At 33.3% G+C, this 209,153-nt stretch overlaps 1 protein-coding gene across 2 annotated transcripts; it reads right to left on the bottom strand.

The window, feature by feature from the left end:
* Positions 1-4,874: 4,874 nt before the first annotated feature.
* Positions 4,875-128,585, bottom strand: LOC129799782 (aryl hydrocarbon receptor protein 1). 2 transcript variants are annotated; one of them, XM_055843997.1, is made up of 12 exons: positions 127,995-128,585; positions 124,940-125,349; positions 48,836-49,026; positions 31,079-31,203; positions 17,318-17,407; positions 14,213-14,422; positions 13,275-13,569; positions 13,128-13,206; positions 12,735-13,050; positions 12,270-12,668; positions 11,494-12,195; positions 4,875-5,341 (listed from the first exon to the last, which is right to left on the bottom strand). In XM_055843997.1, the coding sequence occupies exons 2-12, from the start codon at positions 124,993-124,995 to the stop codon at positions 5,150-5,152; spliced, it is 2,655 nt and encodes an 884-aa protein (XP_055699972.1). In that variant the 5' UTR covers positions 124,996-125,349; positions 127,995-128,585; the 3' UTR covers positions 4,875-5,149. The 2 variants fall into 2 exon arrangements, with proteins under 2 accessions (XP_055699972.1, XP_055699973.1); XM_055843998.1 differs by lacking the exon at positions 127,995-128,585 and having other exon boundaries at positions 11,420-12,195; positions 124,940-125,291.
* Between the last annotated feature and the right edge of the window lie 80,568 nt (positions 128,586-209,153).

Raw genomic sequence — 209,153 nt, 5'->3', positions numbered from 1 at the left:
GGGGAGAAACTCCAGTGTCGTGTGAGGTGAATCTTGCCATAAAGAATGGCAAGCATAAACGAAAATAATATAATTAGCAATTTATTCCTTATCTCTTCGTGCATGACCATATCTTGGTGGTTGCAGGTGGTTGGGATTTGAGGTGCACCAAGAATTTTAATGTATTCAACTTGTTAAACGAAGGTAATTTGAACGTAATTTTTCTTTTTTTTTTCTTTACTCTTATCTCAATTCTTTGTCAGTGTTTCTCTAATTTGCCTACGAAAACATTTTTATATTCTTAGAAAAAAAATTTCACAAGAACCCTGAACATTGAGAAGAAATTTGGCGGAGTTTCATCAGACAATTCTTTTAAAGGTGTGAAGAGTTAATTTCTGTGAGAAATATATCCATATACGGGATGTTGACATGTGTACAAAATTATCTTCAATTTGCACAGAAGCCCTAATTAAATTATCCATTTATTTAATCGCTCAATCATAACTGCCGAGCATGTTATAAATATGCTCCACATATAATAATGTTCTGCTCATTTTCCATGTCTTTTGCAACAGATGAGGAACTTTTTCAGCATCTCCGATTGACTGAATTTTCGTGAAGTTTAATTGAATGCATCCGAAAATAAAGTATTTAATTAGCACCAATATATCTTGTTTTGATATTTGAAGATTGTCAGAGTGGTCGGAGTCATAGAAATGAAAAGTTTCATCAGATATTTTGAGAGTTTCTCAGGAGTTCCTGGATATTAACTAGTTTTGCGAGGAATTACAGTAATGTGCTAATAATAGTTTGGCACGTTGCTTTCATTATTTTCGGTATGTAGTGAAAAATTAGTAAAACTCTCAGAGATTATTCTATTTATGGAATTTATCGTTTATTTACATATTATAATGTCTGTATAAATATTCAAGTTATACATAATTTACAGTATTTTCTCATTGATTTAATAATAAATTTGATGATTTTCTTTTTCAACTGAATAATTTTTTTTCCTAATGCCTGATTTTAAAACATAAGCAGATTCTTTTCTTGGAAAATGTTGCACAAATAAATGAGAAAACTTACGTATTTTTTCAAATAAAAATGTATTTTGACTTTCAGACTGAAAATAAATGGAATTTAAAAAAAAATGTTTCAATTATCACTCATTTTGTGTGTGGGATTAATTAGCGATTAATTTATATGATGTACGGTTAGACCTCTTTTTTTCAATATTCATTTAATGCCTCTTATTTTCTTACATTTTGATTTTTTTTTTAAATTTCATTACGTCTAATTTTCAATAAAAGGAATAATTCTTACATTATATTCAAAATTTATTTTTTTATTACTCATTAACTGCTATCGGACTAGAAAATATTTAATGACAATATCATTTTCTTCTTCGTGTTCTCCTCCTAAGAACTATCAAGAAAATTCATCAATAGAATTTTTATTTATAGAAAATTATTTTAATATGTTTTTTTCTAGTTTTTTTCTTTTATTTTGATTTCTTCTTCAAATTTCTTTATTACTCCACCTATAGCGTTTTTTTCTTCTGCCAAAAATTTATACTTTTCAAACGATTCGAAGATTGTCGGAGCATTATATTTTACAGATTTTTTTTCTCATTTTACGAAAATTTATCTATATTGAATGAATATTTTAAAGAAGCTGAATGTAAAAGCTGCAGAAGAATTTTCTCATTAGGATTTACTTCCCAATATCAATTCTCATTTCAAATATCTTGACTATAAAATGAAGTTATTGTTTTTCTTTTGAGATCTATCACAGAAATAATAATAAATGAATTACATGAGATTTATTTTTCTCACTTTCGGTTTTTCGGCCACAATAAAATCCTGTACATATTTTGTCTATTATTTTTTTCAATGGAAATTACATTAGACTGAGCTTTATTAGTTTTCTTTTGCACACAATTTTCAAATAGTTTCACACAAAGTTTGATATTTACATGTTTTGGATTGTTTAAGAGAGCATTTTTGTAAAATAAAACATTTGTAATATTAGTTTTAGAAACGAGGATTTGTGTAAGAATTCGTTTATGCTGAAGATTGAATTTAAATTTTGATATAACAGTCATTTGGCTGATCAATAACAACATTCGTTTTTAACACTTTAAAGACAAAAGGGTCATCTGTGACCCAAAAAAAAATTTTTCTTAGACTATCTAAAGTTATGGATTCCTTTAACGAGATAAAGAATTATTTTTTCGGGTCCCCGATGAACCAGTTGTCCTTAAGGAGTTAAACCCTTTACACAAAATTGTGAGAAAAATCGTTAAAATGGAGTATTTTAATATAGGGTGAAGTGAGGTACCTTTTAATTGGGGTAGATTTAAAATCGGGCGTTTTCTCATATTTTTAAATGGATTTGGATTTTATGGCCTAGACACACTTACGACTTAAGCCGAGAGACGGCTTAACGTAATTATAAAATAATGATTTGATTAAATTTCCACTTGTTCCAATTAACTAAGCCGTTTCTCTGCTTAAACTGAGAGATGGATTAGTCAGAAACAAATGGAAATGTAATCTTTCTTTTGATTATAATTACGTTAAGCCGTCTCTCGGCTTAAGTCGTTTGTGCGTCTAGCCCAGGGCATTACTGTTATAAAATAGCTCAACAAACTCATTGTGAGACAAATTACATTATAAGCCTCAAATCTTTCTTTTTAAGAAAAAGGTCCATTTTCAAGGATACCCCAATAAAAAGGTGCCCCATTCATTCATTCATTTTCAACCGCTTATCCCTATTGGGGTCGCGGGCCCATGACATCCAAATTAGCAGCCCACGCTTGTCGATCCTCCGCCACTTCAGGAAGATGTTCGAGTTCGATCCCAAGGCGTTCCAAGGCAAGATTCTGAATTTGATTCAGCCACCTCGTCCTAGGTCTGCCTCGAGGTCGACGTCTTCTCACAATGGCTTTGTATAGCTTTTCTGGGGAATATTTTTCAAGGTGCCCCATTTCCCCCTGAATATGTAGCCACACGTAAGTTTATGGTGCCTTTAAATTCAAGACTTTGACGAAAATTGCTCGCAATGCCATGTATTAGTTACCATTCAACATTTTGATCATTTTGATGAAATTTAATTTCCAAATTCACTCTTTCAGGACAATATAAGGATTATAATATTAAATTTCAAAAAAAAAAGAAATTTGCGTAATAGTTAAAGTAATAATTAAAGGAATTTTCTTAAATTATTCTTTACGGTTTAGGAAACTGAATTTATAAATTTCAAAGAATTTAGTTTACAATTTATGCTTTGAAACTACTTTGACCCTTGAAATTCAAAGTACCTTTCAGTAGTAAAATAGGTTTATGACGTTTTTGAAATTTTCGCATAACAAGTTTTCTGAAAATTTTGAAGCTATAAAAACTTTTAGAATATCCAGACGGGTTGTAAAAAATACTCTGGCTATTTTACTTTCAATTATTTTGTATAAGAATTCTTTTGAGTTTTATTATTCTTTGTATTGTCCTGAAATTTTCAACAGACTATGCATGCATTTTGAATTTGATTTGTTTTTAACTAATGATGGTCAATTAATAAAGATCATTGAAAATGGAAACTAAAAATTTGGTAAAATGTCTTAAATTAATTTTAAACACATTCGTAATAAATTTACAAATTTGTGTAGCATATTTACTATAATTATCATGAATAGTTAGAACTTGTTTGTGATGAATTTTTTTTGCTTAATAGCAATAATTCCCTCAATTCTGTGACAATTTTTAAGCTTTAATTGATTTCAAAAATTAATATAACAAATTTATCTATGTTGATAAATAAAATTCAAAAACATTTCATTAGTCATCAATTTTAAAGTTGGTCGTAAGGCCATTTAAAAATTTTAAATACCGGAAAACTTTATGTGAATTCTTTGTAATATATCCTTTATTTGAAATTACAGGGGATCTACTCGATTTTTATATTCTGATATGTTTAGAAAGACAATTTATTAAAATTTTAAATAATCTAAGCAAATAAATATAGCTTTTAACAAATAATTTTTCAAAAATTTACTATTTTTGGTAATTTGTCCATTTTTTGAAAGACAACAGAAAACTTATTTTTTTTAGGGTATATTTGCTAAACAGAGTTACAACCCATGAGAATTATTCTCCTATTACTATCAAACCCGGGACATTTATATATTAGAGCGATTACTTTACCAATTGACCCATTGAAAGTTCAGCACAAGATAATTATTTACAACAAATAGAATATTTTATGCTATCTTCTTAAAAATTGTTTAGAATGAGTTGATCCTCTGAAATTTCAAAAGAGAATTAGAGAAAAGTACCCATGCTTTGCACGATACCAAGCTTCGTAATGATTAAATTTTTCCTATGTTTCTCAATAAATGTAATGTAATTCATTGCACCCATATTAAAAAAACTAGAGGAAAGTGCCCAGTTTTTAAAATATATTGCGAAATCACATTTATTCAGAAACATAGGCAAAATGTAGTCATTACGACACTTGGGACCGTACCAAACATTGGCACTTTCCCCTATTATACGCTATTAGGCTTCACCTTGGAAGAGGAAAAGTTTCATTTTGATACTAAATATTAAGTTCAAATCTTTAAACTTTTTCAATCTCAGAACTGAGGGAATAATTTTATATTTTTTTCTGCTCTCTAAATATTTTTTACTTTGATATGAAAGTTCCACAAAAGAAAATTCAATGAGATACTCTTTTTTCTCATTTCACTACATACATATCTCATCACCTTAAATTTTTAATTATAACTCCTAAAGTATGTACAGTAAGATACTCCTTTTTTAATTTTTCTGCTCAAAAAGTCTCTGGCAAGGTTTTCTCTTCACCGCAATTTCACACCATATCTTGTCTCTATGCTACAGTGAGTTTTCTTTTTCTTTTTTTTCTATAAATAATTTCTCCATATGATTTTCTATGTACAATATACATTATAGTTACACATTTAAATATCATAATAAATATCTATTAGGTTTTCCGGAAAATGGTTTTAATTTACATATACATATGCAACACTTGCTGTTTGTTCGATATCCAATTTCTTTATAACACATTGCACACAAAATAGAATAACAGCGGCTCTCACTATGACTCAATTTCCGTCGGTGGTTGGCTTCACTGGTGCCGGAGTCCGCGGGATTCACTGGTTCAGCAGCGTGTTGGTCACCTCAGAGAAGGACAGCAGAGGACTCCCGTCCGCGTGATCGGGGAACGAGTTGGATGCGTAGGCGTGAGCGGTGATGTTGGAGATATGGTGCCTCGTTGGCGATGCTCCATGTATCCGTTGTTGCGCGATAGATAGTGTGACTGGGTGGTGTCGCCCAATGATGACCTGAAACACCACAGGGACATAGGTCAACTTATGTAAGAATTTTGAGGGAGGTGATTGACCGTTTTCCTGTGAGAGATACTATTAACATCAAACGACATGATATGACAACAGAATTTGTTGTACAGACTGACAATATTTAATTTAGAATCATATTTTAAGAGTTTTAAAGATACTATACAATTTTTAAAAAGTGCTTTAGCACGATCATGTCGCTTCTCCATTCTTATAGCTTTTAAGCAGCAGGAGTGTGTCTAGTGAGTGATGATTTTTATGCAAAAGTGTAAAAGGCAAGCTTAAAATTGGGCATCCGCTGAAGTTAGGTTTTAAAGGGGTTAGAAGGAAGTTTTAACCCTTTAACGACGAGATACTTTTTATAGACTGAAAATCAACAATAAAAATTAAACTGGGAAACATAATCAATGATAAGTCTTACATCTAAGCTTGGAAAGTCCTACAGAGTCTAATTCGGTGTATTTTGTTCTTCTATGAACGATAGGGACAAAAATGCCCAAAAATTTAAGTAATTTTTCTGACAATACTATTGAATAATATTTTTCGTTTTAATGAAAAATATTACGTATGAGTATTGTAGTTTTTATTAGCAAAAGGGTTTTGCTTAAAAAAATTGGAAGTATAAAAAATAAATAAAATCAATTATGAATTTGAAAATTTAAAAAATCGCTATATTTGAGCTTAAATATAAACTACATAGTAAATAGCTAGAGACTTGCAAAAAATATTCTAGATTCCTTCAACCTTCTACTTTACAATTATGTACAGACATAAGAAAAAAATAACTCTAGGTAATCAGGAAAAACTAATTTCTTTATGGGATACCGGTGTTCCAATCGTCCTTAAAGGGTTAAACCTTCGTATGACGGATGTTTCATCATTTGATGTGTTCCAAGGTCCCTAGTGGTCTATATACATTATAGGCCTATACACTATAGGGGAAAGTATTCTTCCTTCGAACGTTCACGCCTTCGAATGATGTGAATTTTCTTTTATTTTTCCTAAGAGACTTGCATATTTCTATTAAATTGTTAGGTTAGCTTATCATCAATTACTGACAATTACGTAGGGGGAAGTGGGGCACCTTTGAAAGTGGGGCACCTTTGAAATTGGGATTTTTCACCTATGTTTAAGTGGGACTGAGCCATATCATAACGTAATCTAGCTTCTCAATCTGTTTGTGCAATTAAATTATATCACATTAAGGCTCAATTTTAATTAAAAATATGTGAAAAATCTCAATTTCAAAAGTGCCCCATTTTTAAAGGTGCCCCACTTCTCCCTAATAATTATGTGAAATTCTTTTAGGAAAAATACAAGTCACGTTATTCGAATGCACAAACGTTCGAAGAGAGAGTACTTTCCCCAAGTAAATTTATGTCCATATTGAAGAGTTTTTCCTACACTACTGAGAGAAATCCGAAAAAGTTAAAATAACATTCCGGAAATGTTAATTTTACCCTGCAGTATTGATCCAAAATCGGTGTAAATATTACCCTTTTTAGGTGTATTAGGGGTTAAAGGAACCCTTTTTCATGTTAATTTTACCCTTAATAAGGTGTAAAATTAACATTAATAGATGTTGATATATTTTTACACCTAAATGTGTTAAAGTTCTGAGGAAAAAATTTTAATCGCACCCTCTTTTTTTTCTTAGTGTACACAGTCGTAGGGAAATTGCTTAAATTTGGCCATAAGTAGAGACCATAACAATCTGATTCATGGCAAAATTTTTTGAATAAGTTTAGTTATTTTATTCAAATTGACCGAAAATGGCTATTCCATATAAGACATTTTCGACCCCATATTGTCTTAAATATAGAACTTTCTAACTACAACATTACATTCCAAGAGAATGCTTTCTGAATTGATTTAAATTCATTAATTTAACGTAGAAAAATTAAAAAATCTCAGCTACTAGGGGGAAGTGGGGCACCTTTGAAATTGGCATTTTTCACCTATATTTTTAAATAAAATTGAGCCTTATCGTGAGATAATTTATCTACACAAACAGATTGAGAAGCTAAATTACATAACGATATGGCTCAGTTCCATTTAAACATAGGAGAAAAATCCCAATTTCAAAGGTGCCCCACTTCCCCCTAGTGGTACGAAACTTTCCTCATCCGAATTGATAAAGTATCTCGCTGGATGGTTTTTGGAATTAAAATCTGTGCATCCATGAGACAGAGATTTTAGGAATTTCTATCATTAGATTTACCAAGTCAGACGCATCAACTATAACTTTACATTTTTCAAGAGTTTATTTTTGAAGTTAGCGGTCACAAATAATCAAAAGCCAATGCATCCATTTCATTTATATTTTGCATAAATTAACCGAAGGTGTTATCCTTTGGTCATGTCTTATTTTACAAGGCAAAATGTGGTGTTAATTTTATAGGAAATTGCATTAATAGAGTTAATTCTTTATTTTTTTTGAAAAATCCTTCGAGTAATTCCGAGCTATCTCACTTGCTAAAGCATATTTTTTATAATTTTTTTTAAATGTGTCTCTGAAAATGAAATCTTAACAGCTGAAATTTAAAGACTTTTGAATTAAAATCTATTTTTTTTTATATTTTTAGTTATGCTTAAGAGCTTGAACGAACTAAATCTACAATAATTCTGAGAACATTCAGTAGTTAAATTAATTCCTTGTAAATTCATTTGAGTTGACATCATAGAATATATAAATATCATATAATATTAATAATAATATTGCGCTCTTGGAGCAGCGCCACCAAGAGCGTACCTTTAGATAAAGACTTACCGTAGATGAGGGTGACTTCGTCTTCTACGAGTTCGTAAACTTTAATTCTAATGTTTGAGAACGATCCTCATCGATCAGACATGGTAGATCGGATCGTTAAAGACCACCCTTAAGTGCTATAACTAAATAAAAGCTTACGAATAGGTGGGGGGGGGGGGTAAAGTCACCCACGGAGGACAAAGTGACCCGCATCTATGGTACGTCCTTAAAAGGAACATGTACAGATACTAAAAGTCAAACCAGTCCAAATTAAGTTATGAATCCCTGACAGCCAAGAAGTTCATTTCTCGCGGTTATGTCTAAAACTATGGTCTTACATTTCTTGATCGCGGATAGTCTTTTAAGGAGAGAGGGTCAAGAATTATGAGTCAGAGAAATTTTTTTTCTGACTTCTTAGAGCGAAACAGAACTTTAGAACGCCGTAGGAAAAATTTTATTTTTAGATCACACCGGTGACCCAATCGTCTTTAAAGGATTAAATACAAAAAAAAGCTTCTTTTGACTTCAAAACCGAGACCCCATAAAACACTCTAAATTTCATAAAATCAATTTTAAACATCTTTTCACCAAGATAAATATATTTGTTCCCAAGTATTATATAGTTTTCTTGATTTCTTTTTTTGTTTAGTTATAATAACTAAAAACTTATTAATTTCAGGGGCCTTTCGGATTTTTTTTGTAGTTTTAAAGTTACTTTTACCTTGAAGGAATTTAATGTACACAAATAATGTTTTAATTTGTGTACAGTGAAATAAAATGAAGAACTGGAACTTAGGGGAGGCAGTCTTATGGTTTATCTAAGTTATTGAATTCTAGTGCTCAAACTGGTATCTTCGTAGTAATTGGTAAGTCTGATTGACTTAAGTTTTGAAAGAAAAGCTACAATGCAAGGGGGAGGGAATTTCACGTAAATTTTCTGAATAACAGACAATATTGGCCTAAAAAATTAATATGAAGGAATTTTACGTTTTAACGTAATTATATATAAAACCTAAATTAAGCAGAAAATGAAGCTGGAAATTAATAGGTTAAAATTAAGGTTGATATATTAAACTTTGAAAAAAAAAATTAAATAATTATTTGGTTAACAGTGCCCCTAGAAAGAATCTCAGAATCTTTTAATGTTCAAGAATTATGCATCTGTTTATGTGATCTATTACTTATCAAAAGGTGATTAATTTCTGACAGTTGTTTGCTATGACTATTAACAACAATTTAAAATTTTATTTCGATATATTCCTTTAGATTTGAATTAATTCAATTTCAATTTTTCAATTTATTTAAAAAAAACCACTACAAACAGGGTATAACCCTCTTACAAATGCGTGGCAAGCAAATATGCAAAAGATAAAATTTTAAAAAGAAAAAGAAAGAAAGAGTAAGAGAAAAGATAGGAAAGCAAAGAAATAAGAAAGAAAAAAATGTCACTGGTCAAGCCCAGTCTGGAAGTGTCTCCGGATTCCTCGTGGTGCCGTACGGGCCTCACGGGAAAGAGAGTTAATAATGAAGCTCCCCTGATGAATAACGTTTTATAAAATATGTCCTGCTCCACCCTAGGCACAATGAACCCCCGAACCCTTGCCGAACCCTCCCCCCCTCATCAAAATGGAAGCCAGGTATTCCGGGGATCTCGTCGATATCAGAAAGATATTAAGAAAACAAAATGTTGGTCATTTGCGTCAAATCAAATTAGTTAAGAGGAAGTTTTTTCCAGTATTCGATGTTTCGTTCAGACACTGAGTGAGAGAAAACCGAAAAAGTCAAAATAACATTCCGGAAATGTTTATTTTCCCTGCAGTATTGCTCCGAAATCGGTGTAAATATTACCCTTTTTAGGTGTATTAGGGGTTAAAGTTACCCTTTTTCATGTAAATTTTACCCTTAAAAAAGTGTAAAATTAACATTAAAAAATGTTGATATATTTTTACACCTAAAAAGTGTTAAAATTCATAACTTATGAAAAGTTAGGAAAAAAAGTTAGTCGCACCCTCTTTTTTTTTCTCTGTGGAAGTGTGCAAGAACCGTTTGAAACCGAACAAACGTCAAAGGAAAATTGTACCAATGGTCAAAACGCTACCTGGGCAAACTTCCTTTGACATTTATTCGGTTTCAAACGGTTTTTGCTCACCACTGGTTTTATTTAGCGATTAGTAAGTTTTAAATATTGAACGAGATCGGGATCGGAACAGCAGAAGCATCATCCCTTCTAATATTTACTACTTTTCAAAAGAATCAGAAAAAGGTTGGTATATAATTAATTTTAAAGATCAAATATGTCACACAAAAATGATTTACAATTTATTTTAGGTCTGAAGAATGAGAATATAAAAATCTTTTTGCTTTTCAATCTAACCCTTGAATCCCAGAGCTTATAGAAGACCTATAATTTATTTACAAAAACCTCAAATGTTAACTTAAGATAATTTGAAGATATTATAAATCTAGTAAAATTTCTATTATACTTTTGCAAATGTTTTATTTGTTATCTATGATAATATTGAGTTCTTACCTGTATTTTGAATAAAGCTCTAATATGACCTTAGCATATCAGCTAGATCTTTTTAATAAACATAGGGGTCACCGCCGGGTAATCAACGCTTAGACGGCGGTGGCCACAGAAAAATATTTGCAATTTTAATTATGAAAGTACTATGTATTGCAGAGATTTTTCTCCAGAAGAGCATTGATGACAATAAATCTATCTATCTAAGAAGGTAGTATGTAGTGTAGGTTATTATTAATCAACAATTTATAAGCTTTTAAAAGGTTTAAATGAATTAAATTTTTTCTATAAACTTTCTGTTTTTCTACAACTTCTCAATATAATTTATGAGTCTGCAATGGTTAGTACAGGATACAAGTAATAAGTGGCTTAGAATTTCAAAATCATAGGCATATGCCAATTGCAATATCCATTTCTATAACATTTGTATGATGACTTGCTAAGGAAGTCTTTTCTTGGGCTATTTAGTGGCATAATAAGTAATGTATATAAGACTGGTTAATTATCCACATATGTGCTGGAATTAAAACTTTACAATTCACCCATAATAAAATCACCACCACAGAATTATGTGTAAATTGGTGTTTGCTGCACAGAAGCAGCGTGTCATTAATTGATTTTCGAGGTAAATTGCAATGTCACGCTTCATGGCGGATGCCCATATTGATGGCGCAAGCAGGACGAAAAAAAAGCAGAGATTAGGTTCTACTGAGATGAATGAGTGTTAGGGGATTTGGATTAGGAGGTGGAATGGGGAGAGACCAACTAAAACAACAAAAAATTCGACACTCACTGAGTGCTTGCGTGCTGAGGAGCATGGTGATAAGTGAAATACTGGTATTGCGAGTATGATGCAGGACTCCATACCTCGCAACTGCTCCCAACGACCGTCTGTGCCTGGGCACCCACTCCTGCACCACCCTGGGGGGTTGCCGGAGCACCAGCATGGCCCTGAGGAGACTGATGCAGCACGCTGTGGTCATTGCCAATGATATGGGGTGCACCGTGATGACCTAGTCCTGCAGCCTGGCTCACCTGGGCGTACATGGTGCTGGCAGGATGCTCGAGGCCAGTGGATTCATGGTGGGGCTGGTGGATACTGGGATAGGCGATATCTTTACTTGACCCATTCCATTTGAGGTGGGAGTTGTGATGACCATGATGATGGTGGGAATCTTCAATAGCCGGAGACATGGCCATTTGGTTGGAAATCTTCAAGTGATGCGCCTCGCTGTACATCCCGTTTGATGTGGGTGTTGTATTAGGGGAACGATTGGTAGCTTGAGGAGCTCCAGTAGCGCCCCACATTAGAACTGTTTGACGCTCATAGTGCTCCGGAGGGGAACTCTCGACTTTGGGTGTGATGATGCCATTGTTGCTGGAAGGAGCTGTTGTAGATAGAGTTGTAGATGCGGAAACTGGGGTGGTTTGATTCGTTACAGGGGTTGCAGAATTTAGTGGTAGACCCGCTGAGGAAGCGTTGACAGGGGACGGACCGCCTGATGAGCAAGACACCACATCCATAATTGGCGGTGATGATTTTGGCGTCTTTAGGTTGGATTGAATTATCTAGAGTGGAACACAAATAGACGTTAGATTGATTTGAAGACATATTGTCATTCTGCAATTCTATAGAAGTTAACCTGAGGCGTTGTTGGACTCCCGTAGCTCGATGCATACACATGACTTCGACTTGTGACATCTGCTCCAGGATAATATTTCCCACTCTCTTGCCATTTCTCCTCCTTGGCCGAGAGTCCGTAGCCTTCATAGGGCAGGAAGCCATTGGTGACATAAGGTGAGGGTGCAGGTGAGTGATGGTACTCCGGATAGTATCCACTGACTCCTTGAAGACGGTACTGATGGAAGAGGTTCTCGGGCACAGAATAGAAGTTAGTCGAGTGCACCGACGGTGTCATGTAGAGATTTTCAGGTGTGGGCGGGTAAGGTGACGTGGAGTACATAGGATTGAGATTTGGATATGTGGCCACAGCAATAGTTGGTTCAGGGATGTACTCCACAACAGGAACTGGAGGAGTGATCTAGGGGAAACATGTATGTTTTAGTCAAATGGATCTTCCAATGAGTAATCCTCCATTATCACTTACTTGTCCAAGTTGTGATTGCTGTTGCAATTTGCGTTTGGATCGGCATGTGGAGAGGAAATCACGGAGTTGCGTCTTGTAGCGTCGATTGGTGCGCTGTGGAGTTACGGGCGGTGGCAGGGAGTTGGGTGAACCAGTTGGTGGGACAACAATTTGATCAGCCTCAGTGAAATAGCTGGACGACAGACCGGTATCCAGGTAGCTCACTTTGAAGTCCATAGTGCGTTTTCCCAGCAGATCTCGACCCTCTTCCTCCATCAGCTGTCGATGGGTGCATATCACAAAATCCGGCTTGGAGTTCTTGTACACCAGGCGGGAACTACAAGTTAATTTGGCATTGAATTTTATATCTCATCATGTGTATTTATCACTTTGGTATATCCCAGGGATTCTTACCTCGTTTGAAGCCATTGCCATTCGCCATCCTTCTTCTGAAAGCGATATGCAATCATCCCTGATGCACCAGTTTTTAGCACTGGAAAAATAATTTATAAGTATACATTAGGTTCTGGAATCATGGGATTTGTGAATGCATAAACTTACATTCCTGATGGGCACTCGCCACATATGAGAGATCATCGAAATGTACTAAATCGTAACCTCCCATATTGGCAAGTTCAGCATCCGAGTACCCAAGGGCCATCTTTCCCCGTTGATCCATCGACACAAGAGACAGATCAAGTTTGTGCTTTGACTTGAACATATTCTCTTTCTGAGGGATTTCCAGAAGACTCGGAGGACCAAAGGGTGTGCAGTAGGCAAAGAGTGCCAGAGGAGGTTCTTCTGTTTTCCGATTCTGCCCATGGAGCACTTTAACGCGCCCCCTTATATCCAACCTCTGCAAAATACATTAATAAGTGCATTTTATTTGAGCGCATTTATAGTATATAAAATTATTAAAGAGAAAGTATATTTCATTCAAATCTTATTTGCTTATCTAAATAAAATGTTGTGTAAGACCGACAAAATTTGCAACTGTGGAAACTCACTAAAAGAGTGATATAAAATCGATAATACATTTTTCAATATATCCAAGGTGTTTCATTGAGTGGGTGTGCAATTGTACGCCTCAGACATCAATAAGTTCAATTAATCATCATGATTATGAAAATGATGTTAGTATTATCGATTGAAATATTATATATGTTGGTGAAATTTAAAAATGTTGATTACTTTTTTTTTCTTCTCTCCAATTCAATGAATTCTCACTAACAAGATTCAATATAACAACACATTCACTTTTTCCTGTTTTACGAAGAAATTTTAGCTAGCGCTTTTTTTGCCAGGAATTTGATTTTATAATTCTTCTTTAGAAATTTCCATTTGGTTTTTCAATCAATCAACCGTTGATTACACTTCAAATTCATTAAAGAAAATAAACATCTCTATTATTGGAGTTTATTTCTTTCATCATGCTGGAGATTTTTCCTGAGAAAATTACCTGTTGAATTACATGTGTTTCAGGTGAAGTTCAAACTTACCAGAAATCCTGATGTGTTATCCAGAAGACATCGAAATCGCACCGTGAAGCTTCTCTCGAGCAGATTGCACTTGTCCGGAGTCAGAGCTTCTGCCAAACTCATCCCAGCCATGTCCGGTGGCAAGAAGGAGTTCCACAGCAGCTGCCTCTGTAACTCCTCCCGATCTTCCGAATGCACCAGCTCATACACTGATTGATGAACAATGTCGGACTTTGGGTGAGATGTTGAGGTTGGAAGACAAATAAAAGAAAAAATGTGAGTAGGAGATGAAAACAGTCAAGCTGGGAAATTTATCTGTTGACCATGTGAGCTCCCTCAAAAGAGATAAATAAAATTCGCTGGCATGACAATTTTTAATTAATTAAAGATTTATCGCATCTACCATCCCAACTACACCGGGAAGATGCTCAATACTGGGATCCAGCAAGATGCGTTATAGACACCTCGAGGGGGGCACATTTAGATTTTTCGACAGCCAACGCACCCCGCAGTTCTCAAAATCCATAAATCGTGGACAATCAGAATTTGCCACACAACACACTTTTGCCTCTTCATCATCTTTTCCCTCTCCCCCCTATGTCCCTATCCCTATAAATCCAGATTTTTGCTCCTGGAGCAGTTGGAAAAAGAATAATCTTTTGAGTTGAGACGATCTGACTGAAGTAGTGATGAAGATGTTAAGGATTACCTCTTCGCATCGTGCCATTGGGGGTGTGAAAGTATTGAAAGTGTCAATGCAACAAGGTTCAAAAATTAATTGAAATATATACACTCAGAAATTTTTGTTTGTCATTACTTATATAATTTTTTTTTGAATGTTTATAAAGCACAATGTCTTCATATTTCATTAATTATTCAAAGCATCTTGAAGAAATTTTATAATAATTCTTTTAAAATTAAAATAAAATTTATTTTAGAACTACAGCTGAATGAGCAGTACTTTCGATGAAATCAAATTTGGTTATTTAATAGTTTAGAACAATAAATAAGAAAATAATACATCCTAATGCTTGATAAATTTTACATGGTTTACCGTAATTTGCAGATAAAATACAAAATTAACCCTGTAAAACTGCTAAAATCAATCTGGAAGATTAAAAAATCAAAAATTTTGTCTTCAAATCATTTAAGAAGGTTTTAAATATTGATTCCACAACATTTCTAAAATTAATCCAACAAAAATCAAAATTTCAAATTTTCTGTTCCTAAAATCGACTGAAAAGTTTACCTGAATCTATCCTATAAAACTGCTAAAATCCATCTTAAACTTCCACAAATTAAGAGTAGTATTTTAATATTGACCCTATACCAGGAGATAAAATTAAGAATATGCTTTTAAAAACTGTCTTCAGGAAATTATACCTTCAGATTTTTTTTTAAAATCAACCTCTTTTCTTTCTAAAATCTATCAACTTTGTTTTCTAAATCTAATCCCAAATAGGATATAATTTGAAAATTATATATTTTGAAAATTATAACCGTGGAAAATATATTATGCAAGTTTTGACAAAGGGAATATAAAAGATTTTTTAAAGATCTAAGTTTATTATCGACAAAAAATAGCATTTTTCAATAGTTTTTAATAATATTTTCCAGTTTTTTTTTTATTTTTACTGCTCATATATTTTTGTTTCACTTACATCGTATTTTAATGGTAAATTATGTAAATTTAACTGAATTTTTAAGGTTTGGATTGAGCTTTTAAAAACGGACAGGAAGATAAAAAAAATGTGTTAGGAATTGTAAAATCGGATTCAGATTAAAACCTTAATTCAATTAAATGTACTTTTTTGCCAAAGAATGATTGATTGCGACTGCCGCCGACTTACCACGACCGAAGCCATCAGGGTAATGGTTAAAAAACTGAATCATGATTTATATTATGCCACATTTGTGCCGTGTAAAGACCATTTTATCCGTTTTAAATAAATTCTTTACACGTTTGCTTAAAGGTTAAGAAAAAAACCAAATTTATAAGAATGATGGCCTTTTAATTGATCTTTCGCAACTATGGATTGAGTAAATGTTTGATCAACATTGGTTGATAACCGAAATAATCATTAGGTTAGCCCTCACGTGTTGACCTATCAAACCAATTGGCTAAATGCATGTAGGTCTTTATCTTTTGGAAAATCTCTGTAAATTTCTCTGGAAAAAAATCTGGAAAAGCCAGATGATCATGGGTGCAATGGGAGGTGACTTTGTGGTATTCCCTCCCGCACGTCATAAACGCCCCAGTGAGAGAAAGATCGTGGCGATAATCAACTGAAGAGTTGAGATACAGAATCACCACACAGTGTTTCACCAGGGAGAGACTCAAAACAAACAATTTCGCTGTGAATGCGAAAAGCTGGAAGGAGCCATGGGCAATTTATCACAGCGTCTGCACAAATTGAGATATAAATTCACCGTTTCGATCGGCACAAATTGGTCAAAATGCACCACAGATTTATTCATTTTCTTGTTACAACAACTGCTTGCTCTACCTCTCATTCATCCCTCCTTGTCTGCCCCGTTCAACAATTATAAATTGCACGAATATGAGGAAATGTCTGTGTATTTATGGTTTAAGGTGAACAAGAGAGGTGTACCCCTCTGTTGAAGTAAGAAAAAAAAATGCGTGTTGTTGGTTAGTCGTTTTGGTGGACTCTAAATACCTTTTGCAATCTGGGAAATGAAGTTGTTACATTGGCCAGAAGTACGCCTATTTGTTGCTCACATTAGTTTGTGGCATCAGCGAAGGAAAAAAAGACAATTCCCCGGTTAATTTGCTATTGAAATCTCTCCCTATCTCGCTGCAAGAACTGTTCCTTGGTCAAGATCTTGCGCAGATGGCAATATTTCATATTTTTAATCATCTCTAGATCATCTTCCTCGCTTTCTCAAATTCAATAATCTCATCTAACAATCATACGTTTTAATTAAAATAGGCCCCAGTGTGATAATATCTCAATATCACATAGGTTCCTCCCTCTCCACGCTATATATTGTTAAAATTACCTGACCAACTAAATGGATAGTTTAGTGTCTTGATTCTATGTCTCTTATGCTCACTGACTTTCCATCGTCACGATAACAAAGTGTTAATACTAGGATTTAACTCACCTGATGAAAGCCCAAATAGCTCTCAATGCTGTGCGTTGCGAAGAAGACTTCGCCCTCACATGTGAGAATCATTAGGAAACCATTAAGGGCCTACAAAAGAGTACAGAAAAAAATATATACATATATGTAAGGAGAAATAACAACATACACGTGAAAAAGAAAATACCACCAGTAATTCTCATTAATATTAATAAAAATGAGGAAATGCTTAAACTTTTATTCTTTCATGTAATTTTCTCTCTCTCAGTAAATATTTGATAATCCCTCTTTTCTTTAGTCTTCCAGACATTTCTCACACTTCCAGACCAATAAATCATGTATCATTTTGCATTAGTTTGTATTAAAAAAAATGTTTTTCATATAAAACAACATTAGACATATAAAACAATACAAAACAACTTAGTTCTAAACTAAAATGTCCTTTGTTCTGTCAAAGTTATGGACTCTGCCTATAAAATTTGTAAAAATCTTTCTATTTATTATTATTTTCATTCCCAGTGTCCTTGGAACTAACAAAATATAAAAAGCAAGGGGGTTTTAAACATGTATAAATTTAAAAATAAAGTATATTTTTCATCAATTTTATTATCTCCATTCCATATTTTATTTTTACAAAATGTTTATTGTCGGGAAATGTTCTGCAATTTATTTCAATATTTTTCTTTTTATATTAATTTGAATATTTGCATTTGGTTAAACAATAATGGTCAATACATATTAAATAGTATACCTATTTTCTTATTATCCTTATTATTCATGGTATAACATTCAGTAAATTTGAATTTTATTTACTCTGCAATTAATGTGAAATTAACTTTATTAGGTAATTTAAAATGAGTTGCCGGTTTATTTGCCAAAGGGGTTTAAAGCGTTGTAGGGTACTCGAATATAAAGAATATTTATTAAAGTGACCTTCAGCATTAGAGCCATAAGCAATGTAAGGGAAAGTGGGGCACCTTTGAATTGGGGCAGCTTTAAAACTGAACTTTTTCTCCTGTTTTTAAATAAAATTGAGCCTTATCATTAAGTAATTTATCTTGGCAATTTTTTTGTTGAGCTAAATTATATCATAATAAAGTCCAAGTTGCATTTTAAAAATAGGAGAAAAGGCCAATTTCAAAGCTACCCCAATCCAAATGTGCCCCACTTCCCCCTATCAAGAGCGTAACATCGATAATTTCTGTCGCGGTATTTTATTTATTCCATTTGATTCCTGATTCAATGTGGTATCCCATGAATCTCGATTATTCCATTTGTGATTCTGTTTAATATTGTATTCTAATTTTGAGAATTTTGAATGATACCACATAAAAGACGCAAAGAAACACTTGACCGTCGTTAACTGATTGGTCGCAGGTGATATGAGAGAGCTAAAATTAAGCTAAAATGATGGAAACTGAATTCTGTGATTCCATTTCATTTGAAATATTCTGTAAGGTAAAGTACCCTCGAGTCGACCGGTTCCTCGACTCGACTGGTGGTTAATATTTGAATGTTTTAATGATGAATTTCTATAAAATTGTCACAGATTCGTATTTATTTATTGAATAATTGACCTATTAATGTTAGAGCATACGCCAAATATTAGGGCAAATATAAATAAATTGAATAAATAACTCTACCCGGACGAATTGAGGAACTGGTCGACTTGAGGGCACTTTACCTTAATTGATGCAATTCGAAATTCCATCAGAATTTTTTCGATTATATTTGGATTCTATTAGAAAAATACGTTGGTATTCTTAACTCGGATAACTCCTTGCAATATACATATAAATGCATGAATAGCAATATCCTTGAAAGAATACGATAAAACATTTTTGCTTTTGGATGAAATCTTCAAAAGAGCAGATTATTTTTAATTACTTATTCTGTTAATTCTCAATAAAATGGGGTGGGAAAGCGTCCGAGACTTTGGGATCTGCTCGAACTCCCGAGAAGGAGCTCTGACTTTATATCTTCTCCTCCAAAAAAAAATCATGGTTCTGGAGGGGATGGACGGGGAGGAGGGTAATTTAGGTAAGTTAGTTCGCTAGAGAATATTGACTTGTGAAGGGTAAGGGTCGCCGAAGATCCGAAGTCAATATCTCATACCGTTTGGATTTTGGAAACCAGGATGGTGAGAATTTGAAAAAAATATTTGGATTGTTGCAACTGCTCTCTCGTGGAGTTTGAGCAAAAGGGGTGGCAAAGCGTCCCGCGCCTTGAGGAATGCTCGACCTTTTAACTAAATCAAGACCTTTTAATTAATTTTGCCAAAATCAGCTGACGCTTTATTTCCATTAAGGGCTCTACACATTGTCAGTATTTCTGTAGCTCATCTAGAAATTTAGCATTTTGTAGTAATGTATTTACACAAGTAGATGCTTCCCTTCAAAATTGTAAATTTTGATATACAGTGGAGGCCAAAATAATAGAATAACCTCCGCAAAGACCATTATTTTTCATTTAGCATTTTTTTTATTCCAATTCGTTAAAATAATTTTGATAAAGAAATGTTCAAATAATTACTTTACGTTAAATAAGTATTGTTTTGGCCGCTAGAGGTCTCTATTAGGTGAGATTCTTAACAATCTCACCTACTATAATCCTAACAAAATTTCATGTCGTCCGATCGACCTCAAATTTGGCCAAAATGTGTTTCGCCACTTCCTGATTCCGAATATATATGTGGCTAAGTTACGTTCCCGGCCGGCCGGCCGGCCGCTCTTTGGAGCTTAATAGCTCCTAAACTAAAAAAGATATCGACTTGCGGTTTTCGGCAAAGGTTATATATCGGGTGAAAATTGCAACTTGGTGCATAGACCCCCCACCCCCACCCCTCCTTCCGCCATTTTGAAGACCCCCCTTTTTTTGTTTTCTCAATAGCTCCGCCCCTATGGCATTCAGCGGACTCAAATTTTAGTATGTTATAGGCCTTAGAGCTTTCCATCAATACCAAACTTAAGGTCCCCCGACCCCCCTGACCCGAGCTATAAGGGTCTAAAAAAAATTTCTTAAAATGGCCATAACTCCGGTTCTAATTGTCAGAATTTAAAAAGTGAGGGCTTTTTGGAAAGCTCTTGTGAAATGCCACTTCCCCTTTTAACATTGCAAGTTCATAAAACCACCGCTAGGGGCGCTTTTTTTAAAAAGAAAATTTTTAAATCTTAAAAGTTAAATAACTCAAAAACTCCATTGTGCATCGGGCTGAAAATTTAGTATGTTGTAGCCGTTGATTATACCTATCAAACAAAAAAAACCTCAAGTCGATCTAAAACCCCTGACCCGAGCCATAAGGGGTCAAAGTTCGAACATTGACCGGCCTTTATCTCCGGTTCTAATTAACATAGCGACCTAAATTTTACCTTTTTGGTTTCGTCTCGATGAGCACTTTCAGATGGAAGTTCAAAAAGTCACCATAGGTGGCGCTGTGATAGCGTCAAAATTCATCGAAATTCAAAGTCACTTTTCTCAAAAACGGCTTTGTGCAAGTTAATAAAATTTTAGTATGTTGTAGTCCAGTCTAGGACGTTTCCAAAATGGTGCGTAAGCGCGCTGTGGTTAAAACAGAACCGGAGATATAAGGGGTCAAAGTTCACAAAATTCAAAAAATCATATCTCCGGTTCTATGTGACCGATTTTGATGAGTGAGGGCTTAAACGAAAGATCTCACCAAATGCTACAACTTTCTAGAATATTTGAACTTCGTGGGACCAACACCAGGGGCGCCACAGTCGAAAAACCAATTTCAATATCACATAACCTCAATTATCTCGACTGTCGCTGAACCGATTTTGATGATTACTTCAACATAATTGTAGAGCACATTTGTCTCTACATTTCGTCCATACATCATTTTCCGCTCAGACTACGCTATCACTCCGATTTTGCCGTTTAAGTGTGAAAAAAATGATTTTTCCCATAATAACGCTTTGAAATCACTCAGATGCCAATTTGACTGCCTCTACTCCACCAAGACACTTAAAATAGGGTTTTAAATGGAAAGTCCCACAAAATACAACAATTCTTTGATATAGTTGAAGTTCAACAAATGACTACTTGGGGAACTCTGGATGAAAAAACGAGTTAAGAAACAAAAAACCTCGATTATCTTGACTTCTGAGTAATCGATGAGATCATGTTCTATGGAAAAATTATAGAGAACATTCTGGTCTACATTTCACCCATATAACACTTTTCTGTCAGTTCATCCAAATCCTTGATATTTTGGTTTAAATACAAAATTTGTATAATTTCACGAATTTGATTCAAGATAACTGAATGGCGTCTCCCAACTTCAGCTCTAAATCGAATTTGCATGCACTCCGAGTTAGCTCACGTTAAGAATCTCACCTACATAAGCCGGTTAGGATTATCTGTCCCTTTTTCACAGAATACATCAATAGTGAAATTTGGTTTGAACAATACGATAGAAGTACTTTCATTTAAATTAAAAAAATGTGGTCTATAAATCGAATAAGTTTAAATTAAGCCATATTTAGAAACCATAAATGACAGTTTTCCAAGTTTTTTGGTCGAACTGAATTTCACTATTGACGTATTATGTGTAAAATAGAGACCTCTAGTGGCCAAAACAACCCATTATTCTACGATTAGAATAATTTTAAGATTTCTTCTTCAGAATTATATAAACAAATTGGGGAAAAATACAAAAGTAAAAAAAAATATATATATAAGCTTTACAAATTGATTCTATTATTTTGGCCGCGACTGTACCTTTGAAGCCATTTTCGAAATAAACTTTAGATAATATGGATCAGAAGACGATATATCTTATACCACTTTGTCTCTGATAGGTAACAGATTGATAATATCTCTTTGAATATGGCAAATAAAAATTGAGAATAAATGTTCTGCACAATTATAGTTATTTAAAAGACCAAATAATTTAGTCAGAAAAAATATCTCAACAAAATTATCTACCCCTTTGAATGTTTTCTTCCAAAAGTTCTTGAGAAAAAAGTCGCGAGAAAATTTCATGATTTCATATGCAAATGCGAAGAAATGGTGATTTATTGAGCACTCTTTATGCTTCCAAGAATGTTTTCTGAAAATATTGCGACAAATCCATCATTGAATTAACAAGGGTTGTTGCCGTTCTTGCCTCTTAAACTCCTCACTTTTTTTCTTTCTCTCTTCATGAATAATGAGACCCCATTAACTTTTTATTCAATCGAGAAAGAGAGATGGGAAAAAATTCACCATAATAAACATCACTTCCTGGCCCTAAGCAATTGGAAATTCGTCTAATAGTGGGTTGTTATGAGACTTTCCTCCTTCATCTTTAGACAGCCGCTTTTGGATTCCGTCTCGTTCTAAATTCCAAATGGAAGAAGCACTTGAGAGTGCTCCGGAAAAAAGATTCCACGTTCTAGACAGTTCATTGAGGAGAATCGAGTTAAAGGAAAGTAATTATATCAAAATTTGTACATTGATAAACACACAGAGAAGTCAGAGTCAAAAAGATGAAAGAAGTCTGAAAAAGTGATGCTCCTCGAGAGAATTGATGAGTGTTGGATGGAAGACAAAAAGACACCGTCGCGACCCTTTACATATTTTTTCCCCAGTTCATCCAAACATACTCCTGTGAAATGATCTCACTGAATTCTCAGACATGATTCTGATCTTCGCGGGATGCGGGACATTAATGCGATTTTAATAACGAGAAGACGCAGATATCTCTAAAATCTCACCGTGCCATCAGATGAAGGGGAAAATACTGTATAATTTTACTACGTTTAATTTCAATTTATTAAAAACCCATTGAAGCAGTTAGTCTCCTGGTTTAACCACAAAAATTACTCTACTCTTGTACTTGAAGGTCTATCTTCTTTGTTCTTTTCTCAATGTATCTCTCTTGTCTTTAATCGAGGGTGAAGATGAGAGAATTTAGCGAAATTTACATTTTGCATTCATGGGAATTGATAATTTGAGAAAATTCATGCTTTTATCTGTGCATCATTAGATGAGTTGTAATTTATTGCGTCGTTGTAAGGCATTTATTGAAATTTTTGTAGAAATATATTTAAGTAGAACTTCTCCATGCTAAGCTCAACGACACGTTGCAATAAAGAGCTCTGTGATCTATGATCTTTGATAATATTTGTGATTTACTTATCGTAAGAAAAATTTTATATGGAGAAAGACTTTTTAATTCCGCGATGATTGTATATATCAAAATTTTAAATAAACATAAAAAATTAGAGATAAAATCTTAGAATTCTTATATTTTTTTTATTGCTCGCACTCCTCAGAAAAAGTGAAATATATAAGCGTTTTTACGTCACAGATTTTATCCGTCTGGGCATCTAATGTAAAATTTATAGACCAAACAGTTAGAGATATTGACTTGAGATGTGCGAGAGTTCCCCTTATTAATCGATACTGGAACCTTTAAAGTTTGTGGAACTAAACTTTGCGAAATATTCGAATTGATAGACCAACTTTTAGAACAGAAAGTCTAAAATTCGAGCATGCAGCAAATTTAAGTGGCTTTGTTAGCCACCTTTTTACTAAGGATTAAGGATTTTATTTAAGGTTCATCTGTTCAAGTAAGCAATATTGTGAAATTACTGAGTGTAAAATCCTTTGGGGGAAGTGAGGTAGCTATAAAATAAAGTTTTTTTTTTTATCCTATTTCAAAATGAAACTGGACCTTACCGTGTTATAATGTAGTTTTACAAACTAATTGAGAAACTAAACTGTATTATGATAAGGTTGATTTCAATTTAAAAAACCTTTAAAAGGTTTCCAGAAAATACAAATGAGTGATAATTTTTGTTCTTGTAAAAATTTTTTTTTTATAGTTATTGTAGTTTCTAGTGCCAAGAGGTTTTAGGTTAAAAAATATTGGAAAAACAAAAAAAAAGATCATTAAAATTCATTAATTAATTTGATAATTTGGAAATTCTCATTTTTGAGCTTATATTTACCATATAGCAAATGCTTGGTTGTATATTAGAGGCTATTAGCCTAATTTACAAATAAAGCTAACGATTTATGAAATACCTGGAGATTTGTGAAAAATTCATTCATTCTTTTATTCATTCATTTATTTTCAACCGCTTATCTCTATTGGGCTCGCGGGCCCATGACACCAAGCTTAACAGCCCACGCCTGTCGATCCTCCGCCACATCAGGAAAGATGTTCGGCTTCGATCCCAAGGCGCTCCTACGCAAGATCCTAAATTTTATTCAACCACCTTGTCCTAGGTCTGCCCCGAGGTCGAGGTCTCCTCACAATGGCTTGCATAGCTTCATTTATGAAAAATATGCTAGATTTCTACTACCTTCTACTTTGCGATTACTTAAAATTTTTTTGAAAAATTGATTTTAGATAGGGTAAGTGTGCCAAATTTCGGCCAGTTTGCAATTTCGGCCACCTTTTTTGTTCCTCGAATTTAAATGAACTTTTAGATTTTACGTACTCTAGAGATTATGCAATGCAAAAGAATAACAAAAAATGTAGTTTCGACAAACGAGATGACGTGAAAAAGATATTGGAAGAATTGACGAAGGGCAAGGAACTATGAGAATGGAGGTGGCCGAAATAGGGCACCAAAGAAAGCTATGTCTATATTTTTATTCATTTTAAAATGTATTAAGAATGATTTTAGAGTAAATAAAGACGATAAACTGTCTACAAGGTTCTAAGTAACACTCCTTAAGTAGAAGGAATGAAAAAATGAATTTCTATTAAAGATATTACATTTCAAACTTGAGACTTTGACGCTTGCATGCAACTATGCCGAAATTTGGCTCACTTACCCTATCCAGACATAATAATTTTCTTCATGCAACACCGGTGTTTCTATCGTCTTAGGGGTGGGGCAGTTTCAGACATGCATGTCTTCCGAAAAATTAATTTTTTTGATTATAATTCTATATTTGGAAAATATGTTGTGGTTTTTCAAATAGCCAGTACCCAAGAAAAATAATCTGGAATTAGTTTGAAAAATGAGTCTTTCAATAAAATTTTTGGTGTTGGAAATTGATCCACATTTCCCTATGTTGAAAAGTATCCTTATTTTGTTGACATGAACGAAAAAAATAAAAGTCAAAGTTCTATATTTTGCTATCGAATAAATAACACGATATGATGTTGTGTTTGGACGTTTCTTAGAATAATTTTTTAAAATAAAAATAATTTATTATGACCAGCGCACAATAACTTTTGTTTGTAAACATGTTTTCAAAATTTCCCATGAGAATAAGCGAGATGACTACATCTAGATCTCACTCACTCTCAATGAAATGTCAAAAACATGTTTACTAAACAAAAGTTATTGTGTGTTGTGCATTATGCTCAATGCACAATAGCTCTTGTTTGTAAATATGTTGTCAAAATTGGCTGTGAGAGTGAGCAAGATGTCTAGATCTAGATCTCACTCACTCTCATTGAAATCTCAAAAACATGTTTACTAAATAAAAGTTATTGTGCGTTGAGCATTAATCGTATCGGGATATTTTTCGTTACAATAATAAATAATAATAATAAAAGGTATTTAGTCTTCACAAAAAATATATTGCTGTTAATAACATTGTCATTGTGTTTTATAATACTTGAATACAACAATACATGTGTTTATTTCCGATATTGCAATTTAATAGCCTCAATTAATCAACAATAATGAGCAATATGACTACTAATATTTCTAGTTCGTTTTGATAAGTCAAAAGTTTACTTAATAGACAGCAGATAACGCTGAATGTTCGTCACAATTAATAAATTCGATTTTCTTTTCTAAAATTGGCTAAAATCAATGCAAATTGCAGCATTTTCCCTAGTGTCGGTGTAAAAAGTCGCACAGCTTTTGACTTTTGTGGTATGTTAGGATAATTAATAATTCCCGGGGTTGACATGCGAGAGAGGTACAAGAAAGGCCTTTCGGGAGTTGGCGTGTGAAAGGAAGATGATGACAAATAACCAAATAATACTAAACTTTTCCACCTTTTTCGCTTCATTTTTCATTAGACGCACGACAGTGTCAGTCGCCTCGTGATTTCAGCTACAGGTTGCCTCACTTCCTCCCCGTCACATTACATATTGATCTCTAATTGTCTCACACTTCTTTCTCATGCTAACATTTTTTTTGCCTCAACTCATGCCACAATCAATCAGTATGTGAGGCGATTGATTTCACTTTTAACCCCATCTCGCGAGGGGCGCGTGCAATTTGCCATTGGGGAGGCACTTGAGGTGGAGAGTGAGCCAGGGTGTGGGAAAAACCTACATCCTCTACCCAAAAAATCTACACATAGGTCGCCCAAATGCGACATCTGTAGCGTGCCGCTCGCAAAGTCTCGTGATGTTGACTTGGAGCGTCCGGAGGAAGGTCTGCCTAGGCAAGGCAGTGAGCCTTCGCCCTTTCGCAGAACGCAACTTGGTGTACGATTTAGAACGATTAGTATCGCAATGGAGGCCGCCAAATGCAATTTAAGAGAGACTTTTTGCGCACATCGAGACGTGGGAGCGTGTGAATTTCTCTGAAAATTTTGCGTTTCACCAGGATATAAATCTAAAATTGCACACTTCTGACGCGGAGACTCACACTCTTTTGCAAATTTCCACCCACCGGTTGCATTTAGATTGGCGTTTGTGACGGTAATTAAATTTTTCGAATATGTACTTGAGCACTTGAGGTGATGCCAATCAATCGTTTTTTACGTGTACACTCTCATTCGATATGTTTGTTTATTTGCATAAATATCTGTTAAAATAACAGAAAATTATAAATTGAATTAAATTTTGAGCATCAAATTTTACCCTGAGGATGATTGTCGAAAAGGCTTGGGAGTATGCAATTCCACTCTATGCTTGTTTCATAGATTTGGAAAAAGCATATGACCGAGTACCGAGAGAACAACTTTGGGATGTACTGCACGAGTACGGACTGGATGAAGAATTGGTAGGAGCCATTCAGTCATTGTACAGAGACTGTAGTAGCTGTGTTCGTGTAAACGGATCCAAATCGGAAGGTTTTCAAGTGAGTGTTGGACTGCGTCAAGGGTGTGTTCTATCACCATTGTTGTTCATAATATACATGGACAAGATTATGGAACGCAGTCGGGGGCGGAATGCGATTCGTATTGGGGATTTCAGGGTGAGCCATCTCCTCTATGCAGATGATTTGGTTCTTTTTGGATCTTCCGAAGAAGAGCTTCAGCGCACACTTGACCGATTTGTAAATGTTTGTGCCGAAACAGGTATGAAGGTGAACGACAAAAAGTCGGAGGTAATGGTGATTTCCCGACAATCTGTGAAATGCACTCTACATGTTAGTGGAGACTCATTGACACAGGTGGAGAAGTTCAAGTATCTCGGGGTGTTATTCACGAGTGATGGTAGGATGGAGGCAGAACTCTCGTCGCGAATCGGTCAGGCTTCTGCAGTAATGAGGGAGCTTGGCAGAAGCGTGTTGAGGAAGGTCGAGCTTAGTCGATCGGCTAAATTATCGGTTTTCAAAGCTGTGTTCATTCCTATTCTCACCTATGGTCATGAGATTTGGGTAATGACCGAAAGGGTAAGATCGCGAGTACAAGCTGCCGAGATGAGGTACCTTCGAGCGGTAAAGGGAATCACTCGTAGAGATCGAGTGAGGAATGTGGCCGTTCGTGAGGAACTAAGAGTCGAGGAGCTGCTTCTTCGGGTTGAGAGATCACAACTTCGATGGTATGGACATGTTCAACGCATGAATGAAGAAAGATTCCCCAGAAAAGCTATGCAAGCCATTGTGAGGAGACCTCGACCTCGAGGCAGACCTAGGACAAGGTGGCTGAATCAAATTCAGAAGCTTGCCTTGGAACGCCTCGGGATCGAACCCGAACATCTTCCTGAAGTGGCGGGGGACCGACAGGCGTGGGCTGCTAGATTGGATGTCATGGGCCCGCGACCCCAATAGGGATAAGCGGTTGAAAATGAATGAATGAATCAAATTCTAGCCGAATTTCAATTCAGCTAACAACATATATGCATTTTCAGCAGAATTTTGCCAACCTTAAAATATGCTGAAAACATTGTTTTATTCAGCTAACTGTACTCGCTGGGAGATCGACCCACATTTTTATGTTAAAGTGGTGTCTGTCTCTTTATATGCATAGCTTGGGTACTTTTTTTGACAGTTCGATCTTTGAATATGCACAACTTTTTTTTGAAATTCCTAACGGTTTTTTTTCTTTTAAAAAATTATTATTCTTTTATTTTTTTATATTTTCCCGTATTATTTTAACTATAATATGAGACAGAAAAAATAAAATTTATAAAATTAAAAACGAGAAAAATTAGTTACCAAGAAAATTTCCTTTATTTACTTTTTCAAAATGTAAACAAATTGATTTTGAATGCAACCGATACAAAAGCTGTGCATCGACACGTTATGCATATAGAGAGACACCACTGTATTACTAAAGCGTTACATAAGCTTCAAAATCGGAAGCTCAGGGCAAAATGGAGAAGACCGAAAATTTTAAAACTCAATATATTTTAAGATCAAAAAAACAAGGCTTCAAATCTTTACCATATTGTACAAAGTGTTTGCTTTCTTTTTAAATGTTTAAATTTTTGAGGAATTAGTCAGAAATATGGAAAATTTCCTTCATAAAACTTATCATCACAAGCTACACTAAAATCGTGCTTTCTCAATTGATATCGTTCGAGTTAAGTTAAATTTTATAAAATATTTTATTATCAGTTTTTGCAGTTATTTATCAAAATGACACTAGTTCTTTGTAGCTGATCAATGATAAGACCTGATAGTCCACAGCTTGGTAGGGGAAAGTGCCCATGCTTTGCACGGCCCCAAGCTTTACAATAACTAAATTTTTCCTATGTTTCTGAATAAATACGATTCCGCAATATATTTTAAAAACAAGACTTTCTCCTAGTTTTTAAAATACAGAATAGATGAGTAATATTTATTGAAAAACATACGAAAAATTTAGTCATTGTAAAGCTTGGGACCGTGTAAAGTATGGGCACTTTCCCCTATTTAGTTCAGTTTTGAAAATACGAAAGGGCTACTTTTTATTTCTAACTAACACCATGCAACTTTGGTCTGTAAAAAAATAGTGCGTAAAAACACAATTTTGATCAGCTATGTATTTAGATATTTATGGCTCCGGCACACCTTTTAGATCAGGAAATTTTCATTAAGTCAAAATTCACATCTTTTTCTTTCTTAACTCTTTAGGGACGATTAGGTCACCCGAGACCTAAAACTGTAATTTTTCCTACGGCTTTCTAAAGCTGCATTTTTCTCTAAAAATTTAGAAAAAATGATTTTTTCCGACTCTCGTTTTTGACCTTCTCGTCCTTAAAGGGTTAAAAGTTTAGCATATGTCTATTATCGCACTCTCCTTCTTCTTCTCTTGAACATCACACCAAATTAAATTTAGTTGAGTCCAATTTTGAGTTCGAAAGAGTAGGATAGACTTAAGCGACTTAACCAAATCTTTTGAGGAAGACAGGGACCCGAAATTTGATTTCAAGAAATTATACCGAGCTAAAAGGTGTGGCGAAGGCATTAGTTTAGAACTTTAAAGGTGGTGAAATCATAACGTAAGGCTTGGTAAATTGTAAAAAACGTAAAATACAGTATATTAGATTTTCTCTATACAATTATTTGAGATGATAATTGTGTAAATTAAATTCATATTATTTTATTTGTTTTTTGTTATTAAAATTTGATCCTTATTCAAGAAATTTAATTTCTTAATGGGCAACAAAAAGTTTAACTATTAACAATATCAAACAGTAAATTGCAAATAATTCCATTGATTTATGTTTACTAAGGGAATAGCACCACGGATCGGAATGTTAAGAGACATGCTCCATATTTAGTTGGAAATATAAGTCCCAAAACACTTTTTGGTATTTTTGTTTTTGCTAGTTAGTCTGTTAATTATTCATTTAACTATATATGTGCATTTGATTTTAAAATCTTTACAATAATGTAATAAAAATAGGGGTAATTGCAAACTTGCACTCTGTACCTCGGATCGTCGCGAATTTAATCAGGTGGCCACAGAAAATTGGTTTTATAAATTAAATCTGAGCTAATGCACTACATTCTTGTGAGAGTTAAATGGTAGAAAGTAGGTAATAATTTTTAAAAACTCATTTGAATTGGTGCAATAATACGGTATTAACCTGACGATCCGTGGAACACTGCCGATCGCTGGTACTCTTCCCTTACGCCCATTAATAAATCAGTTATAATATTTTTGTTTATTTGATTATATTTTAATGTAAATTATTACTGAGTGAATTTTGTATTTTGGGGTGTCAAAAAACTCTGTATTGCATTTAAATAAATTTTTATACTTCATAATTCTACTAATAACTTTTATGTTAATCAATTGCCAAGTTTAAAATATAAAAAAGTTATGTGTGAAATCTTCTCATACGCCCTTAGAATAGCACAACTACAAAAAGCTGTCTTGATTAAAGAAGTTACTGGTTTGTTGGGTAATACATAAACTCTGGCAGTAGAAAATTACAGTCAATAAATAACCGTGAAGGATGAAATTAATCAGTGATCCGATTAAAATCAATTTCTTCATCTTCAATAGCATCCATTATCACTGCTCTAATTGCAATTAATTGGTAATTACTGGAGTGTTTTATTTTTCACAGTGTTGTCTTTTTTTCTCATTCACTCATCAATTTCATTCCTGATGCCTCCTCATTCTTCAACACTAAATTGCCTTGAAAGAATATGCGTGAGACGTTAAAGAGTTTAAAAAAGGTGGTGCTCTTACCTGAAGGAACATATCGCCGTCCAGGAGATTGTGCTCGAGAACACCCAATTCTCGACTCCGGTAGCTATCGTGGGAGTGTATGTGGGATAGCATCCCATTTTCCTCCTTGTCTTTAAGCATTACCACTGCAAAGAAATGGAAAATAAAGTTAAAATTAATTGAATTTCTGAGAAATTGGTATTTCGGGATATATTTGAAGATAGAGATTGATATCTTTGAGAAAGAAGGGCATGTGACAAATTGATATGAATTCCTATTTCGTTAGTCCTTTAACCCTTTTGACAAGAACGGGTTCCAGAAAACATCATTTGGCCAAAGACGGATTACTGACTTAATCCTTCTATTGGAAATCTACCTCTACATTCACCCACGGATCAATTACTGTAATTAATCTCTCGATTCAAGAATATTTCACCAAAAGGCCGAATTTTTCTTACAGAGCGGAAGATGAAAATTTGATTGAGTGAATGATCCTTGCAACATATTAGGATCCCCTATTGAGTATGTCGGAAGAATGACTTTCAATTCTTGCGTGAATTAACCTCTGACACACAACTCAATTATTTGCTCATCTGACCATGTCTTCCCAAATATTCATTGCACAATCAGTACTCGAGATCGACTGAAAAAAAAGGTGAACCCTCTATGAAGGAAAGGCAATTGGTGAGGGCAGAGCTATTAGGGTGGCACAAGAGTGATTTGACGATTAAAGGATGATTTGGATGGTAAACATTGGGTGAGTGCCAACAAAAAGAGCATTAGTCAAGCCCATTTGGTACACAATAATCCATTTGGATGAATCCTCCACGTGCATTCAATTGGTGAAAAAGAGTCATTGCAATTTATTTACGCAGCGACACGTGCAAGAAGTGTTTTCTGTTTGGCCACATTTCAAACCATTTGCAGAAAAATGTAGAGGCAAGGATGTTGAAGATAATTGTTCAACTTGCGTTATTTCATTGATGTCTCTTCTTGCCATTACATTAATAAAGACTTATGAATTAATAAATGTATAACTCGAGTCATTTGGTACCAAAGCACTGATCAGCAATCCACAGTGATACTGTCATAAAGACAGTGAATAAGCAATAATCGTAAAATACAAATTCTTCAAGTCAAAGGGCTAAGATGAGCCCATGAACAAAAAAAAAACAGAAGTTTGAACTACAAAGCAGCATATTCCAGCATATCGATCGCATTCAAATGACCAATTTCATCCATCCAAGCAATGTTTGCAATGTGATGAATTGATAAGAATTCTTCCTCTTCATTTTAATAACATAAATAACTCATGCAGATAAAAAAAAGAAACATTGGCAAAACATTTTTCCCTGAGGCGTGAATCAACCATCTCTAATTATTTTGGTATCTTCATTAGTAAAAAGGTACGAAGAGCGAGCACCACTATTTTCATCACTTCTTGTACCTTTGCTTCTCACCACCAAAATACAATTCATATTTTATGGCCAATTTATGGTGTATGTCGAATAAAAAAAATGCAAATACCAAATGTTTATTAGCTTCTCTCAATAAATATCGTCTTTCGTCATTACAATATGACGCCGTTCATTATCTCGCACAAAGTTAAATTGAAATGTTTTTCGGCATTTTAGTTGCAGTTTTCGGGGACGTCTTGCCAAAGGAAGTTGTAAAACAAACGCGTGAATTTCTTCATGCAAATTACTTCTTTAGCAGTAGTAAACTATCAATCAGTCCTTATAACTTTATGGTTAATGTGATTCTCTGCTTGCACGTCGATTTTGCTTTTGAGACTTTGAAAGCTACATTTTGTGGACAACCAATCACGATAAGAAATTTAGTTTTATCGGGTAAAATTAATTTATGAACAAACAGTTCATGATAATAATAATTTTGGTACAACATTCTATATACGAAACTAAACTTTTTGCAAAGGAATTTTGGAAGCTAGAAAAATTCCTAGTTATCTAATGGGGATTCGAACCCGGGACATTGCATCGTAGAGCAGGTGGGAGAAAGCGCGCTACCTTCGAACGACTCAAGCTTCGGACAATTCAATTTCTTCTCTATGTTCCTTATGGATTTCACCCATAGCTTTTTTCTGAAAATTTGAGGCATTAGACTAGCTATTAAAATATAACATAATATTATAATGGGCTAAATTCATTTATAACACATTGAAAAAGAAATTGAATTCTTCGAAGTAGAAATCGTTCAAAAGTAGCGCCTTTTCCCCTACTCTACAATTTGGTCTGATAGTGCCAAAGTTAAGCTTCATTATTATTTTAGCCTTTATAAGCCTATAAGGTTTTGTAGCCAGTTTGTCTAGTAGGAATTATGAAAGTCTTTGACTTGGGTAAATATATTTGGGTTCGCTATTATCTAATAAACAAAAATCTTAAAGCGCTTAAAGCCTATGAACTATTTTTTTTCACTGGATTTTATTACACAAATCGGAAAGATACTATACCACCTTCTTGCTCCAGATATTGGTTATCAATACTAATGGCGATGTTTCTAGGTCACCTTTAATTTTGTAGGTTTGCCTTTAATGGCCTATATATATTGTAGATAAGTGCATGAAGTTATGTACTTAAAAATCTTTAATTCTGATGAAAATTTATTTCAATATATGTAGAGGATAGAGGCCTAGACGGTCAGTTTTACAAAAAAGTTGTAAAGCTACATTGTGCATCAAAAATTTGAAAAAGTCCAAGAGCCGCATTAAGTTCTCAAAATAATAATGAGTTTCTGCTTCTTTCATTTTATAAGTTAAAATATTGCGGATATAAAATGTTTGTTGCATAAATCACAACCACGAAGGCATAATATTCAACAAAAGGACATAGTCTCGGGCGTAAATCCAGAACTACTGATTTAACTGTGTGCGTAATCAATTTTTTCTCCACTGAACTCTTCAGGCTATTGAAGTCTAAGTCATGAATTAAGGCATACACCGGCATCAGACCTGTGGTTTAGCCCAGTTCCCGTAAGTCTGAAATTTCAAAATAGCAACAAATTTTATTGATTTTTCAGAATTAACCGGATCATTTGTCCATAATGTTCAATCCTAAGTCATATTTTCCCAACAAATCTTGACTATGATAAGGAATTAGAGAAGTTGCCATATAGCTAAGCCAAGTCTGAAGCCTGTAATAGGATAGGGCATTTTGCAAAATTTCTACTGCTTATTGAAAACGGTTACATCACGTAGTACTATATTTTAGAACCATGCTTTTTTAGGACTGTTCGAAAATACTTCGTGCAATTTTTTATTATTTTTGAATATGTTTTAGAGGTTACCTTTGCGAACATTTCGTCCATTTACGAACATACCGTTGAATCATTCTCAATAACAGATTTTCAAAGTCAATGGTCAAAAAGGATCTATATGGAGAGTATTTGTCAACCAAAGAGGGTCGTGTTTGAGCTTGTTGGAAAGGTCTTCGAATTCCTGACAATCCTGAACTTATTCCAATTGGTTATGAATCAATAATGAACCAGTTCATATTCCATAACTAATTGTGATCCGAAATTTAATTATATTATTTCTAAGCTATGTTGGGACTTTGAGTAATTTATGAATTGATGAAAATTGGATATAAACCGGTAAACTTATGAAGAAATTTCCCACCGGGAAAAACTCTGTGAAATCCTTGAACATTACTCATTTCCACATGAATTGAACCAGTAAAGAACTTTAATAATAAATGATGCGAAAGTACTTTTGAGGTATAGCATTTAAGGCCGGCTTTAGACCTAAGGCTTAGCCATATGGCTCAACTGCTCTAATTTCTTACAAATCACGATTTTTTGACAAGATTTATCTTAGGATTGGATTATTAAACATGAAAGAGCTATTAGAATTAGATTCCCAAAAAGCGATAAAATTGCTCGCTATTTAAGATTTTAAGATCTTCGGGAACTGGACTAAACCTCTAGTCTGAAGACCGCCTAAGTCATGAGCATTTTGCAAAGCCTGGGACACTTTGCCACCCCTTGTATTTTACTATTCAATCTCTTTTTCTCTGAAATAACTTTTAATGTCGCAATACAGAAGTTTTTCTTCTGGACAATTTCCAGTGAAGAATATTATCTTGAGTCACTATCTGAAGTAGTGCAAATTTTCTTGAAGTTGAGTTGAAAGGGAGGAGAATGTGGATTGAGGGGAGTTGCTCGGGAAGATTTCTTTCACACCCAAGGGAATTCGCATTAGACAATTTCTCACATAAATTTGCCTTCAAGTACAATGTTACCACTGACTTTGCATTAAGAGGAGCATGGATAAAAATTTTTTATTTTAGCAATAAAGTTGAATAAAATGATAAAATAATCTTATTAAGTAGATACTAAAGAGGATGGCAAATGGCGGTTCTTAAGTTTCCTCTCTTCTTTAGAGCTTTTATATACGTATTTTGCCATTCGAAGATGGGGAGGTGGTGTGGAAAAAGTTAATTATATTTGTCGCATAGCTTAAAGGTAACATTTTAGTTGTTGTTTCAAATCCACCTTCCAATGTGAGTCATTCCCTTGAGAGAGACACTTTCCGCTTCATACTCTCTTTATTACAATCGCAACATAATAACAACAACAAGTAAATAGTTTAATGGGAACGTTAACTCTGCCTACATTAAATTTATTATGGGTAGGAAAAGAAGTGAATTAAAGCGCAATATTTTCTGGCGAAAATTATCACAGAATTGTTGTTGGTTATTAAAAAGGGGGGTTACTTTTAGCTATTACAAACATTACAACTTTACCTGTATTTTAAAGTTATTGTTTTTTGTGGCGAGAATATTTATTAACAATGCCACAGACTATTAATGGGCACACTAATGTTTCGAATGATTCTTTCAAAATTTTCTGTAGCTTTCAATTAGCACTTGAGAATTTTTTTATTTAGAAAATTTGGTTTGGTAATTGCTGAAATCTTTATGAAGCTGTAGTATTGGCTTTATTTCTAGAAAAATGGTAATATTCAGAACGATCGTTTTAAATTAAAATGACTGAGTGATATCAGGAAGAATAGTAAATATAAAATACTACTACCATGCCCAATTGAATGTTAATTTTTAAAACAAATTTCCACTTTAAATATTGATCCTTTTCTTAACTCTTTAAGGACAAATGGGTTTATATCAATCACTGGTGCGGTCTATATTCCCATTTTGAAAATAAGGTCCTCATGTTAAACATTTAGCCTGAATTGTTTTAAAATCGAAAAGGCCAGACGCCGAAACGATAATTAATTTTTATTGGAGTGAGATCAATTAATTTACGATATTGCTAATATCCAAAAGACCATTTTTGATACCGGGATGAACTTATCTTCCATCCCGTTTATTGTTTGTATAGAAAAAATATTGGTGCATATGAGAAGAGTAATACAACCAAGCAAGAAACACCATCCGAGGGGCAAAATAATCCCTTAAGGACGGCAACATATGTCGTCCATATAATCGAAATTAACAGTGTGTATGAGGTCAGAGTGGAAATTTATTTATTACACACTGGCGACTTTTGCGGCAAATTCGGGGGTGGATGTTGTGTTGAGTTCTTTGGTGAGGGGTGCAGCATAATGGGAAATTGATACAGTCGCCTCGTTTCACCCACTGGGTTCGGCTCACCCGGTTCTAACAAAAGACCAACACTCCACCAGTTCATGAGGGATTACACTGTCATTCGAGGGCGTGCGTCCATTGTTGTGCCGGCTTTTGTTCACCTCATCATTTTTTTTTCATCCCCCTGCGCCAGGTATAATCTCCCAATTCACCAGGGGCCGAAAATCTTCTTGGCAATCACCCTAATGGTCCAACAACTGACTAATAGTGTGGGAAATTCTACTGAGAATGACCAGAAAGTGTCTTGAAAAATTTAAGCTTAAAGTACCAGAAACTTCATCACATTCCGATTGAATTTAATCACGATGAGTCCATTATCTTCTTACATTGAGGATCATTAAGTTTAATATGAAATCCTCTTTAGAATGTCCATCCGGTTGACAATCGTCTTTTCATAGCACGTGGACAATTTCCTTTTTCACTCTAGTCTAAACCCACAAATTGATTTTCCCCTTTTTTCCATGGTTAATTCCTTATAATGCCAGCTTCTGTGGTCCGACGTAAAATTTTAAAATTTTAAATTAATCTAAAAACTTAGATTGGGCCTAAACTTAATAGGGACTAATTGGTCGTGTTTACCGGTTTAATATCAATTTTAAACACAACATTTATAAATTAAATTAAAAATATTTTTAAAACTAAAAAAATAAGAAATAACAAAGATTATTATCAGTTCTTAGGTACCAGTTCAAAATCAGTTTAGATTGTTAGGAATTTGAGTACTTTTCAACACACCCGAATTTTGCCTTGATTAAAATTGTGCTCTTTTAACCTTTGATCTTAAGGGATCATTATTAGGAGCTGAACAAGGATATTTTTATATAAGTATAATCAAAACGTCAGACAGTATCTAAAGCATATCTAGACTAGAAGTGGAAAAACCCGTATGCGTAGTATTTGAGATTTTTCAAAAATTAAAGGGTTCTTATGATTTTTGGGTTGCGAATAATAATGGGAACGGGGGTCTCCGAGATGCTAAGAAGCTATCTATAACCGTTTAATCTCTAGTTGTGCTAACGACCGGGTCTACTTACGGATAAACATAATTACGTCAAAAAATTTCAATCTTCGGATTTCAATGATTAGTCTAAAATGCGATCCTCCTATAAATTGCAAGCATTCCGTGAATGCCTATAAAGAATCTCACCAATAATAAGCATATTTGGGCTTACCTTTAGTCCGATTTTTGGGGTGGTGAAATACAAATGAGACTCACCATTTGTCCGGGGGCAATCACTCTAAAGTCACACGGAGTGCAAGTGAATGAGGCGAATTAACTGGTATTTTGCATTAGTTGGGTTGACACATTTGAGATAAATTCGAGTATATTGCACATTTGTGTTGGCAATTAAGTGGAAATGAAGATAAAAGCTAACAAGTTAAAATCTTGAAAATTGTTGACTATTGTAGGAGACCAATTATAGGAATTATGGAGCAAAACGAAAGTAATAAAACAGGCAGACGACTTTCTTACGCAACAATATGTCTTAACTTTAATGACTTCCTCGCGGAACCGTGGGACAATGGTCCACCAGACGATTAGCCCCTTGATTGTCCAGAAATATGGTGGAATTCTAAAGAATTTGCTACAAGTGAAAATTTTTCACAGCAACATATATATACAGAGAAATTTGCCGAGTCTATAGTTTGGGGGTGGAAAATATGGGAAAAGTCTCTTTTGAGAAAATGGATGCACGGCACAATTGCCAAGTGAAAATTTATTGTGCTGTACAAATGGCACATAGATATGGCTAATATTTTATTTGGACTTTTTCCAACTGCTCCCGCAGACATTTTTGCCATCCACGTGAGGATATGAATCATCTAGCGCGTCCCACGGTTGTACTTCCAATTTTATGTGCACTGTGCTATATTTATGTTAGAAAATTCGCCCGGAGAGTTTGGTTGGTGTTGGTGGGCAAAAGCAACTTCAGGAGAGTATGCCATATTGTGCGCCCCTCTTGAGCTCATATATTTCACCTCGAAATAGGTAATATCCTTCTCAGTGAACATGAGACTACAACCACCTGGCCGGATCAATGGTAACAACACGGGCTCCGAGAAATTATAGCCAAATGTAATGAATTGAAGATTTTATTGCACCTTCAGCCCTCTTTTCTGACATCCCCCTCACATTAAATGGAGATTTTTCGAATTTTCTCCGTCCAATCTTACCTACCAATTAAAGAATATGAACTTCGAGCTATACATTTTACCATTCTGCCATTGACTCTTGCTTCTGTGCTCTATCCTTAGTACGTGGGAAAGGGTGCTTACCCAGATATTCTCAAACTCCACCAGAAAAAATTTTCCGTAGAATACCCATTAACATATAAGTTTTAAGTAGTATGATATGGTTTGTGATACAGGTGTAACCTTTTAACCTTTTAAGGACGATAGAGACACCTTGACACTTGACGTGATTTTTTCTGAGCTCCAATTTTTGAACCCATCATCCTTAAAGAGTAGAGGACGTTTGGACCATCACCGATGACCCACAATCATCTTTTTCTTACGGCCATCTAAAGTTATGTTTTGCTCTAAAAAGTCGAAAAAATTATTTTTATGGCCCCCAATTCTTGGCCCTCTCATCCTTATAGAGGTAAAACTAAAGGCTTAGGGGAAGTGTGTCAAATTTCGGCCAGCTTCTAATTTCGGCCACTTTGAGTCTAATTTCGGCCATGGAAATAAATTAATTAGATTTATGTATGTAATTTTCGAATAGTCAATGAATTCATTTTTGCTTTTAAATATTTATTAATTTTAGGATGTATTAACGCAAAGACCGTTAAATTTTAGGTATAATTTGAATTTAAATAGCGTTGTAAAAACTCAGTGTGGAAATAAGAGTCTTACAAAAAATGTGACAGATCGATTGTGTTTCTAGCAGTCTTACGATTTGTGGTGAAGTGCAGAAGGTTTTCCTTAGGTGTTTTTCATGAAAATTAATTAGTTTTCATTAAAGATTGTTTCTGTTTATGTTAATAGTGTATCAGTCTTTAAATTTCTGGTGAAATTTCCCAGCTGGATCCTGTATTTCGCGTAAAAAAGTATATACTTTGTGAGCGTCTTTCCGGTGAGGTAGTGTTGCCTATTCCGGCAACATCTTTTGCTTTCCTATTTATTTTATGTTTTTTTTATTTCTGAGTTCTACAATGTCCAGAGAAAAAAACCATCGCTTCTATGAAAAAGATGATGTGGAAAAGGCCTTGGAAGAGTTCAGGAAAGGCAAATTGCTACAGGAATCTGCGCGTAAATTTGAGATGCTACTCTTCAGGTCTTCAGGACAAATCACACGGAAGATCTCTGGGCTTGTAGGTCATATAAACGTATTAAACTAAATATTAAACTCGTTGCGTTTGACGTTTTGAAATTTTCTATCCGTTGCGTCACAAAAGGTGGTCAGAAAAAAGGTGGCCGGTATTTCACTCAAAGTGGCCGGAATACTACCCAATGCAATGTCCATATTATTATTAATTTTTCAATATTTTTGGAAGTGATTTAAAGAAAACAAAGATGATAAACTAGTTTCAAGGTTCCACACAACTCTCCCGAAAAGGAAGTAACAAAAAATATCAATATGAGTTAAAAATATTGCATTTCAAACTTAGGCCTTCGGTGCTTATATGCAACTATGCCGAAATTTGGCACACTAACCTTATATAGCAATAGATTCTTACAAAACTAATAAAATTACTTTTCATTTATGATTTTGAGACTTCCGCGAACTGATCTAAATCTCTAATTTGAAAACCGCTTTAGCCCCATATATGTAGCTTATCTTTTCTAAGGGGGATTTTAGGGATTATTTTATTACCGTTTATTTCAAAAATTAATATATGATATTTTTTAGAGGTTTCTTAGAAGGAAAGTTCACTTATAACTCTCGTAATTCAAACTTATTAAGTCTTGTATTTTTTAGAGTCAATCATCAAATCTTTAGTTTAGAGTTAGAGGGTTGTTTTCACGATCAAATTGATTAGGAGTAGATCAATTTTAAAATTTGTTGGGAATTTAAAATTTCGAAATTTTAAACAAAATTTTTTTTTGTATTTGATGTAATGAATCAGAAAGAAATTTTAAAATGTAAAAGTTGATTTTTTGTTAAATATGAAGGAAAGTTGAGCTTTCTAATAATTTGTTATATGACATTTAATTATTTTTCCAAAATTTTTATGATCTGAAAGTCCGTATTGATTACACAAAACTGAAGAGAAAAGAATTAAACACAGTTTGAGAATCTTTTTTATTTATTGAAGCACGTGGAAAGAAATTCAACCGTAAATTGGGGGTTTTCTGCGCTATTTTTTTACCTTCAGGGTTTTTTTCTGGTGAATATCCCCTGATTAGGAGTCGGAAGAGGTATGAAACACTCGATGGACATAACAATTTTACCCAGAAGTGAAAAACATCGCGGGATTTAATTTCATTCACCCCTTTTTCATCGTTTTTATTTCTTGCTTCCCTTACTCCCACCTATCGATGGGCTTTCTGTCTCATTTCGCGACTTGAGAAATTATATGTATTTATTCCTTTTAACACATCACCCTCCTAAGGATGGGTGGGTGTTGATTGTGGCGTTGATTTATTTTCATCCAGCTGTCAAGGTGTTTTCGATGCTGATGAGGAAATTTAGGATTTCAAAGTTGAAACTTCCGACAGTGAGATATTTTACAAGACAGTAACATTTAAAAAAAAGGTATTTTTTTTTAGGGGAACACAGTTGGGATTTAGGTCATTATTCTATCGATTTATTAGACAGTTTAATGTGGAGTTTATTTTCTCATTTTGCATATAAAATTTTCCTTTCAGACATTTACCTTTCTAGTGCGAGAAAGGGTGAGCTAAGAGAACCCCCTACAAATTTGCTAAATGGAAAATCAAAATGATTCACTCCACATACTTCAGAACGTTCATTAGACCACCACCATCATCAAGCCTTCGTCGGGAAAATTGCAGTAAATTATGGGTAAAACTCGGCCAATGCGCTTTTCATTCATTTTACCCCTCATGATGATTTTCTTCTAAAAAAAAGAGTTTTCCTCCGCTCCTCTCTCATCTCATCTCTCAGCTCAAACCTTGCGCACTCGATAAATTTTCCATCTCAGTCAGACTCCTGCACAGGCTGTGATCCCTAATATCGCCTAACCGCCCTTTTGGCCAACAAAAAAAAGGGAAGAAGAGGAGAAGACGAGAAAATGGGTGTTTTTCTTTTTCCTCAGCTCAGTGGATGTTTTATTTTATTTTTGGGTGAATCCATTGCACGCGATGGCGGCATTACATAGTAAAAGTGCGCCTGCGTCTCATCTATCTCACCCCTAATGCCACCCCATAGTGTACAGAAAACTTCCAAAAATGTCTTATGTGATACATCTCTTATATACAACTTATCAGAGTTGCAAATGACAAAGGTTAGGGCTTTTATAGATAAGATTAAGTGATATGGAATTGTTACATTGATTCTATATAATTGCAGAAGAATAATGTCCTGCGGAGATAAACCTTTTAGTAAAGTATACGATGCTTTTAGACAAGGCCGTAGTCTAATGTCCTGGACACACTTACGACTAAAGTCCAGAGACGACTAAGCTAGTTCATAGCCAAGTCAGTTCCTGACACATTACAAACGAGGATTAGCGGTCACTGGTATCAACAAAACATAGCTTTCATGGGTTTTTATGCAGATATTTCTACTGAAATGCACTAGTAATCCTTTGAAAATTAAACCACTTGTAAATTTACTTTACGATTCACGTATAACAACAAGAATTATTCACTAGAATCGCCTAAATTGGCTTAAGTCGCGAGTTAGCTTCCATCTCACAAATAATTGTAATTAACAATAATTATTGCACGTGTACTGAGACATGAATTTACATAGTATCATTTTCAGAGGAGTATTAGTGCATTTCAGTAGAAATATCTGCATAAAAACCCATGAAAGTTATGTTTTGTTGATACCAGTGAACGCTAATCCTCATTTGTAATGTGTCAGGAACTGACTTGGCTATAAACTAGCTTAGTCGTCTCTGGACTTTAGTCGTAAGTGTGTCTAGGACATAAGTTAAAGTGTACTAAACTTTCATCAACACTAAAAACGGAAGTTTCGAGATATTCGACGTTGAATTTTTGAAAATACATTTTTTGATTTTAGTGATTTTGATCTAGTGACGGTCTAATGAATGTTCGAAATTTTAAGTTTTAGAATTTCTGGAAACCTTTCCAAATCACTCAAGATCATCACATTCTGATACATAGAACAGGATTTAGGGTCATCTTAAAAAATATTTTTTGGACCATGTACCTCGAATCACGGAGGATGAAGGTGGTCACGACGTTTTTTTACCTTAAGCTCTCAGGCCTTATTTACGATATACTAAAATTTGTGATCAGTCTGTGCCATAGGAACTGAGTTGTTGAGAAAATAAAATTTACTGGTGTTTAAAAATGGCTCAGTTTTCACGAAAACTTAAGAAAAAGAAGAATCAGGGCCAGATTTTATCGAAGACAATACATTTCCTTTCTTGACTCTGTGTAAATCTCTTCAGATCTCAGTTTAAGAAATTAGGTTTAAGTTTATTCGAGCAAGATTCTTGGACTTAGAATGGTAGCATTATAGCAATTATTGTAATTAATTCTTAAGACTTTTACATTTCCGAAGTACACTGCTAATTGTAGGAAATTCAGAACGTTCAGAAGGCAGTAAAGATAAATCTCTAGTCTGAAACCCATGTAATATATGTAGGTCCAAAAAACTAGGAGAGTTAGCTGCATTGCTAATTACGTTATTTTTTTTAAGATTGCAGGGTCCTATCGGTCTTATCAGAATATGAATTTTCAGGAAAAAATTGAAAATATAAATTAGATTTAAAAATTTCTAGAAGATGAAAAATTATAAATATTTTTGCATCAGAGTTTTGCAGAAAGTTTGTAGAATTTTAATGTCATCTTAAGGGTACAATGAGTTAATTTAAAACAGATCCTATTTGGAATTTTTAGAGTTCCTTTATTCACTATTTTAAGTAGGGTAAAGTGGTACAAGTTGAACAATCAATGGTACAATTTGGACAGGGTTTTTTTATTGATAAATTTAGTACTTCATTTTTATTTGTATATTTTTAATGCTTTAGTTTTATAATTTGGTTCCTTGTGCTTGAAAATAAATTTTGTACTGTATTTATCAAGAAAAAAGCCATATCCAACTTGTACCGGCGAATTGTCTAACTTGTAACACTATGTCCAACTTGTATCACTTTACCCTAGCTAAAAGAAAAAAAAAGACAATGAAGAATTACTTTTGATTTAAGGGGCTTTAATTTTTTTGTCGTTTTTCCACTTTGTCCATCTAAAACAGTGAGAAATCTTCAGATTCCAATTTAGGTCTAATTCTAATTGTAGGGGATGTGGGGCTACTTTGAGCTGTGGGATTTCTTATTTGATTTTTTCGCATATTTCTAGAGAAAATTGGGTTTCAACATTTTGTAATTTGGATAGACAAAACAATAATTGTGGATTTAAATAAAATAATTGTAAGGAACAGCTTCACTTAGGAATAAGCGAAAGAATCATATATTACTATATCCCCACAGTTCAAAGTAGCCTCAACTCTCCCTACCGTATTCATAACTTATCATATCTAGTGCCTAATCAACTTTACTTTATAAACCTGGAATTGGCATTATTATTTGCAATTTCCCCTGAAAGTTTCCAGAGTTTTCGTTTTTTTAATCATATCAATTATCCTTTGATTAATCTAATTATCCTCATCATCCCCAAAAGTCAAATAAAATGTTACTGTCTGAAAATTTTCTGTTCAATGAATATTTAAAGGTGTGGTTTGACGAACAAAAATTCATTTTACCTTCATCATCGAAGTAAAATCTCAGAGTGAATTCCCTAGGAAATTTTGGCCCCCAGTGGGTGGGCATGAATTGACGAAGGAAAATTTACTACGATGGATTTATGTGGCACATGGGGTGGAAAGTTTTTCGGGAAATTGTTGATAAATGTTCTTTGTCGAGGGAAATTTCTCTTAAAGACAGCGAAAGTTTCTCACGAAGTTTGGAGAGGAAGGTCCTGAAGGAATATAATTTTCCAACTCACTGTCACCCATCATTTTCACGAGGCCCCCACAGAAATATTCGCACGGAAGTTTGGCCTCAAAATAAAAATTTCACTTTAGAAGAAAATTCCTTTTCAATATTTGAGGTAATTCTTTGCAGACAAAGAATTCCTAAATTCTTTTCTTTTTTTTTCTTTTTTTTTGTATTTTTCTCACTGTTGTGTATTTCTTTTGGCGTGTGGCAGAAGATAAAGGGGTGCAATATGACGCTTCAGTGGTAATTCAAAAATATTCCCGTGAACATTCGCGTGCACGTAACATGAGATAAGCATTTTTCAGCATTTTGCAGTATTTTTTCTTCTGATGCCTTTTTTTCGGCAGTTGAAGAAACTTTCTGGGAAAACTTTTTGTGCCAGCCACCTCCAAGAGCCATTAGATGCAGGAAAAAATTCACAAACTCCCCCTGCCCCCTCCCAACATTTAAGAAGATCCACATTAAGCGGCTTGTGGTTGGTGTTCACTGGTAATTGAAACAAATTCTCTGGTTGTTTCATCCCCCCAACACGCCAAAATTACGAGAGACCACAGACTTTTTTTTTGACGCGATTAAAGATTAGATAAAAACAGCTGCAGACTGACGGGAATTTTGACCTAAAGTCGGTTGGAAAAAAAATCCATGAGGGGGAGAGATAGTATTTCCGTGGGGGTGAACTTTAATGGGATTCCCTCGAAACATTCTTTTCTGTTTTTCAAAGCACGGTAAAAGAAATAAAATCAGATTTTATGACAATCATCAGAGACATTGTTTTAATTATCTCCCGGAAAAATATTAACAACAACCTAAAAATATTTCTTATATAATGTCGCATGAATGTTATCACATAAAACACGCGGGAGCCCATCACAGAAGAAGAATGGATGGGAAGGAAATTTAGGTGGAGCCTTAAGTAAATTTTATTTTATTCTAACTACATCGTAAACATTTTTACATTGGCGAAATTAAAAAGGAAAATGTCGGTGTGACTAAAATATGTTATTATATATTGCTTGAGTAAGATACACGTGTTACCAGGTGTGCGTAAAATTTAATTCTTATTTAGGGGAAAACGGGGCAGTTTACATATTAAACTTTTTTCATGTTAATTCATGATGATGAGCTTTCCAATAGCTCTAAATTTTTGCCATCACTGAGAAAAAAGAGGGTGCGATTAACTTTTTTTCCTCATAACTTTAACACTTTTTTGGTGTAAAAATATATCAACATTTTTTAATGTTAATTTTTTTTAACATTATAAAATTTAATAAAAAAACACTGTAGGGGAGACTGGGGCAAAAAGTCACAAATCGAAAATTTCAAAATTCACTATCTTCCAAGATAAATAAGATAACGGCTTAAAATTTTTACCACAAATAGCTTTCATAAACCTTCTTCGATGTTGTATATTTCTTCGAATTCGTACAAGGAGTTTAAAAATTAAAAAAAGATCAAAATTTTTAGCCCTATTTTTAAAATATTTTCCATGAAGAATATATCAATTATTACCTACTTATTATTCAAAATTTATGCACTGATGATTATTTCCTAAATGACTAGGATTCTTTGAATGCGAAGCCGCTATCTATTTTAGAATTTTACAAAGATTCTTCTCTCAAGAAGTCTTTTTATTAAAAACGACCACTTGGCGTAAAAAGTAACAAAAGGTATGGAGCAAAAAGTAAGAAAAATCGAAACAATTTATGATGTCTCACGGCAAAAAAAAAAACGTTAATGCCATGTGTCGTCGCTTATTATTTGCATTGGTCAAACGATTTGCAGTCTTTTGTGTGTTTTTTTTCTAAAATAGCTCGAAAATCGTTTTTATCGTTTAGTTAGAAAAAATGGTGTTTTACAAAAATGTAGAGGAATGAATTTCCTACGAAAATATGTGATCTAGGTGTTTTTTTTTAATTTACGAAATCTCGTAACAAAGTGAATCAAAATATGATAATATCCCATGCTTGATACTATTTGCCCCAGCATTTTTGAGAATGGTCACAAAATACCTTTTAGAAAACGGCTCGATAAACGTATTTCCTTACAAAATAGAGGAAAATGACTTTCACAAAGTTGTAGAGCGGTAAATTTCCTAGAAAACTGTGCTAATTAGAAATTTCTGGGGCGTTGGAGTACTCTGTAAAAAAATAAAATATCCGTTTTGTGCTTTTTGCCCCAGTCTCCCCTATCTAAGTAATCTACAATAAAGTAAATTTTCAAAAAATAATTTTTTCTTTTTGTTTAAATATTATGTTATTTTTGGCTTTTGAAAAATTTTTCTTGGGAACAGTTTTATAATGGACAAGGACATGTTTTATATACATTTAAGACAGAGCTTGAGATAATTATTAAAAAATAGGTTGTTGTTTAAAGTGTTTTTGTACACTTTAATATTTAATATTTTAATATTTAAATACTTAAGCTCTAACCTTTGGTGGTAATTTCTATCCTTATCTTACGACTTAGAATCTTTAACAGAAATACTATCGGATTGACAATAATCGATTTTAATGTGTATTATTAGTCTATAGAGGTCCAATGATTAGAGATTAGATCTACAGACTTCGAGTCATATCCCAAACTTTTTTTTATTTTTCTGATAAAATCAATATTTGGGATAATTTCGAAAACGAATCCAAATATTTCTTTTTTAATATACAGATACGTTTTAGAAAGTGTTTTAGAGCTTGTAAAAGTCTATATTTCGAGGACTCATCCAAAGGCTATTCCTATTAATTCGTTTTCCATGCTTTTCAGACTCAAAGCTAAGAACCCGATAATTAAGTTAAAGTTAACTACCTTTCAGTCGAGACACTATCAGGGAATAAGATCTCTGCTGAGAGCAGACCGAATGCATATTTTGCAACTATATAATTTTCATTGGGATTGCATTAATTGAAATATTTAAAAATTCCCTAACAGAAAGATTTCTACCAGCTATGAATTTTTGCAAAGTTTAGGGAAGTTTTCGAACTATTTTATGAACCGGGTCCAGACCAGTGTACACACGATACACATAACAACAGTAGGGGACGAAAATAATTGTTTCGATTTTTTTCTATTGGATAGTTTAAATATGAAATAAAAAGAATAAGTTGAGTTATTTGAAATTACCCCAGCCTCCCCTAACAATATGATATTTTTAGCATCATAAATTAGTTGTTTAACTTAGAATAATAATTTCCACTACCAGAAATCAACCAAATACAAATTATTTCGACAAATTTATAAATCGTGCTTACTTAAAGTTTTCTCTTCAAAGGTCAACGAGACTTTAGTGTTGAGTGAATATTTTATATCAGAACTACCTACCGACCAAGAGGCAACATTTTCATTCATATTATAAGCAGAATATTTACATCCTCACAAACAACGGCACGTAAAGTGTGCGGTCAGAGAGAAATTACCAGTAAAAGTGATATATGTCCACAAATTCAGGATATTTCCTCGCGAGGACCTTTTGAGCTCAGTCAGGGCAGGAATATGGACACTCGGCTGCCCCATGCTTGGATTTTATCGCTAAAAAGCCTCACTGTTGTGAAGTTGGTTGGAAAACTACGAAACTCACCCCCTGCCACAGACATTGAGCACATTTTCATACGATTTGCGGTGTCAGAGACGAAAGAAAAAAGCCACAGAGGCGACAGAAATGTGTGGGGGTGCGAGAGTTGTTGGTGAAAAAAAAATGTACAAATGTGAAATGTAGAATTGTAATGAAAATGGAAGGCCAGAATAAAATAATAAAAATTATATATGTGGGCATTATGTTAATAAATTCTAGCCCAAAATTTATTATATATGATAAAAATCATAATCCACCGCATTTTTATGTTAATTAGTTAAGCAGAGTTTTGACATTTGCCCATAGGAATATTCATTGAGACTTTCTTGTACAACGTGCTCGAGGGTTTTCATAATTAAAATATTTGTGCCTAATGCTTCATTTAGCAAAGTTACCTATTTGCCCTCCTTGTTACGCAAATGAGAGATTGGCGGATGGGGTGGACAGGCCAAAAGAAAAATTGTTTGAATTAAGTGAAATTATATCAGTGCTCACTCACCTTGAAAGTAACTTTTCGTCCTTAAATAACTAACGGATAGCCTAAGAATACTCAGTCGATCTAATTTACTAAGGATATTTTGTTCGAATGGCAGCAGCGAGGCGAGGAGGTCCAATTCTGCGTTGAGACGCTCCCGATGGCGTTTCGAGGGGTTGCTCTTCGTTACACCATCTTTAGGGGGTGGTTTTAGACTGGAAAGACATAAGAATAAAGTTTTCTTTTAGTGAATGAAGTTTAAAAGTAAAAATAAAATATTATTGCTATTTTTTCGAAAAAGTTCTTAAAATATTTAATTTTATTTGTTATAAACGTCTATGAAGTCAGAAAAGCTAGAGATAGAGATAGATAGAAATACAGAAATGAATTTTCTCATTCGATTTTTCTTTATTTTCTTTTAATAATTTTATTTTTTTAAATTTTTGTCTTTGAAGTTCATAAATGATTTTTTTTAATTTGAATTTATTGAGATGAAACAGACTAAGAACAAATTTTAGTATATCATGTACAAAAGCAAGGAAAAATAACAATACAAGTAATGAAAAATTTGCCTGTATCACACTATTCATCAAAAAAGTGAATCGTGATTTAAGCTTTTTTTTATTTTTTTAATATTTCACTCCAGTAGAAAATTAAAAGGAACAAAACTTTATTATTTAGTTTGGTAGATTTGGGTTGAACATAAAAATTGCCTAAAGTGTAAATAAAACTGTTTTTTTTTTTAAAATCATAAATGGTTAGTTAATTAGATTTTTGTTTAGTAAAAATATTCGAATTTATTATTAAAATATTTTATTTTTTCATTAGATATTTCAATTTGACCAACAAATAAATTTAAAATTAATCGTCAAATTTAATTTTAAATCATCAAAGTAAATAATGAAATTTTCTTCACTGAAAGAAAATTAAGAAGTTTTACTTTGGCTGAATAGTGAGAATTTACTGATAAAAAAGGAATAATTAGATAAGTTTTGATTTTATACTGAACAATACGCCGTTTAAAGAGAGGAAAAAGAATTAAGACGAAAGTCTCAGAAACTAAAAACTTTTTCGAAAGTTTTGAAAAATGCATAGGACAACCATTAGAGTAACTGTACCACATTTCAGTATAGTTGCATTAAAGCGGCAAAGTCTTAAATTTGAAATGTAATAATCTTAATACAAATTGATTTTTTTTCTTACTTCTTTTTATGAAGTGTTGTTTGGAACCTTGTAGATAGTTTATCGTTTTTATTTTCTTTAAAATCATTCTTAATACATTTTAAAATGAATAAACATATAGGCATAGCTTTGAGTAATATATTGACCACCTTGTTTCTCATAGTTTCTTGCCCTTCTATAATTCTTCTAAAGTCTGATTCACTTTATCTCGTTCGTCTAAGCGACATTTTTGCATATTTTTTGCACTGTAAAATCTGTAGAGTATGCAAAAACTAAAAATTTATGGAAATTTGAGGAATAAAAGAGGTGTCCGAAATTGCAAGCTGGCCGAAATTTGGTGCAGTTACTCTAAAATTTATAACGTGAACTCTAAAGGACAACTGTCGGTAAATTTATGTAAAGAAATCAATAATAAAATTTTAATATATTAACGTGGCAGTAACGTAAAACGTAAGTAGGGGGAAGTGGGGCATCTTTGAAATTGGAATTTTTCACCTATGTTTAAATGGAACTGAGCCATATCATAATGTAATTTACCTTCTCAATTTATTTGTGCAACTAAATTATATCACGATAAGGCTCAACTTTATTAAAAATAGGTGAAAAATCCCAATTTTAAAGATGCCCCACTTTCAAATGTGCCCCACTTCCCCCTAACGTAGAGAAGACAATGTGGTTACGTTAAGTTTTCAATTTGGTCAGAAAATATTTATTGGGGTTGTAATTCACTTTAGCATATGAAACGTTGTTACATAGAAGTACTGTTCAACAAAATCTGTTTTAGAATTTACACATTTACAAAAAGCTTTAACAACAAATAACAGTTAATGTGCGTAATTAATTTTAGGAGCTCAACACATTTATTTCAATATTTAACCAATTCATTTGAAAAACAAATAATCCTGCTAAACATATTCCTCATTTTATGATTAATCTTATTTGATAATTGCTTGCAATTCACTGTGAAATATTGAAGAGTATCCCATAATGTATATTGCAGTGGAACACTGAGTAAATTATGAGGTAATGTAAAATATTAATGGCTTATAAGGTATAAAGATACAAAAGCTAATTACATTGCAATTTATCTATTAAAAATTCAAATGATAATTGATATGTTGTTGCTCTAATTGTTATATTGTTGCTATTATTTTGTTACCTCAATTGTATTACAAAAATGCCTCCATTGTAAAATAGACGTGGGGGCAGAAAAGTGAAACGGAAATAATTTGAAGTCACTCATTGATCATTAATCAAGAACATTTTTTTTTCTATCTTTCAGAATTGCGTATTTGAAGGGATAGCTTTTAGAGGGGGTGATCTACGAAGTGATCATGCAATTCATTGTAGGCGGGAGGACTCGTCTCGACTACTTTCAAATTAATTTGGAAAATCGATTGAGCACGCATCAATTTTCAGTGTAATTTCTCTCAATATAGAGAACATCATTTTTGTCTGTCAAGAGATGGAACATGGGATGGATTGTTAGTTTGATTGCCAAGGAAAATTGCTAAATTATGTCCCTAGGGGATGTTTTAAATGTTTATACTGCATAAATTTGTAGTTTAGATAGGGATTGAATTTAATACACCATGATTTTACTGGTTGCTGAAGAATATTCATTGGACAATAGACAGTAAATAAAGGTAAGAAATTTGCCTCTTAAATCTTGTCTCACCAGCTAAAACACCTTTTTCTCTATCCCCAGAGACAGAAGGTGCAATTGTACAGAATGGAAAACTATCCTGAATTCATTGGCACTATCAGATTCAAACAAAGTGCCAAAGAGTTTATTTGCCTTAAAGAGCCACGCAAAGTGTCCATATAAGTGTTTCGCGAGCTAATAAAATGTTGCCAGTAGCAACACTGAAATATCTTCCTTCACATCCGGAAAGGTCTCTCTCTTTTGCACCATCGCACACAAATTGAAACAATAAAATTTAATTAACATATCAGTGATCTATCAGAATTGCCTCCAAGTCAAATCTAACGCTTCCTTGTGCAAAATCTACACAGTGAAACAGTTCAGCTTCCAAATGCTTAATTAGCAACTCCCCTCTCGGCTTCTCAAGAAGGTGGAGAGGATACTTGAGGTCTTAGACAAAATTATAAATCGCCTCTTATATCACCATCAATCATGTTAACTAACCTATAGGCAATAATCAGCACCTTTGAGTTCCCATTCTTTGTTTTAGGGCCTCCATTCCACTTCTCGCATAACAAATGACACGGTATTCATTCACAAATGGCTCAAGAAGAACGATTGCAACGAGTCACTCATTAATTCTCATATGAACTACATCCAATTCCCATGCCTGGTGAAATCTCAGATGTTCTCCTGTATGTCTCAACCTCAAGTCAAACCAGAGGGAATAAGAATGGCTTGATACACCTACATTTTGCCTCTGAACTCCCGATGAATTCCTGTGATATGTTCAACATTTTCTTACTCTACCAATGTTTATTAGGGTTATAACTTCGTTCTCTTTGGTATAGAGGTCATTTAGGATTCACTATTAAAGAGTATGGGTAATTTTGATGTAATTATGAAATGATAAACTTGGATAACAAAATAAAAAAAAATTGATTGTTTCTAAAAATGAAAAATATTTCACAGCTGTTTTCGATTGATATCCCAAAAACTAATTATATGAAAGGGTATCTTTTACTTGAATGAAATGAAAATAAAGGTATGTTCCATACAACTTGGGTCCCACAAAGACTCTAACTAAAACTAAATCGTTATGTGGCACCGTGTCTAGCCTAAATCTCACTCTTAAAGGACAGTTTCATTTTTCAGAAAGACTTGCAATTCAGAAACTTATGATAAAAGGATTAAATGTTCTGATTATTTCTCTTACGTTATATTTTTTTCACTATTCATAAGATTGATGGAAAACGGATATTTTATTACTTAACCCTTTAAGGTGGAGAGGATCAAAAATTGAAGGTGACTTTTCAGAGCAAAACATAACCTTTAGAAGGCCGTAGGAACTTTTTTTTTGGGGCACCTGTGTTCCAATCGTTTTTAAAGGATTAGGGAGGGGTGGTGCTACTTTAAGCAGTGGGGCTACATTGATATACGATTTTTATTCGCATTCTTCTGAATGAAATTGATCCCTCCCATAATTTGATTCCACAAATGTTTTGTCTATTATTATTTTGTTAGTTTCTTTTAGAAATATACGGAAAAATCGTATAACAATATAGCCCCATAGCGCAAAGTAGCCTGACCTCCCCCTAACTACCAAAAATCAAAAATTTTATTTAAACTTTATTTTTTATTCTTTTATTAGAGATATGAATTTCCGATCTTCGATCATCCACCCTAAAAAACATTATCTAGAGGCGTTTTCCATCTCTTCTCCCACACTTTTTAATCCCCTGCAAAACCAGATTCTTGGTTTTCTTTTAATCGATAATAGCTCTAGCAGTTTCTTTTCGAAAAAATTTTCGACAACTTATTTTCGAAGGTCAAAGTTTAATCACTTAGGAGAGCCTATTTCTTAATTGATTTGCATAAATTTGGATTTTTTGGAAAGGTATTGAAATTTCCAACTTAACTGTATCAGAGACTCAATCGGTGAATCGACAGAGTATTCGTAAGTAATTTTATTATATCATTCTTTTATTTATTGACTGTAAATACTTATTTATTTTTAGATCTACAAGCTAAATGGTAAGAGATATTGACTTTAAGTTTTCGGTGACACCTCCATAAGTTTACATTTTCTATGGGAATCTTTTCTCTTTTATGCCTTCATCCTCATCAAAGCTATCTAAAACCATGTTTTTTGAGTTTTTCTCCAAAAAATAATTCACAGAGAGCTCTATCGTTTGGTCGAGCATTTCGTAAAGTAGGGATGCTTTGCTATTTCTTTTTCGGTAAAATAAAGCAAATTATGAGCACATCTGCACATGTGTAAGCAATGTACTTGAAAATTTTCCATTTCGAAGAAAAATGTGCTTAGTGGTTCCAAAGGGCGTTAAAATAGGGGACAATTAATTTAAAAAAAAATCGATATCGAATATCTCTAAAGCTTCTGCTAAAAGCCGGAGCTTGAAAAATCCAAGGATCAGTTTCGAATTTTAAAGAAAAGATATTTTGGTTTAATTTTCCCTTAACCCTTTAAAGACGATTGGGACACCGGTGACTCAAAAATAAAAATTTTCCTACGATTTTCATTATGTTTTGCTAACTCGGAAAATTTTTTTCTGATACCGAATTTTTGACCTTCTTGTCCTTAAAGGGTTAAATGAAGCTGGTTTAAGAGAAAATTGAGAGGTCAGAAACCATCTTGACACAGGTGAGGTATTTAAAATGTTTTAAGGCACTTTGTGTTAGTTATATACTGACCATTATAGAATATTTTACTGCGTAAAAATGTTTTCTATTTTTTTTGAAAGTATTTCTTGAGAGTCACGGTTTTTCTTTTTCTTTTTTTAATGTGTTTAAGCATCATAATTTGTATATCATGTACATCATATTGACGTCACAAAATGTATATCATATTGAAAGAGTGTTTACGACGGGTCACCTCGTTAAAATTGGGTTTCAAGGAAAAAATTAAATGATATAACTAATGTTTATTAAATGTAAATTGGAATGTTTCTTTAGAATCCTATTCTAAGAACTCTTACTATAAATAATTTAGTTATTAGCAAACCATCATTAGGTGTTAAGCTCTATGATTAGTAGCCTAATTAACTCGCATGTCTCTTAAGCTGTACAGTTGGAGATGATATGTGAAGTTCTGGTCTTTCGTAGATAAATCGTTCAAGAATTAGTGCTATTTAAGATGTATTTTGCAACATCTTGAAACCTTAAGACTTTAATAAATTCCCAATAAGACAAATACCAACAAAAAAAAGAACTTTCCATTAAACGATTATCACAATTGACATTCCTCAGACACTCTTGGTTGGATTTCTTGTATCTCTCCCACCTCTTCTTCACACTATTCTCTGTCCTTTTGAATCATTCCTGATTGAAGATGAAGTGAGATTTTCTTGCACACCCTTTGAGCATTTGGTGGCTCATTAAATTTCACCTCGATCTTTAGTTCGTTTAGTGTGTGAATCTCAATGAAATCCCATAACTGAAATATTTTAATTAGGCACATTTTGGTTTTAAAATCTGCCCAGTAAAAAGAATGAAGACAAAAAAAATTAAATAAACAACAAAACACCAGAGACAAAATTGAATGTTTCTGCTCTTGTGCGATTTATTATTTGTTTTGATCTCTTTTCAACCACTCTTGTCTCACACAGTGAATTGCATACTGAAATGAATCTTTTTCTCACCTGACTGTTAATTGCTACTGTTTGAGTCGAAATCGGAAGAAACTGATAAATCTCGGGTGCCAAGAAGTAACCACGGCTCAAATGGAGCTAAGAATCCCAAGTGAAGGAGCAAAAAGGCATCCCGAAGGGGATCGTACAAGAATGAGAAATGTGTAAAAGTGGGGACAAAGTGCGATGAGAAGAATGTCTCACCAGCAACCAATTTGATAATCACAACACAAACTCTTCAATTGCCAGTGTCTCTCCAAATGGAATTGGGACAATTCACCTTATCGACGTGTCTCTCTGCACCTTCTTCTGGCCAAGGTGTCACTGAGGTGCTGAAGAAGGCAGAACATCAAGGTTCGCTGCTTCAGGGGAGAATCTTCAGGTGATCGAGAGGAATAGGGGCGGGTAATTCTTCAAATTTTATGCGAAAATTATATAATTTTCAAGTATGAAATTCATGGGCACAATCACAAAAATTTCAGGTGGAAATTCGAAAACCTAAAATTTCTTGAAGCTTTTCGAAAATCCACTAAACCGGAAGTACAAAGTTGCAGTATAGAATTTTTAATATTTTTGATAAGTACTACCCTATGTAGGGGGAAGTGGGGCACCTTTGAAAATGGGATTTTTCTCCTAGGTTTAAATGGAACTGGGCCATATCATAATGTAATTTAGCTTCTCAATATGTTTGTGCACCTATATTATATCACGATAAGGCTGAACTTAATTTAAAAATAGGTGAAAATTCCCAATTTCAAAGGTTCCCCACTTCCCCCTATACTTAAAATCGAGTTGAAATTTCTTTAATCAAATCCCCAGTAATAAACAACAATCCTATTTTTTTAATTGTAAATTATTTTAATTGTAAAACAAATTATTACGACTATTGTAGCAATTAAAAAATAATAAAAAGAAAAATATATTAATGCGAGCAAGAAGGAAGTACTTTCGGGAGGTTTCTTTGATGCTTGTGAGGTATGTTAAGTCTGAGAGTCATCAGAAGTACAAAGATCTTGTTGAGGAGGGATGGGAAAGGTTTCAACGGGAAATCCAGGAAGCTGGCAACAAGTTGAATGAAATAATCGCCGAAGATAATTAAGAATCCATAATTAAGAGACAAAATGATGAAATTGAAGGTCAAGAATTCTGGAGTTTCAGTGCAAGAAAAAACTGACTGCAAGGAAACTAATGGCCTCTACACACTACAGGAATTTATGTCCATATTGAAGCAAATTCCCTACGCTCGATCAGGAAAAACTCTTCAATATTGACATAAATTTCTCTAGTGTGTAGAGGCCATAAAGTGCTCTAAACCGAAGAATATGGATTATGATGATGATATCGGGAGTGAAAGGCAAGATTTTGCGGAATTCAATGAGTTTGTCGAGTGGTCATCTTAGAAGTCTTATCGAAAAACTTGAAAGGAATTCAGCAATAAAATTTATTTTTGTTGATTTTTATTCGGTTTCCACGTAAGTTTACTGAAGGAGGTCACCTGGAAATAATCTTTCTAGCAGTGTTTCAAAAGTACCCTATTTTTTATTTCAAAGCTGCCCCAAGAAACGTCACTGATAATTTATTTCTAAAAAACACTTTTTAAAGCAATTAAAAACAAGTTTTTTTAATTTGCTCAATTGCTCCTAAAGGCTTTAACAGAAAAATCAAGGAAAACATTATTTATTATTTTGATTCTTCTTAGTATTAATATTTAATTCAACGGTCAATGAAATTACTAACTGTACTAACACTGAGAAAAAAGGGGTGCGATTAAGTTTTTTTCCTCAGAACTTTAACAATTTTTATGTGTAAAAATATATCAACATTTTTTAATGTTAATTTTACACCTTTTGAAGTATAAAATTAACATGAAAAAGGGTAACTTTAACCCATAATACACCTAAAAAGCATAATATTTATACCGATTTCAGATCAATAATGCAGGGTAAAATTAACATTTCCGGAATGTTATTTTAACTTTTTCGGATTTTTCTCAGTGAAGGTAATAAAAGGATTCTTTTCAGTTACTTGTACATTCCACCCATGTCCCCAAATAAACAATAACGTCGTTGTAGTTTTCAACTGCAAAGAGTTGACTTAAACACCCTCAAGATGTATCGATATCGGGATAATTTTTTCGAACAGCAACCTTCAACGGAAGGCATAGAGCACCAAGTGAGATAAGAAGTGTAGCTGTTGTGAAACAATTATAAAAGCCACCTTCTGGCCACTTATTTGAGAATTCCCAAATGAATAAGAGAGGAGTTGCGAGCGATGACGTCCTCCAAGCACACCTTCTTGCAATGGACCCTATCAATTGCAGAAATCTCACACAGTAGTTGACTTTTGTTTGTTATTTAACACTCTACCATGAGATTTATACACCATTGCTTGAGACATATCAGGCTAAAGAACAGGGCGCGAAAGAACAGTCTTTGCTATCTTTGAGGAGGAACTCTCTCGAGGTACAATTGGAAGTACTGAAAGAGAGATTTTAGCCACAGGATCTCCAAGAAGTTGGTATTAGCGTTGGAGTTTCACTTTGCACACCTGAGGAAAAATATTTAATTAATCCACCCACTCCTCAATTTCGGGAGGATGAGAGTAATGATTTTAATAGCGTGGGAAATTGGGAATTTCTGTCGTTGTCGTCTGGACAGCAACTCCATTACTTTTTTTTCCAAAGCATGTCCAAAGGTGAAAAAATGTAATTAAAGTTTTATGTAACAAGATGAATTTCATACAGCCAAAATATCGATGGGAGTATATCGTGAGTTCATCTGTTTCGGGTAATTTTTGTGCCACTCTTCATGATTGATGCTTTTTCCCTTCTCTCACCCTAAAATCTCCCACTAGCCCCCGAAAATTTCATCCCAGGTGGACACCAAGTAGAAATAAGACAACAGGTAAACACTATCATATCCCAAACCCCCATCGTCAACAATTCGAATTTTAATTAAACGTTTATTATCCGACATTCATCCAACACAGTCTATGTCAATAATTGCTCTCTCCATGTTGGATTAATTTATTTGTTTGATTAATTTTATGTATTTTCGATTGGAAGTCCTCGAAGGGTGGGCATTGCGCCAACCCCTTAGGATGGGAGGAAAAACAGAACCGGGTAAATGAATTACAATGACCAAATGCAATTATAACCTTTGCTGGAATCTTTCTCAGAGAAAAGAAAGACGTATATTTAATGAAGACATGAAATATCTCTTATAGGGAATACCCACTTAAATCTATATAGTAAAGCATTAGCAGTATTCATTTACTCACAGCAGTACTCATTTTCAGCAGGTTAGTGAATTTATAGATTTATAATTTCAAGAGACACATGTAAGATATTCTTTGTGCCTCTCATTCGTATGTAACCATTCGAAGTCAAAATGTATTTCGAAACTCTATTCGAAAATCAACTCAGTGAGTGAAGAAATCTTTCCACACCCTGCGAATAAGTTTTTCTTTAATTTGTCTTGGAATTAAAAATAACAAGAGATTTTAGTTATTTTATATATAGTGGATAGTTTTGCCTTGATTTTTAATCCTAATTTTTTTTTCTAAAAATTCTGTCTTCGTCAAAAGTGGCCAATTTATTTTATAAAATTCCTTGTCTTTTGAATTGTCAACTTTCTCAAATATGTGGTTTTGACCTTCTTTGACAGGTTCGTTCAAAGGGTAATGCAATGTTTATTTTACTGAATGACAATTTCGAAAAAGCTCTCCTGAGATTCGAACGAAATTTGCCATATTCTACTGTCAGAGTTGTTATAGAATTCTCTTAGAGAACGAGGGGAATACTAATAATTCAAAAGCATCAAAAGCAACCATTATAATTCGAAACTTTATTCAAAAATCGAAAGAAACTGGAGTACATCTCTTCTCATTTGACTCTCAAAGTGGGGCAGTTTCACGTACACATTGCTTTCGAGAATAAATGTTTTTGGGACAGTAAATAATTATCCAAGAATTATGCTATATATTTTCAGATAGACGATACCTAAGAGAAACTGAATGGTTTCTATTATACAGAGAAATTTATGTCCATATTGAGGCAAATTACCTATGCTTGTGTACGGAAAAAGGTCTTCAATATGGACATAAATTTCTCTAGTGTGTAGAGGCCAGAAGGGACATAGTTAGCTATAAGTTTTATATGGGTCCTGGTCACAATCCCGAAAGCCAAAATCCCGAATTCTTAAAAGTGTTATAGCTACTCCCACGATTGTATCCGCGCCCGCTGAAGCCAAAGGGAAATTTTCTGTGTCTTGGGAAATTATTCTACACATTATCCTCCATATAATATCATCCCTTTCAGGATGTTGAACATTCGGGATTTTGGCCCTTTCGGGGTTTTGGCGTTCGGGATTTTGGCTTTCGGGATTTTGGCTGCCTCCGGGTTTATATACATAACTGTTTAGTAAAGAAATCTTGAAAAGAATTTCAACTAAGTTAAAGTGCCCATCCTTCCTCTACAATCACAATTACATAAAAAAAATCATTAAAATTTGTGTGCAAACCTTAAAAAATATGCATATGATTAAAAACACAGTTATGAATCTCTCTGTAAATTATCAAATATATTAAGAATCCGAATAAAATGTTCTCCCTGTGAATATGCTACCAGTATTTTGAATTTCGGTGCATCTCTCAATAGATTTTTGGAAAGTTTTAAAATTTAGAACGTTAAGTAGAGGTTATTTGCCAGCGAGCACAGTTAGTTGAAAATAGCAGCGTTTTCAGCATATTTTTGCTGAGTCAAACAGCAAAATATGCTAACCAGTCAGTAGTTCTCAAACAAAAAGTGCTAACCAAATATATGGAAATGGCGTTGTCTCACGATCGTCGTGTTAAAGTTAGTGGAATTCAGTTAAAAATTATGTTTTTAGCTGAATTGAAATCGGTTAGCATTTAGTGCTCGCTGAGTTGTGAATTTTAGTGCTAAAATCGTAAATGCTAGTGCGTAAATTTGAAGTTTTTGGAAAGGTCTTAAAATTTTTAACCGGGCTGGATCGTTTGTAGTTTGTAATAAATCGGGTAAGTACCAGAAGCTCATTATTTTCCTGGATTTTTTTTTAACTTGATTTTATGTTCGTTCTAGAACTAGAGGTCAAACAGTGAGAGATATCGACTTTCGGTTTTCGGTGACCCTTCTCCTATAACTGGAAATTGTCTTGGACGGCCTTTTTCTTTTTTTTTTGATATATTAAAATTCGAAAAAAAAAACGATCTTAAGATAAATTGTTTTTGATTTATTTTCAGATTGGTAACGCCGAGATTGCAAATTGGAAGGGTACTGAATTTCAGAAAATGTACAAATTTCTGTTGTACTCAGAGTAATGTTCTTTTCTATTTTAGTATATTTCTCTATTTTTAGTGTAAATTTACAAAGTTACAAAGGCAGTATTTTTAAGTGAATACCGATAATAGCATTTATGACCCACAAAGTGTGTACCCGAAGAAGCGCCAGGTTGAACAGCCAGAAATGTTCAATCAAGACTACGAAAGCGACATTGTAAAAATTGGTGACTCTTAGCAATAAAACGAATGAAAAGTTCGATTAACAATATCCGCGCTATCGTATTTTTCTGTAATTAATTTTTTATGGATTTATTGATGCTCATTTCCACAGAGGCACTTCGTTATCCCGCCTTGCTTCCCCGTGGTTGCTTTTTGAAATCCACACCGTATCGCGGTATATAGAAAATCAATTTAACAGTGGAATTGGTCTCTTTTCTGGTTATTCTTCTCCTTGTCTCATTTGTCGTCTTCTGAAAATTGTCCACCAGACACAATTCCTTATAAAACAGGTGACTTTTTAACACCGCTTAAATGTCCATTTAGCTGAGTTTAGTTTCTTTTTTTTCTTCCTTCACAATGAACTCTTGTACCTTCGATGTGTTATCGCATCTTTTAATCTTGAGACGCGATTTGAATTCATCACCTTTTTTTTAATACACCTCCTTTTTAGAGTCATTATAATTAAGCCATCGTCCTGTTCCTTTCAGCCACTGCACTTTTACTTTTTCGAGCGATGGAAAAATTTGATCATCAACAAAATGCATTTTTGAATATGCAACAAAATTTTGCTGTTGAAACAAAATGAGTATATTATTGAGATGAGGATGGGAATCTATGGGGCATTACGAGAAAATTGTGCGGCAAAGAAATATTAGTTAAATTTTCATAATTGGTCAAGGGTAATTAACACCATTAAAAGTGAAGACTGAATTAATAGATTTTTATTTAAATGGGATACTTTTTCTCTCTTTCAACAGTAAATGTTTTTTTTGGGGGATCAATTAAGTAAAAAAAATATGTGGTGAGAGTTTTCACGTGAAAATCGAGAGGTTACACTTTGCGAAAATGTGTTTTCCTTGCAAGAAAAATTGCTGGGAAAATCCCTTAAGTATTTTGGAGGCAGGTGGCTGCCGTTGATTGATTACCAGAAGTGTTTGTGAATATTCCAGGTGATGAAACAGAGAAAATTTACTGTATTAAATAAATGTTCTGACATTTTAATTTCAGGAAGAAGTGCAAAATTTTCCTTCTTCAAAAATAAATCATAGTTGGTAAACAGTCTCAGGCAAAATAGGACAAAAACATATTTTAGTTGGTTCTTGAGTGTGTTGGTTGTAAGGAGAAAAAAGAAATAAGGCATACAAATGGGGTGAAATTATGCTTTATATGCACAGAGTGAATAAATAAATCTGCATATGTATACTTTTTTTTATGTATAGTATATCGCCTCAATGTTGTAAGTCATAAAATGAAATTTGACCGCCCACCCCCGCATGAAGCACCCTTTTTCATTCCTCAATTTAATACCCTCTCTCATACAGTCACACAACTTTGTTTTGTCAATATTTCGAATTGAAAGCCGAGGAGAACGACTTTCTGGGAATCGTATATGCCATTTCTTTCTTTGAAAAGCTTCCCTAGCTCCGACATTTTCTCTCTTGTCTTAAGTTTATTTTCTTCAAATTCTTTTGTTGGATTTTTTCGACAAGTTAATTCTGGGTTTTAAGAAAAAAAATCAGTAGAGAATGCAGATTCGCGCAATACTCGAAATGACACGATTATAATATTTTAACTTCATTATATCAATTAATAAATAAAATAAAAGAATTTATTATTAAGCCTTCTGATTATAAGTTCCGATGAAAATTAAAATAATTAATCTTTTCGATTAAACAACTGGAATAAACCAATTTTAATTTATTTGGTAATTCAAGACCTTTCCAAAGAATCCAAAATTACATTAATCGGATGAGAAATGCGCTCCCTAACGATGTTTGATCTTAAAAATCGTTGGAAGGAATAATTCAGGTTCATTGTAATACATGGATAAAAAATCAACACGGATTAATGCCTATAAATATAGTGAAATTTGATTTTTAAGTTGACAATAATAATGTCAATAATGTTGACAATAATAATAAAATATGCGTCCTTTTCTTTTTCAAAAGATTTGCATAAGTCTGTCCCACTCTTTCTGACTCCAAATTCGACTGAACTAAATTTATTTTGGTGTGATGTTCAAAAGAAGGAGGAGAAGAGTCCAAAAGAATAGAATAGATAAATGTGTAAGCCTTGATGGGGCTCACTGAACTAATATTATAACTTATTAACCCATTCCTTACCATGGTATTATACATCATACGCAAATTGAGTGATTTTAGATAATTTATTCCTGGGAAACTTTTATCCGAATTGCTGCCGGGAATGGATTTTTAGTAACTTTAGTTCTTCAATTACTTGGGAAAAATAGTCCGACAGAGATGAAAATACATTTTGTTATTGTTTTCTTGCTTCACGGAAGATCATGCAAAATTTTTGCTCAAAATAGCGAACGGAAAATTCGACATCCCATCGAATTTGTTAAAATTGGCCTTCATCGTCTTTCCTGATTTGAGTTCTAGTTGCCAATTTGTTTTATTGGATAGATACTATATCTAAATCAATAGAGTTTGTAATCAATTAAGGCACAGAATTTAAATTCAGCGACCGTTAAGACGTGTGTTTGACAGGGGTTTCCTGCGCCCCCATAATAGATAAAAATTTTTTCTTTTCAAAAAATTCATCTATTAATCCGTAGGAAACTAATCCCAAAATATCAACATTCTATCACAAAAATCTCTGGTACATTGACTGAATGGGTTAAGGGAAAATGGGGAACTGAAGGTGCCACCCATCTTTCAACTTCCTCGGAGTGAACTGTCCACGTCGGCTTATGTTCACTCACTGAAGTACTAGTGGTAATTGCCATAAGCAACAAGAGCACCATATAACAACCTTCAGCATCCGCCTAGGGATGATGTGTTGGGTGTGTCATAGGAATGAAGGATTTGGATTGGTGGGTTTGGCCGTCGACTGGGTTAACAACTGTCGAATGGGCCATACGCTCTACAAATGCTAACTATTTAGAAAGAAAGGAATGTGAATTTTGGTTTTATGAAATTTTCCTGATCTAAAAGATGGTCCGAAGCCTTAAAATTCTAATTTAGGTCTTATTTCAAATTACCCCATAGCACCCTACCTTTCCTTAAAGGTAAAAGACATTCAATGATCTGAATAAATTGAAGGACAAAAAACTTTTACTTCTTCATCTATTTATCTAGATACTTAGTTGATTTTTACTTTAGCACATTTAACATTCAAAAGGATTTTAGGGAAAGTACGATATGACGGTTAGATAAAGTAAAAATCTCCTTGAGTTCATTGGGAATTAAAACTTGTAGTGTGATCAAAGATCTGAGGACGTTATCTTAAAATGTTTGACATGGAAAAACAGACCGGATATACGGATAAAGATCTCACTGTTTTAAAATTTTCATATTCTCAAAACTATGAAAAATTAGATACTGGTAAAAATAAAAGGATCAAATTGGTCCAAATTTGATCCTTTTGTAAAGGATGGATCAAATTAACATGTTCTAATATGATAATGTGCATTCGAAGTTCGAAATTTGATCCATACTTTTCAAAAGGATCAAATTTGGATAAATTTGATCCTTTTATTTTTACCAGTGCACTTTTTGGATTTGTTGAACATGAAATTAATTTCAAATGTATTATTGTATTGCATGAGAACAAATATTATTTATACAATCAAATTTTATCCAACCATTTAAAATTTTGAATTGCTCTACCAACTGATAAATCACTTTCCTGTTACGTCCCTAACAGGATATTTGAAAGTTAGTAATATGAATAAAAAATAAGGAATCGACGAGCGATGAACTATACACATTTCTCTCTCTCTCTCTAAGTTGAGCCGTTTGAAAAAAAAACAAAAAGAAATAAATTTTCAGGAAAAAATGGGAAAATAACAGAGTGTCTGATATTATAAAAGAGCTATAAAAAATAGTTTAAATGTTAAATTTAACAGAAAGCAATAGATATCATTCTTGGAAGATGATTCCCTGAAATTGTGATAAGGAAATAAAACCTTCAAAACAAAGAAGGTGCGATAAAGCGATAAAGATATGACGAAGACGTTGAGATGGATGAAGAAAATGCATTTTGCTGGGGCAATGCAATGGTATAAATTTAATTGCAATTACCACCAGATGGTTAACCATGGCCAATTGAAAGAAGGCAATTACAGTGCACCATATATTCATAGGTGAATATAGAGGCAACTTTATAAGGTATTAATGGAACATTTTCATGAAGTAATTAACACTCAATTCAATCATTGCGTGTCGATGCTTCAAAACACAAACACTACGGGCCCGTAGATAAGCTCTTTGGGGGCTGCAGAGTGGGAAAAAAATCCGCACTAATATGGAACTCCTGGTACATTTAAATGGTATCCAATTAAATTCTAATCACTCATGGAAATATTTGCCAAAAGATGTGGGTGATTATAGTTTAGGCATCGCGTGGGCTGCAAAAAATTTTACCGAAAGGAGAAATTTTGCAAAATAGAAATATGACCTGCAAAAAGGATTTTATTCAACAGGCACAGAAGAAGAGAAAGTTGCATAAATTTTCCTCCCTATGTGCCACTCCAGGTGAGCCTCCCTCCACCCCCCTCAAAGTCCTGGAATCCTCGTGAAATGGTGAATAATCACGCGTTCCAATTCCAAGTGCCAGGGAGAGAAAATGTGTGTGCGCACCAGAGAGTCTTGTTAGATGATATGATTTTGATAAGCTGGCGTGACAGGTGGGTGGTAGAGATCATCGCTAGAGATAAGTGTCAGTCACTTTTTTGGCAGTTCACGGCATGAATAATTACATTTCTCCTGCCACATAGAGTCAGACAGCAATTTTCCGCCGCCTCACCTGAACCATTCTGTCCCGACGTACCCCACCGAAAAAAATGGAATTTAATTAAAAATTGTATCAATTTGATTGACTCCGTGGTAAATGCTGCAAATGACCAGAAAATCACTCAACTGAATAAACTTCTTCACAACATTCTATTCTTTTTTTCTCTAGGCACTTTTCACATTATGAAATTGCTTATCTTGCCTAAGCATTAGCTCCACTGTCGACATTCCAGGCCAAAACATTTTTTTGGAAATCATTATAATGAGGTTAAATTACCATAAAAATTTGTTTACATTAGCCCGGTTTTTTTCACCCCGGGATTTTAAGATAAATTCATTATTATGCTCACTATTCATGATCTGCAGTCCGGAAAATTTACTTTGACATTATTCAGTGTATTTTGTTAATTGACTTATATTGTTATCCAAGATACTGATACCAACTATTTATTATTTATTCAAAAAATCCTAGATTTTACTTGTTAATTTTATTAGAACACTGCACATAATTTGAAGAATTTTATTTAACAAGATCAGGCCTTTATAGAATTTTAATTTTAGAGTACTTAACTATTAGAGTCGGAGGAACGTCTGTTAGACAGGGAACCCCTATTGACACTTTTGTCAAAATGTTGAAAATTATTTAATGTACGTAATATAATGTTTTTTTCTGTAATATACCTTTTACTATAAACAGAGATATTCAAATTTCATATCCCAAATGGTACAGAGTAGGGTGTCAATGGGTGCTGACACGACTTCTTAAAGTGTCAATAGACGTTCCTCTTACCCTATTTGAGTAATGATTGCAATCCTGAAATAATGGAATTTTAAATCTTATGTTTATAAGTGATGTACTAATAATAATAATTTAAGAACACATGTTATAATGAACCATAATATATTATTACCTGTGCTTAAGCCCTAACAATTACGTTGTAAAATTAAATGTGTCTAAGAAGAGCACATTTACAATTTCTGTTTTGAAAGATCCATATAAGATTGTACAATAAAAATATATACTTTTCTATTGCAGCAAAGGATTCTCAATTTTAATTCGAAATGTAAAATAAAAAGAAAGAGGGATGTCAAAGCGTCCTAGCTTTGCGAAATGCTCAAACTTGTGAATTAGATTCTATTCTCCAAAATTACTTTCGCATTATTTACTTAAATTTAACTCAAAAAGAGGTAAGCAGCGACCTTTCAAATTTCAGAATTTCACAAAGTTTTCCACTAAGTAATTCAATTTCACTGGTTTATAGCTGATTGGAATCAATTTGTAAAGCATTCAAAACACCCCTCTAAATATCTTAAAAAACGATGCAACAGAATGTTAGTAGAAAATTATTCATTCATTTATAACCAGTCCGGTAATGATTAACTCTTTCGCGTCCCACTTTTATTCAGCGGATGAATTCATGCAAAATTGAGTTTTTCCTAATGCTTTATGATCAAATATAATAGTTCAGAGAGGAAAAAAATTTTCGATTGCGTGAAAACTCGGAAAAACCCCGGGTCATATATGACCCTGTTGTCCTCAAGGGAAGTGTATTTACCATTTTCAAAATCTATATCACAGGCTTTTTAAGAGTTTTTTTTTGCTTGAAGTTACTAATTTGGCCAAAACCATGGCAAACTGGATTGTCTTGATGAACACTGTACTCCTGGTGTTCAAGGAATCTTCCTGGTAATCCCTTGAACAGTCACTGTCACAATATTTTGAGTGGTATTTGGCAAAAATAAACTTCTCCACATATTTATTCACACACAATACAATTGCACAATATGGGACGCTTGCAGAATATTCTAAAATATTGCAAAATATATTATAATTCATCAGATATAAGATGAAATGTCCAGGAGCAAGATGTCCCACCTGCATTTCACAAAGAAAAACAATGTCCCAACTACATTTCGCTGCAGGTTTGGGACGAAAACACTGTTACCCTTGGGGACTATAGGGTCATATATGACCCGGAAAATTCTACAAGCTTTTCTTGAAAATTGAGAGTAGTTTATTATATCAAAATATGCAATATACAATCTTTGGATATTCTATTTTGTGTTTCTAAAGAACTTTTTGCTGAAAAAAATAAATAAATATAAAAAAATTTGAATAAGAAAAGTCATTTCACAAAGTTCGAAATTAGTGATTATTGATCTCAAATATTTTCTTTTCCTGAATATCTGGAGTCTTGAGAAAATTAGCCAAGAATCTTACATCCTTCTATTATGATGTCGTGCACAAACCGATAGATTTTAATCAATGTAAATAGTCAAAAGAAATTGTTTTTTCCCCGGGTCATATATGACCCTAATGACGCGAAAGAGTTAAGGGTTCATGATGTGTAGAAATCGGTTCAAATTTGTTAGTGAATCTAAAACCTTTCTAACGAAACCTAACAAGGACCCATTTGATTGAGAAATACGCTCTGTAGAGCTTTTTTAAAACGTTATTAGGAATAATTCTACGGGATTTTCGTATAAGGATGAAGTATCCCTGGGTAATCTTTAAAACATATTTAAAATTGAAAAAAAATCGCACGATAAGTTTTCAATCAATTCCAAAAAACATGATTTCGGAGGGAAAGGAGACAGGTGGAGGGAAAACGAAGGGCAAGTTAACGATTCTTGGATCGCCGTATGGGGGGTCGCTCAAAATTCTTAAGTCGCTATCTCCGACAATTTAATCTCTAGAGCTGGCGGCAGCCAGACGGATCAGACAGACACATGCACAGACGCACAAACAGCGTGACGCTATTTTTCAGAAATCGTCTGAAACACGATGATTTGTTGAGAAAAATGGTTTTGGAAGGGTTTATTGAGTAGTAAAAAATAATATTAATGAAAAATTCTAGAGTTTAGTTATGTTTGATTTTTCCAAATGTCCCAAATCTTTATCCCTATTCGTTTATGCTTTAGATTTCGTGATGACCGGACGAAAGGACGTGGAGATGGGCAGACGAACGAACTGAGTGACATTATGCTCAGAAATAACCTGATTCGTGAAGATTTGTTGAGGAATGCATTCATTGTCATGTGAAAGGTGGAAAAATTGTGGGATTGTATTTACTCCTTTTTTTAATAGAGTTCAAGCAGTAAAATAAATTTTAAACCAGCTGTTAAAACCGTTAAAACCTCATAACTTGCTAAGATAGCAAACAAGAAATATAACTAGATTAATTTTATTGCTTCATTACTAACTCTTTAATTTCAATTTTGATAAGCCAGCAATTTTAGTCTTTTTGAAAGAATTCAGTATTAACAAAGATTTGTTGAAAAATAATGTGACTTAATTAGTTGCTTCTACTGATAAAATTTTAAGGACCTCCCTTCATAAATCAATCTGTCAAAAATCTGACAGTTTGTGGCAGTTTCCATACAAAATTTGAATTTGAATATATAATTTTTTTCATTACACATATCCTTATCATGAAAAAAATATATCTGGAAAAATAAACGGCCCATTATTATTTAAAACACCTCTTTATGATTCAATGAGGCTTGCTGAATGTCTCCGTGGCGTTTAAGATAAAATATTTGCTGGGCAGCGTGTTAAATTGTGGTCCCGTGGTGCAAGGAGTCTCAAGTTCATGGTGTTATGTTCCTGCATATTTGTGGTCTCCTCATCGTCGAATTTATCGCATGGTTTATATTTCACGAAGACTTCTTATTGCCATTCCTGCACAAACATCCTCCTTTTTTGCTCCTCCACATTTTGCCTTTAATTCAATTTCGCGGCTATTTTCGGTGTGCTCTTTTGCTTCACTCTGGATGCCCCTCTTTTTTTTTCAACGGAGCCCACTCACGCCCTTCCAATCAGCCATCGGGAAACTTTTGACAGATTTTGCGTGGGGCACTTAACACGTATTTGTCTCTGAACGGTAGCGCGACCTATGCAAATTAAGTTGTCGCATCGGACTCTCGCTTTTTGCTCGATAAACACTTGTAGTGAGTCCTCCTTGGCGCATTTCTGACGATTCACCACTCTATTATAATGCACTCGGGCACCTTTTAAAATTGACACACAAAAAGTGTCCAAAGGAGCTGGAGATCCAGCACTTTTTCATGTTTCTTTGCTCACTAAACACTTCTCATTTATATAGCTCCAGATGAGATATTATGTATCAGGTATTAACCCAATAAATCTTTCTAGAGCTTCTTCGACATAAATACTTTCCGTATAGACGGGTCGATTGCGACAATAAAAAGAATTATAATTTAAGATTATATAGAACAAGACAGTTAATAAAGCATATTTTAAAATTTGCCTTATACAAAAAAAAATTCTATTCCAAATGAACGTGTATTTGAGGCGAAAGAGTCTTAGTCGGAAATTGAGATTCTAAGTGATTTCCGGGTAACAAGAAAATAGTCAGGAGGAAACAGGAAACATATCAAACAAACCCCACGAGGCATGAAAACAACGAAGCGGACAACGATCCAACAAAGCGCTTCTGTTTGCAATATCAAAAGTTGCTTCTGGCGAGTGCAATGAGAAAAGTTGATGGTAAATGGGGGTTGAAATAGACACCCTCTGGGTTCATGGCTCATTGAGCAGCATTAGTAATCCCATTGGCGACCAATTGACCTCCAATAGGCATATCGGATTTTCTGAGGGGGGAAGATTGAACGCCAACCGAGCATTTCCCAGGGCTTACGATGTAGCGCAATTTTTGGCTGGGTTGAAAATGAGGGAAAATTAATTAACTGTGAGGGAGACTGAAGCAATCAACTGGGAGACCAACCCTCTGCGATTCCATTTAAAATTACCCCCGAAATTTTCACTATAATACGAGATAAACCACAATAACGTGAGTGCATTACTTTTTGCAGGGGTAATTAAGCGCGTCTACATCAGATAGGGACAGGCTTTTTTTTCCAACACCGCTCTCGCACCCAACTTTTGACCCAAAACAATCCACTCCCAGGACTAAATTAGGAATATATTCCCATACGGCACCCAGCTTTTGCCTAAAATAATGGGAAGTCTGTGCACAAATAGAGTTAAATTAGGTGAGGTTCTTAAAAATTTCAACCATTATAATTATCACGAAATTTTATGTCTTACGATTAAACTCTAACTTTGAGGAAGAGTTCATCTAAATTCCTTTTTAATAAATGGCGGGAAATGTTCTTAAAAAGTTTAATCGTACATAGTATATGATTGATAAAACTCAACGGTTTTTGATAAGTCTTTGGGGTTTTCGTTTTTACTGCTTGAACTCCATGGAGAGAGAAGTATATACAGTGGAGGCCAAAATAATAGAATCACTTTACAAATCTTACATTTCTTTAATTTTTGTATTTTTTCCAATTTTTTGATATAATTTTGAAGTAGAAAAACTTCAAATTATTGGAATCGTAGAATAAGGGTTGTTTTGTCCGCTAGAGGTCTCTATTTTACCCAGATTACGTCAATAGTGAAATTCAGCTCGGCCAAAAAAATTGGAAAACTGTCATTTATGGTTTCTAAATATGGCTTTATTTAAACTTTTTCCATTTATGGACCACATTCTTTAATTTAAATGAAAGTGGTCCTATCGTGGTTGTTCAAACCAAATTCCACTATTGATTTATTCTGTGAAAAATAGAGACCTCTAGCGGCCAAAACAATACTTAGGGTAAGTGTGCCAAATTCTGGTCAGCTTGCAATTTCGGCCACCTTTTTTGTGCCTCGAATTTCGATGAATTTTTAGTTTTTACATACTCTAGAGATTGTACAATGCAAAAAAATGTCAAAAAATGTAGCTTCGACAAACGAGATGACGTGAAAAAGATGTTGGAAGAATTCCCGAAGGGCAAGGAACTATGAGCATGAAGGTGGCCGAAATAGGGCACCAAAGCTATGTTTATATTTTTATTCATTTTAAAATGTATTCAGAATGATTTTAGAGTAAAGGGACAGATAATCCTAACCGGCTTATGTAGGTGAGATTCTTAACGTGAGCTAACTCGGAGTGCATGCAAATTCGATTTGATGCTGAAGTAGGGAGACGCCATTCAGTTATCTTGAATCAAATTCGTGAAATTATACAAATTTTGTATTTAAACCAAAATATCAAGGATTTGGATGAACTGGCACAAAAGTAATATATGGGTGAAATGTAGACCAGAATGTTCTCTATAATTTTCCCATAGAACATGATCTCATCGATTACTCAGAATCCAAGATAAGCGAGGTTTTTTGTTTCTTAACTCGTTTTTTCATCCAGAGTTCCCCAAGTAGTCATTTGTTGAACTTCAACTATATCAAGGAATTGTTGTATTTTGCGGGACTTTCCATTTAAAACCCTATTTTAAGTGTCTTGCTGGAGTAGAGGCAGTCAAATTGGCATCTGAGTGATTTCAAAGCGTTATTATGGGAAAAATCAATTTTTTCACACTTAAACGGCAAAATCGAAGTGATAGCGTAGTCTGAGTGGAAAATGATGTATGGACGAAATGTAGAGACAAATGTGCTCTACAATTATGTTGAAGTAATCATCAAAATTGGTTCAGCGACAGTCGAGATAATTGAGGTTATGTGATATTGAAATTGGTTTTTCGACTGTGGCGCCCCTGGTGTTGGTCCCACAAAGTTCAAATGTTATAGAAAGTTGTAGCATTTGGTGAGATCTTTCGTTTAAGCCCTCATTCATCAAAATCGGTCACATAGAACCGGAGATATGATTTTTTGAATTTTGTGAACTTTGACCCCTCATATCTCCGGTTCTATTGAAACCACAGCGCGCATATGCACCATTTTGGAAACGTCCTAGACTGGACTACAACATACTAAAATTTCATTAACTTGCACAATGCCGTTTTTGAGAAAAGTGACTTTGAATTTCGATGAATTTTGACGCTATCACAGCGCCACCTGTGGTGACTTTTTGAACTTCCATCTGAAAGTGCTCATCGAGACGAAACCAAAAAGGTAAAATTTAGGTCGCTATGTTAATTAGAACCGGAGATAGAGGCCGGTCAATGTTCGAACTTTGACCCCTTATAGCTCGGGTCAGGGGTTATGGATCGACTTAAGGTTTTTTTTGTTTGATAGGTATAATCAACGGCTACAACATACTAAAATTTCAGCCCGATGCACAATGGAATTTTTGAGTTATTTAACTTATAAGATTTAAAAATTTTCTTTTTAATAATAGCGCCCCTAGCGGTGGTTTTATGAACTTGCGATGTTAGAAGGGGAAGTGGCATTTCACGAGAGCTTTCCAAAAAGCCCTCACTTTTTAAATTCTGACAATTAGAACCGGAATTATGGCCATTTTAAGAAATTTTTTTTGGACCCTTATAGCTCGGGTCTGGGGGGTCAGGGCACCTTAAGTTTGGTATTGATGGAAAGCTCTAAGGCCCAGCTATAACATACTAAAATTTGAGCCCGCTCGATGCCATAGGGGCGGAGCTATTGAGAAAACAAAAAAAGGGGGGTCTTCAAAATGGCGGAAGGAGGGGTGGGGGGTGGGGGGTCAATGCACCAAGTTGCAATTTTCACCCGATATATAACCTTTGCCGAAAACCGCAAGTCGATATCTTTTTTAGTTTAGGAGCTATTAAGCTCCAAAGAGCGGCCGGCCGGCCAGCCGGCCGGCCGGCCGGCCGGCCGGCCGGGAACGTAAATTAGCCACATATATATTCGTGATCAGGAAGTGCTGAAACACATTTTGGCCAAATTTGAGGTCGATCGGACGACATGAAATTTTGTTAGGATTATAGTAGGTGAGATTGTTAAGAATCTCACCTAATAAAGACGGTAAACTCTTTACAAGGTTCCAAGCAACACTCTTTAACAAGAAAAAAAAAACAATTTGTATTTGAAATATTCCATTTCAAACTTGAGACTTTGACGCTTGCATACAACTATGCCGAAATTTGGCACACTTACCCTATTTGACGTAAGGTAATTATTTGAACATTTCTATATCAAAATTATTTCAACGAATTGGAATAAACAAAAATGCTAAAGGAAAAATTGTGGCATTTGCGGAGCTGATTCTATTATTTTGGCCGCCACTGTATAATTCCTCGATTTTGGAGGAGGAGCCGTATTTTGGTAGAATTTTGGAAATCTGATGTTTCGAGTTTTTTGGCGTCACGCTGTTTGTCCGTCTGTTCGTCTGTCCGTCCGGCTGTCGCCAGCTCTAGAGGCCAAACGGTTAGAGACAGCGACTTGGGACCTTCAGGGGACCCCCCTCATAAGTCGACCCAAAGATCGTTACCATGCCCCTCATTTGTCGTATATAGTATGTTAGCTCTGTCTCAGAATCTTAGCTCTACTATAAGCTTGTCTGGGCTTAGTCGTTTTTATTATTTGGCTTAGTATGGGAAAAGAAAGAAAACAGTAAATAAAAAAATTAACGCTTTCTTCAGTTGGTTTCAAAAAAATATTTTTTTTTCTTAAAAACGGTGTTATTTTTTAGACTAGCGCTAACTGAAAACGTAAGTAGTAACACGATAAATTTCTACACAAAAAAATGTCGAAATTCGACTTTGAATTTGCTTGGAATCCAGGTCTGCTCTCATTAAGTATCTCACAAACATAAGAAGCAGATTTAGACTCATCATCGACTTTAAATGTATATAATAATGACATTTTCCAAGCACATTTTGAACTATCCAGAAGAAGATCCATTAATTCAACTTTGGAAAATTAGCAATATTTTCTATGTCATTGAAATTGCAAAATGATGCACAATTCTCAGAAAAATAGCAAGAAATCATAATTTTGCAAGACAATATCATTTTTTTTTCAAAATCGCGGATTTCGCTAAAACATTTAATAACATAATTCCACTCACAATTCATCATCGACATTTCTCAACGTCCCGCAGTGAGTCGGTTGTGTTTGAAATTCTTCATTTTACCAGTAATTTTCCCAAATGATGATGTTCAATTTTTTTCTCCTCCTCCTCCCGATGCTGCTCAATTGTACAAAATTCCCCGTAATAGGCAGTCTGGTTGGCAGGAAAGTGGGGTACAGTCCAATGTCATAGGAAGTTCTACCATCAAATGCAATATCATTTAATAAATAGTCACTGTGGTGTATTTTATAATTCATACAATTCGAGGAATTGTCTCCAGTGGGTGTTTCGGCTCATTCTCAATGTGCCCAAAGATATGTACATGTTCGGGGAAGGGGGAGCATAGTGGGTGGACATTCTGGTCAATTGTTGGGGAAAGGTTATTCTCTCACATCTAGTTTTTCCATCAAAATACAAATTTTTGCGAGGGAGTTTAATTAATTGAAAGTAAAATTGGAGGGAAGAAAAAAAAATGAGCCGACAGATGGATTCGTTTCGCATAAGTTACCCGATGGTATAGTTCTGTCCAGACAGGTAAAAAAGAACCTCAACATATGTCGTGACACAGTAAGGTAAGTCGAGTGTAAAGTTTACATCATATCTGTCTTTTCTGTAAACATACTCACTCAAATATACTCATTTTTTCTGTTGATTTGTCAGAGATAACGAACAGAAGATGGCAGTCAATTCGGGATAAGTAAAGTGTATACGCAGGATGAGTATTTCCCGCAGGAATTGATGTACCCAATCAACGGGTGCATTTTCCCGCAGGAAAATGTGGAATTGTACAGTCAATCAATTGGATAGCGGGACCAAAACAATAACCATATTCACAAACACCTGACCCACTGAACTGAAAATTTAGAATTGCACGCTATTTTGCGTTTGAAACGTAAAGGCGCAAGAGAGTCGTTTGTAAGGAGTTTTATTTTGAATGTAAACCACAGGTATAGTGTGTGATGTTTTCGCTCTCGACGGTGCATTTGACATTGTTATTGAAAATATCCACACACATACACACACTTGACTTGGCCACTTTCATCTATGGCACTTTTCACCGTCCACATAAACTTTCCAGAACGGTTTTCCCGCCAAAAAATAATCTATATACTCAGTCATAAAAAAGTCTAATAAATTATGCTACAGCATTTCTGTTTCTATACTTAAGTGAACGGATTGCATATTTCATGAGTGTTAACACTATGCAAAGCTTTTTCACACCTAAATTCTACGTGCGAAATTAATAATATACTTCTGTAAAAGAAACAGCAATAAATCGTAAAATTTATGGTTAATGTCGAAACTTTTTTCTAAGTTCTAATCTTATCAGGAGGTTAAGTTTTTAGTATGTAACCCTTTAAGGATGAGAGGGTTAAAAAATGGGGGTCAGAAAAAAATAAGTTTTTCTGATTCTTTAAGGTCTCTACACACTAGGAGAAATTTCTTAAAAAAATGCTTTTTTAAAGAAAATTTCCCCTATCCTTGTAGGCAGAAACGTCAGGATTTAAAAAAAGGCAATTTTTGACGAAAATTGCTTCTAGTGTGAGACACTATTAGAACAAAGTATAACTTTAGAAGGCTTCAGAAAAAAATATTTTGCGACACCGGTGTCCCTATCGTCCTTAAAGGGTTAAATCTATCCTTTCTTAAAGTAATCTATAGCTATAGATCAAAAGATAAGAAATGGTATTTTGCTGTCAACGGGTAATCATCCCCTTTCATTGTCGACCCTTATTTTTGTCGATCCATCACTTTCCACGAGCAGACCATTTTCGAAAACTATCAGTACGTTATTTGTTCATCCCACCGTTTATCTCTATAGCCAGTAACAAAGCTACAGATCAAACAGTTATAGATAGTAATTGTAGGTCTCTGAAATATCTCCTCGAGATAACTTGAAAATGAATCATGATATTAGTGTTTGGATAACTTTCTTATCCCTTATATCAGCAATTCCTGTAACAATTAGAGACCGAACTATTTTTTTTGTTTTAACAGTTTTGCAAGAGTTTCTTTCTAGGGTTATGCGGTGTATGTTTAACCACTCTAGAGAGCATCAAAACTAGAAAAATCAGGATTTATTAAAAGCAAGTCAAGGCATGAGTTCTTTAAGGACGAGAGGGTTAAAAATTGGGGTTAGAAAAAAATAAGTTTTTCTGATTCATAGAGCAAAGTATGACTTTAGAAGGCTGTACAAAAAAATATTTTGCGACACCGGTGTCCCTATCGTCCTTAAAGGGTTAAATCTATCCTATCTATAGATTAAAAGATAAGAAATGGTATTTTGTTGTCATCGGGTAATCATTCTCTTTCATTGTCTATCCTTATTTTAGACACCTTGACTGTCCATCACTTTCCACGAGCAGACCATTTTCGAAAACCATCTGTACGCTATTTGTTCATCCCACCGTTTGTCTCTATAGCCGGTAACAAAGCTATAGATCAAATAGTTATAGATAGTAATTTTAAGTCTTCGAAATACCTCCTAAGTATATAATCTCGCTCTTTAAATTGTCAAGATAACTTGAAAATGTATCATGATATCAGTGTTTGGGTAATTTTCTCATCTCCTATATCAGCAATTCCTGTAACAATTAGAGACCGAACTAATGTTTTTGCTTTTACGGTTTTGCAAGAGTTTCTTTCTAGAGTTATACGGTGGATGTTTAACCAGTCTAGAGAGCATCTAAACCGAAAAAATTAGGATTTGTTAAAAGCAAGTCAAGGCGTGAATTCAGTCAATTTTATCTTCTTTAATTTATTCTTTTCAGTAAACATTTCGATCCTAGGTGAAATCTTCTTTAGGGCCTAATTATTATAATTTACAAAATTTACATTTTACTTTTAAATTTTAATTTTTTCTAACTTGGGGGACTCTTTTCACTTACATAAAAAAAAACTGGGAGAACAATTTATCAAAGAAAAAGATTGACTGTTTCCCCCAGTCCTCATCGTGTTCTAAAATCACCAAACAGTCATCACAGGAACAAATACAAAGAAAAAACGATTATGTAAAAAAAGTTGAGGACAGTAAAATACCACCAATATATATCCTAAATATGCTTGATATGACTTTTTTTCAAATAGTTTTGGAACTTGGAAGTGGTTCTGGTTCTGGCTGGATATATTGCTTAGTTAAAAGCATAGTCTGCATATTTTTAGTCGAACCTCTGAAAGTAATTTATTTATATCAACTATTTTTGAATAAAAAATTATTCACTTAAAAAGGGAATTTAAGAAATTAAATGAACTACTTCAAATTAATTAAAATAAACTGATATACAGCTAAGACATTATGGCTTTCTGTCGTTTAGTATTTATAAGTTTTCTAAATGAATTTCAACTTAAGGGGTTACATGGGTCAAAGTACATTAAAAAAGCATATTTTCTCAATTTTTTTTACATACTAAAAAACTTATATAATTCAAGATCTTAGAAATATGAAAGTATAACAATTTAAATATATTTTTTTGACTTTCTCATTAAAAAAAATGCAGACTCTTCTAGGACATGATTTTCGGAGTCCTTCTGGATAAAAAAAAATACTTTTCGGTCGACAAGATTTCTCGGAATAGGTTCATCTGGAAACCAAAAACCAAATATTTCCTGTTAGATGATTGGTTAAACTACTCCTTGAATGAAGGATTTTTGGAAAAACAATAAAATTTGAATTTTTAGGAGAATGTCACACAAAAAATACCATTTTTGACGTATTTTACACCATGTTTCGTCTTTTTGTATTAAGTGACCACCAAGTAATCATAAAATCCTTCGTTCATGGACCATAGTTTAACTTATCAGCTGACAAGAAATGTTTTCATTTTTTTTAGGTGAAGCTACTCTGAAAAATCTTGGCCATCGAAAGTAAGTTTTTTTTCAAAAAATAAATTTCTAAAAATTAGGTGTCAGTGTCTGATTTTTTCTTTAAATTCTTAAATGAAAAGTTTAGAAAATATAGTTTAATTGTTATACTTTTATATGCTTAAGAACTTAAATAAAAATAAAATTGTTTTATGCTGAAAAAAAATAGAAAAATATATAATTTTTTAGTTTTCCTAACCCACGTAACCCCTTTGAGTGAAAGTAAAAACATATCAAGAAAAATTACTAAAATAAAAAAGGATGTAATTTTTTATTCTTAAGTGTTTATTAGATGTATAACTGAATGTTTAAAATTTTGTTTGAAATTAAATTGAAAGAAAACTTTATAATTTTGGTTTAAGCCATCTCACAAGAGTGTGGTATATTATTATGTGAAATAGCCTCTATATGCGAAATCTATAATAGGAAATGACAACAGTGTGTAATTCCATGCCGTGGGATATCTATCTATAGAAGAACCATTTGTCAGTATAGAAATATAGATGCTATAAATAAATTTTTAAATCAAAATAAAATAATAATAAGTTTCGCACGAAATTTTCGTGTGAAAATCAACTGTTGTTCCCACATTTTTTGTAACGATATTGGTGTTTAATATAAAGCTTTAAGTAATCAAAGCTTTCAGCCGAAAATTTGGGAGTTCAAATAATGTTGTTTGAACTGTTTTTAAAATTATCTGACATTAAGCAGTTATGTATATTTTTATTTTGTAATGAACAATTAAGTAGAATTAATGTAATTTTATGATAATAATTAAAAACATAATTGTTCGTCTGTTCATTTTACATGAGGATGTTCTTAAAATTACCTTATTCAATATTGACAATATAAAATTGTTACGGACTATTCCATTTCCAACTCCACTCCACACTCCATAATACTTTAAAAAAAAAGAAGATAAAGAAGAAAATAAAACAAACACTTAAGGAATTGTTCCAAGTGACATATCTTCGAGAAACCTCCTTCTGACCATCATCTTATGCTAAGACTTGGTTTAATATCTGACATACTACAAAGCAGGAGAGACGACGAGAGACTTGGGTGGAAGAAAAACACAAAAATAATAATTTTATTATGTTACGAAACTGACTTATTAGTGTCCCACAATTTTCATACATACATGAATACACACACCTTCAATTACAGCATTCGGAAGTTGAAATTACTCTAATTGGAGGCTATTTCTGCATTTAATGACAATTCTCTTGAAAAATTCATTTGCAATAGTATTAATGATCTCGAATTTTTTTATTATTGTGGCTTTTTTGTGTCTAGATGACGATGGGGAAAAATTGTGAATATTACCACTGATGAGTGTATTTTGTACTTTTATATGAAAGTTCCATGGAAAATTTAATTCAAAATAGTTTATGTATTTATATGGGAACAATAAAAGAAAAAAAATCTAATAAAATTTAAAAGTAGTAAAAAGGGTTAGCGGAAAATTCAAACTTATAACAGTTTAGTGTAATTGAGCCAATTGAGCAATACAGCATTCTGTATAACATGAATTTAATTTAGGAAAATAACGTTAATTGCAGTTTCCAAATGCAAGAGTCAAAATTGACTGTATTGTTGAAATTTATCAAATACCAAAACCAGAAGATGTAACATTAATTTTATAGAAAAGAGGATTTCAGATCTCGTGTGAAAGTTTTTGAAAAATTCAGCGAAGTCAAGATACAATTCAGCAGTTGTAAGCACATAAAATGGTGAATGTAGAAGTTATGCGAGCAATTTGGCATATTAAAGGTTTCTTTTTGGCACGTTTCATAGATCCTTTATATCTGCTGACACAGTCCCTATATAAGGCTTACCCTATAAAATTTATTTCAGCATATTATTTTGCTGAAAAAGCGCTGAATTCCGCGCTCAAATGCAAGTGCCATAAATTCACCTGTGAACGTGCAGAAGTGGTTGAAAAAAGTGTTGAGTATTGTGTCGTGAAGCACCACGAATACAAGATCGAACCATTTAGTGACGTCACGAAATAAATCGACTCTAAGCACGCAATTTTAAAACTCGCATACAGTGACGTCAGACTGAGAGCTTTTCTTTGCTTTTCGTTGGATGGATTTTCATGGGAATTTTTCCAGAAAGAATGTCTGTTTTTTTTCATCTCATCAATTGCACAACGAGTGAAAGATGGGGGAGGGGGGGGGGGGGTTTGGGAGAATGTTCTCAGGTGTGATTGTCTGCGCAAAACGCTATTGAAGTCGAAGGTGATAATCTAACTATTATCACCGGGTGATTGAGGAGTGAATTTTGGGCGGAGGAGGTGGAAAAGAAGTCTCAATTACGCTGGAAAATTGCATTGGAAGTAGTCCTAAATATTGATTATGAGGCGTATATTTATTATTAGAAATTTCAATTTGATATGAGCAATAGGAAGACATGAAAGACATGCAATCACGCACACGCACCACAAACCCATAGAGCTTTTCTGTTTTGGAGCGTGATTTGGGGTGTCTGTGTGTGTGCGAATATAGCAGCAATATAATTTACATGTCACAGAAAATTGCGAAGTTTTGATTGAAGAGGTGCTCACTGTGAAAATTGAAGACTCCAATGCACCCCCGCCTCCAGGCCTATAATCAGAAATATATGAGTTGTACGTGAATTTGCGTGGATGAACTTTTGAAAAGAAAAAATACCATTTACGGAAATTCACTTTCATCGTCCTATTTTTTTTAAATAATTTTTTTTTCATTTTTAAACCTTATAGGATTGCTGACTAGTTCTAAGAGCAATAGATGGGAAAATCTGACTGTAAATTGTCGTATACTAAATACAATCATCATTGCGTTTCTACCGCACTAAAGAGAGCGCCCATTGACCGATATTTCGTGAAGAAATGTAATTTGTGCATGCGACCACGTGTTTTGCCGTGGCATGGCGGAAAAACACTTTTATTAATAAGTGCACGAATCAGTAGCAAAAGCGAAAGTTTTCGTCATCGTTTGGCGGCGAGAATGATGTAAACTGATTGAATCTGAAGGGAATTTCTTTAAATAAAAACATGTACGAAATTTTGCAAAATATGAATGATTTGAAATTTCTCAAATGGCGATTTACTCAGCTCATCAAATACGAAAATTCTTTTTACAACTTACAGAAGCGAACGGATTTTAGTCTGAATAACATAATTATTAATTTAATTTCTTATTACACTTGGTGTTTACAAATCCATAGATTTTACTTAATGACTATACAATTCATTTTGTTTTCACTTAAGACTGTACTTAAGCTATAGCTTTATACTATACTATAGCTTTCAATGCAAAGCTTCTCTGAAAAAGTCTATCTTCGAGATACAGGGGGTTCCAGGATTAAGAACATCAGAATTAGTAGCACAATGTGGATTAAGGATTTTGGCCAATTGGATGCTAATTTGCAGAATCATTTTTGAAATGTCCCTTAATTTTTTTAATGCAATACAATTTTTGGCGTAGTAAATTTGTAAACACTTTAAGTAGGGAAATCTATGACAATAGTAATCATAGGCTAGCTGTAAACACTGATTTTTATGTCTACATATCGCTTAGACTTGTGCTGATCATTTCTTCAGCGGACAAATTTAGGGATAAGGGTTCCTAAAACAGAGGTGTTAAAGAACCGTTGAAACCGAATAAACGTCAAAATAAGTTTGTTCAGGCAGCGTTTTGACCATTGACGTACAAGTTGTATAGAAAATTTGCGCAGTTTTATAGAAAATTTTCCGTTCTACAACTTTATGAAAGTAATTTTCTTATATTTTGTAAGGAAATACGTTTATCGAGCCAATTTATAAAAGGTAATTTTGTGACTATTCTCAAAAATGCTGGGGCAAATAGTACCAGACATTGGGTATTATCATATTTTGATTCGCTTCATTACAGGCTTCCGTAAATTTGAAAAAATACCTAGAAGACATATTTTCATAGAAAATTTATTCATCTACACCTTTGTAAAACACCGTTTTTTCTGCGAGAAAAGTGAGACAATGAGAAAAGCGCTTTTCAAGCTATTTTAGAAAAAAACACACACAAAAGACTGCAAATCGTTTGACCAATGCAAAAAATAAATGGCGGGACATTATAATGACGTTTGTTTTCGCCGTGAGACATCAGAAATTGCTTCGCTTTTTTGTTAATTTTTGCTCTATACCTTTTGTTACTTTTTACCCCAAGTGGCCATTTTTAATAAAAGGATTTCTGGAGAAAAGAACTTTTGTGATTTTCTAAAATAGATAGCGGATTCGTATTCAAAAAATCCAGATTATTTAGAAAATATTCACCAGTGCATCAATTTTGGAAAATAAGTAGGTAATAATTGTTATCTACTGCAAGGGAAATATTTCAAAAATAGGACTTAAAATTTTGATATTTTTTATTTTCTAAATTCCTTGTTCGAATTCTAAGAAACTTACGACATTGAAGAAGGTCTATGGAGGGTATCTATAGAAAAAAAATTGAGCCGCTATCTTTTTTACCGTGGAAGATATTGAATTTTGTGACTTTTTTGCCCCAGTCTCCCCTATTAATTGATATTAGAATATCATTTTGAAAAGCTTAAAATTTTCTCTTTGAATAGAAGTGGCTAATAATTAATTTTCTTTATTTTATTTATTTTGTGCAGTGCAGCTTATCAAAAGTCTAACAGACAATATTCTCTCTTCTCTTCTCTTCGCTTTGCTTGATGATTTATCGTATTGTGAAGAATTGTATACTCTTCATTTCAATGTCTGGTCTGGAGGCCCCAATGTAAGCTTGTGGGATTGTTTTCACGAAATTGAGAAGAATTCCCCATAAATGATTGACTTCTTCGGATGGTAATTCTACAATTAAAAGTGTTGCGCAGATTGATGTTCAACGGTGAATGGGCAAATGAGGGGAAATGGGCAGCATTCCAATCATTGTACAAAGTATAAAAAGAAGAGGCGGCAAAATATTGCAACATGCTGTACTTTCAGGTGCACAAAACACAAGTTTCAAAAAAAAAAAAAAATAAAAAAAGAAAGAAAAACAGAGAGATTTTCCAGAGAGAGAGAAAAAATTGCAGAGTGCACAAACAAACTAAAGGATGCAGTGATGCAAGACACTGACCAAACATCCATGGTCCATACATCGCGTCTGAACTCAATAGCATATAAAACACCCAATAGAAACAATTGCTGTGCACTCACAAGAACATGATATGCGACGCCATTATTAATAATACAATATATTAATTATCATTCATTAGCCATTTGAGATAGTTGAGCCGCGATGGTGCAATTTAGTGAACAAATTCACCACAAATCACCGGCAATGAAGTATTTTCACTTCGAGCCATTCCGCATCGGCACCGGCCAGGTGTTTTGTTCATATGGAAAAGAAGATCTAATTAGTGTAAATTCCTTAAATATTTATCATGGTTGGAGGATGCAAACGAGAAAAAAAAACCAAAGAAAAAGAAAAGAAGAAGAAAATACAGCGCGCTTTTTAATTGAATGTTAAATATCAAATAATTGTTTTTTTCTTGATTTTATTTTTTCAACACACTGCAAGATGTTTTGTTTTTGTTTTTCTTTTGCTGGTGCGGGAGGATTTTTCTTCATCTCTTTTCTCTTCTTGTACGTCCTTATCATAATCAAGACTTCGTTATATACGTTGCATTGTCTTGTCTTTAAGGTTTTTTGTAGTTGGTTGATTTCGGAAATATTACGGAAATTTTTATATTATTTTTCAATTTGTGAATTAAAAGAATTTGATTATATCGTCAACTACGTCACACGGCGTTGTATCTGTTTGTGGCTTAGGATTGGATATCTAGGACAAATGATCTATTACATTCAATAAAAAATAATAAAATAGCATTGCTATTTAAGACTGAGAGACCCTCATGAACTGGCCTAAATTTTTATATGATCTTTAAACCATTTAGGTTTAAGTCCAGTTGACTTGTTAAACAATAAGCAAGTTCCGTGAATGTTCACGTAATAGAGTAATGGCCCTTACCATAAAATCCCAAGTAAAAATTTTCTTCATTATTTCACCAGTTAAAAAATTAGACCAGTTAAGCCTTATGGCTAAACTTTAGATTTGAAAACTGTCTTAAATGGCCCTTGCATGGAGTTGTTTGAAGTTCTCGGAAATTGATGTTAGTTAATCGCATTTTAGAATATGTACCTTTTTAGAATTTACTATATATAAAAAATTAATATGTCATGTTATACAGGCTTTCGACCTAAGGCTTAGCCATATGGCTTATATACTTTAATTTCTTATCAAACAGAGTTTTTTGAAAAATTTAATTCAGTACTGAATTATTAAAAATAAACCACCTATTTGGTTTTCAAAAAGTTATAAAATCGCTCGCTATTTAAGATTTTCAGACCTTCGGGAACTGGGCTAAACCTCTAGTTTGAAGACCACTTTATAAACTACTAGACTACACTGAGAAAAAAAAGAGGGTGCGATTAACTTTTTTTTCTCATAAGTCATAACTTCAACACTTTTTAAGTGTAAAAATATATCAACATTATTTAATGTTAATTTTACACCTTTTTGAGGGTAAATTTAACATGAAAAAGGGTAATTTTAACCCGCAATACACCTAAAAAGGGTAATATTTACACCGATTTTAGATCAATACTGCAGGGTAAAATTAACTTTTCCGGAATGCTATTTTGACTTTTTCGGATTTCTCTCACAGTGTAGTTATGGGATGATTTTGAAACCCAGCGTCAGTGCTATCCCCACTGACATAAATATGTACAAAAAGAAAATTCGGAGGCAAACATCTTTATAATTTGATTTTAATCTCTTTAGGGGAATGTAGGTATGGTTCGCACAGAGTGAACCTTCAAACGATGCGAATTTTCTCTTTGTTTGCAAAGAGCTAACTTACTATTTCTCATCTCGTCTCATGAACTTAATAATTATCTATCTTATGGCTAAGAAATTACGAACTAGCTCTTTTCAAACAAAGAGAAAATTCGTATCGTTTGAAGGTTCACTCCGTGCGAACCATACCAACATTCCCCTAAGTTATGAAATTAAATTTATATATCTTGTATATATATATCTTGTTTTTTTTATATTTGCCAAATAAATTCAAATATTTCATTCTAAAATGTGTTGTAAATATTTTCTAAATTGTATAAATTCTAGACTTCAAACTGAAATTAATAATAACTGCAAATATTGACTAACATTAATTTATTCCATATTAACCACTGCTTTTCTTGACATGATTCCCTGTGTGGGAAAATGAAACAGAGAAAGCCGTCTAAAATCCATAATCATATGGATATGAATCTCGGTGCAATTAGAAAGGGTTCTGTTTGTTTAACTGCCCAAGACACTGAGGTCAGCAAGATAGAGAAAATTGCCAAGCAAACACGCGGAGAATTGAAAATGCGAATAGAAGTGTGAGATAACGTCAAGAGGGTCAATAAAATAATTTTGATCTGTTGGAATTTCTACAGTTGAGCACCTCTCCTTGGATTTAAGTTTGGTTCAAAGATGCAAGCGAGGAGCCAAGAGCCAGACAAATGGTGATTCAATACTTTCGCGATATCACATTCACTCCGTGTTGTATTAATTTAAAATCGACAAAAAGTCTCTTCATATTGTGAGAGAGTCTCACACAACAATAACCACCCTTCTTTTATCAATGAAGAAGATCCATGAGTTGAAGCAGTGAAAAAAGTGGTTGATCCAGAGAATGAGGGAATTCTTCATCCTTGAAGATGGTCTTATTTATTCTTTATTTTTTTTTCTCCTGAGAGAGTTGAGGAAGAATATGAACCATGGACGGAAGACTCCTTCTGGTCTCCCATCGCAAAGTCTTGTAGCGGAATCAGAGGCAGAAACAACACGAGATGGTCAGCAATGTGCGCCTTTTAGTACAACTCCATCCACCTCCTTCTATCTTGATGCTTATTTGTTATTTATGATGTATTGTTCAAACATTAAATGTATGTTTACTCACTTATTTGCTATATTTATTTGCGATCATTCGAATTCCGCGATCACAGGTCCAGCGAGGTGAGAGATACTCTGAATGAGCTTGTTTTCAACGAAAAATTACATATTTTACACTCATAAACATTATGCCACAACTTGAGATTGGGTTTAGGTTTAACTCTCATTTAGAAATGAATATGACGGAAACTTTTTTTGGGCCAACAGTGGGTAATCGGTGACTTTAAAAACAATTTTTGTAAATATAGAAAATTATATTATAGTCAGAAAAAATGATTTTTTGAAACAAATTTGAAATAAAGTTGTTCGATGAAAAATCAAAATTATTAGGCAAGTTTATTACTTATTATTAAATAATAAAGAAGCCAGAAACTATAAGATAAAGATCAAATCGTAAAAAAAAACAACCAGCAAAAAAATGTTTAAAACTTTCGCAGTGAGCTAAGACGAACACAATAAAAGGTAAATTTCTTCGTTTCTATTAATTATTTTACCGTTTCTTTGAATTTTGAAAAATTTTATTGCCTAAACTAAAACTACCACCTTTTCATTTGCGAATACATTCTAATTTATTGATACATTCTAATCATTCTCTGTAATGTTAATTTTGAGATCGATTGTGAAAGACAACGTATGGTAATATAATATAATTCTTTTATTGTATTTTGTACAAGTTCATTGAATTAATTTCAAAGGTTTTTCAATTTAAAATAAATCCAAATCGATAAAAAATAAGCAATATAATGTAATAAAAGGGGTGGCAAAGCATCCCAGTCTTTGCGAAATGCTTGAACTCGTAACTTAGATACTATACCTCAAAAGTATTTTCTCATCATTTACCGTTTACCAGTTCTCAACCACATTTTTGATGTGAGTTTGTAAAAAATCTATTTAAAATGCGTTTTCTGAACTGTCATATTTATGTTTAAAATTGTATGTAGGCTCTGAAGAAGGTCCCAACCAAGGATCGCAACGTCGGCCAATAAAAACATAATGAAGAACAAGAAAGGTTTTAGACCGAAATTCCAAAATCTGACTCATACAATAATGTTATTATCTCAAGTTAATTTATTTAAAGCACTTTCTATCCACATTTTCTAATATGTGCTTTTAAAACATTTTCAATGTTCATTCTTTTGATGGTATACCATGTCATAATTAGGTCATCGTGACATCAGTATTTCGACAAAAATTCCTATCCACTTTCATTTCAGTCAAACTAAGTAAAATTTTAGTCAAAATGTTTTAAGAAACATTCGAACGTTTCGTCACATGGGGACGATGTACTATGATATACCTATATTGTATCTAATCCTAAACCATTTGCAAAACCTCGAGTACTATGAGTGCCTTTGGCATTTCTAGCATGTATTGCGGTTCTCGGGTGGAAGGTGAGTGTGGGATACAAGAGTTGCGGTCAATAAGCGCGCGCTTTGAAAGAGCCACAGCGCGTGGAGGGAATCGATGGGAAAGTCGCGAGGGGATTAATTGCCCAACATTCAATGGGAATTGCATAACGCGTGATCCCTTTCACCCTCCGCCAAATTGATGGCAAATACAGTGAGTGTCAATAGTTTGTTGCCTAATGGATGTTTGAGAAGTCAAGTGAAAAAAATGATAGAAAAAAATACTTTTCCAAATTTTTCTTTTTGCAGATGAGTACCTTGTAATCCGTAGATATTATTTATAGTTTTCAAAAAAAAAATTAATTTTAATTCATATCAAAAATAATTGTTTTCCAAAAGTTGGTCATTTTTAAAAAATCAAAAGTTTGTTGCCTCATTAAAAAAAACTAATACAAAATGGTGAAAACGTGCAACCAACTTTATGTAAACCGGTTACATTTTGAGCTTATGTCATTTGATAGGCAAATGGTGGATTTGTACATTTTTTTTTTAAATGATTTGTACATTTTCATCATTTTGAATAAGGTTTTTTTAATGAGGCAACAAACTTTTGATTTTTTAAAAATGACTAACTTTTGGAAAACAATTATTTTTGATATGAATTAAAATTAATTATTTTTTTTTGAAAACTATAAATAATATCTACGGATTTCAAGGACCTCAACTGCAAAAAGAAAAATTTGGAAAAGTATTTTCTTCTATCATTTTTTTCACTTGATTTCTCAAACATCCATTAGGCAACAAATTATTGACACTCACTGTACTTCTTCCATTTGTGTGCCTTATGGTCATCACACTGGATCTCTCTTCCATACGCCGTACCATTTATACCTCAACCATCCACGGATGTTTAATACACATTTGATTGGAGATATCCGGAACTCTAAGGAGGAGTAATAGATAAACTACGGAGAAAGAATAAATTCATAGCAATTGAGGAATTTCTCTCATTTTTCAGACCACCTCATACCACTTTGTGTATTTTACGTAAATTGCCCTTTAGTGGCATTATGGAGGTACAACACAATCGCTGGTCATAATCAAAATAAACAATTCACTCTTTTTCCTTATTTAAATACCACACGGATACCCATCAATTGTTATAGATAGATGACACTACATTAACTCAAATACAACAAAGATAGTTCTGTCGAGCTGGGAAAGTGCCTATTTTTTTTCCCCAAATGAAAGTTTCAATATAGGTCCTATAGTGTAGTTTCTTGGCTTTCCTTTGTTTCAGGAATTGGGATACTGAATTCGAGGAATTGTTTCTTTTGGCTCCAACCCCATCCTACAGGGCTCTGGTATAGATGTGTTCAATCAGCCACCTCGACGCACCCTCCTGGCGTCTTCTTCGTCGTCCCAACCCTCCCCAAATGGAAGTCATTTCTCTTAGGTGCTCAAGTTGAGTTGGTAAACAAAAATGTTCCTTCGTCCTCTATTGATCCATTTTCCGTCTGCAGTCGTTGTGAACCCACCTCTCTGGAAAATTGTACCATAGTGAGAGAGAGTGGAATACATATATAGGACTTTACCTTCACCCAAACTTGTATAGTACATAGTCCGAATGTAAAGTAAGATTCCAACCCCTCTTTTATATAGCGACTGCCGGAGAAAATGTACATAAATTCCACCCTAGAGAGACGACCCGAGAGGACGGGTGGATGGGTTGAGATACCTTCAACTCAATTCAGGGTGGAATTCAACAATATGGCGCCGATATTGCTAAGAATTTGCCGTTTTGCCATCCAACCCCGTGAATTTGCTGGTTTTTCCAACCATCGCAACCCTCCCAAGCTGCACTGGAAATTTCTCAGGAATTGTATAAGTTTTTTTTCTTCTTCTTTCATTCTTAATTTTCCAATTGTAATTAATTTCACGAGAATCAAGGAGAAAACTTTTAAGGAAATTTTGAAGAATATATAAAGTATTCGGAGTAAAATTATTTTAATTAACTTACACAAAAAAATTAAAATTAAAAAAGAATCACAGGGCATACTCAAAATATTGCATCCCTGAAGAATGTCTCAATTTAATTGGGATCCTCAGGCAGCTTTCAGCGATAAATGACGATAAATTTACATTCGTAAACTCACAAGGAAATTAAGTGATTTTCATTTAATTAAAAGTGTTAATAAATCATCTTATATGCTCATCCACTGCATTTTGTTTCATTAAAACAAACAAGTCAAAAATTTCTCAGGAATGAAGGCAAGATGTGCAAACAAGAATGAGAAGGTAGAACAAAAAAAAGGGTTGAAGGTGGCAGCATATGCGGGGATTTTAATTGGAAAACGGAAGCTCACTTTTTGGTGTCTTATAATACATAAAAGTGCCAAAAAGGCGTCTGAGCGTGAAATTCTGCCAAAAAAAAAAGAAAAATTATTGCGCATACCTATTGGTGCTTCATCAGCCTGAGTCTGATGTTTGAATAATGACTGACATATCAAAAATTATTAAAATTAACACAAACACGCTGATACAAGGCGTTCTATCGTACGAAAAAAATGGATTTGCATGCAAATATGTGCAGTCATTAATTTGGGTAACATAGGTTATTAACATAATTTTAATTATGCTGATGCCATCGACGTTCTTTATATTAAAAAAAGAGAAACTTTTGCAAAACAACAAGAATTATGGCTTGACTCACATGAGCAATTTGTTCAGCCAACATCTTGGACAATTATAATCTAAAATACGCTGAGCAACTATTCTTAGAGGGTTGACTTTCATTGGGGAGTTTTCTCCAACTATCACTTTGGCAGACCTTGGGGTGGTATAGGAGTTCTTTTGCCACTTCGGGAAAATCGATAAATTCTCTTTGGCAAGAGTCGTTTTATGAGACTTTCACTAGAAAAATATCCTTACAGGTAGTGAGAAAAAGTCTGGATCAATTCTTATGTAAAACAGAATTTATATACCCCATACGGAGTAAATAAGCTAATTTCCTAGTATACAAAATTTTGGAAAAATTCAGACTTGATATTGTATCAATTGATACAATGCAATGGCAAAACCTGAAGATTTTCCAAAACCCTTTTAAACTTGTGGTCAGAACTCCGCTTACCTTACATTAAAATGAAGATTTCTTTTGAAATTTCAGACGTAGTATGTTTCTCTAAAGTCTAATCTTTAAGTTTTAAATGTTTGAATTGAACTTTAAAATTTGTTTATTGGTAAAATGTGTTTAAGGTCTAAAATTTCCATAAGGCTTAAAGCTAAAACGAACCAAGCTTCAAAAAATATTTAGTTGAAATAGAAATATTAGGGTAAGTGTGCCAAATTCCGACCAGCTTGTAATTTCGGCTACCTTTTTTGTTCCTCGAATTTCCATGAACTTTTAGATTTTACGTACTCTAGAGATTATACAGTGCAAAAGAATAACAAAAAATGTAGCTTCAACAAACGAGATGGCGTGAAAAAGATATTGGAAGAATTCCCGAAAGGCAAGGAACTATGAGAATTAAGGTGGCCGAAATAGGGCACCAAAGCTATGTCTATATTTCTATTCATTTTAAAATGTATTAAGAATGATTTTAGGGTGAATAAAGACGGTAAACTCTTTACAAGGTTCCAAGCAACACTCTTTCAGAAGAAAGAATAAAAAAATCAATTTGTATTTGAAATATTACATTTCAAACTTGAGACTTTGGCGCTTGCATGCAACTATGCCGAAATTTGGCACACTTACCCTAATCTTTTTTAAGCTTAAGCTAGTAATAAGGACCTAACCCTTCAAATATTAAAAATATTGAAGACATCATAAGAAGCGGTATTGGCTTATAGTTCGTAATCCAAAATCTTTATTTGTTGCATTAAATATTTAATTTCAACACATAGGGCTTCTTTCATAATAACGGTTTTTCAGTTTCAAATGTTAAAAATTCTCTAGAGAGCGTATTAGGTGAGATTCTTAATAATCTCACCTACTATAATCCTAACAAAATTTCATGTCCTCCGATCGAGCTCAAACTTGGCTAAAATGTGTTTCAGCACTTCCTGATCACGAATATATATGTGGCTAATTTACGTTCCTGGCCGGCCGCTCTTTGGAGCTTAATAGCTCCTAAACTAAAAGAGATATCGACTTGCGGTTTTCGGCAAAGGTTATATATCGGGTGAAAATTGCAACTTGGTGCATTGACCCCCCACCCCTCCTTCCGCCATTTTGACCCCCCTTTTTTTGTTTTCTCAATAGCTCAGCCCTTATGGCATTGATCGGGCTCAAATTTTAGTATGTTATAGCTGGGCCTTAGGGCTCAAATGCCACAACTGCTACAACTGCTCATCAAATGCTACAACTTTATAGAACATTTGAACTTCGTGGAACCAACACCAGGGGCGCTACAGTCAAAAAACCAATTTCAATATCACATAACCTCAATTATATCGACACGTGCTTAACCGATTTTGATGATTACTTTGACATAATTGTAGAGGACATTTGTCTCTATAATTCGTCCATACATCATTTTCCAGTCAGACTACGCTATCACTCCGATTTTGCCGTTTAAGTGTGAAAAAATTGATTTTTCCCATAATAACGCTTTGAAATCACTCAGATGCCAATTTGACTGCCTCTACTCGACCAAGACACTTAAAATAGGGTTTTAAATGGAAAGTCTCACAAAAGACAACAATTCTTTGATATAGTTGAAGTTCATCAAATGAACACTTTGGGGCGATCTGGTCGAAAAAACGAGTTCAGAAACAAACAACCTCGATTATCTCGGCTTCTGATTAATCGATGAGATCAAGTTCTACGGAAAAATTATAGAGAACATTCTGGTCTACATTTCACCCATATATCACTTTTCTGTCACTCCATCCAAATCTTTGATATTTTGGTTTAAATACAAAATTTGTATAATTTCACGAATTTGATTCAAGATAACTGAATGGCGACTCACAATTTCAGCTCTAAATCGAATTTGCATGCATTCCGAGTTAGCTCACATTAAGAATCTCACCTACATAAGCCGGTTAGGATTATCTGTCCCTTTTACAATCGAGTGAGGTCATATTTGGGCTCATTGGAAATGTCTTGAAATTTCTAAGAAATCTGAATCATTTCCAATGGGTTATGAATCGGAAATGAACCGATTATGCACCGATGACTAATTTTTATCCGAAAATTAATTTTATTACTCTTAGGCTATATTGGGCTGTATTTTGATAGATATGAATCGGTTCAAATCGCTTGTGATCTGTTAAATGATACGCAACTACTTCTGAGGTGTAGCATCTAAGTCACGACCACGAGTTTGAGCATTTTGTAATAAATGGGACATCTTGCCACGCCTTTGCTTTACATAGTTCTCGTATAAACCTCCTTAATTATAATTTTCAAGATCTAGCTGTGAAATTTTGTGGTCTTCCAAGGTAAAGTGCCCTCGTTCGACCGATCCCTCGTCTCGACCGGCAGAGTTATTTATTCAATTTATTTATATTTGCTGTAATATTTAGCGTATGATCTAAAATTAATAGGACAATTACATGAATAATACGAATCAGTGACATTATCATAGAAATTGAGCATCAAACCGATCAAACATTCAAAAATTGACCCATCGGTCGAGTCGAGGAACCCGGTCGAGTGAGGGCACTTTACCTTATCCAGGATTTGCACCACAATTTTCATTTTTTTTTATTTTTACAATGGGTCAGGTAATATTGAAAAATATGACTTAAGCAGTTATTAAAAATGTCTGTAAAAGCCAATACCCTTTGTAGGGTCATAGTCCTAAACGGGATTTCTCTCCAAACTATGAAATGCCACTTTATGATAAAACAAAAGATCACCAAGATGCCCACAAGAGCATGAAATTTATTAAATTTTCACGCCTTCATCTGCTAGGATTTTCCATGGAAAGCTTCCCCCTTTGATAGGTAAACAATAATGTGTTAAGAGGAGTGAGGTGAAGTATATACGATTTATCTCATTTCCTGCTACTCGCAGTGAAAACTTTTGCTTGGAGTTTCCGCCGAGTGATGAGCAATCAAGACCCGTGTGAGATTGACACTGCAAAAAATTGCAATTAACGCCCCATGGAGAAGTCCCTCAGTGGTGGCAGTTTGCGCGTGAAATGAGCCCCTTGGAGCCTCAGGAGAAGGAACGCAAAAGTGCGTGTGCAACGCACGCGGGACGCTCTCGCATGAGAAACCATCAATTGTTATGCGTAGATTATCGCCAGTAACCTATTTATTCATCTTCTTCCGTTGCATAAAACGGCCATATACAGTTTCTCCCCTTCTTGGTGATGGCAAAATCTCCTACCCCAAATGGATGACCCCTTTTGGATTCTCGTGCCCCAGTCTTGCGTGCAATTTTTCACTATTAACTCCAATGGCTGGTGAATCTTCATGTGGCGGTCGCCGGAACACCTCGACTTGCAATACCATATACCAATCATTTGGACAGTGATGAAAAATTAACGTATTTATTGAGAAAAAAAGGTGCGAGGCAGTGATAAAGTGGTTAAAATTGTCTTGAAAATCCTTTTCATAGCAATATACTCAGGTGGAGCTGAAAGAAATGAAAATCAATCCACCTGAACAATTCTTTGGCGCTTCCACCAAACGAGTCATTTTTGCCGACACCTCTTGCACCTATAAATCAACATGGGGATTTTATATTTAAAAGGCGTCGAAATTTCAATTATTGGCAAATCAATTACAGTCCACTTGCCTTGGTTCATTTTAGAATATTACTCACTGGGTGGAATCGAATTGGTATGGCTTACGGCTCTATTTGGCCAGAGATGCTGAAGGAGAGTGCGAGACGAATGAAGAAATCATTTTATACCATCCAATCTGGTGAAATTCACAGAAAATCACCGTGTACACGAGGGGTTTATCGCTTAAACGAATGAGGTTCCTTAAGAGAAATTTCACAAAATTGAACTGAAATTTTATGTATTTATTTAAGATTTATTCCAATCAAAGCTTATGAAAAATTATCCTTTTTGAAACACGTAGAAGAAATAATAATTGATTATCAACTACATTTCTGTTAGCGTCTACCGCCATCTTAGCATTGTATACGACCCTCGAGAGCTTAGCAATAGAAAGTCGTTGACTCATGTCAAAAGTGTTTATTAGGCTTTTTAATTTAAGAGAAGTTGGTACATATAAATAGCGCAGCTTGGATGGTCTATTTTGCAGAATGGATCTTTTCCCCGAGATGAAATAGATTTTTAAAGTTACTCATGAAGACGTATATTTGTTTCGCGGCTAAAGGCCCTACCGTTATCTTGAATCTCTAAAGAGTGATTGGGTACACGATGTGCCTTGTCCCTAGGGTTAGCCCTAGTGGGAGGTGAAAACTATCATCCTTATTCTATCTGTTCAAATCCAAAATTTCCCATATGGTACAGAATGGGATACCAATAGGCCCTGATATGAGTCCTCAAAGCGCCATTAGGTATTTCTTCGGGGTCCCGAACGCCAAAATCTCGAACGCCAAAATCCCGAACGCTAAAATCCCGGAAGCCAAAATCCCGAATGGGCCAAAATTCCGAAAGCCAAAATCCCGAATTCTTAAAAGTGTCATAGCTACTCCCACGATTGCACCCGCGCTTTCTGGACGCAAAGGGAAAACTTCTGTGTCTTGGGAAATTATTCTAAATAGTTTCCTCCATACAATTTCATCCCTTTCAGAATTTTGAACATTCGGGATTTTGGCATTAGGGATCTTGACTTTCGGGATTTTGGCCTTTTCGGGATTTTGGCGTTCGAGATTTTGGCTTTCGGGATTTTGGCTGCCACCGATTTCTTCGACTCTACAACAGGATTAATATTTATACATATCTTATAATTTATCTAAACGATCAGGAATCAAAATTTGGTATACCTAAAAATGCCAAAAATTGTTTTGGCACTTATATTTATTTTTAACAAGTTAGGGTACATTTCTCTTAACCGGACGATCCCTATTTCAGTTTCCTCATGACATATCGAAGGTTTAAATTTTATGATTTTTAAAACCATTAAGAAGATTTAATAGGTAGTAAAGTGAGTTTTAAATAGTTTGTTTGGATAATAATTAAAGTTATTTAGCTCATTATGAATAACCAACTAATTATACTATCCCTCGTACTTGTAAGAACAGATAGTGATGGGGAGGTGTAAAAACTTCTTATTGAGTTTGAGTAATAATCTTCAAAATTAATTTCATTGATAATTTTTTAAATTAAGTTTGACTCATTAATCATTGAGGTCAAAACAGTCACCATATTTTGAAAGTGATACACCCCTTGGAACATGGGTTGAAATGATGAATTTCATACGAGACTTCTCATAATTTTGACTCATTTTTCACTCGAAAAGGGTGGAATTTTCATTTTTTACTGCCTCGTTTTCAACTCATCAATTGCAATCACAATTAAATATTAGTACACTGAACAGGTCAATTAAGCTCACACCATAAATTTTATACATTCTCAGCATTGTTATTACAATTCTTACAATTCAATGCATTTTATTCCAGTGTAGACATCATTCTATGCAGACAAATTGGCGGGAAAGATGGAGAAAAGTGATTAATAAGATCACCTGAAATGCGTCTGTCTTCTTTTTTTAGGTGGTTAGGATGGGTCACTGGGGAGGGGGCGGCGGTAAAATGTCCACTTAGTCAATTTCTAAATGACTTGTTTACCCACCCACCGAGTGATGTGTAGTGAACTTTGAAAAGCTATTGCGTGGCGCAATTAAAAATGAATAAGCACTCCCCCAACTTCTTTGCAATTCCATTTTGCCGCTCTCCCTCGACCATATACATAATTTTTGTCGTACACAGACTTTTTTTCCGCACACCCACAATAAGGAGTCTCCCCTGGAATAGAATGGGTGTCTCAATTGCAATTTTTTGATGCCAGCACCGAGATAATCAACGCTTCTCTTGAATATAAAATTCTTTTTTTTTATGGGGAGCTCTAGGGAAAATGCTCAGAGGCGGTCACCTAATTCAGTAATAGCTAAGATGGGAATTGTTTGTGAATTTAAAACTTGTAGAGAGTTTTTAGGAGTTATAAAAGAACTTAGTTATATGTTATATAGCTTCAGATTGAAATCAATAGTAATAAGGTGCGGAAAATGTTCTTCAAAGGCAACAAAATTCTTCAACAAAATACCATATTGAATAATTGCATGGTAAATGGGGAAATTAATAATTCATCGAGGAATATTGAGCTTTGAAGACACTACAGAAGAAAATTCTCAAGAAACTTCGAACTCTTATAGTGTTTTTTCCCACGTGAAATAATTGCAAGAACCTTCAAATGCATGTATGGGAGATAGAGCCACAATTTGAAATCGATATTTCAAGGATCCACTTTATGTACCATTTTGGTATTTTTCAAAGGGGTGCCTAAGCCGACAATACTTTGCTAAATGCTCGAATTTGTGTCTTTGATTCCATATGCTGTTCAATTTGGTTAGGGGAGGGTGGGGCTGTTCATCCCTGAATTTTGAATTGGATCGTTTTGAATTAAAAAGAAAGTGGTTAATTGGAATATAAGTGTACTGGAATATTGTGGAACGATTATTCTTTAATTTCATTGATCTATTGTGGGGAATCTTAATGGCAGAATGAGTGAAAGTGTCCCAACGAGGGGCAATTTGATGCAAAGATCATTGGTTAAAATAAGAGGGTGAATCTTTCACAAGATCAAATAAAATAAAGAATAGAATAAAGTAGAATTTTATTTCGTCTCTTTCTTCTAACCCACCCCGGAACGGCCACCGCCGTCTTAGCATCAAAACCAACCTCCAGAAAAAACTATGGAAAAGACCCTTCTTAGATTTTCTGTTTTATAATCTAGCATCAACTTCGCAAGCACTTGGATACGCCTATGGACAAGAATGGATATTATCCATACTTATGAAAGGGATGGAATTTTTTTAACCATTGGATCACTTTATATGAAATAAAAATTTGGATTTAATTAAAACTTAAGATACTAGACTTGATTTATATTAACATTTTAACTTGGCTATATTGGACTTAGCAGATTCTTCCACTACGAGAATTGACATTGTAAAAATTATTACCTTGCAATACAATATGTCGATACGATTAATAGTAATGCATCTGTGTGGCTTTTTCTTGGAGGAAATTGCGTTTTAAGCGTGAGAAAAGTGTATCAAAAATGTGCTTAAGGACTTTAGACATACAATTACTTGAAAAAATCTGTAGGGGAAAGCGCGCTACCTTCAGATGATTTAAGCTTCGCATTCGCACGAACCATTTTTTCAATGTGTTATAAATGTATTTGACCCATCTTATATTTTAATAGCCAGTCCAATGCCTCAAATTTTCAGGAAGGAGCAGTGCGTGAAATCCATAAGGAACATAGAGAAAAAATTGAATTGTGCGGAGCTTAAGTTGTCCGAAGGTAGCGCGTTTTCCCTTATAATTCCTATGGGCTTTTATGGAAAGAAATTCTGATAAAAAATGTTTTTCTATGTGCTAAAATAAAATATTTTACGCTTTGTCTTTTTTACTATAACAATCATGTTATTAATGTATTAAAATCATGAGTCCTCATAATTCTAACAAAAGTAGGGGAAAGCGCGCTACCTTACGACGATTTATGCTTCTCACAAATAATTTTTTTTAATGTGTTATAAATGAATTTGGTATACTTATAATATTATATTTTAATAGCTAGTACAATGCCTCAAATTTTCAGAAAAGAGCTATGGGTGAAATCTATAAGAAACGTAAAGAAAAAAATTTATTGTCCGAAGGTAGCGCGCTTTCCCCTATAGAATAATATGCAAAAAGTATTCTTGAAAATTATTATTGCTTTTTGAAATTGTAAACTTAATCAAATAAAACAACAAGCAAAACCATTTCAATAAAAATTTATTTCATTTTTTTTAATGAAACCGAACTTATCCTAATCGATTGAGAATTACACTCATCAGGGCTTCCAAATTTTTTAACTTGGAAAATCATTATTCAGAATTACTAGACCTGTTTGATAATATAGTTAGTTTGATTGATAGAAACATTTTTCCCTGAGTAACATATGAAAATGATAGCGAATGGCCAATTTAGGGTTAGTTGTCCAGTTTTACAAAAATCTAACGCGTTATCTTTTACCGTTTGACCTCAGTACTTGTTACTTGTATATATTCAGAGACACAGTCAAACGATGGTGAAAGTGAATTACCTCAGAACTTGAGAATTTCAATTTCTAGTTCATCGTAATTCTAGGGAGAAAAATGTTGAGAAACATGTAATTCAAAATCGATCAATTGCAATATGCTTCCTCGAAAGTTCGAGCAATATAAGGAATATCCGAAGAATCAAGAGTGAATTTAAATAGACCGTTATTTAGATCAACAAAATGCTATATGTCTGGACGATTTTTTCCAGCTGACCTGAAGATTCACTCTCAATACCCCTCTTGATCCCGCACTTAAAATCCCAATCCGGAATTGTGCGCACCAGCTTCAAATTGATGCGCTAAAATTTACCGCGAAGAGCTGCTGATCTCTGTAATTTGCAGTCTTCTCCTCAAATGAAATGATTATAAGTTTGCAAGACAATAGCACATCAAAGTGATCCTCTTACTTCCATCTTATTGTGCGTCATTTGCTCCCAAAAACCCCAGAGATCCTCACTTGGATCCTAGCCGAAATTCATAAATTGCCTTCCATTTGTTTGGACACTCGTAACGATTTTTTTTTCAGCTGGAAGATTATGCAGAGATTATTTAATATTTACAAATTCACACCAACTTGAGCTACTAAAATAATCACTTGACGAAGCGTGATATTGAAATAAATTCACGGTACGATGGGAGATGTTTCGGTGGAAATTTACATAATTCTACCATTATTGAAATTTAAGTGCACAAATTTATCTTTTTGCGCTACCGAAATGACAAATTACTGACCGAAGACATGATAATAAATTAAAAATTAAAACAAGCAGTACGAGACGTGTCTTGTTTACTTTTCTGGCTGTTGGAAACTTCATAAACTCTGAAAAATATAGACTATGTTATAATGTATGAGAACTGAATCCATTCAAACGCAAAATAAGTTAGAAAAAGATTATACAGTGTTAGATAAGTTAAATAATTTTGTTGAGCTCTTCGAATAATTTTGAGAACTAGGATACAATTAAGAATGTCATTATGTCCTTCCTATAGGATATGGTCTTATGTATTCTCTGTTTTTTAATATAAATTATTCGGAGGCAGCCAAAATCCCGAAAGCCAAAATTCCGAAAGCTAAAATCCCAAACGCCAAAATCTCGAAAGCGAAAACCCGATTGTTGAAAATCCTGAAAGGTATAACACTTTTAAGAATTCAAGATTTTGTCCCATTCGGGATTTTGGCGTTCGGGACCTATGTGGAATTCGAAAATCTATCTAACGTACCTAAACTTACCTCAACCGGTTCCTACAACACACTCAAAAAACTTGTTTTTTTATTTTGTAATTTTGTAAAAAATGTATTATCCAAGGATGTTAATGTCTGTGAAGTTTTTGAGATATCAAATAGAAGAGATAGTGTGATCGAAAAATTAAAGGTGTATATTAACGGCAAGAAAATCGTTTTTTAAGGATTTCTCGAAAACTCCAAGAGAATATTTGTAACCGTTTCCAATGTTTCCAAAACTCTATATCACGAAAATTATTCTTAATTTAGGGAAAATTAAGAAGTTATAAATTATCCTCTCGTTAGTAATAACCTTCCCGATTTGAGAGCTCTCAGCGGTAGAGGTTTTTCCTTTACCGATTCGAAGGTATATCAGAGAGAACTTACCTAAAAACCCCTTCGATGTTCGAACGTTTAAACCGACGAGTTACACAAAAATGAGCAAGCTCCTAAAAAGGACATCTCTTTGAGTGAAAGTGCAATTAAGACGTTCTGCCATCCTGAATTTCCACAAAACTACACAAAAATTGGCTTTTTGTAGCAAATGTTTGCACACTGTTGTTGACGTTGACGATTGAAGTGTCAAGAATATCGCAATTCGAAATGGCAAAACAATCAGCGCTAAAGCGGCGAGTACGTGAACTTGCACTTTAGGCTTCCGATAGATTTTTGAATGGGTTTGGCTTGGGTTTGGAGTGGCTTTGTCTCTTCGAAAGGTTATTACTGAACGGAGCCTATGAAGGTACTATCAATTCCCTTCGTTTTTTAATGAGCATTTGGAAATATTTTACTGACTATAGGGGGAAGTGGGGCATCTTTGAAAGTCGGGCACCATTGAAATTGAGATTTTTCTCCTATGTTTAAGTGGAACTGAGCCATGTCAAAAAGTAATTTAGCTACTCAATTTGTTTGTGCAGCTAAATTATATCACGATAGGGCTCAATTTTATTTAAAAGTATGTGAAAAATCCCAATTTCAAAGGTGCCCCACTTCCCCCTACTGATATTTTTACTGCTCAAACTGTTAATTTACTGACCTAAAATATTTGTCCCTTTTTTTGAATGATAATAAAATATTGGTTTACTTAATTATTGTAAGTTCAATTTAAAAACATATAAATAGCGTGTTACGTATAATCTGAGAGTGTAAATTTTCGTCGCTAACGCACTGAGACGAAAAAGATAAACATTAATTGAGAAAATTTGTTAAAGAACTGTACTATATTTTCTGCGAGCAAGTGTACTTCAATTAAATATTCAGTTGGCGTGAAAATTCTTCAACTTTTATATTATTTTCATATAAAATGTAAAATATTATGGGGGAGCATACCCATAAAGTATGGTCTCAAGCCAATGTTGGAACATTTCCACATTCCCTTGCTGCATTTTATTTATATTTTTATCTTATTATGATATTTTTATTGCCATAATGAGCTGTTGAATTTTTTATTGTTTTAATCAAAAACAAATAAAATTGTTCTGTGTGATTATTAACAAAAAGCCGCATTTAAATTAATATGAGATTAAAATGAGGAGAGGGAAAACAGCAGTTTTAACGTAAAATTTCTATTAGATTTTTTTTTCTTTTATTCATACTCTCTCCCCGCCACTCGTTTGCCGTACAACAATCTTTAATTATAGCTTATTATTGAGGCGTTAACATACATTAAATATGTCATAAGCAGAAAATTCAAGTGTATGGAGTTAATTTATCATAAGCAAAGTCTTTAGAAGTGAATATTGTGCAATAAGACATGAATAAAGGTCTTTTCTTCACGAGTTTTTTTTCCTACTCTTGCATAGATGAACAATTATGAGAAAATATTTCATCTGAGAAAGAGTGAGAGTGAGTCGCAAAGATGCATCACAGTCTGGCAATGCAAATATCTAATGATAATTTCCTTCCTAATAATGCACATTTTTGCTGAGGACATGGACTTGTGCATTTTCAGTTTATGGAGAGGGAACATTAGCCCTCGGATGTAAGGGAAAATGGATCATCCAGAAAAGGGCACTCCACTACATAAGGTATGTCGATGTAATTAAAATTGCAAATAAAACCTAATTAATTACGACGAAAAATTAATTATTCCCAGGATTATGCATGGTATTAAGGCAAGAGTCGCAATGTTATTCAAATTGTTGGCATTCTTTATACACCCCTGGAGAAATTATCGCATAAACCATTGATGGTCTGTGGACGTATTTGAGTGGCTCTTAATTCATGTATTATGCAAAACAACCTTGCCATTTACATAGAGGAATTTGACTCCAATTCACCCATTTTATTCCTATACTGATGGGGACAAAAAAATGGGTAACTAATCCTCTCGAAAAGTCATCAACATTCACCACAAGTTCCAAGAAATTTTCTCAGTAATTTCGCTGATTTTTCACTCAGTTTAAGAAAATTGCAGGGGTGGATAAGTACCAATTATACATACAAACACATCAGGCAGAATTTATTTATAGATCAGTCTTATTTCTAAATGATTTATACCCTCATTAAATTTACCATTTACACATAAAAGAATTAATAAAGGCCTAAATTATTTACTTAATAAAAAAATTGAGAAAAATAAGGGACAGTTAGTCGAGACACAATCAGAAAGCTGTAAGCATTACGCAATGTCATTGTAACAAAATTTCTTATTTAATATTTAATTCCGGCAATCATTGTACTAGACAAGTCTTAAAAAAATTGATTATGAGGGGAAATAAAACAATTCACATTAATAAAGACAATTAACATTCAGGGTATGTGTCTTGGATACCCTTAAAAAAAAGTTTCACACACTTTTTTGATGAGAAATTTTTATTTTTTTGTAAAATACATATTTACTTTTTATAATAATAATAATTGTCACCTTATAGGGTAAGTGTGCCAAATTTCGGCATAGTTGCATGCAAGCGCCAAAGTGTTAAATTTGAAATGTAATATATTTAATACAAATTGATTTTTTCATTCCTTTTTCTTAAGGAGTGTTGCTTGGAAACTTGTTAACAATTTATCGTCTTTATTTTCCCAAAATCATTCTTAGTAGATTTTAAAATGAATAAAAATATAAACATGGCTTTGGTTCCCTATTTTGGCCACCTTTATTGTCATAGTTCCTTGCTCTTCGGGATTTCTTCCAATGTCTGTTTCACGTCATCTCGTTTGTCGAAATACATTTTCTGTTTTTCTTTTGCATTGTATAATCTCTAGAGTATATAAAAACTAAAACTTCATGGAAATTCACGGAATAAAAAAGGTGGCCGGAATTGCATGCTGGCCGGAATTAGGCTCACTTACCCTACTTCAGATTTGAAAGGGAGCGAATTTTTACGCTGAATCAAAACCCTACAATAAGTATGGGAAAGTGCCCATGCTTCGTACGATCACAAGCTTCGTAATGACTAAATTTTTCCTATATTTCTCAATAAATGTGACTCATGACTCATCGCACCCATATTTTAAAAAATTATGGGAAAGTGCCCAGTTTTTAAAATATATTGCGGAGCCACATTTATTCAGAAACATAAAAAAAATGTAGTCATTACGAAACTTGGGATCGTACGAAATGTGGGCACTTTCTCTTATATGTGACGGGTAATATTATTAGCTTTCGAAAGCCCATATAAACGAACGTATTTGACTTAGAATAATATTTTTTAAAGTTTGTAGGGGGCAATGGTGCACCTTTGAATGTAGGGCACCTTTCAAATTGGCATTTTCACATATTTTTAAATAAAATTGAGCATTATAATGATATAATTTAATTGCACAAACAGATTGAGAAGGTAAATTACATTATGATATGGTTCAGTTCAACTTAAACATAGGTGAAAAATCCCAATTTCAAAGCTGCCCCACTTCCCACTGTTAGTTATAATCAGCTTTCTTGTGTTGTGTGATAAGGTATTGAACACTTAATTACTCAAAAGTAAAATAAAACGTACAAGAAGTCTGAGATTCAAAAAATGTTATGTAGTATTTTATGTATTTGAAATCGTATAATTTTTATTCGATTACTTGACAGCCTCTCAATGGGACGACCTCTAAGTTTAGTGCTATAAAAATCCAATTTCGAGATTGATACTCTGCGCGAATTCCCCCCACTTCCATATTTCTAGCCACATGTGTAATCATAGGGAGTCATTGGATGCAAGAAAAAGAGCCACAAAGTATGCTCAAGAAGGAATCATCAATAATATCCACAAATTAATTCTTATGGCTTTTGTATTCCGCCCCAACCTGGGGAATGGCTTCAGTGGCAAATGACAATTATTAGGCACTTCAGAGAGATTATTCCACTGAATGATCTTCCATTTGATCGTGTGAAGCCACTGATTAGACTTCCCTCAATCACTTTCCGCAGAATTGATTAATTACACATCATTCATTGTTTGGCAAATCTCCCTCTTGAATACCCCAATCTTAGTGCAATTTAATATTCTCTCGCCCATTCCGATATAGCAATCTAAAAAAAAATAAGAAAGAGTTAAATTGACTGAAATTGCTGTCGGAAAGACAAATATTTAACAGAAAGAATTCATAAAAGTCTCTCACAAAAAAATATCAATTGTATGTCTGATAAATAATGGATCAATTATGAGTTTCTGAAGAAAGTGAGACACAATTTCTTTCTCTTCTGCCACTTGCAAGGTATAAGTATAAATAGAGCAAATGATTATTCTCAGAATGGGGTTGAATGTACAAGCAGGTGGTCATTCTCAATAAACTGTGTCCCTTCTCCATTCTACCTCATTCCATTCTTATTATCGGCTTTTATGAGACAAAAAAGAATGTTTGATGTGGTTTTTTGAAAGATTACGAAAATAGTCTGAATAAATTAAAACTATTTAATATTTCGGAATTATTTAAGATGCATTTAATAAGTATAGAGGCCTAAATTGAGATTGATTGGTAACTATGTGATGATATCCCATGTAGCAAAATAAAAGCAGAGGGACAAAAATGACTTGACGCTGGTATTTTCTCGTACAGTAGACTCTCGCTCAATCGGCTCTTTTTCAATCGGGCGAAAAATGTTGTTGACAATTTTCACGTTTAATTATGAAGCTAATTCGCTCAAATTCGCTGTAGTTCTTCCTATTTTATCGTGATACTTCATAATTGAGCGCTTTTTGTGGAATTTACAAAAGCTTTGACGCCCAAATCTATCGATAAACTGGATGACATTTTGCCCCAATTGGCCATTTGAGAGAGAGTTTACTGTATTATAATCGAACTTGGGTGCATTTCAAATTTCAAGCGCTCCAAGGTATTCTGTTCACTTTATTATAAAGAATAACGTGAAAATTACGTTTTTTTTACTTCTTGTTTTTTTTTAGCGAAGAAGTTTGTAGGGACTATTTCGTATCTTTTAACTGGTTCGTGTACACTCTTAGAAAAAATTAGTTCGTACAAGCTCATATGCAGTTATTAGAACTATAAAATATAGTAAATATAGACCCAACTATATATAATATTTAGTTTGGGTAACTAAATGAAATAGTTGACCACAGTTAGTTAAAGTATCCTTTTCATTTAGTTATCACAACTAAATCAAAATAGTAATGGGTACTATAACATATTAGTTCCAATTACTAAATAAATGGGGTTGATACCCATCTTATTGGCTGTAATAACTATATCATATTAGTTGTGGTTACTATATAGCATTCATTGTGATGCATATGTCTTATTAGTTGCTTAAAATTCGAAAGAGCTTCAACGCATTACTAAAATAAAAACCACTCTTTACTATTGGAAAAGTAGTCATAACTTTATGAAAATATAGGCCCATCTATTTACATTGGTTGTGAGAACTAAAAGGAATTAGTGACCAATATTAGTTGGGATAATGATTTCATTTAATTAATACAAGCAAATATAATTGTATGAAAGCATTGTGAAATAATTGCCGCAACTTATCCACGTAAATATTGTCTTATATTCTCACTACAAATAAATTTATTATGAGTATAATGTTTTAAGAATATAAGAACTATTTTAAATAGATTTGATAATAATTGCCCGAACAACTAATTTTCATTAGTAATCACGTCTAAACTTTTCTAAGAGTGTACAGAGCGATATATGTGGATAACGATGATAAAAACAGCATATTTTGCTTAAGTTTTTTTATCTTCAAAATATTAAAAAAATTATTTAATTCAAACTTTTCAATATATTAAGAGTTACAAAATTTAAAGTAAACAAATTTTCTGAAATTTTCTTTCAATCTAATATCGGAGACACTTTTTGAAAAATGAAGACTCACTTTGAAGTGGACACTACATACAGAGTACCTAGGTTCATCTGAAGTCAAAAATCCTAATATTTCCTTATAAGTTAAATACGTACTTGAACGAGGAAGTTTTTGTTTCCTTGATCACAACTTATATTACAAAACGAAATGCTATGTAGGAAATAGTTTTTTTGTAAAATCAAATCTTCTCAAAAATAAAAACTTGCTTTCTTTATTCTTTGTTTAATTGCGAGTTTAACTTTTTTGCTAAGAGGAAATATTTGATTTTTTAACTTCAGATAAAACTACTCTGAGCATACTCTGAGTAATCTTGTCCACTACAGGAGTTTAAAGTTTTGAAAAATGTCACCAAAAGTCAAATGCAAACGGGTAAATTTTTAAAGTCAGAAAATCTTAAAACGTCAGAAAATATAGTTTAAATGTAGTTTTATTTACCCAATGGAATAAATTATGTATATTTTATGTTATTAAATATATTGAAAAAATAGTTAACAACAATAATCCGATGATCGTCGGATTGGAAAGTACAACCCAAAAAAACTTTTCTTCCCAGAGCTTTCGGTGCCCTGTACCTTCTTCACTGGCCATAGGAGTAATTTTATTAGTTTGAAAAAATAACCCTTTAAGTTAAGAAAGTTCATTGAAAAGAAGTAGGGGAAAGTGACCATGCTTGATACGATCCAAGCTTCATAATAACTATTTTTTACCTATGTTAATCAATAGTTATGACTCATCGCAATATATTTCAATAGCTGGTGCTAAGCCTTACATTTCCTAAAAAAATTAGGATCCCAGCTCTTTTTTCCTAGTTTCAGGAAGAAAAAATCAAAAATAGGCCCAAAACTGTAATTTCGATACATGATATTTCATAAGTATTTCTTAATTAATGTCGCTGGTCACGAAAACTACTATCATAGGCACATAGAGGGATCATCAGTACTAATATTTATGTAAAAATATTTGTACTTGGTGGACACTGTTTTTGTGAGTGGTAACAAATTCATAAATTCTACTTGTGTCCATCCTATATTTTAAGAAGGGTCCATGAATGATAATTTTAATGTGGCAACTATATCATTAGATGTGATTCTTTCATAATTACACATATTGCAATCCGCCAATTTTACCGACAATTGACATAATCTTCAACCCTATTGCCTGAATTTTAAGGTTGCAGAATGACATTTTCATGGACTCAAAGTGAAAAAATGGTCATAAAAACATGGCTTAGAAAAATTACATAAAAGTGATTTTAAAACTAATAACCAGTCGTACAAACGATTTAAGCAGATAGATTAGAGTTCCGTCTAAATATTGATGTGCAATTTCTTGTATCCGGTGAATTTTTTGCAGTGAAAATGGGCCTCTGAATTGTCGAATCAATTATTATACAGGAAGGCCCCGAACCCAACTTGTATAAAAATCGGCACTGAATTTCTATTTTCTTCTTGAGGAAAATCTAAGGATTTCCAGGAACTATTTGAGGCTGGATTATGAACCTAATAAGTGAGACATTTTTTTGTCATAGTAGAAGAATCGCTTCGGTTTGTGTGTTAATCAGAAAATAATCACAAACCTTGGACATTATTTTGCAGTATCAAGCATGGTCACTTTCCCCTATTGCGTAGTCGAGTTTTCAACATTTTTTCCCGTTTAAAGGCAGGACTAGGTAAAAACTCAAAGAGAATTATGACCCATCGATCGTTGGAAGGGTCTTGAGCTTAGCTGTAACATATTTAAATTTTATAGAAATAAATAAACTGTGATTCGAAGGTACTCAACATCAAAATTTAGAACATCAATTTTTTAATTGTATGGCGTTCTTACGATCATTGCATAAATTTCAACTATTTCACAAAACCTTCCGTATGCGTTGTCGTTTATGACTGATTTCTAACCACTATGGCTGAAGAGTTATTAGAAAAAAATTGCATAAGTTTCAAGGAAACTCTTTTGATACGTTAACGTTTTTAATTAATTTTAATAGATATATTTACGTGGAAATAACGTAAGATTTATGTCACAGTTACCTAAAGTAATTTTACTAACACAAAAATTGTTTTCTTAAAGATATCTTTATGATGGATTTTTTTTTATTGAAAAAGATCTATGCATCTACATTCAAGAACCAGAATTTACTCATCGGCGCAAGAAATCGCTTGTTGAGATCTCAATTGTTTATCAAGTTAAATTTCCACAAAGTGCTTCCGTACAGGAAAAGAATGCGTAGCTCAAAAACCGTTGATGAGTGCAAAATGTACAATTTAAGAATGAGGAAAATTCTCCCTGATGTACCTAATACTAATGATTGGGATGTATTTGCCTTCTCCCGTTTACCATAATTTCAATATATTCATCACATGGATGCAATTTTACGCCAGATTGTAATGAATTTGGGGCGAATGTTTTAGGTGCTTCAATTGGTGCTTTTGGGTGAATCCCGTGGGGTGATCCATGGATACGGATGGGCCCTCTAATTTGCCCATCGGTGCACCGTTGAGGAACACTTTCCACCTTCTCGATGGCCATCGAGGAGTTTCGCTTTTTGCCCACGTTGAGGCTACATAATAATATGCAGATGCATCAAAATCTAAATTGTCAGGTTGTAGAGGCGCGTCTTGTACGAAAGTGAAGAAGTCAAAGTTATATTGAGTGCACCCAAGGACTATAATTTGTGCCTCGGGTATCTTTGTGCATCGGTGTTCACCACACTGATGAATTTCTCGCCCCAAAGCTATCCCCAGGATCAACAATGGATCGCCCCCCGCTCAGTGTCAGGAACAATTTAGTAATATTGTACTCAACAAAAAAAGATAGACACTTTCATTTTTTTGTCGCACTCTCACCTCGTCAAAATTCTGGTGATGGTACAAGATGGTGAATTTTGAATTATTTAGATTCGGCAACCCTCTGAATTTAGTGCAATAATTATAGAAATTAATCATATGGAATTTCGTCCTCCCCTCCGAGACTAAAAAAAACTGTACACAGCTAGTTAACTCTCATTGGAAAGTATGTCCCACAAACAGATGTTCCTTGTTCTCACAATTCAACTTAATACTCTCTCCAGTATTTTCCCTAAATATGAGAAAGAAATGAGATGGAAAAATAAAACTGAAAAGTTAATATCCACCATTTAATTCGTGCTCCGATTCCTGCTGAAATGGAAATAGATAGGCCACGAAAATGGGAATTATCTGTCTCATTCTGACCCTCTGTAATTACAAAGTAACTCTTTCTTGGAGGTCATCCCAGGTAAATGATACACTCTTGAATCTGCACACAGTAGTAAAGTAGTGTAATAGGGCCCCTTTTGGTTTTACAGTCTTTCAAGTCTTAACCAGCATTCGATTGAAGAAAGTGCCCGGACGGATATAGAATCAGGACAGATAATGGTATAAAACCTATATATTTCGAATTTTTGAATTTTCCATAAGTAACTAAAAATTTGTTTTATTTGTTCATCCGAATGTTGATTACGATATCTAGAGACGAAGAGTTAAATGACAAAAAGTTGGAATTTACCAGGGATTTCCTTGTTCCTTTGAAAAAGAGTGATTTTCTCTTGAGAATAATAAAATATACATTCGTCTGGGAATAATCTTGAATTATTCATTATAGTAGTTTTCCAGACCAAAACTTAAATATTTCTTATAGGCTCTTAGCTTACTTCTTACTCGATTAAAACAGATTTAGATTCGTATACTAAAGTCATTTATATTAGATAATTTTCATATAATCACGACCTAGTTGTTTTTAATTTTGCTAATATCCAGATTAAATTTATATATCTGCTCTGATAGTAAATGAGTAAATCTATAATGGCATGACGAATTCGACAAGATTTTATGAATAAATCGGAATATAAAGTCCTATTTTATTCTGATTTGATTACCTAGTTGGGTAAATTCATGTAACACATCTAAACAAACTTATTAATAATGCCACAGAAAGCTCACTAAAAAATTTGTAGATATATCAGAATCTAATATGATGGACACACTTACGGCTCAAGCCGAGAGACGGCTTAAAGTTAAAATAATGTATTAAACTACATCTTCATCAGTTTACCACCAAGTAAACTGCCTCTCGGCTCAAGCCGTAAGTTTGTCTAGGACATAACTTAGGAATTTTAGCAGCTCAGGGGGAATATTTTGAACAAAGATCCTATATGTTTAAGATGAAATGTTTTCAAAATCTCGGAATTCTCCATACTCCAATCCAGTATCTAATTTTACATATTCTCGTTTTCTTGCAGGAAAAGGATACATTTTGGAACATTTTTGTATGTTAATATCCAAGGTTGATTTTAAAAATTTAAGAAAGTTCATGAGATCTTATTGATTTCAAAACAAAGACTCTTATAAATTACAAGAACATTAACTATACCCTGCAATAAGGGCCTTGACAAACCTGAGGATTAGCCGAGAGACGGCTTAGCGTAATTATATTAGAAATGATGATCAAACTACATTTCCATCATTTTCCACTAAGTCGTCTCTCGACTTAAGTCATAAGTGTGTCTAGGGCGTAAGTCTCATGCCTTAAGACTATTCTAGTTACATGAGTTACATGAAAGAAAAGTGTAATTCGCTCGGAAAATTTCCACTGAATTTGAACGGCAATCTTCCCCACAACAAACAGCCTTTTGAAAGCTTTACGGCGTTATCACACTTGCACATTAAAATTTTAATGTGATACACATTAATTGTCGCTTGTAAGCGTCCAAATTTGTTATTTGTGTCTTTGAGTCACTTAATATTTGGGGTTTTTCTATTTATTAATAAAGAAGTGCACTTGGCCTGCAAAAGTAAGTTTAAATTTACCTAAAGCATAAATATTTTTCACATTAAAAAATTAAAGAGAAAATCGCATTAATTTTTCGCATTAATGCTATAAATCAATTTATATCAAATTTTGCGGGCCAAGTCTACCTTCTTATCAACAAATAGATCAAATTTTGAATACAAAATGATTAAAACACACAAATTACACATTTGGACTCTCACCAGTGACAATTAATGTGAATCATATTAAAATTTTAATGTGCAAGTGTGATAACACAGTTATGTTACTCTTTTACTGAAATTCTCTAAATTATTTAAGTAACATTAGAATTAAGATGTAAGTTCTATTTAAGAATAATTTATAAGTGCATAATTCGTTTTTTTTTTAATACAAGTACTCTCATGTTCTTTCTCTTCAGATGTTATATGACCTAAATTGTGCAACAACTATGAGGAAAATTGTAAAAGTATTTTTTACACAATTAAATATTTAACTTAATTCAATACCACTTCTTGTATTATATACGGTTGATTGCAATTCTCGTATCATTTCCCATCCAAAAAAAAGTTATTGCACAATACCAGAACTTTTATGGATTGGCAATTGAAGTATTGTCTCATTGATTTCCTTTCACGTGCACTAAATACAAGAAGGGTCATTTTTCCATTGAAGAAATCATTAAGTGGTCAGGGTGATATGTGCAGACGTCTGGTCACTGTTGGAGGAAATGTTAGCGATATTTATCCGTGTTGTTGCATCTGTTTCTCTTATTCTCTGCTGTTCTCCTCCACTTCTTTCCGCCCTTCTCTGGATTACCACGATGATGCTGTTGGCTGTCCATTTGCCCAGCACCATCATCCGTCTGTGCCGACGTCCAGACAACCGCACGCGGAGGGAGAGTAAAACTATTGGGCATGGGAGTTGTAATGCGTTTTTAAGCGGTCATCAATGTTGCTCGACCTTTTCCCCCGCGTCACCGTGAGAGTCCTTTCCACGAGCTTTTCCACATGGATGTGCGCAGACTCTCGCCTTGGGAGCCCCGGCAAATGGGGCTGCTCTGGCGCAGAGATGCGAATTGTCCGATTCGGTGATTGCGATAATTACATATTATTGACCAACGCGAGATTGATGTGTTTTGTATGTGAATGAGGGGGTTTTGGGGCGATTGTTTACATCTCTGCACATATACACGATGCGTTTTTTGGACATCTCACCTCCTTGGACACCACAAATAGTCACCATTTTCGTCCACTAATTGCCTCATTCCACAGTTAACAGTCCCTGATGAATGTATTAGAAGCAACTGACCGAGTTTAACGGTGCTATCACACTAGGATTTTTCACGTTCAATTTTAAATTCAATTGAGCCAAATGAGCACTAAGATTTCTAGAATTTACTTGAAAATTCTCACAGCCAGGACACATTTCGCAAGAAATTTGCTCAATTTTAAATAGATTTTTGATTGTGAATGACTCCGGAAAATGTGTGATAGTACTTAAAATGTCTTATAAGTCACTTATCTGTTATTCAGAGGGATCCTCAAAGCCAGAAAAAAGATTTGCAGGCAAAGGGCTATTGTAGCGACTCTGATATAGTTTTATTGAAAATCTGTATGAAGTCATTCCAACTCCCAACTGAAATTTCTTAACACAACAATTTCCTTCGAATGGCTTTAGAGGAACTTAATGAATTACTTCCGATACTGAAGCTTCACTTCATGCAAGCTTATCACAAAAATACTATACTTATCTTATTTTTTGCCCACAAATAATATTAATTACGAGTAAATAAAATTAATAAGAATAATTTTCTTCAAAAGACTACTTGTTCAACTGCAATAAAATTGAAATTAATGAGCAATTTTAACATTTTAATTTGTTGAATTCAAATTTATTTGAGCATCCACATTTATGCAATTTTTGCATATTTAAACAGGTTTTTCTGGAGCAAGTATTAGTTTTTATTAATAAATAAGTGTTTTTAGTCAATTCAATTGGTTTTTAGAGGAAAATAACGCATAGGAACAAATCATCTAAAAATTAAATTGAATTTACAAATTGAAAAAATCCTAGTGTGATAGCACAGTAAGGCATAAGGCAATTTTGTAGATAATAAAAAAAACATAAAAGATATCACCGTAATAAGAAAACACTTTTTGGTCTTGCCCAGAGTTTTTGGTTGTTGTAAGGATATTGAAATTTATTTGCGATATTTTCTTTCATGTTGAGAAAGATTTTTTTTAATATTAGTTTACCTGCTGAGGAAGATCCTCACCAGGATAAAAAGGTCTGAAGAAGTTCAAAATTATCTTATCTTCTTAAGGTGGCAACTTTTTTTTTGATGAATATCTATAGCCCTTATCAAGAAATTCGCATTGGTTCTTATCGTTCTAATTACCAATTTGCAATTCAGACTTAATTTCTTTTATGAAGTATATCAACTCACACCAAATAATTTTTTTACAATATTATTGAATATTTAGAGATTGTTAAAGTTATAATAATAATAATTGGATCAACCGATATGTCTAACCCGTTCCGAAAATCCCTTACGTCAGAAAATCAAAAGCTTTCCGTACAATGTAATGGCATTTCTTTGCAACAATTCGGAAGAAAATCTAATCTTTCTTGGCTACCCAATCTTGTTAATGTTCTGAATCCTGTTAATAATAAACTCTGACATTACTTTGCCGGCAATGTTTTTTTTTTGTATTAAACTAGACATACCAGAATATTTTAAACGTTTTTGTCTTATAATACAATCTATAAAGGGTTATAATTCTTTAAGTAAGGAATTATAAAAAAATGCATATTTATAATCTATTTCCAGTGCTTTCGTTTCCATCACTAAAAGTAAGGTGGTGCACTCTTCAAGGGCTTAAGAGTTTCTACAGGAATTTAAACACAAAATTCTCATTATAAGCTTTTTAAAGGTGCATTAAAAGACTTTTTAAAATCTTGGTTCTATAAGGCAGAAATGTTGCTTCAGGTGTTATCCATTATTTTGCTTTAAATACTGTTTATCACTAAGAAAATTTCTAATTTCTCCAAATATTTGTAAAATTATACTGTCTTAAAGTATGTCTTAATTAATGTATACCTTAAAATACGTTTTTAAATTTATTAAATATATAAGATCATTCCTGTTCTTTGATTGTGTAGCATTTTTAAAGCTTTGAAGGCACAGCCAAAAAAATTATGGAACTAAAGTATTATACGCCATTCAATGTGTATTTATGTGTGTTCTTCTAAATCTAAAATTATGAATTAAAGCTTCTATTACAAAAGGACTATAATTTAGTTTGATATATATTTCTTATGTACAACGATATTTACAGCCGAATCGCCAAGATAAGAGTTTTATTTATTTATTTTTGAAAATTTTATGCATTGGATGAAACTAATTTTCTGTAATGCGTCTACATTACGTGGCCAGTACTGTACATGGTAAAAACAACCCTTTTTTTAACCATTTCAGTTCGTGCATTAAACTCTAGTTTTGATAGACAAGTTCTCTGTTATTTTTTCGCAATCTTCAGCAAAAGAAAAAGAAGGATGTTTAACTACGGAGGAGGAATGAAAATTGCAAGAACAAACTTTTTTTTTAGTGAAATAAACCAACCGATAGCAGAGTATTTGGTGCATTCATCTCTCTATAGAGATAACTTCCACTCCAGTAGAATTTCAAAGAGATATTTGGTTAAAAAAAAATAGAGTTAGAAACTGAAGAAAAAATTATAATAAATAAGCTCAAAACATGAAACATAGCCTCGTTTTGTCTATGTACGATGTGAGTACTTGCACACCTCATGAACGATTGCAATTAAATCAAAATCCAGACCATGAAATTATTAAATAATTAATTTTTTTTCTTCAAATGTTAATTTACTATATTTTTGTTACTCTTCTCCTCTCTCCAACCTTTTTTGCATATACCATCATCTCGCAGCATACAAACACCATCTTGGTTAGTCTTCTTGTATGTATATGATGGAGCAATTATGTATTCATGATCGCGTTAAAATAAATTGTGGCATTTTGCATAATATTTTTCACTCATATGGAGCTTTTTGGTGGTGCAAATTATGCCATTGAGAAGTTTGACAGAGTGGCATAGTGATGGATATTTTTGGTGACTTCTTTGCTGGACAAAGGCGCTTAAAAGACACCGCAATGGATTGATTTGAACTGGCAAATGACAAATTTTATTTATTTCTTCCCCAATACAACAAACATGTGCCTTTTTTCCACAAACCATCAACTTTAACCACTTATTTTTGCCGGGTGACTGTCATTAAAAAGAGACTCGTAATTATGTGTATTCAACGTTGGTGAGCACAAATGGTGAGTCCTCTGTGAGGAACAAAAATATTTTTTTATATGCAATTAAACCACTTTTTCCAACGACATACATTTGCAATTAATATCCCTGATACATTGCACTGACTCTGAATTTATATTAATATACTTATTTTGCCCTTATTTTTTTCTCATATAGTTTTTCAATTGGAAATTAGCACAGAGTTGGAAAATAACTGGGAAGATCGATTTTTTTTTCACCCACCCTGAACGAAAAAAAATATCCACATTCTTTTACTGGCCAGAACTTGAGTGAAAAGAACTGAAATTCTCTGGCGCCAAAAACTGGGTTATAGTGGTAAGAAAAATTCCTTCAAAAAAAATTGTTAGGTTTTCTCGCCGATAAGTGTTGAGTGGAAGAGGTGGGATTTCACATATATATTTCGGTGGAGCCCACATAGCAAAACTAAAATAATAAAATTGTAGGGGAGATGAAAAAAGGCAACCTCTGTGGCGCCCACAGTGAAAGAGACCTCTTCTTGAGCCATCACCGCTGAGGATCATAAACAAACAGCCACTTGACATGAGAATAAAACATATCCCAAATGCTCACTTCACTGCAAAATTAATAAATTGAGCTAAAAATATGGACAAATTTTTCGCAATATACACTCACACACTCCACCAGACATTCTTCAGGAGGCCCCAAGTAACTCAGGTAGCGACGGGGGTTCTTATCTCTGGCCAACACAACACCCAGAATGAAGAAAAGAAACAAGTCCCCTTCTACCTTTTTCGCACAACATTTCAACTACTGAAATAAGGGGAGAATTGTAGAAAAATCTCCACCAAATGGTAATATGTAAATATTTGAGGGGATACAGTGATTTATAGAAGGGAATAAATTCATTTGTGGAACGAATAATCATGCAGCGTTTTATCTACGCGACAGAATAAATCAATAGAGCATCGCTTCTTTGGTGAATTTGGACGCAATAAAAGAAGGAGCACAAGGCTAAGAAATTTCAAAGCATAGTGTACATTAATAAGACATCCTAAAATATAAAACTTCGTAATTGTTTTGAAAACTAACCAGATTCTTAAAATATAATAAAATACTCTACTTCCTAGTAAAGGTTTTAGGGGGAAGAGGGGCACCTTCGAAATAGGGGACCTTAGAAATTGCACTTTTTCTCTCATTTTTAAAAGAAATTGAGGCTTATTACAATGTAATTTAGCTTCAATACTGGTTTTTGGAGCTAAATTCTATCACGGTAACGACCGGTTCTATTTGAAAATAGGAGAAAAAAGCCCAATTCCAAGGCTCTCCCAATTCAAAAGCATTCCAATTCGCCCTAATGCCTAAGAATTGTTTTAAGGGAAGATGAAACATTGCATTCATTTTATGACTTTTGGAACGTCAGTAACTTTAAAAGATATAACTCCATTAGCCATTAGAATGGCTATTTTTGTAACTTCGTTATCACCTTTATCAGTAATTCCTGTAACAATATAGAAATCCAAAGACTATACAAGAATTACTGAGTAAGTTCCGACAATAGTTGATCGTAACCCTTTAAGGACGATTCGAACACCGGTGTCCCATAAAGAAAATAATTTTTCCTGATTATGTAAAGTTATTTTTTCCTTATGTTTGTACATTTTTGCAAAGTAGAAGGTTGAAGGAATCTAGGATATTTTTGCAAGTCTCCAGGTATTTGCTATATAGTAAATCTTTAAGCTCAAAAATGACGAATTTTTAAATTCTCATAATGAAAATTAATTTTAATTATTTTTTATACTTCCATTTTTTTTAAGCAAAACCGTTTTGGAAAAGTAAACTACGATACTCAAACATAATATTTTTCATTAGATTTCGTCAAAAAAATTACTTACATTTTTACCCTGTTTTGTCCCTATTTTGAAAAAAATACACCGAATCAGACTCTGTTAGATTTTCTAAGGTTAGATGTAAGACCTATTACTGATTTTGTTTATCGGTTTCATTTTTATTGCTGATTTTCGGTCCACAAAAACTATCTCGTCGTTAAAGGGTTAATTAATACTTTAAAATAATACTTTAAAAAAATACTTGTAACGTAGCCAACAAAATATTGTTAAAAGTTTGTTGGAAGGATTAAATATATGTTCAAATTTGAGTAACTTTGGAAATAATATCAAGAGTTGCAGTAAAAAACATTTTTTACATAAATTTTAGGAAGCCGATCAGTTACAGTTTAGCTTCGATTGAAAAATTCTACACTTCCTCTACGGGAAAAATATAAATTTTATTTTGAAAGTCGTTAACAGCAACAAGTAGGTATCTGTAGGTATCTTTATCTCTTTATAGTCTTCCAAGTCAAAAAAAAAAAAACAAACATTAAAGTCAGTAGATACGAATGCTAAACAAATGGTGATAGTAGTTTTTCAATTTTTTACTCTTTTTTTCACAAAACATTTTCTTATTAGTGAATCGACCTAATAAAATTTCATACTTTTAGATTACAAAGTTTTTCTTAAAGTCCTGCAAATTTTGAAAAGCTTACTTAACCCCAGAATGATAAATAGATGTACATTACACTTTTACAGGTGCGTAAAACCAGCTTACTTCTAATATTTCTATATTCGATCACTTGAAATATTTCTTAAATAAATAAGCATAGTTGTAAAATTGAATGGACAACATATTTATTAATTAAAATAAAAGTTGATTTCATATCTGTAGGTTCATTTAATTTAACTATTCACGATCATTCTTATTAATCGTAAATTAAGAAAGGAAAAGGCGATGGACTAATTTTAAATAATTTGACTTGGAAACCTCAAGGATAATTCAAGGTAGTTCGAAGTGATGTACTTTGAGTATTATGCGATAAGTAGATCAAATCTAAATATCTTTCGGTTGATCTGGAAAATACATAATATAGTAAAAGAAGTTCAAACTTTATACGTTTTTATGCGTTAAAAAGGTCTAAAATGTATGAATATCGTTATATGAGTATTGCTAGATGAAATACATTCGGATTGACATTTTTATCGGAAGCTTTCGAAATCAGATAATTCACTAATTTTTTTTAGTGCACGGTTCCGTTTTTGAAATATTTTCTTCAAAATTTCTACGACAAACCTATTTGATTTTGCACTTTTACAATATTTGGATCGTTTTTTCTTTAATTTTATTAAATTTTACATTACCACTGCTAATCAAATTAGTAGAATGAAAAAGCAAATCTTCGATCAAATGTATCAGATATAGTAGAATTTTATTTACAATCAAAACGCATAAAATTTATTAATATATAAGGTGCTATAAGGTCAGAGATATTATAAAAATTAAAATATTCGGAAACATAAAATTTTAAACCTTAAACTATAACATAAATTTGCAAAATTTACAACAACAAAAATTTTTACGAGTTATAGATTTCATCGACAAAAGAATATTAATTACAATTTTTCTCATACGAGTGTTTAAAAAATTTGCTTGCATTTTAAATTTAATTTTTTTGAGAAAATTTTTTTTAAATTACTAAATAATTTTGGCTACATTTAATTAAAATTAGTTTTTTAGAGTTCTTTCAAAACGAAAAAATAGTAGAAACATACTAATTTATTATGAACAAAAAATAATTTAAATTTTTTCTATGAGAATTGAAAAGTGATCTTTGTATTAATAAGCGACAACAATAGTATAGATATGTATCTTAATATTAATTATTTTTTCATACGCAGGGAGAACTAGTGCAGTAGTAAAATAGTAAGTAAGATTATTAAGAATCTCACCTAAATGAGATAGTAGTTAACACTGCGACTTTTTAATTAGGTATTAGATTTCAGGGAACCGGATTATACTATCATAGACACAACAGGGAACTTTGTCTACTGAACAAATGTTGGCATATTCCAAGTAGTGTGTAGGCTCAGTGTTTACAGCTATCCCATGTTTAATAGTGCCCCAATTTCCATTACATATTACGTTAGTTCAATTGAATTAAAAAAAAACTTTTCTAAAAAAAATAAAACTAAAAACTTTTCCCATATTCAAGACCTATTGTCTTAATTAACTCATATGAAACAGAAGTTTATCGAAAGATATATTTAAGATTTACACCCTTTGTTATTGTGTACAGTACAAACATCCTAAAACTTACTAACCTTGGTCTAAAGTGAAAAATAATTTCTTCGTCATATACTTGAGGATTTCTCAACCGACAATTTCCCACACAGAAATCCGTCGAAAAGTCAAGTGAAAAGCATCTGGCAGATAGAAACTGAGCGGTGAGATAATTTGACCATCGTATTTCGAAAAGAGTTTTCAGCACTGGAATTTTATTGTTTTATTCAACCAACCAATTCAAATTATCAGGAGAGTCAAATTCATCTGCCATCCATTCTTCTCCAATTCTTCTATTCCTCTATCCAACTCTTCATGTTTATTGAACCGCAGTCCAAGGCGTTTCGGTAGTCGCGAAGGAAGAACCTCGAAAAATGATTAGAAATATCAAATATCAATCTCAGCTGGAGATCAACGAAATATTTTTACACATCATAGATTTATGTCGAATGTATGAGGGAATTTATGTAAGGTGAACACTATTTAGCCATCTTTTTGTGATACACCTCATATTTTGTTTTTAGCAACATTGGACTTTTTGCCTTCTTCAGCCATAGCATTGAAATTCAATAAAAAAGGAATTCAAAATAGAGAAACAAATGGAAGAAATCACAGAGAAAATATTGTCGGAAAAATCTTTTTGTTGTTTATTGAAAGAAATTATTCGTGGTAGAAATCAACAACATGTTTCAGGTGCGTATGACATGAAAATAATCAATTTTTTTTTCAAAAACATTTGTGATCTCCTTGGGCGCTATATTAGATTTCTTCACAGTGGTAATCTTTTGACAGATATTCTCCCTGGAGGATTGTCCAGGTAGATCATTCGTCTGTTTTTGTCTATTCTCTACCGGAGAAGAAATGAGAGTGACGCCTGAGACAGATTTCACTCAAGAGGAGATTGAATTTGTGAGTGACGCCTTCTGAAAAGAGATTTCTCTGGCATTTCCCGGTGACTTACACTATTTGGAACAAATTCTTATGGCCAGGTCAAAGACCATCTTTCCACAATTTCCCTCATACTACAACTTTTTTGTGATGAATTTTGCAAACAGAATTACCCTTAAGAGGAACCCTTATCTAAAACTACCAAGTTTTATTGGAGTTTTTATAGCTTTTAAAAGTAAATAAGAAAGTAAAAATTTTGTTTGTGTATCAACGATATATTAAGAGAAGTTATTGCTTTTCGTAAATATTCATGAAGTGTTTTTTTTTCTCTAAATTTATAGTTGTTTCTGTACACAAAAATCCGTTTTTAACGACATTTACAAATTTGTAAGGTAAAGCATAGATTAGGTACAGATTCTTAACAATCTCACCTACTATTTTATTAAGTGTAAGAGTCAAGTTTAGGGAAATTTACTTAAACGAGTAAAAAACTTAGGGGGAAGTGAAGTACCTTTGAGTTTGGGGAACTTTAAAATAGGGCTTTAGAGTAACGTGTGGTATTTCTGGACAAGGTGCTTTTCGGGACAAAATATGGATATTTTGGGACACATCAAAAATCCTATAAATATTTGTTTTCTAATTATTTCTAAGTTCTATATGAAATATTAAGCCCTTTACCTATCAGATAAACATAAAACTTCTGAAATTTTGTTTGATTTAAAGCGTGAAATACGCGTGAATTGTGAGTGTCACATTACACTTTTTACAAAACCTTCAGTGTGGTCAATTTTGCAGATGTCAACACAAACAGTGCTTAGTTTTTTTTCTATTTAAGCCACTTTAAAAGTGAAATTTGAACAACATTTTTATGAAAGAGTGAAGTTTAGAACTTCTACTTAAAGGTAAATAATTAGCCTCGGTGAAATTTATTTGCATAATAGCGACTTTTGTCTGTCCCGAAATACCCAACTGTCCCGAAATACCCAACTGCCCCCTCTCTTACTTCTTTACATTATTTTACTATTTTGTATAAAAAATTATACATTTTTCAACATTTTTCGATAAGAATCTCGTTCTCGATAGCATAAGGAACATAAATATCTGTATCAACAAAGAAAAAAATTATTTGAGAAGTCGTTCAGCTGTTTAAAACTTGAAAGTGCTAAAAAGTGTCCCGAAATACTACACGTTACCCTATCCCTTTTTTTAAATAGAACTGGATCTTATCATCAGATATTAGGTGAGATTCTTAACAATCTCACCTACTATAATCCTAACAAAATTTCATGTCGTCCGATCGACCTCAAACTTGGCCAAAACGTGTTTCAGCACTTCCTGATCACGAATATATATGTGGCTAATTTACGTTCCCGGCCGGCCGGCCGGCCGCTCTTTGGAGCTTAATAGCTCCTAAACTAAAAAAGATATCGACTTGCGGTTTTCGGCAAAGGTTATATATCGGGTGAAAATTGCAACTTGGTGCATTGACCCCCCACCCCCCACCCCTCCTTCCGCCATTTTGAAGACCCCCCTTTTTTTGTTTTCTCAATAGCTCCGCCCCTATGGCATCGAGCGGGCTCAAATTTTAGTATGTTATAGCTGGGCCTTAGAGCTTTCCATCAATACCAAACTTAAGGTCCCCCGACCCCCCTGACCCGAGCTATAAGGGTCCAAAAAAAATTTCTTAAAATGGCCATAACTCCGGTTCTAATTGTCAGAATTTAAAAAGTGAGGGCTTTTTGGAAAGCTCTCGTGAAATGCCACTTCCCCTTCTAACATCGCAAGTTCATAAAACCACCGTTAGGGGCGCTATTATTAAAAAGAAAATTTTTAAATCTTATAAGTTAAATAACTCAAAAATTCCATTGTGCATCAGGCTGAAATTTTAGTATGTTGTAGCCGTTGATTATACCTATCAAACAAAAAAAACCTTAAGTCGATCCATAACCCCTGACCCGAGCTATAAGGGGTCAAAGTTCGAACATTGACCGGCCTCTATCTCCGGTTCTAACTAACATAGCGACCTAAATTTTACCTTTTTGGTTTCGTCTCAATGAGCACTTTCAGATGGAAGTTCAAAAAGTCACCACAGGTGGCGCTGTGATAGCGTCAAAATTCATCGAAATTCAAAGCCACTTTTCTCAAAAACGGCATTGTGCAAGTTAATGAAATTTTAGTATGTTGTAGTCCAGTCTAGGACGTTTCCAAAATGGTGCGTATGTGCGCTGTGGTTTCAATAGAACCGGAGATATGAGGGGTCAAAGTTCACGAAATTCAAAAAATCATATCTCCGGTTCTATGTGACCGATTTTGATGAATGAGAGCTTAAACGAAAGATCTCACCAAATGCTACAACTTTCTAGAATATTTGAACGTCGTGGGACCAACACCAGGGGCGCCACAGTCGAAGAACCAATTTCAATATCACATAACCTCAATTATCTCGACTGTCGCTGAACCGATTTTGATGATTACTTCAACATAATTGTAGAGCACATTTGTCTCTACATTTCGTCCATACATCATTTTCCACTCAGACTACGCTATCACTCCGATTTTGCCGTTTAAGTGTGAAAAAATTGATTTTTCCAATAATAACGCTTTGAAATCACTCAGATGCCAATTTGACTGCGTCTACTCCACCAAGACACTTAAAATAGGGGTTTAAATGGAAAGTCTCACAAAATACAACAATTCTTTGATATAGTTGAAGTTCAACAAATGACTACTTGGGGCACTCTGGATGAAAAAACGAGTTAAGAAACAAAAAACCTCGCTTATCTTGGCTTCTGAGTAATCGATGAGTTCAAGTTCTACGGCAAAATTATAGAGAACATTCTGGTCTACATTTCACCCATATAACACTTTTCTGCCAGTTCATCCAAATCCTTGATATTTTGGTTTAAATACAAAATTTGCATAATTTCACGAATTTGATTCAAGATAACTGAATGGCGTCTCCCAACTTTAGCTCTAAATCGAATTTGCATGCACTCCGAGTTAGCTCACGTTAAGAATCTCACCTACATAAGCCGGTTAGGATTATCTGTCCCTTTTAGCTCCATAAAGCAATTGTCAAGTGGAATTGTATGATAATAAGCCTTAGTTTCATTTAAAAATGGAAGCCAGCTTTAAAGCCCTAATTCAAAGGTACCCCATTTCACCCTACAAATGTCTAATGCTTACAAACTTTAAAGACCATATTTCCTAAAAATAAATTGCATTTTAATTAATTTAAAAAACATTGATTCTCTACTTACAAAATAAAAGTAAATTGCAAAATTTATATTTTTCGATGTCTAAAAGTTTTCGAGATAACTAAATTTCTGATTAGATTCAAATACGACTTTGAAAGTTGATTCTTTTGATTTGGTTCTATTTGATTTTGATTTCTTATTAATTGGCGAAAGATGAATAGAAACCTTAAGGCTCTGTCTTCATTATTTTTTTTTCTAAAAAAAATCTATACGAATGAAAACAAACAATATTGTTTAAAATTCACTGACAATGACAACTTTTTCTTCAACGAGCGGGCACTGCTTTCTACCGCGAAAGGCGCTGGTAGCCCTGCCAACTTTACCAATTTTTTATTTTTTAGTTATTGTTTGACTTTTAAGCTCTGGTTTTATATTTAGAACTAACAATTTTTGAAGGAATTTTATACCAAATATCCTTCGAAATGCCCATTGCAATCAATGACAAAACAATATTTAAAAACGATATTTTTTGCATATTTCTAATGGAAAAAAGTATATGCGAAAAATATCCTTTTCAAAATAGCCTCGCCTAATACAATTATTATTATTATTGTGTTGTAATTTTTTTCTTATTTTCTTAAATTTAAAATTCTCAATGAATATTTTATATGGAAATTTATAAATTGCTATTGTCATACTGAAAATTTTATTTTAAAGTATTTCGTATTCTCTAACTGTAAGACAAACTTAATTTGTTATCACACTTTTGTAACTTGGTTCATAAGATAAAGGTATCGAAAGAATAATATGTAAGTAATGAAGTCAATTTTTATATATTTTGTAAATTATACTATTAACGATTTATAGTAAAAATATTAATTTTATATAATTAGAATATATTTTATATAAATTAATTTTAAATTTGTATTTATGTAATTGATTAATTTTCACACATAAAATAGTTTTGGTGAGGTTTTTTTTTTAAAGCTAAGTGAATCTGTCTAGGATAAATGCTAAATATTTTTCATAGAAGAAAATTAATAGATTTATTATATACTATACAGAAAAGGATAACCGGAACGCCTAGGACGTTCATTTTCTAGGTTTTATTAAAAACAAAATTTGGTATTGCGGTGGGGCTGTGATATGTAAAATAATACTCCACAAGTGAAGTCAACTGCAACTTAATGAATTTTATAAACATATTTTTTTAGGTCCTTAGGTAATTTTAGTTGATTTTAGTTTTTAGAAAAGATCTCAAATCTTCTCAGAAGGCACTAACGCATACAAGATGAAACGTTTTCTTTTCAAAAATCACACTCTACATCCATTATATTGTACAATCCCAATCTGCTTTCTGGAATTCAGTAGTAATATTTGAAGAAATAGTATATAACCTACCTCTTCCCGTTGCGTCTCCGTCGTTTGGTGGCGTACACCGTGCCGAGTTGACTCATTGCTAGTGCACTCGTGTGTCCACCGGTGCCCGGAATAGCCAAGGAGCTTGTCACCCCAGCCAGGGCTGGAGTTTTGGGATCATCCACCGACGTAGATGGCAGCACCGTGACCGGCTGATGGTGGAACAGGTGAGCACTGGGCGGATGTGGCTCACCCGTTTCCACACATGGGAGCCCCGTTCTCGATGGCGCCTCAAAGCAACCCGCCACACCAATCCGATCCAGGTTCACTTTGTCCAGACTCAGGGACTTTGCACCCTCACTGTCTACAACAACCCTTTCAATTTCGGGATTAAACTTTTACTCTGGTAAGTCCCACACCTCAACTATAGCCCTTCCGAGTTCAAGGTGATGCTACGTGAGAGAGAGGAGATTTATTGGATGGCCCAACGAAATGCGCATTTAAATCGCCTATTTGCTAACTCTAATGGGGACTTCGCAGTGTGAACTTGCTATCTAGTCGCGAATGGTTAGTTTGGCAGAAAAAAAGCGACGTCTTCATTAAGGCAGAGTGTTGGGTGTTCCAGTATTTCAATGAGGTGTGTTCTTTATAAATTTTTATATAAATTCACAACCGGTAGTTTTTTTTCTCTTTCTCCTTCTCCCAACACACACCCACACATACAGTCTAGGTGAAATATTTATTTAACAAATGTAATTGAACTCCATTAGCATTAAATTATATAATATTAGATTTGAAAATTAGGTGAGAATTGATTATGATATTCCTCATACCGCATAGACACTCTCATTGAATTTAATTATCCGACTTGGCTGATTTCGGTTTATGTGTCTCTTGGGCAAAAGCGGTGTATGGACTTTCTCGTTAATAGACCATAGGGTTTTTCCTAATTGAAAAACAATTGTTGAGTGAACTTGAGACAATTTGCCGGTCAGAGTGATTAATTGATCGGTCATTGGAACATTATACTGACCCTTTAGAGGGGGTGCTGCTCTCTAATACTGAATGCCCCAACCCAAATTTGGTGTCGTTTGCATATATGCCCGGTCCTATTCCCATATAGACATTTACTTAATACGAGAATGACTGGCATGACAAATAATCTGTGAGTATTACTCAAGCCGTGAACGGTGTGTATACCGATACCGTCGTACCAAAGTGTCAAATAAATAATTTCGAGACACGCAAAGTAGAGTTACACTCGAAAAACTAGAGAACTTTTCATGTCCATTTTGAGAGCTTTTCGTCGGATGGAGTGGTCACTGGTGAAAATCGGGGATGACTACACCCCTCATCGATGTTTTCCACCAGAAACCCATCATTTAGACAAAATAAACCCCCTACGTACCATAAGCACCAGGACTTTAATGAATAATTTGTAAGTTACTTGTATACAGCATAAGTAACAAAGTTAAAAATATAGTTCAACTTTGAGGGTTGACACAATGGCAAAAACTTAAAATTTTCTAGCAAACTTTTGATCGCAAACTTTATCCCTAACATCAATCATAGGGCTGGAAAATGCAGTGAAATCAATTTGAACCAGGTGAAATGCCTATAATTATCGGAACACCATAAATGAAAGTGATCGAACTTGAATGGTTTTCAATAGACTTTGCAATTTACACCAGTTTTCTTCTCCCGCATGTTCACTCAACACCCAAACTTGTATTAATAAATTATTAAAATTGACGTGGACAAGTGTCTCTCTCGGAACACTGCACAATTTTTCACAGTGTTTTCCTTCAGGTACACCACTATAGAGTTGTTTGGTGGTCGATGAAGGGGGACTCATGTGCGACCACCGGTCGCAAATACTGCGATTTTATGCATGCTGACAACCTGGCAGGTGCAATTTGACAAAATTGACAAACGACCACACTGCTACATGGTCAGCACTCAATCTTCACAGGTACACTATTTGACTAGAAGTTTGGTGACCAAAGTCCCTCCAACCACTTGGTTTAATTAATCTCATTAGACCCTTGCTTGGTTAATAAGTTCACAAATCGAGTTCAAACTGAATTCCGGAATGGTTGCACTGGATTAGAATATTCACTTTTACGGGCTTCACTCCTGAGGCTTAGCCATATGGCTTGGTTCCTCTAATTCCTAATACGGCAAAATATTCAAAGAAATTGTTGCTTAGGATTGAATATTAAGGACAAATAATTCATTAGTTTTTAAAAAATCAACAAAATTGTTTGTTATTTAGATTTTTGAGACCTTCGGAAAATGGACTAAACCTCCAGTCTGAAGCCGATATTAGGATCTTAAGACTAAGCCTTATTGATACCATTTTCATCAATTCAGTTAGTTTATTATCTTCTGGTAAACACATATAATCGAATTCGTATTGAGACTTTCCCGGCTTAACAGGGCAAGAATATCTACAAAAAGCTTGAAAACTAGGTCCTACTGAAAACCATCCTTATCAATTTTAGCTAAGGCTAAAGATTTTATTAAAGACAATGAACCAAATTGAAAAAAAAAAAAATCAAACACGAAATGATTCACTTTCGATTTAAGAGTAGAAGAATATCTACAAAACGATTTAAAACAAATCTCTATTTAAAATTATCCTTATTGATCCTTATCGCTTCGGTTGGCTTTTGTTGGTTTTGTTGGTTTACTATAAACCTACAAAAATAATTAAATTCAAATTGATTCACTTTCGGTATAACAGGGCAAGAAAGCCCACATAACGTTTTAGAACTAAGCTCTATTAAAAATAATCCTATTTAATATAATTTTCTTAAGGCTTCAGTCGAGCCAATAGCTGGGTATTTTGTTGATTTACTATACACCTATAAAAATTTTGAAATTCTAATTGATTTACGGTCAGTTTAACAGGGCTACAATATCTAAAAAGCACTTTAGACATAAGCCCTATTAAAAACTATCCTTATCGATTTTCCGCAAGGGTTGAACTTAGTCCGTGCAACTACCGGCGGAACTGGGCAACCCAACACTCAAATTCACATCGCAGTCCCCTCAAACAAATCAGGCAAAAACAAGGCCTAAGAAAGCAATTTACACTTGATTAATTTCCACCATAAATTTCTCGTCGGTACAAATTTGTTTATATGTTTATTCCAACTGATTTTCTCACCAACAGCACTTTTCACCACACACCGCGTATTTGCAAGAAATAAAAACTTCAGCCTACAGCACAATTTAGTGTATTTTTTTTTTGATCAATTTCTCTTAACACGTTCAGTTACAATCACTTGAGATGTTCACTTAAAGAGGGTCATACCAAGTTTTTTTTTCAAAGCACATAAAACAAAATGCTGTTTTTTCGGCACAAAATCCAACACTAGTTTGCATATCGCACACTTTTGGTCAGATTCTTTGTGAGGGACATGGGTCCTAATTGATCACAAAGGATACCACTTAGGGCACTGGTTGTGCCGCAGGATGATGATTAATGTGGTGCAGTCTGTTTACCACTAATTAATTAAGTTTGAACTGGGACCGTGGTATACCATGTGTGCGCCCTCTGCAAGTATTCGATTTGAACTAAGAAGTGTTGGCCGTGTCTCCGTGTGCAGCTTGCCATCACTGACCACCGAGGAACTGCGGCTCTCAGGTGATACACGAGAGGGATGGTCTGTTGATTCGGCACTACTGCCTTCAGCATACACCGTGCTGAAATCGTCAGGTGCGCAAGAGATGGAGGAATAATGCGAGAAAGCGACAGAAACCGGAAACAGAATGAAATGGAAAATATACCGCATCACTGACTGAAAATGAAAGAGTGGGATAAACCGATAACTAGGCGGAGCTAACAAACGAAACAACTAGATAAGTTTCTCTGAAAGACCGGGACAAATCCACATGCTATCCAAAACGCTTCTTATTCGAACATCTCTTTCGCACTTAAGTATAAATTTTGTTAAAATTTGCAGAAGGTCTATGGTCTACAATCAGGATCAAGTACGATCCTAATAGGAATGGTATGAGAAACTCGTAAGAGATTCCTAATCGAATTTTCCGTAAATCAATTTAAAGTCAAGTGATAAACCTAATTTGTGTGATAAGGAATATCACAATCAACAAACAATGTTCCATATATTTGTCTCTTTCAATCACAATAATAGCCATATAAAAGGATCCCATTCATATGATTGAACGGAAAAGAAGTGTACATACGAGTGAGACTAATACACATAAACCACGTTATGCTCCTCCCATAATTTTTACATAGTTGCAGATGCCCGGCGGTATATAAGTACTACAACCTTGAATTATGATAATACAAACTATTTTTTGCAACTTGGAAACATGTATTAATAGTAATTCCATATTATCAGTACATATTTTAAAGATTCTCGCAAAATTACAGATAATTGCCCGTAGCTTTAGAAATATTTAAATTAGGCTTTAAATTAAAATTAAGTGTCTCAAATTGGATTTATTTTTCAGTCGTTACATAAAATTAAGTATCTGATTTATTATATGATGTTATCGTTTATTAGTAAAACTTATAAATTTTGTATTTCAAAGAAATATATTGCTCAGCATAAAATAAATTTGGACTAAAAAATCAAATTCGGTTAGCTAAAATTTAAATTAGTCAGAAAAATTTAAGTTTTAAAAAAATAAATAATATGGTAAGTGTGCCAAATTTCGGCATAGCTGCATGCAGGCGTCAAAGTCTCCAGTTTGAAGAGTATTTTAAATACAAATTGATTTTTTTTATTCTTTCTTTTGTAAGATTGTTGCTGGGAACCTTGTAAAGAGTTTACCGTCTTTATTTACTCTAAAATCATTCTTAATACATTTTAAAATAAATAGAAATATAGACATAGCTTTGGTGCCCTATTTCGGCCACCTTCATTCTCATAGTTCCTTGTCTTTCGGGAATTCTTCCAATATCTTTTTCACGCCATCTCGTTTGTCTAAGCTACATTTTTTGTTATTCTTTTTCATTGTATAATCTTTAGAGTATGTAAAAACTAAATATTCATGGAAATTCGAGGAACAAAAAAGGTGGCCGAAATTGCAAGCTGGCCGGAATTTAGCACACTTACGCTACCTTTAATATTAACCCCACGAACTAAAAAGAGATCAGTATAGGGACACCAGGGCACCATTGAACACGGGTAGTTCCGATCATATGAAGCTTTTTTATGAGGTAGTAGACTTTAGAAGAAGAACCGTAGAGAATGAATTCCTACACTACAGGGGTGCTTATTCACTTATGCTCGATACAGTTCAAGTAGTTTAGAAATAAAAATCAATTATTTTTAAATATAAAAATATTTGTGTATACTTTCTTATGAAATACAAAATTTAGAAGGTTTAATAAATGCATATAAATGATAACATTACAAAAAAAAAACTTAATTTCATGTAACGACTAAAAAATAAATCCAATTTTAGACACACAATTTTAATTTAAACTTAAAGCTTAAATATTTCTAAAGCCACGGGCAATTATCTGTAATTTCCCTAAAATAACGAGGTTTTGCATACGTGGTATAGATTTTTATCTGAAAGTTAGTAATTTCAATAAATTAGTCAAAATGTCATTACATCAGTTCTTTATAAATATTCTAAAATAATATCAACGTTTTCATTACAAAAACTGAGATTTACGTTGTTTTTAAGGGGTTGTGTTTATTTTTGCCCAGATACTTTGTGACAAATAAAAATGTATAGTGACACAATTCTAACTTTCCCAGAAAAAATAATTATTTAACCCATCTTTTATTTCCATTTATGTGTATCCTATACTTTCGACAAAAATTCAAAAATTTGCAGTTACGCTCCAGTTTTCCTATAAATATAAATAAGCTCGTAACATAATGATCGTGATAAACGAAATGTTCTTGATAAAAGAAAATTATTAAATTCTAAATTAAATAGAGATCAAGTTTGACTTTTTGTTAGTACAAAATTTGATTTTTTTTTATTTATTAATTTAGTTCCAAATAACGGTACATATTATGTAAATACAGTAGATTTTTAAATCTTCTTCAAAATTATATTTGTACACCCAATATTTAAAGGACCAGAAATATTATTTTTTCTTTTAAAGTTCAAAAAATTTTTTTTTACATAAAACAGTACTAATTCGGAATTGTACTTTTATATATATTCTTCTTAATTGTAATATAATAGGATTAGACTTGTAAATTTTTTGGAGAATGTAAAAGTATGTAACTACTTTAATTAAATTCACGATAAGACGGCGATGGCCTCAAGGAAGTGGGAAAAAACAAAGATGACAGATCAAATCAAATCAAATTAAATATGATACTTTGCTCAATGTACTATGTTCTAAGACAAAATAGTAAAGTCCACTGCCTAATTCTACCCCTGGATAATTGTGCTCCGGTCTCCCCTATATAACATTTTCTCTGTAATTTTCACTTCCAATCTTGCTTCCAATAATCCAGATATCAGACAGATATGTGATAGTAACATTTTTATTGTTATTTAGAATATCTATGCTTTGGAACTACATGGAAAGATTTTCCAAAAGATTTTTTTTGATATAAATTATGAAATTTTTTTGTAAAATTAGGAAAGATTTTTTTTTAAAAACAAACTCATGACAAGATCAAATTGACCGCGTTAAAAATCTTTTTTTTTTAAGTTAATGTTAATGTTAGTTAATGTTTTGAAATAATAAAATTCAAGAATCTGTAATTTTAAGATTTTGAAAATGAAACTAAAAAATGACTTTCTTAATTTTCTTAGGTTATATTCTTAGTCCCTCAGGTAGCTTTTACCTAATTAAATTTAATAATATTGTTTTTTTTTATATTTGAATTAATTGTGTTTTATTTTTACAATAACAAAATCATTTATTTATTTATTTTGATATACCAGGCATTTTTTGCCATTTTGTACAATATTCAGTTTACAAATTTCTATTCAGTTTACAATGTGTATGAGAAATATGTTCCTTCTGACACTTCAATCATTACTACCGGGCAGGACTCGGTCTCACAATTGTGACAGTCGAGTCAGAGACCACATCCCAAGAGCCGAACGCTTTTATTTATTTATTTATTTATCACATTTGACTTTTGAGACAAAAATCTTTTGAAAGCACAGAATGCTAGCATAGGAAAATAAAAAGAAATAACAAGCGTCCACCGCTGTCTTAGCGTGGGTGACCAACCTCCAAAACAAAACGATGGAAAAGCCAGGTTTAGCAAAACCAGATGGCTATATCTGCTATGGTATATATATACAGGGTACGCTTTATAATATTTGCACTTTCAGAGTTAAAAGTAGAAAATAAAAAAGGTTAAAGATGCCAAAAAGCTCTAATAAGCCGCTACTTCTTCTCTCTGGGCAACTCACTTTATGGAGTCACTCCTAAGGCAAAGAGTAAGCTGCGAAGAATGCGACTTCCCGACCTGGATACGATTAGACAAGAAGACTTGGCAAACGAATCAGGCTGGCTCTTACCAATTGTACCACAGATCTCCAATCATAAAATTAAATAATTCCAAACTTACATATATATTTATGTATCATATATTTTGGCTTATTATTTCTTTTTTTTAATTACCAAATATGCTAGAACTCATTAATAGTACTAGAGTACTAAATTCACTATTAGATCTAGAATACTTTAAAGGTAAAATTGTAAAATTGATTTACAAAATTGATTTGACAAATATGTCCAATAATCGGATTTCTAACCATCGATTTCTAAGAAAAGTTTAGTATGTTGTAGCGGAGATCTAGACTTTTCCATATTAATAAATATATTTTGTACATTATGAGGAAGATGCAAATTACTCAAAATTAAAATTTATTTCGACGGCTCCATTCCATACTATTCTAAGTCAGAGATATGTTGTTCCTGGGACAGAAATCTACAAGTGGTGAAAATTTGGTGGTCATCCGGCGTTCGGGTAACGAGATATTCAATTTTTCTGAAAAAAAACTTACACGCGCAGCATAGGAAATCGCCAACTTCAATTGGCTCTTCTGGAAAGTTGTCATTTTGAGATAGCATAGTATGGAATGGAACCGTCGATTTATGAAGCTCTTAAATATTAGCATATTGTCATAACTGCCATACAGGTATTATAACAACTTCTTTGGATAAATTTTGGGTCACAAAGCTGGTTTTCGTCAATTAAACATCAATTACAATTGATTTCTAATTAAAAAAATAGTAAAAATACGATTTTCAAGTAGACAATTAGGTTTGCGCGTGGAGCACAAAGGCGAGCAGAAATTTTGGACAAAAATGGGGTGGCAAAGCGTCGCAGGCTTTGCAAAATGCTCGAATTATTGAGTTAGATGCGGATGACTTTGACACCCCCCTGTTCGTAAGCTTATTGTTATTTTTAGAACTTAAGGATGGTCTTTACCGTTCCGATCTACCATGTCTAATCGGTAAAGAGCAACCTTAATTTCTATAAATAAAGAAAAGCTTACGCACAGGGGGTGTCAAAGTTACCCTCAAGGGACAAACATTTGATAACCGACTGAAATTGGCTCAGGCTTATGAGGAGTTCCAATCCAACACCCTTTCCAATGAGTTTTACACCATTCGGTTGAAAAATGCGCTCTCGAGAACCTTTTAAATACTAGTAAAAGCTCCCGATAAAGCTTCATAAAAATAGTGTATTGGATGTATTAGAGTTAAAGCTCATTCGATATTATCAGAATTTGACTACCTTTAATAAAAAATTATCTTTATGTAAACACGGAAAATTTACATCGTAGAGTGAGTTATATATTACTTTATCCATCACGTATCGCGTATTTATTTAAATGTTTACAATAATTTATTTTACTTTAATTTAATTTGATTTAATTTAATTTAATTTAATTTAATTTTGAATTTTGTTTGTCTTTCTTGTTTTTTAACATCTCAAAATATGTTGATATTATGATAAACAGTATTTGTAATAAATTAACTATAAAAAATATTCTGTTTTATAATTAAAATTAGACAAAAAGCATTAAATATTTTAAATATTTTTTATTAAATATTAGTATTGAAAAATCCAACCTACTGCAATAAAAATAAATAGATCCTTTCTTTTTTTTTGTTATAGAGTCTTCAACAACGGGCTTCGAATCTTAAATTTAGCCACATGACTGAGCTAATTTCAAAATTTTCAAATTTTTATACCCGTAAAGATGGGTTTGTCAACTCTTTAATGAAGGGAATTAAGAAGAAAGTGCGAGAATTCGGCGAGAAGCCATTGGTCTAAAAAAAGACCAAAATCCCAGAAAATCCCAAAAAAATTATCTTTTTGAAAATACTTTTGTTTTTTTTATATGCTGTGGTTAATTCCTGAGAGCCATTATTCAATGGAGAAATTTCAGCGTGCACGCACACGCTTTATTTTGTGTACTTGAATTTCAGAGCTAGTCTGGGAGATCTTTGAAACTCTAATTTCACAAAATTTTGATGTAAGATGGGATTATAGATAAAGTAATATTAGTCTTCAGCACAGAATAGGAAATCTTTAATTTTAACACTAAATACTGAACTTAAATCTATAAGTTTTTTTTTATCTACTGGTAAAAATAAATGGATCATCAAGAATCATTTGAAAAGTATAATTTTTTTTAACTAAATAATAAATGAATGAAAACAATTAAAAGTCATCTTTGGTGTTCACTATAATAAGAGAAACCGGTGGCAACCCAAATCCCGAAAACCAAAATACCGAAAGCCAAAATCTCGGAAACCAAAATCCCGAATGTTCAAAATCCTGAAAGGATGAAATTATATGGAGGAAAATGTTTAGAATAATTTCCCAAGACACAGAAGATTTCCCTTTGCCTCCAACAAGCGCGAGGGCAATCGCGGGAGTAGCTATGATACTTTTAAGAATTTGGGATTTTGGCGTTCGGGATTTTGGCTTTCGGGATTTTGGCTTTCGGGATTTCGACCGGGACCCGAGAAAAACATGTTATGGGTAAAAAGTTTAAGATAAAACATGTTCTATTATCATAAATGTACATTCAAAGTTCGAAATTTGATCCATCCTTTGCAAAAGGATCAAATTTGGAATAATATGGTCCTTTTACTTTTACTGGTGTCCCAGAATGCAGGGGTGGAACTTAAAGGTAGAATTAAATTCAACCTAGAAGCTTCTTATTTATATTTCAGCTGCTTTATTCTATGCTTAAGAATTTAGAATTTGTAAAGATTTTTATCAGATAATGCATCAATTATTTTTGAATGGGTTCCGGTCAAAATCCCGAAAGCCAAAATCCCGAACGCCAAAATCCCGAAAGCCAAAATCCCGAATGGACCAAAATCCCGAATTCTTAAAAGTGTCACAGTCATAGCTACTCCCACGATTGCACCCGCGTTTTCTGGAGGCAAAGGGAAAACTTCTTTGTCTTGGGAAATTGTTCTAAATAGTTTCCCCTATATAATTTTATCCCTTTCAGGATTTTGAATATTCGGGATTTTGGCTACCACCGATTTGAGATCAAATACTTAAAGAACTCTTCATATTGAGAGGAATGTGGAATTTTCATCAAAAATTGTCTTTTGAACACTAGTAAAATCAACATCCCTAAAAAAAAATTGTTCCCAATGTATAGTGTAGATGTCTTATCACAGATTAGTGGGAAATGTTGAATTTATTTATTGATAGATCTTCAATCTCAATTGATTGAAAATTTCCTATATTCCATACTGCAAATATAATGCATGAGTACGATAGTACGCCAAAGATATTTTTGAGTTTTTTTGTTTCGGATTAGATCACATCTTTTAAAGTACTTGCTGAGTAGAAAAATAGAAAATAATAATTCTTTGTAAATGCATTATCTATCATTATACTAACAGAAAAGAAACGTTGACGCATAAAAATTGTAATATTCCAAGTGTCTGCAGTGCAATGCTACTCAAGTCTGTGATTTTCTCCATTTAGGCTGCAGAGTCTAAAGACATGAATTATTAATATCCAATGACATGTGAGATGTAACTATTATTCACTATGACAGACTGATACTTTTCGCAATTTGCAGACAGAAGATTGGTAATCAGAAGGTATCAAAGCATTGCAAGAGTGTTTTGTTGTTGTGGCTGTCGACGACAGTGTATCTCTCTATTCAGTGCTGAAACTTGTTGAGATTTACAAAATGTAAACAGTAATTTGAGGTTTACGGAGTGTCACATTACATTTTTTATGAGACATGCAATATATTCTTCAAGTGTGGCGCGTCTTAAGTGATCAGCAGCCATTTGGAGGAATCGGGGCACAATATGGGTCTTCACTTTCAATTTCAGGGCAACTCGCTTGAATCGATCTTTGATTTATATTCTTTTCCATGGAGGTGGAATACATGGATTTTCGCGAAGATTTTTTTTTAGAGAGGTTGATGATACCTCATGTCAACCGACAATTGATAATAATTGCCCACAGAGAATCACCTTCTCAACTTTGTATCCCAAAGATAGTTGAGGGCTTTTTTTTTAATCTTGTGGCCAGGGCGCTTGCCTTTCTGTGTAGAGGGGTTTTCTTCTTTTATCCGCACCAAATTCTTGTCACAACATTGACAAGCAAATTGCTGGTTTTTGTTAAAACCTCACCAACGGACAGGTACCAATTTTGTTACTTTTATTTCATATCCATACTCTCTATACACATTATTATCTCTAATAACTCGCCACACTGCTCGGACTTAAAAAAACGCTGGCCAAGATATAATGAGCTACAAACTTTCAGAATCAAATTATTTTAATTATTATTAAAATTTTACCACCGAACATTTATGTAAGACCTTGTAAAACTATTACTGATCTCTTTGGGAGACAGGAAAAAACAACACAATTTTTGATTGACACCTCAAATTGAGGCTGTGAATGTCTGCTTCTTTGGTAACTCTGAGGAAAATTGTTATCTCGAGGTTGATGGGAATTTTCCAAAGTATCAAAGCACCTTCTAAGCATAGATTTGCGAAAGTCAAGGATAATTTTGTTTAAAAAAAACCTCTTGAGCAAATTTGATCAGAAGAGAATTTTGAGTTTTGAAAATATTTAACACGGTTTTGCCCAAGAAGTCAGTCCAGGTCCATAATCTTAGGTCTTGAAAAGAATCGGCATATAGGTAGGGGCTTCGAGCCTAAATTGGCCAATCAGAGTTTCATGGAGGCAATGTTGTTTTTTAAGTGCCGCTTGAGCCACAGAAACAGTTTTGGATTTAATAATATGATTTTGAGAAATTGTATACAACGGACAAAAAAAAAGATAATTTACGTCGATATATGATTGAAATTGAGAATGAGAAGAGAGCAACCAATGCAGGAGGATGTTGCGTGACCAGAAACCCGAAAAATTCTATATTTTTGTTTTTGTTTCTCTGGCCGTCATTTTGACTGTCGAAACTTTTTTCACCACTCATTATTATAGGTGTTTTAACCTTTTTTCCTCCGGCTTCGGTATTATTGCTCACTTCTATCAATGGCGTCGATACCACTAGATATACCCTTTTAGGTGAGCAGCATGTAGTACTAGGCCTCACCTAAAACATGTCATACTCCTCTATTATTACCATTCATAATTTTCTCTGTTATTCAGAGGTTGGGATAAAAAAAGACAAGCACTTCTGGAGGCTGGAGTAAGTTCATGGATTAACTATCAATTATATATGTATAAGAAGTCTATAGAGAAGATATGTATCTTCCAGAAAAATCCGAATTAAATATTAAAAAGTTAATTAAATAATAGATATTAAAAACGTATATTAGGTGAGATTCTTAACAATCTCACCTACTATAATCCTAACAAAATTTCATGTCGTCCGATCGACCTCAAATTTGGCCAAAATGTGTTTCGCCACTTCCTGATTCCGAATATGTATGTGGCTAAGTTACGTTCCCGGCCGGCCGGCCGGCCGCTCTTTGGAGCTTAATAGCTCCTAAACTAAAAAAGATATCGACTTGCGGTTTTCGGCAAAGGTTATATATCGGGTGAAAATTGTAACTTGGTGCATAGACCCCCCACCCCCCACCCCTCCTTCCGCCATTTTGAAGACCCCCCTTTTTTTGTTTTCTCAATAGCTCCGCCCCTATGGCATTCAGCGGACTCAAATTTTAGTATGTTATAGCTGGGCCTTAGAGCTTTCCATAAATACCAAACTTAAGGTCCCTCGACCCCCCTGACCCGAGCTATAAGGGTCCAAAAAAAATTTCTAAAAATGGCCATAACTCCGGTTCTAATTGTCAGAATTTAAAAAATGAGGGCGTTTTGGAAAGCTCTCATGAAATGCCACTTTTCCTTCTAACATCGCAAGTTCATAAAACCACCGCTAGGGGCGCTATTATTAAAAATAAAATTTTTAAATCTTATAAGTTAAATAACTCAAAAATTCCATTGTGCATCGGGCTGAAAATTTAGTATGTTGTAGCCGTTGATTATACCTATCAAACAAAAAAAACCTTAAGTCGATCCATAACCCCTGACCCAAGCTATAAGGGGTCAAAGTTCGAACATTGACCGGCCTCTATCTCCGGTTCTAACTAACATAGCGACCTAAATTTTACCTTTTTGGTTTCGTCTCGATGAGCACTTTCAGATGGAAGTTCAAAAAGTCACCACAGGTGGCGCTGTGATAGCGTCAAAATTCATCGAAATTCAAAGTCACTTTTCTCAAAAACGGAATTGTGCAAGTTAATCAAATTTTAGTATGTTGTAGTCCAGTCTAGGACGTTTCCAAAATGGTGCGTATGTGCGCTGTGGTTTCAATAGAACCGGAGATATGAGGAGTCAAAGTTCACGAAATTCAAAAAATCATATCTCCGGTTCTATATGACCGATTTTGATGAATGAGGGCTTAAACGAAAGATCTCACCAAATGCTACAACTTTCTAAAATATTTGAACTTCGTGGGACCAACACCAGGGGCGCCACAGTCGAAAAACCAATTTCAATATCACATAACCTCAATTATCTCGACTGTCGCTGAACCGATTTTGATGATTACTTCGACACAATTGTAGAACACATTTGTTTCTACATTTCGTCCATACATCATTTTCCACTCAGACTACGCTATCACTCCGATTTTGCCGTTTAAGTGTGAAAAAATTGATTTTTCCCATAATAACGCTTTGAAATCACTCAGATGCCAATTTGACTGCCTCTACTCCACCAAGACACTTAAAATAGGGGTTTAAATGGAAAGTCCCGCAAAATACAACAATTCTTTGATATAGTTGAAGTTCATCAAATGACTACTTGGGGAACTCTGGATGAAAAAACAAGTTAAGAAACAAAAAACCTCGCTTATCTTGGCTTCTGAGTAATCGATGAGTTCAAGTTCTACGGCAAAATTATAGAGAACATTCTGGTCTACATTTCACCCATATAACACTTTTCTGTCAGTTCATCCAAATCCTTGATATTTTGGTTTAAATACAAAATTTGTATAATTTCACGAATTTGATTTAAGATAACTGAATGGCGTCTCCCAACTTCCAGCTCCAAATCGAATTTGCATGCACTCCGAGTTAGCTCACGTTAAGAATCTCACCTACATAAGCCGGTTAGGATTATCTGTCCCTTTTACTATGATGTTTGGAAGAATCCTAAGTCCAAGATAACTTTTGGATTTAGAGGAATAACATCAATAACACAAATTAATTATTTTTCATCTGATTAACCACTCTCAAAACCAATTTGGATTAAATACTGAACTAGTTTGACTAGTGAACAAACATTGTCGTATTTCTATTGATTGAAATTAAAAAGGAATGGGAAAGCATACAAGCTATCCGCAATACTCCGACTTATGACTTGTATGTTGGATACAGTTCATTGCATTTTTATAACTGATTGAAATCGGTTTGAATTTGTCAAACTTTCTGAAAATCTGAAAGACGATTCTATTCGATCTGTTATGAAAACCCTTTACAGTGATGATTAAACGGTATTGTCGTGTTAGAAATGTTTACTTAGGGGGAACCGGGGTAGTAGTAAACAGGGGTAGTTGTAAACACTGTGATTTTTTTTTATTAATTTTAAGACTCCAGAGGATAAAACCCATAAGCATTCATAGATACCATGGGGATGTATGTCCACAGATGAATTGGTCAATAAAATCCTAATACTTTAAAAATAAAAACCATTTTTTCCGAAAATGTTAATATTTCGATTATTTTGGTCATTTGGATTTCCACCTGGAAATTAAAAACTGTGTAAAATAATCGAAATGTAGCAATATCAGTTTTTTCCTACATCTTTTAGGATTATATTAATGCACTTACTAGAGAAATTGAGATTTTCATTATTTTAAAAGGATTAATAATTAGTCAAAAAACAGCATATGGGGTAGATGTAAACAGGCAATTTCCCCGTAATTGTAGATGTCGCGAGTGTAGAATGAATGGAAAAATATTTTTCTTGGTATTGCATCTCATGGTGGGAAATTTTTCGTTGGCTGCGTTCAATAAGAAGTCACACGATGTCAAAATATGGGGAAAATCCATTAAAAAATGTCTTTGATTTGCATGCTTTTAGTTTTTTTTGCTATTTTAATTATTCTTTATAAAAAGTGTAGTGATTTTTTTTGAATAATATACAGTCTTTATATATCTCTTAAGTAATTAAAATAATCGAAAGTGCTGCAAAGTTAATTTCAAGGGTGGGAAAAAAGGTGTTTACTTCCTCCCCAGAAAGTGTTTACTTCTACCCCAGGTATTTTGTGAAAAGAGAAAAATGCACAGTGACACAAATTTTATTTTTATGGAAAACTCAATTGTTTTCCAGCATCCGCATTACCTTCGATGTATTGCCTATACCCAAGGGTAAAACATAAACTAAAAAATATTTTCCAAAAAATCACTGTGTGCTTGGAAAATCACCTCAAATTTGCATCTATTGAAAATATTTACATGTGCCCCAGTCTCCCCTACGTTGTTCTTGGGACCGAGATCTACAACTGGTGAAAATTTGGTGGTCATCCGACCGATGTCCGGATGATGAAATATTCAAGTTCTTCGAATTAAAAAAAATGACACGGGCAGAATAGGAAATTGACAACTTCAAAAAGCTCTCCTGAAAAGTTTACATTTCTGAGATAGCATAGTATGGAATGTAAGCGTCGAAATTAATTTGGGAAATGTGCTCTATATTTTCAAATAGCCAATAATCAAGAGAAACTATCCGGATAAATGAGTCTTAAAAAACTTTTAATTGCCTAATATTACCCCTTTGTCATTCGACGTTGATCTTTTCAACCAAAATTATCTATAGATATACGACTTTAGAAAAAAATTCCTAATAATCTCAAATCAATCCGGAATTTTTTGTCAGATTTCTATTCTAGAGTGTTATTTATTTAGCCAAAAGTCTCGATTTTGGCCTTGAAGTAGATCCCATCGAGGGTTGAAAGCTTAAACAAGCAGAGAAAATTTATGAACTACCTTTACTTTTAATGAGTACTTTGTAGTCATTTATATTAAACAAAAAAAAATACAGAAGTAACAGAAAATTTTGTATCAAGCACAAGTATAAAAAACAAAAACATTTTACTGCTCGAACTCCACAAACCTCTCGTTCAGTAGTAACCTTCCCGATTTGAGAGCTCTTTTCAATTGAGCTTTTTCCTTTACCGATTCGAAGGTATATCAGAGAGAACTTACTTAAAACTTCTTGGAAGTTTGAACGTTTAAACTGAGGAGTTATATAAAAGAGAGCAAGCTCATGAAAAGGATATTTATTTTAATAATATTGCAATTCAAATGTTTTCCCATTCTTAAATTCCACAAAACTACACAAAAAATCACTTTTTGCAGCAAACCTTTGCACATTGTTGACGATTGTAGTGTCAAGAATATCGAAATTCGAAATGGCAGAACAATCAGCGCTAAAACGGCGGGTATATGAATTTGCACTTTAGGCTCCCGGTAGATTTTCGAATGGGTTTGACTTGGCTTTGTCTCTTCGAAAGGTTATTACTGAACGGAGCCAAAAAGGTGCAGTACATTTCGACTCCTTACCCACTAAGGTGTCGTGTTTTCGTATAGAATTTTGAAAATCTGAAGTTCCAAGTTTTTTTTCTTCACGCTGTTTGACCATCCGGAAGTTAGAGATAAAGACTGGGGATCTTCGGGTGACCTTTCATAAGTCGACTCTGGGGCCATTAACATGTCTCACACTTCCCTTCACCCTTCCCACCAAAACCACGTTTTTTGGAATTGATCGGAAACGCGTGGTGCGATTTTTTTTTTAATTTTTGGATATATTTTAAAGATTATCTAGGCGGACCTTTCGGCCATATGAAGCCGATAATCAACCGAATGTTATAATATTTGGGCTCGTTAAAATATCTTGGAATTTCTGACAAGTCTGAATCGGTTCCAATCGGTAATGAACCGCTAATTAACAGATTATGAACTAATTACTAATTTTTATCTGTAAATCAATTAGATAGAAAATCAATTATATCACTCTTAAGCTATTCTAGGGTATTTTTGAACAATTTATGTATCGGATCAAATCAGTTATTAATCGGCAAAGGGTAAATAATGTGAAAATAATTTAAAGGTGTAACAACTAAGTTACGTATTCGAGTATTCCGCAAAGCATGGTACGCTTTGCTAACCCTTTTTAAAATTACTTCGCTTGGACTAAGATACTATTTATTATTTTGTCTTAAATTTCAAAATCCATTGCTGGAGCTTTAATCACGAATTTTTTGTGACAAATTTTGTGAAACTAGGGTAAGTGTGCCAAATTCCGGCCAGCTTGCAATTCCGGCCATCCTTTTTGTTCCTCGAATTTTCATGAACTTTTACAGCTGAATGTTGAAACGAAAAATAACTTCAGTTAAACCTCAGATTAGCGTTAATCTAGAGTTAAAATTAAGCTAGGTTTAAATATTTTTTCGTATGCAGAAACGTGGAATAGTGCTTTGGCGTAAGTTATTTTTCCCATACGGCAACCCCATATTTTGGCTTTTCTGGCATGCCAGAAAGTGTCAATTCGTCAATGTTTTCGTTCGATTTAGCAAGATTCCACGGCTTTTTCACGTTATTTGGTAATCTTGAACTACCAGACTTGCTAAAAATTCTCTAAAATAAATTAGGAATCAATATTGTGGATGTGAAAGAATGTGCATGTTTTCTGGGTGCAAAAAAGCGCGACTCCCGCGACTCCTACTTCAGTGGCGACTCATTGAAGTTGCATATGGTGGATGTTTCTTTTTATTTCAGGCAAAATTGGCTTTTTAAGAAGCTGTAAATAGAGTGAAAGCCTTATTTCTTTTTATTACATCCACTAAAGTGCAGATTATATCAATTTGGTATCATTTAACAGTATTTTCGAGAAGAATTTACGGATAGATGTGGACAGGTTTATTCCATCTTTAAGCCAAAAATTATACCTCCGAAATCGGGGGTCTAATTTTTGGCTTAAACGTTAATCCACTGTTTAAATTTATTCTATTTCTCGTTCAAACATTAGAAAACGGTGGATCATCCTCGAAATATCTTTATACTTCGATTCAACATTCAGCTGTTAGATTTTACGTACTCTAGAGATTATACAATGCAAAACAATAACAAAAAATGTAGCTTCGACAAACGAGATGACATGAAAGAGGCATTGGAAGAATTCCCGAAGGGCAAGTAACTATGAGAATGAAGATGGCCGAAATAGGGTACCAAAGCTATGTCTACATTTTTCTTCATTTTAAAATGTATTAAGAATGATTTTAGAGTAAATAAAGACGATAAACTGTCTACAAGGTCCTAAGCAACACTCCTTAAGTAGAAGGAATAAAAAAATTAATTTCTATTAAAGATATTACATTTCAAACTTGAGACTTTGGCGCTTGCATGCAACTATGCCGAAATTTGGCACATTTGCCCTATATGGCTATAATTTTATTACAATTTGCTATTTAGTATTGTTAAATGTAAAAGAAGTAAAAAGCCAATTTTTATTTTCAGTAGAAACCTTTAAAGTTGGAAATCAAAATCAAGAATTTTCTAACAGAAGAGAATGATAATAAAATATGAAAATTAGTAAATCAGCATTATTGGAAGCTTTGAAAATGTTAGATCTTATCTACAAAGCATTTCGTATAAAATTATACTAAATGATTTCGTTAATTCTAAATTCTTTGTTTTTAGTGTACACATGATTCGTTAAGGTTTTGCTTTTTGTCATTTTATTATTTAAACGGTTTTGAAAAGATTTGTGACTATAAAAACAAAAAAAAACAAATTAAATTTAGTATACAAAAATTAGATTGCTAGTTTATTACTAGACAGGTTAAACTTCTTCTGGATTCCAAGACTTTTTAAACAAAATTTATATTATTAAACTTGTATAAATCAGTTGATAAAATATGCTTCCTAGAATTTATATTTCCCGGTTTTAAATAGTCTCAACTCTCAAGTAATTGAGAGTGAAGAGAACATTATGAACGAAAGATCACACAAATCCAAAACCGACAATAATAATTTTAGAGTATTATCGAGATCATAAAGACGAATAGCAGGAAATTGAACATCATGTTAATGATTTTAGGACGTATTTTTGAAGGCTCACTCAAATACTTCAATATCGCAAACAAATATTTTATGTATTTCGCAGAATGTCAGGCTTTTAACAATTATCATAAAATATTAATCTATAAAAAGTTTTTTGATGAAATATAAAGGTATCGGGTAATCCAGATCAGACAATTCATACATAATATTGGTCTTTCTGTAGAATTGCAGCAAAGAAAAATAACTATTTTAACACAATTTTTTAGATCAAACCGATTTTTTTTTAAATCGTAATAGTATAACAATGTTGTAATATTGATTGAATTGTGCTATTGCGAAATGCTCTAATTATAAATTTCAATTTCCTGACCTGTTTGAAAATTAAGTGTCCATAAACTCGATGTAATTCTGAGCACAGTGCAATATTGTTGTCGAAATGAAATCAATGGTTGCGTCCAATGTGTCCACTGTGTGCATCGTATTAACGCCTCCTCGCAGCGACACATTTCTTATCACCTCGTGGCATCTCGTGCATGAGAATGTGCACCTCTCTTGGTGGAAATTGTCGCATTTGCGCAAATTGTTGTGGCCAAGAGGGAAGCCGTGATGTTACCATAAGAACCACGCCGAACGGAAGCCATTGCTTCTCATATGAGGGGCGTTCCGCGCTCCACACTCACTTGCGCGCTGTAGAGGCGGTCTTCACAGTAGCTCTGTGCTCACTCAAAGATTGCCCGGCGTCTCTTGGGATAGCCAGGCACCTCAGTGCGATCACAGGGTGCATTCGAAGCTCCAAACACGAAGATCGAGAGATTTTTCGCGTGCAAGGAATCTTGTCTGAAGAAGGATCTACAACGGATGTGAGTTGTTTAAACTGGTTTTAAATGTATTAGATCTATATATAGATTCAGACAAAAGAGGCTAGACGAAACAAATAAAAAGAATAATAAAAAAACAATAATGTAATTTTTGTGCAGAGCTTGACATACAAAAGAAAATAGGAGATTTATGTGTGCTGATTAATATCATAGTACTTTCAATTCAAATATATAACACTTTACTGAATTAATGAGATGAAATACACGAAATCTGATAAAAAGTAAATATTATGCTAATGAAACAATACACTAAAATTAAATATTGTAAAAGTAAAACAAGATTAAATATTAAGTCAATAAAATTTATTATTATATTAATTTATATTACAAGCGACATAATGTTGCTTTAAGTAACAAAACGTTCATTTTACAATGTATGTAGGTTGGGTTTGAATCCACAGTCGCTGCCATAAATTCTCTGGTGTTAAAGGTTTGAGTAGAATCAAACAAGAATTTTTATTGCAGTATATTATTTTTATATTCAGAGTTGGAAGTTAAAACACTATTCAAACTAGACATTTAGCCTAGATCCTATACGTCTGGAATCTGGAATTTATTAACAAGCAATTAAATCGATTTTCTATATAGGTCAATTATTATTATACAATCGTAAATCAGAATTTTTAGAGAAAATCTGGTTCTTGAAATTTTATAGCAGTTAATCATACAGAAAAAGTTTGGGTCTCTCTCAAGTCCATATAAACCAAGGATCTTGGTTAACACATTAAGTACTTTTTGAGAACTTAATAAGTTATTAATAATACTTATAAAACTTAATAAGTTAAGGAGAAATCAACAGATAATTGCATTATACAATTTTTTATTGCTCAAACTTTGAAGAAAAAAGGTTAACATTGGAAATCCGATAGAAAAAGTGACATTAAGTCATTGGTGTATATGGACGAAATGTTCCTTTGGACAATATCTAAAACGTATCCAAGAATAAAAGAGATCTTTTAAGCCGTTTTCAATATATACCAAAACCATTTGTTTTTATAAAAGAAATGGAGGAATAGGTGAAAAATGAAGGACATGGTAATGATCCTAGAGTTTACATATAGGGACATTCTTTGAACATTACAAGTTGCTACCTTTCACCGTTAAGCTCCTAAATCAGACGGAAAATAAAACACGAAGAATGAGAAATTTCTAAGACGTGTTCCTCCACTTACCATGGTGACTGGACCCCAATATTAGCACTGAACCTTAACAATAGTTAATACAAAAGATATTTATAGTACACAAAATATTTACCTTAAGACTGATCCTAAATCTCATTTTTTTTTTACCAAATGTGCGACATTTTTAGGTACAAAAATTTTATCCAAAAGTGTGACTTATTTTGATACGGAGGGAGTATTTTTAAAATTTTTCATACTTCTTCTCAAGAAGTAAAAAAATATACGTTTGCTTCCTGGTTGACCATATTGCTCCTAGTTTTGTTACTTACTCCGACTGTGACGTTTTTTGCTAGAATTTCTGCTGCCGAACGATCTTCTAAAAAGCTTAAGAAGTGTACGAGGTCAGTAAGATGATTGTTTTTTGTTTTTGTTTTTGTTTTTAAGAAGATGATATTAAAAATTTAGAAAAAATGTAAATTTAAATTCTCAAAACACGAATTTTAAAGCGACTGCAGGAGCATATGGGGTACTTTGAGTTGTAGGGCTATAGTAATATACAATTTTTTCGCATATATATAAAGACAACTGGGATTTAACGTATCGTAAGTGCGGGTGACTTACGAGCTCGTAAGCTTTTCTTTACTTTTAGAACTTAAGGATGGTCTTTACCGATCCAATCCACCATGTCTGATCAGTGAGAACCGTTCTTAAACATTAGAATAAAAGAAAAGCTTACGAACAGGAGGCGGCCAAAGTCGCCCGCATTTACGGTAACGTAATTTAGCACTAGAAAGCACTTGTGGAACTAAAAAAGTACCTAATTGTCAGGCCTAGCTTTTTTCTAGAAACATGCGAAAAATCGTAAATCAATGGAGCCCCTACTTCTCCCTATATCGTAATTTGATACTCCTTGGGGCAACTTGCACTCGCAGATTATGTACTAGTGGGACTAAATAGAGAGAGAATTTATTGAAATAGAAGAATTTTGTATGTAATTCACACTTTCAAATTGCAATCCCGGGATAAAGAGAAGATTTGATATTATTAGTATTAGACAGTTGTTGACAATTTGATGACAGACCACAAGTTTAGAGGATAAATTAATTATCGGATTCGGATTACAATTTGTTAGCACTAAGGAAAAGGCCTTAAGTTCAACTTATGAAATCAAAATGTAGATTTCGTGGACTTCGCTGATTACCATACTATATAGCAGGGGTGAGCAAGAACTGTGAAACCGAACTGATTCTACTACTACTACTACTACTACTTTATTCTAATTTGTATTTTTTGTCGCTAGATGTCACTACTCTCGCCTAAAACATACTTTATTAAGAACTTAATAAATACTTTTTAAGGACTTATTTTAAGCACTTAGCCAAAGCTCTTAATTTGTACGAGAGAATATAAAACTTAAAAGTGTTAATTTCCATTCAGTTTATAACTAAAACAATTTTCTTTCCTTATTAAGAACTTCAATCAGATTACTGTTGTTTTAAGGCAACTGAATTTTTGATCAGTAACATTCAAAATTTATCAACGAAATAAAATTTTGATCAGTAATGAAATCATATTGATCAATAAATAAATTCAAAATTATCAATCAGGTTGGTATCAGTGCGATTCCACATTGCAAATCCCGCAAACGAATTCACACCGCAGCGATATTTTCTCTATTGGATTTCTTTTCTGAAAGTTCTACTTTTATAAACAAAATACTTTATTTAATAGCTGCTATAGACTATAAGAAGCTTTTGTCAACATTTAAAATATTGTTACGATTTTAGATGATGTCAGGAATGGAATTTCAGTCTTCTTTCTCTTGTTCTTCTCTTTATTTTATTTTTGCCGACGTTTCGGTCCTTTGGTTGGGACCTTCTTCAGGGCATCAAAATTTGGGAGAACAATTGTTTATTAGTTTGTACAAATCACTACTGAAATGTTTCACTTTATGATATTCACCCATCGCCTGTGAAAGATTGACTCAGTATAGTTATAGTCAATCTTCCACAGGCGATGGGTGAACATCATAAAGTGAAACATTTCAGTAGTGATTTGTACAAACTAATAAACAATTGTTCTCCCAAATTTTGATGCCCTGAAGAAGGTCCCAACCAAAGGACCGAAACGTCGGCAAAAATAAAATAAAGAGAAGAACAAGAGAAAGAAGACTGAAATTCCATTCCTGACATCATCTACATCTACACGGTCGAAACAAATTATCGTTACGATTTTATGTGCGAGTTTTCGCTTTTACTTTTTAATTCTAGCGAGCAACGCATGTGAAATTGCAACCATAGGGAGTGAAATGTTTTACTCTGTAGTTCTAAGTTGAACTTGAGAGTTTGAGTAGACTTTCGGGATCTGCCCCGGTTCGTTCAAGGGTGTTCTTGTGAGGAAAAAAACCCTTTATCCCCGGTGTTCAAGACGACCCATCTGGCCCCGGGGAATTAAAGAAAAATATATCAGTGATGTAATTAAAGACTTCAAAAGAAATTTCTGTGTTTTTGCTGGACTTGGAAGCCCAGCTTCGGTCGTGAATCATTTCAGGGTGGTTGCGAGGGGTTCTAAGGCTCTACCCTATCCCCAGAAATGTAAGAATATTTAGGAAAGACAATTTCCTTGTCTCACTGAAATCGCATTGTAGACCATTATTATTAGTAAATAACTTGAAATTAATCAAAAACACTGGACTCCCAGTCCTAAGGCAACTTGCCTGGCAAAATGTTCTCAAGATAAGTGGATTCAACCTGAACCTTGGCGAGACTCCATCCATAAGACCAAGGGGGATGTGCGTGTCAGTGAGGGTTGACATGGCTATATTGTAATCCCAGGAGCTTCCCATTCCCACAGCAAAACACTTTAAAAGATACAAAAGTCCCCTTGGTGGTTTACAATCTGAAAAAAAAAAATCTTTTAAACAATTTTATAAAAATCTTTACGGGCTTTACGAGATATAGAGATGGAGAGAATAGATAATCGAAAAGATTTTTACAAAGATTTTTACAAGTTTTATCGAATAACTTAATTTTCTCCATGACCAAAATCTTAATCTTTATTATTCTTATAAACATTAAAAATTTGTGATTTTCATTTTTAATATATACCAAATTTGATTTTCATACACAAAAATTTAGTAAAATGAAATACCGATATAAATATTACAAACATAAAAATAATCGATAATGAATTATTTTGGAAAGTAGTCAGTTTGGTACGAAAAGTGCTATTAACCATTTTAAATTATTTATTGATAAAAATATTTTTTAATTAAAAAATTTAGAAATTACTCTTCTTTAAATGTTAATGCATTATTATTTAGCTCAGAAGTTATATCAAACATATCTTATGTTCTAATCATAGAATATGATCGATATTCATTCTGAGATTCATAATTAAGTAATTCTTAGAAGAGATAGAAATTCAATCAAGAACACAAAGTCTCTGTATTAAATGGATCTTGTATGGATTTACATAGAAATCTTAACATCTGCTGGAGGGAAAATGTAAATCATTCATTTTATATAGCTCAAGTGTCGTTCAAGACACTTAGGTTAAATATTTCAGCGACAATTCACTTTACTGCAGTGCTGAAAAATTAATCAATGCATTAGACAATGAATCTGTTTTATGTATTCTGTTTTGCTGGGTAAATGTATGCGCTTTCATAAAAGTGTAATGTGCATTTTAGGCGTCATGCTACTCAGCGAGAAGTGTATGTTTTAATAAAGACGTTTCACTTGCCGTTTATTATGTCCATATGAGCGGGAAACTTTCAAAGATTTATTGCTCATATATACTTTAGTGAATAAAACGCCCACTGCCACCCATTTCTTAGTGCTTTTTCACCATAAGATTCCAAATGTATGTATCTGGAGGATGGTTAATAGTGTGCGGTTTCGTGCGAATGATTCTGTGGATATTAAACCAATATACTACCTCCCATGTATTTTGGCTTAGGAGGAAAAGAGGCAGTCGAAAAAAGCCAAGCTAAATTATTAATGCACAAAAATACTATAACTTGATGCACTTATATATGTATATGTACCATTATATCTTATATAGGTAGAGGCGCAAAAAAATGCTAAGTGCAAAATATAGTGCTATAAAAATGTTTTATGCTCTGTCATAAAGTGACTTCCTACTTATAAATATATTTATTATAAAATATGTGTGCATCCACGGTGGTTACATATAAACTCTGGTATATATTTTGATGCTTTTATTGCATATTGCATTATTGTTTACACATTAAAGCAATGAAATGAGCAATAAAAAAATTTACGTGTAACAAGCTTTGCAACAATATCGTTTTAATCAAAAATGCCCTCTTTACTTCTTAAGAGGGTTCTTGGTGAAAGAACCTTTTTTTAGTTTATTTATTTATTTTTTGTAGAAAGGCAAAGAAACAGAACCATGGTAGAACGTGCATAGAACAACAATTCAAACTAATTCTTGTCGAGTTGACGGGCATAATGCTAAAGTCTATGCAAGAAATTGCTGCAGATGAAGGTAAAAACAGCAATGAAACTTCTTGATCTCACTTGTCCGATATGCAAAGAGCTCATTTACAAGTATAAACATATTTGAGATATGATACCCATATGGAAATCTAATGTTCAGTGAATGTCTACCACGAAGGAATAATTATGAGAATTAATACATATATTTATATTCACGCATCGTTTAGTGACTTACATGATCTTTTGAGTTTCCTCTTATTTGAAGAATCACCAGCTCATGCTAACAGTACTATCAGCAAAAAAAAATAAGTTTAAGGAACATCCACCAAATTATAATTTTGAATTTTAGTTTGTCTATTCTTGGAGAATCAGGGTCGCCCAGCAGATATTATAAAACTTTCCCAGCACAGTTTATTCCCATGAGATTTTCGCCAATTTCGAGAGGAAAATCTAAAAAAAAAAACACACACAAAATTGCTGCTCCATCGAAATAGATGATAATTGCTAGCAATTTTTCATCATTATAGAGAAAGATGTAGGTTTCAAAGTTTTTTTGTTTTGTTTACTTAAGAAAAAATCGACTGTATATTTCGTTTGAGCAAACCAAAGTCAAAACTGTTTTAAAAGATATGTTTTGTTTAAAGAATTTTGAGCATAACGAAAAGGCTTTATAGCAATAACCCCTCGAGTTTTCATATGGAATAATTATTGCTCGAACTCCACAGAGAAGTAATGCGAACTTCTTCGATTTTTTTTATACCTAACAAAATTTCCATCCCTCCGGATGACCTTACGGAATATACATTATATATATATATATATATATATATATATATATATATCTTCGCATTGCAGACGATTTTCGGAAATTGATGACGAATGACTGGACGAACATCCATCCATCTGCCATGATTTTTTTTAATGGCTGCATGGATTGTAAAAAGCCATGTAACCTATTGTAAAGAGGAAGACCTTAGATACCTAGGTAGACCCAATGTGTCTGAAACAAATTCAGGATCTTGCCTCGAGTCATCTGGGCATCGACTCGGAACACTTTTCGAAAGTGGCGTAGGATCAACTCGATAGGCGTGAACTAAAACCTGTAGGGGAATTCTAAAGCTCAATATATAGACACAGGGATAGGCTTAACGATCAGCTCGAAAAATGTTTGGTGACAATTGTCAATACATTCAAGGATCAGCCCAAAATTTGGAGAGATCAGGCTGAGCTTCTATATTCATGAGGTCTAGTGAAATTTACGAGGTTTAGAGACATCAGCGCCAGTGGCAAAATATAAAACTTCACTTTGGGTGTTTTTTGAAATTGTAAATTGGGTGAAAAAAATGGAGATTAATGGTACACGCAATGTTGCAAATTCTTAAAATTCAATTTCAATTCAATTCAATATATTTCTCCTCAATTAATGCTTGGTTGCGGGTGCCGCCGACTTACCACGACCGATCTCATCAGGTAAACGGCAGAAATCCTGAATCACAGATCGTATATGCCAAAAAAAATTGTAACAGTCTTACAATTAATTCTTCTTTTAAATCACGCCTGAGCTAAAAGAAAAGCCGAAGTGAATTTGGTGGTGCCTGTTGGCATTCTTCGAAATGGCGCGAAAATTCACGTAGAGAAAATGAGAGTTTTTTTTTATGTGAAAATGTGTTTAATTTCTTAGAGTTAAGTCATTTTCACAAGAAAATCCTTTTAATAATTTAGTTGAATACAGTTATTTGGGTTAATTGTGAATAATTGTCGATATTACAACAAAAACATTGGGATGAAATTTCGAGCTGTCCCAAAATTCAGGATAGGTTTGAGAAAAACCCTTTTGTACAACACTATTTTGGTTAATAAGGAATGCAAAAATACATATTACAAGAAGGGACACGACCTGCTAATAAGGATAAAATAGAGAAGAAAATATTTTGTGGCATTTCAGAGATTTTTTGCAACCGCAGCGCCGCCAGACGTTTGTCAAGTGAGTTATTTATGTCTCTATCTCTTTCTCATAGTTGAATTGCGCGCGATTTAAGAACTTACCATTTAAAGTGATATTTGCATTTAATTTATTTGTATTTCTGCAAGATTTAAGTAAAAGGGTGTGTAGTGAACAGCTATCCGTCTTTCGACAAAGATATCAAGGAAACAATTTCTTTCTATATGAGTTTTTATTTCTGTTATGCCTTTTTGGCGTAAAAATATTTATCATGGCACCGTGAATGATCGGGATTAGTGCTATCAGTATGGCTATCTGTAATTTCCATTAAAATTCAACACAAAATTTCCGATATTACACGAGTTTTAACGAGCACAGGTCTGTTTAAATGAATCTTAAAATTCATTAAGATTGGAATAATGGTAAGGTCAGAGGGCAACTATCTGTGTGAAAAATGCATTGATATTGCACTTTAGAAGTCTTCCAGCAATCAAAGTGTGCTTATTTAATAAAAATTTACGCGAGAAAAACGTTAATCCTTGATTCTAAATTCGCAGTGTATGATAGTTTGGGCTGATCTTTTACCGCCAAATTTTTCGAGATGAGTATTCGAAAAAGTGATTCTGTAATCGTGACATACTCATGTGGTGTTGCCAGAATTCACATATTTGAGATTTCTGGCAATTCAATTGACAATGAATTTTGTGAAACTGTTTTATTTGCTGTTATTTGCATAATATCAGAACAGAATTTCCCTCTCAAAAAGCAATCAGCAGAAAAAAATAAATTTAAACAATAAAATATTAAAGTTCAGTCAGTGAGGGACTCAAAATTGGACTGAACTAAATTCAATTTAGTGTGATGCCCAAAAGAAGAGTGCGAAAGAGTAGGATAGACATATGCAAAACTAATTAAGAAAGAAAAGGATGTGAATTTTGACTTTATAAAATTTTCCCGATCTAAAAGATGTGCCGGAGCCATTACAAAAGGGGTTTAATTTACTACAAAAGATATCTTTGTTACCATCACCAAAACTAAATACATGAAAAGTTCACTGCTTTTAAAACTAAATGTAGTGCTGCTCCAAATTTATTTTTTGTTAACGAAACTTTGTTTTACTGCTTTTTTGTACACTTCCAAAATAAAAAGTTTATTATGACCCTTATGCCGGCTTCAGTCTGGAGGTTTAGCCCAGTTCCCGAAGGTCTTAAGAATATAAATAACACGCTATTTTATTGGTTTTTCAAAATCTAATGTATCATTTACCCAAATAATCCAATCCTGAACAACAATTTTCTAAAAAATCGTACCCGATAAGGAATTAAAGGAGTTAAGCCAAAGCTAACTCTTAGGTCTTAGCCCGTATTAGGGTACAAATAGACTCAGGCTGACCCACGAGAATATATAGCTTATAAAATTTGGCAGTAAAAGATTAGATAAAGGAAATTTATGCAAAGGATCTCCAATTGATGATCTTAAGTCCTCAGTGTATGACAGTTTGGAATTAATCTTTACTCACTACTAAATTTTACAGGCTAAATATTCTCGAGGATCAGCTTGTGTCTATTTTAGGGTTTACGCATTTTTTAGAAATGAAATATTTTATCTTTTCTAAAATGTCTGTCTTGCGACTTTGACCATATGCTTTTTGACTATTTTGAAACTTTGTAAAAGTGCCAAATTTTCATACTTTCACTTTTACTTTACTTTTAAAAATCTAAGTTTAACCTAATTAAATTAAATTAAATTAAAGTGATTGTTGGTAGAATTTATCATCAGGGGAATTCCGTAACGCTCTGGCAATGCCATACAACAAATTGGGTTCAAATCTTAGGAGAGCTTTTTCGAAAATGCGATTCTGTAGCCGTGATATTGCCATTTCAGCTCACGTGGCATTGTCAGATGTCACATATTTGTGATTTCTGACAATTCAAATGACAATGAATTTTCTTAAACAAATTAACCAAAACGTACTGTATTTTCATAAAATCATCAAGTAAAGGGATTTCATTAAAAATTCAATGAATTACATTTTCGAACTCATATGATATGATAAAAAAAGCTTAAATGGCATTGTCAGGTTTTGAACTCACGCGTGACAATGCCACGAAAATTACAGAATTCCCCTACAGATTAGTAAATTGATTTTATTAAGCAAAATTTATTTCTTGTCGAATGAGATATCAATCTTTTAAAATTCAAGGAAGATTGTAGCTGTGAAATCAGTAAAAAGATGGTAATACTTTTCATTGGAAGTTATTTGAATTATCGAAAATCGTGTTTCAGAATTGGGTCACAAATTATGATTATAGGTTGTGTTCAAATCTCACCAATTATTTGCTTTAGAAAATTCCACCAATTAATTGAACTTTGGGAAGAAATCGCCTAAAAGGATCCGACTTCAGTAGTTTGAAAAATTTTTGCTGGAGAGAATCGATGAGGAGTAATTTTAAGATAATATGAGCATTTAAGATAATTCATCAAAAAAGGGGTATCTGGCAAAATTTCGCGGATTTCTTTTTGTTATATTAAAGCTGCGAATATATGGATGTAGAGGTCTAATTTGTGATGTTGGGAGATTTCATTTTGAGATAGTGTCGCCGACACAACAAATTGGATGATTTACTATGGGAACAGCCATAAATCTCCCGCGTTCGGCACATGACAGCTGTAGATGTTCTGGTTGTGTGGTGCTTCTTTTTGGACTACATAAGAACATCATATTCTATATGGGGTTGGAATATGAAATACGTCGGAGATGTTTGTCGGAATGCGGGACAATTCCAGGGATCGAGAGAATAATTTAGATTGACACAGAAATTATATTGTTTATTCAATTGACCTTGTGCTGTTAATATTTATGAAGTTGGTTAGTTGAAAATTCTACGAGAGTGTGAGGGACCAAAAAAAAAAATAAGTTTTTAGTTTTGAAATTTACACCACCAAGTAAGACGATAGATAAAGCATGTGGATGTCTTTCTTGTGAGATGCAAAAAGGCCCCAGCATCGATGCAATTATTTATAGTGCAACACTTTTCTCTCGCATCTCAACAAGTGTTTGTACAGGTATATTTTATGAAATTTCTGACATAGGTGAATGCCAAGGGAAGGAAAATTATGAGGAGTAACATGTGCATGGATCTGGTGGATGGTTTGAAAGAGAAACAGCGAACAAAATTCTTGAATGTTGTTGAAATCGAGTCCCTGCTGATCATTTGATTTAGACGAGGCGCTGGCCCCTCGACATGATCAACAAGCTCCACAATTTTTTTTATCTTTATTATTTTCACCAGAGAACCATCAACTCACATATTTAATTTATTAATTAAAAATTATCGCTCACACACCAAAAACAGCGACTCCCTCCAACTCACCATATCTCAATAGAACATCATGCTTTGTCTTCTCTCGTGATATTCAGTCACTTCTTTTCTTCCTTTTAACTGGCAAAGCAATTCCTGGCAAGTTGGGGAAAAATCCACCAACAACGGATAATTTATTAGGATATCCAAGAGGTTCAGATGTTCAACACGATCCATGCGTAGCATTGAACTTTGAAGTCTTTAACTGAAATATCTCAGGAAAGCCTTTGAAAGGGATACTTCATCCGATCACTTGATCTCTTAAAATGGTAAATGTAATTAATAAATACATTTCATTACGTTAATATTTCTTCTTTTACCCCTTCAAGAAATAGTATTTCATCATAATTTTGCGAATCCAATGCTTTGTGAGAAATAGTAGAAGAATGTTTGAAGTTCTGCCTGACCAAAAATGATCAGTGATAAGCCCAGATAAGCTTATGGTAACTCAGATTCTTTACAGACGACCTCGAAATGCGTGTAACTCGAAATACTTGAAAATTCGATTGGCTCTTTGCCAATATTATTCATTTCTAAAATAAATAAATAAGTATTTCTGCCAAGGATGGTTGCTTCACTGAGAGAAATCCGAAAAAGTTAAAATAACATTCCGGAAATGTTAATTTTACCCTGCAGTATTGATTCGAAATCGGTGTAAATATTACCCTTTTTAGGTGCATTAGGAGTTAAAGCTACCCTTTTTCATGTTAATTTTACCCTTAATAAGGTGTAAAATTAACATTAAAAAATGTTGATATATTTTTACACCTAAAAAGTGTTAAAGTTATGAGGAAAAAATGTTAATCGCACCCTCTTTTTTTCTCAGTGATTTAAATAAGAAAAATTGTAAAAAAAAAGAATCAAAATGCGAAAAGTCAAAATTTAGGATGCATTTCCTGAAAAAGTGTTAATGAATGGCTTTTTATTTTATCATAAGACTTTGGCATGTTTCGAAACGATGTAGAAAAAAATCAGTCTGCCTCTTCACTCATTGTATTTCTTATAAAATGTAAAAGATTATACACATTTCTTTTTAATAATAATAATAATAATAATAATAATAATAATAATAATAATAATAAATTCAACTTCGTATAACCCCGTTTTTTTAAGGTAATTTCAAAAATTGCTTATTTAAGAAATTTATGTGTACTACTACAGAGAAAAAATTGAAATCCCTTTAAAAAACAATTTAGGACGAAAATTCGTTATATTTTGTAGAGATTTTAAAGGTTATTATGAAAATTTTGAATTTTCATTATATTTAAAAAAAAAATAAGTCTGAGTACGACGAACATATTTCGGGTTTGCAATTTTTAAATATCGGTCAATCAAGGGGACTATACAGAATGCAATTTCATTATATTACTGTTTTTGATGAAAACTAGAATTTTCTTTTATTGACTTGTAATTTTCATTTGCAAATATTACTAGAACGAGTCTTGGAAAATTTTAACAAAATCTAAATAATGAAACTAACAATAATTCGAGCCTAAGTGAATGCTTGATCCTGAGCCAGCCTAACTACTATTAACAAAATTTTAGATTAGACTTGAAATTTGACTAGAAAATACGATCGCTAACATGCATTGTCCAAAACTATTCGTAAAAATCCATTTAAATAACTCAAAAATTACGATTTCGACATTACGGATTGAAGGACCAAAAATAATTAAAAACGCCGATCTGTAAGCGCAATGGCTGAGATCCGATGTAAATGTCACGTAAGAATGACTATTGGCAAATAATTATTCAATCTGAATCATGTAATTGATCAAAAAACAACCAGTATAGGAAATGAACCCCAAAACTTAATCCACACACTCAATATTAACCAAATTTCACTTTTAGAAATTATTTTCTTTCTAAATAGTGCAAATATTAGACTTAAGCTAGATATAAATGGACAACATGCAAATTACCCTACTTAAAAATGGCTCTCCATTCATATTATCATTCAGAGATAGAATATATGGAATGGAATAGTCTATATGATATGATTTACCTCCGTTAAATAAGGAAAACTATGAATTAAATATTTTGAAAATTAAAGATGTTATGTAAGTATTTATCTTGTCTGTTATTCCATACAAAATGATACAAAATTGTAGTAATTTTCACACTTTTAAACTTTCATCGTTGGAAACTCTTTCTCTTGGATGGAGTGCAAGACATTGTTGTATGTTAATTAGAGAGGAGAAGTTGTACCTTTGCATCCCTCGTGGTAGGAAACGTTTTTCACACGAGCATGGAGTCAATTTAACTTGCATAATTCATTGAGATACTCAAAGGTGTTTCTGTGTATTATAGGCGTAAAATGCATTAAATAAAGAAACGATGTCACCCCCTTTGACACGAGATTATCCTTTTGTTCACCACCACGTTGCAGGCTTTCGCTCTAAACTCAGGTGAATTATTGACTGGGAAATGTGCGTGTACCTTGCAATGCATCTTTATTTATGAATCTATCGCCGCCATTTCTTTTATTCGAAATAAAAAAAAGCCCAGACAAAAAGAGATACAAATACACACTATAATTGCAATTCCACAGCAATCGTAACATACATAAAACATCAAATTGGAAACGCCAATTCATAATTTCACCTTCTGTGCTACCTTCTTGGTTCACCTCTCTTGATTCGATCGGTAGCTCTTGTACATCTCGTTTGGAATTGCTAACAAAATATAGTTTTTTCGCTATATCTTCTCTCAATCCTCCGTGTCTTCTTCACCCCATCATCCTGTTTTTTTCGGCATCGTACAATTGCATTTTATTTTCCTAGTTTAACAATTTTACAGATGCTTCAACTGCTTTAGATTCGATGATGTGAATCTTAAAGACTTTAGCACGAGCAATGAGTTTTAAATTAATGTATACAAAGAGATGGAAAAGTCCGTTGAACGACGATCAATTTGGGTCATTTTTTCCCTCCTATTGATGCCTCAATATCACGAAAATTTTATAAATATTCAAGGCAACACTCATTGAATCATCAATTGTGACATCCCAAATACTTAAAGAAATGCTATATATTCCATACATTCCATACAATGTGGCGAGTAAAATATCTCAATTTCTTTGTAAATTGATCAAAAGATTCGCACAAACATTTACAATATTGGATGCTTTAAGAAGGCTCTTTGCAAATTAAAACTGATATAAAAGATTGCATATTATTATTATTATTATTTTATTCCACTCAGAGGAAAAGATTGCATAAATGTAAAGAAAACTCAAGTAAATTAGTAATTTTTTGAAAGAAAAAAAAATTAAATTGTAGTAAGTAAATTACCAAATTTTATAAGTAAAAAATTATATTTTGGTAAAACAACATCAAAATGGTTCATACCATATTGCATTTTTGCTTAGGGGGAGTGGGGTACATTTAAAGTAGGGTACTTTTGAAATTAGTCTTTTTTTCTGTTTTTCAAAATGAATTGAGGATTATAACAATGCAATTTTGGTTCATAATTGGTTTGTTGAGCTAAGTTATATCATAGTTAAGTCTAGTTCCATTTAAAAATAGGTGAAAAAGGCTATATTTCAAAGGTGTCCTAATTCAAAGATGTCCCATTTCTCCCTATTATTGCAGTCAAAAATTTTTTGACTTTTGAGCCTTAATATTTAAATCAAATACCTTAGACGCAAAAGAAGTATTCCAAATTATGAGCGAAAAAATTATTCTAATATTTCACAGATTATTTTAAATATTTTAATTACCTGAAGTTTTACAGGCCCTAGAAATCAACTTAAAAAATTATAGGGGAAACTGGGGCACCACCAAACACAGGGTAGCACCAAACACTGCAATTTTTTAATAGGATATTCGACTTCAGAGGACAAGACCTATACAAATTTTTAGGCATTATAGGGATGCTTGTCCACTGAAGAAATGGTCGAGATAAGTTCAAATAAGTTTAGAAATAAAAATTAGTGTTTGGTTCTACCCCATGTTTGGTGATGCCCCAGTTTCCCCTAATTATGTTTTACTTATTTTGTTTTACTTGAAAGGTTTTTTAAAATTACAAATTCTTGTTTCTTTTTTTTTATTTTAAATTTTAAATTACTTAAAACACTATAATTAATATTCACAAATTGAGCTAATCTTGAAAATTAGAATCTAGAGATTTAACTTATAATTGTAAGGTTTAGTCAGAAATACCTTAAGGGGAATTCTGTAACTGTATGACAATGTCATATGACAAATTTTCATGGTAAAATTCTGAAACAGGACCACACTAAAGCTCTATGAGCATCGAATGACCTTTACAAAGAGCTCAATGAAGTTTTAGTAACTGATATAATTCAGATTTATGAATAGTTTTTCCGAATTTATCACATAAAAAATTTTTAATTTGTCATATGACATTGTCATACTATTACAGAATTCCCCTCCTGATTATTTTACGAATTAAACCAAATTTGCTAGAATATTATTGTTTTTGCTTTAAGGCAAAATTTGAAACTACTAGAGAATTGATTACATTTTTCTGCAAATTTTGATCTTTCGACATATTTGCATCCTAGCTTGAAATTGATCACTCGCCAATAATTAATCGATTAACGTCTGATGTGTCGCTGTATAAATTCATTTTTATTATTTTATGTCAGACAATGACAAAACAAATCATTAATGAGTGAACTTTTATTCCTGTTTTCAGTAGCCATAAAAAGTAATCGAGACCCCTTTGCTGCATTAACGAAACATTTTCTCTTTCATATAAATATGTGAAGAGCAGTAAAAATTTATTTTTTAAATGAAAAAAATCATCAAAATATAGCAGTGATGAAAGTTCGACGTGTCTTCATCCATATTCGTAATTTACGTAAGTTTCTTCTCCTGTCTGCATATGTATTTGGTCGAGATAATGAAGAAATTTACTGTGTCACAGTGTCTTGCAAAATAAAATCAACCCAATAAGAGCCTTATATGCAAATTAAGGGCATAAAAGTATTCCAAATTTTATAGGTTTCAAGAGGGAAAAGTACCAGCAAGAAGAGCTCTGCAAAGAATATCTTATTTAGCACAAAAGCACGTGGCAACTTTACGTACTGACCGGTATGTACATAATACATAGAAACTGGTCAAAGGCATAAAGTATAATTCCACTAACATCTGCATTATTTTTGGGTGCATCTACCATAGGTGATTGTCGACAATTTAGTGAAAATCACGTTGAATATGTTCTCATATTTGAGATTATTAGTGAGTCTGCATCAAATTGATAGTAACGCTGCCCAAGACTATAATTGCAATTTACCCAAACGCACACTATAATCGCCCATTTTGCAATGCACACACTGTATAAGTACCATTAATAATGAATTTTATCAAGACATGAATTTCATGCTAGAGCCTCTCTTCATTCACTGAGTCTTCTCATTCTTGTGATGGGACCCTCACGGACGCTTGCCTCTTCCATTCACTTGAAATGTGCTGATATTTGATTAAAGGATTTTTCGCCCATTTCCACCCAATGTACAATTTTGACCACAATCAAGGGGCCTTATGCTTATAGCAATATTCAGAGATTTGCGTCTGAAATATTGACTGTAAAATTATTTTATTGCATTCATTAAGTTTATTTTTTCTAAAAATATTGAATGGTCAGGTGATATTTACTTAACGCATTCGAATTCTAAACTTCTTTAGAATGTCGTAACTTTACTATCTAAAAAGCCATATTTCACAAGAAGAGTGTATTTGGTTTTCTAAATAAGTAAACTCAATTCTTAAATATCTTTAAGTCTTACTTCTTTCAGAAGTTATAAATAAATTAAGTCTTTGAAATAATAAAATTTAATAAGAGAAAAGACTACCCCAAGTAGCAAAACCCAGTTCTCAAGTCGTAAGTTTTGGTAAACCTGACTTATTTACTTATTCCATTAAACTTTAAAAACACTCATGATTGAAATGTACAGAGTGTTCTCAAAAGTAAATACTATGTTAGAAATTTAGACCGATGGCTGATTTTAGATAAAATATTGTCAATTTAAATAAAGAGAGGAAATATTACTATATAAACTGTCATCATAATTAAATAGCTACTTTTATTGTTCAGGCTCCACAGAGAGAACAGATATAATACGTCGATTTCGAGTTATTTATATGTTTCGACTTTTTCCCTCATAAGGGATCATAAATATTTTGGTAGAATTTTGGAAATCTGAAGTTTCGAGTTTTCTGACGTCATCCTGTCCATCTGGTCCATCTGACTGTCGACCACCTTAGCGGCCAAATGATTAGATAGAGACCTGGGATCTTCGGCGAAACCGTTCATAAATCGACCCAAAGATCGTTAACAAGCCCTTTATTTTCCTCACTCTTGCCCCTTATTCCAAAACCATGTTTTGGGATTGCGCAAAAACGCGTTTTTTTTTCATTTTTTGAATATATTGTAGCAATAAGGCTACAGACCTAACACCGGAACATGTTGGAGCGCCCTTCATCGCAGTCTCCCGGAATAGAGCCTCGATTTATCTTCCTCGAGAGCTCACAAATCTGGTGTCCATTCAGCTTCACTGGAGAAGGCCGACTAAGGAAGTAAAATTGTATACGCCTTCGGGATATACCCGTCGGCCGCTCTTTCTCCATCTATCCGCGGAGACTAACAATATAGGGTCGGAAGAACGTCTGTTCGACAGGGAACCCCTATTGACACTTTTGTAAAAATGTTGATAATTATTTAATGTATGTAGTAAAATATAAGTAATATAACGTTTTTTCTGTAATATACCTTTTACTATAAACAGAGATGTTCAAATTTCATATCCCAAATGGTACAGAGTAGGTGTCAATAGGTGCTGACACGAGTTCTTAAAGTGTCAATAGACGTTCCTTTCAGCCTACTCAATGGGCAAACAATTACTCCGACTCAAAAATGACTGGCTTTTGTTCTACAATAAATGGTCAAAAGTTACTCCTAATTGGAATCTTTAAAAAAATTCGTCGTATTCGCGTCGAATTTTAGTCAAAGCATTACTCAAAATTGAGTTAGTAATACATTAGTTATTATACGGGCTTAAAATTTACTCTAACATGAAGTAATAAAAACGACTCCAAGGGACGGTCCTTTTCCGTACGAAAAAATGATGCGCCAAAAACAGTGCACCATCCTTCTCTACCGCATATGTGCGAAATCAACGTACGTACTCTCAATGAAAAAGTCAAATGCACTCTACAATTTTGTACTATACTATCACCTTAGACACCGTTTTCTCATTAATACTTCATGTATTTTATTGTTTTTTGCTACTTTTTATGGAATTTTGGTCAATTTTTTCCAATTTCACTACTCACATTTGCGAATATTTTTATCATTCGACTATTGCTGAATGAGCCGTCCGACATGTCGAAAATGTTCCAGCTGGATGGAACAATGGATGGAACAACACACAAAAATCTTTTAAAATTTTCACTAAATAGGACTTTTAGATACAAGATTTTTATCACACAATCGTTGGTTGCGGCTACCTCTGTCGTATCTGCATTTCTTTTGTGTCAGCATTTCACGCAAGACGGGACGTCTGTATTGTAGTTGCTCCGAATGCAGATACAAAACAAATGCAGATACGACAGAGGTAGCCGCAACCGACGCAATACTCCTGAGAGAGGAGCAAACATCTGAATAACGAAATTTAATTTTCCATAAAAATTGTCCGGGTATTTATATTGCAAAACACTGCCTAATTTTTGCTTAATTTTTGTCGGCACTGTCTTTTTCTGAATCACAAAACATTTCTCTACTGGAGGAGCTTTTCCTCCTAATGTTACACTATAATATTCCTGAGAAAACACGCCAAATTGCCAACTACTTTGCAAATTCACAGCACTGAGTAATTCTATTTGCCATTTGACAAGTGAAATTTCCCCTCAGACATACCCAGCGAGGGGAAAACTATTTATAGGGATACTGGAAGTCACGGGAAGAGCCCATTTTGGCGCGTCATATTTTAGTCGTGGGCGAGTAATCTCAGAGTTATTACGACGCCAAGTGACTTTCGTAATAACCATCATATTATTCCCAACTTTCCGTCATTCGACGCTCTGACGACCGTCCCAGGACCCATTTTTGGATTCAGAATACATACATCCAACAGTAATCTTCCTCAAAATTGCCGTTTGGGTAGTGCCTCTGAAGTTAACCGTTATAGCACCCCTCAGTCACCACCCCAACTGAACAGTGCTTGGTATTGTTGATTTAAAAATCTTCGTCAGGACGGGCATTCTCCCTCCGACTCCTCTAGGCTCAATAAGTGCTACTACTATAATATGTTAAAGGTTGCCTAGGCAAACATTTTGTTCATATACGAAATATCATTGAATCATTCCTAATAAAGGTTTTTCACGGTCAATGATTGTAATGGTTCTAGAGAAAGTATTTTTTACCGAAGAGGCCATGTTTGAACTCGTTGAAAAGGTTTTGGAATTTCTGACTTTTCTGAACCAGTTTCAATCGATTATATGAACCGGTAAACGGTGAATAATGCAAAACTACTTTTATGGTATATCTATCTAAATTCGAGCATTTCACAAACCTGGGACACTCTACCACTCTTTTCATCTATTATTCGATGGTAAAGGATGCCATAATTAATAATTAATAAATAATTAATAGCCACCGTAACGTTGGTACTTTAACACTAAATTACCATTTAGTGTTTGCTTTTAATTGCTATCAATGTAGTAAAATTTTAGTTATTCCGCCAGAGTAGCTATAAAGATTTTAAAATGTCGTCTGCGTAATTGATGTTTAGCTTTTAGTCATGTAGTGCCACTTGGGTATTATGACATTTTAGGAATTACCTTTCTTACAAAACAAATGAAAAAAAGAGAAATATTTGGACTTAACATTATTGGACTTACCACGCGGTAGCTCGATACTACCAACTAAAGTAATACAAGCATTTTTACTACCATGTCTAATTTAATGCAACTTTGAATAAATTATTATTTTATTATTAATATCGCGATATTTGGTATTTAAAAAAATAAGCTAAAAGAGCTGGAAGACTTGAAGAGAACACAGCGACAAAAGAAAAAATTTTACTTCATCTAAGTTTCAATAAATGAATTTTTGCTTTTAACAATAGGGGGTAGTGGGGCAACTTTGAAATGAGGCAGCTTTAAAATTGGGCTTTTCTACTATTTTTAAATGGAATTGCTCCTTTTCATGATGTATTTTAGCTTCACAAATGCTTTGTAAACTTAAAATCGCAGAAAAAAGCTCTCATTTAAAGCTGCCCCAACTCAAAGGTGCCCCACTTCCCCTTACAAATAATATTTGACAAATAAATGATTTTCGGTGTTTTGGAAATTAGTAAATTAATATTTTGGTTGGACATACGCTTCACCCCTCGATATTCTTTTATCTGAAACTTCTTTTTGAGTGATCAAGAAAGTGATGTTGAAGCTTAAAAAAGTATCAGTATCTTGGTATTTTGGGAATTGAAGTGTGCTCAAAGTGCATTTCACAGCATTACACCTGCCGGTGCATTTAAATTTTGGATGAAACGTTGATTGCCGCGTAAATGGCACTCATAAAAATAATGAAGTTCATATTACTCTTCCAATAATAATCAAAAAGAGGTGAATCGACGAGTGGAAAAAAATTGTACAACTCTTTAATCGGGGATTTATAGTGATTGGCGGACCCTTATTCACATTCTACATCCAGTGTGTGGCCGATAGTTACATGGAAATACAATTGCCTCAACTTCTTTTAATGATCTTGAAGCCCAGACAAACAGTTGCAAATTGTCTCGCACTGGCCTGAAATTTATTATCTTGGCACACACAGACACTTTGCTGCTGAGTGTATATTTTATTGATGAATAAATTTTCATGAATAAAATGCATTACGATTTTGAGAATTAAGGGATGGTTACTCCACACAACACTGGAGGATTTCTTCCCAAGGTGCGGGGAGGTACTCGAAGCATCACCTGCTTAGAGCTTCTGGAATTTCTGCACAAACAAATTGGCCTTAACTAGATCGACAGCATTAAATTGTAAGATCATGGTAATTTTGATACACACCCCGAATCGAAGGGAATGTTTCTTGATCGGCAATCACTCACCATCGGTCTTTAGTGCACAAGATTTCTTCATGCGATAGAAGATTCCTTCAAGTTCACTCGACTTTGAGGTGCTCTGCACCGATCGCAGATATTTTACACTCATTACCACACAAACACTGATGATTAATTACATGTAAAATAAATTAATTATATTTTGACGTTAAAAAATGTAATGCAACGGTCATTATTGTAAATTGTGCGAGAAGAACATTTATGATAATTGCTGGACAATTTATTATTATGCTCTTCTAGATCAGATTAATGCGAATTCAAACAGAATTGATCTATTTAGTGTAGTACCACTGATACTATAATAAATTATATGAAATTGATATATTGTTACTTGCAGAAACTTTGATTAAGAAAACAATAAAGAGATAAACATTAACGTTATGCTACTTGCTATTGAAAATCCTGCTCACGTATCTTATTTACAAATAAATTTTCTAAATCTGCCACTTCAAATGCTAAGCCTTACTTTGTCGATTTGAACATAGGGGGTTTGGCTAAGTTTTTTTGATATAGATAGGGGAAAGCGCGCTACCTTCGGACGACCCAAGCTTCGCACAATTCGATTTTTTCTCTATGTTCCTTAATGATTTCACCCATAGCTCTTTTCTGAAAATTTGAGGCATTGGAATAGCTATTAAAATATAATATTAAAATGGGCCAAATTCATTTATAACACAGTGAAAAAAAATGATTTGTGCGAACTGCGAAGCATAAATCGTCCGAAGGTAGCGCGCTTTCCCCTATGTTAAAAAGAATTTTTCAGAATTCTAACAAAGATATTCATTTAATTTAAATATTTATAACCGTAAATTGAATATTACTACAGGGGGTAATATTAGGGGAAGTCTTTCACGCTTAGCACATACTCAGGCTTCAAACACTTCATATTATTCCTAACCTTTTTAGGATTTTCCTATTCCTATTTTTCTGACAAAGCCCTATCTAACAATATCCTATTTTCCTAACAAAGACTGTTACGACTACGACAACTCGCAAGGAGTCTCTGATAGGACGGACTATTCGATAGTGATCTATGCTACGTTCCTGGAGCGAGCTGACGGAGAGTCGCCAGGACTGGAGGAGGTTAGTGCGAGAGGCCCGGTCCCTTAAAGGGACGTTGCAGCTAACTAAGCAAGTAAATAAAGCAAGTATTTTCCTAACCACCTCCAACATAAAGGTTGGTTGCTGTCTTGACTATTTTCCCCAGTTAGCTGAGATTCTTTACAATCTCAGCTTTTGTGGTCACAGGTGAAATCCGACCTCGTCAGATCGGATCCAAATTTTGGATGTACGTACACGTTTTGACACTCATAGATCACGAAAATCTTGTGCGCCAAAAATCGATTTTCGTGGACGTCCCATCCCGTCCCGTCCCGTCCCGTCCGTTACATTTCGACTTCTGGAGAGAAAACGGAAAGAGATATCGACAAGCGGTTTTCGGCAAAGGTTAAAAGTTATTGGGCCGCTAGAAGTTGATGATATCAAATCCACCCCCCCCACCCCCCCTTCCGCCATTTTGGAACACCCCCAAATTTTGTTTTTTCGATAACTCAGCCCCTATGGCATCGATCGATCTCAAATTTTAGTATGTTATAGCTGGGCCTAAGAGCTTTCGATCTATACCAAACTTCACCCCCTCCGACCCCCCTGACCTGAGCTAGAGGGGGTCAAAAACTGAATTTTTGAATTGTCATATCTCCGGTTCTAATTATCGGAATGCAAAAAAAATGGTGTTTTGGAAAGCTCTCGTGGAGCACTACAACCCTTGTGACACCCCAATTTTATCCGATTTAATCGAATGTCCGATTAATCGAAAAATCGATTTTCGATTAATCGATTTCGAATATTTCGAAAACTAGACAATGCTTTTTCTTTAAATTTTAATATGTTGTAGCTGGGGTTGGGGTCTTTCCAACGGTGGGTCGCACTCCTCCCTTGATGTTCTCTGACCCGAGTTATAATCAAAAAAGTCTTGACCGGACTGCATTTTCTGTATTTATAAAAGGATTTCGATGAAATTTTAGCCTATATTCTATCTGAGAGCACGATCTTTTTAATAATGGGTCCCATCCGTCATCTACCCCAACCCACTGTACCCCAACCCTTACTATACCCATATGGACCGGACTCTATCACTTATGTTTATTAACCGATTTCAATGAACTTTTTTTCTTTTGTTGGTCTTCCCCACTCAAACTATTTAAAATAGAAAATGACCAGTGATAAGCCCAGATAAGCTTATGGTAGCTGAAATTCTTTACAGGTGACCTCGAAATGCGTGCAACTCGGGGTGCGTGCAACTCGGAATGCGTGAAAATTCGATTGTGAGTTGAATTTTGGGGGTAAAGAATCGCGTCGAGCAAATTTCATCCATTTCGACTGCCGAAAACAGTTTACTCGACGCGGTTCTTTACCCCCATAATTCAATTCACAATCGAATTTTCACGCATTCCGAGTTGATGTGCAAGGCAAGCACCCCGAGTTGCACGCATTTCGAGGTCACCTGTAAAGAATCTCAGCTACCATAGGCTTATTTGGGCTTTTTCACCGTATTCTAAAATCGCCAAACAGTCTTGACAGGAACAAACACAAAGAGAAGTCGGTAATATAGAAGCACTTGAGAATATGCTCATTTTTCATTGGAATAGCACTATAATTATTTCAATACTATAGAATATTTAATACGAAACGAGCAAAATTTTTAACGAATCTATCAACAATATCAATAATAATAACCTTAAAAAAATGTTGACAATATTTGAACCCTTATAATGTCAATAAAACTTCGACAAACGCTTGAAAATATTCATTTAATGTGTCATGCAAAAGAATTCATGAAGAATATTGAGGAATGTGCAAATTTTCCAAAGTTGTCTCATTCAACGCTCTAGTCGTCAAAATTGACGAACAAGCGTGATACTTTCTCGTGCCGCATGCTCACCAATTGATATGTTGCCGATAATATATCGAACAATCGAACATCTCGCAGATCCTAAAGGCATAATTCCCTCTATGATTGATGACCTATCGTGATGACATCAATCGCCATGAACTTGACTGGAATTATTGTAAGACATAGGCTATAAAAACCCAAACTCTCCACATGGAATTTTGTCTCTGTTCAGGGAAAGGATATGAAGAGCAAGACCCCTTAAAATAAGAATATATATTTTGGGTGAATGAAAAACATTCAACAACATAAGATATTACAGTTGTACCGTCAAATTGGTGGCAATTAAAATAATGATAGTTTTTGCGGTTGGACGCAATTTCTTTTTTTTTTTTCTTCCTTTTGTGTGGCTCCTTTTTTCGGATCATCTCCAAAAATTGTCTGGCCCCAGAAGTCTCGCTATTTTTCTCTGCCTCTCGATGGGTCACATAAGAAAGGTATCCGGATGAAATTGTCCATGTGGAAGATATGGACAAGACTCTCGAGGATTTTCCTGGACTGCCCTTTTCATGTAAGTCTCGGCCAGAGTGTTAATTTCTCAGACCAATTTCTGGGGTGTGAGAATGACATTTTAGTGGATTTTCACATGGTCCTCTTAAAAAAAAAGCGCAAGAACAAAGGCATGATAATAAATAAATGATGTGCACGACAGATTATTAACAATCGCCAAATTGCATAAGCGCGATCTAATTTATAAGGGAGCAATGCAAACTGCATCAAAGACTTGATGTTTATCGGCCTTTGGACGCAGTTGCGAATCTTCCAAAGGGAACGAAGACCAAAGCAAAGGTGCATCCAGGTGGTGGGACAACCGAGCACAAGCCATATCTTGATGGGCAAAAAGAAGTTGGGTAAACAGTGAAGTTGCAAAAGTGTCGTTTTGATGGATCACTGGCAATTTCAAGTGAAATATATTTGTGCCCATTATTCAATTCATTCAATTAGAGGTTTCAGTTGCACTTGCCCACCATTGTCAAACAAAACATTCACAACCCCAATAAAGGGTGTCGCATTTCAAGAAAAGGGCTCTCCATCACAAAAGTTTTAAAAAAGGAAAAAAAAGAAAGAAGAGTGACACAAACACCACGGCAAAATGATAATTACAATGATTAATATTGAAGAAGAAAACTTATTCTTTTTCACATCGCATAATGATTAATAACAACAATTTATTCGTCTTTTTTTGACCTCTTCATCTTTGAATTTATACCATTGCAGAAAGTCACGAGTCCAAGAGTGAAATGTGTTTTGGAACATAAGAAAAAAGGGGAATTCTCAAGAGCGTCGTTTAGCAGTTGATAAAGTTAATTGTATGATATTATCATGGAGAAATGTTTTCACTTTACACTGAGAAAAAATAAGAAATTGAAGATTTTTGAAGAATAATATAACAGATGCAGTATAGGGATAGGTGGAGTAGTATCAAAGAGGCTGTTCTGTTTGGAGTTATACGGGCTTCAGACCTAAGGCTTAGCCATATGGCTTAACTTCTCTAATTTCTTCTTAATAAAGATTTTTTGGAAAATTATCACTTAAAATTGGTCAACATGGGCAAGTGATCCATTAAATTTTGAAAAACCAATAAAATTGATTGATATTTTGAATTTCGAGAATATATTCGAGAATATATATCACTGGGCTAAATCCGGTTCTGTGGAGGAATGGTGGAATCTTGTGTGGTCTTCTCGCTTGCAGAATTTTAGTCAATTTTTAGCTTTAAAAACTTATTGATTAGTGTAAATTTGGTGATATTTGGACTTTTCAAGAAAGTATTCATCAGATTTAACCGCTTCCGGAGTGAAATTCTCATAGAATCAAGCAAAAAAATGGTTTTTAGTGTCAATAAAACATCTCTCAGAAAAGTTCTAAAAAAGTGATATTAAAATGCTTTATTCCTTGTACAAACGGTTTAATCAAGTAGATTAGAGTTCCCTTTAAACAATGATGTGCAACTTTTAGTATCCGGTGCAAAATTTACAGCGAAAATGGGGTGTTCAATGATGGTGTGAATCGTGTGCGAAGATGGAAACTTGATTGATCTATCGCACAAATCGCCATTAAATTTTCATTTTCCTCTGGAGGAAAATCTAAGGATTTCCTGGGATTTTATGGGGTGGGATTATGAACCTTATAAGTAAGACATTTTTTTGGCATAGTTAGAAAATCCATACGGTTTGCATGGTAGTCAGAAAAAATCACTGAACTTGAACATCATTTTTGTGTGCGAAAGTTCAAAGCCTCCCCCTACTGAAATTTTAACTCGATCCGTACCGTATGTCCGGTGCCAATTATCATAGAAAATTAGATAATTTTCTTTTTAATAATAGCGTCCCTAGTTTTACAAACTTCCGATATAGAAGGATATGTGGCACTTTGCAAGAGATATCCAATCCGCTCTCTTTCTTAAAATTCGGAAAACTAGAACCGGTGCTAGAGTAATTTTATTAAAAAAAAATTTAACCCTTTCCAGCTTGAATCAGTGGGATAGGAAGGGAGTTTTAAAGTTTTTTTTTTAATCGAAAGTTCTAAAGCCCAACTATAACATACTAAAATTTGAGCCCGATCGATGCCATAGAAGAGGAGCTATTGAGAAAACAAAAAAGGGGGTTATTCAAAATGGCGGAAGGGGGGTTGGGGGGTTGGGGGTCAATGCACCAAGTTGCAATTTTCACCCGATATAATCTTTGCCAAAAACTGCAAGTCGATATCTTTCTTAGCTCTTGAGCTTATTAATCTCGGTAGAGCTGCCGAAACGGAGGGATTGACATACAGAAGGACGGACGCATGAACGAGAGAGTTTTTTTTTTTCATCCGTATACCTATTCGTGAACAGGAAGTGGCAAAAAACTTTTTGGTAAAGTTTGAGGCTGATCAGAGGACATAAAATTTCGTGATGATTGTACGATTGTTAAGAATCCTCTGGGTCAGTAATAACCTTCCCGATTTGAGAGCTCTCTCCGGTTGAGGATTTTCCTTTACCGATTCGAAGGTATATCAGAGAGAACTTACCTAAAAACCCGTTGGAAGTTCGAACGTTTAAACCGAAGAGTTACACAAAAGTGAGCAATTTCATCAAAAGAACATTTCTTTGAATGAAATTGGAATTAAGACGTTCTGCCATCCTGAAATTCCACAAAACTACACAAAAATTCACTTTTTGCAGCAAACGTTTGTACACTGTTGTTGACATTGTGTTGACGATTGTAGTGTCAAATCAAAAAGGTCAAGAATATCGCAATTCGAAATGGCAGAACAATCAGCGCTAAAGCGGCGGGTATATAAACTTACACTTTAGGCTTCCGATAGATTTTCGAATAGCTTTGGCTTGGCTTTGGAGTGGCTTTGTCTCTTTATTTATTATTACTTTTTTATTATTACTTTTTTTTAGTTCAGTTTTTAGTTTAGTTTAGTTTAGTTTAGTTTTAGAAAGGTTATTACTGAACGGAGCCAATCTCACCTAATACTATTTAAGTAGAATTGAATAGATATTTTATTTGCACTATTATAGAATATTTTACTTCTTTATCATTGCAAATTTTACACTAAAACCGTTATTATTCTTTTTACTAACTCAAAGTATTTATACCGAATTCGTCTCAGTGTATCCCTTTGGGAATTTTCATATGGCACTGCGTGAGAAAGTGGACCATTTTGCTGTCTTCCCCAGTGCGGTCTTTCACACATTCCCTATGCTATGTAAAAAAAAATTCTCTCAGCAATTTTGTAACATCTATATATAATTTCTCAAATTGCTCCGTGAATTATTCGATGAATTTACAAGAACATGCTGATGATCGTGTTGTACTTTCTTTCATCTGCTGGCTTAATTTCTGTGTCAACTGCAACATCTTTTGGGGAAACACTAAATTGTGGCAATTTTTTCGGGACTTTGCATATTTAGCGCAAAAAAATGCATTATCCGTTATCTAAGTCAAAGACTGAAGGAACTTGGAAAATATCCGTTAGTGGATGAATAAGCAAATATTGAGCATTTGGAAGTGCGTGCTGATCGTCCCAAGAAATCGATGGCACGCGCTTTCATCAGGGTGTTCGTGTGCGAAAAAAAACGGGTGAGAATAAACGGGTTCGGAAATTAAAAGTGCCATAAAATCCCAACCCAACCCAATGAGCCACACATTGAAGAAAAATTGACACAATAATTAATGTTTTATCGCTTATCGGATCATAATCGGGCCACTTGAGATAATGGTGTGCAGAATACAAGGAGCTGTAATTAAGAATGATGCCGGCGAAACTTGGTCGTTGGAGCTGCGTTTGTGATTCTGAGAACGTTTCGATCGTATATAATATTAAATGGGACTACTAACCAATTTAAATTAATGTTCATACGTTTTTTATTATCTCCATTTTATTATGGTGCATCGATCACAGAATGATGAGAGAGCGAGAGAGATAGTATTTTTTTTCTTTAAAGAAAATATCATAATATTATTAATTCTGCGACACCTGCAAGTGAAGATATAAATTGAGTCACTTCATTCAGGACACCACCGGTGAGATGTGTACCTGATCCCAGAAACGTGAATGGAAATTGCAATTTATGGCCAGTGTATATGAAAGTCTATATTGGCGCGTGTGTATGACACGTGATTAATGGGCACCCATTACACCCCAAATTAAAGTGGCAAGTGCATTAATTCAGCTTCACGCTGATTGCCATTGATAAATTTCTCGCAAAGGGGGGCATGTGCAAAGCCCCCTTGAGCTTTTCTTGTACTCACTCATAGGGCGAAAAGCCCCTATAAACACCTAAGAAGGTCCAACAACAATTCCCTCGAATTTGTGCCAAGGATAATTGAGTATACATAGGTATATACATATATTCCTTCATGGGAAAACTACAGCACCGACAGTGAAAAAGATTGCAAAATTCATTAGAAAAGTCGTGAGTAAAAAATTACAGGAATTGCCCTATTCTACCCCTCCCCACTCCCCAATTGTAAACCGATCACTTTCCATCCATTTCCATTTGCACCTTTCCCAGAAGAAGAAGATCAATGATAATTCTTTCACATTAAATGCTAAATTGTGGCGATTTTTTTTCTCTCTCTCTCTTCATGTTGCACACCTCAGAATAGTTCTTCCGAAAGAAGTAATATGGCGAAATAGGGATTGAATTATTGATGAAATTAATAAGGTCTCAATTAACCACCCTTCATTTACTCTTCTTTCATTTGATAATTACTCCTTCGCGGGAATGTTGAATGTGTTAAAAATTAAAGCATTTAACCAGAAAGATAAATCGGATTCTTCTGTGGGAAATATTGAAATTTCGAAGAAAATTATGTGTTCTAACAGTAACTAAATCGACTAGTTTTCCATATTTGAATATTCTGAGAAATGCTATTAAAGACTTTTATATAGTTCGATGCGGTGAAATTACAATCATAAAAAAGTATTAAATTTTTACTATGAAGAGTAGTGTTCCTATTTAGTTGTTGTTGGTTATATATTGCATGTTAAACAGACAATATAAATTTAACCCTTACAAAACTATTATTTTATCAATATCAGTGGTGACTTATAAGAAAAGTATAATTTTAACTACTAATCATTATTTTTTGTTCTTAGATTATTATAAAATAGAAAGTTTGACATAGATCCTCGAACTCTATACAGTTCTAATTAGTGTCCAAATCCAAAATATATAGTTAATTTGATTTCTTTGACCAGGCTTTTCAAGTGTTTCAATCACAAAGTTGAGAATTAAAAAATGAGAACAGTTGTCAAATAAAACGCGAGTCATAATAATGCCCTTGTGCGGAAAAAAGAAAGGTTTGCAGTATCACAAAATTTTCAGTATTAATATTTTTATCATAAAAATAAAAAAAAATCTTTTAATCTAGAGAATTTTGAAATTTTGCCGATTAATGGGTGTTCAAGAAAAAAAAACAATCAAATCTCTAATAATATTTTTTAAACTAAATTGAAGAATGTTTGGAAATTCAGAAAATTATAAATTTTTACTTTTATATTTCCTGTAAATACGTATGTAGTAGAAAATGTCGGAAAGAATCTCCGTCTGAATGTGGCAACGCAACACAATCTGAGAGGTTTTCAACATATCAGTATACCACAAATTGACTTTTCTCAAAAGCTTTCAACATGTTTCGTGCTCCATGTCTTGCTTAATGCCCAAGAAGCATTTTTTTCTTAATATAACCTTTCCGATGTTGGCCAAAATCCCGATCGCCAAAATCCGAAAAAAGAAAAATCCCAAAGCCCTAATCCGCCTAATGGGAGAATCACATTGACAATAAAATGCTTACCAACACCGTCAAAGCCTTACCGTATTTCGTTAATTTACGCATTTTCATTGTAATTCTTACTCAAATTCTCAATTACCGTATTATCTTATTTTACACTCTGTGGCACTAGCGTAAAGTGGTACAAGTTGGACAGTGGTACAAGTTGGACCATGGTACAATTTGGACAGGGCTTTTTGTCTTGATAAACTTAGTATTTCATTTTTATTTGTATATTTTTAATGCTTTAGTTTTAAAATTTTGTACTGTATTTATCAAGAAAAAAGTCATGTCCAATTTGTACCGGCGAATCCTCCAACTTGTAACACTAATTCCAAATTATATCACTTTACCCTAGGTGAAAATAATAAAAGAAAATTGAAGAAATAAAACGGTGAATAAAAAAAAACTATGCAAAATATTTCTCGTACAGGTTTTTTTGCTCACCGTTTATCACATTTTCGTTATACCGAAAAGCCAAAATCGCTAATAGTCCAAACCAAAAGCCAAAATTCCGAATTGGCCGAAAATCCCAAAAAGTTAGAAACCAAAATTCTGAAAAGCTAAAATTCCGAATGGGCCAATTCCCTAATGGGTCAAGAACCTGAAAGCCAATATTACGAATGGATCAAAATCCCGAATATCCAAGATCCCGAATGGTCCACAACAAAGGCCAAAATCTCGAATGCGCCGAAAATCCCAAAAAATCTGAAGCCAATATCCTGAAAAGCTAAAATCCCAAATGGGCCAAATACCTGAATGGGTCGAAAACCTGAAAGCCAATATCCCGAATGGGTCGAAATCCCGAATGAATCAAAGTCCCGAATAGCTAGAATTCCGAATGCGAATATCCTGAAAAGCTAAAATCCCGTGACACAAAAATCCATTGGCCAAAGAATTGGCTTTCGGGATTTTGTCGTTCGGGATTTTGGCTTTCGTGATTTTGACCGGGATCCAGTCTTGTGTATAAAGATAATACTCTAGTAAAGAATAATGTAAGTAAGGCGTTATAAAACCAAAATTCTTTTGATGCTCTTATAGCACTCTTAGTTTTATCACTGAGAGACTACTAAAAGTAAAAAGTTTGTGACACCACGGTGAAAAGTGGCTGATGCTTTGATTTTTAATATGAGAATCCTGAATCTATTCTGCCAAGTTTGTAAAATACCGCCCCTAACAAAACCCATTTATCATTGGCTGACATCCTGTTCACATTCTGATCTCTAAGCAAGATACAAAAGCGTATCGAAAGCTCTTGAGAAGACCCGAGCTTTCGGAATGAATTCAATTTGATTTTTTTTTTAAAAATCTATACAGTAGATGTAACAATTTAAAGCACGTTTCTTGTTAAGATATATAGGGGAATGTTGGCATGGTTCGCACAGAGTGAACCTTCAAACAACGGAAATTTTCTCTTTATTTGCAAAGAGCTAGTTCGACATTCCTTAGCCATAAGATACATAAGTCAGCTCTTTGCAAACAAAAAGAAAATTCGCATCGTTTGAAGGTTCACTCTGTGCGAACCATGCCTACATTCCCCTAAAAAATTATGTGCGATGGGCGAAGCCTGAAATATTTTCCTTATTGATTGATCTATGCTTATCACTGTCTCTTTTAAATTATTTTTTTATTTTTGTTTAAAATTGAATGCGACTCATTTATTCTGCAAACTTTCATCCCCTAAATTTTTTGCTGCCTGACAGTTTCTGAACAAGCTCAACCCTCCGGTGTTGTGCTTTCTATCGTTGGACAAACACCAGTAGTATATTGTTGAGCTCCCATTAAATTTAACGCTCACGGGAACCTCCTGCATTTGTAATCTCTATGGTCAATCTCTGACCAATCCACGGAACTCAGCTCTGAAGCTCCACTGTTCATGTTTTTTACCACGGATAATTTATCTGATTGTCCGGTGGTGGAGGTAAAATATGAAAAACATACCGCTCACAAGATTCTCTCTGTCTTTTTTTTCCTAACCCTCTGTATTGTTAAAGAGTAAACTCCACCAATTATTTACCAGCAGATACGAATCTTCAATTTCCATAATGGGCCAAAAATATGAGGAAATCAATAGATGAAACTTTGCTGAGATAATTAGTATCGACTTTATGAAAAATTCATTGCACTTTTGGGGATTATATTAAAGTTAATTAATATGGGGTGAATTTTAGAGTAATGCACTCTGACCAGAGGAATAAAGGGTTACAAAAAATGGCTTGGTTCGTGCAAATGTGACATTTTATTAAATTTCAAAATACCCCATTTAGATAAAGAAACGGAATAAAATGTAAAGCGCCGTGAAATTTATGCCATTTATCGTGTGACATTTAAAATTTTTGCTCGTCCACCGGTAACAATAAATAATTGGATTTACGTTATATACTATACCATTTATTTTATTTCTTTTTCTTAATTTGCTGCACTCAAAGTCGAGTGCATAGAGACTTCCCAGTCTTCATTTTATTCACTCTGTGGACAAGGAAATTAAATTAAATTTTAGCATTTCCATTCAAATACGGCCCAATAGCGTGTTCAAATTTCATAATATAATCCTATATGCACTAAAAATTTGTAATAACCCCTTTTTCGCATTGCATGAAAAAAAACAGAGCATATTGCAAAGTGCACCATTGAAAAAATTGAAGTAAATTGAAAAATTTTGTGAAGTTAAAATTTGTTAACAAAGTTTAAGAGAAGCTTACAAATGACGTGATAAAACAAAATATAGAATATCATAATATGCGTTATATTCACGCATTTTATTACTTTTACAAAAGTAATAACTTTTAAATTGCCTAATTATTTTAAATAAATGTAAAAACGGAAATATTGCTAAATATTATCCTAAAAGGAAATAAATGTTTTTTTTGCTGCTCGACCTCCACAGAGAACTTCACAGTATAATCCCATTATTTTTTCACTCCCCAAAAATTTCCACTTGCCACACCCCGATGACCAATTTTCTCAAAATATCTTTGCGTTTCAGATAATATCTGAAAAATTATGTCAAGCTGTTTGTCTGTCGATATGTCTACGCTTCTGTTCGTAAGATCCGTCTGTCCGTCCGACCATCATCAGTTCTAGTAGATGCCAAACGGTTAGAGATTGTGACTTGGGACTTTCATGAGACCCCACGGACTTCACCATAACCTAACTTAAGGACCGTTCTTTATCTTCATTTTCCCCCCATCACCTAAAACGTTTTTGAAATTGCTCGAAATCCCGTCGTGCAATTTTTTTCGGTTTTGGATATGTTTTAGAGGTTTCTTTGGCAGATATTTCGTCTATATACGAAAATGCCACAAAATCGTTTCTATTAACGGGGTTTCAAAACTAAAAGTTAAAAACGCTTTAAAGATCGTATCTCTCAATCAAATTTGGGTCATATGTGGGCTGATTTTAATACTTGACAAAATGGATGACTTAACAAAATACTTGACAAACTGAACCCGTCCCAATAGGTTATGAATCGATAATAAACTGATAAGTCATTTTTATCTAAAAATTATTTGTATAATCTTAAACTATTTAGAGCAAACTATCGAGTGATTGAATCAGTTAAATAAATCGGTTCAAATAAGTTGTGAACCGATAAATGGTGTATAAAGTATATATTCTAAGTTACTAGTTCGAGGATTTTAGAAAATATGGAACATTTTGCCATTCCTTTTCGTTTAACAAATAACTTCTGGGATTGTAAAGTGGCAGGAAGTGGTACTAAGGTGGCGATAAGTGGTGAATCCGCCATACTAAAGCAACGTTCATGGGAGAAGCTCCCCTTCTCTTGTTCATTGAGATCAATTTTGCGATACATTATGATGTTATACGAAAGAAGTGTGACACGCAAGCCTAAGCACATGAACGGGTCTTTGAGTGATAAACTTTTCCTCCTTTTTACAGCACCATCCATTGCGGATGGAATTACAATGTGCCGCAAAGAGACATTGAGATAGAAAGTGAATTTCTCACAGTACTTGATAAATTTAATCTCGATAAGCAAATTCTCAATTGAATTTCACGCAAATGATTTTTTGGCGGGAAAAGATGCAATCACCAACTTATCGTGTTGCACTTATGAGGCATAAAATAGGATTTTAATGATACAAACTTACTATGCATATTTTAAAATTCCATGAAATCAGATGCATTGGCGAATATTTAATTCAATTTGATAATCTCTTCTTCTTTCTGTATCTCTATTTCTATTTTTTTTTGTGAACTTCATGTGCATGAATGTTGTTACTCACACTGAATACAATGTTTTAAATTTTGCAGTGCATTTCTTTTCTCCACAAGTATTTATTTTATTAAAATCATTTTAATATTAATATTTCCATTATCATTTCACACAGGTTGCACATAACTCTATTTCCTACACATTTTCTCCATCAGTTGATTCTACTTTATCTCTGTTAATTTTTTTCTTGTGATAAAAAAAATTATTACATTTAGAATACAACGTCAGCTAAAGAAGGAAATTCTCTCATCTTCTGTATAATTCGCATCGTTTAATTTTCCGCAAAGCACTCGCCTGTGGAAAATTTATAATTTCCTAAAGAGTAGGAAAAAAATATCAATAAAAATTCAACAATAAAATAAAATGATTGATGCCACTTCGAGCCAATTAAATCTGCGACTGAGACGGTAATCACGATAATCAATCAAGTGAAAATATTCACATTAAAATCCAACACAGCAGCTTTAATTCAATTATTCAGAATATCAACTGACCATAAATTGCATTTTATAGTTGGTCAATTCATTTTTTATACCTTAATAGGCACATTTGCATTTTGAGAGGTAAAGGTGACTCAAGAAAAATATAACGGCAATTTCAAAGGAAAATTCACGGTAAAACTAAATTTGATGGGTGTTTTTCATGTTTTAATCCCAACTTTAAATTGTGAAAAATAAATAATATATTTTCTGCAGTATTTTATGAGTATGTATTGTAAAGGTGTAGTAAAAGTCAAATCAGCCCTTTCAATTTTATGTCTTAAACAGACTTACGGTTTAAGCTGATATCCGGCTAAGTAGAAAATTAATGGGAATTTAGTCTAATCATTATTTTGATTATTATTACGTTAAACCGTCTCTTGGCTTAAGTCGTAGGTGTGTCCAGCACATAAGAGTATAAAAATGAAATCAATTGCATTTCAATGACATCTCTGTTTTTGATTCTATCACTCATGCTATCATTGAGGTACAATGACTACAATCTCCATGATCCACAGAGGTTAGTTTGAAAACTCTAATGGTTGTTGGGTTTTCTATCTGACTGATAAAAGTGATAAAGTTTCATTTAAAAAATTTCTTTTTCAAAAGATTAGAATATTATTTGAAGTCATTTTATATTGTTATCGTAATTTTTGAATAAAGACAATTATGGAAGTCTCCAATAACCGGTGAATAGTAAAGTTTCCGGAATCAATCATAAATAAATAATTTTAGGTGACCAAATTAGGTTACTGATATCGCATTGTTGATTTGATGAATTTCTATCAAAAATTCAAATGAAAGCTGACAAATTACTTGATAAGGGAGGGTGGGGTAGTTTCATTTTTGATTTTTTTAACTTTGTCAAATTAATATACTAACATATTACTAATGTCACGAAAGCAGTACTTAAGATATGCCCATAAATATCTTCTTTAAGTTCGTAGGGGTTCTAGATTGAGTTCTGTAATTAATTTTGAAAAATAGTATGAAAACACAATTTTACAGAGTTTCTGATTTCTAATCCTTTGAAGAATATGGGTTAGGATCTCGATTTTAATGAAGAAATTTTTGAGCTTCACGTCCACTGAAAAATTTTGCAAAACTTGTGCTTTGACTTTTGGAGTTAATTTTGTAAAGATGCACCAAAATGAAATTTTATAAAATTTTTATTGTAACATTTTCAGAGCTATTTAAGTTATCTAACTAAGTATCATATTGTATTCTAATATTCCAAGAAGCAAAGTAGCTGCCTTATGGAACCAAGTATTAAACAAGTCTTTTAGTGCACTTTTAAAAGACTTAAAGTGAGAATTTTCTGTTGAAATATCTATAGAAGCTCTTAAGATCCTTAAGAGTGCGCCACTTTACTTATAGTAATCTCAGTGATGGAACCAAGAGCGTTATAAGAAAATAAAAAGATTTTTGGTTCTATAATGGCTTTCTTGGGGAATTCTACAAGACTATATTGAGAAAAAATTGTTTCTTGAGATGTTTCATTATAATAATATGATACTGGTTACTGAATGAATTATATGTAATAGTTATAATAATTTTATTTTAAGATCTAAAAGCACATGTGAAAAACTTAGAGGCAGCTTAACCGCGCTTTCACACTAGGAATTTTTCAATTTGTAAATTCAATTTAATTTTCAGATGAATTGTTCCTGTGCATTATTTTGCATTAAAAATCATTTGAATTAATAGATTTTTGCTTATTTATTGAGATTACTAATACTAATACGAATACTTACTAATACTTGGCCCACCAAAATATGTTTAAATATGCTAAAATAGCATAAATATGATTGCTCAAATTTATTTCAACTCAGCAAATTAAAATGTTAAAATTGCTCAACAATTCCAATTTTATTGCAGTTAAACATGTAGTCAAAAATTGTTTTTAAAATTTTATGTGACTTGATAAAATTGGGTGAATTGATAAGAAAGCCGTGAATTTGTGAGAGATTAACATGCCAAAAAAGAAGATAAAATGCCTGAGAAAACTATTGAGGAGGATAAGTAATTTAACTTGGAGAAAGTGACTCTTTTTGAGGATCTAATTTTTCTTTCAACTTTATGGATTTTTCTGGTCGCATGAGATGGTGATCTTTTAGTGATCTTATTAGTGATCTTATCGAAGCCATTCATCAAGAACCACCGATCTGCGATTATAAGCGCAAAGCCTATAAGGAAAGAACATGTCGACACGATGAGTTTAAAATCATTTGTAAAAAACTGTCCCATCTCTCCCCTGAATTGACTTCAGATCTTTGTCGTATTAAGTGATATAACCTGAAGAACTATTACCAAACAATTTTGAATAGTAAACGAAAACAGAGTGGACCTCATCACTGGACTCACTCATTTTTCTAAATGTAACATAATCACAAATGACAAAATAAAACAACTGGCAATTTGCGCGGCTTTTTTTAATTTAGCCAATTTCTCGCAAAAATTTGTCCCGGTTATGAAAAGTTTCAAGTGGTTCTCGCAATTTTAATGCTCAATTTGCTGAATTAAATTTAAAATAAAATTGTGAAAAATCCTAGTATGATAGCACCGTAAGGCACTTCCATGAACCAATTAACGGTTTTTTTCTATCTCGAAAGGGACTCGAAATGTTTAAGAAAAATATATTTCCTAAAGGAAAATTAAAAAATACGAGAAATGGTTTTTCCAAATTTTAACCGTGCTATCACACTAGGATTTTTTCAATTTGTAAATTCAATGTAATTTTCAGATGATTTGTTCCTATGCGTTATATTGCACTAAAAAAACAATTGAAAAAAAACAAATACTTGGTCCAGAAAAACCTGTTTAAATATGTTAAAAAAGCATGTATGTGGTTGCTCAAATAAATATGAATTCAGCAGATTAAAATGTTAAAATTGCTCAATGATTTCAATTTTATTGCAGTTAAATAAGTAGTCTTTTGAAGAAAATTATTTTTATTAAATTTATTTATTCGTAATTAATATTATTTGTGGGCAAAAAATAGGATAAGAACAGTGTTTTAGTGATAAACTTGCATGAAGTGAAGCTTGAGTATCGGGAGTAATTTATTAAGTTCCCCCAAAGCTATTCGAAAGAAATTGTTGTGTTAAGAAATCTCAGTTGGGAGTTCGGACGACTTCATACAGATTTTCAATAAGACTATATCAGAGTCGCTGCAATATCCCTTTGCCTACAAATCTTTTTTCTGTCTTTGAGGATCCTCCTGAATAACAGATAAGTAACTTATAAGACATTTTAAGTACTATCACACATTTTCCGGAGTCATTCACAATCAAAAATCTCGCGGCACTATTTGAAATTAAGCAAATTTCTTGCAAAATGTGGCTGTAAGAATTTTCAAGTAAATTCTAGAAATCTTAATACTCAATTGGCTCAATTGAATTTAAAATTAAAACGTGAAAATCCTAGTGTGATAGCACCGTAAGAATGCTTAGATATCGTAATAAAAACAATTAAATTACCCTAACATTTCAAAATATTTAATTTTATAATTTTTTTTTAAAGTTTTGTTTTGTAAATATATTTTTAATATTTCAATGAAGGTGAGTGAGATCTAAATCTAGTAATCTCGCTCATTCTCATAGGAAATTTTGAAAACATAAACAAAAGTTATTGTGCGCTGGGCATTAAACTTGTTGTATTTAAAAAAAAATAAATTTTAAAATAACATGAAGATATTGTTTACTTTAAGATTAAGACACTTTAAAAACTTTTTATTTTTTTTAAATTATTAAATTGTCTACTTATTAATGAATATTAGAAAAGTTATATAAATAAAGTCAATCCTCAATTATAATTATAAAGAATGCTACAGTCAATGCAAATTGTACTGACTGTAGCATTATTTACTACCAGTGATAAAATTTAGCATTCGTACTTGCAAATTACCTCATCATCCCTTATATCGGTAAAAATATACAATACACTTTAAAACAATAATAAAATTTTTGAACCCGGTATCTCGAGCAGCCAGCAATTTTTTTCACATTTGCTTTTAAACATAAAAACGACTTATTTAAGTAGGTTTATCAGTTAAGTAATAATATATGATATACTCAAAACAACCCTATTTTGAGTTATAAAATTTGAATTTGAAATGCGCAAAAGCTTGTAGGTTTTGAACAAGCTTGTAATATTCCAACTGAATTAAATCCAAATTACATTTATCATTTCAAGTTTTTGTTCCTTTAAATAGTAAGTTATTCACCCCTCGATTCTTTGGCATTTACTTCAAGTCTAAATGAAGGGCATAAAGTCTAAAGTCCTAACTTTTCGCCTGATTTCAATGTTGCATACTTTTGTCGCTTGCATGCGAAAGGTACATTTGAAAGGGCTCTACGTGAAGCTGATAAATGCAAATGGGATGTTAATGAAAAGGTAGTAATAATAATTAGGGCAAAAATTAACTAATATAACTCTTTTTCTGCCACATTAGTTTCTAGGATGAATTTCATAAACATCATTGCACAAATGCATTTCGTCTCAATGGGAGAACAATTGCTTAATGCCCTTTTAGTTATTTTGCCGGCTCGTTTTCATATTATTATTATTCCAAAAGAGATATAATAAAAATTTATTGCTATTTCTTTTTTTTACTGTTAATTAAGTAATTCAATTAATAGAAATTAATTATTAACATGAAATTACTGCACAGTTTCTTGTGATATAGGTAGTAAATAATGAATTTATGCATATATCCATCTCAATTGTACATTCCGATACCGCACAAAATTTAACATATCATGGTGCAATATTTTATTCTGACACTTGCATTTGGAAAAAAAATGCATTAATAGAGGAAAAATTAAATAAATTCAGAAGGTGCGATTTTCCTTTGTGCATTGTTCCCACAAGATTTTCATCATCTTTCTCTTCGCGCCATTCCTTTCCGAATGGACGCCAACAATATAAAAAGCGCGATTATGAATGTGTGTCCATATTAATAGGTGAATTATTAATGTGATTGTTGGTGGAACTCTAAGAAATATATTAATTCAATTTATTATTTTAACTGCTGTATCTATTTCCATCCGAAGCCTTTTATTGCCGCAAAATTATACCCAGGCAAACGTCATAAATTTGAGCAATTTAGTGCAAGTGCAGAAAAAAGTGTCAGAAATGGAAGCTTTTAATGCCAATTAAAAATTAAACGGTACCGTGATAAATGTTTCTCTCTTTACTGAGCGTGGAAAAACAGAATTCTCTCAATTGTGAAAAAATAAAATAAAAATTTCAATTCTGGACCACTTTTAAATAATTAATTCAATTAATTTTTTTTCTGCCATAACACCATTTCGCATATTTTGTGAGATTGCCAGTGATAGGAACAATCACCATCTCAGGCCGCATCTCACTTCTTGCATTTCTTGCAAATAAGAAAATTTCCATCATGCCAGTATGAAAATCCTTCGAAAATCACGTGAGGGCTCCCCCAACATCATTGACATGCATATCTAGATTTTAAATTGCAAATTAGGGAAATTTTCTAGAAAGTCTTTAAATAACAACAAAAAAAAATAGTAAAAATAAAATGTCTTTCTCATCCTCACCAACAAAGAATCCCACATACAAAATTTAATTGATTTTAGCCACGAATTGTCTTTCTAATTTTCAACATGATTGATCAACTCTCAAAAGGGGGATGGCCTAAGTCTTTTTCAACTTCAACCCCTCTGGCGCTAATTTTAATGGACAATATGGAAGTATGCCTATCTGTAGCCATCCAGAGTATAGAGAAAGAAAGAGAAGAGAACCTTCGTCGTAGTGGAATAATCAAGGAAAAAAGTACAAATTACAACGACAAAAGTCTGATAATTACATTTAATTGCAGTTTATGCCACATATGTACGGTGTTTATTCAAATGCTCTGAATTATACGCGAAGCTAATAAATAGGTACCGGGAAATAGTAATTTACGGCGTCGTCGTCGTGTTGCTAATACATAACATTTTTCCTCCAACAATATGTACACATATTCTACTCTTCTAGCCACCAAGAATACATTGTTGGAGGAATAAAAATTGTTGCAGACAGATTAGTTGAAAAGATAAGACCATGAGCGATAATAGTTGTTTGAAAATCTATTAAATGTTGCACTCTGCAAAGTGCCAAGCAAGAACCAAAGTGGTAAACTCACGAAAACCCATGGAAATTGTGCAATTAGCCAGTAAATTTCACTGTATAATTTTCCTGATGGTTCACATTGAAGGTGAAATTAAAAATTTTTCAACTGATAAGAAAAATTTTACAATATCTTTCTCTATTAAAGGACATTCAATACACATAAAATTCATTTAAAGTTAGCTGTTCTCGATTTTTTTTTAAAGAAAAACAGTAATTGCAATTTCAAAAAATTTAAATAAGAAAACCTTAATCACAAAAAAATCCATCAACGAACGGCGTAATTCAAGAATTTCTCTACTTAAAAATAATTCCTAATCAAAATAAAATATTTTCCTGAAAATTTTAGAAATTCCTGATAATTTAAATAATCTTTATAGTAAATAAATTGAGCACAATGTGAATTATTCTAAAAAAAAGTCATATCGTCGACTCCAAACAGGACTCATGCAAGCCTAAAATGTAAATTTTCAGGAGAGAAATTTAAAGTTTGACGGCTAAAATTGATTTTTATTAACTTTACTGCAATTACTATACTTCCAACTTCTGAAACTATTTTATCATACATAAGCATTGAATATCTTCTGACTAACACTATATATTTTTAAAATATTCACAAGTTTACGATTTTCAGTTTTCTTTTCTCATAACTTTTGCAGGAGTAACATAATCAATATAAATTTTTTTGGGTGTAGATTTAAGGTTTTTGCATCTAATCTTCTGATATAGGGGAAAATGGGGCACCACCAAACACGGGGTAGCACCAAACATTAATTTTTATTTCTAAACTACTTGGACTATCTCGACCATTTCTTCAGTGGACAAGCATCCCTATAATGCCTATAAATTTAAGTCTTGTCCATTGAAATCGAATATCTGATTAAAAAATCACAGCGTTTGATGCTACCCCATGCCGAAATTTCGAAATTAGTACTCTATTAAATACTTACAGCAAAAAATTCAAAAATTTTTGAGACACACTTTATAGATTTTTTTTTGATTTTTAAATAAAAGCATTTCTTATCGACTTAAGAAAAATATAATTTTAGAATATTCTGACATGAGTTACAAACATACGTACAAACAAAAAATATTAAAACGAGAAAGATAAGTAATTTACGAATATTTTACCAGTTCATTACTGATTTCAAGATCTTCCAAAAAATCCAAATTTTATCAAATCAGTTGAAAAATAGGTCTTCTAAAATAGTTAAACTTTGACCATCAATAATTCAAAATGGCGATTTTTTTAGGTCACCGGAATGTTTGGACGAAATGTTCGCCTGGACCACTTCCAAAACATCTCCAAAAATAAAAGAAATCGTTGGAGTCGTTTTTGAAATAAACCAAAAAGTATTGTTTTAGGGAAGGGGGTGGAAGTGGTGAAGGGGAAGAAAAAACGTCTGGAGATATTATTTATTGGGGGTCACCGAAGACCGGAAGTCGATATCTTTTACCGTTTAAGCTCCATGACGGTGACAAGTTGTAAAATAAAAAAGTCGATTATATAACTGCTTTCTCTTTAAGTTCGAGTAGTAAAATGTTATATAATTTAAATTATTTTTGAGTAAAAGTTAGGCTCAAAAGTGGAATCTCTCCTTTTCAGGAAATATAATACATAATGTTACTAATTAATTGTAGAAAATTAAAATTTTTGAGAATGCGGCTTTCGAGAAAAAATAATCTTTATATTTTTTCCAAAAAAATAGTTTAAAAAGAGCAAAATTATCTTTCAAGTAAAATAAAAAGTAAGAAAGAATCTCACCTCGTTCTTGAGATATAACACTTTAAAATTTTTGTCAAAAATCGAAAGTACGAAATGAAGTACAAGGCGCAATCTTTGACACCCTGTATCCGGGGTCACGATGTTTTTTTGGAAAAAAAAGAGTAATTTATACTATTTTCGTGCGTTTTTAACGTAAGATTCAAAAACATCTAAGGCCATAAAGGTAAGACCGTATTCAGACTATAGGTTTAGCCCAGTTCCCAAGGGTCTCAAAACCTTAAACAGCAACCGATTTTATTGATTTTTCAAAATGTAATAGATCATTTGCCCTTAATAATCCAATCCTAAGTCAAAATTTTCAAAAAATCTTCACTGATAAGAAATTAGAGAAGTTAAGCCATATGGCTAAGCCTCAGGTCTGAAGCCCGTATAACCACCCTCCTCCCGTCTGAATTGAAATGGATTGGAACTAATATTCTTCAGAATAATCGAGTTTGAACCAATTCAAGTAAGTAAGTGGTTATAAAAATGGCGAAAATTAGTAAAAAGTTACGATGAAGTGGTTATTTTTGCATTGCATTGGTAATAAAAATAATTTTGCGTTAAATTGGAGGTCTATTCGTTTGACGAATCTAATATATAAACTAAATAACTTTGGGTCAAATTTGAGTTACTTTGTAATAACGGCTCAAAAGTAAGTTAATTATCTTAAAAGTCACGATAAGAGATTACTCCACACTATTTCCTTTAAAAATTATCTTTGATGTAACGCAAGAGCTAGTTAAAATCAGGTGACCTCTTTTTAAATATTAGGAATTCCTTAGGATTTCAGTGATAGTTTCTGTTTCAATTTAGTTTAATTTCATTAATGACTTTTATTAAAGTGTGTTTTTTTAGATTTCATTTGACGCTTGTAAGAAATATTTAGAGCAAAATTGAGATCTGAAATGTTAAACATATTCCTATAAATCTAGAGTAAATTTTTAAAACAAATATGTAATTTACACTTTTGGTTCGTGAATTAATGATTTGATATTGGAAATGTTCTAAATCTAAAATTATGTGCTAAAACTAAATTTTAAGAGGGAGAGAAATCAAAAAGTAAAATATGGAAATCACTGTACACAGGTCTCTCGATTTGGGCTCACTATTAATCAACTGGGGGACAACCCTTATCAACCCCCTGGCAAGTTGGTTTTTTTTATATGGAGCTATTTGAAGCCAATTCCTAAATTGATCTCGGACTCAGCTCACAGTGCTCCTTGGAAAAAATTTATTTAAACAAAAATTTAGTATATTTATCCCTCCATACGGAAAGGTATCTTATAATATGGAAAAAACTTCTTATTTTTTAAATACTTAGCATAACGGTAGCGAGTGCAAAAAAACTCCCATATAAATTTAAATCGAAGTACGAGAAAGTGACTTCAAATTACAGGCAACTTGCCAGGGGATTGACCCTTATTAAGGAAAAGGTATGTTAACCAGAATATTCTCCGCTAATAATTTTAATAATTAAGTACCAAAAATTTGAACAAAAATCATTTTTAAAATTACACTTTAATTGTTAAAATTGTTCGCAACTTTTTAATTTTCCCATCGAATAGAATAGAATATTTAACTATTTTCAAAAATTAAAAATTTAAGTTTAAAGGTCTAACTAGTCTAGCTAAAAGGTAAACTTTCACTCCAATCGTTTTTTTTTTAATTTTTACTTAAGCGTACAATTCATTGAAAATTATTTTTAAGGTATGAGAAATCATTTTCATCACTTTCTCCGAAACTTAGTCCTTTCATTCTATATTCAGTTCATAATAATCTACAATAGAGTATAAAATTTAATAATTCTTTAATTTTCGCCCTTGTTATTAAACAAAACAAAAAATATTATTTTAACGGAAATTTCTCACTATTCTATACATCTTATGAGTATTACAGCAAAACATTTTTTTTTTACTTTGTTGCAGGAAAAAAAAACAAACCCATTCACCCTATTGAATTAAAAGTTCACCTCCCATGGAAATCAGTTAATTAATTTTGCCATCACAGTGCAGTTTCACCTGAGACGAATAAAAAATTCGCCAGACATAAAATATGTGTCATATCTACCTCCCTATAGTTGGATGATGAGGACATATCCATAGAAGGAGTGGATGGCTCGGAAATTAAAGACAAAGGGAGACACAGACGTGAAATTAATTGTATTATTTACATTTGTTAATTCCCAGTTCAAATTTAAAACTCTCTTGAAAAACATAAGAGAGTAAACATTTCGCAGTACAAAATTTATGTGTGATCCCCCTGAATGATGCAATTCTATATAGGAATTGGGGAGCAGGTGGGAAAATTAATAAAAAAAAAATTGTTACATTTCATTTCAATTAGCCATTTTTGCCGGGTGGATGCGGTTTTTCTCTTCAGTTGTGCTTCTTACACCCAAAATGCCCAAAATCCAACACTAATTATGCCAAAACCGTCAATAAATTGAAATCGAAAAATAACCGGACAATTTTTTTTTCGCACAAGACCTAATTAAGAATTCACAAGGTGAAACACCTGATTTGGTGTATTAATTACTTTCCTGAACACTTCTTTGTTTTTTTTTTTAGTTTGGCGTCCAGGAAAAAATCCATCATTTTGTTTGACCATTGGGGGTTGGTTAAAGGAGTTTCTGTATAAAAATGATATGTAGGAAAAATTACAATAAAAATTGAAAATATGATTTATGATTCTGTGAGAGGGTTTAAGAATAAAAAGATAAGAAAAAAAAACAGCCCAAGATCAAAAGACCGCCCATCTTTTTAATTTGTCACGCTGCAGTGAAACTCTTTTCTTCCTCCTCGTTCATCATTCTTATTCCAATCTCTTTTAGTGCTAGCTCAGGGCAAGCTTGTATATAGTATTTGATGAAGGCAAATGAAAAAAAAATAAAGCATAACTTTGAGAAGTATCTTTCTGGTGCAAATAATTGTGTTGGGGAGTTAATTGGCCCTCAACGATTGCAATTCTCCGCCGAAGACAAACACTCTTAATCCGCAAAAATTTCTTTTATTTATAGTCTAAAACCGTAAAGTGATTTTTAATTGGTGCATTGCGCGATTAACTTTAAAATAAAGCCACATTTTTTCTCCCTTTCCGCATCTCCTTTTCTCTCTCCCATTGAGATTCTTTGCCCTCAGCACCAAGTTCTTTTTGCATTTTCCTAAATACAGCAAAAAAGTGAACACCAAGAAGAAAAAAAAAACACTGACCATTAACCCATTAAATGTAAATTGGAAAAAGGGGGTTGTAACTTTGAAAGCTTTTCCATAGACTTACAAAAAAAAACAGCAGCGGTAAGTGTATGGTGTTTTAAGAGCAGCACAATTGATTAGGCAAAGAAAATTCCTTTTAATATGAAAATTATGCAAAATGAGCTGAGGAAAAATGCATGCAAACGATAGTTTAATGCTATTTCTCTGCTTCACTGCATATATTTCATGATTTATGCTGTTTTATTGTAGCTCCCACGGACATTTAAACCCAATGAAGAAATAACACCGCATGTGACAAGCATGTAAACTTATATTTGGAAATTTAAAGACTAATACAACATACTAAAGTTAATACAAAATAAAGTATATACCTGAGGCAGGAATCTATCGTCAAGTAATTTATTGACACGCTATCAAACTTAAACTATAATGAGAATAATTTTAATTCTATTTAATTTTATGCATAGAATGGGGAGGGAAGGTGAAGGGAGGGGCTCCTGTGGCCGCGTTACAGCATGATTTATAATCACCTACATCTGATAACGGAAAAATTCGCAGAATACTCGCTCTCGTGAGTTCGAAATGCTTCTTCCTTCGACATTGTTTTTTCGATGTAAAACGGTTAATTACCTATTCAAACTGATTCACAAATGAACTAAAAACATAATTTTAATGGAGAATAGGCTTGATATAAAAAATAACATCTTTATTACAATATAAGAGGATCTGGAAGAAGCAGCTGCAGATGTAAAATCTCTTGCAAAGGCTTATCTGCACTCCGTGAAAGTGTTGTATATTTGGTGGGATTTCAGGGGAATTATTTATTTTAAGCTATTCTGATGCAAAGAAATAATAACAAGGAAGAAATATTGTGAGATATTTATTGGAATCGATATGCTTATTCCAGAAAAACTTATGGTTAATTAGAAAGACATAATCTGTCCACAATGGGAATGTCTTTAGCACTCAGCATATTATACTTCCATGTTCCCTAAAAAAAAACATATTTTCTCAGTTTTTCTCAAAATTGGCCTAAGCTCTTTCAATTATTTTCGGATATGGTTTAGATGTAGTCCAGGTGAACATTTCGCCCAAACATACCTATGACCGGAAAATTCTCCATTTTGAATTATTGAAGATCAAAGGTCAACTGCTTTGTTTTGAGTGGCATTTGGAGAATTTTTTGATTTATATAGAATTAGATAAACGATTTTGTGCACCTTTAGAATCCGGTTTAACGTATCTAAAATAGTATATTTAGGATTTTCCATCATTTTAGGTTTTCCAAACACTTTGTTTGTGTATAAGTGAAGTTTTTAAGATTTTCCTAAAAGAAACTAGAAGAGAGTGGCATTTTTGCATAATATATTATGCATACAACTCAGTTAATGATAATACAGTAGAGTCTCGCTATAGTCCATATTTGGTTCCAGATTTGACACTTGGGTCGCACTCCATGTCATTTTTTAAAATTATCAACGACACACACAACGATCACAATTATCACAACTACTCAATAAAGTTTGCCAAAAATATTAAAATAATTATGACATCATTGCATGTCGCGTACTAAAAACCATAACCTAACTTAAAATCAGTGTTTTGAAATCAACGATCGATAAATTGTGGACTATAGAGCGATGGCTTATAGCGGGACTATACTGTAAGATGATAATTAAGCACAAAAATCAATTTCATTGAATAATATTTATTTAAAATATTCTTGAATTAATCAATGCAATGTATGCTATTTGTGAAACATTTCAGTCAAAAAAAAAATGGTTTTCCTGAAAATATCATTTTTTTCTCAAAACTTTAAAAATACATTCTATTTATATTTTATAAAGTTGTTATAGTAAAATTTATTTATTATATTTCAGTGTAAAAACAGCGTGAGGAAGGTCAGAAAATATGTGCTGCAAATGGTATTTCTTTATCTTAATATGTTACAGAATTTAAATATAAATAGTGACACTCTTTTTTAGAAATAAAAATGGAAAAATAAATATTTTAAAAAGCGAAAGTAGGGGGAAGAGGGGCACCTTTGAATGTGGGCCATATCATAACGTAATTTAGCGTCTCAATCTGTTTGTGCAGCTAAATTATATCATGATAAGACTCAATTTTATTTAAAAATACGTGAAAAATCCTAACGTCCCACTTCCCACTAATGATAAATGAAAGTACTTCAAGCTTGTTCCAAGCTTAATAGGTCACTTCTAAAAATTCTACTTGATATTAATATGTGAAAGGGTATAAATTTAAAGACCACGAGATTTTCTATTTCAAAACACCAAGATGCTAAATGTGCCACTCAAATCGGGGAAGTGCAATATTTTCCATAATAGTCGATTGCATCGACCATTGTCGAATATGTTATGTATTTCTTTTATATGAGGATGTCACCCATAAAGCTGTATCTTCGTTTGTACAAATTAATTTAAATTCGAAAACTTAGCTTACAATTTCTTCAAGAAAAATCCAGCCTCTATCTAAAAGATAAAAAATCATCAAGCTTGTTAGTAAACCGTTAGACAATTTTAAAGAATAATTAGGACTGTAACCTAATATAAAAAAAATATATATTTCAAAAATTTTATGTGATATTATTTATCTATGCATCTTGCACAAATGGAATCATCTAATACTTATTACTTTATTTTCTGTTTTATTGTTTAATCTTAATCGGTTGGTAAGTAAATGTATCTATTATCTTTACATTGAAAATATTTCATCAAAAATGATTTCAAAATGTGCCAGTAACTCACATTTGTGTTGATTTAATTTGGAGTCCGGGACCATTATATTAACTCCACAAATATTTTTATCACTTTTTCCAGCAATCAAGCAATAAATATTAATAATAAACAATCTCGAATTGAGTTCATTTTCTTAAAATAATTTTTAAAGATGGTTAAATCTTTTAAAGTAAAATTTTGAAAACGAAATATCTCGAATTTCTTTAGTAGCATCAACACACTGAAAAGTTTTCTTCATCATTTGACATGTAGTCAATTTGTTTATACTCTTGTTTATGGTGTCTACACACTATAAGCAATTTTCTTCAAAAATTGCTTTTTTTCAAAAATTCTGACGTTTCTGCCTTCAAGGATATAGGAAATTTTCTTTAAAAATACATTTTTTAAAGAAATTGCTAAATTGTGTATTTTTAGAGAAAACTTTTTAGAGAAAACTTTTAAAATTTCATCTATTATCAAATATGGACATAATTTTCACTAGTGTGTGTGTAGAGGCCTCAAAACGCATGCAATTTTGAGGAAATTTTTTCTTCAAAATCTGATCTTTAGTCAAAAGTTCTCACAATTTGAAAAGCTTTTTTCACGTACATTTTTTGAGGCTAATTTTGACGGAATTTTCACATAATTTAAAGACACTGAGATCTTTACAAACCACTCAAAAAAAAATCACAACAGTGTGCCATCATATATTTTAGAAAATTTAAAATGAAATCTATAGAGACAATGTTTTCCCTTGAGTTATAGTCTTAATGTGTTTTCTGGAAAACTAAGTTAATATTCACAATTATAATAATAATTTTCCAAAATATAAATATGGACTAAGGAAAATTTTCCTAAAATGTGTTATGAGAAAATCAAGTCAAATTAACATCTTCAAAAATTGTGCTTATCCATCCTAGGTTCTTGTAAATATTTATATTAAAGAAATGTAGGGGTAGGGGGGCTACATTGAAAATGTCAAGATTTATAATCTATCCATAATTCAATTTCGATCCACATTTGTTTTGTATATCTAAATCACATTACGTTAAAGCCCAGCTTTCTTAAAATAAATACGCGAAAAAAAGATTTTCAATACAGCTCCACCTTCCCGTATGCTTCACAATGATCATTTAAAAATCTTTTTCCATTCTGTAAAGAACCTTTCTGTTATAGGTTGTTATATAAATGATGAATCGAAGATTTTCAAATGCAACATTTAATTATTTATTTTATTAATCCTCAAAATGAATTTATTTTTTGTGGAAGAATTACAAAAACGATCACTCACTTTTAATCTTTTTTTTTTAAATAAATACTTTTTTTGTACATTTGCACTTAAAAGTTTTATAAGTTACATACCTTTTTTAATTTTGAGTCTAAAGACATGTTTTTAAATGTCAGTACAAAGAACATTTTCTCAAAATTTTAATAAGGTTATAAAGTTTTAAATCTATAGCCAAACTCATGTTTGCATCATCAACCTTTATCTTTATGCATTATCCAAAAAGCGCGACTTTGCATCTTTTTGCTGGGGCAAATGCTAAGAGACAACATGAGCACCGTCTGCTCGATGGCACGCGCTTTATATACGGTGGGCAATTTAATCATTTTATTGCCAATGCAGATCGAGTGGTTGATGCCAAAGAGTGCAAAATTGTGTGGCAATCAGGGTGAGAGGATGACGAGCAGCTGCATAAGATGGTCAAATTTGTCTCCTTCGCGCACCCAAAATCACCTTCACAAATGCTCCCCAGAAGAGGTAAGAGACATTGACGTCAAGGTGATTCCCGGCGAGCTGTTGAACATGCTCCAGCACTTTCGTCACCAGAAATTACCGTGGAAGGGGTTTATCTGTGGAAGAAGCGTCCATCTGCGTACGTCATCGTGTAAGTCATTCATTGAGACGACAAGTACCAAGAAAAGAGTTGAAGGTCCATAAAGTCGTCAGCTGGTGACGAAAGACAAACTCGATGGACAGAAAAAGACATGAATGAGACCTTACGATGAATTTATCAACTTACAAACGTGCCATATATTAATGAAATGCATAATTATAATTTGATGGGCATATATTTTTCGGTTTAGGCAAAAAGCACACGACATGGATCGCCCAGAAGGATCCCTATACCCAACAAACACTGTATTTAATTAGGGCCCACAAATGCATGTGACAAGGGCAATTTCCGTTCATATTAGGGGAGACCGGGGTACAATTAGCCAGGGGCAGAAGTAGACAGTAGATTTTTCTCGGTTCCCTTAAAATGTACCTTGAGCAAAGTATTTTTTAATGAAAGTAGGAACACATCCCCATATTCCCAGAAATATTTATAAGTCAGATCATGTTATCCTACAATTTAGAAGCATTTTTATAAAATGGGTATAAAACTGCAGTTTTGATGTTTCAGTTTTTGGACCAGCATTTGGTTTTCTGAGTTTATAGTCAAGAGTTCATAGTTTTACCTCGTTTCTGGTTTAATAAACCTAATTAAAAAATATTTTTCACTTGGATAATAATTATCCAATTTTTTATATAAGATGAAAAACACTAAAACAGCCCTCGGGGCAGTTGTAGCCACTCTTCCGTGGCCGGATAAAACTATCAATGATTTTTCACTAATACATGGATAATTGTTAGATGAAAGAGTACTATTGATATTCCAAGCAATATTGCCATTCGAATGAAAAATTTGTGAAATAGATTTTTTCCAGGATATTTTCATCAATTTTGCCGCAATTACAAAAATGTCATAAAAAAGTCGGCTAAAGTCTTTTTCATTAGGTTTAAGTTACATATTTAGTATCAGTGGGCTTCAGTGGATCAAGTGAAACAACACTTGGTATTTTCAGTTTTAAAATTTCGTCTGGAAAACTGATGGCAAATAGCACCCCGAAAGTGGCTAAATCTACCCAGGCCGGGGCAGGTGTAGCCAATGCGTCATACTTTTTTCACTATCCTCTCTAGAAAAAGCCAAGGATTTTAAAGCTCTGAACTATACGGTTTTGTACAGCCAATACCTTAATGCGACTTATGAAACATCAAAACATTAGACAAACTTTATCATTTTTTCACAAATCTCGCGCGAAAAAAAAGGTTCATTTGCTGACTAATTCTACCCCTGTCTCCCCTACACCCATTGAGACAAATATGTCAATTTAACCAATGGAAATTATTACTTTATACCCGTTATATGTAGCACTTTGTACTAAATTAATAAAATTGAGAAATCATGTTCAAAAGAATAAATATATTCAATAAATTTTCGGACTAATAAGAAGAGTATATGAATTTAAAATTAATAAAAGCAATAGGTGTTTAGTAACTTTACCGGGTTTCCATTTTAAATTTGGGGCATGTTTTTCCTTTTGAAATATTGGATAAGTTTCGCTCATAAATATATTTTAGCCAATATTAAATTATAAAGATTTGTATAAGGCGTGACTTATAGTAGTTCTACCGGCAATATTAGTGGTAAAATTGACTACGATATTATAAATCTACTGCATTGTAGATTATGGGGAGGTAGGACTACTTTGAGCTGGGGATGGGGAGCTACATTGTTATGCGATTTTTTGCATATTTCTAAAGAAAACTGGGTCTTAACATGATGTAATTTGGTTAGACAAAACAATTGTGGATCAAAATAAAATAATTGCAATATACCTTTCTTTTATGTGCAAAAAAAATTAAATATCAATATAGCCCCATAGCTCAAAGTAGCCCCACCTCCCTCTATGCCTTATTACGGTAATACGGTACTTTTCTTTAAATTAAATGAGTTCTTAACACTGTATTGAACTATGTATTAAGGCTGCTCTTCAGTATCAAATTAAAGAACACCCCTTGGATAAGCTTTTAAAATATATCGGTGCAATATGTTTTATAAAGTAGAGTAGAGACTATATAAACTTATAGTATGTTTCATTAATGCTTAAAACACTACTTTTCATTCATAATTTAAAATTGTTCTGATGTACAAAGAAAATGTAAAATTATTGAAGCCACGGCCACTTGAAAACCACACCTGTTTATTTTGTATATTTTCTTCATAAGAAAGTTAAGTGTATTAAAGTAGAAAAAGTAACACGTAATGACCTCTATACACTAGAGAAAATTATGTCCATATTGAAAAGTTTTTTCTACTCAAGCGTAGGCAATTTATTTCAATATGGACATAAATTTCTCTAGTGGTGTGTAGAGGCCATATACGGCTCGCGTGTACCAGTGAACAGAAAAAAATTAAATTTGGGCAGCAAAAAATCAATTTTGATTAGTAGGGGAGACTGGGGTAAAAAGTCACAAAACGGATACTTAATTTTTTCTCGAGCTACCTATGATCGATAGAAATTCTGATTAGCGCAGTTCTACATTTATTGCTCTACAATTTTGTGAATACTTTATTTGAGAACTGCAAAAGCAATAAAAGGTGGACGTGGGTAAGTCGGAAGTAATGGTGATTTCCCGACAATCTGTGGAATGCACTCTACATGTTAGTGGAGACTCATTGACACAGGTGGAGAAGTTCAAGTATCTCGGGGTGTTATTCACGAGTGATGGTAGGATGGAGGCAGAACTCTCGTCGCGAATCGGTCAGGCTTCTGCAGTAATGAGGGAGCTTGGCAAAAGCGTGCTGAGGAAGGTCGAGCTTAGTCAATCGGCTAAATTATCGGTCTTTAAAGCTGTGTTCATTCCTATTCTCACCTATGGTCATGAGATTTGGGTAATGACCGAAAGGGTAAGATCGCGAGTACAAGCTGCCGAGATGAGGTACCTTCGAGCGGTTAAGGGAATCACTCGTAGAGATCGAGTGAGGAATGTGGCCGTTCGTGAGGAACTAAGAGTCGAGGAGCTGCTTCTTCGGGTTGAGAGATCACAACTTCGATGGTATGGACATGTTCAACGCATGAATGAAGAAAGATTCCCCAGAAAACCTATGCAAGCCATTGTGAGGAGACCTCGGCCTCGAGGCAGACCTATGACAAGGTGGCTGAATCAAATTCAGAATCTTGCCTTGGAACGCCTCGGGATCGAACCCGAACATCTTCCTGAAGTGGCGGAGGATGGACAAGCGTGGGCTGCTAATTTGGATGTCATGGGCCCGCGACCTCAATAGGGATAAGCGGTTGAAAATGAATGAATGAATGAATGAAAAAAGCAATAAAATTTTAATGTAAATTATGGTAAAGGGAGAGTTTTTTTTTAATTTAACTTGCAACCATATCTGAGATGTCAATAAACCTATTTTTTGCGAAAATTCTTTAGCTTTTTTACTTATCAAAATTTAATATTTTATTGAACAAATTTGAATTTTTATTGGACAATTTTGTGTGTTTACTATTATCTTTTTTTTCTTTTTTGTTTAATTTAATGTCATTAAAAATATGCAATATTCACATAAATTAAATTAATTCCATAAAATATTTAATTCTCATCACTTCTGGTTGGCTTGAGTTTGAAAGCATCCAATGCATTGAAAATTTAGCCCAATCAAATAATACGCTGAACTAAAATATTTTATGATGGAATTAAATAAATATTAATGATAATGATCTATAGTTGATATTGTACATATTGACAAGATGATTAAAATCAAATGTTTAAAGTTACGAGAAAAATGTAGGCTACTCCCGTTTTCAAAGTATTACTTATACAAAATATAATTTATTATTAAATAAAATGGAATAAATTGTGGAAACAGTTTTTTTTAAGAATCATCTCTATTTATCAACATGATCAATATATAAATTCCATCCAACAAATGTATAAAAGTTTAGAAAATTATGAAATTGCATTTTGACTTGCACAAAGTAAACATGTACGATTATTTTACTACATTTAATATAGTTTTCATGGTAGTGCATTTTCTGAAATATTATTGGATTGTTTTTAATCAATTTTTATAAGTTGAATTACGAAGTTTATTGAAAAGCAGATTTATTTTAAAAAACATTTCACCTGTTAACGTTTTAATTAAAACCCATCCCTGAATTTCCATTGTGAATTTTTCAGTAATTTTCGGTTAAAATGAAACATATAATTTACTACAACTAATAATTTCCGATAATTATGCTTACTTACAGTGAATGAAAAGCTACTATCGACCTCTATCCAATTTGTCTTAAGGGAAATTACTACCTTTAAAATTTTCTTTTGATCCCAATACTTGCACAAAAATTCAATTCGATTTTAGGATAAAATCATAAAGTGAGACTACGAATAATGAAATGCTTAATTTATTTATAAGAATTAAGATAAACATGAAAGAAACTCCTTGAAATTGTGGTTAACAAAGAGTGATTACAAGAGATGTTGCGGTGTTATGATATTCCCCTTTTTTTCAACCTGAAATGCCCAAGATCATCGCCACATGGTAATTAATCGGAAGATTAATATGCTTAAGAAAAATGCGAGTGTCGGCGTACTTCTTTCTCAATGCAGATAATGTGCAAAAAATGATGGATTGCTCTTTAATCAAAGTACAAAGTATGGGCAAATGCACAAAGCCAAAAATTTACATGATGATAAGTGTTGCAGGGAGCAAGTGGATATGACTCTGGGCAGCCCAGAGGGTCAAAAGCATCCATCAAACGGTCACTGGGAATTCCTCCATAATTTGTTTGTGCCAAATAATTCTGCAGACATCGTTTTGAGAAACCCTCTTTTAACAATTCCAAAGTTGAGTGAGAAATGGGGACAAGACGAAACTTATCGAAAAAGTAAAGATAGGGTCACTATTTAGCCAGTGGATCAGCAAAATCCGCCCAATTCTTGTTAGATTGAGTTACTGATCCTCCTTGAGAATCGTACAAGAATTTTGACACCTTTCACTTTATATACATCATATAAAAAAAACGAAATAGAATTCAGTAATGAAGAGGAAGTTTAAGGTAAGAATGGGTTGTTGACTTAAGTTACCTTTAATTATGGATTTTATACAATTATTGTGTTCTGAAAAATGTTTTTTTTTTCATTTTACCGTTAAGAACACTTCGATTTTATCAAAAAAAAGCAGAAAAAAAGTAAGCTAAGACATTATACCATCTATCCTAAAAGAAAAGAGATTGCAAAGCATCCCAACTTTGCGGAATGCTCAAACTCACGAATTATCTTTTCGCATGATTTTTTTTTGGGTGTGCAACAATTAATCAACAATTAAATTGCCTCACAATCATAAATCAATTTCAAACTGCAAAATTGATAAGAAGTGTGCATATTGGAATGTTTTTGACATTAGTAACATGCTTACGCATAAATAAAAAGAGTTAAACGAGAAAAATATATCAATTACGATTACTTGAGTAATTCATTACCGATTGGGATTGATATAGGAGGATAAGAAATTTTAATACCTTTCCAAAAATTCCAATTTTAACCAAATCGATTAAAAATGAGCCTTTCAAAGTGTTTGAACTTTGACCCTCATTAATTCAAAATGGCGAATTTTCCGGTCATAGGTATGTATGAAAAAGAATTCGCTTAGGCTACCTGTAAAACATATCCGAAAATCATTAAAAAACCTTGGAAAATTTAGAGAAAACCTAAAAAAACATGATTTTGGAGTAGAGGAGGGGAGTGGGAGGAAAGGAAAAAAGTTTGAAGACAATGTTTCTTATTGGGGGTAATCGAAGAGCGGAAGTCTTATATCTCTTACCGTTTATGCTCTAAGACGGTGACAAGTTGGAAAAAAGTGGATTATATAACTGCCCTCTCTTTGAGTTCGAACAGTAAAATAGGAAAATGCTAACGTTAATTTGCTTCTTCAAGTAATGTTTTTCTACCATTTAGAAATCCGTTTTCATAGTCGAAGATTAAACAGTTCTACAAAGCGTTCTGAACAAATTGATGTTAGTTTAATTTAAATTCATTTGAGAGGTTTTAGACTCCCGTATACGGCTCAACTTAGTATACTCCAAGTAGAGTTCGTTGTAACACAATTTTTTAATAATCTAAGCAAAATAGGGGGAAATGGGATAACTTTAAATTGGGGAAGCTTTGAAACTAAGCTTTTTTCTCCTATTAGGTGATTATTACTTTTCAAATTGAATTGAATTTTATCGTAATGTAATAAAGTTTTGCAGGAGGTTTGTAGATCTACACTTTGATCTTAGCCGTTAGGCCTAGAAGTGATGGTTTGTAAAACTAACTACATCATGATAGGGTCCAGTTCCCAATTCCTCCTATTTGAATTTTTGGGATATACAATCTAAAAAATCATTCAGTCCTAATGTTTACCTAATGATCTAAACTAAACCTTTTGATTTTGAACAGATAAAATATCATGGAAAAAAATTAAATTAGGATTGTATTAAGAGCAATGAGAAAATCACTGCATTAGGGGGAAGTGGTGCACCTTTGAAAGTGGGGTACCTTTGAAATTGGGATTTTTCACCTATTTTTAAATAAAATTGAGCCTTATCGTAATATAATTTAGCTTCACAATCTCTTTGTACAGCTAAATTATATCACGATAAGGCCCAATTTTTAATAAAAATAGGTGAAAAATCTCAATTTCAAAGGTGTCCCACTTCCCCCTATTTGTTTTTGCGAGGTTCGGGAACTTCTAGTCTAAACTTCTGACTCTGAGGACAAGATGTCAAGCGTTCCATAATGTTGGTTTCAGACCTAGAGGTTTACTTATAAGACTTAACTTCTCTAAATTCTTATTAGGCAATATTTTTGGGAAAATTTTGAGTTAAATTGTGATATTAGGGGCAGATGCATTAAGACTTTAAATAATCCGGAGGGGGGGGGGGGGTGTTAAATCTAATATAAAGTAACGCAATTTCTCACTTTACACTCTTAGAAAAGTTTAGACGTGATTACTAATGAAAATTAGTTCTTCGGGCGATTATTATCAAATCTATTTAAAATAGTTCTTATATTCTTAAAACATTATACTCATAATAAATTTATTAGTAGTTGAGAATATAAGACAATATTTACGTGGATAAGTCGCGGCAATTATTTCATAATGCTTTCATACAATTATATTTGCTTGTGTTAATTAAATGAAATCATTATCCCAACTAATATTGGTCACTAATTCCTTTTAGTTCTCACAACCAGTGTAAATAGATGGGCCTATATTTTCATAAAGTTATGACTACTTTTCCAATAGTAAAGAGTGATTTTTATTTTAGTAATGCGTTGAAGCTCTTTCGAATTTTAAGCAACAAATAAGAAATATGCATCACAATGAATGCTATATAGTAACCACAACTAATATGATATAGTTATTACAGCCAATAATATGGGTATCAACCCAATTTATTTAGTAATTGGAACTAATATGTTATAGTACCCATTACTATTTTGATTTAGTTGTGATAACTAAATGAAAAGGATACTTCAACTAACTGTGGTCAACTATTTCATTTAGTTACCCAAACTAAATATATAGTTGGGTCTATATTTACTATATTTTATAGTTCTAATAACTGCATATGAGCTTGTACGAACTAATTTTTTCTAAGAGTGTACTCTGTAAAAATTTTGCAGATATTGTGAGTTGTTTGCTTTAAGATAGATTTCAATTTTGATATACAATTTCTAAATAGACCAGAATCAGAATGAGAAATTAATGACCAACGCACAATAACTTTTGTTTGTAAACATATTTTCAAAATTTCCTATGAGAGAGAGCGAGATGACCAGATCTACATTTCATTCACTCTCATAGGAAATTTTGAAAACATGTTTACAAACAAAAGTTATTGTGCGTTGTGCATAATTCTCTTTTGTAAAAAAAAACATAAGGTTTCAATGTCCTTATGCAAAAATGTATGGAGACATAAATCCTTGACACCCCCTTGCTTTGCTTTCGATTTCATGAAATTTTCCTAATCTAAAAAATGTGCCGAAGACATGATACCTCAAATTATCATATTTGATTTTTAGAAGTAACATTTTTAGTGATTAATCAGTTTTTCAAGTAAATTTGTGAATGACATTTCTATTAAATTCCATTCATTAAGAATTTTTATGTGATTTTAATATAAAGTTGAATCTATATGCCTATAATAAAATCTAGACCACGCCCCTTTCTAAACTTTTAGAAAAGAAAAGAATTTCTTTAAAATGCTACAATAAAATGGTCCTTAAAATTGAATTTGGAAATGAAGAAATAGTTCATGATTGATATAAGATATTTCTATCCTATGGATATTTTTATGGCTTTTTGGTTTAAAATTTTAATTTTGACACTTAATGTATTTTAAGCATTTTATCCCTAAGTTGTTTTTTTTTACTACCAAGAAACTCCTAAAAATTCAATTGAGACATTCATAAAATTCCTCTTTGGTATCTTTTTGCTAAATTGGCTAAATTAATAAATTTGCAATTAAAATCGCCCCCATAAAAGAGACACACTAGCAATTTAACTGTTAATTTGTAGCCCACCTGGTACAACATCGAAAATAAAAATTTCCACCCAGATGCATTGAATTAATTGCTCTTGGTATGAAAGAGATATTCCCGGCGGATTCTTGGCCCCAAACTTCACATAACACTATACACAACCTAAAATCTTCACCTGATCGTCCCAATTATCGGTCAATTTGTCCACCGAAGCACGCAAAAATCAAGCATTTTTTTGTTCTGGCAGAAAGTATAAGTTTAAAAAAATCCACCAGATGATTTTGAAAAAAAAAAGCTCAGTATTTTTTGCAGGCTTTGGGTGAGAGATGTTGAGTGCCCAGCACAATTTATTTGTGACTCCTCGTCGCGTAATTTGTCGGTAATTGGTCAGTGCAATTATAGTAATTTTACTCCTTATCCTTCCAACTCAGCCATACCATTCTGGCGGAGCGCATAAATATTTATAATTAGCACTGGACTATGTGGAATTAATTTTTAGTGGGAAATTGCTTAGTTTTTGTTTTCGTACACAATATTTACCCCATTTACCCTCTTCTCGTGCTCTTTCACCTCTAGTGAAATTATTTGGTGCAGAAACATGAAAATGCAACTAATTTTGGATAACTTTTGCACTAAATACATTTTTGTTAGAATATGAGCACTTTAAGAGCAGACATTTTTTCAATGATTCCCCTCTGTTGTTGCTTCTTTGAAAAATAAGCCCGTAATTGAACATCATGTCTTTTATCTCACGTTAAATAAAATGTTGGTCAAGGTTTCGCTGTTCATCTCTTCTTTCCCATGAAGAACTCAGAGACATTATTTAGATTTTTTTTACTTTTGATTTTTAATCATTTCATGATTTATTGCTTAAATTTTCCCGTGGAAATTTAGCAAATTCTAAAGTTTGTATAATAAACCCCAAACCTCATTAATTCATTAAAATGGTTAGCTGAAAATTCGTTAATTAAATCTAAAAATAAGATACATTGAATTCATTCTGCCCAAAAAAACTTCGGGGCATGGAAGAAGCATCCACACTACAGGGATGGTGCTACTGGGACACTTAGCAGATTCTTCAAAAGTGGGATACTATAGCTGTGAAGTTTGTAGCGAGTGAGGGCGACATCAGCGCCACGACGAAAGAGAGAAGTAGAAGACAACGTCACGATTCACTCCCGAACCAACACACACACACAGTTTTTCCAAGTTCGAAGTCAAGCCATCAAGAAACCACGCGAAGTCAGCAAGAAAAACAAATCTCTGAAATTCTCAACCATCGAAATCTTTTTTATTCATTAAGAGTTCTTTTTCTTATAATTAAATTCTGTGGAGTTATTGCCTTTAAATAAAGTTAAAGAAAGAATAGGAGAACAAGTTTTTTTGGGGAAGGAAGAAATTTTGTCATTCGAGCCCCATTCTAACCTCCCTTCTATTCTTTATTCAGGTAGGAAACCCAGAGTCTCCGGATATTATCCACGCAGTGCCTCTAATCCATTCTATCTATTATACACAGGTATTGCGCCGGGCATAGATCCCTCTCGTTTCCGGTAGACTACTAACCCTAACCATCTTACTTTATCTCATAGGTAATAATTCCCACAATAGCAATATAATTACATTGTAATAAATATCCCGATACGATAAATAATAATAATTGAACACTGTGTAGTTGGAGTACCAAAAGTTCAGATTATAGTGAATTACATTTAAAGACGTTAGGTGCAAAAAGGGGGATCAGAATAAATCATTTTTTCTGACTAAAATAAAATATTTATATTAAACTAGTTGTAAAAGAATAAGTAACTTACCCTTAATAATTATAAAGCTTGATGGAACAAAGTTCATTGAAATATCTCCACCACTCCCAATTTTCAATGCAAATTACTAAAAAGAAGACAAAAAATTATTATTTGAAATTTGAATGCTATGATTTTTGATAACATTTTTAAAAATTATTATTTTCAGTTGTATAACAATTTCTGTAAGATTGAGCTTAACATTTTCAGGTTTTTTTTTAATCGTCATAGAGCACAGAATCTGAAAACAACCAAATCTAACAATTGCTAAATTGACAAAAATAACTGTAATATTTAAAATGTTTTTTAAGAAATAAAAACTCTTAAATGACAGAATATTTAAATACTTTACTTTGACTTTCGAAAGCATCAAAATGAGAAAATAAGTATAGAATTTTCAATTATTTGTTAAAAGTTTTCATAGTTTTCAGACTGTTAATGGGATAAGATTCTTGGATTAATTTGCATACATTTTGTGAATAATTTCCCAAGGGGAAGTTATTATGATCGGAAGAGGTGTACCTACAGATAATAAATATTTTTTTATATAAATATAAATTTTGAAAGTGCCAAGGAAATTTCAAAAGAAAGTGTTGGAAGTAGTGTGTACATATTTTGCCATATAAATATTAATAATATAAATAAATATATAATAAATACAGTTTCTGATCATATTATTTGAATCTTGATTATTGTAATTTCCAGAAATCGTTATAAATTTTTGAGTTAGTCTTTGACATATTAGGCTTTATAATCCTCCGGTAGCGACAAAAAATATTAATTATAACGGAGGAGACAATATTGTTAAAAGTCTAAAAATTACTTCCTTCACACTTCATTTGATCTTTAGGCTGATGGTAAATAGAAAAATGTTTGTTTCTAGTAATTACTGCTCTCTCTTTTAAGGGGATTCCCTCAATTACAAGATCAAAAGAGGTTTATATATATATTTTTTATTGCTTAAATAGATAAACTATCTAAAAATATACCATAAAAATTTCAGAAGCAATTTTCAAATTAATTCCGAAATTACAGAATGAAGGCTAGGGAGCGCAGAGCAGATTTACAAATACTCGGGCTAATATCCAAAACTTTGAAGCACGTTTTCTTCACTCCTTTTTCACAATGTCTTCGAAATTGCAGGAAAGATTAAGAAAAAAAATTATTGACCGAATGAAATGAATACAAGCTTATTCTCTCCAGTATTAAAGGCTCTTCTATTGAACTAAAAGAATTGTTGTAGGGGAAAGCGCGCTAAATTCGGACGACTCAAGCTTCAAACAATTTATTTTTTCTCTATGTGCCTTATGGATTTCTTTCATATACTTGCCCATAGCACTTTTCTCAAAATTTGAGGCATTGAACTATTTAGCTATTAAAATGTATTATTATAATGGGCCAAATTCATTTATAACACATTATAATATGAATTGTGCAAAGCTTGAATCGTCAGAAAGTAGAGCGCTTTCCCCTAAATCTTCTTTTCTATCTTTTTCAGCAAATTAAAGTCAAAATTTCGTCCCGAAAATGCATGTTTGAAAAAACCTGAAAAAAGTTACGATTGAACGATTTCCTTTGGGTTTTCTGAGTTTCAATATAAAATACACTTAAGGGAATTCAATTTTTTTAGTTGCTTTTACTCAGACAAAATTTACAATCTGGAGATTTTCGCTAATTAGGGAGTGCTGAGACGAAGCACTTCAGTAAACTACTTATTACTCTGCCATTTTGTATTTTTTTCGAAAAAAATATTTAAACACTTTAAGTATGTATATATACTTATATTAAAAATTAAAAAATGATGGTTACTTTTTATTCACAATAAATAAATATATAAAATCTGGAAAAACAGCTAGTTTTAGCCTCCTTAGGGGAACCCCTTAAGCTTGAGCAATAAAAAAACAACTTACGGATTTTAGACTGAAGGTTTAACCCAGTTTGCGAATATTTCAAAATCTTCAACAAAAGCAATTTTAGTAACTAATTCGAAATCTAATGGATCATTTACACACACTATCTAATTCTAAATGTAATTCTAAGTGAAAATTTTCTCAAAAAAAAATTAAAAGTTAAGTCATGTGGCTGACGTACCAACAGGACGTCCAAAGGAGACTTGGATGCAGCGTTTCCGCAAGGAACTGCCTCCATTGTAATCTAATCTAAGCCATGCGACTAAAGCCTTTAGGTTTGAAGCCTGTATTACACTTACAATAAATTCTCGTTTATTCGTGGACTCTTCGTCCGGGGGATATAATCCGTTCTAGGACTTGGTATAGTTTACAATTGCTGTGCCATTAAGCCGCAATGGTTCAACTAGCAATGGACTACATTCCTGAATGAACGAGAAGTATATCGGCACTTCTGGATCCCGTTTCAACGCTGAAGTATCAGACCACCCCGATATAATTCGTTTGATAGTTGAGTTTTCAAAATTTTGTTGACATATGGTCGAGGACATGGTTCACGTTTTAGAATTTTTTAAGCAATGTGGTCTAATCTACGGTGATTTTTTCACACTACAGTAGACTCTCTCTCAATCGTGAATATGGGGCAAAATGTCATCCGGTTTAGCGATAGAATTTAGCGTCAAAGCCTTTGTAAACTCCACAAAAAGCACTCAATTATAAAGAATTACGATAAAATAGGAAGAACTACAGCGAATTTGAGGAAATTTGCTTCATAATTGAGCGTGAAAACTGTCAACAAAATTTGACGCCCGATTGAAAAAGAGCCGATTGAGTGAGAGTCTACTGTATATGACTTTTTAGGAACTTATGCATATTTAGGGAGAATCTCGCATCAGACAGCTCCAGAATAACTCCACAAATTTACTAAGTACAGTCAAGTGTGCTAATCCGGACGCTTCGCTATCTGGATCGTTTATGACTAATCCACTTAAAATATTTTTATTTTTATTTCCGTAATATAGCCACTACAGTAA

Source organism: Phlebotomus papatasi, chromosome 1 (assembly GCF_024763615.1).
Source record: "Phlebotomus papatasi isolate M1 chromosome 1, Ppap_2.1, whole genome shotgun sequence".
NCBI classification, from domain to species: Eukaryota; Metazoa; Arthropoda; class Insecta; order Diptera; family Psychodidae; genus Phlebotomus; species Phlebotomus papatasi.
The sequence above is the reverse complement of the archived record's forward strand: the minus strand, read 5'-3'. Positions and strand labels throughout refer to the sequence as shown.

What these genes read in the sequence shown, in the direction of transcription:
- LOC129799782 (XM_055843998.1), bottom strand. Translation starts at nt 124,995, where the DNA reads ATGAGTCAACTCGGCACGGTGTACGCCACCAAACGACGGAGACGCAAC. An exon ending in ACGGCGATATGTTCCTTCAG is followed by an intron (nt 17,408 to 31,078) that starts GTAAGAGCACCA and finishes ACTCTTTTGTAG; the next exon opens with GCCCTTAATGGTTTCCTAAT. An exon ending in AGCAATCACAACTTGGACAA is followed by an intron (nt 12,669 to 12,734) that starts GTAAGTGATAAT and finishes TGTTTCCCCTAG; the next exon opens with ATCACTCCTCCAGTTCCTGT.